At 51.9% G+C, this 283736-nt stretch overlaps 3 protein-coding genes across 6 annotated transcripts; all 3 read left to right on the forward strand.

Moving 5' to 3' along the window:
* The first annotated feature begins 3952 nt into the window (after positions 1-3952).
* On the forward strand, positions 3953-189805 carry KIAA1671 (KIAA1671 ortholog). 4 transcript variants are annotated; one of them, XM_087857177.1, is made up of 13 exons: positions 3953-4034; positions 43949-44053; positions 58361-59956; positions 61827-61914; positions 65692-68541; positions 76227-76361; positions 172319-172437; positions 175593-175848; positions 178221-178395; positions 180255-180382; positions 182116-182249; positions 183168-183250; positions 184414-189805. In XM_087857177.1, the coding sequence occupies exons 3-12, from the start codon at positions 58416-58418 to the stop codon at positions 183244-183246; spliced, it is 5505 nt and encodes a 1834-aa protein (XP_087713303.1). In that variant the 5' UTR covers positions 3953-4034; positions 43949-44053; positions 58361-58415; the 3' UTR covers positions 183247-183250; positions 184414-189805. The 4 variants fall into 4 exon arrangements, with proteins under 4 accessions (XP_087713303.1, XP_045647153.2, XP_045647152.2 ...); XM_045791197.2 differs by lacking the exon at positions 3953-4034 and adding an exon at positions 4466-4614; XM_045791196.2 differs by lacking the exon at positions 3953-4034 and having other exon boundaries at positions 43949-44048.
* A 3339-nt stretch (positions 189806-193144) lies between these two features.
* On the forward strand, positions 193145-197725 carry CRYBB3 (crystallin beta B3). Its single transcript, XM_045791539.2, has 5 exons — positions 193145-193219; positions 194593-194711; positions 195255-195387; positions 196243-196385; positions 197506-197725. Exons 1-5 carry the CDS (start codon positions 193145-193147, stop codon positions 197669-197671), a joined length of 636 nt encoding a protein of 211 aa, XP_045647495.1. The 3' UTR covers positions 197672-197725.
* A 9438-nt stretch (positions 197726-207163) lies between these two features.
* On the forward strand, positions 207164-214401 carry CRYBB2 (crystallin beta B2). Its single transcript, XM_045791541.2, has 5 exons — positions 207164-207217; positions 209927-210045; positions 211246-211378; positions 212438-212580; positions 214233-214401. Exons 1-5 carry the CDS (start codon positions 207164-207166, stop codon positions 214399-214401), a joined length of 618 nt encoding a protein of 205 aa, XP_045647497.1.
* The last annotated feature ends 69335 nt before the right edge of the window (positions 214402-283736 follow it).

The following is a 283736-nucleotide window of genomic DNA, read 5'->3' on the forward strand; positions in this document are numbered from 1 at the left end:
GGCTGCTGGGCAGGTGAGAACCAGAGACATTGCTCTCATGCTATGAATGCTGCCATGACAAATGACCACAGGGCCGCTGGTGCTGGAGGAAGCATGACGGCCCAGGAAGGTAAGTGCAGGAAGCATGAGTGAAGTCTGAGGCCGGCGCTCAAGTCCCAGCTCTGCCACCGGCACTTAGTGTGACCTTGGTCAGGGCAACTCCGCCTCTCTGGACCTCAGTTTCTTTACCTGTAAAATGGGGGCATCTGGAGTAGACTATTGCTAGGGATTCTTCCACTCACTCAGTCACCCAGTTCCTCCATCAATATTTGCTGAAGGGCTTTGGAGTTGGTCCGAACTGGATCTGAATCCCAGCTCTGATGTTTACCGGCGGTATCAGGCTTGGCAGGTGCACCTTTTCAGGTGTGCTCAGCGGCGTCCTCCCCAGCCACCCCGCTGCCCCTGCCGCGCTCCAGCCTCGGCTCACCTCCCCCTGCAGGTGGCCCCGGGTCAGTTGCTGCAGCCACCGGGCCAGCTCAGCCTGCAGTGACGTGGCTGAGGGCTGGACCAGCCTTCCCCAGGTCCCAGCTGTCGGTCCCTGCTGACGGAACCAGACCCTTGACAGCCGGGGACGCTGGTGCTTCTCCTTCCAGAACTGGCTTCCCTCGTGGCTGCCGGGAGGCTCAGGTGACACAAGCCAGAAGCGAGGGGCAGCTGGACCCACCCGTGACTAACGGTGGACCCGAGCTGGGCTGTGGCAGCAGAGGAAGTCCTTGCCTTCCCGTGGCTTCTCTGGAGACGCCCCGAGTGCTGCGACTCCCAGCTGTTTCTGGAAGCAGCTGTGGCCGACCCCGTGACGCACGTGTTATGTCGGCTCACGCTCTTTCCCTGCCTCTCAGAGTCCCTTTCCTTCACTTTGTGGCTGGGATTCCATCCCCAGGATGTGTCAGTAACTTCTGCCTCAGGGAACGCAGACTGAGATGCTCTGCTGTGTGACCTCGAGCCAGTTACTTAACCTCTCTGAGCTTCAGATGCCGAGTCAGTAAAAGGTAGATAATAATAGAGGATCTCTAATAGGATCGTGGTGGCACTTAATGAGACAGTGCAGGCCAAGTACTTGCTTCAACCTATGCTAGTTTTCATTAGTAGCATTGCTGTGAACCAGGCACTGAATCGTGTCATGGGAAACCATTTATTCAACACTGAATTCCATGGATATTTATTGAGTATCAATTTTGTGCTTGTCTCTGCTTCCAAGGAGCTCACGGTCTAGAAAGTAAGGCAGGGAATTGGGCACTACAGTGTGATTGGTGCTTTAGGCCGCGGTATGGTAGTCAGGGGTGGTAATCGGAGGTGGCTTCTCAGAGGAGGTGATGTTAAAGATCTGAAGGATATATAGTTGTTACAGATGATGGGCAGGTGAAGGGTGAAGAGTTCCAGACAGAGGGCACGGCATGGGCAAAGGCCTGGTGGTAAGAGAACACATTTCAAAAATATACTGGCCCTCACTGTCAAGAAGCAGGCAAATTACAAGAGAAACAAAATGGGTAAGTATGAACTAATGAAAATGCATGAATATGGTCTTTGCCAAGGAGGGTGTGAGTTCTAGAACTCTACTGTGCAATAAGGTAGCCGCAGCCACATGTGGCTAGATTTAAATTAATTAAAATTATGGGGCACCTGGGTGGCTCAGTTGGTTAAGCGTCTGCCATCGGCTCAGGTCATGATCCCAGGGTCCTGGGATCAAGCCCGGCATCAGGCTCCCTGCTCAGCGGGGAGCCTGCTTCTCCCTCTCCCACTCCCCCTGCTTGTGTTCCCTCTCTCGCTGTGTCTCTCTCTGTCAAATAAATAAAATCTTAAAAAAAAAAGAAATTAAAAAAATAAATTAATTTAAATACAATTTAAAATTCAGTTCCTCAGTCCCACTGGCAGCATTTCAAGTGCTCAGTAGCCAGCTGTGGCTGATGTTGGCCAGTATAGATATAAAACATCGCCATCATTGCAGAAAGTTCTGTTGGGTAGAGCTGCCAAATCAGGACAGGCTTCCTGGAGGAGGGGCAGATCGCAGAGAAGGGGTTCTGGGAAAGTCCCTGGGTGGCATTGTCCTCAATCCCCAGGAAGAGAAAAGCCAGAGCTGGGAGGAGGGGTGGGAGTGTTGGCTCTGGAAACAATGTACAACCTGACACCTCTTTGGTCAGGGCATAATCTCTGGGTGTGTGCTGGCTGGCAGCCTCTCACCTGGATGGGAGGATATAGGAATGCAGGGGGAAATCGGCTGAAGGGCTGAACCAGGCACTCCTCCCCCTCTTGAGGCCAGGAGCACTCTGGGAGTTGTAGTTTGGCACTTCTGGGATTTCCTCAAAGCTTGGTAGAGGCTGAAGGGCTGACGCTGGACTGGGGCTGGGCATCTCTTGGGGCAAAGATTTGGGGAGGGCTGGTCAGAGCTGGGGATACGCCTGGGTTTCGGGGTTCTGCGGGTGGTGGCAGGAGGAGGACTGTCTTCTCCCCTCTGGTGCTTACACTCTGGGATAGAGAGGAGATGGAGTACTAAGAGGTCTGGGAGCTGAGAAACACGAAACAGTCAGTTAAAAACCCTCAGTCCACACATTCCAGTTAATCAAGATTTGCCCTGGAGAGACGGGGAGTCCTTATAAGGTTAGAGAGGAGAGGGAGCAGATGATACGCTGTCAGCTGTTGGTCATTCATGCTTTTAACCTAATATTTATTGCGCTCAATATGTATTGAGTGCTTACTATGTGCCAAGCCGTGCCTAGGTTCTGGGAATCAGGAGTGAACAAAAGAGACTAAAGTCTCTGCTTCCAGGAGCTTTAGAGAAGGCAGCAGACAATAAACAATCATTTGCCTTTGCTCCTAGAACATACAGCTGTTTTGTAAAACCCCGTGCTGAAACGTGGATTTTGACAGATTTTAACTTTCAATGCAACCATTTTGTCTCCTACCCTAGGGGTGTAGTCATATTAAAAGCCACTGAGTTGGGTTCTATTAATGATTGAGGCAAGAGAGCTTCCCACCAATTCTCCCAAAGCCACAGTGTGATGTTTTCTCTCTCTCTCTACCTTTTTTGAGGTCTGATTTACAATAAGTGCACATGATTTTAGGACCTCCATTATTCATGCCCAGTGCATTTCCTTAGGAGGCCGTGTCACCAGTGCAATTCAACTTACTTGTGCAATTATTTTTTAAGTGTCTGTAAGTTCTACAGGAGCCCGGATATTGCTAGCTGCTTTAGCACTGGGCGCTCAGCACCCAGCATACAGTAGGTGTTTAATAAAGATGTATGGCATGAAATGAGTGCAAGATAGCAATACAGGCATTTTCTTGTTTAGGGGCAACTTCCCTATGAGTCGCTCAACTTGTCCCCAAGTCTTTATACCCCTGGCTCCCACCACAACACAATGGCAGCAGCCACCCCACACAGTAGGCACCCCCCAGTGCAGGGAACAGCTTCCCGCCACGCCCGCGGTGCAGTGCCCCTGCCCGCCACGAGGGGGCGCGAGCGCCTCGCGCAGACCCCGCCTGCTCCCCGGCGGGCGCCCGCAGCCCGCACGATTCAATGGGCGAGTCTTTACCCAGCGCCTCCTGAGTTCCTGGGCTGCCTTAGGCTCTCGGGAGCGCAGGCCCGACGGCAGGCCGGCACCCGTGGCGGGGGACCCCGGCCGAGGTCTGGGGGTCGTCCTGGGAACCCCGGCCCCGACCACGAGCACGTTCGGAGTCGCGCGCTGCGGGGGTCGCGGTCGCAGGGCCGGAGCGCTTCCGGGAAGAGTGACCCCGCCGCGCTCGCGACCTCTGACCCGCGAGATAGTCCCCAGGCCTAGGAGCCTGCGGGTGCTCGCCGCTCCTGCCGGCCGCGCTCCGCCCCGGGCCCTTCCGCGCAGGCGCCGCCGGCCGCAGTTCCCATGGCGACGGGGGGCGCTTCCCCGCCCGAGGCCCCGCCCCCAGCAGGCTAGGCTGCGCGGGGCCGCCGCGGCGCGGGCAGGTGCCGCGGGCTGCGGGCAGGTGGCGGCGCGGCGCGGGCAGGCGGCGGCGGCTGCAGGGTAGGTTGTGCGGCGGCCGCCGGCTGTGGGGGCGGGCTGTCTGCCCCCAATGCCCGGTCCGGGAAGGGGCTGGGGAGGCGGCGGTGGGCGATGGCCGCCAAGTTTCTGCTCGGCTGAGGCCCCGGGAGAAAAGTTGGCAAAGTTGGCCGGGAAAGAGGTGGGGACCCGGTGGATCTCCCCCGGCTTTGGGTCTGCGTGGAGGGGGGATCCCGATTTGCGAGCCTAGGGATCTGTCTCCCGAGACTTGGGAGTGGATCCCGCGGGAAGATCCCGCACAGGGCAGCCAATGGATCCCGCACCACCAGGCTGAAGACTTGGGAGCCGATCCCAGGAGTGCATTGGGCACCGGCGGCCTGAGGTTCCACTCGATATCCAGCTTGGGGGTGGCGGGGGTCGGTGATTGGAGACTGGGAGCCAGTTGATCCCCACCCCCCACCCCAACCCCCCCACGCTTGTCCGAGCCTTGGCAGTGGATTCCGAGAGGAGATCTGGTGGCTTGGAGCTGGGGGATCGCTGAAGATCGGGTACCCAGCCTGGAGCGGCTAGGATCTGGACGTCCGTGCGGGTTGGAGGCCCGGAGGTGGGCACCGGGAAGCGGGGGTGCCCGGCGAGGCCGAGCCCGGGGCGAGAGGATCCTGCGGGCAGCGGGGGTGGCGGAGAGAGCGGCGCGCGGGGCCCCTCGGGCTCCGGGGCTCCGGGGCTCCGGACGCGCCCTTCCCGCGGGGCCTGCGCTCCCCTCCCTGCGCCTTCCCTGGGCTGAGGCGCCCTGATGGGATTAAGGCTCGGTCCCCCTGCTCCTGGGCAGGCTCGGATGGCCCTCATCCCGCTGGCGGCGCCGCTCCGGGCCACAGGCGGGGCCCTCGGGAAGGGAAGTAGCCCCCTAACCCCCACCCGCGCCCCGACCTTTCCACACCCTCCTGTCACACACAGGCTTCGGAGCCGGGGCGCCGCGCCCTGAAACCCTGCTCCCGTCCTGTAGCGGGGTGTGTGACCTCCGCGCGCCGCCTTAGGTGGCCTGGGCTTCCTGCCGGCCGGGACTGAACTTCTCTAGCCGGGAGCAGCCATTACCTTCTGGAAGGGGAAGGGCTGTACCTGTTGCACAAAGAAATAGCTTTTTCTTCTGCAGCTTCTTTGTGACCTTGGGCAAAACACTTAACCTCTCTGAGCCCAGTGTCCCCTCTGGGCAAAATGGGGTGGGATTGGGGGGTCAAAGTGCTCCGTGTTCGAGTGGCCGGCAGGACTAATAGGTGTGATAGGTATGAAACAGGTAGGGGCTCTGTCAATAGTAGTGGGCCCTCGTTCTGTGGCCCTTTCTTTCCCAGGTCCCATCCCCTGCACTTCCCTTACAGGATCCGGGGAAAGCTCCAGAAAGGCCGCTCGCTGTCTTTTTAAGCTGCAGGATTAGAGAGAGAGTTAACTGGATCTTTCCTCCGGAGGGGTTTATTGCCCCTGGGATCCTCCTTGCAGGGAGAAGCTCTGGGGTTTGGCTAATCAGTAACCAGGGCACTTGGACGAGGCTTCTCCCTTGGCTCAGCTTTCGTTTTCCTAATCCGTGGAGGCTCCTGGACAAACATGCACTCACCTCTAGACCCTGGCGTCTCATCCCTGGGACAGTTCCCAAGGGACGCTAGCCCTGGTCTTGGTGGTTGTAGGGGAATCGTTTTTAAAGGATTTATATGCTGGACAAGGGTGCCGTTACCTGAGAGGAGTGCAGGGATCCGCCACGGTGTCTGGGCGCCTGGGGGCGTGTGAGGGCGCTCCTTCGTCAACCAGTGTGCGTCTTGAGCACCTACTATGTCGCAGACACAGGGCCACGTAGCATCTGTCCTCCTGGCATCACATTCCAGCAATCCACTGTGGCAGCTCAGTGCTGACTTGCTGTTGGGGTTGCAACCCTCACCCCAGATTCTGGGGGTGGAGGACGCCCCCCTCACTTGGAGGTCCCCGGGGGCTTTTATTCAAGGCTGACCTTGACAGGAGGATGGAATGGCCCACTGTCCGGCCCTGAGCCTATCTTCCTTCACAGCATCTCCAGAGTACATCTTTGACCAATTCAGAAAAAGAACCCCCGCGAAATATTTTAAATGTGCCTCATGCATGCATACATACGTACGTGCAATAACTGTTTCAAGCCATTGTGTCAAAGAGGAGGCCAGCAGTTACGACGTTGAGGGGTAAAGCCTGGTGAAAGGAGGCAGTTGTCTAGAGCGGAGAGTTCTGATAATGGGCAGAGGGGGTGATGCCTCCCTTCTGGCAGGGGGAGGGGTGGGGGTCAGGGGGTTTAGTTTTTTGGAGAGCTTGCCAGTGGGAAGAGGATGGTGTGATGGGCCAGGAAAAGGGAACAGAACGGCCTGAACGCAGGAGGGAGCATGGGGTGTTGGCAGGAGATGCTGGCCGGGGCCAGGTCAACCATTCGCAGGGGTTTGGACTTTATTCCAGGGCTGTGGGGTGCTGCGGAAGTTTCTCTGTGGGAGAGGGTCAGATGTGTGTTTTGGGAAGCTTGTCTTGCTCTTAGGAGGAGGCTCAGAAGCCAGTAAGAAGCTGCTAGAAAAATCCAGATGAGAGGTGGTGTTTGTCCAAACTTGAGAGGCACATAGTTGAAGACCCCCTTCCTGGAGGCGGAGCAGTGTCTCGGGAGGAGGAACCCCCCTGGGGGCCATGGCCTGAAGATCGCACCAGGATTCCATCCAATTCAGCAGACCTTGCTGAGCGCCCCTGCGCTGCCTGCCCAGGGATGGTCATAAACATCCACATCCTTGGGACTTCACGCTTGTACTTGCCACCTTCCCGTGGGAGGGAGCGGGGCTCGTTATTCCCATTTCACAGATGCAGGACTGCATAATGTGGCAAGGTCTTTGCCAGTCACCGTGGTGGAGCAGGGATTTGAACTTGTTTCCAACTTGCAGCTTGTGGATGTTTGGAATCTGTGAGGTGGAGTAGAGAAGCCCCAGGGTGGTGAGGCTGAATCAGCTTGCAGCAGGGTAAACCCAGGCAGGCTTCCAGGAGGAGACGGGGATAGAAAAGAGGGAGCCCGGGGTGGGGCTGGGGTTACTGGGGGCATATCCTGGCCATGCCTCTCCTGGCTGTGGTCTTGGGCATCATACTCATTTTGAGACTCAACTTCCTCATCTGTAAAATGGGCTCACGATAGGCTCTTCCCCTCACTCACGGGGTTGTTTCGTGAGTTCGGGGAAGCAGTACATAGAAGTGCCAGGCACAGTGTGTGCACTGGTCCACGCTCATTAAGTCATGGGTATAATTGTCATTTTGGCTTGTCATCAGGATGTGTTACAGGCAGGGAGCGCCTCTCCCAACCTGGTGTGTGTGGGGGTGGGGCGTGGGGGGCGGGGCAGCTGCAGGTGACACTTGAGCTGAGTCTTGAAGGATGAGTAGGAGGCAAGGGGAGGACATTCCAGGCAGAAGGAGCAGCCCAGGCAAAGGCATAGCTCAACTGGAGAATTGCGTGCTAATTGGTAAGCCCAGAGCACAGAGCGTGCTGAATGAATGAAAGACCATCGGGAATAGAAATTCTCTTTACACCCTCTGCCACTCCCTAAATACCCAAGCAGGAAGGTTTTGCCAGGTTTGGGATATAAAAAAGGGCAGGAAGGGGGCGCCTGGGTGGCTCAGTTGGTTCAGCGTCTGTCCTCAGCTCAGGTCATGATCCTGGGTCCTGGGATTGAGCCCCGCATTGGCTCCCTGCTCAGTGAGGAGTCTGCTTCTCCCGCTCCCTCTGCCCCTCCCACTTCCTCTGCCCCTCCCCCCAATCATGCTCTCTCTCTCTCCCTCTCTCTCAAATGAATAAATTAAAAAAAAAAAAAAGAAAGAAAGAAAAGAGGGCAGGAAGATCCCTGTCTAGAAGTTCAGTATTCCTTACCCCACCCACCGAGGCAGAAAGGACTGTGACCCCAGACAAGCCGCTTCCCTCGTAAAACCTCAGTTTCTTCCTGTGTAAAATGGGACAGTTGGAGGGAATGTAAGTAAAGCACAGAGCACATCAGAATACCCGCTGTTCACCGAAGCCCTCATCTGTGCTGGGCTCTGGGCTAAACTCTTTGTTCTTTTTTTTTTTAATTTTTCACAACAAATCTGGGCGATGCCTGTTTGGGGACAGTTGGTTTTGCAGTTTATGAAGCTGAGGCTCCGGGAGTCCTATCCACTCCCGCTTTCAAACTCCTGTCATTTAAAAGGACGCCGACACACTGATTCAGTTGAGGGACACACACACGTAAATACACCCACATTTTCCCCCTTCAATGTGATGAATATTTTATTGAGCGTTATATGTGGGCAATTCAAAAGAGCCTCTGCCCTCAGGAATCCACTCCTCAGGAATTTGCTCAATCAGGGGGGAGGAAAAAGTGGAGGAAAAAGTGGCGGGGAGGTCAGGGGAGACACGTATGCAAATGATCACGGATTGACTTCTGCGTCTGCTTCGTATCACGGCTCTGTCAGTTCATTGCTCATTAGATGACCTTTGAAGTCTGCTACAGCCTTGTCTCTATTAAGAATATAAATATGTCCCCAAAGCGTGATCTTGGGACATTTACATCACTAAGGCAGAAGTGACGTACGTAGGTACGCTGTATGTATATTTCTATTGTGAAAGTAATATGTAACACACCAGTACGCCAAAGATGGCAAAATGATATTAAGTGACAAGTGAGTTCCCCGCGCCAGTCCTTGTCACATTCTATTATTGGTTATTTTTACGTTCACTCTGGAGCCACATGGAAGGAATTGAATCTTGGTTTTGCCACTTACCGGCTGCGTGACCCTGGGCAGGTGATGTAACCTCTCTGAGCCCCAGCGTCCTCGTTAGTGACCAGGGCTAAATCGCGGGTCTTCCTTCTGAGGGTTTTTGTGCAGAGTAAAGAGAAGGGCCTGGCACGTGGTCGGTGCTCAGTATGCCTTGATTGTTACTGTGCTTGTTACGTGTTGTAGTGGAGTCGTTACCCTTGACCTCCTCCGCCTCTAGACTTTATGCTCCGAGAAGGCAGAGACCCTATCTATCTTGTTTGCTCTGCAGACGGTGGTGGAAGAAACAATGAATCCGTACGTGTAGACATACTCTTTTAACAACAGCGATGATAAAACAAAGAATTTCACACATAAATTAAAAATAGATTTGGATCCTTTCCCATTTCAGAATGTGTTGACTGACCCTACTCTTTAAAAAGCTGAATAATACCCCAACCCCTGAAGGCGCTGTTGGTTACCGGACGGATCCCCTGTGGATGGGCGTTGAGTGGCTTGGTTTTTGCTGTGACGCCCAGGGGTGTCATAGACATCGCTGTTCTGTGTGTTTGCGCACTTCCTGCCTTCCGATCAGACGGCAGATTCCAGGGTGTGGAGCTGTTGGAGTAAAGGGGGTTTGGGGTGTGGATCTCACCTGCCCCGTTTCCCTCCTGAGCTGTTGAACGCTTCATATTCCTCCTGAGGCTGAGGGGGGGAGCAAGCCAGTTGGTGCATTTCAGGGGGAGGGAACGGTGGATGGCTCCGTCTTACTGGTGGTCACGGGGTAGCATTTGGGGTGACTGTAGGGAGGGTGATCATTCCTGCAGGCAGCACATTTCGCAGCCCTTGGGTTTGAATCCAGCCTTCTGGGGCCGTGTCCTGGAAGAGACTTGCCCATTGTACACACAAGTCCACCTGCTTCCCCCTAGAGATAGGTGGCTGTGTATTAGTCCCGTTTTCCTGTGATAATACTGTGTAACGAGCATCTCCCAAGTTCCTTCCAAGTTCTCGACTTTAATAGTGAACCATTTGTTTCATGCTCTCGGGTCAGCAGATGACTCCGCTGAACTTGGCTGGGTTTTGGGGGGCAGGCTGGACATCAGGCTTTGAGTTGGGTGCGTGTCTGCCCCACGTATCTTCATCTTGATAACCAGGCCGATGGGCAGTGGCTTTTCTCTGGTGGACGGTAGACGCTCGGGAGTTCAGTGGGAACCTGTGGTGCGTCAGAACGTCTCTTCTAGGAACTCGGGCGGTGTTCCTTCTGCTCTGTGTTGGTACAAGCAAGTCACACGGCTGAGCCCAACGTCAGGCACGAAGACATGTACTCCCCCGACGGCGGCTGAGAGGGAGGGAGTATGTTTCCCGAGCAGTGACACAGCCCGTCACAATCAGGTTTCAGCAGGGCTCTCTCTGCAGGAGGAGACCTGGTTAGAGTTGATGACCCCAAAGAGGTGGTGCACGTGCGTGAGCCTTAGTTTCCCCATCTGGAAAATGGGCATAATGTGCCCTGTCTGGCAGAGCTGCTGTGAAACTCAAGCACGACGTTGCGGAAGCAGGTATCTCGTGTCTGTGATGTGAGGTGTGAAGGTGAGGCACCATTGTCTTGATTGATTTTTTTTAAAGATTTATTTATTTATTTGAGAGAGAGAGAGAGCGTGCGCACAGGAGGAAGGGCAGAGGGAGAGAGGGTCTTAAGCAGGCTCAGACACGGGGCTCGATCCCACGACCCTGAACTGAAATCAAGAGTTGGACACTTAACCGGCCATCCCACCCAGGCGCCCCTTGATTGATTTTTGCTTTGGATTTGGTTTACAGTTCCTCAGGCTGTGGTACCTGCAGCCTGTGAGGCCAGGGGAGGCTCTGGAGGGGTCAGATTTCCAATCAGATCCCAGCTCTGGCCCTTCCACCAGTGACCTTCCACCAGTCTCATGACCTCTCTGAGCCTCAGTTTTCCCGTCTGTAAAGTGGGTGTAGGGTCCACGCTTGTGACTGTTAGCAAGAAGGGCTGTGCGTCACTTGGCATGACGTGGCCACACTGCCGCTGGTGCCTGTGAGTGTGGAGCTGATGTGGTCCAGACTGGGGTGGAATGTGGAATTCTGCAGAATGGGATATTCCCAGTACCCCTTGGGAATATTGTGGGGAATCTGCATTCAGACTGCCTGGGTTCAAACTGCAGCGCCACCACTCTCCAGCTGTGTGACTTAGGGCCTGGCAGTTAAACCCTTTGTGCCTTAGTTTCCTCATCTGTAAAATGGGAGTAATACTAGCGTCTGCCTCATTCACTGGGGAAATACATGGCGCGTGCTAATGAATGTACGTGCGTCAGCATTATCTGCATTATTATCTCGTGTTATTCTTAGTCCACAAAGGCCCAGGGGGGTTGCTTCTGGTCCTGGGAACCCGCAGGGCCTTGGGGCAAGGGGTGAGGAAAGGGATGTTTCTGGGACCTCTGCCCCCTTTGCTGCAGTTGGAGGGCTGTCTGTTAACGGGTCCCGTTTATAGGGGCTTCTGCTGGGTGTCAGGGGTGGGTTTCCGAAGGAAATTGGGTGGGGTAGGTAGAGGTTCTGGGGTGCCCCGTGCATGGGATTCCTGTGTGACCCCACGCAGGTTGCTTCACCTCTCTGAGCGTTTCCTCATCTGTAAGGTGAGTCTCAGATGGGCCAAGGTGTCACTGGAGGCACGAAAGGCTAGTCTTTGACCTGTGTGAGCCTGGTGGCTTTCAGCCCGGGCCTCTGTGCCCTCAGAAGTTTGGGGTTGGGGCACCCAGGTGCTCAGTCGGTTAAGTGTCTCTCGGTTTTGGCTGAGGTCATGATCTCAGGGTTGTGAGATCGAGCCTCACATCGGGCTCCATGCTCAGTGGAGAGCCTACTTGGGATTCTCTCCCTCTCCTTCTCCCCCTGCCCTTCCCCCTGCTTGTGCATGCTCCCCCCCCCCAAAATAAATAAAATCTTTTTTTAAAAAAAGACGTTTGGGGTTGATGACTGTAGGCTGCCTTTCTTCTCCTTGCTGAGACTCGGCTTTTGAGAACAGTGCTGTTATTTAGAGTAAAATAAAACCAAGAAGTAGAGAGCATTCGTTCTCTCCTAGGCATGTGCTCATCTGTGTTTCCTTTGATTCTCATGGCCCCATTTTACAGAAGAGAAAACTGAGGCTCAAAGAGGGAGTCGCATGCCCAGGGTCCCTCCTGGGAAGGGTGAGTCGAGATCCAGGAAGCCTGACTGTAGCGCCTGGGTCCTGACCCCCCACCCCCCGCCACCTCCCTGGTGGTGAAGCAGGACAGAGCTGGACAGTCCCAGCATTCTGTCCCCTCTCCATCACGTCATTGCTGTATGACTTTGGACAAGTGACTTGGCCTCTCTGAGTCTCAGTCCTCCTCTGCAGAAAGAAAATGCTAAGATTTTCCCCGTGAGGTCCTTGTGGGACTGGGTAAGAAAACCATAGAAAGCTTCCTGCACGTAGTAGGCCCTGGAAAGACGGGAACCCTTCCCCCCAAAAAGATCACCTTAGGGTCTTTAAAACAAATGTGTGTAAGACACGCCAAGGACTTGCTTTATAAATCACGATCCAAATCTCTCTTGCTGGTGGTGGCAGCAGAAATAGTAACAGGAGCTATAATCAGAAACAGCAGTTAGCTTGGATTGACTGCTTCCTATATTCCAGCTCCTCGGACGGACACGTGGGTCGGTGCAGTATTTTATCGCATCCTTTACGGAATCCCTTCTTCGGCCTATGAAGACAGGTGTTAGTGTCGTTCCCATTTTACGGATGAGGAAGCTGAGCCTCTGAGAGGCGGGGTGCCTGCCCCTCCCACCCCGTTGGCAGCTAGTGGCAGGCAGGACACACCGGAGCCCCTTCGTGTGTGAATGTCGCCATCGTGGGTGGTGTCCAGCTGTACTTTCAAAGGCTCCGGGTCAGGCTGCAGCTCTCCGCCAACTGTTTATAATTCTTTTCTTTTTGTTTTGTGTCCTCAGTGACCAAAGCCCTTTCTGGGACCAGCCTGTTTGCCCGGGGAGGGAAGGAAACTCGGGGTGTGCGGGGTCTCCCGCAGAAGGAGATGCCAGTGGGCGCGTTGGGGACACTGAGGTCACCGTGTGAACTGGCACTGGCCGACCTGCCCGGACATGAAGGCTGGGCCTCGGTGGGCGCTGTGCCCGCGGAGCGCTGCCGGGGGCCCTGGGCCCTGGGCCGGCCGTCACTGGTGGGGGAACTCCCAGGGCCCTTTGGCCTGGGAAGCTGCCCACGATCGTTTCTTTCATTTTAGGCCCCAGCCCTGGAAACTCCTGCCTTTGTTTCTGGAACTGATTACCTGCACGCCAGGGACTGTACTTGGCATGTGAAGGGATCCTAGGTCATGGGAGAGAACACAGAGTGTAGTAGAGTGAGTTTTGAGCCAGAAGTCAGGACTCTGGGTTCTCATGCCAGCTACTCTGCTGTGTGTCCTTGGGTGAGCCCCTTTCCCTCTCTGGGCCTCTTTCACTGGGGAAGGGGAACTGGCTGGGTAGCTCCCAGAGCCTCTTGCTCACTCAGCTTGAGGTAGAAGTGGCAGAGTCTGGATTTGAACTCAGGCCTGTCTCCTGCAAACCCAGACTCCCTATAATAACGCTCAAGGCAGCCCGATGCCTTCTCCCCATCTTCCGCTGACCCTGTGGGAAATACCGTCCCTCCCCTGAGAATTTCAGTGCAGTGCTCCCTTTTTTCCCCTGGGACAGTTGATCTTTTCCATCTTTGTTATTTATTAAGCACCCACTGTATACCAGGGCCTGTGCTGGGTCCCTGCCCTCTCAGGGGAGAGAGAAGAGGAGGCGGAGAGAGGTGTGCTCAGGGCTGTGATGGGGATTGGGGGCCCCGGGGGCACGGTTCTCCTGGTCGCCCTTCTGTCAGCTTTGCAGCCAAACGGTTTCCCGTGATGCACTCGGGATTTGGATGAGAGGGGAAGTGTTGGCAACTAGCAGACCGCCTTCTTCTTGGAGAGGCGACAGGTGCCCGGTTACTGTCGGCACTAACCCTGGAAAGGCCGTCAAGCCTCCCAGGATCGCCTTTGTCCACAGGCCTTAATCACAGCCCCTCTGCTTTTCCTTCTTTTGGTTCATTAAAAATGGGGGTTTTGTTGGAAAAAGGGGGGGCAGGAAAAAGCTTCGGAGGAATTTTTGGAATGCCCAGCATGCTGGCTGACCCAGCAGCACAAGTGTGAGCCATCTGCCCTGGCTTTAGTCGGGGTTGCCTGGGCTTCCGCGGGGGCTCCGTGGGTGTCACCCAGTTCCTGTTCTGAGGCCTGAGTCACCCCCGAAAGGTGGCTCTTCCATGAATGGCAGCAGCAGCCTGAAGGCACTGTCCGGGTTTGGAGCCATGCGGCTCTGGCTGTTGGGTCCCCAGCCACGGGCGTGACTTCCCTTCTGTGCCTCAGTGTTCACACCTGTGGAATGGGGATGCCGATGCCTGCCTCCCAGCCTGGGGGGGGGGGAGCTCTCAGCGAGGTCACTCGGATGAACGTGGGGTGCAAAGCGAGTTGCTGTCCATGCTGTCCCGTTGGGGGGGTGGGTGGCGCTGTTAGGTGAGGCCCCCACCATGTGCATGCCTCTCTCCGATGTACTGCGGGGTTCTCGTACCTTTGTAGTTACACTTGGTGGGTCCTTCTGCCTTATTCGGCTGCCCTCGCCTGGCACGTGGTGGCTTGAGATTACTGCTTGTTACGTGACTCTCATTTCATTTTCCAAATTAGTAATTTTTATCCTCGCTTTGTCCTTATTATAACACACATTATATACGTTTATATTATAATACATTATTTTCACTGTGGAACACTTAGGAATACAGATAACCCAGAAGGAGGAGATAAAACTGTTGTAACCCCACTTGTAAAGATAACCAGTGGTAATATTCTGAAGTATGATTTCTAGGCGTGGCAGTCACACCGTGTGTACGAACCGATGATTGAAAGCTGTCAGCACCATGTCTTGGGTTTCAGAACGTTGGCTTTATTCTCAGCTGGTTTGGTTCAAATCCTGGCTCTGGGACCTCCTAGCTGTGTGACCTTAGGCAGGCCACGTCCCCTCTCCGAGCCTCCGTTTCTCCTCTGTAAAGGGAGGCTGCGTGAGGATTCGGTGAGTTAATGTATGTGAAGGGATTAGAGGTGCCTGGCACACAGCAAGCGTGTGATTTCTCTAGCAATCATTTTATATGTATGTGTGTTTTTTCCTGGGGTTGAGCGGTGAGCCCCTTTCTAGGAATGTTGCAGCGTACAGCTGGTGGATTTGGACATTAGGCTGCGGGGACCCGCAGACCACCTCCTCCAGGGAGTGCCCCGTGCTGCTCCATTTCATGTCAGAGATGGGGGCTGCTCAGGATGGGGCTTGGGCCGGGTGTGTTGGCCCACACAAAGCGTTCTGGATGCTCTTACAAGCCAGTCCTGATCCTTATCGCTCAGGGATGTTTCCTGTCCCCACGGAGGCCTGGGTGTTATCCAAGTTAAAGCAGCTGGATGGTCCCTGGGGCTGGAAGTGGCCCCTGGAAGATGAGCTCACCAGGAACGCTTCCTCCTCCTCCCCTGGCTGCAGCTGTGGCTTCGGGATGGGCTCAGCACCCCCGGAACAAGAGGCAGGGTCAGCCCCTACCTCTAAGAAGGTCTGAAAACTAGGAAGTCACCTGGATGCCAGCAGGACCTGGAGGGCCAGAGAGAGGAAGGGGTTAACGGGGCCTGGTTTTCAGAGGTGAGTTTCAGGTTGGTGATAGCCATGGAGGGAAGTGATGTCACCCCCGACTTGCTCTGGGACCGTGGGTAAGTTAGGCAACTTGATCGACCCTCAGTTTCCCTGTCTGTAAAATGGGGCTAGTAGGAGGTTCCCCCCCCCCTTATAAGGCAGTTGTGCCACAGTCTGTGAAGGCTGCTGGCAGAGCCAGGCACACAGTCAGGGCTTCCTCCCAATGCTTGTCCTTTAGGACGTTTGTAACAAAAAGTGCTGGGTACTTACTGTGATCGTCAGCCGGAATTCTCGTAATAAACGGTAGTTGAAATTGTTAATAATGCTACTGTCTTGCGTCTGATTCCGCATTGCTTGGGAGTATTTTTTTTTTTTTTTTACAATTTTATTTATTTATTTGAGAGCGAGAAAGAGCATGAGCAGGGGAGGGACAGAGGGAGAAAGGAGAGAGAGAATCTCATGCAGACTCCACGCTGAGCAGGGAGCCTGACGCAGGGCTTGATCCCACGACCCTGAGATTGTGACCTGGGCGGAAATCAAGAGTCGGAAGCTCGACCGACTGAGCCCCCCGGGGGCCCCTGGTTGAGAATACGTTTAACCAGAGCTCCACGCCTTTGACCGTGTGATGGAACATCCCGTGCATAGGAAGTGGTCGATGACAGGCAGCCGTAGTGGTTCACTATGTTTATTTTCCTGGTGCCCTGTGGGGCTGCTTGTACGCGAGGCAGACACCCCAACCCAACGTCTGTGATTGGGAGCACCTGCCCCTGGGAGGGTTTCTTCTGGGGCTGATCCTAAAAGCCACTACTAGTTTGCATCGTCCCTTGTCCCCCTTTAGTGGTCCCCCAGGCCCCGTTCACCCACCTCAGCTGCTCTGGAGGATGGCTGCTGAATCCTGGGGGTACCCCTGGGGTTCTCCAGATCGGATATTGTACCCACAGCTTGGCACATCCCAAATGTCTCCCAAACTTGGGAATGAGTAATCTGGCTCTTCTTGTGGGATGTGGTACTGAATTCGCAGCCAGAAACTGTATTTCTTGGGGGGGGTGGACCACAGAGGGGGAGTCTGGCTTGTAGGCAGTGTTGGGAGACAGCTGGCCTTGCGTGCTGCTGGCTTGAGCTGTGCCCTGGGCGTCTCCTTGACACGGCTGTGCCTTTACATGCCACCATCTCCAGAGAGGATTCTTCGACAGTGCTTCCACGGGGAACGCGATCCTGGGGGATTTCAGCTTCCAGAGTGTGTCTAGTGTGAGGCGTAGTTGTTGGGTAGGTGGCTGGACCAGGCCTGAAACCTGAGATGATGCTGGAGAGAGATGCTAAGCTCTAAGTGTAACTGTGGGGGTGGCTCTTCTTACAAAAACAATATAGAATTATTGTAGAGGGCGGTTCTTATTGCAGAAACAATCCAGATTCATCGTGGAACACAAGCAACACACACACACAACAAAACACCCCACGAAGATCAACCAAAATGTGAACCAAGACATATATTACGGTGCTTAACAATAACTAAGATAATAGGATTAATGTTTATTGAGCCCTTGCTAGATGCTTTCCATGCTTTATTTCATTTCACGCGTTCAGAAAACCATAGTCGTGGGAGATTTGAATTCAGGACCCTGAACTCATGAACACATGGTCAGAAGCACCCAAAGGACGTGGTCCTCCGTTGATTCTTCCATCTGCCCTCCATCTACTTTTCCATTCCTTCTCCTCTCCATCCTTATATCTACCCACCTATTCTTTTCTGTCCACCGACCCATCTGTCCATCCATCCATCCATCCATCCATCCATCCATCCATCCATCCATCCTTCCATCCATCCTTCCACCTACCTATCTAACCATCCATCCATCCTTCCATCCTTCCTCCTACCTATCTAACCATCCATCTGTCCATCCATCCATCCGTCCATCCATGTACCCACCCATTAATTTGCCCACCCATCTGTCTGTCCATCCGTGTATACTTCATGCATCCATATAACCACCCATCTACCTATTCATCCTTCTGTCCATTCACCCATCCATCCATGTACCCGTGTATGCATACATCCATTCACCCACCTATTTACTCCTCATCCGTCCCTCCCTCCCTCCCTCCCATGCAGCTATTTATCGAGCACCTGCTCTCTTCCAGGCAACCCTGTATTAAGGATACAACAGGATTCAGTGCCTTTATGGGCCAGACATTCTAGTGGGGTACATGGTCCCATTAATAAGACAGTTTTATTTATTTTTTATTTTACTTATTTATTTGGGGGGGGCGGGGTGGAGAGACAGAGGGAGAGGAAGAGAGCGAATCTTAAGCAGGCTCCGTGCCCAGCATGAGCCCGACTCAGGACTCATCTCACGACTCTGAGATCATGACCTGAGCTGAAATCAAGAGTCAGATGCTTAACTGACTGAGCCACCCAGGCGCCCCAAGACAGTCAGTTTTAGATTGTGGGTAAGACCAATGGTGAAAATAAAAGGTAATATAAAAGTTAGGTATCTGGTTTTTTTGTGTTGTTTTTAGAGTGTTGTTTTTAGAGTTTTTAGAGTGCGCCAGCACTCGGGGAGGCAGAGGGAGAGAGAAAGAGAGAATCTCAAGCAGACTCCATACCCAGCGAGGAGTCCGGTGCAGGGCTCAATCTCACGACCCCGAGCGGATGACCTGAGCCAAAATCAAGAGTCAGAGGCTTAACTGATCGAGCCTCGCAGGCGCCCCCAGGTATCTGTTTTAGATGGGAATAAGGGAATGGCTCTTGGAGGAAATTAACTTTGAGCTGAGACCTGCAGGCGACAAAGGGGCTATCTGAAGAGCCTGGGGGAAGAGTTCTGGGCAGAGGACTGACAAGTGCAAAGGCCCTGAGGCAGTGGTAGGTTGGAAATGCTGGAAGAACCAAAGGAGCAGAGGAAGCAAGGCGGGAGGTACCGTGCAGGGCGACGTGGGGTTTATGGTAAGTGTGGAGGCCCTTCGTGATAGGATGTGGGTTTGGGTTTTAAAGAGATTCTTCTGACTGCTGAGCAGAGAATGGACTTGGGGTTGAGGGAGGTTGGAAGCCTGGAGGACAGTGAAGAGGGGGTCATCCAGACCACACACTCCTGCCCCTCTTAGTACATACCCCAACCTACAGTCTGAGGACTATGTATTTATTTCTCTAATGTCTGTCTCCCCTATGGGACTCTAACCCTCAGGAGGGCGGGGCTCTGTCTCATTCACTGTCCTGTCCCCAGTACGCTGCCTGGCATACAGTAGGTGTGCTCGATAAATATTTGATAAACGACTGGTGTGTCCCAAAGAAAATCTGGGTGAAAATAGCAAGGAGGAGAGTGAATAATAGTGATGACCAGATAATAATAGTAGGAAGCCCTGTTGGCGTTTGGAACAGTGGAACGTGCTATGCTGGGCTCCTGCCTGCCCCTCTGCCCTCCCCCTGTGCACCTGTGCGTCCCTTGCTGGGCTGGATCACAGGGAGTTTTGGCAGCTCCCGGAGGCCCTGGCACCTGGCAGGCCATCAGCCAATCCCTGTCTGGTTCAGGTGGGGCTCACTTTCAGGAAAGGACTTATCAGCCTGGGCAGGGCAGGCTTGGGTGAGGCCTCTTGACTGGGTAGGAGGGACTTGTGTGCGGTTGAAGACAGAGGTTCAGAGGGCGAGCCCCACTTTGCCCAGCCTGTGACCTCAGGCAGGTCCCATCCCCTCTGTGAGCCGCAGTTTGTTTGCAGAGCCGTGGGGGTGACAGGAAAGGATGCTGCTGTCTGTCTGTCCCCTAGGATACTATCGCCAGACACTGTGTTAACTCACTCAGTTCACATGGTGGCTCCAGGAGGTAGGAAGTCCTCTGGTTCCTGTTTTCCAGATAACGACACTGAGGTCCAGAGAGGCAAAGTCATTAGCCCCGATGGCCACTCCGGAGGTGGGATTTGAACCCACTCTAGCTTGTGCTTTGAGGACCTAATGTATCACTTCAGTGTTTCCCAAGTTCCGGTCATTCTTGATTCACCTTGAGCTTTGTTCGTGTATGTGTACCACCTGGACTGTTCCTCAGTTGACTTCTTCCTGAACTTGACTCACCTTTTTAAACAGCAGTTTTATTGAGATATAATCCACGTACCCTACGATTCTTCCATTTAAAGTGCCTGGTTGGCTCAGTCGGTGGAGCTTGTGACTCTGGATCTCAGGGTTGTAAGTTCGCGCCTCACGTTGGGTGTGGAGAGGACTTAAAAATAAAATCATAAAAAAAAATAAAGTATACAAATTCAAATTACAATTAAAAATAGAAATAACGGTACAAACTTCCAGTTATAAAATAAATCATGGAGGTGAAAAGTACAGCCTAGGGAGTATAGTCAATAAGACTGTAATAATGTCATTTTTTGACAGCTGGGGACTACACTTAGCTCCTTACTACACTCAGTGAGGAGCCCTGAGTAATGTAGGGAATCGTGGAATCATTATGTTGTACACCTGAAACTAACAATGCTGTCTGTTAATTATATGTCAATTACCAAAAAAAAAAAAAAAAGATATGATCCAGCAATTCCACTTTGGGGTAGTTATCTGAAGGAAACAAAACACCGATTCAGAAAGACACAGGCAGCCCGTGTTCATTGCAACAGTATTTATAGTAGTTAAGGTATGGGAGCAACTTATGGGTCCATGCGTAGTTGAGTGGATAAAGAAGATGTGGTCTATAGACAAGGGAATATTATTCAGCCATAAAAAAGAACACCATCTCTGACATGGAAGGACCTTGAGGGCATTATGCTCAATGAAATAAGAGAAAGATAAATACCATATGATTTCACTTATATGTGGAATCTAAAAAAATCTCCCCCCCCCAACAAAAAGAACCAAACCAAGCTCATAGATACAGAGAACAGATGGGTGGTGGCCAGGTGGGGGCTGGGGGGGGTAGGTAAAGTGAGTGAAGGGGGTCAAAGCTGTAAAATCAGGCCTGGACTGCAGTGTACAGCACGATGACTGTACTTCCTAATACCGTATGGCATATTTGAACGTTGCTCAGAGAATAGATCCTGAAAGGTCTCATCACAAGAAGAAAACAATGTTTGTAACTATGGTGATGGATGTTAGCTAGAACTGCTGTGGTGATCATTTCACAATATATGCAAATATAGGATCACTGGGGCGCCTGGGTGGCTCAGTCAGGTGAGTGCCTGACTCTTGGTTTTGGCTCAGGCTGTGATCTCAGGGTTATGAGATAGAGCCCCGCCTCGAGCTCTGTGCTCAGCATCTGCTGAGATTCTGCTTGAGATTCTCCCTCTTCTCCCTCTGCTCCTCCTGCTTGTGTTCTCTCTCTCTCAAATGAATTAATTAATTAACAAACACATATAGAATCATTGTGTTGAGCACCTGAATTTTAATGTTTTATGTCCATTAGACTTCACTAAAAAAATAAAAGTACATAAAAAGAAAAAAATTTTTTTTAAAGATTTGATTTACCCATTTTAGACAGAGAGCGAGAGCGTGAGCGGGGAGGGGCGGGGGGAGAGAGAGAATCTGAAGCAGACTCTGCACTTAGCATGGAGCCCAGTGTGGGGCTCGATCCCAGGACCCTGAGATCATGACCTGAGCTGAAACCAAGAGTCAGATGTTTAACTGACTGAGCCACCCGGGTGCCCCAAAAGAAAGAATTTTTTAAAAGGGTACGATTCGGTGGTTTTGATATTCATGGAGTTCTGTAACCTTCACCATGATCAACTCTAGAACATTGCTATGACCAGGTAAAGAAATCCCGTACCTGTTAGCCGTCATTGCCTGCGTCCCTCCAATGGCCGCGGCCGTGGGTGTACCACCACTAATGTCCTTTCTGTCTCTGGTGATCAGCCTGTTCTGGATATTTCATATAAATTGAGTCATACACCGTGTGGCCTTTTGTGACCAACTTCTTTCATTTGGCTTAACGTTTTCAGGGTTCGCCCATGTCATAATGCGTATCAGAAATCCATACCTTTTTGTGGCTGAATAATATTCCATTGTATGGATATATCACATGTTGACTCATTTTTTTTTTTTAACTTAAACATTTTACAGATGTTCGATGGGCTAGTTACCTCTCATGTAATACGCACGGAACTATATCGGTAGCATATCCCACATGTGCGCTGGTGTACTTGGGACCTCGCCTTATGAACTAAGGCGAGCTGCGTGCTTGTTATATTTGGGATGTGGGAGCAGGTGCAACAGGAAGTTTTACGCTCGTCCCACGGAGGAGGAAAGCCCATCTTATTGCGCTCGGTTTTGCCAGCCTTCATTGCGCCCATCCCCGTATTGAATGGTTGAAACACCAAAGTGCTGGTTTTGCAGGTCAGCGGGGGTGGAATATCGTAATTTCAGGATGACCCCACCAGGTGGGCGATAGCGATCCCTTTTTCCAGATGAGAACACTGAGGGTCAGAGAGGGAGGTGACTCAGCACTGGGACCCACCATCCCTGCTCATTTCCCTTGGCCTCCCTGGCCTCCCTTGGCCCACAGCGGTGACACTGCTGACTCACTGGCAGGGGACGGGTGTTTTGGCTTATTGATCAGCAGTGGGGACGGGTTTCCCTGCACCGTCCACACTCCTCTCTCTGCAGCATGTCTGTGTGCTGGGCGGCCCATACCGACCAGGCAGCTGGCCAGGGACCCGGCAAGTGTACCGATCTGTGGTCTTCGGGGCCTCGGACAGCCCCGTCCTCCCTCTCCCCGTCCCGAGCCAGGTGTTGGGCACTGCGGCAGCCCCGGGGGGGGGGGGGCGCTGAGCTGGCAGGTCCCCCTGGGGAGGAGTGCTCCACATTTGGCAGTGCTCTGTTTGTGGAGCAAGGCGGCAGAACCCCCAGGGGTGGGCATTGGATCCGGGCCCCAGCAAGGCTGTCTGGATTTTCGTGCCTTTTCCTTTGGAAGTTTTCCTGTCTAGGGGAGGGAAGAGAAGGCTTGAGGAGGATGACGGATGTTTCGCTCAAGGTCACACAGCCAGCGAGGAGCTGAGCAGAGGCAAGAGGTCAGGGTTCCTGCTGCCTGATTCACTCTTTCCATGGGACACCCTCCCGGCAGGCGCCCCCTCGCCCTTCCACCCCCACCCCCACTACTGTTGGAGGGAGCTGCCCGTGCTGCCCCCCTCTAGCAGGTGTGAGTGGGCTCAGGGGAAGCGAAAGCTCCCGAGCTGTCTGGGTGGAGCCCAAGCACCCGCTGGCCACCCGCAAGCCGTGGTCACTTCCGTGGGTGACGTGGAGGGCCCACCAAGCAGCTTGAGAGAGACATGAAGATGTTCTCAACACCCAGCTCCCCGGGGGCTAAGGGGATGGGTTTGCTTCCCTTCCCCACCTGTTCCCCACAGGCCAGGGTCTGCGCCCAGCCCAGTCCATGGCTGCCTGCCTCTGGCTGGGCCCGAGTCCGCTGGGCTTTGCAGGAGAGATGCCACGGACTGCCTTCCTTGCCCCGGGGTGGGCAGAGCCTTGCAGGGACCCTGCCAGCCCGAGGTGGGGGAGGCAGAAATGGGACGAGACCCTGTGGAGTCACAGCCCTGTGAGGATGACCACAACTCCATAGAGAGACAGACCGGAGTTCCAGAATTGTCTCCGGACAAGTCACGTGTGACGGTGGCGCCTCCTTCAAAGGGCTCTGTAAGCATTGGGCCCGTAGTGGGAGCTCCACACATGGCCTTGGCATTGGGGAAGAGGAGAGAGCAGAGCAGGTGGGCTCTTGTCTCAGGCAAGCCTGGGTTCAAGGGCTTGTCTCCACCGCTTGCTGTTTGTGTGACGCTGGGCAAGTCCAATCCTCAGCCTCAGTTTCCGCGTTCGTACAATGGGAATGATTGTAGAATCGCCTCTTAGCGGGCTGTTGGGAGGACTAGCGGACATGCTCTCTGTGAAGTTCTTACTACCCTGGTGCTGGGCATGTCCTTGGCAGCTGTTGTTATGATTGCTATTAGCGTAATAATAATAATAATAATAATAATAATTTCACGGTATCAGCGTCAAACCTATCTGTGCATTTATTGAATGACCTTGCAATATCAGGGTTGTTTCCTTGACAAAGGGGAAACCAGCAGAGCTCCTCCTGTAGGGATTTGGAATAAAATGTTTGGCCTGAGGCCAGGGACTCTGTGTCCTGCCTCTCTGGGCCCTTGATAAACGAAGCGGGTGGCCTGACGGAGGCTAGCTGGTGGATGATAGGCGGGTCCACCCCAGCCTTCTCCTGGGAGCAGCTCCCAAGTCTGGCCTCTTCCCGCCTGTGGGTCAGGACCAGAAAGGCCTGAATGTTTCAGAGATGCTCTAAGCCCGTGGCCACCTGGGGGCATCCGCCGTCCCTCACCCCAGCCCTGGGGTTCCGGTGGGGCCCAGGGATCGGATGTGCTGACCGTTGGGACCAAGGGCTTGGCTTCTCGCTGTTAGACTCACTGGAGGCTGGGGCTGGAGGAGCAGGGGTCGCCGAAGCCCAGAGAGGGCAGGGCACTGGCCTGTGTCACCCAGCAAGTGGAGGACACAGGGCTCTGGGCAGGGATATCTTATTTTGCACCGAATGAACCTCTGTCCTCAGAGTTTGATGTCTGCACCTCCCATGTGCGGCACATAGATTCGTGGCCCCGGACCCACGTATTCTTCACATGGGTATCCTTTAGAACCCCAGGGCTCTAGCAGGGTCTGGGGGGGGGCGGTAGTAGTCACAACCACTGCGGTGATACGGCTGTCAGCGTGCGGAACACGTGCTGCGAACCGGGCCCTCCGCTTCCCTCATCCTCCCGAGGGCCCCTTGTTTTTTATACCCATGTTACAGATGAGGAAACTGAGGCACAGAGAGCCATGTGCACTCACCTAAGGCCGCCTAGCTCACACGTGGTTGAACTGCGATAGGAACCCCGGTAGCTGGGTGCCAAGACCATGTCCTGGCACGAGATTTTTTTTTTTTTAATTTATTTTTAAATTGTGGTAAAAAATATACATCACGTGACTCTACCGTCTTAACTATTTGGAGGCGTGCAGTCCAGCGGCATTACGTACGTTCACACCGTGTCCGCCACGCCAGCATCCCCCCCGCCCCCGCCGTTCCACCTTCTGTCTCCGTGAGTCTGACCGCTCTACGTGCCTCGTGCGTGTGGCACCCTCCGTGTTTGGAGTTTGTGGCTGACTGAGGCCCCTCGGCCTCCCGTCCTCAAAGTTCGCCCGCGTTGTAGCCCGTGTCGGAATCCCTTGCTTCTTCAGGCTGAATCGTGTTGTATCGTGTGTGTGGATCGAGCACGTTGTGTTTATTCTGTCAGCGGACACGCGAGCTGCTCCCACGTCGTAGCTACTGTGGATAATGCCGCCAGGAACGCGGGTGTAGGGTATCTCTTCGAGACCCTGCTTTTATTTCTTTTGGGGTGTATACCCAGACGTGGGATTGCTGGATCCTGTCCTAATTCTGTCTTTAATTCTCTGGGGGACCGCCATAGTGTCGTCCACACAGCAGCTGTGCCATTTCATGTTCCTGCCATTTCATGTTCCTGTGATTTTCTGCGCGTGGACTCCAGCGCCTCCACGTCCCCGCCAGCGCTTGTCCTCTTCTGTGATTTTGATACCAGCCATCCTGGTAGGTGTGGCTGGCACCTGCTTTTTGTGGAAGAGCCCTAGGATCTGAGTTGGTTGGGCCTTGGTTCCTGGTAGAACATGTGTTGCATCACGATGTGCTTTCTGGAAATATTTTGGCCTCCCTTACCGACTGTGAGCTTTCACAGGACGCACCCGGTTCCCCACAAAGGGCTGGCCTGGAAATAAGAAAGAACCTGTTCCCCAGTGACTCAGGGCATGCCCTGGCAGGTGTCGTTTTGGGGAGAAATGCGTAAGGCCTGGGTCCTAATTCTCCCAGGATGCTTTTCAGACCCCGTGGACCCAGCCCGCGGCTCCCTGGGGAAGAAGCAGGAACCGAGTCCCCAGAGCTTGGCTGCTCTGAAGAAACCCCCCAGGAAGCTTGAAAAAATCCGGATGCTGCTGGGTTCACCCTCCGGAGGCCCACACTCAGTAGGTCTGGGATGGAGCCTGAGTATCTGTAGTAAAAAAGGAATCCCGGGGCGCCTGGGTGGCTCAGCGGTTAAGCGTCTGCCTTTGGCGCAGGTCATGATCCCAGGGTTCTGGGATCGAGCCCGGCATTGGGCTCCCTGCTCAAAAACAAAAAAAAAAGAAATCCCCCGATCGAGCCCCACCCAGGTGATTCTTGAGGGTACCTGGCCCTATAACATATTATTTGGCTCTGGCTAGGGCTAAGGGATTTATCCCAGAACTACCCAAGGGACGTGTGTGTGTGTGTGTGTGTGTGTGCGCGTGTGCGTGTGTGTATGTATGGTCTGCATCTTTGCTTGAGCGAGTGAGTGCATGGGTGGGTGAGTGAATACAGAGGCCCTCAAGCTCTGTCATTCACACACTGTCCCGATTTTGCCATGTCTGTTTGCCTCCAACGTTATTAGTTGCCTAATATTTTCATAGTACAGAATATTAATAGTATTTGTATCATTATTATAAATTGAGAAAACCAGCATCCCTGGCCATCAGTAGTTTGCTTTAAGAATACAAACAAAGGAGTGGGCTGCCTGGGTGGCTCAGTCGCCAAGTGTCTGCCTTCAGCTCAGGGCGTGATCCCAGGGTCCTGGGATCAAGCCCCGCATCAGGCTCCCTGCTCTGCTGGGAAGCCTGCTTCTACCTCTCCCACTCCCCCTGCTTGTGTTCCCTCTCTTGCTGTGTCTCTCTCTGTCAAATAAATAAATAAAATATTTAAAAAAAAAAAAAGAATACAAACAAAGGAGGCGCGCCTGGGTGGCTCAATCAGTTAAGCCTCCGACTCCTGGTTTCCGCTCAGGTCGTGACCTCAGGGTCGTGAGGTCGAGGCCTGTATCGGGCTCTGTGCCAGTCCAGAGTCTGCTTGAGATTCTCCCTCCCCCTCTGCCCTTCCTGTTCCTGCTCGCTCATGCTCTCTCTCTCCCTCTCCCCCCCCAAAATAAATAAATTTTTTAAAAAATAATATAAACAAAGGAGACCAAACCGTGTCGTGGTTCCAACTGCATACATGCTGTCATCCCGATGGGTTTGGAGCTGGAGGCCTTGCACTGAAAGGGGCGATGAGCAAGTGTCCCACCAGCATTAAGTATAGCTGAGACCCAGTAGAGGCTTTCTCCCGGCCGGACCTACTTTTCTTCCACGAGTCAGTGCCATGTCACATCCAGCCCGGGACTGTGTGCCTGTCAGGCTTCATAAATGCCGAGTCAGGCACTGACGGTGTGAGGCAGGAGCCTGGGGGGTGACAGCGAGTGGGGGTCCCAGTGGGAGTCGGGGCAGCCCGAGTCCGGGGCCTCCCTTGCCCCACGGTGGCCCCAGAACCTCAGGGGTTCAGAGCATTTATCTACAGGTTCACTGAGCTGAGACAGGTCCCTGCCAAGGAGGTCAGGCCCTCGGTCAGGCGCAGGGTGCAGAGGGCATGGGCCTGGCCGCTGGGAGTCAGGAGGGAGAGGAAACCTCTCCTGCGGGGCCCTAGTCCCCGTGCGGTGGGCATCAGTGTCCTGGCTCCTCGGATCCCCGGAGTGGAGGCCAGTGGTCTGGGTGCTGGTCCCTGCCTCTTCTTGGAGTGCGACCTTGAGTGAGTCCCTTGACCTCTGAGCTTCCCGTGGTGCATCTGTCAAATGAATTCGTTTGGGAAGTACCACTGGATGACTGCTGTGGGCCAGGATCCAAGCTGTCCGCTGCAGGAAAGCTGGCAGGCAGGATCCCTTCTCTCTGCGAGTTCATGGGTTGAAGAAGAGGGGGCAGAACCTTGCAGGGGTGGGGGGGAGTGGAGCAGGGTGCTTTGGAGGAAGTCTGGTGGAGGTGGTTTCTCTGAGGGCTTGGCTCCGGCTTCTCTGAGTAACAAGTCATCGCAATCTGCATGGCTCCAAAGACATTTATTCTCTCACACTCTGAAGGCTCGAAGTCCAAAGTCAAGGTGTTGGCCGTGCTGTGCTCCCTGCAAGGCTCTAGGGGAGGGCCCTTCTTTCTTCAATCTTCTGGTGGCTTCTAGCAATTCTCGGGGTATCTTGGCTCCTATCTGTATATCTGTCTCTTCTTTTCTTCAAAGGATACCCGTCATTGGATTAGCCCCCCGCCCAAATCCGGTGTGACCTCAGTAAGAATTAATTATATCTGCTCAGACCAAATAAGGTCATCTTCTAAGATTCCAGGAGGACATGAATTTTGGGGGGACACTCACTGTTCAACCCACCACACTGAGGAAGGGCCATCAAGACTGAGACCTAAAGGATGTGTGTTTGGCGGGGGTGAGGGGGTGAGGAGAGAGCGCCCTTCCAGGCTGAGGGAACAGCATGTGCAAAGGCTTTCCCCTGCGAGTACAGCAGAGGCCATTGTGACCGGAACAGAGTACCAAGGGGAGTGTTGAGGGCTGAGGGCACTCATCCAGGCACAGAGCCATGGAAAGGGATGGATTTAATTCTGAGCCCCTCCGAAGAAGATCCAGGCAGGGGGCACGATAGGATCGGATTCTCTTTCGGGAAAAGCTCGTCTCACTTCAGCCTGGGAAGGTGCACGGCAGTGACAGTGTGTGTGCCTTAAGGTTTACCCCCCCCACCCCCAACACATTTACCTCCTGGCAGGTGACTAGGGCAGGACTAATACTCCCTGAGACAACAGAGACTCAGAGAGGGCAAGCAGATTTTCCAGGGTCACACAGCTAGGACGAAGAGCACTCAGGGTCCTTGCCAGTGTCTTCTGTCTCCTGAATGCTCACCACACTTGCATGCGATGGTCCTTGGTCCTTGAAAGACAGCTGGGATTCCGGGGCAGGCGACATGCCCCGGAACAGGGAGCATTGCTTTTATACACGCACTCCTGCCTGCGCTGCGTTACCTGCCCACTTAGCTGCGGGCTGGGGATAAGGTAGCCTCAGCAACTTAGTGAGTGTGGAATTAATTCCCTTGTATCTGTAAGCTGCTCTGACCCTCCCCGCTCAGAACCGAGCTCCGGAGGAGAAAAAGCAGGTGAAGAACAGTAAACACTGACGTGCTCACCGGAGAGCATTGGGAGGGTCGTGATAAAATCGCGGGCCAAGGCCCAAAGGGCATGGCAGGATAACTGTGACCATTCCAGAACCTCTGAGCTGATGTTTCTCTGACTCTGGGGATGTATATTGGCATGGGAAAGAACTTTCTTTTTCTTGGGAAATAAAAATATGTACCTATTTCAGATGTGACATTCCACAGAGTGAACATATCAATTGACCCCCAGTGGGACATGAAACGTAATTCAGGCCTGTCTCCCAGGTACCCAGGATGCTAATAAGGGTGCTTATTTGCTGGACCTAAAATCTCCAGTGCAGGGCAGGCCCTTGTTTCCTGCTTAGTCTCTTGTTGTTTTTTTAGCTCCCCCTTTGTCTCGGTGCTGAGAGCAGGGAGGAGGGAGGAATTACTCTGGAATACCCTCTTTCCGTTGAGGATTTTTCTCCAACTGTGTTTTGAGAGAGTGGTGGGGTGCTCCTTCGGGAGAGAGCTGAGCCGGTCATTACCGATGCCCTCCCCCACCTTGGCTGCTGAGATAGACCCCTTCCCCAGCAAGGTGGAGAGATGCTCTGCGTGTTTGCGTGTTTGGGGGTGGGGGGTGTGGAGCAGAGAAGTTAAATTTGGTTCCGGATCTGAGGGCTGGTTTCCTTCCTCTCCTGGTGAAAGGCTCTGTGGAATGAATCACGTCCTCTCTTTAGAGTTCTGGGCCCACAGAATGTCAAGGCCAGGCTGGTGCTGTTGGAGGGACGCCCACCCAGGGGATATCAGACTCTGGTTTGCAACCCCATGGAGGGACCTTGGGCCACAGGGATGATGCCTGTGGCTTCCCACTGAGGTGCATATATTCATTCATTCATTCATTCATTCATTTGTTCATTCATGCGTTCATCCACCCATTGCAATCCGAGGTGATGTTCAACTCCCTCCTGGGGGTGGAGCCTTAATGTTAATCATCCACTCCTTCTTTGTGCACCTGCTTGGGCCTAGCCCTTTTCAGCCCCCAGGGACTCATCCGTCGGAATGGCAGACAAGGCCCTCCACACCCTAGGGTAGGGGTCGAGCAGCTTCTCCTGTAAAGGACCAGGTAGTAAATATTTGTGGCTTTTTGGACCATAAAAGCCCCATCACAACTGACTGCCGTTTATTGCCCAAGCAGCCAGGGACCATATGTAACTGGGGGAGTGCTCCACTCACGTTTTCTTGATGGACACTGAAATTTGATTTCCTTAGAATTTTTATGTGTCGCGAAGTATTATTCTTTCAATTTTTTTTCCCAACGATCTAAACGTCGTTCAGATTTTTAAGCAGAGAATTGAAGGTGGGGGAAGAGGCAGCCCTTTGCTGCAGGCTGTGGGAACAGCAGGGGCAAAGGTCCTGAGGTGTAGGAAGTTTCCGGGAGAAGGCGGGTGGTCGCGTGTACAACGAAGAGGAAAGCATGTGTGGCTGAAGCCTAATGAGCGAAGGGGAGAGTGGTGAGGCCATTTTAGATTTTTATGAAGACTTTCCCTCTCTGAGCTCACTTTCCCTGTTTAAAAGTAAAAGAAGATGGTAACAGCACCTTCCGTTATTAATGAGAGGACGAGGTCATACGCAAGAGGTGTTTTGCTAAAGGCAGCGCCTGACACGTGAGGGCTGGCAGTGGTGGTGGCAGTGGGGGTGTGGGTGATCACGGTGACATCTTTCTCTCGTGCATGGCCTCTCCTCACTTTTTGTCTTCTACATGGAATATGTCACCTGCTTGGCTGTGGGCTTCCCCAGAGCAGACCCACATACAGTGATCCCATACTTTGTGTGGGAGATGGTCCCAGGAAAGTCTGCCCACGGACTGGGGAAGCCAGACAGGGCAGGGAAAGAGGCCACTGCTGGGTATGTTCATAAACAGGTCACCTCTGTGGGCAACAGGGCCTCCACCCCATTGGGGACCTCTGGGGACCGTGTCGAATGGGCACCGAGTTATCACCCCGAGGGTGCAGGGGAGCTGGGTATGCATACACCAGCTTCTCTCCATCCCTGGCTGGAGGCTGCTTCTGGGGGGTTAGCTCCTGGCCACTTCTGGCCTGTCTAGCACCCCGGCCCCCGGGGTAGGGGGACGCCTTCGGGCAGAGACTTTAGGGCTTTTGGAAGCTGTTGGAGCCACAGCGTGGCCGATGGGGCACCACTGCCTGGGATTTTGTGTCTACTTCAAGACCCAGCTCAGATGTCTCCCCTGCGGTAACTTTCCTCCAGCAGCTTCTGGTCCTCCCACCTCTGGTCTCCTGTAGCCGCCAGGTAGACCTCGCTGGAGACCTAGTGCTTTAGGGCTTGCTGCCATCCTTCCTCCTTGTTCTGTGTTGGGCCCGTGTCTTGTTCACTTCTGTATCCAGGGGCTTGGCGCGGGGCAGGTGCCGTGGCTGTTGCCTGGGCATGATGAGTGAAAGGTGACAAGCGGGACCCCTGCCCTCAAGTGCTCCGGGTCTTGGCGGGAGGCACGTGAGTGACAGGTGGCCACGGTTCCGGGAAGGGGCACGGGGAGCCTGCGTATGAGGTGGCTGGCTCTGCCTCTGAGCCCTCCAGCTTCCGGACTCGGGCTTCTCACCCCGGGATGAACCCTGACATGTCTCTGGGAGTTCTGAAAATCTGCCCGCGTCTGGGCACCTCCTGCAGAAATCCTGATTTAGTCCAGCACGGCATCTGCCTATAAACATTGATCCAGTCCTCCTGGCTTGGCATGTTGGGAAGGCCTCTGTGTTGGTTTCCTGTGGCTGTTGTAACAAACCGCCACGAACCGTGGCTTCAAACAACAGGAGTTTCTTCCGTCCTTCTGGAGGTCAGGAGTTCACGGTCAGTTTCCCTGAGCAGAAATCGGCCACCGCCAGAGGCTCTGTGCGGGGGGGGGGGGGGGGGGGGCATCCATTTCCTTGCCCGTTCCAGCTTCTAGAAGCTGCCGCCTCCCCAGGCTTTCCTCCGTCTTCAGAGCCAGCAGCGTCTCTCTGCTGAGGCTGTCATTTGGCCTTTCCCTTAGGCAGGTCTCCCTCTGCTTCCCTCTTAAAAGGAAACACATGATTGCATTTAGGGCCCACCCAGATAATCCAGGCTCTGGCTCGCCTCTCAAGATCTTTAACGTAAGTCCCTCTGCAGAGGCGCTTTCTAACCGTGTACGGCGGCGGGGAGCCTGCTCCCGGGGATTAGCACGTGGCTATTTTCTGCAGCCGTCCCTGAGGTCCTGAGAACGCGCGTCCTGTGCCCCCGGCCTATGCGGGCATTCCCCGACAGCTGAGCTTCCAGACTCCTGCAGGGCTGGGCTCCTGCTCTCTGCTTTACGCGTGGGGAAACTGAGGCACAGGGGCGGGAGAGTGATTTTTCTGAAGCTGAGCCTGGATCTGAACCCGAAGTCGTGTTAGTCTTTGCTCCGCTCGCCCAGGGCAGGAGAGGGGTATGCACAGCTGGCCCCAACCTGCCGAGCCTGGCTCCGTCTGCAGGTCCCAGGATAGTTGAGACCCCCCCACCTCAGCTCCAGTCCCAGAATTGGGAGCACGCTTGTGATTTTTAGGGCATCTCTGCTCCGAACCCCCTCAGTGGGAAGGATTCCCATTTCTGCTTCCTGTGTTCCTTTCGGAAGAAAGTCACTGTTCACGGCAGTTCTTCAAAACTGGTCTTCAGGGCGATTTAAGTCAGGTCAGCATCGTGGTGGGAATCACCCAGATGAGAGAAATAAAAGGAGAGGGAGCCACTGTGCACTGGGTACTGCGCTGGGGCCTTCCGGGTCCAGCTGGATTTGGCATCATTCTCCCCATTCCACAGGCAAGAAAACTGAGGCTCGGGGAGGGGAATGACTTATAAGGCCATGCAACTAGTGAGTGTAGAATTGGGATTTGAACCCAGATCTCTCTGGCTCCCTGCACTTTGGGCTGGTGTCGGATTAGTAGGCCCAGCGTGCTTACTGCTTCTGCATTGTCGGGGGTTTGAATTGATGTTTTTCTGGGGTCCCTTTGGCTCTGACTCCCCCTGGCTTCATGTTGGGGTGGGGGGGATTCATGCTTTTCCTCCCTCGTATGTGGATGGTCTCAAGTCACACTGTCTTTCCTCTTCATCCCCGTCACCTACTGAGTCCAGACCAGCTCCATCTCCCACCCAGGAGGAGGCGGGCTGCTCCTCTTTGGTTCCCAGCCTCCACTCTTGCCCTCCACAGTTTATTCTTCACTGGGTGACCCGAGGGAACTTCTAGAAGAAGTCACTAAAGCCCTCTAGCTACTTCCCGTCCCACATAGGAGTGGACCATGCTCCTTTCTGGAAAGGCTATACCTGACACCGCTCCCACTGCTTTTCAAAATGACCTTTCTTACTTGGCCTTGCCTCCTAGGCCTTCTTTCTGGAACACTCTTTCCCAGGCTGTTTGCATGGCAGGCTCATTTAGGTCTCAGCTCAGTTGTCACCTCCCCAGACAGTCCTTCTCATTACCCCCCCCCAATGCCACCCCAGGCTAGAGTTGCTCCCCCAAGCCCTGAATCTTATCACATAACCCTGTGTCTATATCCCCGGTCGTTAGAACAGTGTTCAGCACATAGTAGGTGCTTAATTAATGCATATTTGTTAGATGAATGATCCTGGTGAGGAGGTCCAGCTTCCTGGATGTCCCTGGGCAACTCACATCCCCTCTCCGAGCTCAGTGTCCTTGGAATTTGGGCTGCGTGGTCTTTAAGATGGAAGATTCTAGGCTTCCAGGCCCCAGGAATTCAGGGCTGGTCAGGGCTCTTGGGGGACGCACTGGCCCAAGGCAAGAGTGTGGGAGGAGGGCTGACCCTGAGCCACAGGAAAGGGAGGGTCCCTGGGTGGAGAAGAAACTATTTGGGACGAGTTCCTGAGGCTTAGAAAGAGTTCCAGAGCCCCCATCTGTCCAGGCGCCCTCCGTGAAAACCCTCGCTGTTGTCTTAGCTGCAGTGTTGGTGCTGGGAGGGTGCGCGGGGTGCATGACCACCCGCCAGGGCCCTCTGCCAAACCGGCTTTTGTTTATTTGAGATTTGAACAAGAAAACGGCTGTCCTCAGAAAAACACAGCTCCAGAAACCTCGTCGGGGTTTTGGGATCTGGGCAGGAGATGGCAGGGAACTTTTCTCACTCTTTGCTAAACGTTAAAAAATTTGGGGGGATAGAACATTGTAAATGCCAAACAGCAGAAAGAAAAAATGTCATCCAGGAGCCCATCCCCATTGGACAAGCACCCTGACATTTTGGCAGGGGGCTTTTTGTGTTTTTGAGGGTGCATTTGTCTCTTATAAATGGATCGTGCTGGTTATAATTACTATTATTTTTTCTCAAAACCCCAGATCTATACAGCTTTAGCAGCTTTCTATTTTTCAATTACCATCAAGCCATGAACTGGTTTCTCCCATCACCGGTGTCTGTAAACTTCATTTGGGACGAGTGCGTAAAATTGCTGGACTAGAATATTGTGGTCTTCTTAACCCATCCCCAGTGGTGGGACATTTAGATTATTTCACATTTCTTGGTCCATCTCTAGAACCTCATGCATCTGGTACTCTCTGACCCAGGGGTGCTGTGAACTTTCAGTTCCCCTGGGGGACCCTCTTCCTGCCTCAGGACCTTTGCATAGGCTGTTCCTGCTGTTGTGCTCTCTGTTGGACCTTCTTGATCTGCTTCTTTGGCTCTCAGTTTGTATTGATACATGTCTTGGGTTTTTTCTCTTTGAATGGAGTCTTAATTGGTTGAATTGGGGATGAATACATTTTATGATAGGGGTAGGAAATACATGTTTATTTTGGCTCCCAGAGCATAAGGTAAAGATGGAGGTGACCCCCACAGACACATGACACCCCATCCGATCCTCCCTTGACATACTACACACATATGGACCCACATGATCATGGCGGTTACCATGGAGACCCCCAGATGTCATTGTCACCTCAGTCATAGTAAGAGGTGCTCATGATTGAACATGTCGCATGTACCAAGCACTGGGCTAGTGCTTTTCAGGAATAGACTCATTTCATCCTCAGCGGTGCTGTTACCATGCTGGTATTACACATGAGGCAGCTAGGCTCAGAGAGGTATCGTAATTTGCCCGGGACCACACAGGATATAAACCCAGGCAGGATGGTTCTAGAGTCCATGCTGTTAACTACAGCCCTGCCCCATCACATGACCACACCCACACACATGCACACAGACACACACTCAGGCCCACAGCTGCATACTTAGCTGGCAGGCCCCCATGACTGCCCCTCCCCCACCTGCTCCCTGTCCCTCAGTCACACTACTACCTGCTCCTTCCCCCACCTGCACACCCATCAGGACTCACAGATCTGCCTCTCCCCGCCTTCCCAGGCCGAGCTGACCAGTGAACCTTTCCGGTGCTTGCTCTCGAAGCGGCCTTGTCCCCAGGCCTCCCCCACACAGCCTGGTTCGCCATCCAGACACACACATGCATCTGGTACCGCCCAGCCACCTGGAAACGTGTTCCTTGCCCACCCGTTCACATGGGCCAGGCAGGTGCACACGCCAGCAGCAGCCCCGGGGTGGGCGCATCGGGCTTAGCCTGCAGGACTGCTGCATCCAGCCCGGCCCCAGGGTGAACGGGCCGCCCCGGGTGTCAGCAGGCGTGGCTCAGAGGGCGCTGGCTCACACCCTGGCCTTGCCCTTCCTTGAGGGGTGGAGTCGTGGTGGCCCTGTGGTGACCTGGCCTTGCTGGGGGCAGCTTCAGGTATGCTGGCCTCAGACTTCTGTGATAGCCTGGAGGCCACGTCTTCCCTCCTCACCTCTGGGAAGGACCCGGGGCCCAGTGGCTCTACCAGGCACCGTGTCGGGCCCTTTTTTTGCCCGGGTGGGGAAACTGAGGCTCAGGACACACAGCCAAAGTCACGAGCCAAGACCGCAAGCCTCCCTTGGCCGCTCAGTCACGCTGCCTTGCTGCAGAGCTGGCCCAGGCAGCGCCTGCCTCTCAGGCTGGCTTTGGGGACCCATCAATCTGTGTTTTCAGGATCGACCCCTCTCTTTATCCTGCCAGGGATTCAGCCTTTTGGCCTCTGGAATTTGGCAAGATGTGTGACCTTGGACAAGGCTGTTAATCTCCGTAAGCCTCAGTTTCCTGCTTTCTCAAAAGTCACCTGTAGTCGCTGGGTAATGGTGAGGAGTCCAGGAGGTAGCCTCTGTCTGGAGCTGACGTCAGAGCTGGGGACAAGCACAGTCAGCCTGGCGGTGGGGTTGTTCCTTCCACCAGTGTGCGGAGGTTGGGACCCTGGTCTGCCCTGCCCCCTCTCGCCTGCTTCCATCTCCTCCCGTCCCCTGCTTGGCCGGGCCACGTCGCATCAGCATTTCTAGCCCTGTGTCTGGTGGGCCCTCCCTGTCTCCAGAGCAGGCAGGACGTGATTCATGCCCGCACTGGCAGACACCGCCCTTGGCATAACTGACCACGCCCGCCGCTAATCTCCCCGGAGGCCGTCTTTGGGGTTTAGGGATATTGCCAGTGGGGTGGGGGCAGGGGCCAGGCCTGGGACCCTGACGCCACGGAGGGGGTCCCCTAAAGATCTGGACTTGCTAAGGATGCCCATGGTCGGGTCTCTGCCGGGAGGCAGGAGTCTTAGCCTGCAGGGTTGGTGTCGTGGCTGTAAGCTCTGGGCTTTTAGCGGGGGACAGGGTCTCAGAGTGAGGGGCGCCCCTAACTCTACACTCAGAGAATCTAATCGTTGGAGTTCCTGACTTGTGTCCAGGCTGGCCCTGTCTTGTTCACAGCTGTGTCTGGGCTCCACGTACCGTGCCTGGCGCATAGTGGGAGATCAGTAAACGTGGGACTGCGTAAACGGTCCGAGCGCTTTTACACGTATGTTCTTAGCAAATCTCTCAGCTGCTTTTGGAAGTAGATAGGATTATGAGCCCATGCGACAGGTGAGGATGCCGAGGCTCCGGAAGACAAGAAGCTGGGCCAAGTTCGCAAAGGCAGGGTTTGAATTCCAGTGTGTGTGCTGTGAGCTGCTCTGGGCAGCTCTCCCTCCTACTAGGGTGCCCCCCTTGCCAGGGCCGGTCTCGAAGTGGCTCTCCCCGCCTCTCCCTTTCCCTGCCTTGAAGCCAGCAGTTCTCACCTGGACACCCAGGATGGAGGATGTGACATACGAGACGCCCTCCCCCAGGACTGGGGGACTTGGGGAGGTTCCTGGCAGGCGGGAGGTAACTCCACCCTTTCCTACTGGAGAGGGCAGATCAGAATGCAGGGGAGGCAGGGAGAGGAAGGTGATTCTGTGAGAGCCCCAAATGCACTCTCCTGGTGGGCTCAGAGACTTACAAGATGTGCCCACACCCCCTTCTCCGGACTCAGGCCGTGCCACTTTCCTCCACTTTGCCCTAGCCCCGCTAGCAGAAATTTCTGTTCCTGAGCTCTTTTCTGACTCTGGACCTCTTGGTCTTCCCTTGGCTGGCTCCCTCTGATCCTTTAGGTCATGCAGCTGAAATGTCACCTGCTCCAGGAAGCCTTCCTTGATCACCTAGTCCACGGGCCCCAACTGTGATTGGCATCAGAGACCTTATTCCCATCACCTCCCTTGTCACATACTGCCATCTTTGTCCTGGGCTGTTGGCTTCTCCGTTCCCTGTCCTTTTTACTTCCCAACTCTAAACCCCGTGTAAACAGTTGACCCCGACTTTTGCGTTCTTCACTGTGGCCCCATCCCCAAGCACTGGGTCTGGGTCAGTACATTTTTTGAAGAAATTGTGAAAGAACAACTTTTAAAAAGTCAGCCAGTGCAAACAGTAGAACTCACGTGGTCTTGGTAGGCAGTCAGGGGCTGTGTACCCATTTCACAATGGGGTATGTCTCACCATCGTGTCAGATGCCCTAGGGGAGAACGGGTGTTCTGAGCAGGTCCCATCTCTTAGGAGTCAGATTCCAGGAGTGCGGGCTGCCCCAGAAGCAGAGCCTGAGTCGGGTGCAAGGGCAAGTGGCTGATTTGGGTGATGGTACACAATTAGGGTATGCTAATGAGCGGGTTACCCTTGGGGGCAGCTGGGAACCTCGGGGAGACTGTCAAGCACACCCCTGGGTTGTCACGCGACTGGTAGAAAGTTGTCCACCTGCACCGAGCGGATTTGGGTGAGGCTCCGAGAGCATCTGCTGTGACGGCACAGGCTCTTCCCTTGGTGGCTGACAGGCACCACATGGCCAGAGGGCGACTATGGCTCAGGGGAAGCACAGCGTATGCTCAGAGGCTGTGATGGGGGAGGCCACCGGTTCTTGCTTCTGCCGTGGGTCTGGGGCTGTTTGCACAAAGTTGCCGTTTTGGACATAAAAGGATCTTTTTTTTTTTTTAAAGATTTTATTTATTTATTCGACAGAGATAGAGATGGCCAGCGAGAGAGGGAACACAAGCAGGGGGAGTGGGAGAGGAAGAAGCAGGCTCATAGCGGAGGAGCCTGATGTGGGACTCGATCCCATAACGCCGGGATTACGCCCTGAGCCGAAGGCAGACGCTTAACCGCTGTGCCACCCAGGCGCCCCTGGACATAAAAGGATCTTTGACCCAGAGAGGTCCTTTTCTTGGGTTCACCTTCTGCTGTATGATAAGAGTGCCTGTATACTGAGTGCCTGCTGTATACACTTTCCAGGTGTCTTTGCTTCCTTGTATTGTTCACGACGTTCACAAAGCCTGTCCCTCCTCCTGCTTCCCGCTGCTTTCCTGCACCTGTGTAGAAGTCCAGTGGTCTAATTCCGCAGGCTCCCACGTCATCCCAGTCTAAGTGAGTAATTATAATACTGTGGATGAGGACAGTCATCGACACGTGTGACCACAGATGTTGTGCTAGGTACTTTGCACGTGTGATCTCAATGAATCCTCACAAAAGTGTGTGGAGTACATCCCTTGGTTGCATTTTATAGCTGAGGAAGCCGAGGCTCAGAGAGGTGGAGCGACTGGCCCAGGGTCACACAGCTAGTAGAGTCTGAGATGCGTTTGGACGCCGAGCCGGTTGACTCTGGAAGTCCACGCTCTGAACGGTCGTACAGAAGGCCACAGACAGGGCAAGGAGACCGGGAGCTCCTGGCCGCCAGTCCTGCATGCTATGCCCCAAACACGGCGTCCTCTGAGCTCTTAATAACTGGTGATTACACTGGGCAAAGTAGGGTCTGGGAGAACTGAGAGCGGGTGGTGTTTATCCAAATTTAGGAGATTGTACAGTGTTTTCTGTAACCTAGCCCGGGAAGTGGCCTTCGGGGGAGGGGCTCCCAATGACTCCTAGGGAGCCGGCCCCCACCGCAGCCCAGGTGGCTGTTCTAGAAGCTGACGTTTGGGCAGGGTATCTTGGTGGAGGGCACTCTCCGGACTCCAGGATATTTTAGAGCTTTGCTCTCGGTGGCTGGAAAGTAAGGATGTTTGGATGGGGTCCTCCTGCGCATCTTCTAAATATAAGAATAAAGGGCTTTGGGAGCAGAGGGTAGAGCCTCCCCCACACTCTCACGTGAGTGTGCACGTACATACACACACACACACACACACACCCTTATGGATGGCGCCTCTCTTTACGGCTGGGCTCCCGGCATGTCCAGAGGTCATCTCTGGCATTGTCATTCATCATAATGCCTCGTCCTGGACCCCAGGCAGAGCCTTGGGATCTGGCTCAGGTAGGGGTCCCAAGAAGCAGAGCCCGAGATGATGCGCATTGAGGAAGAAATTGACTGGGGCTGAGCTCTCGGAAGGGGGAGTGAGCGAAGCAGGAGGGGGCAGAGGAGGGGGTGTGATCTCAACCAGGTTTGGATTTAGCTTGATTCCCCAGGGAGCTCTGGAGCCACAGAACAAATCCTGCCTGGAGGCAAGGGTAAGCAGCCTTGTGTGTCCTATCTAAGTCTGTCATTGGCTCTTGGATGCCCTGGTTTGTGGGGGGTTTACTGGCAGGGGTGGGGGTCATGGGCCATCCTGTTGGAGGATAGCTCTCCTGGAAAAGGGTGTACCTGGGAACTGTTAGCAGACTACCTTTCTAGTAGGTGAGGGGAGGGTGAAGCTCCAGAAGAGGGGCTCTGGTAACAGGAGGGTGCAACAATGTCTCCTGAAGGTTCTATGCTGGATTTGTCCCTCACTGGCTGTGTGACTTTATGTAAGCCGCTTACCCTCTCTGGGCCCAGATTTCACCTTCTGTACACCGAGGTGGGTGCACAGGATCACTCTTTACTCCATCCCATTCTTATCCTCCCTCAAACCACTCATTTTCTCATTCCAACATCCATGTGTTTCAGCATATATTCATCATGTACCCGTTAGTGCCAGGCACCTTGCTAGGCTCGGGGATCAAAAAGGGAGCACAACAGATGGACCTCAGCCCCCAGGGGGCAAACAGACAAATAAACAGGCTTAACAGAGGGGTCAATGTTACAAAGACGCAGAGTTGTGGGAATCCTACCTGGGGCGGGGGTGGGGGGTTCAGGGAAGACTTCCTGGAGGAAGAGGCATCTCACCAGGGAGCTGTTGCTGTGTTAGCATACACGGGTACTGACATCACTCAGGAAGAAGGGAAGGTGATTGGTAAATCCCCACAGGTCTCTTTCCCTTTGGAGGGTGGATTTCTTTCTAGATCCTGAGTCCCTCCATTGTCAAGCAAACTGTTTCTAGGATGAATAAGTGTGGAGCCAGGAGAGAAGGCGGGGAGGAGCTGGCAAGAGATGAAGCCCCGGGGCGTTTACAGGATCGAACAGAGCTGTGGTGAGGGGTGTGGCGTTATTTGGTGAGCCCCTGCAGGCCCCTGGAAGTTTTAGGCTTTGTTTCCTTGGGCATAACTGAGGTATGGTACCCAAACGTCAAGTATAGACTGGATACATGTTTACATACGTTTGTAACTTGTAACCACCACTCCTGTCAACATAGAGAACCTTTCTAGGCCCCCAGAGCGCTCCTTTATATCCCTTCAGTCTCCCTTCAATCGCCATGGTGAGGTTTTGCGTATTTCCTGAACTTCACGTCCGTGCAAACTTGGACACATACCTTCCGGCTGCTGCTTGTTTGGCTCACACTAATGTCTGTGATATTTACCCATGGTCTGCATGTCGCAGTAGTTGGCGGGTTTTTTCATTGCTGTATTACATCCCATCCTACGAACATGCCAGAATGTATCTGTCCGGTCTCCTGCGGATGGACAGTTAGGTGGTTTCCAGGTTTTGGCTATTACGAAAGAAGCAGCTCTGAGCACCCGTGTCTGTGTCCTCATTTCGGTTGGGTGTGTATCCAGCCGCGGGTCAGGTGCAGATCGGCTTTGGTGGACTCTGCCAAAGTGTTCGTGCCAGTTTAAAACCAGTTCTCCTTCTGCGTCCTTGAAAGCACTTGCTAATGGCAGTTTCTGTCATTTTGGCCATGATGGTAGATGCGAGATAGTATTTCCTGGTGAACATAGTTCTGCTTCCTCAATGACCAGTGAAGGTGTGTATCTTCTCACGTACTTATTGGTCATTTGGAGACCTTTTTCTCTCTCTCTGTGTGTGTGTGTGTGTGTGTGTGTGTGTGTGTTTTGTGTGTTGTGAAGTGGTCATTCAAGCCTTCTGTCCTTAAAAACCATCCAGCCAACCAGATTCCAGGTCCAAGCAGCTGACGGTGTTCAGATCATGCCTGCTATGTCGTCCTGTGGGCAGCTAACACAGGATTCCTGTCGCTGGGAGAAGCTTCATTTATAGAACCCTTGGGCCAAAGCAATGTCTGCGTCATATAAATAAGTATAGACTTGTATATTATATAGGTAGGTATTATATAAAATATCTAGTACATATAAATACATATGATGGATATAGTAACATATGCCGCTATATTATATATAATATATGTAAGCAATGCATACTTATATAATGAGTTTTATATATAAATTTATATATATATGTAAATTACATCATGAATCAGGAACCCCGGGTTCTAGTTGGAAATCTGACTGGCTTGGGTCCCACTCTGGGTAAGAAAATCATTCTCCTCTCTGGTACAGACACACCTGGGATCACCGCTTTCCCAGTTCCCTGCACAAAAAATCAAGCAGGCTCTTCTCATTTCTGGACTCTGTGTTTGGTGACATGCCATGGTGCAGTGATCCAGGAAGAAAATCACTTTGGAGTTTTTTCCCCAGAACGTATGGAGTGCTTGGCAATTTGGTTGGGGTAGGGGGTACCATTGGTGACCGCTGGGCAAGGCAGGGATGCCAAACACCCTTGGGTGCTTCTGGGGTTGGGTTCCCTGCTGAGGCAGGGGTGTGAGCACGAGTGTGGTTCTTTGGGGGTACCTGTGGAGGTGAGACAGGGGAAGGCAAGGAGCCTCACATAGGGCATGCGATCAAGACTACGGAATCTCAGAGTTTTCCCCCCAGAGAAGGGAGGGAGCTGGGGTATTAATACACCTGTTCCTTTAGTCTTTGATGATGGGCTGTCCTTCGGCGGGGGCATTGACTTGCTGGCACTTCCAGACGTGCTGCCTGTTGGCCAAGTGAGTCCCCATGATCAGAAACCAAGCCTGAGCCAGAGAGTTGCAGGCACCTTCCGTAGGCAGCCCCCCGCATCCAGAGCTGTGTGCGGAAGCAGTGGAAGGTGAAGCTGTGTACCGCACCCTCCTTGAGAAACTCTTGGACCCTCTGATATTCGTACGGTGAGCAAGTCAGACTCTTTCACTTCGTACTTCCAGCTATTCAGTGTTTCTCGAACTCGCCCGTCTTCTCTTGCATCCGCTCTGGTTTTTCTCGAAAGGAAGCAAGAGAGTGGGCTTCCTCGTCAGTGTCTTTGAGTCTCAGTTTGTGCATCTGTAAAACGGGGCTGAAATGCTCCCTGCCCCAGAGGCTGCTGGGAGAAATGAGTGTGTGTCTGTGGAGTGTTTCCCAGGGATCCAGCCCCAGTCAGTAAAGAGAAACTACTGCATTGTTATTCTCATTGCATGAAATGTAGAAATTGTAACTAAGTAAAAAGAGTTTCTCTGAAACTCTTGAGCTGGAAGTGTGAAAGAGATGATTGTACTCATTATAACTTGTTATGTATGTCACTCAGTGACTCCTAGAGAATTCCTTGTAAGTGGCAGACGTTACCTTAGAAATGGAACCATGTTACCCTAACGTCTTTATCTGGTCATTCTAGCCCCGTTGATAGAGATTTTCTTAGAGCCCCATATACCAGTGAATAAAGGGGATGGATCTGGGGGATTGAGGGGCCCCGTGGTCCATCACCCGAACGTGTGGCAGTCCTCAGTCTAAACCGCAACTGCTCTGGGCCTGTAATGAGTCACTTCATTCTCTGGAGCCTCCGTGAGGAAGAACCTTTGATGAACCGAGGCCTCCCCTCCTCCCTCCTTGTGGCGCACCCTGCGTTTAAGGCTGAGCAACAAGGAGGTCAGAATAAACTGTTCTCAGCGATGCTAAAGGTCTTGTCTCCTCACAACAGGTGGGTGGGTGATTTGCGGTTCAGTTAAAAAAAGGTCGGGCCTGGGGCGGGGGCAGTCAGTCAGTCATGGACACAAGGCTGAGGATGAAGTGAGCTCCGGGGACTGAGTGCCAGCTTGCCCGTGGGACTCACCCTCTCCGAGCCTCAGTTGACCCAACTGGATGTCGGGATTGTACGGCGCTGTCCAGTAGAACTTTCCATGCCATCCATTAAGGTCCCTGGTCTCCCCAGCCTGTTAAGTACTTAGGACAGGCCTAGTGCAACTGAAACTGAAATTGTATTTAATTTTAATTAATTGAAATGTAAATGTTCGGGGCACCTGCGTGGCTCAGTCCGGTAAGCATCTGCCTTCGGCTCAGGTCATGATCTCAGAGTCCTGGGATGGAGACACACGTTGGGCCCTCTGCTCAGCAGGTTCGCTCTGCCCGCTGCTCCCCCTGCTTGTGCTCTCTCTCCCTCTAACAAATAAATAAATAAAATCTGTAGGGGAAAAAAAAAAAAGGAAACGTTAATGTTGGTAGCCACATGGCAAGCGTAGACCTAGGAACAACCCAAAGAACTTCGTGGAGGTCTGAGCTTCGGGGTTATTCAGGCAGCCACTCAGCTGCATGCTGCCTCCTCCAGGAAGCCCTCCCCTCCCTTTCTCCTCAGCCAAGTTGAGCCCTGTATGAGTTTCCTATGACCTCTGTAACAAATGACCACGGTTCAGTGGCTGCAACAAGTTTATTACCTTGCAGTTCTGGAGGTCAGAAGTCTAACATGGGTCATCAGAGGTGCATTCTGGAAGCTCTTGCTTTGCCTTTTCCAGCTTCCAGAAGCTCCTGCATCCTGGGCTTGTGGCCCTGCATCACCTTGACCTGGTTTTTTCGTTTTTTTAAAGATTTTATTTATTTATTCGAGAGTGATAGAGAGCATGAGCAGGGGGAGGGCCAGAGGAAGAGGGAGAAGCAGACTCCCGTGCCGAGCAGGGAGCCCGATTCCGGGCTCAATCCTAGGACCCTGGAATCATGACCTGAGCTGCAGGCAGACGCTTCACCGATGGAGCCACCCAGACTCGCTGATCTGTTTTTTCCATCACATATTCTCTCTCTGACACTGACCTTCTTGACTCCCTCTTACAGGGACCCTTGTGATGACACGGGAACCATCCAGATAATCCAGGGTGACCTTCCCCATCTCAAGAGCCTTCATTTGGCCACACCTGCAAAGTCCCTCCTGCTGGTAAGGTAACAGATTCATTGCTTTGGGGGGTAGGGCCTGGATGTCTTGGGGGGCATTATTTTGTCTACTGTAAGCTCTTCGTCCCATGGATCTCAGTCTCGCCTCAACGTCTGTGGCCACGTCTGCTTCCCCCATTAGACTGTGCTTCAAAGGCAAGTGCATTCTGCCCCCCAGTGTTGCCTAGAAACCTGCTGTGAGCGGGGCCAGCCCAGCGCCGGGCAGTGGGGGTGAATGATCCGTTGGCACAGGCTACCTGTTCCGGAGACAGACAGCCTGAGTACAGTCCCAGGTCTGTTCCCTTACTCTGCAGTTGACCTCAGCACATCCCCTTGCCTTTGAAACCTCAGTTTCCTTACCTGTAAAATGGGGATAACACTAGTATCGGCCCCAGGAGGTCTTTGAAGGGATTGACGAAAATTATGCATGGAGAGCCCTTGGCGCAGTGCCCAGCACACGGGTGGCACCTAAGAACACGGCAGCTGGTGACACTGCAGGGATTAACAGGGCAGGGTGGGGAGTGAGACCGCCTGAGTTCAAATCCCGACTCCACCCCTTGGGCAAATTGCTCATCCTCCTGAGGCCTCGCTGTCTTCATCCATCAAATGGGGCCTCATCCCACAAGCCACTTTGGAGGGTGGATTAGCATTCACGGTGCCATCTGGCACCAAATCAGCGCTCAATTACTGTTAGCGATTGGACGATGGTAATTATTAATACCAGGCTTTCCCAGGCCCAGCTCTCAGGAGGCTGGAGGACCAAGCAACTGAATGAACTTGGAACGGCTCATTGGGGTGTCTTCTTGGTAGTTGGGCCAGGTATATGTCTTCAGCTACACAGAGGCCAGGTTCTGTGCCAGGAGTGGGGCCTGCCTGTTGTGCCCCGAGGCTGGCAGTGCCAGGCCCGGACAGGTTTATGGGGGTGCTGGGAAGCCGGTCCAGGGGCAGGAGGAGTCGGTTGATTGCCTGAAGGGCGTGGGAGGCACAGTTATCCTGGGAAAACCGGGAGGGAGCATGTCAGCTGTCCCTGCAGGTTCACTGCCATGGACGGCACGCATGTGACAGGGACAGAGTGGCTGGTGGGCATGAGATGGGGTGGGTGCTGTGCCACAGCTCAAGAGACAGACTTGAGACTGTTGGCATCCCTGGGGACCCGCGTTTGGTCCTGGCAGTCCCTACAGGCATTTCTTGCACCCTGTTTTGGGGGATGCTCTTTGGCCTTTATGTTGCTTTGACACTTCCTCTGTTGTTAAGAAGGCCTGTGTAGACGACAGGCTCGTGCGGGATGTGAGGCCGGCCTTGCGAACAGCATTTTCTTAGCCAGTTGCCCTTCCTTCCCGTCTCCCCAGCTTGAAACCGGGCACAGTCTGAGAGTGAGTAAGGGGAGACTTCCCCGAATCACTGTCTCTCAGATTCCTGCAGTAGAGAACTATTCCTTTGCATCTTAAAGAATTCAGATTTCTCCAGCCCCGGGAAAAAAGAAAAGAAAAGAAAAGAAAAATCCCACCAACCCACAAATACCTCCAGCAGGCTTCACATTCTCTTTGCCCATTTGCTTATTCATTTATCATGCATTAAGATAGAAACCTACTATGTGCCAAGTCTACTGACAGGTGGGACATTTCCTTTAATCATCAGAATGCTTTGAGATGGGTGTCATAGAACTTTATTTACCCATGAAGACACTGAGCTTTAAGAGGTGAAGTGGCTTGTCAAAGGCTTAGAAGATGCTTATCCACTTAGCCAATTCACAGCAAACTCCTATGTCCATTAGGAATGCCTTTCCCGGGCGCCTGGGTAGCGCAGTCGTTAAAGCGTCTGCCTTCGGCTCAGGGCGTGATCCCAGTGTACCGGGATCGAGTCCCACATCGGGCTCCTCTGCTGAGAGCCTGCTTCTTCCTCTCCCACTCCCCTGCTGTGTTCCCTCTCTCGCTGGCTGTCTCTATCTCTGTCAAATAAATAAATAAAATCTTTAAAAAAAAAAAAAAAAGGAATGCCTTTCCCTACGTGTAAGGAAACCCGAACTCAGGATTGCTTCCAAGGTACATTATTATTCTTTACATAACAACAAAAAATATCCAGAGGAGCGTGGTTCAGAGTTAGCTCAGTGGCTCAGCTATGGTAAGGTCTTTTCCATGCCACCATCCTTAAAGTAGTGCTTGTGATCTCCTGGTCTCAAGATGGTTGCCTTGGCTCTAGGCATCACATCTCTGTCCCAGGTAGGAGGAAGGGAAGGGAGAACCCTAAGCTGCATCTGCCTGGTTTTTATCAGCAAAACAAAAGCTTCCTTAGAAATCTAGCCATTTCCCCTTACGTCTATTTGGTCAGAACTGGATCACACGGCCATGCTTCTAGCTGTAAAGACCAGGAGAGCTGTCTGTGGCTCGTTAGCCTTCAGAAGGAAAGCTACCCGAGAGCTTGCACCTCCATGTTTTGACTTCGATTCCATATTCTTTCCATTTTACTGGGGATTTCCAGCCTCATGGCCTTTTGCCACATCCACACAACCCCTGCTCCCATTACTTTGTCAACTTTTTGCTTTTCCAAAAGTTAAGTAAATTTTTAAAAGAACCTTTATGAACATCTCTGTTGTAAATAGTCAGCTAGCGTCACTTGTCTTACATAGAAAATAACAGTAAAATGGAAGACAATGAAAATAAAATAATACTTAAAAATCTGCTGCAGCTAATGGTCTGAGCTTGGAGTGGTTTTACTAAATTGGCCCTGTACCACACAGTGGCAGTGTAAGTGTTTGAGTCGTAGTAGCACCAGGCGGAGACGGTCTCAGGGACTTCTCGAAAAGTCACCCAGGAGAATCGGAAGGATACAGCTTTCACATGATGTCATTCACAGCGGCTTCGTGCTGTGCACCTGGGCGTGAAAGCATCCTCAGTGTTCACCTACGGACCATCTCGTGTCCCACAGGATGGAAACCGTCCCGCCTCTAGGGAACCTAGCACCATCCCATTCTGCCTTCCCTGTGCCAGGCATCAACTAGGTTTGGGGAAGGAGAACTCGGGATGGAGGGGTTGATGCCTTGGGTGTGGGGTAGGGTGGGGCTTCTAAATCTTGAAAAGAAGAAGAATCTCAGCCTCATCTCTGATACAAGGCATTAGGGTTGCAAGTCACTTTGGCCTGGGAAATCAGCATGGGCTTCTTGGAAGAGGTGTCCCTTAAAGTGCTCTAAAAAAATGGATGGGAGCTGGGCCAAGGGAAGTTGTGCTGAGCGTAAAAAGCCCTCCGCAAAGAAGGAGTAAGTGAAAAAGACACTCAAGTCATGGGACCCTTTTGGGAATCCGGGTGTGGAGGCAGGGCCTGAAGTATAGACCAAGTTAGTTATTTTTGGCGGGCCCTTGAATACCTTGCCCAAGGCAATAGGATGGTGAGAGCCATTTATTTTAGAGCTGAGGAGAGACATGATCACACCTTCCTAGGGTTTGAGCTTCGCACATAAGGCAGCTCTTGGGCCAAAATAAGCTAATTCCTCCAGAAATCTATTTGTACTTGGAGGAAAAAAATTTTTTTTAATTTTTCTGAAATGCAATATGCACTTCTCAGCCTCCCTAAAGAGAGGGTGTGATGTGTGCACATCTTTGCAAGTCCAGCCGGCATCGTGCTGTGTGTTGTGTTGTTGAATCGAGCTTTGGGATTGAGTTTCCTCTGCTGTGAACATCCGTCCCAGGGCTGGGTCTTCCTTCCTGCTCGCTCTCCCACCGCCGGGCTGGACGGGCCTCTGGGCTGGGCCCAGACTCCCCTCTCTCTCTGAGCCGTTCTCATTGCCCTCGCAAACCTTATAGTCAAGTCTGTGAAAATCTGGCCAGAAACGAGAGCCAGGAAAGCTGCAAGGGAGGGCACGGCCAGCCAGGGGCCCTGGTTTATTGCTCATTAGACAGCTTTATTGGGTTTGCCCCAGGGGCGAGGTTGAGAACCCTGACCTCCTAAGCTTTGAATTAAGTCAGCCTGGGTTGTGTTTCCCTTAGGTGTGGAAGTCCATTCTGCATATATCAAAAGCACTAAAAAGCGTGTGCATCCTTTGAACCGGTCAGCCCACTTCTAGGCAAAATTTTGTCTTGGGAAAATAGGTGCATGTGGGCGTTCATTGTCATGTCAGTTTTAATGGTCAACGGTTGGCAACAGCCTAAAGATGGTGTAGTGGGGGATGAATTATCTAATGATGAGATACCCCCAGAATGGAACGCTGCAGAAGCATTGGCAAGGACTGTGTGGGCTGTACAGTTATGGATGTGAAAGATGTTTATGATAGGTTTTGAAATTAAAAGAAGAAAAAAGCAAGTACGTACCTTGCAGGTCTGATTCCGTTTTAGTTTTGACAGAAAGTTCCCATCTACAAGGGAAATGCCCAGGGTGATATACATGGGGATGCCAATAGGGGCTGGTGGATGGTAGGATTTCGGATTATTAAAAACATTTTTGCTCACCTGTATTTGTGAAGTTTTCTGTAATTATCTTACGGAGCACCTGTAGAGATCTGGAAGAGGGGCAAGTCGCAGCCAGCAAGTGTAAGAGTTTTGAAGAGGGGAATGTCACATCCTTGAGGGAGTCTGGTCTCGGGGGACTGAGTTCTCCACCGTCTAGAGCAGGGCTCCACAAACTCTTGTAAGGGCCACATAGTAAATATTTTAGGCTTTCTGGGCCATATGGCCTCGGTGGCAACCCCTCAGCTCTGGGTTCATACCTTGGGAAAAGCTGTACATAATAGAGAAATACATGGGCACGGGCGCGTTACAATAAAACTTTATTTACAAAAACAGGTGGTGGGCCGGATGTGGCCTGCAGACTGCAGTTTGCCCATCCCTGAGCTAGAGAAAAACAAACAAACAAAAAAGCAGCTTGATTAATGGCTTCAGTGAGTGCTTCAGCCAGTCCAGAAATAGCACAAATAGTAGGAAGGAACAGGCTAATGAGGATTGAAAAGGCGGATGTTTAAATGGAGGCGTAAAGATAAGTTGTACCATTCTTTCTCCAGATCAGTGTTTGCACCTGGCCAAGGGGTGTTGGGCCGAAGCAGTTTGGGCGATGCTTTGGGTGGGAAGGTGTCCTACCCATATGTGCTGCTCCGGGTCAAGTTTGGGGAAGGCCCCCTGGAACTGTTCCTCTGGATCCCAGAGTCTGGATGTGCTGAATCAGAATTCTTTGGAACTTGAAACTGACGCAGAAGTCAAGCATATGCTAATTAAGGTGCTTCTTAAAGAGATAGTGCACACTTGGTAGGAAACTTTGCTCTTACCACTTTCCTCAGTAGGGGAGTAAGAATTTTATTTAGTCTTTCCACAACCCCCTGAGCACCACTTGTTTATAAGGAATCATGGAGATTTAGAACCCACATCTCAGGCTGCAGAAAGCTGGCTCCATGGAGGACCACATGCCAAGCGCAGAGAGAAGAGGGTATTGCGACCCTGAACGGTCTGGGGTTGAACCGAGTCAGTGGCAGATTTTTTACAATCCCAGAGAATTGGGGGACCCCTTGTTCAACCTCTTGTTTCTCACCAGTGGGGAAACTGAAGCTCAGAGGGAGGCAGGGACTTGTCCAAGCTCTCATTGCGAGTCAGTGGAGGAACGGAGACCAAATCCGGGGTGACGGGTGTACTGTGTGATTTCCATTTTTGTGAAATACCCCGAAATGGCAAATCCATGGAGGCCGAAAGCAAGAGTGGTGGTTGCCAGAGGCTGGGGGGAGGGGGAGTGGGGAATGAGTGCTTACGGGTTCCGGGGACTCCTTTGGGAGTGACGAAAATGTTCTGGAACTAGACAGAGGGGATGGTGGCACAATGTTGTGAGCTTACCAAATGCCACTGTGTTGTATGCTTTGAAATGATGAATTTTATGTTACGTGATTTCTACCACAATTAACCACGAAAAAGTAGGATGACGGCCACAGCTGGGCACTTTTAAAAGTGTAAGGGGTCTGGTCTGTCCCGGGTCAACCAAACTGTGTGGAAAACCACTCAGTTCTAACTCCCAGACCTGTGTTTTGTTTTCTCCAGTGTGATTCTGACTCGGGTTAACAAAACGCAAGAGCTGTAGAAAGTCGTGCCTCCCAGACTTTCCACCAAGCTAGTTCCCCATTGTCCTAAGGAGGGCCAACGATTAGGCTTACACCGTATGACTCCAGTAGCTTTGGGCCTGTGCACATGCTGCCTCCTTGGCTGGCTTTCTCTGCTGGGCTGACTCCTACAGGGTCGTGGAGATGTCACCTCTTCCAGGAAGACATCCCTGACTACTCCTTTGGGTTTCTGTAGTTTCACTTTCTGCCCCCGTCAGGGCCCGCTGCAAATTTTATGGTCTTTCCTTTCCCCCTCCTCCACGAGACTGTCTGTGACCCACTGTGATCAGGAGTGGGGTCGCCTTTGCTTCCCACTGCATTCCCAAGGTGAGGGGGCGTAGCCCAGCGTGGACTTTTAATGAGGGCCTTTAATGGAGATTCGCCTAAAGGACACAGGTCCCCATGAGCTGAGTCTTGTGGTCATTAGAGCTTAAGCAGTAGGTTTACTTCACATTTGTTTTTAGTTTCTTGCCTTTTTTTTTTAAGTGTGGTAAAATGCACGCAGCATAAACTTACCATCTTAACTGTTTCTAAGTGTACAGTTCAGTGGCATTAAGTACACTCACACTGTTGTGCAACCAGCACTACCGTCTGTCTCTAGAACTTTCTCACCAACTCATACTGAAACTCCGTCCCCATTAAACACTAACTCCCTGTTCCCTTCTACCCCCACGCCTGGCACCCACCATTCTACTTTCTGTCCCTATGAATTTGACTGCTCTGGGTGCCTCCTGTAAGTGGGGTCATGTGGTGTTTGTGTTTTGGGGACTGGCTTATTGCACTTTTCGTGGTGTCCTCAAGGCTCATCTGTGTTGTAGCACGCGTCAGAATAGCTTTCCTTTTTAAGGTCAAATAATATTCCACCGTGTTGGAGATACCCCATTTTGTTTATTCATCTAACAGTAGACCTTTGGGTTGTTTCTACCTTCCGGCTGTTGTGGATAATGTTGCTCTGAGCACCGGTGTGCAAGTCTCTGTTCCACGCCCTGCTCTCAGGGGTGGGAATGCTGGGCCATATGGTAATTCTGTGTTCGGTTTTTGAGGGTCTGCGCTGTGTTTTCCACAGCCTCTGCACCATTTTATATTCCCACAGCGGTGCACACAGTTTCCAGTTTTTGCACATCCTCACCAGCACTGCTTGGGTTGGTTTTTTTTTCGTTTTTTGCTGTTTTATAATAGCCATCCTAACGGCTGTGAACTGTCCTTTACATCTGAACGTCATAAAAAGTGGGCACTCTGGGGGCACCTGGGTGGCTCCGTGTGAGCATCTGACTTTTAGTTTCGGCTCCAGTTACGATCTCAGGGTCGTGAGATGCAGCCCCGCATCGGGCTCAACACTTAGCTTGGAGTCTGCTTATCTCAATCCGTCTGCTCCTCCCCCTGCTCTTCTTTCTCTCATAAATAAATAAAACCTTAAAGAAAAAAAAAAAGCACACCTGAAGTCCTTTAAAAAAAAAAAAGCAGTTATTCTAGTTAAGCCCGTGTGGACTTTGGAAGAAATCTGACAGGAAGGAGGGTGGGGTCAGCCTAACTCCAGCTGCCCATGGGCAGGTCCCTTCTCTGCTCCGGCTTTGGTCTTCCTCATTTGTAAGCTGGGGCTCACAGGAGGACCTGCTTCTGCAGTGGGACAGGATTTTTCTGCCACTCGTGGTGTTCTGGGCTGGCTGGACACTGGAGGTCTATCTGGTCTGCCTGCTGACGTTTGCAACTTTTGTGGCACTTCAAATGGCATAGGAGTCCTGGTTTTTTCAAATAAGGGTTAGCAGCCTAAACCTAGGGGTGGTTATTGCTGTGCTTGCGTTGGTAACACTGTAATGGACATCTTTTTGTAGGTGGCTTTCTCTTCCGTTGGATTCCTTCCGTGGGATGAAGGTTTTAGAAGCAAGGTTACTGGGGGCGTCTGGATGGCTCAGTCGGTTGAGTGTCCAACTCTTGATTTCTGCTCAGGTCATGATCTCAGGGTCGTGGGATCGAGCCCCATGCTCAGTGCGGTGTCTGCTTGTCCCTCTCCCTCCCCCACCTCCTGTCAAATAAATAAATAAATAAATAAATAAATAAATAAATAAAATCTTTGGGGGAAGAAAGAAGCAGGGTTATTGAATCAAAAATAAATGCATGCTTTGGGGGGTGAGTTTATTGGGGGAAAACACTTGATTTATAGTCAGCAGATTTCAACCCTAGCTCTGCCCCTCCTTAGCACGTGGTCTGGCTCATTTTCAAAACGGTGTTTTCCTCATCTCTAGAGTGGTGGTACTAATTTGAGAAGCACGGGGTTGTTGAGAGTATTAAATGGGAGGAGGCAGAAGGTACACGGAGTCACGGAGTCTGCCGCCTGACTCTCGATGGAGTCTTAGAAATTACTAGTTGGGAGTGAATACTGCCAAATTGCTTTTATCACCGACGTTGGCCCTGAGAGCACATGAGCTATCGGTTTTCTCACAGCCATGCTTCGTTGGATGCTATTATTTTCTTCTCTCAGGGATGCTCTCCTTTCAAATAATTTTTTGCACACTGGCTTTACGTCCCTTCTGCTCTCAGACCCTGAGCACACAGCTATGAACTGGACCCAGGACTGCCCAGTCTAGTGGAGTATGAAATAGTCAGTCACTGTGTGTGTGATCAGTGCTGGGCTAGGCGGAAACACCAAGACTTAGATACCACAGCTCAGAGGAGGCTCCTGAACCTGCCCACAGGGCATCAGGGAAGGCTTCCTGGAGGAGGTGGCGTTTTGGAGCTTAGGATTGAGGGATGACTAGGGGTTAGTAGGCAGTGGCAGTGTAGAGGCATGGGGGTCGAGAAAGAGCATAGCATGTCTTGTGACCTGTCCACGGGTTCATTGTGCTGAAGTAAGTACGTGAGTGCGTGTGAGAGACAGATAGATGGACGGGGGAGATGAAGGGGATCTGGATCCTGCCGGGTCTCGGGGAAGGCGTTTGACACGCGTGTGCAAGGCAGGGTGGCGTGATGGTGCTTGCTGTCAGAGCCCCCCTGCGGCGCAGCTAGACTAGATTGGAGGAAGGTCCCCAGAAACGGGGATGTCAGCGAGGAGGCGGGTTTGCCCCGTCCCTTCCTCCTGAAGTTTTCCCCTGGCCACTCCCCTCTTTATTGTCGCTTGTCTAACTGTACGTGTCTCCTGCTTGTTTATGCTGTGTGCTCCCATCTTCTTGACTGCCAGCGCCATGGGGACAGGGGACCTTGCCACGTGTTGTGTTCACTGCCGTGTCCCCAGCGCCTGGCCCAGAGCCTGGTACGTGGTAGGTGCTCCATAAGTGTGTACTGGAGTGAATGAACGGATGAATGAACGACCGAACGAGCTCGGGCCGTCGCCATGGGGACGGAGAGGAGAGGACGCATTCACTCCAGTGCCGTCAGCCACCGGGCCCCTTCCATCTGGGGCCCTGTCCTCCTGGGGGGACGCGGGCATGCACTAGGTGCCTCGCGGGGTGCACCATGCGCGGTGGATTTGCAGACTTTGGGAGGCCGGGTCACATTCCGGAAGACACCGGAAGGCGTGAGGACTGGCTCGCAGCCCTCGGCAGATGGTGGCATTCCCAGCAAGCGGCACCCAGAGACGGCCGAGTGAATGACTGGTGAGCTCCCAGCTCGGATTTAAGGGTGTAATTACGAAAGATCTGCAGCAGCTGTTGGAACGAATCAACGCCTGTGAATCTGAGAGAAAAGCTGCCAAGCTGTTTGGTTTTGAATGGAGGTGCTTCTCTTGCCTTCTCCCTGTGTGGTTCTGTCGGGAGGAGGAGGCTGGGAGCCACAGGGCTGCACCCCTCCCCCTCGCCCAGCAGCGAGCACAGAGCCTGGTTTGCAGCAGAGTCAGAAGGAGGGATGGACGGACGGATGCTCTGGAATGATCTCCCGCCGAATTTCAGCACCTGTGAGCCTTAGTGCCTCAGTTCCCAAGAAAATGGGCTACTTTGAATAAAATTGCAGGAAACAGGCATTTCAGATTTTGCAGATCCACTCGGGGAGATCCAGCCTATAGATGGGGCAGGGTCGGCGGCGGGGATATACCCTTTGCCGCCCCCATTACTTGAGGTCAGACTGGCGTCCGCTGCCCCCGGGCCACGGTCCAGGGTCAGCCCTGCACCCTGTCTGCCCCACATGCACCCTCCTTGATGATTCATACAGATCCGACCAGAGGGGTGGCTCGCACTCCGCGCCCCTTCCTTCTTCAGGGGGCTCTTGTTTGCTTGGCTTTGGCCGTAGTGCTGATACATTTACAGAGAGCGAGCGAGGCCACACAAGGCTTAGCAGCTGGCCTCTGTGTGAGCGAGCTTCTAAAGTGTTCTGGAAGAGACCGACATGTCTTAAATTAAGCATGACATATGCGATGCATTTAAAGGAAGGTTTTAAAGCACACATTTCAATCAGTTTCCTTGCGTTTTTTACAACAGGTTAAGCGAACCCCTGAGAGGCCTGTGTTTCTAGGTTTGGGAGAGACTTCAGAATGTTATTTTAGCTGTTTATTGCGGTGGTTCAAAAAAGAAAAAAAAAAAAAGTCTCTTTACCCCCCTTTGTTCACTGATGTATTAATTAATTCGTGGATTCATTGGTGCAGCCATATCTACATACCAGGTATTTGCCAGGCATTTTAATTAATTAATGAATTTATTTATTTATTTTATTTTTTGGGGGGTGCAAAATGGTAGTTTGTTAAAGCACAGGGACAGGACCCGTGGGCAGAGAGAGCTGCTGTCCTGGGGTTCTGAGGGGTGGTTGACTATATACTATGGGGTTGGGGGAGGTAAGGAAAGTGCCTTCCATTTTAAATGGAAACTCGAGAGGAAGCCCAGGATGTGAAGCACATTCCAGATAACAGAGCCACTGTTCCGGTTAAGAGGGGGAACGGACCAAGAGTCTTCTTTCCTTCGTCTTTCCCCCTTTACTTCCCTGCGGGGTGGCTACTGAGCTGGGTTCAAGGATCCCAGAGTAGGGCAACACGTGTGCACCGTCGATCCGAATTTGCCAGTCAGGGTTTGCTCTGGATGACCGCCTTCCCTGGACAAGCTATGCAGAGACGTGTTCATTCCACGCTTGGGCAGAGGAGCGGGAGACAAGGCAGGATGGCCTGGGGTTCATGTGGTCCCAGCAGGTGTCTGACGGGGCCTGTCCGGCACAGTAGAGCGCCTCCCTGTGGTTCGGAGAAACGGGGAGGGGGGGTGCTCTTGGTGAGGTAGGCAGGTTGAGCTCCCGGCTGAGCTCTTCACAGCCCTTGGGTCCTGTTGTCCAGTAGCAACTGACCGATGGCCACTACCCAGCTTCCAGAGTCAGAGTAACCCCTCCAGCGTCCTCGATCGCTTTGTGTCGTGAAACTCGCGGTACCTGTCCTTATTCACAATCTTAGGAGACTGGGGAGCAGAAGAAGATCTCTTCATTCACCTATTTCTTCACTCCCCCAACCATTATTCTATGTGCATACTCAACAATGATGATGTATTCAGAGCTATGATAGGCCAGGCCGCCGTGCTAGCTTCTGGGGACTCAGGGTGCACTCTGGGGCTTGCCATTGGATGGGAAAGACTGAAGGCTCACACAGCATTAAGTACAACTGTGTAGCTTGATGAGTCCTGCCGAGGATGTCTGGTGCTCCATGGACTTGTAAGACGAAGATTGTACCAGGTTGTGTGTGTGTGTGTGTGTGTTGGTAGGGGCAGAGATGTCAGAGCTGTGTTCTGAGGGCCAGGCCTGCGTCTGTCTGTGAGTGAGAAGGGAATACCGGAAAGCAGGCGCAGCACGTGCAAAGGCCCTGAGGCGGTGTTTCAGCACCTCCAGCAGATGGCAATGTTCAACTACTTCTGAGCCAGGAGACACAGCTCCCAAATAAGCCAGCCCCAGAGTCCTCTGGCGTCACCTTTCAGCCTAGGGAGTCTTCGGGATCACCATTCCCAGTTCTAAGCAGTGAATATTATTCCTGTGCTCCCACATTCCTCTCTATATACCATGGCGTTTATCACCCAGAGTTGTAATTGCCTCTGTGTGTGTGTGTGTGTGTGTGTGTGTGTTTCTTGCACAAGGCTGTGAGTTCCCTGAATGCAGGGGATTTTTCTTGTTCATCTTTGTGCACCTAGTAGGTACTCAGCAAACACGTAGTGGAGTAACAGGGGAGATTTCTATTGAGCACCCAGTGTGGACTCAGTCCTCATTCTGCTACAATATTGAGAAGCCGCAAGGAGTGTGCGTCTCACAAGCTGGAGACAGTGCCAGCGGATGCAGTTGGAGCTCAGAGCCTTTGTGCCGTCTGTGCACAGACTTCCGGAACTCCGGAGCTGAGGCTGTGGTCCTGTGTCTCCCAGACCTGCTGAAACTCAGCCGCGGGGGGGTGGGGAGCCTCCCTTCCCCCACCCGCCTCTGCCAGGGGAGGGTGCAGCCAGCCCGGATCGCCTTGAGACGTGACACGGTTGGCTTTGTCAGGCAGGCACACATCCCCAGCCGGGGCCTGCCGGCTCGGGTAAGTGGGGCTGGAGTGTCCTGGAGGTGGAGGGAACGTGAGGGTTCTGCCAGGGACTTCTCTCTCTATCTTTTGAATCCTGTTGTTGCCCTGTGTCTCCTGTCTGGGCTACGTGTGTGTGTGTGTGTGTGTGTGTGTGTGTGTGTGTGTCCCAGAGCACGGTTTCCAAGAGGTCACGGTGACTGGCTCTAAAGGTGAACAGTCCTGATTTGGGGCAGGACCCGATCGATACGCCTTACAACTCTGCCGTTCTCCGATTCTCCGTATCTTTCCTTCTCTGCTGCCTCTAACCCTGTCTAGACAGCGTTCTCTGGTTTCGGGGAGAAGAAATCTGTCAGCACCATCGAGCGTGTAAGGAAGAGAAAATATCAAAATCTGTCTGCCTTTCTTTCCTGCAGGCTGCGGAGTGAGTCAGAGCCGGGGGCAGCAGAGCGGGGCCCCAGGAAGGGAAGCAGGAGGCTCGCGTGTAACTAAAATACCTTCTACTTTTAGTCCATCTAGATGGGGGCAGGCTGGGGGCAGCTTTTGCAGGGACAGAGAACACGGGCATAAAGGTTGGGGACAGGCTGGTGGCGAGGAATCAAGAACGGCGACTTGTCTGGCACCTTTTCAGACCAGAAAGGAATACAATGTGGTGTTTAAGAAGGCCCAGCCCAGTTGAATGGGGTGAGGACGTGTGGTCGAGTTTCAGCTGTGTGATGTCGGCAAGTCGGGTGACCTCTCTGGGCCCTTGCTTTTCATCCATAGTGATAGCGATGACCCCTGCTTCTCTGGGTTGTGCAAGGTTAATAAGAGAGAACAGAGCTCCTGGCTGGCTGAACGAGGGGATTACACCCGCTGCAGAATGCGGTCTGATGACCATCGTACCCACCTCGTAGGGCTATAAAGAGGATGTGGTTTATAAAACACGTGAAACGCCTGGCTTAGCGCGAGGCCTCACTCCTGGTGAACCCTCACCGCTAGCTGATACTCTTCTCACGGAGGCTCTGAAGGCAACCAGCACGGAATAGGTGTTCAGCAGAAAAGAACCCAAAGGCAAACCAAGAAAAACAGCAGGTGGAGTGGGAAAAAAAATGGCTTTTTGTTTGAAGGCATCTGGAAGGGTGTGTGGGGGAAGCTGGAGATAAGGGACAGTCTAGTAGGGCTGGGGACCGCTAACCAACTTCGTGACCTCAGGGACTTTGGTAGCTGTGTGAGCTGGGGTTGGTCCCCTCTGCTCTCTGTGCTTGGCGCTCAGCCCAGGGTTGTGAGGAGGGTCAGCGGGGATGCCTGATATGGGCAGGCTCTGAAATGGGGAATGACTCGGGGGTAACAGGAGTGAGGGGACGCAAGGATGCTCTCACCGGGGCTTTTGCTGGAATATGCGGAGTGCGTTTGCAGCCCCACCTGGTTCGAATCCCGACTTTGCCCCTTATTCTCTAAGTGACATCAGGCCAGTTCTTTGGCTTCTCTGAGCTGGTTTCCTTCTCTGCAGAGCAGAGATGATGCCGTTTTACTGAAAGAGCTGGCCTTGAGATGAGCTGAGTAGGGAAGGTCCTAGAGAATGTTGCCACCCTTTCCCCACCCTTGGGGCCAGAACAAACTCCAAGACGGCCCTCTGGTCCACTCGCCTTGCCTGGAGTTCAGAGAGGTGGAGAGGCCCGCCCGGGCTTCCCCAGTGAGGTCAGTGGGGAGTGGTTGTCCGGCATCCAGGGCTCCGGCCTCCTGGGCCCATTCCCCCAAAATGCTCTGCATGGACTCAGACTCTGAGATTAAAATTGATTTTTTCCTCTCCTTTGCTTTTTCCTTTCAGTGGTTGCTTCCCTAGTTCGGATGTTCTTAATCCCCATGGATCCACAGCCGTAGCCATGGCGACGCGGGTCGAGGTCGGCTCCATCACTTCCCTGACAGGGGTGCCAGGCCTCGGCGAGATCTCCAAGGAGGAGACCCTGAAAAGGACCTATTTCTGCCAGGCCGGGGACACCCCCGGGGCGCCCTCGACGCTGCTCTTGGAAGGAAAAAGCCCCCTTAGGAGCCCGGCCCGCTTACTCCCGCTGCCCAGACTTGCTCCCAAGCCCTTCTGCAAGGAGAAGGCCCCGGACGTGAAACCCCTTGTCCCATCCTTGGGGCCCGGCCCAACTAGCCCGTCCCCTCCCTGTGGGCGCTCCCAGGGCCTGGTGGCAAAGGACCTGATCGAGAAGATGCCCGGGCTGGTGGGACAGGAGGCGGGGAGCAGGGAGAGCCTGAGGAGAAGCTCGTCTGTGCTTATCAAGGCCACCTTCCTGCGGCCCCGATCCAACACCATGATTGTCTTTGAAACCACCAAAGCCGGCCCCACTCTGGGGAAGGGCATCAGTGAGGGGGCTCGGGAGGCCACTGAGGGTGTGTCTCAGGAGCCCACCTTGGGCTCCCGGCCCGAGGTGGCCGCCAAGCCTGCCCTGCCTGCCCGAAAGCCTGGGACCCTTCCCCGACCGGCCTCCCTGTCGCAAGACATCAGGCCAGCTGCCCCCCAAGAGGAGACAGGCCCAAATGAGACGCTGTCAAAGGCCAGGAGTGTGGAGGACACAGGGGACCCCACTCTGGAGCCTAAGCCTCGCCTGAGGAGAAGGCCTGTGTCGGCCATTTTCATCGACTCCGTCCAGCCTCAGAAGCCAGGCCCTGGCGGGGAGGCTGCGGCGGGGAAAGCACCCCCCACCCCGCCTGAGAAGACATGGGTGAGGAGGCCTCTGTCCATGGACCTCACGGCCCCATTTGAGAGCAAAGAGGCCTTGCTGAAGAAGGTGGCTGATGAGGCCATTGCAGGCTCTGCGGCCCAGTGTCGGGGGCCGGAGACGTCCGACCCGGAGCCCAAAGTGGACGCAGAGTGTTTGGTCAGAGCAAACCCTCGCCTTCGTGACCCAGACTCAGACTTCCTGGAGGTAGCCAAGAAGACCCGAGAACAGAAGGAGAAGGTGCTTTTCAAGCAGACGGAGCCGGGCGGCCTCAGAACTGCTGGGGGCTCAGCCAGGAATGACCAGCACCCTGGGGAAGAGAAAGCTAAGCCGCTCAGGGAGCCGGACAAGGCGCCCCCGTCCCCCTCGCCTGGACCTGGAAAAGACCAAGAATTTGCTGAGGTCAAAAGCAGAGCAGCTGACAGGGAAAGCCGGCTGGAGGGAGGATGGACCCCCAGGGGCAGCGTCAGGAAGCGGGTCAGCCTGTTTGGGGAGGAGAGCATCTTGGCCTTGGCAGCAGAATCCGAACCCCCACCAGCCACCCCTGAGCCCCCGTCAGCTGCCCTGGAGCCGGAGAAAGTGGGCGTGAGTGTCCAGGAGCGGATCAAAGGCTGGGCTGCGGAGGGCTCAGAGGCAAAGCCAGAGATCAGAAGGAAGACATTCCAGGCACGGCCGTTGTCGGCAGATCTGACCAAACTGTAAGTGGGAATGTTCCACGGGCTTCGCTCAGCCCTGAGCTGCCTCAGACCTCCTACCGGAGGCCCCTCGGGAAAGGGAACCGGGCGCCAGTCTCCACGCTAGGCACCTTACAGCCCCCGTCTCGATTCACCCACAGCCCCAGAGAGGAGGTGGCCTTCACTTCCCTTTCTCAGATAAGGAGCTGAGAGGCAGAGAGGTAACGCAGCTCCCCCCTGGCCTCAGTGTGTCGGCAGCAACATTTCTTTGTCCCTTCTTCTCTTTACACTTTGTAGTGGGAGGTATCATGCCCATTTCACAGATGCGGATAGGCGAGGTGAAGTACCGTGAGGGAGTCCAGAGCCCCATGTAACTCCTGGCTATGCTGGCTTTTCCAGAAGACTGAGGACGTTACTGTACGGCCTGAGCCTCCCTGAGTGGCCCCCAAGTAAAATCAAATGGGTCAAGAGAGCTTGAGCAAGTCCCTTCCCCTTTTGAGCCTGGTTTCTTTGTCTTTAAAACGGAAAACTTCCTTGAAGGATTAAGGCGAAGACTCACAGATAACATCGTGGCTCCCAGTGACGTGATGCATCCTGTTAGTTGAGTGTTTTCTAAGCTCAGCCGGCCTCTGATATCTCCTGCTCTTTTGCTTTCCCACAAGTGGCTTCCCGGCTGCAACAGGGAGATGCCACGGGGTGTGGCCACCAGCTCCTTAATGACACGCATGCCACTGACATACCTTTCTCAGGTCGGAGCTTCCGGGGGCCACCTCTGGGCAGACTGCTGCCCTCCCAGGCCTGGGAACCAGGGTTAGACCAGTGGCTCTCAGCATTTAGAATCATCTGGAAGAAAATCCCGAGGCCTGGGGCAGCCCTCGCCCCCTCGAGTTGGTCTGGGGCGGGGCTTCTTTGTAAAAGCTTCCCAGGTGATTCTCCTGTGCAGTCTGGCCGGAGTTAGGATAACAGAGAAGGAGGCGCCCGTACCAGGGACCTCACACACCTTTTCCCGTGTCCTCCCAGTGCCTCGGATTAGTCTCATCTGACAGATGGGGAAACTGAGGTTTGAGGGTGGGAATAACTCATCATCATGCCTCTCAAGGAGGCAGGCCCTGGAGGATTGTAGAGTGGGACGAGGTGAAGTGGTTCGTTTCTCTCCCCTCCGTTGTCTCTGCAGCCCCCAGCCCCAAATTCATCTTTAGGCATCCACTCCAGGGAGCTCTTCAGAGATGGGAACATTCTAGCACCAGAATACCCTTTCTCTTCCCCTTGACAAGTGGAGAAACTGAGGCCCAGAGAGGGACAGTGCCTCGGCCAAGGTTACCCAGAGAGGCAGCGACAGGCCCGTGCCCCCACACATTCCATGGCGGCCCACCACCCCCGAGTCCCGTGGCAGGTCTGTGGTGGGGCTGCTGTTGTGCCTGGGGTTGCTAACAACAACCATTAATTATCCCTCCTGGGGCATCTCTACTCTTCCCTAAACGCCCTCACATAGCTATTAGGGCCTTGGGTAGCCTCTTATCTGCCCTACAAAAGACGATGGGGAGGTGTTAATTATCCCCGTTTTATAGATGAAGAGACAGAGGTTCAGGTGAGATCACAAGTGCGCCCCAAGCTCCCGCAGTGGGGAGGCAGTAGAGCTGGGACTAGCACCCAGGTCTCTTCACCCCAGCCTGGGGTTCCTGCTACCCCAACGATGCTGTGTTTAAGGTAAGCTGTCCCCACTGGGCTCTCGGTTTGGCGACTGGAAAGGACACATCGTTTCTCAAAGCAAACCAGGTAGTGTTGCTTTGTTGATCTCAATGCTGATCTCACCCCTGGGTTCCATGGCTAGTTACAGGGTGTGGGCTGGAGGCAGATTCTGGCCTCAAACAAGTAATGTGGATCTCTGTACCAGGTTTTCGAGTCCAGCGTCCAGCAATGAAGTCAAGTATGAGAAGTGTTCTGAGCTAAGTGGCGAGCTTCCCAAGGAACCCGGAGAGAAGGTAAGGAGCCCCCGTATTTGGCACATCTTGTTTTCCAGTGGGTAGCTTCACTTCCTGGAAAAAGAGCCCAGGAAAGAATCAGAAGCCTCTCGTGAAGAATGAAACATTTTTTTTCCTTTAATGCCAGGATGTTTCAAGTCCCTTTTGGGTTTATGGTTCTGCACTCCTTAGTGTTAAATATTGTTTGCAAATGCAATTGCCAGGTTTTATTTTTTTTTTCCTGTGCAAAGAGCAAGAGGGACCTGCTCTTTCTTATGGACAAATTATTAAGAAATTAAAATTTAGGTTAAAAAATGTTAACAGAAACTCCCTCAGTTTCCCTCATTATGGCCCCTGTTCCCTTCCCTACCGTGGCTCGTCACCTAGCAGTAGCAGAAGGGGGGGATCTACCAGCAACTAAATTGCTTTAAAGTATTTTTATTTAATCTATTTAATAAGGAGAAGCTCATAAAATAACTACTAGGTCTAACCCATTTGTGGTGGATGCCTCGTGCAGGGTTTTAATTTTTTTAAAACAGCTTTTTTTGAGATATAATCGATGTACAGGAAACTGTACCCATTTTGAGTGTGTGTGGATGCGTTTTGACATATACGTGTGCACACCTGTGAAAATGTATCACCGTCAAGATACCAAACATCGCCAGGACCTGCAAGTTTCTTCTTTTGTAACCACTCTCGGCCCTCCTCCTACCCCCAGACAGCCACCAATCTGCTTTCTGTTCCTATAGATCAGCTTGCATTTTCTAGTTTTTTTTCTAGATTTTTTATAAAGACAACCAGTCTTTTTTTTTTCTCTTCTTTCACTCAGAATAATTAGTTTGAGATGTGTCATACTGCATGCATGTGTGTATCAATAGTTTATTCCTTCCTGTAGCTGAGTAGCATTCCATTGTGTGGGTAGACCGTGATTTGTTATCTCTTTGCCCTGTTGATGGACATTTGGGTTGTTTCCCGTTTTGGGGCCCTTGCATGTAAAAGAGCTCTGAACATTTGTGGGCAAGGCTTTGTAGGGACATCTGTTTTCTTTTCTCTTGGGTAAATGCCTAGGAATGGCTGGATGGTATGGTAGATGTCGGTGCCACTTTTTACAACACTTATGTGGACTTTTAAACACCAGAGCTTGGTGGCAAGAGCGTTTGTGCCCTGGGAGCTGGATCTGAAGGGCAGTGCCCACCACTCCTGGGGGCGGGGGTTTGCCCTGCGTTTTATCCTTGGGTGTTCTGAATCACTTCCTTGAAAACGGTTGAGAGTGGGTCCTGTTGAAGTAAAGCCTCTTATATTTGCGTTAAAAAGGTATAGTGGTAACAACAAGAAAAAAAGGACCCTGTGAGGCAAGTGGGACAAAATTCTGGTTGTCATTGAATCTAGGGGAGGGGTTGGGGTGAATATATTATTTTCTCTGTAATTTTGTATGTGTGAGAAAACTTCCAAGAAATGACAGTTAATAAAGGAATCCTTGCTTTATTTAATATAACGAGATTTGGGGCGCCTGGGTGGCTCAGTTGGTTAAGTGTCCATCTGCCTTCGGCTCAGGTCATGATCCTAGGGTCCTGGGATCCAGCCCCGCATCAGGCTCCCTGCTCAGCGGGGAGCCTGCTTCTCCTTTCTGCCGCTCCCTCTGCTTGTGCTGTCTCTCTCTGTCAAATAAATAAATAAAATCTTTAAAAAAAAAAAAAAAGAAAAAAAATAATATAATGAGATTTGATCTCTGTAAATAGATTTTCCTACTGGTAATTTTTTTGTTGTAGTAAAACACATAACATAAAATGTACAATTTTAATTTTTAAGAACAATATATTTTTAAATTTAAAAACAATCTTTCTATATACATATATACACACACATATGTAAAAATACACACATACACACAATACTAAGAGAAAGTTCTGGAACGTTCTTCAAGGATACACTCCTCCCCATTGATAACAGCTATTATCCAGAAAGGGCTCTGGTATTTGAATATCTGAAGTCTCAAAAAGGACTTGAGCTTTGTATTGTTTAGAGAACACAGATCCATATATTATTTATGCAAATTGTATGTAATAAAATGTAAACAAAACTTTAAATGAAAATATTTTTAAAAGTCTTTAATGGCATTCCATCATCTGCAGTAGAGATTAGCAAATTGTGGCCCAGTGTGTATCTTAACCACTTTATTTTTATTTTTTTAAAGATTTATTTATTTATTTGAGAGAGAGAACCTGAGGCGGGGAGGGGGCAGAGGGAGAGGGAGACAAGCAGACTCCCCTGCTGAGCACAGAACCCTTCGTGGGGCTGGATCCCAGGACCCTGAGATCATGACCTGCCCTGAAATCAAGAGTCGGACGCTCAACTGACCGAGCCACCCAGGCTCCCCCATCCTAACCATTTTAAAGTGAATAATTCAGTGGCATCAAGTGTATTCTCAGTGTTGTACAACCAGCACCACCACCTAGTTCCAGAATTTATTTATTTTTATTTTTTCCAGTTTAAGTAATCTCTGCACCCAGAGTGGGGCTCGAACTCCCGACCTGGAGATTAAGAGTCACGCACTTTGCTGACTGAGACGGCCAGGCGCCCACAGAGTTTTTTAATCACTCCCAATGGAAACCCTCAGCCAGCCATTCACTTCCCATCTCCCACCTGTGGCCTCTGGCAACCACGAATCTACTTTCTGTCCCTATACACTTTCCTATTCTGGACATTCCATATAAATGGAATCACGGAACATGTATCCTTTGGTGTCTGGCTCCTTGAAATAGCATAATGCTTTGAAGGTTCATCCCTGTTGGAGCATGAATCAGTACTTCGTTCCTTTTCGTGGCGGAATACAATCCCATTGTACGGACAGACCATAGTTCGTGTATCCGTTCTTCTTCCGGTGGACGTTTGGGTGATTTCCACCTGTCGGTGATTGTGAATCGTACTTCAGTAGACACAGGGGTACAAGTTTTTGTTTGGACCCCTGTCTTCACTTCTTTTGGGTATCTCCCCAGGAACAGGATTGGTGGGTTAGGTGGTTGATTCTCTACCTTGTTGCAGTAGACTTCTTTCTAGATAAAGAAATGACCAAGGAATACACGTGTGTTAAAAACCAAACAGAACTGAGCGCGGAAGAGGCAAAACGATGTTCTCCTCCTCATTCCTTCCTCCCCTCACTCCCTTACTCACAGTTTGGTTTCTGTCTTGTCTCTGCTGTGTGTCTACACGTGTGTACACGTACACACATAGTTGTTTAGAAACGGTATCGTTTTATAAATACACTGTTCGGCAGTCTGCTTTTCCCCTGCCCACTCCACGGTGTTTTGTGTGTTGTCAGATGGGACGTTAGGAGCCACCCCCCTGATCCAGGCGCCCTGTGGCATTCCTCTGTCTGGATTATGTCAGAGAACTCATTTAGCCCGTGCCCTACAGGTGGGCATTTAGGTTTGTTTCTGTATCGCTTGCTTCCCGTCTTTGCAGTGCTCCCCGAGCACCCTTGTTGACCCAGACTTGGGCATCTGGGCCAAGAAAGAGTCTTGGGAGGAAATTGGCCAGATTAAAAGGAAATGAGTATTTTAAGATCATGACATGTATACTAAACCGTCCAAAAGTCGTACCCATTTATGTCCTTGCCAACAGTGTCCAAGAGTGTCCATTTTCCCACATCCTCACCCACACTGGGTGTGTTCAGTCTTTGGAATTTTATGGTATCTCAGGGCTGTGATTTTAAAAGCAGCCGTTTTGATCATCTCACCACTTCCTTTCTCTTTCAAGTCCCTTAACTTAGTTGGATTGTTTCTTTTTTTTTTTTTTCAGCAAAAGGAAGGGCATGGTGTGGATGGAGCATCCGTCCCAAGAAGCCCCTGGAAGCCTGGTTCGCTCCGGGAGAAGTCTAGGCAGACAGAGCGGAAAGACAGTTCTAACCAAGTCCCTGGCAACTGTCGGGGTGAAAGCTCAGTGGGGGCTCGGAGCCCTTCTGACAGCACTCCAGAAGACGACGGAAGCTTCCAGACCGTGTGGGCCACACTGTTTGAGCATCACGTGGAGAGACACACGGTGGCTGACCAGTCCCGACACTGTCCCTCGGCCACGCCCCCCAGAGATGTGGCCGATACCCGTGTCCCAGAAATCAGACCCAGGCACGAGAGAAACTCTTGGCTGGGGAAGGATCTGCCGGAAAAGACAAACCTCACGAAACAGAACTCCAGATGGGTTGAAAATCCCCATACAGAGAGATGGGGACGGACCGCCCTTTCGAATGGTGAACCCAAACAGTATCACGTGCCCCTCCCGGAAGAACAGCCTTTGGATGAAAAACTCAATAAAAACCCCTTCCTCCAACGCTCTGAAAATCCTCCCCCATCCCAGAGGGTCGAGCCCAAGTATGACATCGTGCATACAGTGGGCAAGTGTGCACACAGTGAGGCCGTCTCTACGGCATCGGAGGAAAAAGCCATGACCCTGCGAAGCGGGAGGTCTCGCCTCTCCCTGAAGGGGGGGCAGCAGTCCCACGAGGTCACCCCTGCTGACCCGGAGTGCAGGCTGGAAGGTCAGGCGGGGTCTGTCCAAAGGGCCAGTTTGATTTGGGAAGCTCGAGGGACTCATGAAGTCAGTGAGCCAAAGCCTGACTTCCGAGAGCCAAAGGACATGTTTGGGGGCAAGTGCTTGTCACCCAGATGGACATGTGGGGTGACCGTGAACTGGCATAAAGCCACCGTGGTGGCCAGTGAAGAGAAAGGCTCAGAACGGAGCCCCGAGGTCAACAGCGAGTGCTCAGCCAGGCCCTGCGGCCCCGAAGCCAGCTCTGGGAGGGCCATCCAGGCTGCCATCCGGGAGGCCCCACACGAGGGGCCTGATGGGGCCAGGAACAAGTCAGGAGTCTGCAGCTCAGCGGGGGAAAGGGGTCCCCACCAGGGGTTCCCCCTGGACCTTCCTCCCAGGGGTAAGGATGAGCCGTCTGGCTTCCGGGCACGGCCGCATCCAGAAGTGCTCGTGCAGAAGGGGCCCCTCACTGTGGCTGCCGGTGAGGGTGAGCCACGGCCGGCCCAGTTGCCAGAGCCCGAGGCCAAGATGCGGAAGGCGGGTCCCACGGACCAGAGGATTGAAAGGTGGCGGCGGCGGACGTTGCCCCATGATGTGAAGTTTGACGAATTCAGCTTCCTGGCCCCAGAAAACTCCTGGAAGGTGGAGCAGAGACGAACAGACCATTGGAGCCCCACCACCAGTGCCTTAAGAAAACCTGAGCTATCCCACCACCGCGTGGAGACTCAGGAGGTGAGCCCAGGTGCTTCCCAGGACCCGACTCGGCCAGCGGTGAAGCAGGGGTCTTCTTTGGAACCCAGGGCGACATTTTTTGCAGTGACCTATCAGATTCCCGATACTCAAAAAGCAAAGAGCATTGTTAAGTCAGGGCCTGAAAACTTGACAGAACATTCTAGAAAAACAGTCCTGCCTCCTTCTCCTCATCGTCTAACATCCACTTTGGTTTCTCTTAACCATGAAGAGCCACTGGAGGCCAAGGGCAGTAACAACTGGGCTGAGGGCAAAGAACGCCACAGCATCAGCTGCTCAAAACCTCCGAAGCCAACGGACCGCCCATCACCTCTTGGGGACAGGATTCTGAAGCCTTCTAGTGAAAGAATCATGGATGCTGATGCTTTATGGGTCCGTTGGGGCCCAGAAGATGGCACCGGTTTTCAGAACAATTGGAAGGATGGTGGGAACAGGACATCCCCCAGCAATGCCCCCAAAACACCCCCAGCTTCCAAAAGCCACCCGGAAGCCAGCGATCTCCTCATCAGAAGGGACCCTGAGGTGGTCAGTGCGAGGGTCCCAGGGAAAACCAAAGATGGCTACAGGTCCAGCGTTCTTGACATTGACGCCCTGATGGCGGAGTACAAGAAGCAGGAGGGTCAGGAGCTGGTGGAGGGTACGCCCGCGGCACCCAGCAACTCGACTCAGGAGAGGCCAGGCCAGCAAGGCAGCGTGGAACCAAGGAGGAGGAGCTGGAAGGAGAGGTCTGAAGCTGAGGGTCCCCGGAAACAAGCCGGTTCTGCCGAAGCAAACCACGGTTCCACTCCCTGCTCGGGCAAGCAGCCGGCAGAGGCCCCAGGGGCAGCCGCGAACACCAAATTCAGCCCTCTTCTGTGGGCTCTGCCACCCTCGGCTCCTAATGAGAAATACCCAGGGGCCTCTTCTGGCACTGCGGGTCCCAGGAGAAAAGTTTTGGGAATCCCTGAGGATGACAGAAAGGACTTGGTTAGTAAACATCCGAGTGCAAAGTACCAGAATTCTGCAGCCGAGTCGAAGCCCACTCCCTGGGAGGATCTGGGCGGTGGGGCCTGTGTGTTGGCCAGATCCTCTCCCACTGACCAGAAGAAAGGGACCCCAACGAAATCCATCAGGAGGGGAGAGGAGGGCAGTGTGGTCCAGTGGGGTGATCGCCCATACGACTGTGGCAGGTCACCGCTGAATGTCAAGAGGGCCTATTCGGAGAAAGGCCCCTCTGCCAAAATCCGAGAAGGTCTGTCTGTCATGCAGGAAGCCAGAGAGAGGAGGCAAGAGCAACCCAAAGGGAGGTCCAGCCTCCCCAGAGACAGTTCTGAGGCCAAGGAGACCAAAATGGGGCCCTGCCGGCGAGAGTCGGGGACTCGAGACAGTCACAAGGTGAGCAGGAAGGCTGTTTTGGTTTTGTAAAACGTTGGTTAAACACCTAGGCCAGGGGTCTCAAACTCCCGTCCCATGTGGGCCTGGTGGGCATGTAAATGAAGGAGTCAGGCTGAGTGTGCAACTCTAGGGAGTGGTGGGGATTGTGGCAAATAGAGAGCTCAGTCCCTAGGGCGGCGGGGCAGCTGCTGCTCAGGTCTGGCGGGTTCTTGACACGTGCTGGCTCCATTCAGTCCGTGGGCCACCAGTTTGAAACCTCTGGCCCAGAATGATGATAATCATTTATTGAGCACCTGCTGCCGTTCCTGTATGTTGTATCAAGTTCGTTATCCTGCCCGTAATATTCAGCACCGTGCATGACATTTTGCGAACGTGCAAGGCGTACTTGTTGAATGGGTGAGTGAGCAATCTTGTGTGAGTCTCATGGCAGTGCCTCTCTTGTCGGATTGTGGTAGTTTGGGTTTCCATAGAAGCAGACCCTTGCAACCAGTTGTTTTATTTTTATTTTTTAATATTTCATTTATTTATTTATTTGAGAGAGAGACGCAGAGCTCCAGTGAGAGCATGAGCTGGGGGAGGAGCAGAGGGAGAGGGACAAACAGACTCCCTGCTGAGCACAGAGCCTGATGCGGGGCTCAATCTCATGACCCCGTGATCATGACCTAAGCCGAAATCAGGAGTCGAACCGATTAACCAACTGAGCCACCCAGGTGCCCTGCCCGTTGTTATTTCAGAAGGCAGTCCCTGGCAGGATCCCCAGTGGAGAAGTGAGGCAGGGAAGGGGAAGGCTGGTGATAAAGGTGCCCCTGTGGGCCTCAGAGGCTCATTCTTGCTGGAGACCTCTGGGAAGTGGCATAGATCACCCCTGACTTGTCCTGTCCGAGGGGCAAGGAACCTGGAGTATTTATTTTCCAGTTCCCTTTGCCCTTGCCTGAGGCTATTTCTGGGGCTATCAACATCCAAACTTCTCATCCTGGGTGGTGCCACGCTCAATGGCAGAGAGAAAACTCCCCCCGCGGCAGGACACCATTGCCATTGGCATGTACTTGAGTGTTGGGCAGGGCGCCCACAATGTCAGCTGCACATGTGATCATCTTGTACAGATACAAAAAACCCAGGCTCAGAAAAGTTAAGTAACTTGTCTCGGGTCACACAGCATGAAATGGCAACCTAGGGTTTGAACCCAGGTCTGGCTGGATACCCAAGCTTTCAAGTAGGTTCCTCGGTGGTGAATGAGGACCCTTGAAGATGGGGAAGAAATCTGAGTATCAATCCTCTTCTCCCCCTCTCGCCCATCCTCAGCATTCCTCCCATCCCATGACCACTTAGCTTCTTTTCTGGTCCAAATTCACACAGAGTTTCTTTCTGAAAATACAAGCAAATACGAACACAAATTCTTATTTTTGCCTCTTTTCCATCAAAGAGAGCATTCTCTCCGGGGGTTGAAACTTTGGTTGCATATGGACGTAACCCCGTTGGCTTCTCTGAGTGATGCAGGGCAGACCCTTTCCCTGAGGGCCTGAGCCTCAGTTTCCTCATCTGTAAAAAGAAAGTAGAGGGTCCAGCCTGGACAGGGACGTGGTAGAAAGGAAACAGTGGGGTGATGCCAGTACAGATCATGACACCAAGGGTCACCTAAGGCTTGCCAGGTACCGCGTTCAGACCCCACTCTGCCGCTCACCAGCCGTGTGTGGGGCAGTGACTTTGCCTCCCTGGGCCTCAGATCCCTCACCAGAGCTGACAGAAGTTTCTGCCCGGCAGCTCTGTTGGCAGGCTGAATGGAGATACAGCGTGGCCTGGGCACCCAGTGGGTGCGAGCGCGGGGCCGGCCTGTGGGTTCAGCCGAGGCGCTGCCGGAGGAGTGGTTCCACGAGGCTGTTACTGTGGGCACAGCGGGAGACGGGGGAGGACCAGGAAATGTGACACTTAATCCATTTGCCAGCGCCTTGCTCAGGGGCCTCCTGGCAGCGGGAGAGTCAGAGCAGTGTGGAGGGGGCGCCAGCCAGGCCTTGGATGCTGGCCCGGGGTGCGCAGGCCCCAGGAGTGCTCGTTGTCAGGGGATCTGTTTTCTCACCGAGGGATTGGGAAGCCTTGGACCAGCTCCCTGTTTCCCTTCTCTCCTGCCCAACCAGCTTTGGTTCCTGATCTTGAAAAAAATAAAAGGCACACAGAAGTACAAAATGTTGGTGGTTAAAAATTCAGACCTTACGGGGCGCCTGGGTGGCACAGCGGTTGAGCGTCTGCCTTCGGCTCAGGGCGTGATCCTGGCGTTGTGGGATCGAGCCCCACATCAGGCTCCTCTGCTATGAGCCTGCTTCTTCCTCTCCCACTCCCCCTGCTTGTGTTCCCTCTCTCGCTGGCTCTCTCTATCCTATCGAATAAATAAATAAAAAATCTTTAAAAAAAAAAAAAATTCAGACCTTACGAGAGTGTATAAAAAAGTGTACCCTGAACCCCTTTCCCTTCCCCACCCCCCCACCCCCAGATGCGGCCACTGTTCACTTTTGATATCTCTGGGGCTTTCCCACCCCACAGCGTTGCTGGTCCATCACATACATCTTTACCTGTAGTTGTATTTTCCTTTCCGCAAAAGCAGCGAACGCGTGTATGACAGTGGACCTGTTATGGTAAGCATACGGTTTAGAACGAGACGCTCCCCTAAGTGGTGAGTCTGGGGTACAGCCTTCCAGGCCCATCGGTGATTCTCAACCCTGGGCCGTTTTGCCCCTAGGGCACATTTGGTGACGTGTCGGACGTTTTCAGTTATCCACCCCCTCTCCCCCCGCAAGAGTTTTCTCCCAGCGTCTAGTGGGTGGGGGCGGGGATGCTGCCTAGCACCCCCCAATGCGTGGATCGGCTCCCCCAGCCCCAGTCCCTGAGAATCATCCCTCCCCTAATGCACATAGGTCCACAGGTAAGGAAGCCCAGCCAGGTAGGGATACAGGTAAATCCCATGCTCTCTTCTGGAAACACGGCAATATTCTACAGACAAATCTCACACCTTGCTTTTTTTTTTTTCAAATTAACAGTAAAAAAAAAAACAAACCAAAAAACGGTGTGTAGATAATCACCTTATTATTTTCAGTGGCTGCAAAGTATTTTATTAAGTGACTGAGCCCAGACTTTTTTTATCCGGACACTTGTTGATGGGCGTGTGGGCTGGTTGGAGGTTTTGTGTCACAAACAGGGCTTCGGGGAGCATGTTGGTGCAACCGTTTGCTCCCCTGGGTGAGGCTGTCTTGATTCACAGCCAGTGCTGCCCACGTACCCCGAGTAGGGTGTGATTGGACTTCAAGTGCTCCCCCCTCCCTCCCTTCTCCTCTTTCTCTCTTTTTCTTTTTCACTTAAGAAACATGTATCAGGGGCGCCTGGGTGGCACGGCGCTTAAGCGTCTGCCTTCAGCTCAGGGCGTGATCCTGGCATTCTGGGATCGAGCCCTACGTCAGGCTCCTCCGCTATGAGCCTGCTTCTTCCTCTCCCACTCCCCCTGCTTGTGTTCCCTCTCTCGCTGCCTGTCTCTATCTCTGTCAAATGAATAAATAAATAAATCTTTAAAAAAAAATAAAAAAATAAAAGAAACAAGTATCAAAACTTCATCCCAGGCCCGATTGCAGTATTCTTTTTTTTTTTTTTTAAAGATTTTTTATTTATTTATTCGACAGAGAGAGAGTCAGCCAGCGAGAGAGGGAACACAGCAGGGGGAGTGGGAGAGGAAGGAGCAGGCTCATAGCGGAGGAGCCTGATCTGGGACTCGATCCCATAACGCCGGGATCACGCCCTGAGCCGAAGGCAGACGCTTAACCGCTGTGCCACCCAGGCGCCCCGCGATTGCAGTATTCTATTTCATTAACTGATTTATTTGAATTTCAAAAGAGAACATTTCCAAGAGGCTCCAAAACTACTCAAAGGCACGGAGTTACCACCCTTTGTCCCTGTCTCGCCCATCCTCAGCATTCCTCCCATCACTTGGCTTCTCTTCGGGTCCAAATTCATATAGAGTTTCTTTCTGAAAATATAAGCAAACATGAACACAAATTCTTTTCTTTTTTAAGATTTTATTTATTTGAGAGAGAGCATGCACAAGCAGGGGGAGCGGTAGGCAGAGGGAGAGGGAGAAGCAGGCTTCCCGCTGAGCAAGGAGCCCGATGCGGGACTCGATCCGAGGACCCTGGAATCAATGACCTGAGCCAAAGGCAGACTCCTCACCGACTGAGCCACCCCGGCTCACACCCACATATGTGTCTTTGAGAGCTTTTGGATTCAGCCCACAGGGTGTCCTCATTTTGATTGCTGTGCGGTAGAAATGGGTGATATTCTTGATTTTGGGCTAATTACCAACCCGGTCAGCGGTCATTTTGCGCATGCGCAGGTTTGCCCTGGGCTTAGGACGGCGAGTGTCTAGGGGGAGCGCGGTTGCAATTTTGCAGGATCCTGCCGGAGTGCCCTGCAGCGGGGGCTGTACCTGGTCACATCCTCGCCTGCAAGGACAGGGCGCTGTTTCCCCTCCTCCTGAGCAGCCAGGTGAGTTACCAGACTTGGGGATGTCATGCCCCTGATCGCACCCCTCCTCTTGTCACCTGCGTGAGCCTCTCTGTTTTTCCTTCCTGTCACCGTCTTGCTTATGTTCCTTCCACTCGCTGTTCTTTCAGAACCCGGGCCTTGGTCCTTTTCTCCTTGAGTCGTTGGAGTTCTTTATTAGGAAGGTGAACCACTTGTACTCTTATGACTTGATTTCTCCCTGGAAACAGCCCTGGACTGCCTATGGGGCAGAAGTGGGATCGGGCCCTAGTTTTGTGACTTACTAGCTGTGTTACTCTGGGCATCCTGCCAGACCTCTCTGAGCCTGAATGTCTTCGTCTGTGGAATGTGAATCCTGCCTGCTTCACGGCTTATAGGAGATTTATCGTGAAGCAGATTTATCGTGTAGTCGATCCCCTCCCTGGCCCAAGGCCTGAGTGAAGGAGGTTTGAAGGAATCAGAGAGAAGCCCTTCCAGACCTCTGCTCATTTACTACATGTAATAAATGGGCTAGGGGCACCTGGGTGGCTCTGTTTGTTAAGCATCTGCCTTCGGCTCGGGTCATGATCCCAGGGTCCTGGGATTGAGCCCCACATCGGGCTCCCAGTTCAGCAAGGATCCTGCTTCTCCCTCTCCCTGTGCTGCTCCCCCCCGCCCCCCGCTTGTACTCTCTCTCTCTGAAATAAATAAAATCTTTAAAAATAAATAAATAAATGGGCTAACCCTTTGCCAGGCCCTGTTCCGGGCACCGGGGCTGCTGGGAGGGACCAGCTCACTGTATCAGGCCGTGCGGTGCAATAAAGCCGCCACCAGTCACATGTGGCTCTTTGAATGTAAATTAAAGTTAAACAAAATTAAAAATTCAATTGCTCAGTCCCACTAGCCACATTCAAGTGCTCAAAAGCCACGGGTGGCTCGTGGCAAGTGTATTGTACAGCCCAGATAGAGAACATCTCCGTAACCACAGAATGTTCCAGTGGATGGCTCCCATCCAGGGGGCAAACAGACCCCGAGTGAGTGAGAGTAGGAAGTGCAGGGGAGATAGAAGAAGAGGCGATGGGGAGGTGACTCTAAGAGGGTGGTCAGGGGAAGGTTTCCTGGGGAGGGGACCTGGGAGGTGCCACCTGAGTGATGGCCATCATGGGGATGAGCGGTCCCGTGGATGCTGGAAGGGCGCCAGTGGGCACAGGGGGCAGGGGCCAGAGCATAAGGAGCCACCGATTTCCAAGGCAGTTGCACCATTATACGTTCCACCAGCAGTGCGTGAGGGCCGATGTGTCTGCATCCTTTGCCAACACTTACCCGTCTTTTTGATTCTAGCCATCCCCCTGGGTATGAAGGTATCTCATTGTGGTTTTGACTTGCATTTTCCATGGCCCATCTTTCCATGTGCCTGTTTGACCATTGTTTCCCTTCTTCGTCTGCTCAGATCCTTTGTCCATCCTTAATTGGGTTATTGTTCTTTTTATTATTGAGTTGTAATCACTCTTTATATATTCTGGACACAAGTGCTTTAGCAGACATAGGATTTGCAGAAATTTTCTCCCACTTGGTGGATTGTATTTTTCACTTTCTCCATGGTGCCCTTTGAAGCACAAAAGTTTTTCATTTTGATGAACTCCAATTTATTTTTCTTTGATCACTTGTGCTTTTGATGCCGTATCTGAGAAACCACTGCCTAATCCAAGGTCATGAACGTTGACACCTATATTTTCTTCTGAGAGTTTTCTAGCTTTCGCTCTGGCATTGAGGGCTTTGATCTATTTTGAGTTGATTTTGGTTTGTGGTGTGAGGTTTGCAGCATGTTTGAAGACAGAATCTCAGCTTTGTTGATGAAGTGGAGAGAAGCCAAAGAACGGAGAGCAACCCAAGGGCCTTGGCTGGCACGGCTGGGTGAGGGGCAGGGCGGAGAGGGGCAGTTTTGGAGGGAAGGAATGGAGAGGCCTGTTTGGGGCCCATGAAGGCTGACATGAGTGTGCGCAGCGTGGGGAGAAGTGGAGTGGGAGGTGGGATCTGCACGTCAGGGGTCCCAACACGGACAAAATCGGGAGTTGTCTGTGCACTGATGGGGTTTCTTTAAAGCCAGGGGGTGTTATGAGAGATCCCCAGGGAGTGACAGAGCAGGAAAAGAGAAGGCTCTAGGGCTGGCCCTGGATGAGTAGACATCCCTCTGAAATCCCAGCCAGGGAGGTGGGAGGACACACAGAGGGTCTCATAGGCATCAGAAAAAGAGTCTGCGAGGCAAGGGATCCAGAATCCAGCCTTGCTCTTTACTCGTGCTGTGTGTTCTTAAGCAGATGCCTTACCTCTCTGGGCCTTCTTCCCCTTATCTGTACAGGGAGAGTGTGAGACACGTGACCTACAAATTCTGGAGTCCCATACTTACTGGCCTGGGCACGTATCCCCTATATATGACTGGCTGGGACAAAACCGCAGGGTTCAGACTGGGGTATCTAGTACTGCCCTGTTCCCGTATCATTTCTCTCTCTGTCTGTGCTTCCTTGCATGTGTGTTTGGAGGCATGGAGAGATGTCACCGAAAGTTACCAGGGAGGTAATGAGGCTGGCTAGCATTTATGGAGGGCTCCCCAGGTACCAGGCGTGGGGATGAGCCTGAATCAAGCCAGGGGCTCAGGACTCCTGCACAGCGCCCCCTGGTGGCACACGGTGTCAGACACTTTCCATGCGCTGCTCCTGACTTGGTTCTCCCCTGAGCCTAGAAGAATGGGATAGACCGGTGATGGGTAGTAAGGAGGGCACGTATTGCATGGTGCACTGGGTGTTATACACAACTAATGAACCATCGAACTTTACATCAGAAACCGGGGATGTACTGTATGGTGACTAACATAATATAATAAAGAATCATTAAAAAAAAAAAAAAGCTGAGTACGGTTATTAGGGGTGTTTGCCCACATGGTCAAGGCTCAGAGAGGTTAAAGCACTAACCTGAGGCCACACAGTTATTAAGTGGCTGAGGCTGGCCTGAGCCCAGACCCCAGATACTTACCTCCTGACATTAAGGTGGACCGCCATGGGGTGGGGTTTCTGGTGCATTCGTTTTCTTTTTGCCCTTTTAGGCACAGAATGGACTCTCTCGCTGTGACGTATTCTTCCCGTAAGTAGGAAAGCCCCAGTAAAGTCCTTTGCTTGTGTTCCGTGCCTCAGATGCCGCCACAGGACCTGGAGAAGGAGTTTGCCCTGCTGGACAAGGAGCAGCCACTCTGGCAGGGGCCCCCCGCAGCCTTGGGCCCCCGGAGAAGCCACAGTTTCTGCAAGGACAAGAGGAGCGGGCCCTTTGTCGTGAGTGATGCTGGTGTGGCCAGACTGGGACCCGGCATGGGGTTGTTGGGCATCGGACACCGCTGGGAATGCGGTCATGTGGACAGTCCCGGCTGGCCCAGGGGGCCGAGGGGGCCAAAGGGGGGCAAGTGCCTGTCCAGGAATCCGGCGTTGCCGGACTGGCTGCGCGACGGTTCTCCATATGGAAGGGGTTTGGTGGCTCTGCCTTCGCTCCTCTCGGGTTTCTGGCCCCATGCAGAGAGGTAATCCCAGCTGCCTGGCATGGAGCAGAGAAGAGAACGTACCCTGGGGTCTGAATGTTCGGGGTTCGAATCCCAACACCGCTCCTCTCAGTCTCTTTTAGTGACTTACTTCTTTGTGCTTTGGTTTCGTTACCTAGGACACAGGATCCTGATTTCTATTTCTTTTGCACCAATAAGTTCATTTAACTAAGCTGGTCCTCGAGCCAGATCACCAGGGCTCAGACCCCTAGCTCTGTGTGCAGACGGGTGTTTGGCCTCAGTCTCTTCGTCTGTGAAATGGGGATAATGACAGCATCTACTTCACAGGGCTGCTGCGGGGCTCAGAGAAGGTAATGCGGCAAGTGTGCGGCATGGTCCTGGGGGCACAGCAAACGCTTTCATGAGCGTTATTACCATTCTTCTTCTTCTTCTTGTTCCCCGGGCCTCATGTGGGGCGACTAAGCCAGGCGTTTCTTTAATGAGGCAGACCCAGTTCTACTTAAAAGGTCATTCGGATCGCAAGCTCGATGCATTTCAAGGGTATTTGTGCCTGGTCTCGTGTCTTGGAGACATGGGGTCCTCTGGCATTGAAATCCTAGGTTCCATCCCTCTGGCTTTACGGTCATGGGCAAGAAACTTCACTTCCCTGGACCTCCTTTCATTTGCTCCTTTGCAACACGGGGTGAAGAAGATGCCGCCGGCAGGGTTCTTGATGGGCAAACGTCTATGCCAGAGTCAGTGGGGCCGATGGCAGGGCTGGGGGCCACAGAGCCAGAGGAGGAATGCAGACCTCGGCTAGCCGTCTGCGAGCGGCCCCAGAAAGATTCCTGGGGTGTTCAGATCCCCACCACAGATGTGCGCACATTTGAAACCTGCCTGTTTTTTGGTTTTTTTTTTTTAATGTTCTTTTCCGCTGATTTCCAGCTCGCTCTTTTCTCATTGCCTCTCCAGCGGCACCGACTCAGCTTATCTGATTGTACTTGAACTTTCGTGTGTGTATGTGAAGACAGAGGTTATGGAGAGAAAAGCACTTAAGGCCTGTGTTTTTATAGTCTCTGCGTGCTGACATCCTCCCTGGTGGCCCTTTGTCCTTTGAGGAGCCTTTGTCCTCGGAGTCCCCAGGTGGCTTGCCTTGGCTCTGTCCTTGTGGCTCCCTGAGGCCCCTGCGCCGTTGCTGCCTGCTTGATCTCCCCTTCTCCGATGTGGGTGGGAAGGGTGGGGGCCTCAGACCTTGTTTCCCCACTTTGAGGACTCATACCTGCAATTTTAAGGAGTGGCCATCAGGGGGTGGTGGTGTGCAGCTCACTTTCCCATGGCTCCAAAAGTCTTACTCTGGGGCACTTCAGTGTTGGGCTCTAGAGGCTGAGAGGTGGCTTCCAGTTCCGGCTCTGCCACCGTGTGACCTTGGACAAGTGATCCGATGGACCTCAGTGAACCTCAGTTTTTTCTTCTGTAAAATGAGGGTGGTCCTGTCTGGCCTCAAGAGCATTTCTGTGAGGAGTAGATGAGCTCGCTCAGCACTCAGAGGAGGAAATCCTTAGCGAATGCTGGGGCTGCAGTGATGGCTTTTTCTTCTACCTCCCCCTCCCCCTCTCCTCTCCCTTTTCTTCAGCTCTCTCATTGTAAGAGGGGAAACCCAGGCCCAGAGAGAAGGCCTCACTTAGTCCGGGGGAGGACTGGGGTCCTGAGCCCTCGGCCCTGCTGGCCGCCCCTACTCTTCTGGAAGTCGGCCGGACCTGCGTACTTCCTGGTGTGCTTGAGGGGGTCCTCCCGCACACGGGGTCTCCTGCTCCCATCGCTCTTGATGAAGGACTTTGTGTTGCTGGTTCCAGTTTAGGGTTAGGTTCACCTCCATTTTTTGAGATTGTGTCTCAGGACTTGTCCGTCCCCACTGCACTCCTCACGTGAGGGAGTATGAATCCCACGTTGGAGAGGAGGAAGCTGAGGCTTAGAGAGGTTAAGCCACTTGCCCAAGGCCACACAGCACGTAGGGGAGCTGGGATGGAAACTAAGGCCTCTTCTGCTTCCAGCCTTGGACCTGGACCCTTTCCGCCACAGGACTGTGTCTCTGGCCCGCTGCCAGCCCCTGTCGGCCCCTCTCTGGGCCCGCAGCACTCGGTGCATCCGCTCATGAGGGAGCAAGACAGCCTCGGCCCTGGGGGTGAGAATGTGGTAGTTGTTCAGCCCGGGGTTGGCCACCAGCTCTTCTGCCACTGCTGCCCTCTGAAGGGTGCCTGGGACTTGCCAAGGGCTGATGCCCTGCTGATTTGCATAGCCCCGCCCACAGCCAGCTGACCCACAGGCTGGCCAGACCGTGAGCACAAGGTCAGACCGTGTGGCCCTGGCATTTAACAGAGGCAGTGAGCAAGTGAGTTTACCACTTGGGGCCTCTCTTTTCCTCCTCTGTAAAATCATGGTAATAATAAGGCCTAATAGCTGACAGTGCTTCCCGCGTGGTAGGGACACTAGTATTATCCCCGTTTTACAGATGGGAAAACTGAGGCTTGGAGCCATTAAGTACTTCCCCCAGGTTGGAACCGTGCTGAGATGATGTTTATAAAGCACTTACCACAGTGCCAGGTGAAGAGTAACTGCGTGATAAATGTTACCTGCTATTATCGTGTTCTTGGTTATTATTTGCTATCAGTTTGTTTTTCTTCTGTGTTCTCTGGAAGAGCTGCTCGATGGAACAGGGAAGCACCTCCAATCTTAGAAGTTTTTCTGCTGTTGAGGAAGATGAGACCCAGCAGGGGAAGGTGTCTTGTTCAGGGAGAGTCCCGCAGCACTGGCACAGAGCTGGGACTGCAGACCACCTTTCTGACTCCCTCCCTGGCTAGAGGTCAGGCCCCCCCCCCCATTGCTTTCAGGGCCACACTTAGTAGGACCTTGGATCCTTGTGGCGACTCTGAGCCCTGCGCCCGGCCTCGTACCTTACCCATCCATGGATGGGTGCACCCTCCTTTCCCCAGAAGATGAGCCTTTGGTCTGCACTCATGCAGGGATCATAAAACACAGTGACTCAGTTATGGACCATGGCCTTAGGTCACAGTGTGCCCCAGAGGCCCCTCCTATGACTAAGGGTACAGATTCACCAGCTGCGGGGGTTCCCTGTAACAGGGCAGGTGGCTGGGAGAACCTTGAGAATGTTCTTCCAAATCTCCAAACCCTTGGCTAGCATTTGCTGGCTCATTTAGTGATGGGCTCATTCTCTCATGGGCCCACTGTGTGCTGGGCCCTGTGTGAGGGGTGCTAGAGATTCTCCCAAACCCCCCCCCCCGGGGTTACAGTCCAGAGGTACCTGAAGATGGTCTAGGAGGGTCTAGTCAGGTGGAGGAGGAGGAGAGGAAGGGCACTCAGGAAGGAGGAATAGCATATGCAAAAGTATGGGGGGTGAGGTGATGTAAGAGGCATGTTTGGGGAACGTTGAATAGACCAGTTTGGCTGAGATGGAGTGTTGGGAAGGGTCTCAGTCTTTTCTTTTGGCAAATAATTTACCTGGACGTCCTTGGTGCTGTGCTGGGCATTGGGCTACAGTTATAAACAAGACACGGGTACGTAAGAAGGTAGAGAAACAATTACAGGGGGTTCTAAGAGCTCCTGTTCACCGAGCGCTTACTATATGCCAGGCCCTGCGACACGTGCTTTACGGGCATTCTTTCATTTGATCTGTTCAAGGTTCAAAGTGTCTCACAGAGGAGGCACACTTGTTTGAAGTCTTGAAGGATGAACTGGTGTTTGCTAGATGGGTGGTCTGGGAAGAGATGGTTTGCCCCCCGTGGAGGGAACACGTTGGGCAAAGGTTCAAGGGCGTGAGACTGTTCTGTGCAATGCATGTGAGCTAAAGTCCAGGAGACGGGCTGGAGTCTTACAAACATTGCTGTGTCACTCCTGGGCACCCCCGGTGTGTGTTTTAATGCCGAGTTCAGACTTTTCAACATCTCTTGCCGGGGAAACCAGGAGGCTTGTTTTTGGAAAATGGCGCCTCTGCCATTGTGCCGCCATCTTGTTCAAGCATCTGCCAGAGCAGTCCCGAAGGTTTGAAAAGCACTTGAACCCGGTAATTTCATGATAATGACTGGAGGATGGAGGGAAAAACCAGTGGGGCTTCTAATGCCAAGACTTGTGAATCCAGTCAACTTGAGATAAGAGGGAATTTGTGCAATGGCCCCCAGTGGATATATCAGTGGTCTTGGTTAGATACTCTCTTTGCGTTTCATTTGGTTGACCAGGCATTCAAGTGGGAAGGGGAAAAAAAAAAAAAAAGGAAGAGTCTATACGACCCGCTAGAAATAACTCATCAGAGATTGTGCTTGAAAAACTAGCTGTGAATAAAGATTTGATGGTTTTTTATTTGTCCAGGATATGGACTCTTCTCTCTATAATGTGTTGCTTGGCATTCCCCAGTTTGATGTTGGGCCTGTGTTGATGTCATTTGAATTGAATGTCTCAGGAATGTGGCTCATTGGCTTAATTAAAAGGGCTAATTTATCACACAGAGCAAGATATTCAGAGGTGGGCAGCTGTTGGCTTGGCTCAACATCTCTGAGAGTCTCTTGGGCTTTCCCTCATGCTTTGTGCCTCGTGGTCCCAAGATGGCTGCCACGTTTCCAAGAATTAAGTCCACTCTCTGGCAGGAAGAAGTGAGAAGCCAGAAGGGCCATGCTAGCTGACTCTGCAAGAAGCAAAAGCTTTCCCCAGAGCACCCTCCAGAAGACTTTCACTTACACATCATGGGCAAGAACTGGGTCACTTGGCCACTGTTAGCAGCAAGAGAGTCTGGGACAGTCAGTGCTGAAGACTTCTGGCCTCCCATCATGGAAGGTGGCCAAGTTGGATATGGCCATTGGTCTTTCCACAAATAGGATTGTTCAAAATGGGGATTGTCAGGTCCTTGTCAAGGAAGCCCCGGCCTCCAAACCGGGATTCGGGACAAGAGAGAAAATCTGTCTAGTGTCTGTATGCTGTGATGTGAGATGTGTGCTGGGCACTGGGCCTCTGGGATGGGAAGGCACAGTTCTGCCCTCCAAGGCCTCCATTCCGCTGGGAAATAGGGCTCAGAGGAGGGAAGAAAGGCTGAGGTGGAAGAGAGAGGCTGGGTGCCAACTGGCTCAGAGGGCAGAGTGACCTTCCTTCCTGGGCGAGGCAGAAGAAGGATGACACGCCAGCTTTAGGAGTGTGAGTGTGGAGCCCGAGTGGTGAGAAACTTGGTGACGCCCTGTGCTCTCAGGAGGCTCTGGAATCCTGACTTGTGGCTAATTCCATGTGTTAATTGTTTCTTGTCTATCACCGCTGGGTTGAGTAATTTATGTCTCAACTGGTTAAAGTTCCTTTTCTGGATGAAAACCAACCAGACCAGAAGATTTTTGATTCCTAGGTCCTAAATGCAAATGCTTGATTGTGCCTGAGATTTTGTACTTAGGGTATTTTGTATTCATATATTTACCCAGCTGTCACCCACCCATTCATCTGCTCATCCATCCATCCATCCGTCCATCCATCCTCTACCCAGTTGTTTATTATTCAAAGCTCTAAGGATATAAAGATGAATAAGTTAATTTCTGTCCTCAAATTGCTCACATTCATAGACTATAAACAAGTAGTTATATAATGCAGGATGATGAATACTAGTCATTCATTGGAGAGATATTTATTGAGCACCTACTATGTGTCATGCACTGTTCTTAGTTCTTCAGGCAGAGGAGGGTACGAGACTTAAGTGGTTCCTGCCCTCCTGGAGCTCATACTTCGGTGTGAGAAGATAGACATTAAACAAGGAGCCAGACTCAAATGAGGAAGACCTTCAGATGGTACCAAGTGCTACGAAGAAAATAAAATAGGGTGTTGGGAATTGAGAGTGGCTGGGGAAGAGGATGGTTGGAGTCTATTTCATTACTAATAGAGGTCAGGAAGGGCTTTTCTAAGGAGGTGACATTTGAGCTGAGACCTGAAAGGGGAGCACCTAGCCATGTGGAAGAATCAGAGGGAAAGCATCAGGCAGAGGGATGAGCAAGTGCAAAGGTCCTGGGGCTTGTTGTGTTTTGTAATACTACTACTGATGATGATGATGGTGATGATGGCATTGGTGCTACAGCGGACAGTGAGGAGTGAGGGAGTTGTCAGGGGTCAGGTCACACTGCCTTGATGGGCACTGTAAAGAGGTTGGTTTTGGGTAAGCACAGGCTGCTTTGATAAGCACAGAGGTGGGAAGCATCATACCATTTGGAGGAATTCAGAAGAATGTCAGAGCCAGACTCGATGGAAGAAGGAATCAGCCGAGAAGGCAGTCAGGTCAGGGGAATAGCATGTGCGTACATAAAGAAGCATAGGAGAACGTAGGGTTTTCCAGGAGCTGCGAGGAGGGGTTACAATTTTTGGAGAGTGGTGAGGATGAGGCAGAAGTCTGGCCAGGCCGGGGATGAGAAGGCCCCTCAGAGTCAGAATAAGGGGCCTGGTGATAGGCCTGTCTAAGGCCCAGAGAAGCCGAAAGATGGGACTTGTAACATACCAGCGAAGGTGAGGCTTGGAGCGCCCCCTAGTGGACATCTTGGAGGGGTTGGAGAGGGTGAGCAGGACGCTTGGAGACCAGGTAGGAAACTTGTTGGCAGCAATCTGAGCAAGACCATTAAAAAAACAAAACAAACAAACAAAAAACCAAAAAAACCCCACAAAAAACCGAAAACTTATTGTGGTTAAATATATATAACAAAGTTTACCATTTTAGCCATTTTTACATATATCATTCAGTTTCATTAAATACATTCACAGTGTTGTGCAGCTATAACCACTGTCTGTTTCCAGAATGTTTTCATCCTTTCGAACAGAAACTATGTCCCCAGTGAACGCTAACCCCCCCATCCCGCTTCCCCCAGCCCCTGGCACCGTCTGTTCTACTTCCTGTCTGTGAATTTGCCTACTCTAGACACCTCAGATAAAGGGAGCCATACAGTATTTGCCCTTTTCGTGTCCGGCTTATTTCACTTAGTGTAATGTCTTCGAGGTTCATCGCTGTTGTAGCAGGTGTCGGAATTTCCCTCCTTTTCAAGGTAGAATAATACTCCATTGTAGCTATAGTTCACATTTTGTTTATCCGTCCATCTGTTGGTGGATCCTGGGTTTGTTTCCACCTCTTGGCTGTTGTGAGGAATGCTGCTGTGAACATGGGTGTGCAAGTATCTGTTGGAGTCCCAGCTTTGAGTCCTTTTGGGTGCATATGCCCAGGAGTGGAATCGCTGGACTGTAAGGCAGTTCTGTCTTTAATTCTCTGAGGAAGCGTTAAACTGTTTTCCATAGTGACCGCACCATTTTACATTCTCACCAGCAATGCACTAGCGTTCTAATTTCTCCCGGTCCTCACCAACATTTGCTGCTTTCTGTTTTGTGCTTTTTGTTTTTGTTTTTGATAAAAGCCATCCTAATGGATATGGAATGGTATCTCATTGTGGTTTCAATTTGTATTTCCATAACAGCTAATGATGGTGAGCATTTTTTCATATGCTTGTATCTTCTCTGGAGAAATGTCTATTTGAGTCCTTTGCCCATTTTGGAATTGGGTGGTTCTTTTTGGTTGCTGTTGAGTTTGCTGTAGGAGTTCTTTATATATTCTGGATATTAATCCCTTATCAGTTACATGGTTTACAAATATTTTCTCCCATCTGTGGGTTGTTTTTTCGTTTTCTTGATAGTGTTCTTTGATGCACAAACGTTTTTAATTTTGATGAAGACCAATTTATCTACTTTTCCTTTCGTTGCCTAGAAGATAATTTTTTAAAATTGATGGGTAATATGCATACAGAGAAGAGCACATATCTTAAGCCAGATGGCCTGGGTTTGAATCTCAGCTCCGCTACTTAGCAGCTATGTGACCTTGAGTGGGTTAACAGCTCTGCCTCAAGTTTCCCCATCTGTAAAATAGGGGTAATAAAGGAACCTACTTACTAGAAATGCCTGAGGTTAGGGGCGCCTGGGTGGCTCAGTTGGTTGGGTAACTGACTTTTGATTTTGGCTCGGGTCATGATCTCAGGGTCTTGAGATCAAGCCCTCCGTTGTGCTCAGCATGGAGCTTGCTTGGGATTCTCTCTCTTGTTCCCTCTCTGTCTGCTCCTCCCTCTGATTACACACTCACTCTCTCTAAAAAAAAAAAAAGAAAGAAATGCAGTGAGGTTAGATGAATTAATGTGTGTAAGGTACCATGAGCAGTAGTATCACTTCTTAAGTTATTACTTTGCTGCTATTACTATGACTGTATAGCGTATATTGAGTATCTGCTTGACGGACACTGTGCTTAGATTATTCACTGTACGAACATTATTCCATTGTCCCATTTAATCTTCAGAAACCCCAAGAGATGGGTATTCATCGTTCCTATATTGTAGATAAGGAAACAGGCTTGAGCCCTTCTGTGGCTTGCCGAATGCCATTTCCTGGTGCTTTTTGCCAAAGTGACATCACTGTATCCTAGGTACTAAGAACATGCCCATTTTAGAGATGCTGAGCCTCAAGGCTCAAAAAGGGGTTGTGACTGACCCAAGCACACGCAGCAAGGAAACTGCAACACCTAGATTGATCCCTGGCCAGTGGACTTATGCCCTGGAGCTGAGGAGAGAGGTAGGGCTTTGGGGAGCAGGCTCCCTATATGGAGGGAGGGGCTGGATTTTGTTTCACTTGTGCTGCTGGGGCTCCTGGGGGCCAAGACGTTGGAGGGCTCCCAGCCAGGTGTCCACAGGAGGCTGATGAACAATGGGACACCTGTTGCCTTGCAAAACCTCCTTACTGGAGCCCAAGGAACAACGTGGTGCGCGCCCCCTGGTGGAAATGCGCGGGATTGCAGGCGCTGGGGCCGCCTCGCTGTGGGATCCTGGTCCTGGAACGAATTAACCTTTTCTGTGTGTTAACCCTTTGCGGTTATCTCACAGGTGAGGAAATGGAGGCCCAGTGGGGTGACGAGGATCTTTCTAGTCCTTTTGTTTCTCCTCCTTGAGAAAGTATGTCGGAACACCCTTGTGTAAAATGATGCTAATCCATTGTGGGAGAGTAATGCTAATCCGTAGCAGGCTAATCTGGACTTGACTCTCATTGTGTTTTCGAATATAAATAACAAACGTATGCACTTTCCCCTGCTAATAGTCGCGATTGCTAATTTCACCTGTCACAGCCCTTTGAGACTCACCGGAGGGCCACCCCACTCTGGCCAAGTGGCTGGGGTCCACACCTGTTTCCACCAGCGCTCACGCAGCTGCGTTTGCATACACGTACACGGACACGCTCGCACCAAACAGGAATAAACCCCACTAGACCCAGATTCTACTCTGATCTCTTTCTGCTGCCACCGTGTGGCTTTGGACAGCTCCCTGAGGCTCACCGTCCTCACCTGTGCAGTGGGTGGGAGAAGCCAGCTCTGTGCCCCACACAGGCTGTCGTAAGCAGGTAAGCCAGACATTGGAAAGCTGTCTGTCGCCAAGCAGGAGTTGGTAGCCAAGGTCCTAGGCAGACTTTATAATTCATTCCGGAAATGTTTGCTGAGCACCTGCTGTGCTCTAGAGAGAAGTCAGATTCACACCTTTTCTTGGAGGATAAAATCCCATCTGCACTCAGGATCTAATCCAGGGTCCATATGACAGCTTACAAGACTGTGTGTCTGGCTGACCCTCTCTCCCAGTACATGTCCTATGCTCACTCCACTCAAGCCACACTGGCCTTCAGAATGTTCCCTTAACATGCATGTCAGGTATGTTTCTGCCCCAGGGCCTTGGCACCTGCTGTTTGCTCTCCTCTAGATTCCCTCTTCACGTCTCTCTTCTCAGGTCATCTCTCAGCTCAAATGACACCACTCAGCAAGGCCTTCCCTGGTGCCATGTCTATAGAAGGACCCCTGGCCCCCACTGTTCTCTCCCAAAGCACCCATTGTCACATGCTGTATCTTCTCATCGCCCAGAGTGGAGGCTCTGAGAGGCAGGGAACTCTGAGCCCAGTGCCCAGTGCATAGTAGGCACACAACATATATGTGTGGAATGAATGAATGAAGGAGCATCCAAATTTTAAAAAATATTCATTTATTTATTGAGAGATTGTGCACATGCAAAGTGGGGGGGGACTGTGGGGCCGGAGGAGGAGCAGAGGGAGAGGGGGAGAGAGAGAGAGAATCTTAAGCAGGTTCCATGCCCAGTGCAGAGCCTGATGCAGGGCTTGATCTCACGACCCTGAGATCATGACCTTAGCTGAAATCAAGAGTCGCTTTAACCGACTGAGCCATCTAGGCGCCCCAGCACCCCCATTTTTTTTTTAAAGATTTTACTTATTCATTTGACAGAGAAAGAGACAGCCAGCGAGAGAGGGAACACAGTCAGGGGGAGTGGGAGAGGAAGAAGCAGGCTCATAGCAGAGGAGCCTGATGCGGGGCTCGATCCCAGAACGCCGGGATCATGCCCTGAGCCGAAGGCAGACGCTTAGTGACTGAGCCACCCAGGAGCCCCCCAGCACCCCCATTTTTAAAGATTTTATCCCTTTAAAGCAGTTTTAGGGTCATCACAGATATTTCCCATATACCCCCTGCCCCGACACACGCATAGCCTTCTGCATTCAGCATTCTCCACTGGAGGGGAACACTTGATACAGTGGACAAACCTACAGTGACATCATTATCACCCACCGTCTCTAGTTTACATTAGAGCTCACTTCTGGGGTATGATTTGTGGGTTTAGACAAATGCGTAATGATCCGTATCCATAATTATGGTATCGTGCAAAGGAGCTTCACTGCCTTGAAAATCTGTGCTCTGCCCGTTCATCCCTCCCCCCACAGCCAACCCCTGACGACCACTGATCTGTTTACTGTCTCCATAGTTTTGCCTTTTCCAGAATGCCCTGTGGTGGGAATCACACAGTGTGTGGCCCCTTCAGGCTGGCTTCTTTCCCTTAGCAGTATCCACGACTTTATCCACGACTTTCCGTGGCTCAGTGGCTCATTTCTTTGTAGCCCTGAATAATAACCCAGTGTCTGGATGGACAGAGTTTATTTACCCGCTCACCTGCTGCGGGACATCTTGGTTGCTTCCACGTTTTGATGATTGTGAGCAAAGCTGGGGTAAACATCCGTGGACGGGTTTTTATGTGGATCTAACGTTTCAGCTCCTTTGGGTAAATACCAAGGAGTCCGATGGCCGGATCTTATGGTCAGAGTGTGTTTTGCCTTGTACCCTATCATTTTTTAAGTGTACGATTCAGTGACTTTTCGTAGACTCTCCACGTGGTGCGTGCAACAGTCGGAAAAGATTTTCATTACCCCAAAGAAGCCGAGCTTCCCTTAGCAACCGGTCCTCAGCCTCCCTCCTCGATGATGCTGCCGTTTACCTAACCCCTTGGATGTACCAGGCACCGTGCTCCGTTCACTCTCATGGTGACTCCACAAGCTGGGAACTATTCTTGTTCCCATCTTCCAGATGACAAAGCTGAGGCCCAGAGAGGCGAAGTCACTTGTCTGCATCACTCAGCTAAGGAGGTGGTGGAGCTGGGACTTGAACCCACGTGGAGCCTGTGCTTGGCAGATCTCACACCTGAATTGCATGTTTCCCAAAGTCCAGTCATTCTCCTGTCACCTCGAGTACTTTTCATTGACGTGAATCACCTGGACTCTTTAGTTAATATTGTACTTGAACTTGCCTCACGTTTTTTATATAACCCCTTTATTGAAATATAGTTCACACGTCCTGCAGTTTGCTCTTTAAAGATAGACAATACAGTGGGTTTTAGTACATTCACGGATCTGTGCGACCATCACCACAGTCACCTTTGGGACATTGTCATCACTCCCGAAAGGAAGCCATAGCCATTACTGCCACCCCATCACCCCCTGGTGCCCCTCCTCCCGGCCCTAGGCAAACGCGATTCTGTTTTCTATGAATTCACCTGTTGGAGGAACCTCAGATAAAGGGGATCATATTGCTATTTGTCCTTTTGTGTCTGGCTTCTTTCACTCAGAGTTCAAGGTCCATCCGTGCTGTCGCATGGGTCCGACCTCCATTCCTGTTAATGGCTGAATCATGTACCACCGCGTGTCAGTCATCCATTCATCGGTTGCTTCGTTTCTACTTTTTGGCGCCTGCGAACACTCCGCCACCTTACCGTCCCGTTGTACCGGTTTGATTTTATCCTCTACCTACACTCACTATGTATCTGTTTTCTGACAAATTGCAGGATTGCGGGGCTCTTGATTCCTTTGTTCAGCTCCACGGTGTCCGTGCAGAACTGATGCTCAGTCCCTGTTTGCTGAAGGAGCGAGCGAGCGAGTGGGAGAGTCAAGAGCCCCGTATGGGAGACAGACATGCGCCCAACCCACTGGTTGGAGGAAGCGGGGGGTGATGAGTCCCCCCGCCCCCCCCCCCGGCTTGGTGGTGGGGGAGCCAGAAAGACTCCAGGTATAACCGAAGCTGGGTTTTGATGGGGGAGTAGGAGTCGGTCACGTTGGGAGAGACAGGAGGGGCAACCAGGCAGAAGGACCAGGCTGGGTGTGGTGCAGCCGTGATTTGTTGTCCCTGCCACATCGTTCCCGGGATGGGGGCGGGGGCCACTCCTGTGCTCTCAGGATGGCCCCTCGTCACTGAGCAGAGAGCAGGGCTCGGAGGGAAAATGCAGAATTCAGTCACAGGGGCAGAGTTCCCAGGACCAAGCCCACTCCACCCGCCCCGGAGATCTGGCGATTCCTGAATGCCCGGCTCAGACACGCGCACCCGGGTCACCCCCGGGCTTCTGAATCCGGATGTACAGGCGCTTTTCCTCTAGATTCTGCCGCAGGAGCTGCGGCTGGAAGGCAGGCTGGGCAGGGATGGGGAGTTAGTGACAAACTCGGAGGAAGGAAGGGACGCCGTTGCGTGTTCCAGCCTGTCCCTGCCTGTCCAGTGACCAGTGGTCTTGATCTTGATGTGAAATCTCACCATTTTTATATGATGGAGATTTGTTTTTTTAATTTGGGTGCTGGTGAAGGCAGGTGGGCGGGTCAGGCCACACCCAGCTGCCTTCAGTTAACACACCGGGGATTGGCAGGCTTGTTTCACACATGACCTTAATGAATCCCTGCCACAGCTCATGGGGTAGCTGAGGCTGGGGGAAGTGAAGCGGCTCAGCTCGGGGGGCAGGTGCCACAGGTGGGGCTCCATCTGGGGCTGTCTGACTCTGGGGGCATCAGAAATGCCCTGCGTGTCTTCCAGAGGGTTTTCTAGCTGTTGTTGCTCTGTCTCATCCCTCCTCCTCGCATCCGTGCCCCTGTCCCTTGTTCCTGGCCATCCTTCTGACATTAAAAAAGGCACCATTTAGGGGAAAAAATTTGAAAAAGGAAAGAAAGAAAGGCACCATTTTCCTTATGCAGTGCTCAAAAGTGACCACTAGAGGGCGAGATGGAGGTGATCGAGTTCCAAGGTTTCCTTTTATTTTTGGTTTTTAACCCCTTCTACATCACGGCCTTCACTCTGAAAAAGCCAAGTCTTCCGCGACGACTTAGATTTTCTTTTAACACATGCCACTGATTTTGGTACACATGTCGCTCAGCTCCGTCCTCCATCAGGTCCCTTGCCGGTTTCTATTTCACTAGTCTTACATCAGGCCTCCTGGGCTGAGGTAGGGACGTTCTCCCGCAACCCACACAGCCCCCGCCGCCCCACTTGTCTTCATGGATGATATTTCTCTTCTGAAGAAATTACTTTTTGGGAGAAAAAGAATTCTGTTTTTATTTTCCTTCCAAAAGGAGTGTGGCATATGTGTGTGTCTGGGGGATGGGCAGCCCATAATGAGAGCCCTATGAATATAGAAATGGCATTTCTGACTTAAGCAAAAGTATTTCCAGAGATGCTGAATCTTCTACTTGAAAGCGGGCTCTCTTGAAAAGAGGGACATTTGGTAATACTTCAAGACTTGGTTCCATGCCACCTCCTCTAAGAAGCCCTCCGGGGTTGCACCCTTTCCTGTGACCTCCAGGCCCTTTAGCCTCCAGTGCTGTAGTGCTTCTCTCCCGTAGACTCTGAGCTCCCTGAGGGCAAGGACCACGCCTCACTCAATTAATCCCCAAGGCTTTCGGTGCCTAAGCACTTACGGTCGGTCGGCTAGGGGCATTTGTGACACCACCTCACCCTCACCACAGCCCTGTGAGGGAAGGAATTATTATCAGCCTCGTTTTACATGGGAAGAAACCAAGGCACAGAGAGGGAGAAGCAGGTCGTCCGGGAGGATGCTGTGGGCAGGATTGGAGTTGGGGTCTGAACCCAAGCTTGAGACAGCTGCACACCCCGCTTTCCTGCAGGTGCTCAAGCAGGGCTCCAGGAATTAGTGTGGAGGGAGCTCTCCAGCTGGGGTCTGGGGGCTGCTGGGCAAGCACCTGCCTTTGCCCGCTGCCCCCCTCCCCCTCGTCCTCTCCCTTTTTTTCTTCTCCTTCTCCGAAAGCTTATTGGAATATAATCTATGTGCCGTGAGATGCACTTATTTTAACTCTACAGTTTGGTAATTTCTAGTAAACCTACAAAGGTGTACAATCAGCCCCCGGACATTTTCATCATGCCCGAAAGAGAGCCCCTACCAGTTAGCAATCACTCTCCCCGCTCCCTGCCTTGCCCTGCCCTCCCCCCAGCCCCTGGCAACCACAGACCTACTCTCTGTCCCTGTAGTTTTGCCTTTTCTGGACCCGTCCCATCAGTGGAATCGCATGGCACGTCTCTCTGTGTCTGGCTGTTTCCCGGAGCAGGGGTTCCTGCTGCGGCCGTGTTGTCACGTGTATCTGTGTGCTTCCATCCCTGGTGCTGGGCTGGCCCCTTCTCGTCCATGGCCATCGTCCCTGCCTCCCCCCAACCCAGACTGCCCCTCCACATGGTGGACAGAACCCGCTGGGGCCTGAGGGGCTGTTGCCGGGTCAGACTGGGCACGAAGGGACGAGGAATGTTCTGCTTTCCACCCTCCCCCCTCCTCCCCCTTCCCCGGTTTTGCGTTTTAAGGGGTTCCAAACATCCTGCAGTTGATAACGCTCTGCCCTGGCCAGATGGGCTCAGAGGGGCTTTTTTGGGGGAAGATAAACCCCCAACTTGATGGGCTGACCCCAGCTTGGGCTCCTGCTTGTTCCCTGCTAGCCAGGGTGCTGAACTCAGTCCGCCACTAGCCAGTCACAGCGAAGCTGTTTTGAGCCCCCAGCCCTGAGCACTTTACCCGTGTGACTTCATTTCTTCCTCCCGGTGTCCCTGTGGGCCAGGTACCGTCATCACCCCCATTGGACACTGGGGAACCGGGACACAAAGAGGTTAAGTAACCAGCTAGCTAGTGCTGGGATAAGGATTGGAACCCCGGGCTTGTCCACCTGCATCCTCTACACCCTTCACGGGCACCCCGGGCTGCCTCTTTGCGGCCTGCTCTCCTCTCCCTGGGTCTCAGTTTCCCCCTTGGATAGCCTTCTGCTCTGTCTGTGCCCTGATTCTTCAGGAGGCTGTCAGCTTCTGGAAGACGGGGGCATGTGTATGGCTTCCGTGGGTCCCTTCGGTGGCTGAGAGGGTGCTGTGCACACAGTAGGTCTGTTCTCGGTATGTTCCGGGCACACAGATGCACGTGCATTTCCTTGTCAGTGGGACTAGTGCCTGGAGAAGTGGGAATGCTCAGCCCTTTGGGGAATGATTACAGAGCGCCTTCTAAGCGCTGGGCTGTGTGCCAGGCCTGCCTGTGGAGAGCACACAGCCCTGTGGAGGGAGATGGGCTCCCATCACACCGATTATCCTAACACTGGCAGAGGGGGCTCAGTGATGCATGCCTGCTTGGAGGGCTTCCTGGAAACATGCTGTTTGCATTGGGCTTGGAAGATGATCGAATTTCTGCAGATGGGAAGGGCATTCCTGGCCGAAGACCCTGTTCGAGCAAAGGCAAAGGCTGGGAGGCTGGGGGTCCACACATGGATGAGGAATGGGTTTGGCTGGGGCAGTACCTGGGGGCCGTATGGCTAAAGGCATTGAAGGCCGAGGCAAGAAGCGAGGCACACTCTCATGGACCACAGGCTTGTGGGGCAAGCAGGCCCCTCTAGTGTCTCAGGTGGGGGCTGTGTCAGCGCCATCTCTGTCCAGCCCGTGGCACAGGGCATGGACACAGCAGGTGCACAGGGTGCATGTGACGGGTGCATGGGCTCTGTTCCTACAGGGTCATTGGTTCCGATACCTGGGAGGACCGGGGCATGGTCCTTGCCTGGGTTTTGGGGAGCGGGAGGAATGTGGCGGATCTGCTCCCCAGGCAGCACCCTCCAGTTCTGCCTGCTGTGTCCCTGCAGGAATGCAGGCCCGTGGGTGAGGCAGGCCCGCATTTCTAGAGGAGCCGGGAATCTGCATTGCTATGCGCAGTTCTTCTGAGGCCTAGGCTTTAGCAACTGTATTCAAATAAAACAGCAGAGTGTGCCTGCCATCCCTCCCCCACCGAAAACACCCAGGGCCCAAACAAAATCTTGCTGCAGGTTTCCCATCTCCTTGCCCGAATGCTGATGGCAGTTTGATGGCAATTTTAACGACCTCCCATCCCTTTGGAGAGGTTTCTGCTAAACTCTCATCTCTCCTGAGGGCTACGTGATTGTTGTACATTCAGTCAGTGTTTGAATGAATGAATGACGTTGAGAAGAGTTGCCCCAGGATGTGCTGTGGCCAGGCATTGCCCTGGGACACGGGAGACAGGCTGCCCAGGGGTGGGCCCTTGGGCACCAGGGATTGAAGGAAGAATTACAGAGAAGCAGCACATTCTGCCAGAGGAGGCGCTCTGGGACCCCGGGTCTGGGGGCTGCCGGAGGGGCGGGATGGTTAGATCTGAAGCTGGAGAGCTCAACTCCAGCAGGGGGGACTAGGGCAAAGAGGAGAGAGTGTGTCCTCGCTTTCTAGGCCTGCCAGAAGGACCCACCACATCCTTGGTGGGTCAAAAACAATAAATACTTGCTCTCTCGAAGCTCTGGAGGCCAGAAGTCTGAAATCCGGGCATCGGCAGCGCCAGGCTCCCCCCAAAGGTGCTACGAGAGGCTCCCTCCTTGCCTCTTCCAGCTTTTGGTGGCTCTGGGCCCTCTGTGGCTTGTGGCCGCCTGGCCCCCACTCTGTGTCTCTTCCATGCGGTTGCAGCTTCCCTTCTGTTTCTTATAGGGATACTTACTAGATTCAGGGCCTTACCCGGTAATCCAGGATGATCTCATCTCAAGATCGTTAACTTGAGTACATCTGCAAAGACCTTTTTCTAAATAAGGTCACATTTACAGGTTCTGGGGGGACGTATCTTTTGGGGGCCACCATTCAACCCACTGCAGGGAGGAAGACAGATTCTGGCTAAGGAACGGCACAAGCAAAGGCCCTGTGGGTGCATGGCTCGTGGGGTGGGGGAGGGGCTGGTGTGGGGTCAGGCGGGTGAAAGGCAGGCAGGGGCCTGGGGTGGGAGAGATGGGCACCAGGGATAGGAAGGCGTTCAAGGTGTGTGTTGGGGGGGAGGGGGCGTACCTTTGTCACATGCATGCAGGTGGCACCCCTGCCAGGTAGAGATGGGTCCCCTACTAGGGACTGACCCCGACTAAGTAGAGGTCACTTCTGGCCTGGAGTGGGGGGTGCTGCTCCCCGGGGGGTTGCCCCGGAGACTGTGACCATCTCCGGGCTGAGCGAGCAGGAGTTTGGGGGACTCCAGCTTTCGTGCCTGCCCACCCCCACCTGCCTGGTCTTGGGTCTGCTCTGTCTGCATCTCAAACTTGCCAGGTCCAGCTTTTTCGACTTCTTTTTTAAAATTCTTCCCACCCCTGCCCCGGGCCCCCTTCTCTGTCTGCCTCCCTCCCTCCCCCCTGCCCTGCTCTCTCCCCAACTGTGCTCTGTTCTCTGTGTCCCTCTGTGTTCTTTGTGCCTCTACGGCCATCTGTCTCCTCGCCTTCTCCGACTTTCTTTGGGTTCCTCCCTTTTCCTGCCTGTGCTTCCCCATCTGGGCTCTTCGGCACCAGCTAGGCTTCCCTCTCAGGAACCGTGCTCTTCCGGCCCCCCGTCTCTGTCACCCCTTCCCCCCCTTCCTGCCCACCTCTTTCTGGCTCCTCTTCCTTGCCAGGCCAGTGGGAGCCTGGAGATGACTGGCTGGCCCCAGCAGCCTCCACTCCCGGGGGTGGCGGATGGTTGGTGCGTCAGTCGGCAAGGGCCACCTGTCCTGCTGTTCGGTTAGCCCTTCAGGTAGACTTTACCATCATTCAGTCAGTCAGTACACGAGACACACCCCAGCTGTACGGTCAGCCAGTGGGAGTCAGTCCTCAACTGCACCATTAGCCAGAGAGTGGGGCCGCATCCTCCCCTTGTGCTTTCAGAACTCAGCTCTCTGGAATGACAGCTGGAATGACCCTCTGACTCTACCATCAGCCGGTCGGTCAGCGAGCAGGGCCTGGCTTTCCAGCTGTACCATCAATCAGTCAGTCAGCAGGCAGGGCCTGGCCTTCCAGCTGTACCGTCAGTCAGTCGGTCAGCGAGCAGGGCCTGGCTTTCCAGCTGTACCGTCAGTCGGTCAGCGAGCAGGGCTGGCCTTCCAGCTGTACCGCCAGCCGGTCGGTCACCAAGCAGGGCCTGGCCTTCCAGCTGTACCATCAGTCAGTCAGTCAGCGAGCAGGGCCTGGCCTTCCAGCTGTACCATCAGTCAGTCGGTCAGCGAGCAGGGCTGGCCTTCCAGCTGTACCGTCAATCAGTCAGTCAGCGGGCAGGGCTGGCCTTCCAGCTGTACCGTCAATCAGTCAGTCAGCGGGCAGGGCCTGGCCCTTCAGCTGTACTGCCAGCCAATCAGTCAGCGAGCTGGGGCTCTGGCTGTATCTTCAGCTGTACCCTCAGTGGGGATTAGCCCCCCGACTGACTGTCAGGTGGGCAGTGAGCTGCTGGGACCCATCGCCTGCCGGATGTGGGGTACCAAGAATTGATGAAGCCACAGGCCTGCTTTTGAAGAGCTTTGAAGTTCACCCCATGGTTTCCTCGGCTGCTGAGCTCAGCACTCCCCCGTGGTGTTCAGGCGGGTTTCCTGTCAGCTGCTCAGCCCAGCTCTGCTTGTGGGGCCGGTGTGCAGTGCAGATGGGCCCAGGGGTCTGGAGGGTGGGAGCCCAGCTCTGAGCCAAGGCCTCTGCCAAGGGCTGTACTCCTCCCTCTCCTCGGAACGAAGGAGCAGACCTGCCTCAGGCGCGGCTGTTGGGTGCACGCTCACTGCGTGCCTGTCTCTGGTGCCGACCTAGGCCGGGAGGTGGTCTCCAGCAGGAGGCCCTGGGTCTGCCTTGTGGCTGGGTAGCCATTCACCTGGGCCAGCTCCCTTGGCCTCTTGGAGTCTCGGTTTACTCGTCTGGCTGGCGGGTGCTATTGCCTCCCCCTTGGAAGTGCTGTGGGAAAGAAACTGGGTATTTCGGTGTTATTACCTCACTGAATTTGCAAGACCCTGAAATGCAGGGATAATCCTTCCCATTTTACAGAAGGGGTAACTGAGGCTCAGGGAGTTGGAGGGACTTGCCCAGATCATTCTCTTTCGAAGGAAACATCCAAGAAAGGTCACCTTGGGTGGGCCTTAGATATGCTATAATTTGCATTTTTAATCTCTGTAAATGGATGCTTCTCGCACAACCCGACATCATGCAGCTGGCCGACGGTGAGTCTGGGAGCCCGTCTCTCCCTTCCTCGGCAGTCCCCGCTGCCCACAGGAGTGGACCGAACCCAGAACTTATGTTTGGGAAGCCAAGGTTCCAGGTTTGGCTCCGTTTCCAACTTGCTGTGTAACCTTGACCAAGTCCTTAGTCTTCTCTGGGCCTCAGTTTCCCCCCTCTGTGAAATGGGGACAACCAGGCCCTCCTTCCAGGGCTAGACACTTAGCTGAGCCAGAAGGAACTTGATCGGAGCCAGGAGGGGCTGTGCATGCTGATGGGAACCATGTGAGTTGACTTAGTTCCTTTCCGTGTGAGGATTTGAATGGGGGGGAGCTCCCTCTCGGTGTGTGGTCTGGGGGAGGAAACACACACACTTGTACCCACACATTCACACGAGACACGCTCGCATGCACAAGCACACACACACGCCCTCTCATAAAACACATTCACTCACCATTACACACACACACAGAAGTGTATGCACACACACACACACACACTGACTCTTCCTGCCACACCGCTAAGAAACCATCCGTGCCCAGAGCACCCGGAGGCGGGGAGAGCCCGAGGGTCCCCACAGCTCAGCTGGGTTTGGGAGGAGCCGCCCCTGGACCCGCCCCCCCAGACAAGCCATCAGAGATGTTCCAGACGAGGCTCACGGGACCCGAGCAGTGACATCCGCACCCCAGAGGTGGCCAGAGCCATCAGTAGGGCGTCTGGCCGGTCCCCTGGCTGCCAGCCGGCCTCTGAATGATTCATGCCGCCTTGAACTTGACTCCGGCGTGACCAGCCGAGCGGGAAGAGCCTCCCCCTCCAGAGAGAACCTGGAAGTATCCACAGTGCTGGCAGCATACCTCCAGGGCGCCTGAAATGGAGTATTACTACTGCCCCAGCTTGCTGAAACTCTTACGGTACCTTTGGGTGAGTGTGGCCGGCTGGACGCGTACTTTCTTTTTCTTCTCCTGCGTCTGCCGAGTTGGCTTTGGGGCTCTGTCTGCCTAGCAGGGTCTCTGTTTTCTTGTGAAATGGTAGTTGTTTCAAGGCAGAGGGAGTGTTGGGGAAAAGGATGGGGGGAGCAGGCTTCGATGGGCACAGAGTCCAGACCGTCGCAATCACTGGTCCCTGGGAGGCGATCACAAGATCGCAGGTGGCCTCTCCTTCGGTCCTCGGGAAAACAAGAAAAACGGGGACAGCTCTAGTGAGGTTTTCCGAAAGTGATATTTCTTTGATTTAAAGGACTATTCTTTATTCTGAAATTATATCCCTCTCCCGTTTGTGTGTGAAAACATCCTGTCTTTTATGAGATGAAAAGAATAGATTTTGTTTCTCTTTCAATGGGCTTAGTAAGCAAAAGTAAAAAGTTAGAATCCTTGCATTACGTTCTCTCCTCTATGTAACGGAAAAAAAACACAACTCACAACTTTTTCTGGTGACATGCCAAAGTCGGGGAACCCACGTGGAAGCGCTTTGTGGGGTACACTGTGCTTTTTCAGATCTTGTTCTGACTCTGACGTGCTGTGTGTGTCCAGGGAAGTTGCTTCCCCTCTCTGGGCCTCTGTTTCCTCATCTGTGAATCTGTGGGGTGGGGGCAGTAGGCGATGGGGGGTTAGGTGACATTCATCAGGGCTCTGTGGACAGAGGGACCTAGCAGGGAATTGTCCTGAGTGGGTCTCGGAGTTTTCCAGAACATTTGCCACCAGCTTGAGAACGCCCTGAAGGGAAAGACTTGGGAAATATTATTTATCCCCCTGCTGAATGTTTGCAAATATTTCAGATGCCTTCTTACCCAGGGAATTTTCCGGAGCTCCTAAAAATACAACTTTAGGAAACATTGTTCTACACCCGCCTCTCCCCCAGCGTCTGTGCTCCCTCCCCAGCTCCCTGGAGCAGTTGAACAACAGGAGACCCTCCCAGTCCATATCCTGTGATCACTGATGTTTGAATATTGTCACATTTTAAGTGCAAGGCTACCTTTATTGATTTATTTTAGTTTTTTTAATTATAAAAATAGCATATGGACACGGTAGAAAATGAAAAGTCCTGAAGAGCATACATAAAGGAAGAAAATAAGCCATCCATAATCATTTGCATTTTTGAATTGTGTCATCCACGGGGTCCTGATGACCTTGATGTGCCCAGGTGTGTGTCAGGCTCTGGGCTTGCTGTTAGGGAGGCTGGGATACTATGATTTATAATAAGAAACACATATTTGGTCTTCCTTCCCATTTCTGGCACAAAGTTCCTAAAACCCTGGAATTTCCTAAGTGATAAGGAGTAATAAAGGTGTCTTGATGTGATGTTAATGAGGTAACTTTTGGACCCCACCTAAGGATGGGGGCTGGTTGCCAGGGGAACCAACCTTGTGATTTGAGGATTAGAACTTTCAACTCCACTCATGACATCCAGGGAGGGGCTGGAGGTTGAATGAATCGCCAATGGCCAATGATTTAATCAGTCATGCCTGTGTAATGAAGTCTCCATAAAAAACCCAAAAGGACAGCGGGGGAGGGGGGGTTCTGGGTTGGTGGGCACATGGAGATCCGTCGAGAGTTATGAGCTAACTCAAAGAACATGGGAGCCCTGCACCCTCTCTGTCCCAATACCCTGCCCTGTGTATCTCTTCCGTCGGGCTGTTCACAGGTTCCATCCTTTTATCATAAAGTGGTAAGTAAAATGTTTCCCTGAGTCCCTTGAGCCACTCCAGCAAATTAATTGAATGCATGGAGGAGGTCGTGGGAACCCCCGATCCAGAGCCAGCTGGCCAGAAACACAGGTAACAGCCGGGACTTGGAATTAGCTCCGAAATGAAGGGTCCATCTTGTGGGACCGCACTCTTTGGGATCCGATGCTGTCTCCAGGCTGATGGTGTCAGAATGGAGTTGAAATTGTAGGACACAATTGCTCGGCGGGGGGGGGGAGGGGGCGTATTGGGAAAAAACATGCGCGTCGGAATCGGCATCAGAATCAGAAACACAGAGGTAACGGAGATACGATCCCCCATCCCTGGGAACCTGGAGCGCGGTGTGGGCGCTGGCCGCATCAGCATCCAGATACCAGCAGAGGTTCCCTTAACACACACTTACGGATGCCACGTGCTCAGCATGTAGGGGTGAACAAGCTAGACGTGGTCCCTGAACCTTGTGGGGACTCAGTCTGTGCACAAGGAGTGGGAGCAAAGACCACATGTGTGTTAGGGAGAGGGAGTGCCCAGAGCTGTGGAGGACACAGGTTCATCTGGGGTGGGGGAGTCCAGAAGAGCCTCCTGGGGATAGGCAGGGGCTGGCAGGTGATGCTAGCAGGGGAGGGCCGTGGGAAGGTGAGCCAGGCAGAGGGCTGGGGTGGGCGTGGCAAAGGGCAAGCATCATGGGCATGCTCAAGACGTAGCCCAGGAACCAGCCTAAGTTCAGCCTGGCCAGTGGGAGGTGGGAGATGGAGGATGCTGTCAGTGGCACAGGGGCAGCTGTGGGGGACAGGTGGATGGAGACACGGCTCCTTACCTGGCTCTGCCCCCACCTGTGGGTGACCAGATCCTGGAGTATTGAAACACTGTGTGTTCTCCCTGCTGGCTTTGCACTTACCCACGATCTGTCTGTCCCTCCGTTTTGCCGAAGACAGCCTGGCACGCGTGTAACAGGATCAGGCCTGTGTCTGGAACATTAAGCTGGAAACTCTTGCTTGTGGAGCTTCTGAGAAAGCTTGGGAATGTGGAAAATCCTCAGGCTTCACATCTGGACTGTAACAGAGCCAGGTGGCATTGGGCAGGCCACTTCAACTCACCGGACCTCAGCTTCCTCATCTGTGAAGTGGGGGCACACCATCTTCCTCATTCGCTTGTGGGACATTCGTGCGAAACCTCTAGATTATTTCTGAAGTCTAGAAGCTGCTTCATAGCAAATGTTAGCTCTTCCTCTTTCCTGGAAACCTACCGTCAGGTTGAGAATGACCAGCTAACCACCGGTGATTGCATAGGGCCCAGGCTCTCTCCCTAGCTCTGCCACAGAGTTGCATTCCTCCCCATTCATTGTCCCATTACCCTAATTTTTTTTTTTTACAAAAGATTTTATTTATTTATTTTAGAGAGAGTGCAGAGGTAGGGACAGAAGGAGAGGGAGAGAGAATCTTCAAGCCAACTCCTCTCTGAGCACAGAGTCCGACATGGGGCTTGATCCCAGGACCCTGAGATCACAACCTGAGCCAAAAACAAGAGTCAGATAACCTACTGAGCCACCCAGGTGCCCCCATTATCCTAATTTTCAAAAGTTACTTTTTAATTTTAGGCTACTTTTTAATTTATAGAAATGTTGCAGGAATACTAGGGGAGTTCCTGATACCCTTGGACCCAGCTTTCCGCCCCTCCCCGCCGTGTTAGCATCTTACTGTAACCACCATCCACTTATCCAAGGGAAGGAATTGGTGCAACACTCTTTAAAGAGATGATTAACTGACTTTCCTGCAGTGGTTCCCATCCGGGGCAGTTCTGACTTTCAGGGGACACTTGGCAATATCTGGTGACGTTCTTTGTCACAACTGAGGGGAGTGGGGAAATGCTCCTGGCCTCTGGTGGGTGGAGGCCAGCGATGGTGCTAGCCATCCAGGAGTGCACGGGCTGGCTGCCCAGCCCCCAAACCCCACCCACAGAGAGTGATCCAGAAACATCCACAGCCCTGAGGTTGAGAAAACCCTGCTTGTACTTTGCCTGTAAGTTTCACCCTTAGCAGGGGCCAGGCTAACTGCGGGCGGATCCAATGAGTGCTTGCCCACCGAGAACATGGACCTTTGCCTACACCACTTAAAAACACCCTGTAGACGTGATGTTTAATGGCTGCTTAGCATTCCCACTTGTCACCAGCCTTGATTTATTAGTCGTCCTCCCGTGGCTGGACAGGAGGCGCTCCCAGGCGTTCGCCATACGCACCACTTAGTCGTTCTCAGCCTTAAATCTCTGTTTCAGTTTTTATTTAAAATTCCGGTGAGTTGGCACACAGTGTGAAATTAGTTCCAGGTGTACGATACAGTGATTCGACACCTGCATGCAGACCCCCGTGCTCATCGCGGGAAGCGCACACTCAGCCTTAAATCTTTATTTACGTTTCAGGTCCTTTCCTAAGTCAGCTTCTCGGGGGGCCAAGCGTGGGCTGCCACAGGGTTCTGCAGACTTGTCATCTGTTGGCGGGATGTCGGTGGCTTCCTGTCGGTGGCCCACGTCGGCTGCGTAGCTGCAGCTCTTCCTGGGGGGAGAAGCTGCCCACCCCCACCGTCAGGCCCTGTCACCAGCCAGCATCAGCTGGGAAGTAGGGGTTGGAGACTGTTTCTGTTTCACGTCATTAGTAACTGTAGCTGGTGGCTGAGCCGCCGTGGCTCTTTTGAGTTACTTAATCTCCTTTGTTGCTGGGATAACCTAGCAGACAGTGCCAAGGCTGGTGGCCTTTTGGGGGCATTGGCATTAGGCTGCTCGCTTGAGGTTGTCATTGACAACAGTAGTGGCAGTGGTGGTAATAATAATCATTTTTTTTTAAAGATTTTATTTATTTACTTGACAGAGAGAGAGAGCACAGGCTGGGGCAGGGCACGGCAGAAGGATAGGGAGAAGCAGGCTCTCTGCTGAGCAGGGAGCCCGATGCGGGGCTTGATTCCAGGACCCTGGGATCATGACTTGAGTTGAAGGCAGATGCTTAACCGACTGAGCCACCCAGGCGCCCCTGTAATTAAGAATAGTAATTAGTGGGGCGCCTGGGTAGCGCAGTCGTTAAAAGCGTCTGCCTTTGGCTCAGGGCGTGATCCCCGCGTACCGGGATCGAGTCCCACATCGGGCTCCTCCGCTGTGAGCCTGCTTCTTCCTCTCCCACTCCCCCTGCTGTGTTCCCTCTCTCGCTGACTGTCTCTCTGTCACATAAATAAATAAAATCTTAAAAAAAAAAAAAGAATAGTAATTAGTAATGACCATCAGCACCAGTACCATTCCTATCGCGCACTTACAATACCCTGGGCTTTAGTGCCTGTCGTGGATGTCTCATCCTGTCCTCATGAGAACTCCATGGAGAGATGTCATGATTACTCTTGTTCTGCAGTTAGGGAAACTGGGGCCCAGAGAGGTTAAGCAGCTCATCCAAGGTTCCCCAGCTGGGAATTGTCAGAGCCTGTGCCTGACTGAACCCAGGTCTCCCTGTATGTCACTTTAACTACTTCATGGAGCCCGTTCTTCTGGTTTCTCAGATGGGGAAACTGAGGCCCACAGGATTGAGATGACTTGCCAGCCTACAGGAGAGCTCTTTATTCACCAAGCTTTGCAAGGTGGAAGGTGAAAGGAGGGTGTTGCCCTAGCCCATGCCGGGTTCTGGAGGGAGAGGGCCCTGGCTTAGAATCCCAGCTTCGCCAAAGGCAAGCCCCATTACTGCTCTGGGCCTCAGTTTCCCTTTCTGTAAGGGGAGGTGGTCAGCCCCACCTTGTGGAGCTCTGCTGAGGATCAGCCAGGATAAAGAGCATTAGTATCCTTGGCACAAGGCTGGACTTAGAATGGGTACTCTGTTTCTAGATGTTCTTTTTTGGGGGGTGGAAATGCCTGTGTTATAATGGCAGAGACACCCTGGACCCCCTCACCCCCCAACACACACGGACTTTCCCAGGCCTGGCGAGCCTGGGGGCTGGCTTGTGGCTGGCCACCTGCCCCTCGTCCGTGTCACTCACAGCGAAGGGGGTTACCAGAAGGTCACTTCTGGCAGCTTCTTCTAGAAGGTGCCACGAGACACGGAGTCCGAGATCAAGGTCGGTCCCCTGTGCTTTTGTGTGCGGGTCCCTTGCCTGCCCCTTCCTCCTTGCCAGGGTCGGTGGTCCAATGGCTCGGTCTCCATGGTATGATGGGGAAAACCACTTTGTTTCTCCTTGTGGTTGGTCGGTAAGCTTCATCTCCCCACGCTAGGCTCCATGACCAGAGTTTTTTTTTTTTTTTAAATGGAAAAATATCCAGATGTCTAAATGTGGTTAGATTGGCTGTTCTTTGCCTCGGGCGTCCTTGCTGCTTGTTTATTTCCATTACATCCCTCACTCAGCCTCGTCACCGCCTCCAGGAGACGAGGGCGTGCATGTCCAAGTCCTTTTCCTCCTGGCTCGCCCACAGGTGGCATCGCGACAATCCTCATGACAACCCCAGGAGGTGGGTATTATGGTTATTTCACATTTGAGAAAACAGAAATTCCAAGAGGTTGAGTACCCGCCTGATACTAAAAAGCCCATAAGGGGCGGGGCTGGGATTTGAACTTAGGAAGTCTGACGTCGAAGCTCACGTGCTGAGTTCACTGCTGAGTCCCCAGGCCCTGGCATCCACTGGTTGCCTGCTAGACACGGGCTGATGGACCACCCAACTGGCCCGGTGTGTCAGAGGTGTTGTGAGCATGAGCCGGCCGTGAGCTTGAACGTGGTCCCTGGCGCTCAGCACAAGCCCATCACAATCACCGTGGCTCCTGTTGTTTTTATTACTAGCTTCTGAATCTTAGATCTTGGCGCCTTCAGGGTTCGCCGAGGGCCCAGTTTGGCCTTGCAGTGTTTGTGGCTGAAATAGAAGAACTGGCTATTTTTGTGCTGTTTGAGTTGGGCCTGGGGTTTGGGCCACAGGACAGCCTGCGTCATGAGAAGTTTATGTCTGACTCGAGCCGTGAGCATGAAGCCAAGTTGCAGAGCAGAGAACAGGGTCTTGGAGTCGGGCTCTCCTGGCTTCTGATCCCCACTGAGCCGCTTACGAGCGGAGCGTGGGGCTTTGGGCAAATCTCTTAACCCCTCGGAAAGTCAGTTTTGCCATCCGCAGAGTGCAAATAATGATAACGTGTCCCTTGTGGGACGTCCTGAGGACTCAAGGTAATGCAAACAAAGCCAGCGCATAGTAGGTCTTGAATAAGTGTTCGCACCGGCGCCAGTATAGATTAATTGGCCCTCGGTTCAGTTCGGTTAAACACATGTGCCACTGGGATGCCTGGGTGGCTCAGTTGGTTAAGCATCTGCCTTCGGCTCAGATCATGATCCCAGGGTCCTGGGATTGAGTCCCACGTGGGGCTCTTTGCTCAGCAGGGAGCCTGCTTCTCCCTCTGCCTCTGCTGTTCGCCCTTGCTCATTCTCTCTCTCTGTCAAATAAATAAATAAAATCTTAAAAAAATAAAATAAAAAAGACAAACACATGTGCCAGGCCCTGATCTAAGTGGGATATATCAGTGAACAACAAGATGGGCAGAGATCGCTGCCTCAGGGATCAACATTCTAGTGGGTTCAGGAATAAACAATGGCCATGATACATAAGAACCTGGATAGCCTGTCAGGGGGTAGAGGGTGCTGTGGAAAGAAGGAAGTAAGCAAGTAAGAAGGCTCAAGAGGACTTAGATGGGTGGGGCTGGGGAGGGAGCTCCCTGAGAAAGTGACTTTTGAACAGAGACTTTGGAAGAGGAGAGGGAACAGGCCAGGGGAGCTAGAGGGAAGAGGCAGCAGCCAGTGCAAAAGCCCTGGGGTCCGCGTGTGCACAGGCACTTCTGTGGACCTGGAAGGAGGCCAGGGTGGCTGCAGAAGAGTGAGGGGAAGAGAGTTGGCAGCAAGGTCTGCAGGGCCTTGAGGCCGCAGGAAGGACTTTGCCTTGTGCTGTAAAGGTGACAGAGCCATGGAGGGGTGTCGTTTCAAGTGACACGGTCTTGGGTTTGAGTGCATCCCTCTGGCTGCCATGCGGGGAGCACACTGAAGCCAGCCAAAGCAGGAGGAGGGAGCCCAGTGAGGGGCCACTGCCGGTGTCCAGCTGGGAGACGGTGGTGGCTCAGACCAGGGACAGCAGAGCAGGTGGGGAGAAGGGGGCAGGTTCTGGGGCTGTTTTTGAAAGTCAAGCAGCAGGATTTGCTGATGGATTGGATGTGGGGTGGGAGGGGAAGAGCAGAGTCCTGAAGACACGGAGGGTTTGGGGTGGAGCGGAGCTGTCCCACCTGCCTCTGACTTCCGTGAGGAAAACTGCAGGTGGGTGGGTCTTAGAGGCAGATCAGGACTTGGCTTTGGACTTGGGGAGTGGAGAATGTCTGTGAGACACCCCATGTCATCACAGGTTCCCCATCCTTTCCCCAGCCTTGCTGTCCCCTCTGTACAACAGGAAGGGTAATTCCTGCCCTGCCTGTGTCTCACGGTGGTTGAGGCTTGGGTGAGCATTTTAAAGGACCTCCCCTGAGGGTTAAAATGCCAAGCCCATGGAGTGAGATTCTTCAGCCCCTTAGATACTTGCTGGCATTTCTGAGCCCCCAGGATGCTTTGCAAGAATTCCCCTGGCACATACCTCCTTGTGACAATTCCTGGCTCTTTTCCCACCTGTTAACAGCACCTCCCAGCAGGACCACCATCTCCCGTCTGTCTGCAGGACCCTCAACATAAAATGGAAAGGGAACCCTGTGATGTTGGTGGCTCCCCAGGCTTGCAGGGCCCCTCGCGGGTCCTCCGTGGGCCTCAGCCGCCCTCCTGTGCCTTGAGGGGGCTACGTGCTGCCGGCTGAAACGAGGCCTGGAGTGCTTTCAGGCTGGCAGCCCTGGCTGTCCCACAGGAGCCGTTGCTGAGTTTCAGACATTCCAGAGCTTCAAGCAGTTGGAAGGGACATGCCAATTCTGTGACGGCCAAAAGGAATGATAAATGCAGGGTAGAAACTCTGGAGGGGTGGGCATGTGGGCGAAACACTTCTGGGAGCCAGGAGTCAGTCCCAAGAGTGATTGCTGTGCGACCCCAACACAATTCCTTGCCCTCTCTGGGCCTCAGTTTCTCTGTTAGCATAATGAAGTATTGGACTGGATTCTCCTTAAAGTTTTTTACTATGTACAGTCTCCCAATTCTAGGAGTCCAGTAAAGAATGGAGTTTCGGGGCCAGATGGACCTGGGTTTAAATCCAGCCTTTTCTGCTGTGTGACCTTGAGTCAGTGGCTTCATGTCTCTGAGCCTCTGTTTTCTCTCTGGGGGTGAAATATCCCCCTTTCTCAATGGGGATTATGTACGCAACTCATTGTGGAGACCAGTGGGGAGAGCATCTGGCACACAGTAGGCATTAAGTAGATGGGAGCTGTTCCCCTTTTTTATATTGCTTCCTATGGCTGTTATGTGAAGGGACATGGTCCGGGATGTTCACTGGCTGCCTAAGTGGCAGCATGATTTCCAGACTGAGACACTAGAGGGCGCTCCTGTACTAACAAATCGCCTTGAGCAGGGATGGCCTTTTTAAAAGCAGCTCGGGGCTGCGCCCTTTACGCACCTGAGCGGGTAACTCTTTCCAGCAAGGCAGGGGCCAGAATCGTCCCCATGCTGCAGATGGGGATGCTGAGGGAAACCTGACTTGGCCAAGGGTCACACGGTGGGGAGGCCTCAGGACCGGGTTTCTGGGGCAGGGCTTTTTCACCTGGATCCCACAGTCTCTCTCTGCACCCCCAGGTCTACTGAAGTTTGAGTTCCAAAGCCCACGAAGCCTGAGTCATGAAAACTGTTGCCACTCAGATTAGTCTTGGTGGAGTGATCCGGCCAGCCCCCGGCCCCTGGTTATTTCAGTCCAGTATGGAAAAGGGGGTATAGTGTGGAGTATAAATGATAGAGGTAGGTTTGGGTCAGTTTTGCTAAATCCTAGGATGTTGGTGCTTGGAGAGAAGTTGCACCTACTTTTTTTTTTTTTTTTTTTTTTTTTTTTTTTTTTTTTTTGGTAGCAAATCTGGCTTCAGACCATTAGTAATGGAGGAGTGAAAAACTTGATGGAGGCCAATGCCCCTTCCGCCACCCACTTTTGTCCCTGGTGGGCAAAGGGCTTTTCCAGAGCTGCAAAGGGACTTGGAGTTGGGACTTTCAAGCTGAATGAATATCTGGTTTCCGTGTTGGAGGCAGAATTAATATGTGGGGAGGCAGCCCGGGAGCCGGGATCCTGGGGTGTGGTCCCAGCTGTGTGACTTAGTGCCAGTCTCTGCCCCTCTCTGGGCCCAGCGTCTTCATCTCTGAAAGGCAGTCATTGGCTCGTCTCAGTCGGCTTGCTGTGTACCTGCACGGAGTGCATGCTCTGGGCCGGGCCCTCAGCTGGGTCTCGAAGCCTGAGTAGGACCAGAGGGGAAGGGCATTCGGGTAGGAGGACCAGCACGTGCTCGCACAGGCTGAGTAAGGCCTTGGTCCCTCGTCCTCTGGAAGAAGTGGGACATTTGGGGGTGTCTTTATCTGCATCCTGAAGGACATAACATAAATATTTCCTCAAGGGGGAGGTAATGTATGCATGAGAAGGTTGTCAGGATTAGTTTCCGAAAACATCTTGCTTAAAAAAAAATAAAGAAAGAAAAGATTTTGCTTTCTTTTTAAGAAAACCCATTATTTTATGTAGAAACTCTGGGGTAGGGAGGGAAAACTGTTTGCAGATGTATTCTGTTTAATGTTACATCAATACTTTGTATTTGACATATTCATAAGACATAAGCACGTTCGTGTTAATCTCATGTTGTTTCTCAGTTATAATATAAATGTATAATACGGTAACAGGAGGGGTTTGTTTACCTCGCTCTGTGGGGCCAGTGTATATACTTGCCAGGATGGCCATATCAAGATACCACAGCTTAAGTGGCTTCAACGGCAGGAATGTATTTCGGGGGCTAGAAGTCCAAGATCGAGGTGTCGGCAGGGCTGGTTTCTCCTGCAGCCTCTGTCCTTGGCTTGCGGAGGGCTGCCTTCTCCCTGTGTCCTCACGCGGTCTCCCCTTGCTGCCCATGCTCCCTGGCATCTCTGTGTGTGTCCAAATTTCCTTTTCTTATGAGGATACCAATCAGATTGGATGGGGGCCCACCCTAAGTGGCTTCATTTTAACCTAATCCCCTCTTTGAAGGCCCTGAGCCCAAATCCAGTATCATTCCGAGGTCCTGGGACTAGGGCTCCGGCATATAGATTTTGGGGAAACACACACAGTTCAGCCCCTAGCAGCCAGGCACCAGGCAGAGCAGGTCCCATTGGTTCATTTTATCCTCACGACGGTCCTGGGAGAGAGATGCTCTTATCATCCCCATTTCACAGACGCTGAAACTGAGGCTCAGAGAGAGGTAAAGTGGCTTGCAGAGGACCCCACACCTGCTCAGCAGTGAGCTGGGATTGGAGCCCCTACTGTCTTGCCTTGGAGCCGGCTCCGTGTCAGTTTATATTTATAATCTGACTTTAATCCTGAGGATGTCTCTTTTAATCTTTCACAGTCTGTTAAATTTACCCAATATTTCTGCATTGCCTGTCTGGACTCTGTCCCGTCCTTGTTGCAGGTGCATTTGGAAAAGACCCAGACGGGGAGGGAAGGCCCTCCCCAGACCCCGGTGCTGCCCCAGCTCTGTGGCCTGTTGGCCACCTTCCCAGGGGGTTGTGCCAGGGGCCGCCTGCTCCCTGCTCTGCCCCTGAACGCCCGTGTTTGCTGAGAGCGGCCTGGACCCATGAAAGCGGCCTTTGTCCTCCGGTTCATTCCTCCTGGAGGGATGACCTAAGTCCCATCTTGGGAACAAAGCGTTGACCTGCCCCATGGGTTCAGGTCAGCCCCAGTAGCCTGCAGAGTCTCCCAGGCTACCCAGGGAGCGGGCAGCCGTGGTTACAGGGCAGCAAATTCGGTGGGCTCAGGAAAGCAGCAGAGCCCTCCCTCCTGTGTCCTGAGTGCTGAGGCCGGGCGCTCCTGTGTGCACAGAACTTTACAGTTTAGAAAGTTGTCCCACGCTTTCTGGTTTAGTGGATCCTCTCGGATTGTGTAAGATCCTCGGGACAGGGCCTCCAATAGGCAGGAATCCGTTGTCTTGAGGAGCCGCTCCAAAACTTGGGGGTAGAAACCAACCACTATTGATTAGGCTCATGGTATTTGGTGGGTCAGGAAATGGGGCAGGTCTTGGTGGGGACAGCTGCTCTGTGATCCTTGGGGGTGAGCTGGCAGCCCTGAATGACTGTGGGCTGGGATCATCCGGAGGCCTCTCACTTCCTGTCTGAGGCCTGCGATGATTCGGGAGCCGGGCTTTTTTGGGACCGTTGAGCGGGCACCCAAATGCGGCCGCTGCAACTTGCTTCCGTACAACATGGCGGCGTGGGGCGCCCCGAGCAGGTGTCGTGGCCCAGTGGTGTTACGACGGACACAGCATCCCTTCTGCTGTTCTCTGTGGATCGAAGTAGATTCAGGGGGCGGGGACATGGACCCCACTTTTCAATAGGAGGAGTGCCAAGCAATTTGCTGCCGTGTTTCAAAGCCACCATGGCTGTAGGTAAAAGGAAACGTGACTAGGTGTTGTTTATTGAGCGCTTACTATGTGCCAGGGTTTCACGCGGCTCAACCTATGGGATCCTCCCCACAGCCCCAGGCAGGGGTGGATTCAAAGCCTGCTGTTTTCCCGACACAGTTGGCCTGAGAGGGTGGGAGAACGGAGGGAAATCAACAAGGCTGCTGACAGTTTGGTGGTGAACTTGCCACAGTCGGAAGTTGTGGGCTGACTTTTTTTTCCTTCCTTCTCTAAACTTAGAATATTCCTTGAGTTCTTGAAAATTCTCACTTAGGTGTCTGATTCATCTCGTCCCCACTCACCCGTGCTTGCCTTTGGTGCTCATCTCGAGCGGTTTCTCTGTCCGTGTGCTGAGTGCCCCCCCACCCCCTGCCCCCATAGCCCCTTCTCCCCACTGTAGCCCTGTGGGGAGGGCGTGCTGCACACTTCCCAGCTGCCTGCCTCTCTTGGAGCTTTTGAGGAACCATCGGGTGGAAGCTTGTGGTCCCCATGAAGGAACCAAGCTCTTACCCTGTGAGAGCACTGTGTGTGCTCTGTTCCTCCAGGGCCCAGCCATGGGGCTCCTTCATCCACCTTCCAGGGTCCGACATTCAGTAGGTGCCCACTAGTTGTTTGGTGAGCCGAATCCATCAGAGATGGAGGAGGGAAGAACAGCTGGCTGGTCAAAGGCAGAGGTTCTCTCTTAGGCACATCCCCTGACACACAGCAGGCGCTCAATAAGTGCTCATTGTGCCCACGAATGATGAAATGAATGGGTGGATGAGCCTGAGAGCAGTGACTGTGCCAGGTATTTGTGTCCTTGTCACATAACACACTGCTTGACCCCCATTCACGCTATTGATGAACGTTCAGCGGAATGAATGAGTGAGTGAGTGAATGAATGAAAACTGAGACTACTTGAATGAATGGAAAGAGAAACGTGTTATTTGTTTCCCCAGTCCCTAGAAAAGGGCTTGGTATACAGTCGGTGCTCAATAAATGTATGTTGGTGCTCAATGAATACATGAATGAATGAGTGAATAAATGAAACTCTGGGGGGGGGTGAAGATAGGGCCCGTATCTTGTTCATTTCTTTCCTCAGGTCTTAGTACAGGGCCAGGCATACAGCAGGTGCTTACCAGATGCTTTCTGGGCTGCCCTGACCTTTGTAGGAGTGTCCGTCCCTGAGAAGGGTTGAGAAAGGAAGGCTGGCTGGGTGGACCTCGCCTGTCTTGATCTGCCCCCTTCTCTGCCTGCCAGGCCCCACTGCAGACTTTCCTGTTGTTCCAGTCTGCCCAGGTGGACAGGAATTCCCCGAAAGCCTGCCTGAGAGCCGCTTCCCTATTTTCTTCATGCTGGGCTGGCCTTGAGCGGGACCAAGGCACCGCTCTGAGCCCCAGCACCATCTGACTATGGAACAGTACCACCCTGAGATCCCTCTTCCTGACGACATTAGCGGTTTCTATTCTAGTGGTGCACCTGGCCAGGGAAGCCTAGGAGAATGTTCTATACAGAGCCAGCCCCCAAAATCACTTTGTTCTCACACCGGCCAGGCAAGTTAACCCGTCAGCTCAGCATCAGACACAGAAGAGAGTCAAGGCTTTGGGGTCCGAGAGAGCAAAGTTCAAGTCTACCTCTTTGACTTTAGGTAAATTGGTATAATAAACCTACCCCCCCACACCCCAGGATTCTGTTTTCCAATCTTGGCTACATCTCTGTTGCGTTTTCAAACTCCATGTGCCAATTTCAGCAGACTCCCAGCAACTGTGTTTCAAGAACTGTCTGCCCTGGTTGAGATCGGGAGGCAGCATCTCAGGCTGGGTCCTCGAGAAGCAGAGCCTGAGACAGGGATTCACATGTATGGAATTTAGTGATGGAGAGGCTGAGAGCCAGCCTGATCCCTGGAGGGGTCTGGGAGCGTGAACAGCACCACAGAGATGAGTCCCACCTTGGAGCAGCTGGGTGGCTCTTGCCCCGTTGGCCGAGGTCTGTTGTTGTGGCTGTCGGCACCCCAGAGCCTGGGGGATAGATGCCCCAGCCCGTCCAGGGAACCTGGGTGGGCGACGCTGACAGCATCCATGACAGCCGGCTGGGCTTGGGGGTTACTGACTCAATGTAGCAAGACACCAGGTGTAAATTGGCTGGCATAGAGTCATCAGCGCTTAAAAAATAGTAACTTGGGGGGCGCCTGGGTGGCACAGCGGTTGGGCGTCTGCCTTCGGCTCAGGGCGTGATCCCGGCGTTATGGGATCGAGCCCCACATCAGGCTCCTCCGCTAGGAGCCTGCTTCTTCCTCTCCCACTCCCCCTGCTTGTGTTCCCTCTTTCGCTGGCTGTCTCTATCTCTGTCGAATAAATAAATAAAATCTTTAAAAAAAAAATAGTAACTTGGTAAACATGAAAATCTGTTCAGGAGATGGAAATGGATAAATGAACGTTGACCGTGTTGTTCGTTCTTCAAGCCAGGCTTGCAGAGTGGGTGCAGAGGCATGGCCCCCCCATTCCCTGCCTCCAAGGAGGGGGGACCCCTTGTAAATGGGCACACGGGCAATCGCGCCATACCTGGAATGTCTCCGCACACCGAGGCAAGATTAGGTAGAAGAAGAAAAGTTTTAAGACAGGTGATGTCCAAATGTGAAAAAATAAGTTGTTTATTTTTTTTTTAATTGAAAAAGTGATACGCACACACACGGTAAACATTTCCAGCAGCACAAAATAGTAAAGTGAAATCGCTCCCTGCCCTCGAACCTGCTGTCGCTCCCCAAAACCTGGTGACCGTTTTCAGACGTCTCCTTCCAGAAACGTTCTGTGCCCTCCCACATGCATACGCATGCGTCGTGAACACAATCAGACCTGGCTCCGCTATGCGTGGTGTTCTATGCCTTGATTTTTCTTTTTCTCACGAACACGAGATCTTTCCCGATGAGCACGGCATTCTCTCTGACGGCTCTGTATTTTTCCTCGCAGTATAATTTAGTGAGTCCTCTGGGCAGACACCCGGGTCGTTTCCAGTTTTGCACACCGCAAGCGAGGCCGTGATGAGCACACTTGTGCAGGCATCTTCGTGCCCTTGGTGGGTCGCGTCTGCAGGTGACGTGCCCAGCCGTGGACTCACTGGGTCCTCTGAAGGTTGAATAGAGGTTTTGTAAGTGGGCCAGGAGAGAGGGAGCTCACTCCAGCTCTGAGAATCCAGGGGATGCTTGCGGCTCTTGACGAGGGTTCCGCTCTTGGTCTCAGGGTTCACCTCCGGGCCTCGTGAGCTCTGGGGCCCTCGGCTCCAACGCGGTCTCAGTCGAGAGATCTCGATGTTTCTCTTTAAGTCTCCAAGGTCCCGGCCACGCCGAGCGCAGGGCTAGTTTGGCGAGAAGCCGATAGTGGTGGGTTCTCTTCACATCCCCCTGCTCTCAGTTTTTGGCCGGTTCGGCCTAGCTCCCCACCTGAAACGTTGCCAGGCCTCCAGCCCCGGGTGGGCACCCAGGCAGCGGGCAGACGAAGCCAGCTAATGGCTAACCTCTACCCTTTTCTGCATGGTTGGTCTAAAAGTTACAATCTCAGATGTCTTCCAGAGTCCCCCAGTCCTTTAGAGCACGGGCATTCCGCTGGGAAAAACCTCACACCCCGAGAACCTTTCTAAGGCCCCTATGGGAGAGATCGTCAGGGGCTGGCTCCCTCTTCCTCTGTAAGGGAAAAGGGCTTACTAGTTACTGAGTGCTTGCTGTATACCAGACACCCACGCAAGGCCCTTTTTCTGTCATCTCATTGGGTTCATACAGCACCCCCATCAAAAAGTATTGTTACTGCCATTTTATCACGGGCTCAGAGAGGCGCAGTGTCTTGCCCGGGGTCACACAGCCAGTGAATGATAGATGCACGTGACCCCACAGTTCGGTCCTTTCTCCTCTACCATGTTACTCGCTGCTCTTCCCTGCTGAGAACGCTCTTCCGCTAGGTATCTGTCCCTTTGGACCTGAGGCTCCACGAGGCCTACACACAGTAGGCATTCAGTGAATATTTGTCGAATGACTAAGTGAACTCAGTGAAGGTTAAAGTGCTTGATTACAAACAAAACACTCGTCTGCTTTTCGTAGCATTTATTATTAGGCTTGGGTTCCTGGGCTCGGAATTAGACTCAACATCTTCGAAAATGAAAATCATCTTTCTTCGCAAACCAGTTTATCTCGGAGGAATCTGACATTTTGCATTTTTTCCTCTGGGAGCCAAATGAGGATGTCTATTCTGTAGAATGTCACCAGAGAAAGGAATCAGAACATTTCCTGTAGAAATTTCTGCATAAAAAGTTGAAGCGAGAGAGACGCGTACTTGAAGATTTCAGTTGCCATGGCTACTGGGTGATACAGGGGATTGTGTTCCTGTGTATGGTCTCCACTAGACCCTCAACCGCTGCATCTCAGTTACTGAATTTTGGCTTTGAAGTGCGTTTTCTGCAGTGAGGGGTTGAGAGGTGAGTCCTGCTGCCCAGTGTCTGCTGGCTGACGTGCTTTAGCCAGCAAGCATTTGTCAAGCATCTCCCGGGGCCGGGGCCATCAGGCTCCGTCTGCTCCGTGCCAGATGCTGGTGTCGGCCCTGAGCATTAGCGTGGATAAGAACAGCACAGTCTCTGCCCTGGCAGAGCGTGTGTTCTAGTGGGAGAGACGGCGAGTATATATGAACAGCAAATACCGATAACAGCCCGAGGACAATCAAACAGAATAGTGTGGCAGAGACTGGAAAGGGCTGTAAGAGGGCACGGCATTGGAGCAGAGATCTGAAAGAAAGAGCCTCCTCATAGGGATCTGGTGGAGGAGTGCTTCAGGCACGGGGAAACAGCACATGCAAAGGCCCTGAGGTGGGAACCGGCTTGAAGGGGTTGAGGTCAATAGTAAGGCTGATTGGCTGACCTGCTAGTGAACAAGCGGGGGAAGCAGGTGGGGGCCTTGAGGGCCAGGAGTTTTTCTGGTTGTAGTGGGAGCTGAGGGAGCCCTGTCAGTGGAGGCTAACATGATGACATTGAGGATTATAAAACTCATCCAGGCTGTTACGTATGGGGGTGCCCTAGAGGGGTAGGAGGTAAAGTGGGGGAGGCCAGGGGTGATGGGGGTGTGGCTGGTGCTGTGGCATGATGGAGGGGTCGGGGAGAAGTGATCTGGTTCAGGCTGTAGTTTTGAGGAGGGGATGGTGAGGAGAGAAGAGAAACTGAGGAACGTTCCAGGCTTCTGGCCAGGACAGTGTGGTGGATGGTGACGCTTTTCACTGCAATAGACAAGAGTGAGGAGGGAGCAGATTTGGGGCTGGGGATCAAGAGTTCTGTTCTCTTTTGCATTTCAGATGTCATTAGTTTTCCAAGCAAAGAGGGGGGTGGGATTGAAAGAGGTTCCATCTGGCTTTTAAAGATGGGTGGTACTGAGGCTTTCGTGGCTGGCCCAGCAGAGGGGGGCCACGGGGGCTACAGGGGAACGGGAGACAGTCGATGCCAGGCTGGTCTCTGGAATTGGTGAGATGTGGTGCCCTGGGGCACAAGAGGAGGGCTGGCCTGGGTTGCAAGTGGCCCCATCTTTCCTGGGGGAGGCAGGCTGGGCTCCCGGGTACAGGGGGCAAGAGAGGGTGGGGTCTCTCTCCTCCGACTGCTTTGATTTCTTGCAGTGAAATGAGGGGTGAGGTCACTGCTGAGTGCAGAGGGAGGAAAAGAAGGGAGACTTGGGGATGGGGGGAAGAGTGAATTGAGTAAGCTTTAGACACAGGAAGGTGCCTGGGTTCAAATCCAGCCCTTCAACCACCAGCAAGTTAATAAGGGCTAATGTTCATTGAATGCTTACCACTTGCTGAGCGATGCCCAGGCAGCGTCCCTCTTCTTCCTCACAAAAGCCCTCTGAGGCGGTTACTATTATCATCCTCCTTTACGGGCCAGGAGACTGAGGCTCAGAGAGGTGCAGCGACTTGCCCACGGTCACACAGCGTCTCCATGGACAGGCCAGATTTTGCACGCAGGCACTCTGGGCCGTGCTTTCCAGGTTGGCAATCAGATCTGAGGTCCGCATTTCTCATCTTTCAAGAGGGGACGGGACGTAGGGAGGCTGTTGGCGGACACTGTGCTCTGCCCACGGGAGGTGCGTAAATGATGGCCACCCCCTCTGCTGACCTGTTTCTGTTCACTTGGTTTCCACGAAGTGACACTCGCTGCTGGCAGCTCATTACTGCACACATTTTCAGTTGCTCGGAGAGGTCCTTCCTCTAAAGGATCTCATTAAGTCCATGTTGAAATGAGAACACTTGGCAGGGGGAATGGGAGGTAGTATGGTAGTTATTATACACTGAAAAGAACTTGTTTGGGTGAGAACGGGGAGGCACTGGGATCTTCCCCGACACTCAGGCCCTAGCCCCGTCCCCGTCCCCCCATCCCCAATCATTCCTGCTTCCCTGGAGTAGTTTCCACATTGGGGTGCCCTAGGACCCCCCACCTGGGGAGGCAAGGTGGCAGCTCCCTTGTTAGAAGCAGACGGTGTCCCCTCAGACCCTCTTGAGAAAGTTTTGTGAGAACGAGTCAGACCTTTCCTGGTGGGACGAGGGAAGGAGCTGGTTTAACGGGAGCAGAACTGCCCTGTTTATCTTATGATTATTTTTATATTTTTATCATTATTTTTCCTTTGCTCCACGTTTTTATTTAAATTCCACTTAGCTAACATGTAGCGTGATAATAGTCTCAGCAGTAGAACCATCCTGTTTAAACGTAGCGGGGGGAAGATTCTGCCCGGAGCTCGGAACTTTCTGGAGCGGTCTGTCGTGCTTCGCGTGGTTATTCTAAGACTCGTGCGCGCTGTACCGGATAGTCATAACTCATCCCTTCTCAGAGCTGAGGACTGTTCCATCGCATGGATGGGCCATGTGCGTACCCCTCCACCTGTTGGTAGACACGTGGGCTGATTCCAGTTTGGGGCGCTTAGGAACAAAGCTGCCGCGAACGTTCGTGCACAAGTGTCTGTGTGGGTGCGTGCCTTCGTTTCTCTCGGGTAAATACCTAGGAGTGGAGTGGCTGGATCCCATGGCCGTGTGTATGTTACACTTTTTATTCAGTTTAAAATTCAATTAATTAACATATAGTGTATTATTGGTGTGAGACGTAGAGTTCTGGTTCTGGACTTATATAATACCCAGTGCTCATTACGTCACATGCTGTCCTTAATGCCCATCCCCCAGCTACCCCATCCCCCACACCCCTCCCTTCCCGCAACCCTCAGTTTGTTTCCTATGCTTAAGTCTCTTATGGTTTGTCTCCCTCTCTGATTTCGTCTTGTTTTATTTTTCCTTCCCTTCCCCCATGATCTCTGCTTTGTTTCTTAAATGCCACATATGGTATTTGTCTTTCTCTGGTTGACTTATTTCGCTTAGCATAATACCCTCTAGTTCTATCCATGCCATTGCAAATGGCAAGATTTTAAATTTTTGATGGCTGAGTAATATTCCGTTGTGTGTGTGTGTGTGTATATATATATATATATATATATATATATATATATATATATATATATCACGCCGTCTTTATCCATTCGTCTGTCGATGGACATCTGGGCTCTTCCCACAGTTTGGCTATTGTGGACATTGCTGCTGTGAACGTTGGGGTGCAGGTGCCCCTTCGGATCACTACATTGGTATCTTTGGGGTAAATACCCAGTAGTGCAATTGCGGGGTCATAGGGTAGCTCTATTTTCAGCTTTTTGAGGGACTTCCATACTTTTTTCTAGTGGCATTTTTAAAGAAACTGCCAGCTGTTTTCTGAAGGGGTCATACCGTTTTGCTTCTCACCTCCTGAGAGTTTCGGATGCACCCCATTCTCACCAACACTTGGTACACCACCATCACTGGATCAGTGAGGATGCTTTTGAGGGTGCTGAAGGTAACAAAAGACCCCATAAAGTTGGGTCAAACAATAACGGCATGTATTTCGTCTCATAACTCACGTGGTCAGGGAGGCTGTAGTGCAAGGTTCAGCGAGTTATAGCCTGTGAGCTAAGAATGAGTGTTTTACAATTTTAAAAGGTTGTTAAAAAAAAAAAAAAGGTTGCAGGAAACGCCCCTCCCCACCCCTGTCAAAATGTGACAGAGGCCGCACATGGCCTGCAAAACCTAAAATATTTACTATCTGGCCCTTTATCAAAAGTTTTCCACATTCTAAATGAGTGGATCAAGCCAGGTTTTTCTCCCTTCCTACTCTCTCCTCAGCATCTTGTCCCCTCATGGACCCAGCATGGCTGCCACGGTTCCAGCCATCCCAAAGAGAGGTGACAACATCCAGCCAATGAAGAGGGGGTGCATTGGGACTAAGACTGCTCCCCGTAGTCCACCCAGCTGACTTCCCCCTACATCCCATCGGCCAAGGTTTGGTGGGAAGTGAACAGCCAGCATTTCCAGGGCTTGCCCAAGAAGAAAGAATGCTGTTCATGGCTATATTTTTCTGGGCTCATTCTTTGATTAGCTTTCTGGTGCCCAGTTGTCTTGGGTGAGTTTGAGCTGGGTACACAGTCACCCTGTGTGTCCTTGGCCTCAGGTCCTTCATTGGAGATTTGGGGAGAGTGGTGTCTCCTTTAAGGTCTGGCAAGGACTTAGTGAGGGTGTGTGTAAAGCGCCTCACGTGTGGTAGGAACTCAATAAATGCTGTCTTCTTGCCCTGGAGCTGACACCATCTCCTCCCCCTGACCTCCCTGCCCCCCACCCCCCGCCCCACTTCATGGGAGGCCTGGACTGGAGGACAGTGTGGCAAAGTGGCCACACAGGGTCCTTGCTGTGTGAGCCTGGCCAAGGAGCTTACCTTCCTGAGCCTTACTTTCCTTGTCTGTAAAATGGGTACAAGATGGGTACAAGATGGTCCCCCCTCCTTATAAGGCAATGCTGAGGAGTCCATATATTATCTGACTCAAAGGGTTCAGCTTGTGCTTCCTGTGTGGTTGGGGCTCGATCAGCTGTGGCTGTAAGGCCGAGATGCCAACTCTGTGTCTGGCCTCACGATGGGCCCTGGAGATAGAGGATGGAATCGACACAGCCCTGACCTTGGCAGCTGGTGGCCAGAGGATGTGGAAATGGACCCTTATAATATGGTATCTAAGAGAACGCAGTGATGGGGAAAGCCTGGGGTTTGGGGAGCCCAGAGGAGACACCGAACTGAGTGGAGAGGGTGGCAGGGAAGGCTTCCTGGAAGTGGGGACATCATCGTGATGTGTTTAAAAATGGGTAGGAATTGCTGGGAAGGAGGAGAGGAGGGGATGGGATTGCAGTAGAAATACAGTAGAACTTCTTCCCTCCCCTCCCTTGCCGTCTCCTCCCCTCCTTCCTTCACTTCATTCATTCATTCATTTACCCATTCATTCAACAAACACTGAGTGCCTCCAGTGTGCTGGGCAGAGAGACAATAGCAGAGAGAATAAGACATCCAGGGGTTCTGCTCTCAAGAGCCTTCCTTAGAGAGAGTAAGAAATGATGAGGAGGATGCCAGGGGGTGGTAGGTGTTAACATGGAAAGGAAAGGACAGTGATAGAGAGGGTCTGCTTTGGGCCGCCCCTTTGTGTTGGGAGGTCAGGGGGAGAGTCTCCAAGGCGCTAAGACTCAGAAACTAGAAGCATCCTGGTAAGAGGGGCGGCCAGGAGGTAACTGGGAGCCGGGGGTCTCCCCTCGATTGCCCCAGCGAGGCGGGGTTCTGGAAGCCTTTGAGTCCAGGCTAGTCCGAGGTCTAGGACTCCGAGGCTGCTGGGACGTGCCTTGTGCCCACCCCGTGGGGTGACGCACCTCTGTCAGGCTGCCCAGGCTGCCTGGCTGCCCCTCGGCCTACCCCCCTGCCCGACACAGCATGGCCCCTGGAACAGAGTGGGTGGCACAGCATGCGCGCAGAGATACAGGGCGCCAGAGAATGGACGTCCAGCTGGGTCGGGAGGAGGCCACTCCTGTGTGGAGGGGTGTTAAAGCAGCTCTGCGAAGGGGAGAGGGCTGATGAGGGCCAGGGGCTGGCATGGCGGGGGAGGCCAGCGGCACGGGCTCCCGAGGGCGCGCTGGCTGCTTGCCCATTAAGCCTCAGCTTCGGAGAGGGTGGTTTGGAGCACAGACCTCCAAGCCAGACTTTGCCACTGAGTTGCTGTGCAGCCTTCAGCCTCTTCTCACTCCGTCTCGGGTCCCTCTCTCTATGACGGGAGCGGTGGTGGCGCTCTCATGAGATGGGCAGAACGTCCAGCACCCCCAGGGAAACAGGGGACCGTTTTTATCCCATTTTAAAGCCGGAGAAGGAGGGGATCAGAGAAGGCAAGCCACTTGCCCAGGGTCACACGGTGAGGAGTCTGTCTTGGGAGCCCTGCCCTTGACCGTGTCTGCAGGGATGCCATGAGTTGGCGTAGGGCCTGGCACACCGTCGGTGCTTTGGAAGTACCAGCCACGTCCTCGCAGCGTGTGAGCAGATGTTGATTTGGCCTTCGGGAGGCCATCTTTCTTCATAAGCTTCTTTTCAAAACGTGAGCACCCAGCCATGGGCATCCCTGGTGGGAATCTGACGCCATCCCGCCTCCCTTTGCTGGGGCCTCCTTTGTGCACACCCCTTGCTTACATTTTACCTGGGAGGCAGGTGTCATGATTTCGTTTGTGAGAGGAGGCCACGTGATACTCGAACCTGGGTCTGCTGGTCTCTCAAGGCCAGGTCAGGTAGCCTTTGAGAGGGGGGTGGCCTGGGGTTTTGAGCTGGACTAACCCCATGATTTTCCAGTATAGTCTCCTTAGGGAATCAAGACCCAGAGAGGAGGGGAGCACTGCCTGAAGACCCCCCAGCAACCGAGGGCAGACGCTGGCAGGTCTCAAGCCTGGGCGTGCCGGCCCAGGGCATGCCCACTACCCCACCGTTCCACCGGAGCAGGGGGGACGCGAGGGGAGCTGCGGAACAGAGGGTAGGGCCTTTCCTCCCATGACCATGTTATATGCACCCCACAAGCCTGCTTCCATCTGACATAAACAGAGCTGCTCCCCAGGGCAGGGTTGTCTGCTGGGTAAGAGCACAGGCTCTGGGCTCAGCCAGACCTGGGCCGTGTGAGCCAGGCTCGTGACTTTGTCATTTGGAGTCCCTGTTTCCTGGTCCGTATAGTCGCCATTATAACCTTCCTGGGTGACATGGGTCAAGGTGGTGGCAGGGCGCACAGTAGGGCCGTGGCAAATGAGAACCACTGTGATTTGTCCTTATACTTGCTGCAGACTGCAAAGAAGACCGCTCCGGGAGCCAGGGGTCCTCGGGTCCTCGGCTCATCGTGTCCCCAGCACCTGGCACATTGCAGGTGTTCAAGCCAATGCTTGCTGAAGTCAGAAGGGACGCAGAGAGCGAGGAAAGAAAGGCCTTTTACCCGTTCTTTTTTTTTTTTTTTTCAATTTATTTATTTATCCGAGAGACAGCACAAGCCCGGGGCGGCAGAGGGAGAGGGAGAGAGAGTCTCAGACACCACTGAGTGCAAAACCTGATCCCACGACCCCGAGATCATGACCTGAGCTGAAACCAAGAGTCGGACGCTCAGCTGACCGCGCCCCCCAGGCGCACCCCCCCATGTCCATTCTTCTCATCTTTTATTAGCCTCATGCCAATGCCTGAAATCTTCGGGTGCTGCCGCGGGGTGAGTTCAGCCAAGTCCAGCAAGCGCACTGCGCGGGAATACATTTCTTAGGGGACGTCACGTATCCCTCGCCCCCAGTTCTGGTTTGTTCCGCAAGAACATCTTGGCTCTCTTTTGCTGACTGATCCCAAAATGTGGAAACTCAGCTGCTGTGGTGGAAAGAAACGTGTCATCCAACCCCAGGCGAGGCAACCAGACAAAGACCCCAGGAGGGCACCCCCCTCTTCCCAGGATGCCCGAGGAGAGGGCAGCTGCACGGCAGGGGCCCCGTGGGCAGCCCGGCCGGGTGAATTAGGCCGTGCATTACATTTTAGAGGAGGCCACGGCATGCAGCTTATTAGATGCCCGCTCTCGGAAGAGGGGCTGTAATTACAGCTGGCCTTGCCACGCCAGGCGGGGCCACGCAGCGTGGAGAATGCTACTTTCCACTTGAGCTCAGGGTGGGGCCTGATGAGGAAGGAGATGAGACCCTGGCTGTTTCTAGAAAGGTTTCCTCTCCATATAATTTTCCCCCCTCCCCTTCCAAGGTTAATTAAGGGCATCTTAGGTGATGAAAGTGGCTATTCGAGGAAGAATGTGGTGAATGAACACAGGAAATCGTCTCGGGCTTGGTTTATAAATAATCTGGGGTTGACTTGGAAGATCAAGCCATTTCTGGGTTTGTTGTTTTTTGTGTTTTTTTTTTTTTATATCAGAATTCTTTTTCCTGTTGCCTTGGAAACAAGCCTGGTGAGAGGGATGTTGGGAGTTGTATGACTCGGGTTCAAGCCTCAGTGGTTCCTTCATTTCACATGGTAGGCAGGTCTCGTGTCTGCTGGGCACGGCATGCTGTGAATCAAGGGTGAATGGGACACATCCCTGCCGCCCATGGGCTCAGAGAGGAGACTGATGGGTGAATCGAGTTCCAGCACAGCGTGCTAATGATGCAGTGGGGTCAAGATGGCCGGGTGGGAGCCCAGAGGTGGCCTCCCACGGACATAAAGAAATCAGGGGTGGCTTCTTGGAGGAGGGTGTACCTAAGCTGAGCTCTAAAGGGAAATAGATGGTGAGCAGGTGAGGAAGGGATGGAATGGTGTCCTAGACAGTGGGAACAGCACATGCAAAGAGCTGGATGAGAGACGGCGTGGCGTAGCCTAGGACGGCAGTTTTTCCAGTTTGGTTGGGGTGAAGAGAAGCTGTGTCCTGTCAAAGCCCAGGACTGCAGGTCGCCTATGGGAAATCAGAGGGTGCCTGTTACAGATTGACTGTGGGGCCTGAAACACAGCTCTCCACCTCGGCCTGTTTCTTGGGTGAAATGAGAAGGTTGGCCTAGGTCTGTCTCTGCTGGCCTCTCCAGTTCTAACCCTCTAAGAGCCTATGACTTGCTTGGACAATGAGAAGGTATCAATTATAATAGAAAAAATATCACTCCTTGTGGCTGCCACTTACTGTCTTCTGTGTGCCGGGCAAGAACGATCTCTGTTGGTTCTTTGCCACAGCCTCTGGAACGGGCAGGCTTTATGATCTTCTCTCCTCCATAAGGAAACCATGACTGTGAGCTGAGGTATGTCAGCTTGGGAGGGAGACCCCGAGCCATCAACTGGCTCTCTGACAGCACTGCTCCATGTGGGGGGACACAAAACCGGTTTAAACTGGGCCCTCGGGTCAGCCCTTCCCACACATGGTCCCATCATTCTCCAAGCCACATGGCAAGAAAGGAAACTGGGTGCTTTACAAGCAGACAGGTCCTACACCTGTTTCTTGGCCCCCAGAGGTCCGGGGACAACCCAGAGAAGCATGTGGAATAGTCACCACTCTCATGCCATGGGACTGGAGGCAGAATTGGCCATTTGAAGGCGTCCTAGAGGAATAAGTAGTCTGGCTTCCATGCTAGGGAGGGCTTTAGAATCAGGCATGCCTGGGTTCAAGTCCCAGAGCCCCCACTTGCCAGTTCAGTGACTTTGAACAAGTCCCTTCAGCTTTTTAAACCTCATTGTCCTTCTTTGCAAAATGAGAATCATTAATATCAGAAAGCACCGTACAGGGTTGTTGTGAGAGTTACACGAGGTGAGATATGTGGGTAGCTAGTTCCCAGCACACAGTCAATCCTCAATTAATGGTTGCTGTGATTTCCGTCGCACCGCCATCCACAGCAGTGCAATGTTGACGTACTTCTAGGCCCGGTATGTGCAGTGCTTTGAGAAGCAGGATGTGCAGAGGGTCGGTAAGTGAGACTTCCTGGGGCTGCTACGGAAAAGGCGGAAGTTGCTGACGGTGGTCTTAGGGTGTGGAGGGGTCCAGGAAAGATGGGAGAATAGGGGAGGCAGCTTTAGGCAAGGCTACAGCAAGTGCAAGAGCCCAGAGGCAAGACTGAATATGGTCACGCCCCTTGGCCTTTGCATCTGTTGGTCTTCATTTCACCCATCTTGGTGGACTCCTGTTCATCCCTCAAAACCCCACACAGGTACCTCTCTCCCAATTGCAGATCCTCAGGAAGAGATCATGTTCTCTTTGCTCTTGTTTTCTCAACATCCCACCCATCTGGGAGCCCTCTTATATTCCCACAGCATGTTATGCACTTGGCCATCGTAGCCCTTGGCATTTGTGTTGCAGTTGTTCGTGTCTTTTCTGGCTTCTTTTTCCGCCTGAGGAATCCTCTAGAGCGTGCACATTTGTATCAGATTCTTGGGAGAAAATGTAGCTTCAGGTTTGAGGTGGTCCACTGGAAAGTCCTCCCACCCCCTTAATGACTGGGAAGAGAAAGCTGCCCTGAGCTCCTCAGGCACTATCGGTCCCTGTCCAGGCCCCCACAGAGCTCCCACAAAGTCACTGCACAGGGAGTGTTTGTTGACTGAATGAATATCCGACATCCTCATTCTGGGAACTGCACACGCTTGTCTGGAGCTGGTGAGCTCTGCGTCCCACCTCACATCGTGGATCAAATTCCCCTTCGTTTCCTGGATCTTTGCAGCACCTGCAGCATTTTGGGGATTAATTATGTAAGGAGATGGCTTTCTTTCCTTTTTGATGCCCAGCGATGTCCCAGGAGTTTCCTGGAGAGAATAGAAGAGTTTGCAGAAAGAGCCCTCTGGGGGGAAAGTGCTTGTGCTGTCCCAGTTTTCAGGGAGCGACGCTTTTTATAGTCACACTTTCAGACCGCACTGTACCTAAAGGGAGCCAGGAGGGAGCAGGCAGGCAATCTGGCTTTTCAGCTCACTTCCGTACCACTCTTCCCTTGTGGAAGGAGGTGGAACGGCAGAGTCCTGCCTGCTGCTTGGCCCTCCTCTGCTCATCTGCACGCTGTCCTCCATCCAGACTGATCTGGCGGGGCCATGCCATCCTCTACTTCGTCAAAGGTGTGAGGCTAGGAGGAGAAATTCCACCACTTAATAGCTGTGTGCGCTTGGGCTGGCCACTGAACTTCCCTGTGCCTCAGTTTTTCCATCTGTACAATGGGGGTGATAATCATAGGACAAACCTCATTTCATTGCTGGGGGGAGCAGATGATGTAATGTGATGATGTAACACAATGCCCGGCACACAGAAAGTGGTGCCAATAGTGTCAACAGCAATGATGAGTTTGATGACTTCATTTCCGAAAATCAGAGAAGTTAAGTAACTTACTCAGCGTCACACAGCTACTAAGAGCTAGAGCAGGTCTCCACGTCCTTAACTGTAATACTATATTGTTTAGCAAATCCAGGGCTGGGACCAGGGTGAGAGGACTGAGATACATGCCTATAGTGCAAAATTTAAGGAGGCACAGAAAAAATCAGTAATCAAGATAAATAAGGTTTTGGGGCGCCTGGGTGGCTCAGTCGTTAAGCGTCTGCCTTCCGGCTCAGGGCGTGATCCTGGTGTTCTGGGATCGAGCCCCACATCAGGCTCCCCTGCTGGGAGCCTGCTTCTTCCTCTCCCACTCCCCCTGCTGTTTTCCGTCTCTTGCTGGCTGTCTCTCTCTCTGTCAAATAAATAAATAAAATCTTTAAAAAAAAAAAGATAAATAAGGTTTTAACGTGGTATTTTTTTTTTAGATTTATTTATTTATTTTTTATTTATTTTATTTTTTTGAGAGAGAGAGAAAGAGAGTGGGGGAGGAACAGAGGGAGAGGGGCAAGCAGACTCCCCGCTGAGCAGGGAGCCCAACACAGGCCTTGATCCCAGGACCCCGAGATCATGACCTGAGCCAAAATCAAGAGTTGGAGGCTTAACCGACTGAGCCACCCAGGCACCTTTTAATGTGGTATTTCTAAAAAATAAAAATTGATGTGAAAATCCATGATGAACAAACTATTAACATTATAAATCAAGACAGGATCAGTATTACTGATTTTTTCCTTTTGGCTCTCAATGTCAGTATGGCTCAGCACAGCACTGAACCAGGTCCCCTTTTGCTGGACGATTAGGCTTCTACTAATTTTTCACAAATATAAATCTCATATATGACTGTGACAAACACCCCTGTACCAAAACGTTTGTGTAGATCCTTCTCGTTTCCAAAGACGGGTTTCTGGGCGTGGAATTGGTTCGTCAACTGCAGGGTCAGAAGGTAGGCACATCCTCCCACCTGAATCTTTTATCATGACTTCCAAACGTACAGAAAAATTACACAGGGGATGCACATAGACTCACCAGCTAGATTCTGTAATTGCTACCATTTTGCTAAATTTGCTTGATAAAAATCTAACCGTCTATCCATTCCTTAGTACATCTTTTTTTTTTTTTAATTTTGCTGCATATCAAAATAAGTTATAGACCTCAGCACACTTCTGCATGTAGGTCACTACCTGGCAGGCCATTGTTTTTAAGACTTTTGATCTTGGGTGTTAAATTCCCTTCGGAATTATATACCAATTTCCATTTCCGTGTGCTACGGGTGAAAGTGTCCCGGTCATCACAGCCGGGAAAGCACTGGGTATTATCACTTTAAGGTGATTTACGTACTGCTTTGATTTAGCACTTTTTCCCTCCTGAAGGTTCCCAGATTTCCCACCTCTGTGTCCAGATGGTCTGTTAAAAAGCTGTGTCCTTTTCCAACTCCTTAGGTATTTCTGGTGGGGCTTTTCTGGAGCCAGGTGGGAAGGACTCTGCTGTTCCTCGTGTCTGCCCCCATGCTGGCCGTTCCTAGCCCGCCGAGAGAGGGAGCAGGGCCACGACGTGGCCTGCCTGCTTCAGGTGGCTGACTGTGGTCACTCCACGTGAGGAAATGGGCAAACTCTGGAGACCAGAAGCCCTGGGATCCTGGAGAGCGAGAGCGTAGAAGGGGTTGGGCAGGGCTGGAGACACGTATGGAGGTGGAATGTGGTGCCTGACGCGTGTTTCCTCGTCTCCCTGTTGGGGTAATGCTTCCTAACATAGGGGATCTGCAGGCTGCTGCAGGACCCTTGTCAGCCTCCCCCCACCCCCGTGCATTCTGCATCAGTCCTTAGCTTCCTGATGAGCCAGACACCACCCTGCCCCTGGGCATTTGTATCTCGGGTGATTTCTGTGAGTCCGGAATTTGGGGGCCTTTGGCGGGGCGGGGGGGGCCTCTGGCTCAGGGAGCCTCACTAGGTGGTAGTCAAGGGCAGCAGTCATCTGATGGTTTGACTGGGGATGCCAAATCTGCTTCCGAAGTCATTCACTCGCTGGTACGTTGGTGCTGGCTGCAGCCTGGGGGCTTGATTCCTTCCACGGAGTTCTCTCCATAGGACTGTTTGTGCGTCCGCACGACACGGTGGCTGGCTCCCCCCAGCGCTGTCTAAGAGAGCAAAGTGGAAAGCTTTGCGTGCTTGTGACCTGGCTTTGGAACTCACACCCTGTCATTCCTGCCTTATTTTCTCGGGCTCAGAGACCCAACTCTGAGGGGACCAGGCCAAGGTGTGAATAACAGGGACAAGGAGGATTGGGGGCCATCTTGGAGTTCCTGCCACATTGAATGACCTTGGCAGATGACTTTACCTTTCTGAGCCTCAGCTTTCCTCCTCTGTCAAATGGGTTCATGAGAAGATTCACGAGTTGATTCCTGTGAACATTTAGAATGGCGTTGAGGGATTCAGTTTTACTGTCAATGAATATTAGGCACTGTCATAGCTGCCTGCCGGGCTTGAGCCCTCAGTGGCAGGGCCCATTCTGAGTCTCTGTACCCCATGCCTGGCCCAGAGTAGGTATGCTCTGAGTGTTGAAGTGAATGAGTGAATGGATGAATGAATGAACAGCTGTAAGGACTGGAAATCCAGAGTAGAAAGAGATCTGGGTCAGCCGCGTCGTCGGAAAGGCCTTCATGGAAAACCTTCTCAAGCAAGGCCCTTTGATCAGCACCTAGGGAACAAATATTTGTTCAAAACTGAGGCCACGTGGGTGGGGGAAGGCATTTGGGATGCAGTCAGACCTGTCAAGGTTTCAGTCTTGGACTCGGTGTTTGAACAATAAATATTTACTGAACTCTGACTCTGGGCCAGGTGCCATGTCAGACCCAGAAAACAGGGGGTTTGCAGTGGACTCCATCCCTGCGCTGGTGGTATCTTTGCTGTGTGACCTCGGGTGAGTGACTCTACATCTCTGAGCCTGCATTTCCTCACCTGTAGAACAGGGGGTGTGGATCCCTGCTGGAGGGAGAAAGCTCCTTCAACAAGTGTGCCTCCCCTCTTATCCAGCTGCTGCTGACAAGCACTCCGTCCTGTCTCAGATGTTGCTGTCTTGTCTGCCCCCCAATCCCACCCCCCTGTGCCGACTACTCTAGCTCCACAAGGGTTAAAACCCAGGAGCTCATGTGACCCAGTGTAAACCATGAATCATTGCCATTGCTCCCTGTGCCCAGCCCCCCAGCCCGGGATGGGGCAGATGCTGTGCCCCGGGTTGCCATGGCAACCCCGCCTGCACTCCCCTACAGCCCGGCCCAGTTCCTTCCTTGGGGGACCTCCGGGCTGTTCACCTGGCTGGGTGTTGCTTTCCAGGGAGGGAGGAAGAGAAGGCTGGAAAGGGGAGAGAGACAGAGGCAGACAGACAAGCTTAGGGACAAACAAGTGGAAATTGAGACATGGGGAGGGAACAGAAAAACCTGACCGAGAAACAGGCCACCAGAGGGAGACAGACTGACACCCGAGATGCTGAGGAGGTCCCGAGATGCTGCCTGTCACCCTGGAGGCAGTTTCCCAACTGTCCCAACATTCCCGGGGCTGCCAGATCCCCGACCAAGGCGCACACGTGCAGCCCGCGGTGAGGGGACAGGGCGGGTAGGCTGTTGGCACGTGAAGTCACCGTCAGCCCTGAGGGACGGTGAGCGAGTTGGGACTTGGGGGAGGAAAAAAAATGGGGGCGGACGTCAGCTCCCTGGGCGGCCGCCTCCCTGAGGCCCCTCCTGCATTCCTGGGCAGCGAAGCCCCTCGCTAAGACGGGGACTGATGTCATCCTGGGCTGCCGAGCCAGGGGACCCGGGGGCCCTCGTGGCTGCCTCCGGAAATGAGCTAGCTGCCTGCCGGCCGACAGGTTTAGAATCTCTGGCCAGAGGACGAAAAACCTGCATGGCATGGGTCAGGTGAGCCGGGTCCAGCTGGGGGCAGCGGCAGGTGGCAGCCTGCCCGCCAGGTCCTTCCTGTGTGCGCCCGGGAGGGGCTGTCTACCTGAGGGACAGTGAGCACCGGGGCGGCCAGGGCCACCGCCTCCTCCTCCCCCACCTCGCGGGGACTGTCACACCCTGGAGTGAGTGCTGCTGGATTTCCCCAAGCTCCCCGTCACAGCCGATGCAGCCCCGAGAGCGTGTGCCGGGGCCAAAGCTGGGACCGCCCAGCGTGTTGACTTTACAACTTGGGCGGGTGGACTCCCGGCCCGACCCTGACCTGCCTCCGAGTTCTCAGCGAGACCCGCAGGTGCCGTCGGCTGCTGGCTCCATGATCGTTATTTACTCCCGGTTTGGCTGAAAAGGGCTGCTGGGTTTTCTCTCCAAGCAAGCCCAGAACTTGCAGGAGCAGAAAGTAGAAAGAGGGAGTGGACCCTGAAAGTACAATTGCTTTGTCCCTCGCTCACCTCCTTCTTCCCCTCGTCCGGCCCCATGGATTACCTGGGAGACAAACTCACAGTGGCCCAAACCCACATGACCCAGTGGATGGGCACCGTGAGGAGGTCCTTCCAGGAGGCCCTCAACTTAGTGACCACCACGGTGGGCCACGAGCGGACGAGCGGGGAGCCCGCCAGCCGGACCCCATTCAAGCGCACCTCCTCCTTCCGACACCTCGCCTCCCGGAGTCGGGAATCTTTCCGCCGCTTCTCCGCCCGCAGCCAACAGAGATTTTCTTCCCTGAGGAAAAGGCAGACGGACTCGGAGCCACCAGACCTTGTAAGCTTATTACGTTTTTTTTTTTTTTAATATTAAAGCAACAGTAAAAACTCCTCCCCTCCAGTGCTCCCCTGGAGTGGGGGGGAGGGGTCCCCATAGATCCAACTAGGGAAGTTGCCTCTTCCAGAATCGTTGTCAATCAAGCCCAGCCGTTTCCTGTTCCCCGTGCCTGGGAAATAGACATCGGTGGTGATTCCCCGGACGGTGGAGTTACTCTGTCTCCCAGAGCGGTCAGGAAGCGTATTCCACGTCTGCGAGGATGGGGCCGGCACGGGAGTCGGGCTTGCCGTGCGGGTGGATTTATCTGGAAGTGCCGAAACTCTGGCCCCAGGCGCAGATGCTTGTGCTCCCCTATTTTTAGGGAGGATTAGTTGGCACCTGCTTCATCTGCTCTGACCCTCCCAGGATGGCCAAGTGTCCATGTCACGTGTGTGTTGAGTTGTGGCTTTTGCTATCTTGTCGTCAGGCAGAATTGCAAAGTCGCCTCCGAGTATCCAAGGAGACTCGAGGGGGTGGTCAGGTTCACCTGCTGGGCTGTGAACCTGGGGCTTGGTGTGGGTCCTGGGGGGCTGTGTCATCTCTTACTCGGGCAAGCTCGCTGGGATTTAGGAGAGCAGGGTGCAATGACTATTCTAATGATGAAAAACTCAGCTTGCATCCTGCTAGGGGACCGTATAGAATCGATCTCAAGGAGCCCACTGATGATTTAGAGAGGTGGGACTGGGCCCAGAGAGGGAAAGGCACCTTCCCGGGGAAGCACAGTGAGTGAATGGCAAAACCAGGGCCAGGATCCCAGGCTCCGACCCACCCCCAGGCTCCAGGCTCTCTCCAGCTCAGCGCCTCCTTTTTTCTTTCCAGACCTCCCCAATAACTTCAGGGAAGCCAACCTCACTGACCAGGGTTGAACTCAAAGAGAGGGCTTGCTGTTTTCACAGAGGAGCCTTCTGCCACCTGACAGTGTCAGCCCAGCTCAACAGGGCCTGAGGGCAGATGAAGGGGCTAGGCCGCCTCCTTGTCTGGCTTAAGCATGGTGGTACGTGCTGATGGCCATGGTGGGCCCCAGCACTGAGGGATGGAGCCTCGGGGTCTCCCAGACTCTGAGCTGGCCCTCTGCACACTTTTGGTCACTGAAAGCTCATAGCTGCCCTGACAGGTGCGGGGACTCAGCATCCCCAGAGAGGTGTGGTGACTTTCCCAGGGTCACACGGCAACCAGAGCAGTCAGATACAAACACATGGATCTCATTAATATGACCTGTTCTCTTGTGGGTCTGTGCCGCTTTATAGCCCTGGAGAAATCAGCGGGGCCTAAATTTATAAGACAGTTCCTCCAAACCAACCTTGGGAAGGGGTTTCTTGGGCCAGGGAGAGAAGGTCTCTTATTCACCCTTTCTGTCTCTCTGTCTCTCTCTCTGTGTTTCTGCCTCTCTTTTGGTCTCTGTCTTTCTGTGTCTCTCTCGTTGTCTGGCTGTGTCTCTATGAATCTCTTTCTTGTCCCCTCTGTGGCAGTGCAGTTAAGGGCATGGGGTTTGGTAACGTTCAGCTCTCTCGACCTCAGAGCTGTGTGACCCTGGACCCTGGCTTGAGTCCTCCAGGCCTTGTCGCCCTGTGTGGCGTGTCAGCCGCTGTGTGGCCGGCCTCCCCAGCTTGGCGGAGGAATGAATGAAGTTAGGCTGTGCGGGGGCCCTGCCTTCTCTGTGACTGTTGTGTCACAGCGCCCGGAGCAGTGTACGTCCGCGCTAAATAACTCCGGGCTCCAGGTCCCTGCCCAAAATTGAGCATTTGGCATCCCCTGAACAGCGAGCCCCAGCTGGCATTGAGGTTGAGGACTTGTATCAGACCCTGCCATGTCCTGGTGGAGGGATTTTGACCCGTTGGGAGGCCTCAGTTGCCTCTTCTGGGAAATGGGGCGAACCACGGCATCGTGTGGAGGTCGAAAAGAGCGCCTGGCACAGTGCAGGCCACGGAGGACGCACGCGCTTGTAAACTCCTTCTGCTTGTTGGGTGTCACGATGTTCGGACTCGGCGGGATGAGGGACGCCTCAGCTTCCTCATCTGCGAAATGGGGATTATCATCACTCGGTGTTTCCATTCCCCATTATTATTATTTACGGGCACGGACGTGCCTGTAAACGTGGGACGTGTGTGGCCGTGCCCAGCATGTGGTTACGTGTGCCTTCAAAGTCTGCCGTTGCGACAACCAGACCTTTTCTCTCCGGCTGTTCCTTCAAAGATTCCCAGTGAACTGGAAAATCCACACACGCCCCCTTTTACTTGGGGGCCTCACTTAAATATTTGTTTTATAGGAGGAAACTTGGTAAAGCCACAGTTACCTAAGAGTTTGGGGACAAGGGGAGAATCTGTGCCGGGCTGGGGAGGGGAGCACTGGGCTGGGGAGGGGAGCGGGCTTTTTGGTCTTTACAACGTGAACTTGTATGTGATTTATCTAAAAAGTCCATTCTGTTCCAAGTCCTGCCTCAGGCTCGTATTTACTCAGAGCACCGTGGAAGAATCCATCACAGGCATAAAGTAACCCTCAAAGGCGTGCCCTGAGATGTTTTCTAAAGCCAGCCTTGAAACAATTTGCTAATGGCTTGCCTCTGCGTCCAAGGAATAAAAGGGGGAAAGAGGGAAAAACAAACTCATTGTCTCTGAGCGACAAAGGCAGGAAGAGGCACGTTTGTGCTGCTTGCGGCCCAGCGAGCCTGAGAAGGAAGCCCAGCAGACTAGATGGACTCCAAGTGGAGGCCAGACAGAAAGTTCCAGAACCCAGGAACAATGGCAGTGCCACAGAGGCCGAGGCTGCAATAAAAGCGGGAAGTGTGGGGGGGAGGGGTGTCTCCAGGCTCATGGAATGCTACCCAGAGGGCTCTGGAATGGGACAGACTCGAGATCAGGTCCTTCACGTGTTGGCCGAGTGACCCTGGGCATGTTAAATCACCTCTTTTAGCTTCCGTGTCCTTGTCTGTAAAGTGGGTTTTCGCCTGGGACGAGTCCAGTAGGATAGAGTAAGAACCAGCACTCCCCTGGCACCTGTTAAGCGCCCACAGACAGGAATCTCATTGCAGGTCACTGGGGGCTTGGGGGTGGGGCTCGGACTCTGGGTCCAAGTCCCACCTGCCCAGGTGGCCAGACTGGCTGCCTTAGGAAAGAGAGTAAGATCCTGGCCGGCCTTCCATGGGCATTTCCCGTGTGCCAGGCTCTGCGTTCAACACGAGGTGTGTATTGCCTGCATATCTTCATTCCGTTGTGTTTTCAGCCCACCTGCGTGGACTGAGCGTGTCCCCAGGGTACTGGCACTGGGGAGGTGGGTGCAAACACACAGACACAAGGTACTTGTGTCTTTACTTCCCTAAAGGTACTTTCCAGGGGGCAGATCATAAAACACATCAGCACACGACTACATAATACACGTGTTGGAAGCCAGGGAACAATCTTGAAATCGCAAAGACCCGTCCCTCCCATCAAACTGGTGCCCTATGTCAGACTTTCTCCATCCCGCCACCGTGGATGTCTTGGGCCAGATCATTCTTTGGCGGGGAGGGCGCTGTCCCATGTGTTGGACGATCCTTCCTGACCTCTCCCCAGGAGGTGCCGGTAGCACCCTCCCAGTCATGACAACCAAAAATGTCCGGATGCCGCCCCATGTCCCCTGCGGGCAAAATTGCTCCCCCCACCTTGGGTCTCCGGCTGAGAACTGGTTGTATATAATTTGGTTTGGAGGACTGTCACCATAGCCTGAGTATTTCCCCTGTCACCAGAGTCGGGGGAAGAAGGAAGGGCAGGGATCTGGCATCCATCGAACACCCGCTACTTGCCAGAAACTGGTGTCCCTGAGGGAGATCGGGGAGGATAGCACCATGTTTCATGGATGAGAAATCTAAAGCACAGAGAGGTCGAGTCACAGGCCTGGGGTCACACAGCTGGAGTGGGTACGTGAGGCTGGGACTCCAGCACTGCGGCGTGGGTCTGCCTCCTGGGGCCCACAGCCGTGCCCTGCCCTGGGGCTCCTCCATGTGAGCAGTGGGACCCCGGGCTGCATGCTCAGTCCTCCAGCCGAGGCTGAGTGGGAGTATTTGGTTCTGTGTCAATTATGGAGTGAAGTGGATGCTTAAAATATTCAGCAGGGCCCAGCGTCTCCCCACTCCACACACACACACACCCTTTTTTTAGCAAGTGGCAGAGATTTTGAAAGGAGAGGGCTGTTTGTGGCTCTCGTCTTCCAAAGCCCCGATTTCCTTTGCCTCAGTTTCTTCAGGCTACTCTAATAAAGGACCTGGTGGCTGAAAACAGCAGGAGCTCTCTCTTTCGACATCCCGAGGCCAGAAGCCCCCAGTCCAAGTGTCCTGCCCAGGCTTAGGACCCCTCCTGCCCCTTGTAGCTTCTGGTGGCTCCAGGCACTCCTTGGCCTGTGGCTGCATCACTCCAGTCCCTGCCTCTGTCTTCACGTGGCCTTGACCTCTGTCTCTTAATAAGGACACTTGTCATTGGATTTAGGGCCCACCAGATAATCCAGCACGATCTCACTTTGAGATCCTTAACTTCATTACATCTGCAAGGACCTTTTTACCCAAGTAAAGTCACATTCACAGGTGCCGGGGTCAGGATGTGGACGGATCTTTTTGGAGGTCATTAGTCAACCTACCACTGTCCTCATTCCGGGCCCTTCTCCTCCAGTCCATCCTCCATCCAGCCACCCGGGGGGTCACGTCATTCCCCTGCCTCGGCCCAGACTTAGAGAGCCCCAGTCTCTTATGGTGGCCTTCAAGGCCCTGCGAGATCTGGCTGTCCTTCCCTCACAACCTCAGCTCTTCCTGCTGTCCTCCGTGCTCATTCTACTCCTGCCACTCTGACCTCTTGCTCTTCTCCGTCAATGCCAGCTCCTTCCGGACCCAGAGGGCTTGCTCTCACCATTCCCTCTGCCTGGAATGCTCTTCCCTCTCTCTTCTCCCAACAGCTGAGACTGGGGGAGAACCCGCGCCGTGTTTCTCTCCTCTGTACCCCCCATTAATGTCTTCCTGCTCTTGATCTCAGGTGTGCTTCCTTCCTCTCACTAGTTTGTTCTGTGTCCTCCAGTAGAAGCAAGGCCTGCGATGTTGTGTCTGCCTTCCTAAAATCCTCCCTCCTTTATTTTTGTGCTCCCCTTGTGGCGCCATCTCCATCTTGCAGATGGGTAAACTGAGGCCGAGCGGACACCAGAAGTCCAGCCCAGGGAGGTCTGGGGTTCTTTCCAGGACCCAGGGCCTTTGCCCTCCTGGTTCCCTCTGCCTGGAGTGCTCCTCTAGCTCTCTTCACCTTGGTTGCTACCACTTATTGAGCACCTACTGTGTACCAGGTACACGTTGTTACATTTTTCCCGAGACTGGCCTTTAGGGGAGTAGAGTCCAGCTGCCACGACCCCTTTCTCCATCTCCCGAGGTCGGTGCCAAGTGCTGCCTGCCAGGGCACGTCCAGAGCCCCATCAGGTGTCCTGCTCCCAGGCTGCCCCTTAGGGCACCCAGCCGGTGTGTTGGACCTAACTGCAGCTCCAGAGGCCAGTGTGAAGTGGCCGGGCACTTTCTCTTGGGCTGGCCTGGTCGCACCCAATCTCAGGGCTCCTTTTCACCTTCCAGGCAACAGAATGACGTCACCCTGAGAACAATGGCCCCTTCATGGATCCAGCCGGGGCCAAAGGCTGGGCCAGGGGCCGGGGCCTGTGGGAGAGTCCTGGAGAGACACGCAGGGCAGGACAAAGGGCTTGGCTGCTCCACGGGGCTCTGCTTGTGTGAAGTAATGTTGATCTCCACTGCCCTCTCCCCAACTAAGAAAGTGGGGTGTGCTCATCTCCTATTTGGAAAGCATAGAAAAACTGAGCGAAAACAAAACCCACCCGTTATTCTAACAGCAGTGAGAACCACTCTTGGCATTCAAATGCATTTCCTTCCTGTCTTTTTTTCCTCCCTCCCTCAAACCAAATTGCCAATCTTCCATGTCTTTCTGACCTTTCAAAAACGTAGCAGTTTTACATATCTTTAGAAAAAACAAAAACAAACATTGTTCATGGCCATGCAGCACACTGCATGATTTATTAACCCCTCTGGCTGGACGTGTGGGTCTTTTCCCATTTTTGGCTCTCAGGAGTGGCCGCAGAAGGGGGGTCCGGCTTGCACTCCTTTGTCTGGATGTCTGAGCAGTTCCTGAGGCTTAGACACGCCCCTTTCTGTCTCCGTGACCCCAGGGACCTCTCTGCGACTCTGGCTTTCACTCTCTCTCTTTCAGCATTTTCAAATCTCAGATGTTTTGTTCAGAGAGCGCCTCTCACTTCCTCATCAGGAAGTCAAAGATCTCAGGAAGGAAATCTGGATTGATACGTATCACAGGGAATGTTATGTTTGGGGGGTTTCACGAAGAATAGGGTCTTAAGCAAGGAGTCATCAAGGTGACTCCTTAGGAGAGGAAGTGGCGTATTGAGTTAGTTACAGTGATTTGCTGGGAGATGCTTTTACATGTGGTGGGGGGAAGGCCCTGACTTGGAACACCTGCCTATTCCCATGGCGTGAATCCACCCACAAGGGCCAGTGGCCACGGCCTCGCCGTCAGTGCACACGGAGCTGGGAAAGGACGCGCGGGCCATCATCGTTATGTAGTCCTTGCAGCACGCAGACCCAGTACACACATCAGTGACCTCAGGGCCATGGGTAATAGTAGAAGGCGGTACTTAGGGGATGATACGATTTGAATATTTGTTCCCCTGGTTTTGATGGGATTGGTTTAATTGTGCGTTTATTTAATTTATTTTTTTAAAGATTATTTATTCACTTAAGTGAGAGAGAACAAGAGAGGGAGGGGCAGAGGGAGAGGGAGGAGCAGTCTCCCCGCTGAGCAGGGAGCCCAACGCGGGGCTCGATCCCAGGACCCTGAGATCGTGACCTGAGCTGAAGGCAGACACGTCACTGACTGAGCCACGCAGGCGCCCCTAATTGTGTGTTTATTTAATTTAATGGCTGTGTTAAACAACCAGCTCACAACGGACGCCTGAACTTTTCACGGTCGTCTCTGGGCAGCCCGGGCAGGCCAGCTCCAGCACACCACAGTCGGTTGAGAGAATCCAGAGGCATGGGTTTGAAGCCCGGCTCTGCCTCCCAGCTGCTCTGTGACTTTGGGCAGGCTCCTTCGTCTCTTGATGCCTCGTCTTCTGTAAGAGGGGGACGATGATATTACTTCCCCCCACAGCCGTGGTGGAGGCTATAGTGCGGTGATGCCTGTGAAACCGAGCCCAGTGCTTGGCACGGAGGCAGATCTCAGGAGATGGTTACCGTCGTCATCGTGGTCATTTCATTAGTGCTTAATAGTTGGCAAGACGCATTCAAACACCCATAGGCAGTCTCTGAGTGGCCTCCACGGATTCTCGCCTTCTGATGCTCACCGTGGTGAAGTCGCCTCCCCTGCCAGGCCAGGTGGGCTTGCGTGACCGATAGAATCCAGCCAAAGCTGCAGCGTCACTCCCGAGGTCACATTACAAAGACCCTGCAGCTGTCCCCTTGGTTTACGCTTTCCCTTTCCTGGAGCACGCACTCTGGGGGAAGCCAGCTGCCATGCCTCGAGGATGCTCACGTGGCAAGGAGGTGAGACCTGCCACCCACCTCATGAGTGAGCTTGGATGCGAGTCCATCGGCCTATGGGTGAGGCCGCGTCTCCAGCCAACAGCTCGAGTCCCACCTCATGAGACACCACGAGCCAGGACCATTCAGCTCAGCCCCTCCTAGATGCCTGACTTCCAGAAACTGGGAGACATAACAAATGGTTGCCGTTTCGGGCCACTACGTTTTGGGACTATTTGTTATGCGGCAATAGACGACGAATACCGATTTCTTCTCTTTTATACCCACCGCGAGCAACAGTCTGAGAGTGGCTGGGGAGTGTTACTTACTCCTTGTTCTCACAGATGAGTAAATTTAAGTGGCAAGAACTCAAGTGACCTGCCCAAGGTCTGTAATGGGGTAGCTTTCAGGCTTCCCTCTGGAGGCTTTTCTTGCCTCCGGGCTTCCTGCTTGTAAAAGAAGGCTGCTCGGCCAGCCTGGGTTTAGGGTCCCAGAGGCTTTTGAGCAACGCACCCTTTTAGGAGTTGGCACGAATCTCCCTGCATGGGATGGGATCCATTTCTTGGATCCGAAGTGCTCGTCACCCACATTTAACTCATCAAACATTCATCACAAAGGCTGAGCCATACGCAGCAACGAACTCTCTGTTCCGATTTGGGAGTGTCGTATGCAAGAGTGGCTTTTCTCCAGCATCAATTTCTAGGCCAGGGGAGTACATTCAGATCGCCCTGCTCCATGGAGAGAAGGATCCTGAAACCAGAAGTTACTGCCAGGAGTGAAACATGGCAGAGTTTGTGAACAATTTTTTACTTTTGGCTTTTAAACATGGATTTGCTGTCCTTGGCTGCTTTTTCCTGATTAAGAAAAAAAAAAGGTGCAGGTGGAATTAGGTCAGTCCGGTTAAGAGAGCTTTGCTCTCCCTTCAGGCACATCTGAGTTTGCATCCCAGCTTTGCCACTACGTAGCTATGGGACCTCAGACAGGTGACTTTAGCTCTGTGAGCCTCGGTTTCCTTGTGAAGCACGTGGCACAGGCGCCTAGAACCCAGGAAGTGTGTAATAAATATTAGCTGCTGTTGTGCTCCTGTAGTCTGGACCTATTAGTCAGGTTAAGGCAGGTCATGCTGCGTAACAAACGGCCGGCTCTCAGCGGCTCAACGCAAAATGTTCATTTCTTGCGCGCACCAAGTCTGCTGCTGGTTCAGCAGCTCTGTATGGCTGCCTGCCTGCTAGGCGGTTAGCATCTGGGAAAACAGGACGCTGTGTAACAGCATGGGGGGAAGAAAGTTTGAGCATCACTCCAAGGCAGAGGTTATGGTCCCATTTCACAGGCGGGGAGATTAAGGCTTATAGAGTAACACCTCTGGAGCACTTCCCACGTGCCAGCCACCAAACAAAGCACGCTGTCTTATCACAGCCTCGTGGCACCGTCACGAAGTGGGTGTTATTTTTGTCATCCCCGTTTTACAGGTGATAAAACCGAGGCTCGGGGAGAAGATGGGACTTGCCCAAAGTCACCCAGTTTACAACCTGGACGCCAGCCCAGGTCTGCCGATGCCTCATTTCTTGTCTCTCCCAATCAAGACCATGGGCGGAGGGACCTGGTGTGCCTTTCCTGAGAGGCGCCATGATGTGGACCAGGGTCTCACATCACACTGACCCTTGCACCTGGAGCATTCTCTGTGGTGGGGGCTGTCCTGTGAATTACGGGATGTTAAGCAGCATCCCTGGCCTCTGTCCAGTGTTTCCAGGCTTGACCAAATGTCCCCTGAGGGCAGAATCGCCTGCAGTTGAGAACCACTGATGTATGAATGGTAAGAGTCCAACATGGGAGCCAAGAGATGTGACTTGAGGTCCCTGTGAGGCCCTCAATAACCACGTGGCCTTAGCCGACAGACTCTGAGAGAAGCCAAGACATGGGTAGGGCTTTGGAATTTCCTAACTTTTAGGTAAAATAATCTTTGACTCCTGATGTAATTTTGGGCAAGTCTTTCGACCCTGATAGAGCATTTTTTTCCTTTGGCTGCAAAATGGAGCAAATCGTGTCTGCTGATAAAGGTGTTATGAGGATGACACGACATGCTTGTCAAGGGCCCCACATGGCACTCAGCACACAGTCAGTGCTTTATTGTCATTCTAGTTGTGACCTGTCACGGGAATGGCGGGGGGTGGCTGGGACATATCCCCCGGCATTTGAAGATACTTTTCTTGGTCTGTTGAGTTCCCAGTCCTGTGTCATCAGGCTCTGCATCCAAATATTTGCTTTCTGCCAAAGCCAGAAATTACCCGGCAGCCCACATTCCTGTCACTCACCAGCCTGATTTCTAGAAATGGCCCCTCCCTAGGCACACCTATAATTTAACATCTGTAATTCCTCAGTTAGTGGCTAGAAGTCTGTTCTTTCTTCCTGGTAATTGTCGTCTGCTCTAGGGAGGGGGAGGGATAGATGTGGGACTGTGTCGAGGCAGCGGCCTCCCCCACCCTCTGCAGACATCTTGGCAGGAAGTACCCAGAAGGCTCTAGAGCCTCTGGTGCTAAGTTCAAAGAGTGTACCAAAGTAGCTGCCCTGGTGGATGATGGGTAAACAGAGTTTCATTTGTCCATAAAGGTTTTTATATGAGCCCTGGAAGCAAGTGTAAACAGGTCACTGAGGGACAGGATTTTGGCATAGAGTTCCTCTTCTGAGAGCTCTCCTGAGCTTTGATTGTCAGAACATCTAGATCATTCCATCAGACCCTTTTCATGTTGGGGAAACCGAGGTCCAGAGAAGGAAAGAGACCTACAGAAAGTCACACAGCAAGTCAGTGACAGATCCAGACCTGGAACTTGGGTTTCTAAATTCAAAGTTGGGGCATTTAGGGGCCATGCGGTTCTCAACCTTGATATCCTTCAGAGCTGAGTGACATTTACTGAGCTCTTACTGTTTGCAAAACTCTGAGGTGTTAAAGATCATGAGACCGTTCCCGCCTTTGGGAAGTTTTCAGAAAGTGATTCAGGTACATATCCAAACTCTGCAGCCTTGAGCCAACCTCTTCTCCATAGCATCCGCTGTGGGCCTCAGTTTCCCTCCTCCTCCCTATGGAGGCTCTGGTGTGACCTTTTAGGGCCTCCCCAGTGGACTCAGCCTGGATTCAAATCCCCGCTCCCCTGTCTGCTAGCTGTGTGACTTTGCCTAAGCCTCAGTTTCCCCATCTGTAAAAAGGGAATCATCATACGACAGTGAGAATTCCTTCATCACAGGTGTAAAACACCCCACAGAGCACCTGGCACGTGGCAGTAGTTGGTAATCATGTGCGTTTCACTGTACCTGGTCTCCCTTTCCAGCCACTTCCTCCCGGCCTTTGCACAGGCCATTCCCCTCCCTGGAACGACGAGACAGTGGCACAGGAATTTCAAGGAGAGCAGGTGGGCCTGGCCTACAGAGACGGAGCCAGCGGCTCCCGGCCACCCTCCCAGACTCCTTTGTTTCCACGTGGCTTCCCCACCCACCCCGCAGGACACACCAGTCTGAGCCCTCCCTCCCGTCCCTGAGTGCTGCTTGATGAGGGAAGCATGCTGGGTGCACGTGGAGCGGGGGTCATTAACAGCCACCGCTAATTAGGAAGGAAGTGGCCACAAAGGGTTAATCAGAGGCGTTCTGCTCTGTAACTGAGGGAACGACAGTTGGAGGTTTTTCATATCCTACGCTGGAGATTTTTTCCTTTCCTCATGCATAAATACAGGGCCTTTGGGGGGAGGGCTGGGAAAAGAAACAGGCTGTCAGAGCTCTGTATAATGTGGAGCCCCGTGGATTTTCAACAACTCCGTGCCATCGGTGGGAAAATATAATCCCTCCTCTGAGCCGAACCATGAGGAAGAGTCGGTGTCGCCTCGGTGGCGTCTGTCAGCAAGGCGGGTGTGGAGGAAACGCGAGGGTGGTAGAGACGGGAGACCTGGGTTCGAATCCTGCTGCGGCTGCTTCCTCTGTTTGGGGCCTTGGCCAAGGGCCTTGACTTCTTCAAGCGGTGTTGTCTGTCCTTGGGTGCCAAGAGGGGCTAAACCTGGGAGGACTGAAGTCAGACTTTGGAGGGCGCCTTGGGTGCTGGTTCGCTGAGAAGAGTCTCAGGTAGGGCTCTTACGGGGCTGAGGCAGACCCCAGAATCTGCCTATGTAGCAAGAACCCCAGGCGGAGACTGTCACATGGGGGCCACCCTTCGATAAACAGTTCCTTCGCGCAGTTCGCTCAGTCAGCAAATATTTATTGAGCACCTGCTGTGTGCCGGGCACAGTCGGCGGTCCAGGGTCCAGCAGGGAACAAGACAGAGAGGGTCCCAGTCCTTGAGGACAGTGTGTCGTTACAGGAGGGCATGCTGCGAATCTGCTCCAATGGACATCTTGTACTTGAATGAATGAATGAATGAATGAATGAATGAATGAGTGAGTGAATGAATGCATGGCTGCATGGATTGTCAGCACCCCTTTCTGATGGTAGAGGTGTCTCTGCACTTTCTTCCAAATCCTCCCTAGTGATTCTTGCTGGACCACAAGGCCGTGCTGAGAACCGTTTGCCCTTTCTGGTCCTCCGAGCCCAGCACTCACCAGGCACGTTCGTGCTACTCCGTCAGTAGCTGATGGGTGGATGAATGAGTGAACGCAGAGACAGACACGGGAATGGTCTCTACGCTCCTGGGTGACCGCCAGCCAGATTCGTTGGGTGGATAATGTATAGGGCTCAGTGGAGGTGGGCTTTCTTGCTAGGAATGTGGTGTGGAGAGGCTCTAGATTGTAAACTGGAGTTCTCTGTTCAACAGCAGAGTGGCCTCCCCATAGGGTCACAGGGCCTGTAGCGGTCAAGTCTCAGGGACTTGAGGGTCAGACCTTGCCTTGAAGAGCTGGAGAAATTCCAGCTTTGTTTTCAGCACCCCTCATTGGTACTCTCTGGGCCACTTGGGTTTTCTGTGGGTGCCCCTGCTCCTGCCCTATCTCTGTGTCCTGTCTCCCCTAAGTCATCTCTCTGGACCCCAGGATTCTCACAGTTAACTCGGCTCACCTGTCTTTGTTTATGTGTCCGTGTGGGGTTGAAGTCAGACGGCCTTCCCTGGAGCTTGTCTGGAATCCTTTCTGAACTAACAGGGGGAAAGGTTTCTTACTAGCTGATTTCGATTCTGCCCTCTGCTCGTTTATTCAGCTCACCTGTGTTAGGGACCTGCTGTGTGCCAGGCACGGTACCAGGTGCATTCACGTGCCTGACATCACTCTACCCCCGTGATCACCCTCGGGTCGAGTGGAAGGGAGACACACGCTTAGTGGCTGGGACCCTTGCCCACGGAGGCTGGGGCTTCTCCCTTCTACTTCTCTGCACTTAACGCTCCCGCGAGCTGAGTTGCTGGAGAGCTTCGTGGTGCTGTGAGGACAGAGGCATCTCTCTGTTTTGTCGAGAGTCAGACCAAGCCAGTTAGGTAAGGCACAGACTTGAGAGCCAGATGTTGTCTGTTCAAATCCCGGCTTTGCAGCCTCCTAGCTGAGTGACAGAGGCAAGTGACTTCCCAGCTCTGTGCCTCAGTGTCCCGACCGCGAAGGGGATAATACCAGTACTTCATAGGGTTGTCATGAAGGATACATCAGTTGACGTGTATCAAGCACCGAGGACCATGCCCAGCACAGAGCTGGCTCCAACTGTGCTTGGTATTGGAGCGCCTGGGTGGCTCAGTCCGTTAAGCATCTGGCTGTTGGTTTTGGTTTGGGTCATAATCTCAGGGTTGTAGGATTCTCTTGGGATTCCCTGCCTCTCTCTCCCAACCTCTCTGCCCCTCTCCTTGCGTGCGCACGAGCTCGCGCGCACACTCTCTCTCTCTCTCAAATAAATATATTAAAAAATGAATGTGCTTAGTACTGATATAAGTATTATTATATTCACTGTTATAAGAATATTATAAATAAGCACATAAAATATTATAAGAAATATTTTGGAGGTGTGGTTTACATGCAGCCAAATGCATAGGTCTTAAGCATCCAGCTTGATGAGTTTTGACAAATGCACATACCTATGTAACCCACACCTCTATCAAGATCTAGAACATTCTCACCACCACCCCCCCAAATTATTTCATGCCCCTTCCAATCAGTCTGCCTTACCTGGCACTTAACAGCCACTTCTTGAATGAATGAATGAATGAATGAATGAATGAATGAATGAATGAATGAAAGAAATCCATTTTGTTTGATCCCAAACCTCTCCATGCCACACGTGCTCGTGATCATTACTTAACTTGATTAGCTGTTACGTAAAGGTCTGAAACAGGAGTGCAGAAAGGAAGTTATACTAGGAGAACTTCAGCATGCTGAAAAGGTCCCAAAAAGGCCAACTGCTAAAAAAAATAAATGCCTGTCTTATTGGGGTGGAGAAATCTCCAGCATCTGGATGGGACGTGCCCTGCAGGGTTCCCCGTGTGTCTGGGCCTCGCCCGAGAGCTCAGACACAGCCAGCACCTCCCTGGCACCTGCAGCAGCACAGGGCGCCCAGCCTCTGGGCCGAGAGCCCCTCTCCCCACTGCCCTCCAAACCTGTCCTGTCCCGGGGAAGCAGAACTGAGTGTCCCAGACCTGCGGGGATATGGGAGGTGGAAAAGCTTGTTCTCCTAGTGGTTTTCATGGGGTTGGGGGGGACCAGGAGGAGAGGGGTGGTGGCAGGGCTCTAGTCCCCGCACCTTCCTCACCACGCCCCAAATCCGGGTTGCTCCTTGATCTTTGTAATAACTTTGTAGTGACTCATGTGATTGTGCTTTAAGAGATTTTCCTAAAGCTAAAAAAGGAAAAGGAAAGTGGGGAAACATCCACTGCCCTCCGTCCGAGACGAGGAGACGTGCAAACAGGGCTGGCCTTGCCCCTGACAGTGGCAGGTGTGGTTCTGAGCCTGGGCTGCTGACTCCGAGTTCTGAGTCTTCCCCTATGGTCCCGCCCTGCAGAGCCGAGTCTGGGGGGCCTGCCTGCAGCCCGGCCCCTGTGATGCTCACTGAGGGGTCCGGGATACACACGGGAGCCCACAGGTGGTGCCTGATCCCCCCGCCCCGAGCAGATTCCTGCTGCTTTGCTGCTAGGGGGGCTTTGCTTTTTTCTCTCTTTGGGGCCTGGCAGGCAGCACAGGGCTGCTGATTCCCTCTGGAGAGGTGGGGATGAAGTCACCCTCCACGCCCCTGGGCTGTGTGGCTGGTCAGGTGAAGGGGCCATTTGTACCCGCTCAGGCTGATGTCATCCCAGGAAACCATTCAGCGCTGGGGGCCACCTTTGGCCCTGGCTGCCTGCCCGCCTGTCGCCTGTGTCCTGTTTTGTTTGTTATGTGGGGCGGGCCGAGGGAGCGCCCTCTGGTTGGTGGAGGGAGACACGGTCTCCTCTCTGCTCTCTGAAAACAGGGTGACGCGATCCCTTCTCGTATGGAGACACCTGGGGCTATGGGGCAGACTGGTTCCAGGTTCAAATCCCGAGTATGCCACCTCCCGGCGGGATGGCTGTGGGCAGGTTACTTGGCCCCTCAGTCTCTCAGATTCTTCTTCTCTGAAAGGGGGTGATGGGGGCAGTGCCTCGGGGGGTTGTTCTATGATAAGGCTGAGGCGATGCATATAAAGCTGCTTAGTGCAACGCCTGGGCCCCCAGGAGGCACTTGTCAGCCTCTGTTGTGACTATGATGGTGGCAGTGGCTGTCATTTCTATTGTAGGGAAGATGGTTACGAATGACGTTTGCATTGTTCCCAGAATTGATTTAAGTTAAGCTTTTCAAACAAAACAAAACAAAACAAAACACCAAAAACAAACCAGACACACTTGCTCCCTCTTGGACCCCCATTTGGTTTAAATCAATGCGATTTAACAAGATACATAATCGGTAAGTGGGATGTGGGTGGCTTCCCAAACCTTCACTCCGGGAAGGCTCTCAGCCTCCCAATTTGTAAGCCGCTGTTAAGAGAACTAAGGTTCTCAAAAAGCGCAGGTGCCCGGGCCCCACCTCTGGACAGTCTGACATAACTGGTCTGGGCTGCTGGCCTGGAAGATGGAGTCTTCAGAGCGCCCCAGGTGATGCTGCCAGGGCCTGAGAACCACTGGGTCAGGCAGCATCACCTAAAGAACCCAGACCTCAGGGTAAGATGGACCCAGGATCAAATCCCAGGTCTGCCACTTGGCTTCGGGCAACCAGGGCTAAGTTCCTACACCTCTTGGGGCCTTGGTTTTCTCACCTGTAAGATGTTTCCAGAAGCTGCTGGGAGGGCCACAAGACCCATGTGAACGGTATCTCTTACGAGGTCATGAGTCAGAGTGCACATTCATACATGTGTTCCCTGAGTATCAGGGCGGGGCGGAGAAGACACCTGTCCCACCAGCCATTCCCACCTTGCCCCCATGGAGGATTTCTGTTGCTGTCTCTCCCCTTACTTTTCTGGTCTGAGAGGTTCCCAGGATTCTTGTCTGCTACACTTAACACGATAGGTGCCCCGCTCATGAGGAATACCAGCGACAGTACATTTAAGAGGCACGTGGTTAAACGATGTTTTTAATGGAGGACTTTTATTTATGCAAATATGTGTTGGTTTCCTCCAGAGGCCATCACTGGCATCCTGTATGTCTGGGATCTCAGTTGAGAGAAGTGCTATAGATTCGCCTGCTGACCTGAATGGGGACATCTCATGGTGGTGAATGGACACACCAGTTTTAAGACATCCACTGCTAAATCTTAGGGTGGTGGGGGGGCGGGGAATGAGCCTCCAACTGGAGGAATGTGGTAGTACGCGTCGACTGTGGAATTCACAAAATACTCCGCTTGGATGGGTATCTTGCGTACCACACTTTGGGAAATGCACGGAGTCGTTTTCATCTCCCCTCTGGAATTATATACACTGGTTGCCATTAAGGGACTGTTCTCCAAAGTGCCTTTATATGAAGTCAACAACAGTACATTCCTTCCTCTATTTTTCTTGGGTGGAGAGGAAGGTACATGTATAGAAATGTGAATCACTCCCATCCAGGCATTGATGGGACAGGCCCCAGAGGGCCTTGAAATTCCAGAAGAGGAACTCTCCATCTGGTCTACCCCTCCCCTCTTTGTTCAGAGAAGGGGCTGAGCCAGAGAAAGAAATGACTTGGCTAAGGTCCTGCAGCCCCTTTCGGGCAGGCCTGGAATCCAGAAAAACTTACCGCTGGACCTGGGTTTTTTGCTTTTTGGGTTTTTCTTTCTTTCTTTCTTTCTTTCTTTCTTTCTTTCTTTTTTTTTTTTTTTTTTCTATTCTCCACCTGGCTGAGTACCTTGCATGCTGTTTTTACAGCCCGGGCCGTTTGGCCTCCGATCATTATTGAAATGAGTGGAGGTTTCCGGGAACAGAGCGAATCCATAGAGTTTAATTAATGAATGTGCCACAGGGCTTGGCAGCTGGATTCCTGTGTTTACTGCAGGCTTGGCTGGCATGCGGTTCAGGAACTGTAGGAGGGTGGGGTCCCCTCTCCTCACCAGCCCCCACCCTCGTGGTAGGGTGTGTGTGTGTGTGTTTGTGTGTGTGTGTGTGTGTGTGTGTGTGTGTATGAGACAGAGAACCTGAAATCTGCCTCCCCCACCCCTCTTTAGAGTCCTGTGAGACTGCATACAATTTTCTTTATTGCTTTTAAAAGCACTGGCATTTTGTTTTTAGCATAGCTGTCTTTATCAATTCGTCGAAACAAAATCATCTCTCAGAGACCCCAGAAATAGAAGTGGCTCTCACGTCAGCAGACCTAGCAGCAATTTGGTTCGTTCTGTTGTTGTCCAGCGTCTCAAGCCAGGTTGGGCGCCTTTGGTGAGCAGCAAAGCTCCGATAACCTCGACGGGGGTGAGGGAGGCCGCCGGGGATCACAGCTGAGCACCCCGAGCGCTTGGCAGCTCTGTGAGGCAGGACCTCAGAATGGCCGCAGCAGGGCTCAGAGTTGGGCAGACTCGAGTTTGAATCCCAGATCTGCCACTTGCCTATTCTGTATCCTGGGGCAGACAAGTGCCTTATCATCTCCGGATTGCAGTTTCTTCTCAGGCAAGATGGGAATACATAAAATGCACACACAGACACACACACACACGCACACACGCACACACACACACACCACAAAGGGCACTTAGCAGCAAGCCCTCTGTAAGTATTGGTGGTTATCCAAATCATCATTATATATACATTCTAATTTTATAGGGATGACAGCCTAGTCTTGGAGAAATTCATTGACTTGCCAAAGGGTTAACAGAACATCACGGGTAGACATTTGTTGGTGACATCGCGCCCCCACAACCCCCAGGCTCTGCCATTTCCTTTGTACGTTATACCCCAAGATTGGAGGGATCCTGGGCACTTCGGCTGTTTGTTGGGAAGTCCTTTATTGCATGGATTCTGTGTGCGTTTCTTTTAGTACCACTGGCTGCTTGTTTTTCCCTCCGCATTCACACTTTTGAATTTTCCTTCCCACTCTTGAAGTCTAAAGAATCAAAGCTAGACGTGTGACTAATTAACGCCTCTTAAGTGGGGGAAAGGTGACCTTTTAGATGTCATGAAAATGGCAGCCACCAAAAGAAGGTGATTCTGCCCCTCACATGGCTGTCTGGTGGGCATCAGCTCCGGGAATAGACCGTGCGAGCTTTCCCCTGTCATCTCGCCTCTTGGGTCCTGCACCTTCCCGGTCCCTTGGGCGGGGATGCACCACAGTCATAACAATGCTATTGGCAGATGACATCGATTGAGTGCTGGCTCTGTCCAGGCTCTGTTCCGGGTTGTTCTCGGTGCTTGGATGCTTTTAACCCTTACAAGCATCCTGTGAGGTAGGGATTATTACCCCACGTCACAGTGACGGGGCCTGAGGCTCAGGGAGGTGAAATGACCGGCTCAAGGTCACACAGCTGGGAGGCCACAGAATCGGCGTTTGACCAAGGGCTTTGGACTTGAGCCCGTGAGCATGACCATGGTGCTGTCCAGAGCTATAATCTCTGCAGCTCACTTGAGCTCTGAGTTGGAAACTGCCCTGACCCCATTTAGAGGAGGAAGAGGGGAGGGAGCCTATATTCCTATGTTGCTACTCTAAGCTTTATGTGCCAGATGGTATGAGCCTATTATGTGTATCTACCATTTCATTCCTTTCTTTATATACTCCTGTCTCCCTCCCTCTCTTCTTATCTTGCGTGTGCCTCTCTCTTTGGATGAAGAAATGAAAGCTCAGAGACATAACGGGTTTACCCAGATTGCACAGCCTGTAAACACTAGATTTTGAACCCAGATCTGGTGAGCCCATGCTTTTTCCCCACACTGAGCCAGTGGTGGCATTTCTGATCCTGTCCCCACAGAGGAGAAGCGATAATGTGAATTCAGAGCTTGGCTTCATGGAAACGTCCCTAGACCAGGAGTCGGAAGCCTGGTACTTGGTCTGACGCTTAACAGGACCCTGCTGTGGGACTAGAGAAAATCCTGCCCCTGCTTTTGCCTCATTGGCCCATTTGTAGCACAAGGTCTTGGTCTCTCCAGTTTCTGAGCCTCTTCTGCATGCCAGCATTTCATGTGCATTCTGATTAGAGAATCAGATGCCTCGGTGTTTATCCTGGAGAAGGTGAACCTCAGGGCCGACCTGCAGACCTCTGGGAGACTGTCCCTGCGGTACGGGAATGAAGCACCGCTGTTTGGTGTGCGTTCCAAGGCAGAACTTAGACAAATAATGGGATTTTTACTTAAACAAGAAACTCTTCCCTAGCAGCAGAATAGACAGGTCCCGTCACTGGGGTACATCTTTGAGGCTGTAGACATTCAAGGTTATACAACCAATGACAGACATTAGGAAATGTGCAATGCTGAGTCTTCCGTCTCTGGAGGAAAGCAAGCAGAGGCTGAGCAGAGTGGCCTCTCAAATACCTCTAAGCTCCATAATCCCATGATCCTGGAAAGGATAACCTGCTGGTGAGCCTAGAGCAGGGTACCAAAGAGGCTTCCGCCCACCTGCTGACTCTACACTGGCAGGGGCTGCCGGGGCCATTGCAGATTCTCAGGGCTTGTGGGGGTTCCGTTCTGTAACTGATTGGTGATGTCTGCCAGGGCAAGCAAGTCAGTGCTATTACCACTTTCTACTTTTATCTTTGCTGTTTCTCTAAAGGGGCACAGTTCGTGATTGAAACATGAGATTATTACTATGTATTTTAAAATCCAGAGATGGGAGGGCATGCGTGTCAGCAGCCCCAGCAGCAGCAGCCCCCAGCTCCCGCACCCAGAATTCTCCATCCTGTTACTTTACTCAGCCTGTGGGGTCTCTCTGGGGGTGGGGGGGCGGTGGTGGTCAGAGGCTTTAGGAAGTGCCAGGGAATGATGGAGTGGTCATTCCTCATCTTGGTTTCCCTCACTTGGGGAAGTTGGCAGTAGCCGGTAACTAAGCTTAACAGAAGCAGGTATATCATTTGAGGTTCGCCTCTTCCATGTCTTACAGGGACACTGCTATATGCCTGCCTAATTTTCCAAGCCTATCACTCATCGGTAGATAAATTGCACACGTGCTGGGGAATCAAGATGGGCCTGGGTTACCAGCTTCTCTCTTTTCTTCCTCCTGCTCAATTACCGTTAGGAGCCATCATACCCTCATCACGTGATTTCCTTTCAAAGCGAAATAAAAGTTGCAGAAGCCTCCTAGGGAGAGTTTGTGTCCTGCCAGCACCTGTGGATAGCTGGGGAAATTTCCAGCAGGTAGATGATTGACAGTGGGGAAGACCGAGACCAGAGAGGTTAAGCCACTGGTGCCTAAGCGTCTCAGGTTAAAAGCAGCAGAGCTGGGCCTGTCTGCCTCAAAAGTTCCTGCTCTTAAATCGGTCAAGGGAATGGTTGTGCCGCAGCGGTGTTCAATACACGATGGCTCCTTTTTCTCATCTTTGTCTCAAAAACAGTTTGCCTCTGTATGTCAGGATGAGCTTGGTTATGCTGCAGTAACAGACAGCCCCCAAAACATCAGGGGCTTAAAGCTAAAACCTAGGTTTCTCTCGAGTGCTCTGCACGTCTGCTGACATTGGCTTTGTTTCATGTCATTGTCACTCCAGGGCCCAGGTTGATGGAGCAGCTTGCCTGGGACATGGCCCTCCATGCAGCAGAGGGAAAGAGAGCATGGCCAGCCATGCACTGGCTCTTAAAGTTTCTGCCTGGAAATAAGTGACACCACTTCTAGCTCACATTTCATTGGCTGGGGCAAGTCACATGACTAGACTTTTTCACAGGGAGAGGTGGTAAATATGTATGCCTTATAATACAGTCTGCCTGCCGCCGTCTCAGTGTGATCTTTATGGATTCGTTTGTAGAATTGATTTGGCACAGGCCCATTTTGTTCCCTTCTCGATAATAGGAGCCATCCTTCTGGATTAACTCTGTTCTTGTTTCTTGGATTTGTCAAGGAGCCCCGAGTCAACCATATACCCATTCTCAAGTATGGCACAATTTCTAATTCTGACCTTTCCATTCACTTCTTCATCTGTCGGTTCATCCCAGAAGATGGCCACCCAGTCGCGGAAAACCGACTTTCAAATACCAGAGTTAAAGAAATTCAGTCCCGCGTTTCTCCCGAAGAGAATCCACTGAAGTGTTGCTGACTTCACCCTTGGATCCTGCTTTAGCCCGGGTGGGCTGCGGACCAGACGCTTCCATGCGGGGATCAGACCAATCAGTGATTACGTGGCTGCCTCCGGAGGGTGCTAGATTGCTCAGGGAGAAGTTCTGTCTTTGGGGGCTTGGGAATTCCATGGCCTGCCTCTTCTTCCCTTTGAGGGAAAGGGAATGCCAGTTTCAGTATTTAAGCAGAGAGAAGCCCAGCCAGCTGTACCCCCCGCCCCCCACCTCCCAGGCCCTGACTGAGAAGCAGTGGAGAGACAATTAATATGGAGTCTAGGCGTCGTCTTAAGCGGCCTCCTGAGCATTTGTGCTCATCTCTTCTCGGCTGGGGATTCTGGGGATGCTGCTCAGAAGATATTTATAAAAGGAATGCTCATTTCCTGGGGTACTCGGAGAGGCAATTACATAGTGAGGAGGGGGAGTCGGGGCCCCCTTGATGTGGCTCACCTGGGAGGACTGTAGGAAGATGGAGGCTTGGCAGGCTGTAGCCTCCAGCCTTGCTCGCAAAAGGAAGAGCCTGATCAGAAGCAGGACTCCCTGATTATGGGGTGGAGGGGGGTGGGGTGGGGGGGCTCTTAGGAGGTGGGAGGGGAGGCTGTATGGTGTGTAGATAGGGGTTCAACAGACTTGGGCTTAGATAGTGACCCTGCTACCTACTTCCTGTGTGACCTTGAGTAAGTCACATAGCCTCTCTGAGCTTTCATCTCCTCGTCTCTTAAAAAAAATCACTTAGCACTTGTTCAGTTGCAAAGGCATTGTAAGGCTTTAACGAGACCATTCATCTCTTCAGCAAATGCTTCTCGTGGAACTACTGTGTGCTCGTGGCACGTCAGAGGACAAGACAGACACTGTCCCTGTCCTCATGTCATTTACTTGTTGGCTTGGGGAACGGACACAATGAAGATATGTATCAAGTGGTGGTATGCGCTACGGAGAAAAATAAAGAGGAGTCAGGGGATAGAGAGGCACGGGGGGCATGTGTACTTTACACAGATGGGCAGGGAAGCCCTCTTCCAGGAGGGGACATCCGAGCAGAGACCTAATGAAGGATGGAGCCATGCAGGTGTGTGGAGGGAGAACATTCCGGAGCCGGAAGCAGCATGTGTGAAGGCCCTCAGTTGGGGGTGTGCAGTGCTTGGCTTGCCTCAGAAACCCCATGGAGGTCTGTGGCTGGGGCAGGGAGTGAGCGGGGCAGGTGGAGGCCGAGTGGTGGAGAAAAGCACTGCGTTAGTCACGACCACTGTATAACAAACCACCACGAACCTGTTGGATTCCAGCAATACAGATTTGTTTTCTCGTGGTTTTTATAGGTCAGGATTCCAAGCACAGCTTAGCTGGGTTCTCTTCTTACGGTCTCACAAGACTGTAATCGTGGTGTGGGCTGGGGTGCATTCTCATCTGGAGGCTCGGCTGGGGAAGGATCCCCTTCCATGCCCATTGCCTTTTGGCAGAATTCAGTCCCTCGCAGTGAAGGACCGAGACCCCTGGCTGTCGGCTAGAGGCTGCCTACAGTCCCTTGCCACCTGGGCTTTCTCAGCATGGCCCCTGACTTCATCAAGCCCAGCAGGGAGAACCCCTAGAGCAAGGCAGCTAGCGAGACAGAGTCTTATGTACTCGAATCACAAGAGTAACGTCCCATCCCCTTTGCTGTATTCTGTTGGTCGGAAGCAAGTCACGGGTCCTGTCCACACTTAAGGGGAGGGGGTCACACAAAGTGGGGGCTGTAGGGGGGCAGCTTAGAGTCTGTCTGCCACCAGCAGTAGGTGAGGGTGGGGGAGCGCGAGGCAGTGAGGAGGGCCTCGCAGGACACAGTGAGCACTCTGGGATTTGTTCTATGCATGATGGGCAGCCACGGGAGGCTCCTGAGCAGGGAATCGGCGTGAAAAATTGTGCCTGCTTCAGGGTGTCCGTTCCAGAAATGGTCATTGCTGTTCTTAACAGTCCAGCTCCCGGTTAGGACATTGGTCACATATATATGGGAGCGAGAGAGCGAAGGGGAATTGGAAAAATAGAGCTCTCCTTCAGGCTTTTCCTGAAGCATGCTGTGTGACTCTCTACAAGACCATGACCTCTCTGAGCCTCTGCCCCTCTTGAGACGATGCAACATTGAGACACAGGGCTCGGCACCACTCCTCAGCTGAGTGGGGAGAATCGGACGTTAAGCAAATAATCACCCAGGCAAATCACCCCTGAAATCTGATCCCAGCTTTGTAAAATAACAATCTAAAAACTGACAGGGAGTAAATTTACCCACATTTTAAAATAACAGTGATTCTTTTCGATGGTGGGATTGTGGGTGGTTTTTATTTTCCTCTTTATAACTTCCTGATGTTAATATGTATCTTTATATCTAGAGCCATATTTCTATTTCACAGTGAAAATGTGTACCTTCTCTCATCAGAGAAAAACCCCTGACTGCCAGGGCTTTTGGGGTGATATATCCCTTTTCTCGCTACCCTCCCCACGATGCTCAGCACAGCCGATCGGGGGAGGGGGGCTGCATGTCTCCCCACATTTATCTTATGGAAAGAGATGATTCATCGAAGTAGGCTTCTAATTTCCAGCGTTCTGGACCTTAATTCCAGCGATTCTGTTCAGCCCATGACTTCAGGGGTCTGTGCGAGGTCTTTAGAGAAGTAGACGTGAATTTGAACCCTTGGCTCCGCTGTGTCCTAGCTTTCTCCCCTCAAGCCTCAGCCCCCCGGCTTTAAATGGGGTAATGATAGTCCTTGCTTCATAGGGACGGAAGAGGGGGAGAATAGTGTGGGGGGCCGGGGGGGAGTCTCAAGGAAGCACCATAAAAATGGTGGTGATTTGTGTAAGATTAAGAATTAATGAGCTGCAAACTTCTCTACCCAGCATTTCCGCAGGCAGACCTTTAACATCTGCGGCACCCCAAACTCCATACTCAAGTCCCGGGGGGCAAGGGGGCGGGGTGTGCGCTGTAGCTGCAGCCCCTGGTCGCCTAGCAACAGGGAACCCGGTGGATCTTCTCATTTGTCGGAACGCTGTTCGGACTGAGGTGGCTCCGATATCCAGTTACACGGGAAGGACACAGTGAGCCGTGTGCACAGACCTCTCCACAAGTTGCAGAATCCGATCCCTTTCTAGAGCCTTCTCAAGCCAGAAGCAAGATTTTGGAGGCCACAGAAGGGTCAGGAAACCGGTCCTTTCGCCACAGGGAGCGCGTGATCCCCACGGCTATCCAGCTCTAGCCGAGAACCAGCACCAGCTGCCCTCTTGGCCTGTGGGGTTCCGCGCAAGCCAAGTGGGGTATTTATTGTCTCTTGCGCTCAGTGCACGTGGGCTCCCTTCAGACCAGGTGGATGAAATCCAAGCTGTTCTCATGCCATACCTGGAAACTGAACGGGGACACCCCCCCGCCTTTAGAGGCAGAGTTACCAGCATCTCCGGTTCCCAAACGGAACCCTCCAGTGGGAGGAATCCTCATTGGTGTTGTCTAGACACGCGGTTTCCAAACACCGGTCCAGGGGCTGGAGAGGTGACTGCCTTGATCTTCTCCCTGAGCTCCTGCCTTCCTCCCGTATCCGTTCACAGATGACCCTTGAACAGTGTGGGGGTTAGGGGCGCTGACTCCCCGTGCAGTCAGAAATCCATCTATAACTCTTGACTCCCCCAAAACTTAACTGCTAACAGCCTACCATTGACCAAAGCCTTGCTGAGAACGTAACCGTTGGTTAGCACATGTTTGATACATTATATTATTATATGCTGTATTCTTGTGCTCGCTTTGGCAGCTAACGTATATACTGTGTTCTTACAATAAAGGAAGCTAGAGGGGCGCCTGCGTGGCCCGGTCGGTTAAGCATCCTACGCTTGGTTTCCGCTCAGGTCATGATCTCAGGGTCCTGGGATCCAGCCCTGCCTCAGGCTCTGTGCTCAGCATGGGGAGTCTGCTTGAGATTCTCTCCCTCTCCCTCTGCCCCTCCCCCTTGCTTGTGTGTCCTCTCTCTCTCAAAATTAAATAAATACATCTTTAAAAAAATGTAAGCTAGAGAAAAGACTGTACTTAAGAAAATCATAAGGCAAAGCAAAGACATTTTCGGTACTCGGTTGTAAAATAAAAAATCTGCCTGTAAAGTGGACCCGTGAATTTAAACCGTTGTTCAAGGGTCAACTGTATGAAATATTTTTCAAGCTTCTCCCCTGTCCCAGGCACTGGGCAAGGTGCCGGCGAGATGGTGGTGATTGGCGTGAGCCCCTTCCCTCATGGAGTTTCCAGCGGGCCACCGGAAGACAGCCCGGGCCCAGGTGCACCTGCGGCTGATGAGAGAAAAAAAGAACAAACTCCATTCATTCAGAAAGGACTGCCTTTTATTTGGAAATGATGTTTGTCATTATCTGAGGGTGTTAAAATCATCCAAAAACCCATTTTGAAATGAACTGGGTTTTTTTTGGGGGGGGGGTCCTAATGTAGCAGATTAAAACATTGGCAAGCCCAGTGTGGCCCCCTCCCCACCAGTCTTTCCTTCCTTCCTTCCCTCCCTTCCTTCCCTTCGGTGAATTATCATGGCTGTGAAATGCTGGTCTCCGCTTATCTGGCTCCAGCTTGTCATCTGACAGATGCGATTCCTGAGCCCAGACGTGGCCGAACCATAGCCACTGACTCACACCTCTGACGGCCTCCAGCCCAGTTTTCCCTGCACTTCAGCCAAGGCAGATATGCCCCCAACCCCTGGCAAAGCCCTGAAAACACAGGACAGTTTGGTGATCTAGAAAAACTTCAGTTTATGATTAGACTGGACCAGGTTTATCTTCGTTCTGCCATTTATGCGCTGTGTGACCTTGGGCAAGTGAATTAACCTCTCTGAAGCTCGGTTTCCTTGTCTGTAAAATGAGAATGATAGTAATAGTACATCATAGAGTTCTTGAGGGAATTCATTATGAGAGTGTCTTCCTGGCTAATAAAAGCACAACACATGCTTTCTCTCCCTCCCCTCCTTCTTTATGGTGCTATTAGCTAGGCTTTTAAATGCTTCAAATTTTTCCACCTTTACCATTTTGCTGAATGATCCTTGCTGGAAAGCCCTTGCCCCCGGCCCCTCATCTTTACTTCTTGGCAGTGTCCCCAACCTCCAGGGCCCGGTTCACATGCCTCCTCCTCCAGGTAGCCTTCCCTGCTTTCTCTCCCACGGGACAAACTCATCTGCACTCACCACATGTATTTGCACACACATCTCCCTCCCCTGACGCTCCTTTGAAGGGGCTGGTGGCCTCTTGGGTAAATGTTATGTTGACTCCTGGCCCCTGGCTCTCAGTTGGGCCCAGTTCAACAAATGACATTCCCCCACCCCCAGGCCACTGGGCAAGCTCCTAAGACAGTTCTAGCATTTGGCAGAACAAGAGTCTGGACTTTGGGCTGGGCACAGAGTTGCAGAGTCGTGCACCTCCCCTGTGAGGAGAGTCAAACTCGCCAAACCTAAATCAACTATTTGTACGGTCTTCACAATAGCCGAGTGAAGGGGGTAAGACTGTTATCCCCGTTGTGCAACTGAGGAAACTGAGGCCCAGGGAGACCAAGGGATTTGGAATCCAGGCCTGGCTATACCAGGAGTCCCCACTCTGAACCTCCTTCTTTTCCCGGGGAGCCCTGTGCAAGCCCCACTCACCATTAGTTAGCCCCAACCTTGCCAAGGTCCCCCTGTGGCTAATAATAATATCTGATGCTATTTCCATGAGAGAACAGAGAAGAAGCAAGGTGTGTCCCCTGTGGGAGGCCTGTGACCTCTGAACTCAGGGGTAAATGCCCTTTTAACCTGCTTTTTAATCCCCCTTGACCCTGGGCACCTTCCTCCAGGTATGACTAGGAATCCCTTCCCTTTAGGGACAGTGAGTGGATCCCCGTGGTCCCCAGAGCCACCTGACAGCCACAGGGCCCACCTGAGGCCTAGAGCCCAGTGTGGGTTCCCTAATTATTGCTGGAAACCATCCCTTGCCTGTCAACATGCTATAAATAGGGAGCTGGAGGAAGAATAAAAACAAAACAAAACAAAAAAATGCCACTGGCTCTTTTCCCCAGTGGGGGTGGGTTGAGTTAAAAAACCATTGGACTAGTGGCATTTTGGTGTCAGAAAGCCTGAGGGGGTGGGAGGCGGCTGGGATGGCCCCCCCCCCCCACATTTTCTATTGTTTCCATTCCCATCGGCAGCACGGGCTGCAGAACTGGGTTCTAAAGAAGTGACTCCTCCAGCAACCTGCCCCGTTAGGCAGTGACCATGACCGTGATTTCTCCAAGGCCACATCGTGGCCCCCCGCCTGACTGAGGCTCTGCTGACATATTCCGGGGGCGTGACATAGCCCACAGCCCACCTCCCCTGCCCGGGCTGCACCTTTGTTGTCCCTAAACTGAGGTCCCGGGCCAGCTGCGATGCAGTCATGGAGAAGTCAGGCTGGGGAGCCCAGCCATCCTTTGCCGGCGGGGGGGGCAGAGGAGGGCATGACAGCGTGCACCTGTGTGCACATGATTCTCTTTACAAAGCGTGTGCTAACCCAGTGACGCACCCAGAAGGGGAGCTCTGCGGAACGTCAACTTCTCATGGGTGGGAAGGTCCTTTGCGGGGAGGACCATGTCAGCAGCATTTAGTAAAATGTAATAATAGTATAAACAATAATGATAGCAGTTCGAGTCGTCAGAACCAGGCATGGGATCAGAGAGGTGAAGCGAGGTGCCCAGCGTCACGCAGCTGGTGTGGGGCAGAGGCAGGATGTAACCCAGATCCCTCTGACCTCAGATCCTCCACCAGAGCACTGAGACTTGCCCATGGCGGAGCTTCCCCAAGGTGTACTGCTCAAACAAATCCCTTGCCTGCACTTCTTTCAAGAATCACTCCGCCTCTCCCAGCCTTGCCCTGAGGCTTCAGCCGTGGATCACTGAAATGTTATTTATCATGAAAACATCTGGGGACAATAGCAGTTCCCAGGGCCAAGCCTGCCTCTGTTGTAATGTTGCTTAAAATAAGCAGAGGCTAGGAAGCTTAACCTAGGGAACACGCTCGAGTCTGGGCTGCCCTGGTTTGATTCCCACATGTCCCTGTACGGGTCACTTCCCTCTGAACCTGTTTCCCCATCTGGAAAAGGGGATATACTGACGGTGGGTACTGTGCTCCCCTTCCCTAGTGGGAGCAGAGTATTGGAAGCCCCCCAAATTTGGTTTTCACATTTGGAGATGACATTTATGAATGCACCCAGCAAACAGTCTTACATGTAGACCGTTGGTGCCTAATTGGTGTTTGCAAGTAAAAGAAGAACACCGTGCAGCAGGGGACTATTTGACACCCGAGGAACTGGATGAGCCAGGCAGACCTCAGCCCCCGAGGGTCCTCGGTGGCTCATATCCCTCCCTTCGGGAACATAGTAAGGACTAAGGCTTGTGTGTTCAATTCGTGTCTTTATTTGGGAAGCTGGAGGTTTGAGAGTGGGCAGTGGGGATACTAGACTTAGAATGTGATTTGGGGGAACGGGGGTGGGGGTGGGGATGCTCAGCCTTGACTCCTACATCGGCTCGCCAGATGCCAAAAACTCCATCTGTAGTAAAAGCAGCCTTTAGAGTGATAGCCTGCCGGCAGCCCCATCATGCTGGCCCGTCCCTCCTCCTGGGTATCTCCCTGGCTGTCGCCCTCACCTCCTTCGGGTCTCTGCTCACATGTCTCAGAAGAGAAACATCCCCTGACCCCGACAGCCCTGTTTAAAAGTGCAGCCCCCCTGTCCCCCAACTCCTCGGCCTCTGCCCTGCTCTATTTTTCTCCACGGCACATCTCCCCTTGCGGCGTCATCTGTAGTCTGTGCTGTATTTGGTCTGTTTCCCGTGCTAGAGTGTGAGCTTCCCCAGGGCAAGGACCTTCCCGCCTCGTTCCCAGTGCCTGTACACAGTAGGAGCTCAGACGAATGCATGAAAGGAGGACAGGCTTCCTGGGTGCCAGGGCATTTGTGCTAATTTTCTCGTGTCATCTTTAACAGCCTGGAGAGGTGGGTTCTGTTGTCCCCATTTTTTTAAAGATTTTATTTATGTATTTGAGAGAGAGAGAGACAGAGCATGAGCAGGGGGGAGGAGGCAGAGAGAGAGGATGAAGGAGACTCCCTGCTGAGCAGGGAGCCTGATGCGGGGCTTGATCCCAGGACCCTGAGATCATGACCTGAGCTGAGGGCAGACTCTGAACCAACTGAGCCCCCCAGGCGCCCCTATTGTCCCCATTTTTATAGATGAGGACATTAGAACGTGATACCTTAGTACTTTAGTACCTGGGTACCTTCTTTATATTACCCACAGCCTAGTGCTTGATTCTTCTTCCTTCTTCCTTCCCTCCTCCCCTTTCTCCTTCCCTTCCTTCCCTCCTCCCTCCTTCTTCAAACGTTCCCTAAGCCCCTACATTGTGCTGGGCCCAGGGTTTGGCCCTGGGAAGAGAGAGGTGAACCCAATTACAGTTCCAGCCTCAGAGGTGCTCCGTCTTGGGATGGGGCAGGGGGCGGTCAGAGCAGATGCAAACCCCTGCTGCCCTGGTCCTAAGCACTCTGGGAGAGCTCCGAGTAAGGACTGCGTGCTCCCTTGGGCTATGGAGAGCGGGGTTTTGAAGGTAGGGCAGGAGTTCCCCAGCAGAAGGGGCGGGGCCAGGCATTCCAGGCGGAAGGTGACCGCAGCAGGTGCTGGTGCTGCTTATGCCACACAGTCCAGCCCAGGCAGGTGTCCTGGGGCTGCAAGCGCCGAGCCAAGGAGCTCAGACTTTCTCCAGGCAGCATCAGCCCCAGAAGCGATGTCAGCCCAGGACCTTCCAGCTCTCCTGGGGTCTTTGCCCCTGGAACCTCGCAAAGGCTTGCAGTGCTGGGTAGGTCCTGCCCCAGAGTTCCCCATAGTGTCCTGTGTCTCAAGTGCTACTCACTCCTGTAATTGCTTGGGTTTACCCTCCAGAGAACAGCACGGAGAGTATCAGCCTTATTTTCTGGAAGCGGTGGATAGTCTTTGCTGTAAGAATCTCACAGTTCCTATAAACTCTGCCAGCTCCTCGGGGGGTGGGGGTCGGGGTGCTACGGTGATCCATATACCACAAAGTCCGAACACACCTCATTACTAAGAGCTCCTTGTACCATCCTGCCTCTTTGGCTCTGTCTCCTCCTGGTTGCTGAGCCGAGATGATTCTGACTTACGAGAATCATCATAATTGCGGTCGTTTCCTGAGTACCTACCATTTGCCAGGCACAGCGCCCAGCCCTTTACATAGATCATTAGCCCGTGAAATGCTGGCATCAGCGCTGGACATGGGAACGATTCCCTGCTATCACGGTAGGCTCAGAGAAGTGGAGGGACTTACCCAAGGCCACACAGCTTCTAAGTGCCAGGGAGCCAGGATTGGAGTGCAGGTCCGTATGGCCCCAAGGCACCTGCCAACTTGGCATCTCTTCCCTGAATCACTGTGACCTGCATGGTCTGCGGCTGACATCCCAGCCCCTCAGAGGCTCAGAGGCCCGAGGAACCAAGCTTTGGCTTCTCCATGCCTTTAGGAATCCACTGGAGGTATAGACCGGCATCGGGAGGAGGCAAGCCGCATTATCGATTTCTTGGGAGGCTGGTCGCCATCTCTGCCTTTGACCCGTTGCCTCCCCTTTCTTGGAATTCCCCTTCCTGCCTCATTCCTGTCTCTTTCCCAGATCTTGCCTCCTCCCCAGGCTCCTTCGTCCCCACTGCTACCCGAGATCGAACCCTGTGGACCCTTTGCACATTCTCCAGCACAGTTGCTGGTGGCAGTCCCCCTCCAACCGCTAAATCTGGAAGTCAGGGCTCATCCTGATTGCCTCCCTCACCTGCGAGTTCCTGCTAGTTTCGGCTCCTTACATTTTCCTTAAAGGCTTGGTGCTTCTCCATCCGTTTGCTGTGCCCTGGGTCAGGACTCCTGGGTCTCTCACCTGGGTGGTGGCGGTGGGCATCCTCCCCACCGGCCCCCTGGCTTCCTCTCTTGCTCCCTCCAGTCCATCCTGCCCACAACAGCTGCTGAGGCCCGGGAGTACCTGGGGTAGGACATCTTTATTAATCATGGGGCCCAGGATGACCAAGGGGCTGATTTAAGGCAGACTTTTCTGCCCCTTGCTCCTTTCAACCTTACCTACAACGGCTTGGACATCTTTCCGTATCAGGACTTAAAATTCTACTTCGTTGTTTTTAATGGCTGCATGGCATTGCCTTGCAGGGGTAGACTGTGGTTACGCATCAGATGCCCTGATGGAAAGGCAAGTGTGTTTTTGCTGTTACCGAAAACAGTGCTACTGTGAACATCCCTGGGTGTGTGAGTGTGTGTGTGTATTTGTATGTTTGTGTAGTTGTGTATTTGCGTGTGCATGTACTTGAATGTGTGTTTTAGTGTGCTGCGTGTTTTTTGTGTGTGCGTGTGTGTTGTCTGTGTATTTTGTGTACATGTGTGTTTGTGTCTTTGTGTATGTCCGTGTGTGTTTTTGTGTGTACGCATCTGCGTAGGTATCTTTGTGTGTACATGTTTTGTGTTTCTGTGCTTGCATGTATGTGTGTCTTGTGGACATGTGCGTATCTGTGTATATGCATTTGTGTATATACTTGCACACGCATGTATTTCTGCGTGCGTGTATGAGTTTGTGTGCGTGCGTTTGTGTGTTTGTGTGTATAACGCTTGGGCGAGTCAGCAGGGGTGGCGGGGCAACGTTGGGACATCAGAATGTGCTCACCGCCACAGGTCCTGGTGGAGACGGTGGCTGTGTCCTGCCCGGGAGCCAGGCTGGACGGTTCAGGCCCCTAAGGCAGTGGAGAGACGCGCCCAGCCTCCCCCACCCCCCCGCCCCCCGCCCAGTTCATCAGGCTCACACTTACGTGTCAGGGCTACAATTCTGTCACCTGACAAGTCAAGCTCCAGCCTGAAATAAACATGACAGGGACGTTTCGATGTGTGATGTTTCAAAAAAAAAAAAAAAGTCCAATTTGGCTTAGACTGTTTTAAGAATCCCTCCGAAAGGAGCCAAGTCAGGATGGGCTGGAAGCCAGTCCATGAAGAGGAAACACTAGGAAGCCTAAGAGAACTATATATTTATACAGTTGTACATGGTTAACATTTATTTTTTTAAAAAATTACTAACCACAGATGTGACAAAATACAAAAAGAGGTAGCATTAAAAATATAGGTCTCCTCTCCCCCTTCCCCCCTCCCGCAGGTCCCCTTCCAGAGACAAGTGTTATTATAGTTTTCCTATGTCCTTGTCCAGTAGCCCGTGCATTTTCAAATATTCACATATATTTGTGATTTTACATATATGAGAATATATTTTTTTGCTCACACACAAATGGCAGCTTGCTCCACCTGCCTCCTTCCTGTGCCCGTGTAGGCAGGGAGGGCGTTCCAGATCAGTGCGTCTATGTCTGCCTTATCTCTTTGAACAGTTATTTTTAACAATTAAGTAGCATGTTATGGCTGTTCTATCATTGGAGTTAAACACATTTTTAAAAACCCCAAATTCTCTTTTCCCTGGGCCCATCTTAACCTTAGACCTGTACACTTTTTATTAATAGAAGCTTAGCCTTAAAAGAGAAATGGAATTTGTCTGTTTCGCTGCAAAGAGAATCTAAGTACTTCTAGAATGTTCTGTGCTCCTCTCCCTGCCCCGCAGGAAGGTTCCTGATTATTTTGAGGATTGTCTTCCTTCCCTGGATCAATCTTTCCTATTTTGCACCTTAAAAAAAAAAATCCACTTTCACCATTTGTCAGCACCCTGAACATGGTGTTTTAAAACAAAGGTTTGTGTCTAAAAGTAATGAAAATTAAAATTTAAGGGCATGTATAAAAATTGACGGTTCTGTGATATGTCAAAAGAGTTTGAGTAAACAGTAATATCAGTCATAGACGTTAGAAAGGGGACAGGGGATTTATGAGTTCACTCATTCATTCATCCATCCATCCATCCATTGTCAGTTGCTTCCTGACCGCTGTGGCTGTCTCAGCTGGGCACTGGGGTTTGAGGGTGACCTGCCCCCAGTGCCTGCCCTCAGGGAGCTCACAGTTTGGAGGAGACAGTCAAACAAATAGTCAGCACAGCCAACCTGTTAAGTTCTGTGATGGGCTGAGCACAGTGGGGCTCTGTGGGTCCCGAGGAGAGACGGAGCCCAGCTGCAGATAGAGGCAGTCAGGAGAGGCTTCCTGGAGGAGGTGATGCCTGAGCTGTGTTTGAAGGACACATTCTGAGCTGACCCGGAGCTGGCACTGGCCAGTGGCTGACAGACTATATCAGGAAGTCTCCCGACAGGCATTGCAACAGGAGAACAGGTCATAGACTTGGTGTCTGACCACCTGGGTTCAAATTGGGCTTCTCCACTCACTCATGGGACCCTGGGCAAGTTGCTTCTTTCTCTGTGCTCCGTCTTCTCGTCTGGAAAGTGGGGTACTGATGGTACCTGCCTCTTAACGGTTGTGGGAAGGACAAAGAGTGGCAGCTGGGCAGGCAGTAAGGCTCATAGAAGTGTCTGTTGGTAGTGTTACCTTTCATCTGGGAAATGGGGCATTGGTACTGTCTATTTTGGGCATTAAACTGGATGATCCATGTAAGAAATTGACTTGGTACCGGGCACGTATTTGGTACTCCTTAAGTGTTCATGGTTATTACGTTCTTCTTTCTCTCTTGCCCACCTCTGATATCCAGAGCAGGCCCCCAGGGTGCCCTGGGCTTCTTGGGTCTGCAGGAACCATGCCTCTGAGGCTGATGAGAGCCTGCCCCCCCCCCCCAGCCCAGCTGTCATTTCTATGTATAGCCTCGGAAGCCGACGGGAGAGTCAGGAAGCCCTTGCTCTGGAGTCCTGCGGACATTCCCAGCCGAAACCAAACACGTCTCCCGAGCACCAGCTGCAAACGTGTGTTCCTGTCACTTCAGGTGACGCACTTGTCCCATGCAGACAGCATGTCTCCGCCAGACCCGTCATCTTGCAGGCTGCACACCCCGGTGGGTGGCTCAGCCCTGTAGGGCCCCAGGTCTGCTGGGCAGAGCTGGGGTCCAGCTCCTGGCATTTTGTGGTAGAGAGGAGCGGCTGACTCATGGCCAGGTCAAGGGAAAAACTCTGGGGTCTGGTTTAGGCAGCTTCAGCAATCAGCTGGGGGGAGGGGTTGTTTGGCCTCACAAGGGCCTGATTGCACCTGACTGGAGTGTTTGTTAGATGATGTGTCTTTTGGGGGAATCAAACCAGTGGACATCACCATCATCATCATCAGGCCAACCGGCAGCCGTTCGGCACTTCCCACACGCTGGGCATGTGCAAGCTCTCGCCAGACATTGCACAGAATCCTCCCGACCCCCCAAGCATCCTCCCCCCTCCCCATCGTACGGATGGGAAAGTCGAGGTTTGGAGATGTTCGGTCTAGCTAGCAAAAGGCAGGGCTGGATTTGCCCCTTTCTGCCCAATCTTAGAACCGGTCCCGCCTCCCAGCTCGACAGAGCCTCGGTGGGGTAGGTTCATTTCACATCTGCACCCTAAAAGTGTGTGGTTTCGGTTGCTAACCACCAGGGACTGTTCGCTTATCCATAAAGTGTCAAACAATTGGTGTGATTTAGGCCCCAAAGCGTGAAGAGCATCGTCTCCTCATCAGTTAGGTGGGCAAACTGTCGGAGGTGTGACGCACTCGTTTCACAGGGAATAAGCAAACCCTCTCCACTGGGAGGCAGCGGGCAGTTGACACGGGCAGGCTTGGTGAACGCCGGGCGTCAGCCAGCAGCAGAGGTCAGCCGTCAGGCTGCAAAGGGCCACTGAGACCTTCTATCCCTGGCCACCAACTCCCCAAGGGAGGAAGCTGAGGCTCAGAGAGGGGAGGGACTTACAAGAGAGGCGAGCCACAGACGAGGCGAGGACCTGTGCCATGACCCGGGGTCAGGGGAAGGAGCCCAGCAAGAGGTGTGTCTCTGTGGGCGGAGCCTAGAGCCACAGTCCAGGTGGGACCTCTGGGCCCAGGCACACATCTTCTTCCACTTCTCGGTCACTCTTGCCCGTGTGTCTGTCTGTCTGTGTTCTTGCTGCTGCTCTCTCTGCTTCCATTTGCCTCTCTGTCTCTGTCTGTCCTTCGCTCTCTCCACCCTCCCTCCTCCACCCCAAGCTTGCTACCAACCTCAGAGTTGAGCTCAAGACCTTCCTGCCCCACTGAATGATGCCCGTGGCGTGTCCCGAGTAGACTGTGGCCAGGTGACCGGCCCACACCCTGAGCCATGCCCCTATCCAGGCCACCACGGCATGGCCACACCTGGCCCTAGCTGCGCTGTTGTTCTTGGAGCCCATTGAGAGGGGTCAGCAGCTGGTATCGTCCACAGGGAGGGGACACTGTGAGGTTTTGCTGGCAGCACTGGGCGCATTCTGAGGACTCTGCCTGGCCCCGCTCTCTGTCCAGTTCCTTCTGGCCTGTCTGCCTTCCCTCTCCTTGTCTTTCTCTCTCCTCTCCTTCCCTCCTTCCCTCGGTCCTCCCTTCCTGCCTTCATTTTGCTTTTTGAGCACTTACTAAGTGCCAAGAACTGCAAATAACACTGCAAATAACTCCAACGGCGAGAAAATGCAACTCACCCGGTCAGGGAGATTTTTGCAGACAGGTGTCCCACGAATCATACAAGTGACAGGAACCACCAGCCAGGGTCAAGCCTTGGAGGGAGAGAACTCCAACTGGGACTCGGGACTTGGGCTAGGGAATCCGCCCCAGGAGCCAACGCTTGTGGGGCGGCACTTGGCCAGGCAGAGGGGTATCTTGGGCAGAGGGAAGAGCGTGGATATAGGGCTGAGGTGTGAAGGGACATCATTGTGGCTGCAGGGGAGGGGCAGTGAGGGGGAGCAGACACGGCAAAGAGAGCGGGCGCTGGACCTTGGGGTTCAGAGCAGGCTGCGGTTAGATGGACCGTGCTCTTAAGGAAAGAGCTTGGACTGGGGCATACAGAGCAGATCTGACAAACTGAGGGACCCAGCCCATCCTTGACCAGCCGCCCCCTCCTTCTCCCCTTCCTGGGCCTGAGACCCCACGATGGGCTTCACTAGAGATGGACTGTGGTAGCAGGCACAGGACAGGGAGTTGTGACACCTGGATGCCAGGCCCGGCCAGACATTCCTCCGTGTCTCCAGCCCTTGGTTGTCTCATCTGTAAAATGATCATAGAGGACCTGACAAGCTCTCCATGTCAAGCCAGAGCTGGGAGATGCAGCACGGGCTTTGGGCGCCACACCAAGCCAGGTTCAAATCCCAGCTCCACCACACCTTGTAACTGCATGGCCTTGGGCATGTCAGCTAGCCTCTCTGGGCCTCAGTCTCCTTCCCTGTAAAATGGGTCCATGACATTCCTACCGAATAGGGTTGCTTGGGGCCATTCGATGGCAAAATGAAGGGCACCTCGCCAGAACTCAGGAGTGTTGTTGTTACTGTTACTTCTCAGCTGTTGTGTAAGACTGAGCTGAGAGAGGAAGTGCTGCAGGCCCTCAGGGGCAGAGACCCAGCAGGTGTCACCCAGCCAGCCTCCCGCACAGCTGAGAGTGTCACAGCTGAGAGTGTCGAGTTGCTGAAGGGGGAGGGGATGCACATCTTGAATTGCTCAAAACTGCTCCGTCAGCCACGGAGCACTGTCCTGACTCAGGGTTCCTTCCCAGGCGGATGTGTCAGACACCCCAAATACATACAGGAGCTGTAATTTCTCTTTCCCCCGCCCCCTCCCTAACTACATTGCCTTTTCTGGTTAAGAAGCTCACACCTACTCACTGCAAAAAAAAAGTTATTTTTGGAAACACCTTCCTCCAGCAAATATTTGTTCAACAACTACCATAGGCCAGGCACTGGTCTAAGTGCTGGGGTGCAGCACTGGTTGGAATGGTCCCCGTTTTCATGCAGCTGACAGTCCAAAGGGTAGAGGTCAGGGATCAGCAAGCTGGTGGCGGGCCACAGCCAGCCAGCCACCTGTTTTGTCAATAAAGTTTTATTGGAACACAGCCACACACGCTCCCATATTGTCTATAACTGGCTGAATTGAGTTGTCAGCACAGAGACTGAACAGGCCGGCAGAGCCCTAAATATTTACTATCTGACCCTGTAGAGACAAAGTTTGCTGGGTTCTGATACAGACTAACAAGTGAAGATTTCTGATTTGTTCTCCATTCATGGTGCATACGATATGATTGTATTAGAGGTGTGATTTAATAAATTTTATTTGATTTTATTGTACTGTCTGATTATAGTGGGATATAAAACTGCAAGTTCAGGTGCTGCACGAAGCCATCATCGGTAACAGCCTGTTACTCCCCAAGGACGGTGCCCCCGTAACGGTTTGCTGGGGGACCCTCCAGAGGTTCTCCTTCGCTTATGCTCATTATACATTTCTGCGTTTGTTTTTACAAATCTGGTATCATAACACACAGACACACGTGCTGTCACGTTACCTTTTTTTTTTTCACGTTTGCTAGTGTAAGACGGATATCTTTTTCTAACAGTAAATACTTTTTTTTTTTAAGATTTTATTTATTTATTTGACACAGAGACAGCCAGTGAGAGAGAGACAAGCAGGGGGAGTGGGAGAGGAAGAAGCAGGCTTTCAGCAGAGGAGCCCGATGTGGGGCTCGATCCCAGAACGCTGGGATCACGCCCTGAGCCCAAGGCAGACGCTTAACGACTGCGCCACCCAGGCGCCCCAGTAAATACTCTTCTGAGCGTCATTTTCCTCGGCTGTGTTTATTGCATCGTATGAATATACCGTATTGCATTTCACCAGTCCCCATCTTCTTGGACATTTAGGTCATTTCCAAGATTTTGCGGTGATGTCTCCAGTATTTTGCAATGGTATATTTCCAGTATTTCACAATATTTGCTCCCCTGCAGGGAGCATCCGTGTTCATAGATCTTGGCAAGCGTGTCTAATGATTTTCTTGAGATAAATTTCTGGAACCAGAATTGCTGAGTTGAGGGTTATGCACATTTTAAATTTCAGGGTGCGTGTTATGGCGCGTTTAAACACAGCCCCTAAAGGCGCATGTTAGCCTGGTCTCCCCGGCACGGCTGTTATGAAGTTACCCATTACGGGCTCTGGGCTGACGCTGTCATCTCTGCTTGTAGGACAATGGCCCAGGGTCTGTCACCCACCAGGTGTTTGGTGGGTGTTTGGTGAGCTACTGATCCAAGCAAGTGGTTTTTAAACCTGCCCAGTGCTTGAAGCTTTTGAGAGCATTCTCATGTACATTTCCCCATTGTAATAGACACTTCCTCCTCAGAGCCTCTCAAAGCATCCCGGGAAAGGTGGGGGCAGGTGGATGGTGGGGGCAGGCTAGGAGGAGCTCTGGGACAGGAACGTGGCATCTCAGTGCTGCCTCTTCCTTACCGGGAGAACTAAGAGCCAGACAGCAATTCCTGTGTCTATGCCTCAGTTTCTCATCTGAAAACGGCCAACCAAATCAACCGGAGAGTCCTTCTTGCTTTAAAGGACATGATTTGATTATCCTTGTGTGACAAATGACAGCTGAAATGTGGGTGGGCGTTGGGTCGATATCCATCAGGGTTGCACATCACGAGAGCCCCGCTCATGTTCCAGATTGGGGGGCGGGGGCTCCCCAGGACACCTGTGTGCCTTAGATGGGTGCCTCTTCATCGTGAGTTTGTCAGGTGTGTGTTCAGACGACCCGGTCCGGTATCTGCTTGCCTGTGGACAAAGGGTTTTTTGTAGTAGCCTCTGAGGGAAAACTGAATCAAAACAATATCCTGCCTTTGAGCTAATTACGAATCTGACTTTTAGAAAGTTTTTAGAAGAGTTTTGGGGCTTTCTGGTGGTTGATCTCAAGGCCTCGTAACCCTGGGAGCAAAGCTTGATTTGAAGTGCTGCCAGGGTCTGCCAGAGGGAGGACACATGAATAATTTGGAGCGCACACAAGGTTACCGGGATACGCACCGGAGAAAGTGCTGATAAACGACTTGCTTTCTTAAGCCTCATTTACAAGATGAATTCCTTGATCATCCTCACCCCTGAATTACTCCACTCTTAGGGGGTCTGTGTTAAAGAGTATGGCATTCAACCAGATACTTAACATCTGCTTTGTCCAGACACAGAGGCACAGAGAGGTTAAGTAACTTGCCCAAGGTCACACAGCTACTATGTAATGAATCCAGACATTCTGGCTCCAGAAACAGGACTCATCCAAGGGAGATTGAAAAGAAACAGGTCAATTATAATTATTACAGTGTGGGAAGTTCTACAGCAGTGCCGTCCACCAGAACTTTCTGCAGTGATGGAAATGCTCTGTATCTGCTATTCACTGCGGTAGCCACATGTGGCTGTGGAGCCCTTGAAGTGGCTAGTGCCAGTGAGGGACTGAGTCCTTTGTATTTTTAAATTTGAACAAATTTAAATTTAAATAGCCACCTTCTTGAATAGCACAGATAGAGAGCCTTGAGATCTAGAGGACGGTGCAGGGAGGGCTTCCTGGAAGAAGAGCCATCAAAGTCGAAATTTGAAGGACAGCTGGGAGGTGGCGGCTGTGCCAGCAGGTCTGGAGGTGAGAGAGAGTGAGTGGCCTGGGGCACGTGAGGGTGGCACAGCCAGTGGGAGGGCCTGGAAGGGGCCGGGGATGGTGGGGGAAAGAGCCCCAATGATGAACGTCCCACGAGCCATTTTTAAGGTGCTTGGACTTCACCCTGAGGGATGTGAGCTATTAAAAAGCTTTGGCAGGGACCCTGCGGGCCCAGATTTTGGTTTGGGGAAGTATCATGCGAGGAGCCAGAGGTGAGGGAGCCAGAGAGACCCCAGAGCTGGCTGAGGCTGGACAGAATGTTCTGGAAGGAGACTTTGAAGGACTGGGACAGTGAGGGAGAGAGGAGTCAGGGGTGCTGCCCTTGGGAATCTCTCAAATGTGGCATTAGGCGGTGGAGGGAGAAGGCATGGCAGGGGTCCCACACCCCTGTGCATGAATCTTGAACCCCTGCATCAGGGCCCACAGACAGGGGTGGGTGGAAACCCACCTGTCATTGCTGAACACCATTAATACCCGGCCCGGCCCCCCCTCCTTGCTTTCCTCCAGGCCCTTTGAAGGAGGCCAGGAAGCAGTTCCCCTGCCTCCCACCCTGACTGCACCCTCAGCACCCTACCCACCTTGCCATTCTGATTTCCAAAGGCCCCACCTGGACCTCCCTTCCTCCATCCCTGAGCACTGAAAGATCCCCGGTGGTCCCCGGGGGAAGGACTATGAAAATGGTTCTGATCACCCAGCTCCTGGCCCCTAAGCTTCATGATCTCCAGAGATTATCTCTTTGAAGCCCCACAACAACCCTTGCTTTTCTAATGGGAGACTGAGGCTTGCAGGGGTGGAGTCACTTGGCCAGGCTCACACTGCAGGAGCAGAGCAGAGATGGCAAGCTCTCCCCTCCCCCCTGAGCTGTGACCCTGAGCTGTCACCCCCCGTGCCTCCTGCTGAGCTTAGCATGGTGGGGGACACACACACACACACACACACACGCACACACACACACACACACAAGCCCCCTGCATGTGCGCGGGACAGCAGTGTCAAGCCCACCAGAAGGACCCCCCTAAGGGCCCAACCTCTGGCTTCTGACCCATGGAGGGGAATAAGTCAGGGAATTCCTGATTCTGTGACATCTTTGAAAACCAGTGAGCAGTTGGAAGCATGCGCAGGTGACCACTTCCATTCCTAGGTCCCAGGGAGAATTCGTGCAGGGTGCGGGGCATCTGAGAATGTCAGGTGATCTTTCAAGGCAAAAACCTCCCACGTTTCCCCGAGTGGGGACTGACTTCATCCCTAAAGCATCCATACGGCCACCCCCCACACTGCCCATGGGCTTGGCGATTGGGCAGCCTGTCCCAAGGCCGCTCACTCAACAGGAGCCAACGCCTTAAAAATATGCCACCCCTTGACCTGGTGATTCTGTACTTAGGGATCTCTCTTGGGGAATAATCACAGAGATGTGTCACTTTGGCCTCAAGGATGTTTGTCATGTTGTTGTTTATAACAGCAAAAAATATTTATAGCAAGCTGCATGTCCAGCACTTGGGGACTGGTTCCATCAGCGGTGCTGAGTCCATCCGGTGGGATCTTCTTCTGCCATATAAAGATGAGGATACGGATGAAGTGACCCAGGGGAAATTCTGGGCCGGACTATGCCAGAGTATCGTCCGTGGGTGACAGGTTTTTTTAAAGTGTCATTCGTTGTGCATTTCTATGATTTCTAAATGTTTTACAACGCACATGTATTATTTTGGTAACTAGAAAAAGCATTCTGAGGGCAGTGAGTGGCGTTGGGGTTGTTCGGACATGAGCCGTGATTAGGGCCCTCGAGCGTGGCCGTTGATCAGAGGCGGCTGAAGGGTTTATTCTGAATTCCTGCCCCTACATACACCCCTCCCACAGCACCCCGTTGAGCATCACGGGGAACACAAGTATCCCCAAGGGGTTCATTCCCCTGGACCACAGAGGCTTGTTCTGCCAAGGACGGTTTTGTAGAAGCTGCGAAAAGGCATAGAGTGTGGACAAAGATGATAGAACATCGCGACCTTGAAAGGTGCATCAGCTAATTTACAGAATCTCAGGGGCTGCGTCTATGCCGTGACCCACCCCCCCACACACCCGGTTCCCCGATGCCTGGCACATAGTAGGTGCTCAGTAAATTTCTATGGCGTAATTAACCTCTCCGTCGAACTTTACTTGGTACAACAGTGAGTCCAGGGTAGGCAGGAAGAGCTCAGCAGGGGGAGAGATCAGTATGGGTTGTAATGGCTTTGACCAAGAGGATGGGTAGGAAGAGGGAGGGGCAGAGGCTGGGATGTGTGAGGCTTGCGCAGGACTCAGTGAGGAGGTCAGGGAGGGTGGGAGGAACGGTTTGTTTGGGGTGATGTGGGAGATGGCAGTGGAGAGGAAATTTGGGGCTCAATGACAAGGGGTGTTGGATTTCCGCCGGAGGACAATAGGGAGCTACTGAAGGTTGTTGAGCAGGGAATGGGCTTTTAATTTGCCGAAGTGAACAAAGTAGGGAAGCCAGCAGTTCAGTCATTTGATGGAGCTCTGTGGCTGCCCACCATGTGCCAGCACTCCTTCCAAGTGCCCCGGCCAAGGGCAGAGGCAGCAACTAAGCAGGTAGTGATAACTGAGGGATCCCGGCTGCCTGGGGTGCAGTGGTTACCAGTCTGGACGTGGACCCACACCTCCTGCCCGGGTTTGAGTTCCACCTCACCATGCATTGGCTATTTGATTTGGGGCATGTCACTTCACCTGTCTGAGCCACAGTGTTCTCATCTGCAAAATGGGATTGTAATAAGGATGGCCGTGGAACTTCAGTTCAGTGAGGTGGTGTGCAAACAGCTTGGTCGATGCTGGGCCCAGTGAAATGTTCCGCGGATGCTGTGTTGGAAGCATGGTGGTGGTGGGAACTCGGGGGCGGGGGACAGCTGAGGGAGTGCCCTAGCCAGGTGGACAAGTCCTGGGAGACCAAAGATGGAGAGAAGATTGTCCTGCCTGCAGTGCCAGGCGGAGAGAGGGGCACTAAGGATGGGCAGCATGGTGTCCAGCAGGACCCCTCGTGCCGGGGAGGGTGACACCTGCATGCCAGTTTGCTTGCCTTTAGCACTGACGGTCTTGCCTCCTGTGATGTCTTGGGCACATTGGGACAGTCGGTCACCCTAATGCCCACCCCAGCCATCTGGACCCGCCTCTGAGCACAGTGGAGAACTGGGTGTGGTTTGAGCGGGCGGGGAGGTGGGGGAATGCTGTGTGATCTGTGTCAGCCGGGGACCAGGTTCTGAGCGTTTTCCCTTGATAGAAATCTCTCCCGTCTGGCTCGTCTCTGCAGGACCAGCTGAAGCAGTGTTTCTCCAGGCGGCCCCCCGAGGCCAAGGACACCGACACCCTCGTGCAGGAAGCCGACAGCCAGTATGGGACATGGACAGACCAGCGCCAGAGCGGGGAGAGGTAGGGCATCTGGATGGCGGACAGCATGGCCCACGTGCCCCCTCATTTCTATATTACTCGAGCCTGTGTCGTCTGTAAGTAGAAGCGTAATGCATTCTTACCGGAAACAAAGAAAGTTAGAAAGTGCAAAAAAATGATTTTAAAAGGATATACGAAATGTCCAGGATAGGTAAATCCATAGAGACGGAAAGTAGGTGAGTTGCCAGGGGCTGGGGGTGGGTAGGCGGGGGGTGACCAGGCTTCCTTTTGGGAAGGTGTTCTAGAAATACACCGTGGTGATGCCTGCACCACACCGTCGTCGTGCTCAACGTCAGTTTCTGTTATGTGTATTTCGCTACAGTGAAAGGAATTACAAAGAAAATGACAAGCACCTGTCATGCCAGCACACAGGTCATGAAGGAAGGCATTAACGCTTTCTGTCAGGTGTCTGTCTGGACGTTTTTTTCAGCATGTAGGTGTTTACAGATAGAGAAGCATGTTCCACATGTTTCTTTATAAGCCGTGTCTTGGATTTACTGTCGCCTCGGTGGACGGCTTATAGGGTCCTCAGACGGCAGAAGCCTTCAGGTTGACCGAGTACAGCCTGGATACAGAGGCAGGCAGCTCGGAATTCCAGCCCCACCCGAGCTGCTGATGGGACTCTGGATAAATGAGTTGTATGCTTTCCAGATTTTTTTTTTTTAAGATTTTGTTTATTTATTCAACGGAGAGAGAGACAGCCAGCGAGAGAGGGAACACAAGCAGGGAGAGTGGGAGAGGAAGAAGCAGGCTGCTAGCGGAGGAGCCTGATGTGGGGCTCGATCCCAGAACGCCAGGATCACGCCCTGAGCCGAAGGCAGACGCTTAAGGACTGAGCCACCCAGGCGCCCCGATATGCTTTCCAGATTTGACGCTCCTCCGTAGAAAGGGAATGATGCCTGTAAAAACAGCCAGGGTTTATTGGGCGTACGTGCCACGCACTGTTGTAAGCACGTACACGTGTTAATAACGTCTAATCCTGGTGCCCCGTCTTGCAGAGGCGAAGGCCGACGCACCCCACCACAGGGGGTTGTTGGGAGGGGAGCCTGTGGGCAATTAGCATATTTCCTGGCCCATAGATGGAGCACCTGTTCATTGCCCCTGTTCATTGTTTAAAAATAAAATTTTTCTTCTCCCCCTGGGGCGGGATCGAGCACAGTCATGGCTTCGTGGACACGTGGGGTGGACACTGCCCTGTGTTCTCAGCTCACGTCTTCCTTAGCCCAGGGCCCCAGGATCTCGTGGTCCTGCGACCATGGTCAGGGTCCCGTGGTCTTTTGAAGTCAGAGAGACCTGGGTCGCCTCTGGTATGGCCCCTTGCCAGCTGTGTCTCTGTGTGACTCGGTTTCCTTGCCTGTGGGTGGTATGCCCAGGGATCAGGTAGACTCGGCCCCTCCCTGGTCTCCCACCTGTTTCTCCTGCCCTCCCAGCCGGGAGTGGTCACAAGCCCCTGCTGGGTTATGTCCCACAGCCGACAATGTGAAAGTCAGGTGGAGGTGGACGGAATTGAAAATGGGTACGAAGAAGACAAAGGGAAGCAAAGGTTTCGTGTAGTCCCCATGAAAGCGCTTTCTCGCCGAACCCGTGACATGTGTGCTGTTGAGCGTAAATGTCACTAGACTTCACTTTGATTTCCTGCAAGAGCCCTCTGGACTCTGAGTCCGGAAGCCGGCGTCTCGGTTTTGCACCCCTCCTGGGCCTCCATTCCCCCCAGCTGGCCTCTGGGACCTGGGGCCTCTCCTGTGGGTGGGCGCCCCCTTCTGTTCCCCAGAGGTAATGCAGCGCCCCCTCCCCAGCAAGTCAGGGAGCTGCTGCGTCCCCAGCCCTGGGCAGCAGCGCCATCTGCTGCCTCCTTGGTGGTATTTCCCTCATGGTTTGGGGGGACTTGCTTCCGTCCCACCCCACACCCCCACATCCTGTCTGTTCCGAGTAATAAAATCATCCCAGGGCAGACAGAACATGGATGTGCTCCTGCCATGAAGCACCAAATACGGGCTCTGTGCAGGGGTGCAGCCCGGGTGGCTTCCAGGGCAGACCCTCCTCTCAGGGAAATGGTGTCTGGTGCCCAGCTGCCCTTCCTCAGGGTGGGCTCTCCCATGCTCTTGACTTTGGTGTCTTTTTGATGGGAAGGGGGGTGCTTTTTAATTTAATGACTTAATTTATTTATACATTTCTGTCTTATGTGGTTCCAGTTATCCAAGCCCTACTTAAATACATTACCGTGGGAAGAAATTCCAGAGGTAGGAGAGAGTCAAGGGCGTGGATTCCAGAGTGAGTTCTGCCCCTTTGGGCAGGCCACTTCACATCTCTGTGCCTTGGTTTCCTCTCGAGGTCAATATTTAACTTCCTGCGTCTTATCCCACCTGATAGCATGGTGGTGGCCGTAATAGGGTTATAGGGTGTACCTCGCAGGATTGGGGAGAGGATTCAGTGTCTCCCTGTGTAGCAATGCCTGGCACATAGTAAGTGCTCAATAAATCTTGACTGAATGCATGCACAAATGAATGGAATCATGCAGAAGATTCCCCTGCCTCCTGCTCTGCCACAAGTGACTGCTGGTGTTTTTTGTTCGACATCAGTGCCGTCCAACAGAAATACAACTCAAGCTGCAAATGCGAGGTGTGGGTCATTTAAGATGTTCCAGTAGCCCCCTCAAAAGAGTAAAAAAGAAACAGGTGGAATTGATCTTAACAATTTAATTTACATAACAATATTTTATGGAATCCAGATCTGAAATATTATTTCAACATGCATCAGCATTTTATATTCACTCTCTTTCTTTTTTTTTCCCCCAAAGTGTTGGGAATCCAGTGTGAACTCTATACTCTGGACTCGCACTCGCCACCTGGCAAGGGCCCAGTCACCACATGTGACCAGTGGCTCCCATACTCCTGCCCAGTGCAGGGTTGGAGCATCTTGAATGGGACCAGACCGACCCCTCCCATTCCACCACTGTCCAGGTGTTCTGGACACACCACGGACAGCACCAGGCTGTGCCCAGAAAGGTTATCCTATGGGGATGTTCTGTGTCTTAGAAACTACAGCCTGAACCCGCTTTCTGCCACCTCCTCTACTTGAAATTCAGTTTTGTGCAACCGCCTGCACAAATGATGTCTCCCTTCCTTCCTTTCTCGTAGTCTGGCCCCCGAGTCCCCGTCCCCAGACAGCAGTGCCCTGTCGGCCCGGAAGCAGCTCCCCAGCAGCCGCTTGTCCTCACTGTCCTCCCAAACGGAGGCCACCTCGGTCGGGGACCAGCACAGCTGCTCCAGGGACCAGAGGAGCACCAGCGTGGACCAGTCCAGCACCGATTTGGAATCCACTGATGGGATGGAGGGGCTGCCCCTGCCAGACCCCTGCCCCGCGAAGAGGGTGGACGACTTCTCCTTCATTGATGTAAGCCAGTAACTTGGAGCATGTGTCGGAAAGAGTCCTGTCTTCTTAAAGGGTTTCTCTGGCATCTGCCAGTGACTTGCCCCTCTCAGGGGTAGAACCTGTGGGCCAGGGACCCCTGTGGTGGGTGCAGAGGAAACAGTCTTTGAGTTGGGGAGCCAGCCTCCAGGATACCAGCCACTCAGGCCCAATGACATCCTGCTCTAGACCCTTCCAGACCAGTACCTGTCCTCTTTCCTCCCACAGGAGCCCCACCTGCAGGGGTCAGGCACAGTTTCCTTTTCAGTCCTTGAAGTCCCATTATTCTCCTTCCCTGACAGTAGGGCTATCCCCCTCACCGCCCCCTGCCCACCCTCCTGTGGATGCATCATCTAAATGGTGCAAAATCAAAAAGCAACCCACTCTCCTGGCAGTAAAGCCTCGGGCCCACACTCTTAGGGATGGCTACCCAGATTCCCCCCAGAGAAGGAACACCACTGCTTTGGGAGAAGGGGCTTCCTCTGGATCCTCAAAGGGGATTCCCCTTTCTGAGGGGCAGGGTCACTTGCTGGCACCTCTGGATAAGGGCAGAGAGGGGGAAAGACCCAAGTTTGGTCTCCATTAGGCCACCCCACTATATATACACGGACATGGCGTGGGTTGTAAGGGTTCGGTTAGGTGATGTGTTCAGGTATTCATTCAGCAAACACGTACCAAGCTCAAGCTTCGTGCCAAGTGTGGCTGTAGCTTCCGTGCTTACATGATGTCACCGGGCCATAGCACAATCTGCTGGACTTACCTTCTAAAACACTAAGCCGTTCTTTCCCAGGGTCCGTTGTAAATACCAACAGCGGTGTCAACAGCCCCCAGTCCCCGAGGGTTGGCCCCTGGACTGCTCACAGGCCAGGAGCCCCAGGAGGCAAAAATTCCTGCCCCATTCTGCAGGTGAGAGAACCAGCGTGGCCATTGGGTGACTCAGATGCAAGTGACCCCAGCACAGGTCTGGCTGCTTATTTAGCAGCTACTGAGGTCTACGGGCACCGCCCACCTGGCCTGGGGGCTCCTGTGGGGGCCGTTCGGAGGCTGAAGCAGAAGTTGAGGCACCACGGCACCCAGGCCCTGCCCCAGCTGGGTGAAACAGACCAGGGAAACAGACCCAGCTGCCCCTCAAGCCAGCTCTTCCTGCGGCAGTTCCCTCCCCCTTTCTCGGAGTCTGAAAAACGGGGTCCGAGAAGTGATCCCCCAGTTTGGGACTTCTGTCTCTCCCCGCCCCCCCAACAGCCCCATCAGCACCCCCCGCCCGCCACTGGCCACCATTGTGACCACTTTGCAAAGCAGCTGTGCAAAAATCAGCCCCCTCCTCCCACCCCCAGCGTGGCATCTGCCACTTACCGCCCATGGGAAATGATTCACTGAAATTAGCCCATCATTGCTCCTTGAAAAGGCCTTGGCTGATGGAATTTCTCCAAAGTAGACCTGAGAGGGAGAACCCCACATTTCCGGCGAGCACGGGAGCTGGCCGGGAACAGCTCCTGCCTGTGTCAGCCTTGGTCAGACGCTGCCTGAAGCCAGCATTTGCCCTGCCCGGGCTCACTGAGTTCTCTCCACCACCGTGGGTGGCAGATACTCCTGTGATCCCCTTTTCTACAAAGAGGGGCACCTCGGGGAGGTGAGGTCAGCTGCTCGAGGTCACGCAGCTAGGATTTGAACCGAGTGGGATTTGAACACAGAGCTCTGAGTTCTTCACCACCATCCCCCAGGGCGATCGCTGGGCCAGGGGGCTGACCCCCCTCCTTGCGGGGCCCCCCTGGCTGGTCTGCATCCCTGGCACCTCCCATTGTGAAAGGTGATCACCTTGGAAAGCGTCACAGACCCTCCACCTGCCTCCGCTCAAATGTGATGCTTGTAGACAAAGGCTTGGTGCAAGTGAATTGCTCTGCACCCCCCCACCCGCCCCCCGAATTATCGTGGGTGGAGGGGGGACTGCACTGAGAATGCCTCAGCTCCCGGCCCGGTGTGAATGAGGATCCCGCGAGGATTTAGTTAGGTGATATAATCATTTATTCATTCAGCAAGAAAACAAACATGGATTGGGCACCTGCTGTATACTGAGCACTGCTCTGGCTTCCACACTCCTGTGATGTCCCAGGAGGGGAAAGGCATCTTCAATCACATGGCTGGCACTGTGCCAGGGCCTTCAAGGCCCACGTGATTATTGTAACCAGCCTTTGTGGCGTGTTTCGCTGAGAAATTGAGGCTTACAAGTGTTTAGGTACCTCTAAACATGTGAACACATTGGCCCACGAACCACTCGGACAGCATCTCGTGTGTCAGGTGGCACCCCCAATTAATGGTTCCCTTGCTTTTCTCCTTCTTCCTGCCTGTTGCTCCCAAAGCAAACCTCAGTCCTCGACTCAAGTGCCCTCAAGACCCGGGTGCAGCTGAGCAAGAGAAGCCGCCGCCGGGCTCCCATCTCCCACTCCCTCCGGCGCAGCAGAGTCAGTGAGTCGGAGAGCAGGTCTCCTTTGGAGGAGGAGGCCAACAACGCGTGGATGTTCAAGGACTCAACAGGTACGCCACACCCTCCCTTCTCCACGGATGCCACACTGAACAGCAGGACGGATTTAGGTTAAACACAGAAGAACTTCCTGTCTTTGTAGCCTGTGGGATATCAGAATGCAGTTACATAGGAAACCGTGCTCTCTTCTTCTACAGACCTTATTAGAAATTAGGTGAAAAAGGTTTTTTTCAGGATGATATATTTATTGGGGCTCCACAGGTTGCCAGGGACAAAAATACAACTTAATAGGTTTTTACTGCTTCTGCCTTTACCTTTATTAAATTCACTACTCATACTTTCTTGAGGTTTGATCATGGGTCTTTGCCCAGATCCTCGAGTTGAAAGATCAGTTCCATTTATTACCAGTCTTTCACATTTCTAATGAATTATTTTTAAGGCTACGCATTTTCCTCTAAGGACTTCTTTGGCCGAGTCCTAGGTCAAAACCTGAAATGAATCTCAAAGAGCCAGTAGGCATCAGGCAGGGAAGGGTATTCCAGACAGAACAGTAGGATCAAAGGGGCAGGGGTGTGGGAAGCCCACGTGTGTGTGTGGCAGAGGTCTCTCTAAGCGGTTTGGGGCTCCTCCAGCCGGGAATAGCAGGGGTCATGCTGGAAAGGTGCGCAGAGGCCAGCTCACGGACAGTCGTGATTCCTTGCTAAGGAGTTCGACTTTGTGGGTGGGGAGCCATGGAGGAGTGTTAAGAAGAAGCAAAATCGGGGCGCCTGGGTGGCACAGCGGTTAAGCGTCTGCCTTCGGCTCAGGGCGTGATCCCGGCATTATGGGATCGAGCCCCACATCAGGCTCCTCCGCTATGAGCCTGTTTCTTCCTCTCCCACTCCCCCTGCTTGTGTTCTCTCTCTCGCTGGCTGTCTCCATCTCTGTCAAATAAAAAAATAAAATCTTTAAAAAAAAAAAAAAAGAAGAAGCAAAATCTCCTCTTATAATGGAAACCGTAGCAGGTGAGCTCCCTGCTCTACACATATGCAGCGGTGTGTCCCCCCAAACACTTGCAGGGTGTTTTTTCACATGGGGTTTGCCCATGGCCACCAGTGGGACGCTCCGAGCTGGGCGAGAGGCATTGCTCCTGACCAGATACCTTCACGAAATGCTTGGAGGGTTGTCCCTCCTTCTGCCACCTCATGTTTATTGTTATTATTATTATTTTAAAGATTTTATTTATTTACTTGAGATAGAGTGAGAGAGAGGGCACGCGCAGAGGGAGCGGGAGAAGCAGACGCCCCGCTGAGCAGGGAGCCCAACGTGGGACTTGATCCCAGGACCCCAAGATCATGACCTGAGCCAAAGGCAGACACTTAACCTACTGAGCCACCCGGGCGCCCCTCTCATGTTTGTTATTAAAGGAAGTGTTTAAATGCCTTGTTGAGGCCTCTCTGCACGCTGTCTGAAATGGTCCATGTCCCCAGAGTCTCTCCTGTGAGGCTGGCACATGGCAATGGAGTGAAGTCCCAGAAAAGGGGGCTGTGGCGAAGGGAGGTGGCTTCCTGGTCCAGCTCCGTATGGACCTTCCACGAGACACACGAAGCCCTCCGCCCCCTCTTCTGAGACCACGAGCCCCGTGCATTGCTGGCTGAAAGCGTTTCTGTCTCGTTGCCTCTCTACCAAAGACTTCCTTCTCTTTCCCTGACTGGGAGGGAGCCAGGAGCCAAGAGGCGGGTCTGTCTGTGCCTTCTCCCAGCAGAACACCCGTCATACCGCGTGGTCAGCCATGAGGAACCTGTTGGTCCTTGTCCGTAAAGTGGGCCGGTGATGCCTTCCAGGCACAGCTGGTGTGAGGACAGCAGGAGGGACCATGGGCAGAGGGTCCAGTGGCTGCCCAGTGATGTCAGTGCTCTTTTCTTTGTGACAGAGGAGAAATCTCCCAGGAGGGAAGAGTCAGATGAGGAGGAGGAGAAGCCCTCCAGGGCCGAGAGGACCCCCACCAGCCATCCGCAGAGGATGCCTGTGTTTCCAGGCATGGACCCGGCAGCGCTGAAGGTACCAAGCTGCACACCCAGGGCTACCCTCAGCCTCGGCAGCAAGGAGGACAGGCCTCACGTGTCCTTCCCTCCCTCCCTTCCTCCTTCCCTCCCTTCCTTCCTCCCTCCCTCCCTTCCCTCCTTCCCTCCCTTTCTCCTTCCTTCCTTCCTCCCTTCCTTCCTTCCTTCCTTCCCTCCCTCCCTCCCTCCCTCCCTCCCTCCCTCCCTCCCTTCCCTCCTTCCCTCCCTCCCTTCCTCCCTCCCTCCCTTTCCTCCTTCCACCCTCCCTTTCCTTCTTCCCTCCCTCCCTTCCCTCCTTCCCTCCCTCCCTCCCTCCTTCCTTCCTTCCTTCCTTCCTTCCTTCCTTCCTTCCTTCCTTCCTTCCCTCCCTCCCTCCCTCCCTCCCTCCCTCCCTCCTTTCCAATTTTGAAACAGTTTAACTCACTAGAAGTTGCAAAAATAGTGCAGGGGGTCCACATGCACACCTCACCCAGCTTCCCCCAATAAGACCTCACAAGGCCACAGTACCTGCCATTTTTTGCAAGAGTACAAAGTCAGTAAACATCACGCTTGTCCCCATGGTTGATTTTATAGGCCTTCAAGATGGGAACATCTGGCAGCCGCTGTTCTAGGCCAGTGGTTTTCTGCCTTTCATTCCCAGCATCGGCAAGTGATATGTCGCAGGGCAGCCCAACACAGCAGGCAGCAAGGGCTCTCGGCTCCCATGCAGACACCCCACGTAACTCCCGAGGCCAGTCCTTGGGCCCTGGATGCAGCTCGGATCCCCCGCACGCTGTCGAGATGAGGCTCTTATGAGTCGTGTGTGATGGTTAGCACGAGCTCCTTGAACCTGGGGGCGGCCACACCTGCTCCCGTCACTCCCAGCCACCGGCAATGCACAGCAGTCAGGAACAATCAAGGGAGGGTACTGGGCTTGTTCTGGAAGGAGCCCTGGGGTTGCGGTTGGGGTTGGGGTTGGGGTTGGACAGTCCCAGGTCTCGAAAACTCTGACTTTGGGCATGCTGCTTGACCTTTGACCTTTAGGCTACTCCTCTGTAAAATGGGGAAAGCCAGCCTCTACTTCCGGCTAATGTGTGTCATATACGTTAGGCCTGGTAGAGTCCAAACGGGGGGTGCTGAGCACACAGAGGTGTCAGGCGGGTGACGGTGATGGGGACCGTCCAACATTGCCTGGGAGACAGCTGCCACCTGCCACCATCACACGCCTGGGCCCCTAAGGGAACTCTGTGCACACCCTACTGTCATCCCATTCCCAACCATGCCCTCCAAAAATGGGGGGACATCCGCCCTGCCTTTTTGCTGTGAGAACGTGATAGTCAAAACCTTGTTTTATCCATGTGGACATGGGCCCAAGGACCTTAGCAGAGGTGAATGTCATCTGCAAGATGGGGCCATTGCCTCCATGCCGGGTTCCTAGGAAGCATCCTGTCCTGGGAACATACAAATGGGGGCTTTTCCGTCAAAGAGGAGAGGACACGATTGTGTGGGGTTTTGGTGGCAGTTTTTTGATCCTAGTGGCCAAGGTTGGCTGTGTAGACCACACACCTGGCCTCCGATTTCTCTTAGCCTCTAAGGTCAGACGGCATCTCCCCCTGCCTGCCCGTGTGTTCCCTGCCTGGGTCCATTCAGTTGCTGGGGGGCCCTGTTGTTGCCAAACAGCACCCGTGCCATCAGATGGGAGCCTTCCACAGACCAGAGGTGGTCACAGACTTGGCTGTCTTCTCTCCCCAGGCTCAGCTGCACAAGAGGCCGGAGGCGGACAGCCCCAGCGAGGCCCCAGGCTGGGCCCCCCAGCCCAAGACCCCCAAGTCCCCGTTCCAGCTGGGCAGTCGCGTGCTGCCCTCCAGCATGGAGAAGGATGACAGGTGAGGGGTCTGGGGGACGTGTGTTCTTCCATTTAAAAAAGTGAAAACAAATCTTACATCCCCCAGACGATCATGTGTTATTGTTTGGGGAACATAAGGCATCTGTCTGTGTCTTATGGACATTGAGTTAGTTAGTGTTCTCCAAAGAAACAGAACCAATAGGATGCATATATACGCATACACACAGAGCAGGGAGAAGAAGGGAGGGAGAGAGAGAAGAAGAGGGAGAGAGTTCGAGAGAGAGAGAGATTGAGACTGAGATTGATTTTAAGGAACTGGCTCACTCGATCGTGGGTACCAGCAAGTGCAAAATCTGCAGGGCAGGTCGGTAGGCTAGGGACTCAGGGTAGAGTCAATATTGCAGTCTGAGTCCCCAGAAGTAGCCTGTGATCAGAATTTGCTCTTCTTCTGGGGAGGTTAGTCTTTTTCTATTAAGGTCTTCAACTGATTGGATGAGGCCCACCCATAACAGGGAGGGTAATCTGCTTTACTCAAAGTCTACTGATTTAAATATTAATTTCATCTTACAAAATACCTTCACAGAACCATCTAGAACAATGTTCAACCAACTATCGAGGTACCGTGGCCTGGCTGAGTTGACACATACAATTAACCATCATATGCCTAGGGTGACAAATGGATGGACAGAGATAATTCATGTGTCAGTGTGACTTCACAGCTGCAGATTATTTCGTAGAATGGGCGTACCGTGATTTATTTACCATTCCTTGTTGTCGGGCGCTTCAGTTCCTGTTTCTTGCTCATCGATCATGTTAACACGGAAGCTTTACCACCTGTGAGCACCCGGCTCAGCATCGCCTGGGCACCGGGGATGCAGGGTCAGGTGCCTCACAGCCCTGCCTGCAAGGAGCTCTCAGTCTGGCTTGCACTTGACTCTCACTGGCTTTGTGCTTTCAGGTCGGAGGAGCCCTCTCCCCAGTGGTTAAAGGAGCTAAAATCCAAGAAGAGGCAAAGCCTGTATGAGAACCAAGCTTGAGCAGGTATGAAGTGGGGGCACAGGGGGGACCCTGGGCCAGCAAGCAAAGAGTCAGAGCCTGGAGGTGTTGTACCCTAGGAGACAGAAGGGAAAATGGGTGCAGGTGTTCTGGGTTCCAATGAAGAGGGGGCTGCTGATCTGTTTCCTCTTCGAGGAAAAAAATCCAGGTGGACAGCCTGGTCTAGGGGCCAGATAACCTAGGCTCTGGGCTCGCGCACTTCTCACCGCATCTCAAAACCCTTCTATAAAGTGGAAAGGCGGGGTGTCAGCAGTTAGCTTAATCCGAAATGTCTCTGACTATTACATTCATATATAACCTGTATGAATAAAATTTAATTTGAACAAAAAGAAGATTTAAAAAGTCAAATAATTAGATATGCCCTGGTGTGGGTCCCAAATGACTTCCTATCGTGAACGTCAGGTTGTCCATCTGTAAAATGGGGGTAACAGCGCCCATGTCACTGAGGGGTCCCTGGGGCTCACTGAGAGGGCACTAAAGTGCTGGCGGTCATCCTAGGTGACCTATGGCTCTTGCTCCCTAAAAGCTGGCTCTGATGTGAGTAGCCCAGGAGACCCGCCAGCCCCTTACCTGCAAACCTCAGATCCAGAAAACACTGACGATAAAGTTTTTCATGACCTCCTTAGTGGTAAAACCTGACCTGCATGGATGTCTGTACTTTACACGGCGGGTATATTACGGGGGCATTTCATAACAGATATGTATGCATAACGCATGTATATACGTGCAGATAATACCCCCCCACCACCAAATTCTAAATTCCCAGGTAATCTGTGCTCAAGGGCTTGGGATAAGGAATGGGAGCCTGGGTTGATTTTTGTGTTTAGTGCTATCTATGTGATATCTCTGTGAACCTTCCAGCCATCCTTTTGGGGAAACAGGCTGGAACCCTAACCTGACCCTAAACTTTACATTGGTTCTACTGTATCTGGCCACCTGCCACCTTCCTCACCCCACTCCAAAAAAAAAATCCCCAAAACCAAAAAAACCCCCCCAAAACCAAAAAGTCCTCTTTCTTGGCCTGCAGCTTGTGGGGATGGGGGATGGCCGTCTCGGAGAATACCAGGCAAGGTTTAAAGGCTTGATGGCAGAGACACCTAGGGTCACATGTTCCCCTTGCTGACACCAGGACTGTTCCTCCTTTCCAGACAGGGGACACTGCCACGTCTAACGAACTGAAGCCTTAACTGTCAGAGCCCGAAGATGAGGCCACGCTGATGCCGTTCCTTCCTGCACAAGGTTACCTGCCTGGGCCCTTCCGGTTGGGTGGAGAACACGGCCCAGTGCCTCCTGCCGCTCCACAGGCTCTCCCCGGATCGGGGAGTGAAGACCCACTGTCCTCAAGCACTCGCACGTCTCCCCAGACAACACTTGAGGCTGAGGACGCAGCCAGGCTGCCCAGAACTGTCCACGCTTGTGGTTTTGTGTTTTATATGGAAAACGTGCATTTCTACGCACTGTAGACATCACTCCGGGAACATCGGTTTGAGGCTGGACCATCTCCCCGGGTTCTGGAAAACACCTGCATTGTGAAGGCACCTCTTCCCCCAACACCAGCGCAGGTCCCTTTCAAAAGCCCACTTCCAAGGAAGAAGAAACTCTGTGTCCTGCTAGAATTGGGGCCCAAAGCAGTGTCACCGGGCTGGGTTGTGATTGCTTTATTGGCAAGTTCCATCTCCCTCCCTTTCCAAGAATCAGCAGCTCCAATTTTTTAAACATACCCACCCTCATTTCAAGTGTATCTATTCTCACCGTGGGGCTGCGTGCAGACATGGCCTGTTCATTATACATCACTTTGGTTTGCTTTAGAAGGCATTCAAGCAATAATTCAGCCAATTTTCTTTGAAATTGGATATGCATATACGTTTTTTATGTCCAGAAGGAAAGATATGTGAATAATTTGCTTGAAGTATCCGATCATCTCAGGTTATCTTACCCCTTATCCATGCTTTTAAAAAAAAATTCCCGTTGTCACCTTCATATATATATTTTCCTGGTTTCTTTTCATTTGAGCTCTGATGTCTGTGGAGTGACCTTTGTCCCTTGGCCTCAAGGGGTCATCAGCGGCAGCCCCGATGGCAGTGCCTTTCCCACTCAAACATCAGACCGGCCCTGAGAATCTTCTCCGGTCTTCTTTGAATAGCACCCAAGCTGTTGGCATGGAAGAATTATTCCAAATTGGAGCAAATGCATGAATGGGGGGATGGGTTCTTCTGTTTCTTCTCACCTCTTCCTTCTACCAGTCCCCACCCCACCCCCTGCCAACTGCACCTGACCAAGTGCTTCCTTTAGGTCCAAATGCAGGAAGGGAGGGTCTTGTTGAAATCCTTCTCTGGACAGAAGTGCTGGATGCTAGGTGACAATGTGTAGGGTTTACCTTGCCTCTTTTTTTTTCTTGCTAGCTCTAAGCTCATTCCCAGGAATCTCTAAGACCTCTGGGGGTCATAGGCGCTCTCTACGTGGTCTTTCCTTTTAGAAATCCTCAACACCAGCCTCGTCCACGTCTGAAACCCAAGGCTCCAGCAAACATCCTAGATACGCTTGACTGGCCAACTGCCGTGCCTGGAGTTGCCATAAACTTTGTGCCAACCTTGCCTGGGAGATGCCTGTTGGTGAGAAAGACTCTTGGGCAATTCATAGGGCCCCCTGTGACTGCTGAGGGGCCCCAGGGCTGAGTCTCCTAAGGCTAGATATGGAAGGGCTGGGCCACGGGCATGCCCACCCACTGACTTCCCAAGACATGAAAATCTTTCTTGAGAAATCCATTATTTGCAAATGGTGTCAAGACGTACCTTTCTTCTCCCTGGCCACATCTCCAGGAGTCTCCATTTGTCTCCCCATCCCTTCTTCCTCCCTTATCATCGTTTACCGTCTCTTCCTTCTCTTGGGGGTGGGTGTGAGGGGTGGAGAGCAATCTTGCTTCTCCAGGTTCAGCACCCTGGACAGGGACTGAAGCCCTCTCCCCCACCCCCACCCCCACCAGTCACGTTGGCTGACCTCTTTGGCTACTGATGGGCAGTTGTTGGACCCTGTCAGCCACCCAGCCTTTTGCATCTGGAAGCCTCATGCGTCTGTCTCGAGGTTTGGCCCTGCTTCATTATAGTTGGTGTTCTTTTCATTCCCCGAGTTAGTGGTCAATCAATTCTCTGTGGCTATTGGGTGGAGATTTGATTCCTCCAGGAACTGCTGCTTTGGGTGATTTTCCTTCCCTTCCCTTCCCTTCCCTTCCCTTCCCTTCCCTTCCCTTCCCTTCCCTTCCCTTCCCTCCCCTCCCCTCCCCTCCCCTCCCCTCCCCTCCATTCCCTTTCCTTTCCTTCTTATCCGGTTAATGTTCTATTTTGTTTTCTTTTTAAGTAGGCTCCATGCCCAGTGTGGAGCCCAACGCAGGTCTTGAACTCATGACCCTGAGATCAAGACCTGAGCTAAGATCAAGAGTCAGACGCTTAACCGACTGAGCCATCCAGGCGCCCCTAGATCTGGTTAATGTTTTAAAACAATTTTGATGCAATGGCTTTCCAGGGCCATAGGTCCCCTTTAAAGACACTCCTCACGTTTTGACCAACTCTTCCTGGCTGCTGTCTGTCTTTCCTTCAGGTGGGAAGGGCCCCCTGGTACCGTCTTGGACAGTAGGAGTTGACCTGCTCTGTTCAGTGAGACTATAGATACCATGCAAAACTCTCCAGTTCTTAATTGGTTATGTTTTAGCCCAAGGATACCCAACAGGGAAGAAAAGCACTTGAACATGAGATTAACCTGGAGATCTTTTGCTTGACTTCCCACACCTTGATTGGAAACAAAAATCCATTTAATTCCTTGGTGATTAAGACATACAAAGTCCAGCCCCCTTGAAACTGATGAGAGCAGCCTCACCTCCCCACTGCGGAGTGGACCCTCACAGTGGATCAGGAGTCACCCTCTCTGTGCAGGCTCCCCTTGACCTCTGGATCCCACTGTGCTCAGTGCAACGACGTTAGAAGTGACTGATGCTTGGAACTTGTGCACATAGCCGGGCAAGCGTGTCGTTGGTTTTCCCCTCCTTCTAAGCTGAGTGAGCTCGCCGGCACTAAGCGAGTGGTTGTATGTTAGTTGCTTGAGTTTGCCTGGGGCTGCCTTTGAAAATCTGTCTCTTTTTAAACTAACTTAATATGCCTTAATTGTTTGTATGCAATCAAGTCACCTGCCCTCATCCAGCCCACCTTCCTGGGGGGCCTTTGGCTCTCCTTAAGTGAGAGTCTTGCACAGAACGCAGATCCCTTTATATGTACAATCTGTCTACAGACACACACACACACACATGCACACACGCCCTTTGCACATCAGCATTTTGACGGCTGGTGTTTTGATAAGCCTGTATCTAGATCCCCTTCTTCATGGCCCTTGCCTGATGAAACAGAGGCCTTTGGCCTACAAAATCCCATGGCAAGGCCTCAAAACTCAGTGTTGTGGAGAATTCCTTGGTGCCACCAGAGAAATTCCGGCAAAACCGAAGCCTCGCGTTGTTTCATGTTGGAGATTTTGAGTGACACTGACCTGACAGCCTCAGGTTATCCAGGATTCGGGAAAAGGACAATCAGATGGGAGCTTTTCCAGGGGGACAGGCCAAGTCCTAGGCTTTCAGATGAATGTGTTTGTTTTTGTGCGTCCAGGGAAGTGAGGCCAACTCTAGGTATTGCTAAGGAGCGAGCATAGACAGGCGCAGGCCTGAGCTCCCAGAGCTTAGAGGCTATGCGAGCGAGGGAGTGGAGGAAACCCTTGGCGTGCTCCCCCCGGAGGAGAGCTCGGCTGCTCGCACCCGGTGCTGGCGGCCGCCTTGTCCACTTACGCTTGTACATTTTTTCATTATGATGCCCCCAGATTGCCCCAGGAACTAGGCATAGTCACAAAGCTGAAAATCCCCAGGCGTGTGGTCAGATCACCTCCAAAGCTAAATGCTTTTTTAAAGGTGACTTGAGCCTGCGTGGAAGACGGTGTCCCACGGAGAACGCCGTCGAGCCCGCCTCTCCCTCACCAGTTCTGTTTCTCCCCCTCAATCCCTGTGGTTCCCCCCCCACCCAGGCCCGTTCCTTAGTACAGGAAGTGAGATTACCTAACCTTTTTGTGAACTAGCATTTCAGGGGGAGCCCGAGGGGAGATGGAGAGGCAGGAGAAAAGCTCTATCAGATGACATCCTCGCCCTTAATTTACACGGTGACACGTGACTACAGTAACGGGGAAGCCTCCTACAGCCTCAATTGTGCCTTTCTTCACCACATGTTAAAACGCGGAAGCAAAACTCCCATGGCATCGTGATTCCACGGGGTAAGAGGGACAATATTGACATGGAGCCGCTTGAAGCAGGCGGGACCCATGCCGCGTCTGGAAGGGGGTCCACCTTGGGCTGCAACCACCTAGGGAGCCATGAGTCCCGGCTCTGGCGAGAAGCTGTTACAAGTCAACCCTGTTCTGATTTTGGGCAAGCTGAGGTTCTGGAAAGGCAGAGCCACGTGGAAAGCTGGTGGGCACGAGTAAGCCTGGTCTTCCCCAGCCTCTCCCCTTTGGCTCCCATCCCCTCCCACCCCCCCACCCCTCTAGAATTTGCTTGCTTTTGTTTGGATTGGTTCCTGCAGGGAGGGGTGCGGAAATCTGTGTTCTGGAAAGTCAGCCTGAGGGTCCTGGCAAGTCAACCCTTAAAGTCAATCAGCCTCTCCCCCTCCCCCACCCCGGAATCTCCTTAAATAGTCACCCTCCAACCTCGTACCCGAACATCTCCCTCCGTGAATCAGACTGGCCCTTTTTTTTTGACAATCTCCAGTGGTGTCATGCCTGGCAAAAAAAAAAAAATCCAAACAAACAAACAAAAATCATGCCGTTGTCTAAAGAACAATTTGAGCTTTTCACTGGTCTCATTCCACGTAGCCTTAGAGATCCTGTAAATAGGGGGCTTGCAGGAGTAATATATTGTGTTATGGGAGCTATTTTGTACTGTATTGTTTCCTAAATCATACTAGTATTCTAGAAGCGACGCACCTCCCAGATGATTCTGATCCCGAAAACACCTTGTAAGATTGGGGGAGGGGAGGAGGAGTGGAAATACATATAAATACACTATATATTTTCCTAGCCTTTCTTCTGAGTCCCTTCCCGAGATATTTGAGTCACGGTAGAAAAGAAACTCCAGTCCCGTGTGTAGGAAAGTCACACCCGCCACCTGCTGGCACTTGCCTTATGCATTCACAAGCTCTAAGGGGTTCTGACAGAAGGCAGACCACCGGCACTTTATCCCATCCCAGAAAGAATCTCTAATCGGGTGACGGAGAATTCATCTAGAAAAACCTATATTTTTAACGTTAAAACCCCTGGGGCTTCCGGGACCTCACAGAGTATTGGGTACCTACAAGTGCTTTTATATTTTGTAACTGTAAAGAGGTTTCATACGCACAGAAGAACAGCGGGGGGTCTGGTCAACTGCCATTAAACAGGGTGACCTTTGCATGTACAAAGAGGTTGCATTCAGACCATGGAAATAGCGAATAAAGCTTCGATGCAAGTTGCGCTGAAGAACTCGGTGTATCAGTGTGTGGATGAATGGGCTCTGCCATGCATGCACGCCCGTCACCAGCTGAGTCGGTCTGTTGTCTGTGCTGAGCTGGGGGCCGCGCGGCGGGAAGGGGGGAGCTGGGCTCCTGGGAGAGGGGGACCCGTGGAGACAAAGCAGGATGTCCATTCAACGTGGGCTTGAATCCTCATTCTGCCACCTCCCGGCTGTGGGATATCGCTGAGCATCGGAGCTCCACAATGAAGCTGGCGATAGTGACATTAGTGGGCAAGAGTTGAAGGCAGCGGTTCTCAACTGGTGGACTGTGCGTCCCCCCACCCTCGACCCTGCGCCATGACACCTGGCACTGGCAATGACGGGAGTCATTTTTGCTTGTTACAAAGAGGGAAGGGAGATGCTGCTGGCGTCTAAGGGGTAGAGAGCAGGGGTGCTGCTCAGTGTCTCGCAGTGTACAGGATGGCTCCCCCAATGCCAAGAATTCACCGGCCCCAGACGGCAATAGTGCCGATACTCAGGACTCGAGCCTAAGGAAAGGAGACGTGGCCTGTGAAGGTGCTGGGCACACAGTAGGTCCTCAGGATCCTGAAGGATCTGATGGGAGGAAGTCACACCACCTCTTTCTTCCCCCTTAGATCCCTAGCAGGTGGCAGCTGCGTTCCAAGTTACGGGGTCCAACTTCGGGAATCCAACTCTACGTTCTGTGGTCACCAGTAGGAGGCAGTCCCTGGGTTTGAATTGTCAATAGCAGGCAGGGTCCTCAGTGAACGGAACCAAGGACGTGGCTGCCCAAGCCGAGCTCTGTTCCACCATCTCTCCGTGGTTGTCCATTTACAGATGTTGCTGACCTCCAGTAGCTCGCCCAAGGGCACACAGGTCCACCTGCTTCCAGAGGCCAGCCGCTGTGAACCGACTTTTAGGCTCACTGGAGGATTTTAGCCAAAAATCACAACCAAACCAAATCAAACCCTGTTCCGTAACAATTCACACCTTGGCTCTCTCTTCATTTTAGTCTTCCAATAATCATTAGCTATACTTAAAAAATGCGTGGGCCTAGGTTTTTGATTTGGGTTTATTTCCTGGTTTCTGTTTGTTTGGGTTTGTTGGTTTGGTTTTTGGGGTCGCAAATAAGGTGACTACTGTGATCACTTTTATTTCTGTTGAAGCTCAAATCTGGGCCCTGGGGCAAGCCAGCCTCTCCTTCTCTCTGCTGTGTGACATTGGGTAAATGACTTCACCTCTCTGAACTCAGTCTCTGAGCCATCTATAAAATGGGGGTCACAATCCCTTCCTTAAAGAGGGCTGGGGAAGGATTAAACACAGTGTGCGGCACACAGTAGGTCTTCAGTAAATGGGAGCTGTCCATTGTGTATGCCTTCTACACGAAGAAAATGAACCTCTGTTCGGTCTCTTACAGCATCGTGTGGAAACCCAATTTGGGGGTTATTTTTAGGGTGATCTGACTTAAAATTTAGGCCATGTGGCCCGTGGGAAAATGGAGTCATTCTGGGGTCCCTCGCTTTTAAGGGCTGATGTCCTTCCAAGGATGTCGTTCACCCAAACAGGAAGGCTTGGGCTCCAGGAAGCCCAAGAAAGGGAGTTGGGGGGCCCTGGAGACGGCGCTGTCGGGCTTCCCACAAAGCTGATGAGGTCCGTCTGCCCCCGGGATGCCATCGGAGGCCGTGGCGGAGGGACACAGGCGCTGGGGCCTCCTGGACCCACTATTGGAGTGCAATGGCCCGAACGGAATGGGGTGGACAGGGCGCTGCCTCAGCAGGCTGGGATGTGCTGGGCTGTCGAAAAGCACCCATAAATAGGACGCTGCTGGCAAAGGCAGACTGAGTCTGCGGACGGTGCTGGCCCCTCTGTTCTTCCGGAGGCTACGGCAGCAGGTTCATTCTGGGATGGGCTGGGGCGGGGAGGCGCGGGCTGCCCTGGCAGGCCCAGACCTCTGGGATCTCCACGGGGCGAGCACGGCTGGCTCCCGCACAGCCCAGGGATTCACCGGAGGCTTGGAGCCAAGAGGGAGGACCCAACCCAGCCACCAAGCCCCAGTGGTGTCCGAGGGGGGTGGCCAGGGTTAAGCCCCTGGGCGTGTGCTTGGGGAAGGGGGCCTCCAAAGACTAAGCGCAGCTGAGGAAGGGGAGTGAGCAAATCTGGGGGCTGCCGAGGATCCTGGGAATTCTCCCTGAGCCGGACCGAGCCGTCTGTGCTGCGGAAGCCAGGCATGGGCAGGACGGGCAGCCTGCAGGTTATGCATCACTGGGCCTGTGGTCAGAGCACGCAGGGCCACACAGCTGTGCCTGCCAGCAGGGTGGGGTGTAGACGTGTGTGCCTCGTGGACCACCGTGGGTGTCTGCAATGGGCGTGGGGTGTGTGTGTGAGTGGGAAGGGGGGGTGGTTGTGTTCGGTGGGTGCGATGTGACTGTGTGATCACAGGAGCGTGCGTATGCGCGTGCATGTGTGTGTGTTGATAAACTGGAGAACAGTCCCATGTGTCTGTGTGTCACGGGGATCATGAGAATCCTCCCATGACCACCTCGTCGTGACTCCCGCAGGGCCTGTGTTGTGAGTCACGGTCCCCACAGGGATGAAGGGGACTGTCTATCTGTGTCTGTGTCTCTTTGAGTGGTTGGTACACACTAAGTGCTTTACAAATGCAGGTAGAATGAATAACCAAATGTGTGGACACTGGGCTGCAGCAGGTGTCCCAGGACCCAGTCCCGCATCATGCATTCTCTAGACGTCTGTCTGTCTGTCTCCCACCTGTCTGTGGTCTCCTGTTCATCCTGATCACCCAGCACCAGGCCAGGCACTGAGTGGGTGATCATGGAATCTTTGGGAACAGAGAAATGAATGAACAAAAGATTAGCCCAGAGCATGGAGGTGGGAGACATCCCTGTAGAGGGACCCCGCTGAAGCCCACCCTCTGGCCAGGGTCCAGGGGTGGTGTGTCTACACAGAGCTTGAAGAACCCTGTTTTGGCGGGAGCAGTTGGGTGTAGAGGAAGGGCATGCCCTTCGGAGCCAGGCCCAATCCTGGCCGCTCCCTCACTAGATGCCTTGGGGAAATGGCTTCACTTCACTAGGCCTCAGGGTTTCCCTCTATAAAACAGGGATCCTGAGCCCACTGACTGTCCCAGTCCTCGTGGTGCATGATGGGTGCTCAGTGGGTGTTTGTTGAATGACTGAATGATCGAGTGCGATGAGTGATGACCACGTCCCATAAGCAGCCCGGCTCTGTAGGTTGTCCTTGACTTCAATCACATCAACACGTGGTGTGGTCCGGGGGGAACCTGGTGACTCACTCGTTTTCCTTTCGTTGGAGACAGAGGTGTTCCTGGGGAGATGGCGGAACAGCACGGAGGGCCAGAGCAGGCTGCCGCTGGCAAGAGCCATGGAGGCCTTGGGGGCAGCTACAAGGTACAGGGCAGGGAGGGGTCCCAGGGGCGGTGGGCCTGGGGCTGCTCTTGGGCCTCAGGGTCAGCTTCCCTGCTAGGTAGCCCCCTCCAGAAAGGAGCAGAAGCCCTTCCAGCCATCAGGGGCCAGGAAGACACCCCGCTCACCATGCTTGTACTGAATCTTCTCTCTTCTGTGTCCTCATCCGCAGAAGAGAACTGGTCACGCAAATGCAGCCTGACCCAGTGGGGCACAGAGGCCCAGGGGTCTCAGGAGACACGGTGCTGACTCTTCTGCCTGACCTCAGTCCAGTTCCCTGGCTTCTCTGGGCCTCAACAGCCCCATCTGGAAAATGGGAGCAATGCTCCCTGTCTCAGGCCCCAGAGCTGGCGCCGAGGAGAATTCCAACAGCTGGAATTTGTTGGCTCTTCCTCTCTGAGCTATTCCTGGGGGCTTTAATCTGAGACAGGGTCTGAGGATGGGTTGACTAAAGGGATAACTGCACAGGAGCGTTTCTGTGGATGGGCTGGTGGCTTTAAAGAGAGAGGAAGAGAAGCAGAGGCCTGCCTGGCCCTGGGTCCGATTGGTGGGAGCACAGGGCTGGTCTAGGGACTCTAAGGGCCTTTGCAAAGCCCCAGAGGCAGGGGCCCACCACGAAGGTGGGTGCTACTGCCAGCCCTTCCTGGCTCCTCTGGCATCTGTGGGCCGTGCCCTGTCCACACCAATGTGGGGGAGGAAAGAGCCAGCCCACGTAATGGAATCCTGGTGTTTCTACTTAATCTGCTGCGCAGTCTGAGACAAATGACTTACCCTTTCTGAGCCTTCTATAAAATGACCAGAACAGATGTACACCAGGGACCTTCTACGAAGACAGTTTGTGCTTCTAGGTGGATAAGAAAGGTGAAGCCGTCCTCTTCCTTTGCAACCTCTTCCTCTCTGGGCAAGGGACAGGTGAAAGGCAACCCAGAGGTTGCAAACTGGTCTTTTCCTTTCTCAAGCACAGGGAAATTTCGCATTGAGGGAAATAGAGCTTTCTGGCCTCTCTTGAAAAGTTTAAAACGGGGCGCATATTGCCTCCTGGCCATAAGCGGCTTCATTTCCTTTCCTTGGGTCATTTCACTCTCTTAGATTGGGTCCTGGGGCCTGCCAGATACTAGTTGCAATCCCTGGTTTAATTGAGGTTCCTGGAGGCGTTGCCCTCTGTGGCCACGAGGGGGCAGTAAAAGCCTGCAGCCGATGCTGGCTCCGGAGGGGTCCAAGGCAGAGGGGATGGAGCCCAGGGGATGTTATCTCCCCGCCCTGCCCAAGGGGGACTGTGCAGGGAGGGGTCTGGGGCTGGGACTGGGAGCCCAACCCCCCTCCCCATAGGATGCTCAGGGTGCTTGCTGACCTTTCAGGTGATCGTGTACGAAATGGAGAACTTCCAGGGCAAGCGGTGCGAGCTCTCGGCCGAGTGCCCCAACCTGACAGAGAGCCTGCTGGAGAAGGTGGGCTCCATCCAGGTGGAGTCTGGGCCGTGAGTACCTGGAGCCCCAGCCCCCTCCTCACAGCCCCGAGCCTCCTGGGAGTCAGGAGGTCCGGGTTCCTGTCCTAGATCTGCTCTGGGGCCTTAAGTGACTGCCTTCCCATCTCTGGCCTCAGTTTTCCCATCTGTCAAATGGGGATCTCAGTGGCATGCACTTCAGACAGAGTTTTTGTGAAAATGAATGGAAAGACGCACATATATAATAACAATATAATAAAAATAATAAGGAGGAGGAGGAGGGAGAGGAATTTGTCTTTGGAGTACCTACTACGTGCTGGACATTGTGCAAAGGACGTTCCTAAGAACCTACACAGAGGCTCTACATAAAATAGAGTCTTCATACTCTTTCCCAGGATGATTTTTCTGACTCAGAGTCTCAGCTTCCAGTATGTTCTAGGAGCTCCTGTAATACCTGGACCAGGGGTCCACGGTAGGATCGGAGGGAGGGTTCGAGGTCAATGGTCAGCTGCTGGGGGGCCCCTCCCCCACCCTCAGCAGAAGCAGTGGTGGACCCAGGCCTGTTCCCTCCTACAGGTGGCTGGCGTTCGAGCGCAGAGCCTTTCGCGGGGAGCAGTTTGTCCTGGAGAAGGGGGATTACCCTCGCTGGGATGCCTGGTCCAACAGCCACCACAGTGACAGCCTCCTGTCCCTCCGGCCTCTGCACATCGTAAGTACAGCTCCTGCCGGCTTCGGGGAGCTCCTAGAAGCTGGTCAGCTAAGCAGGAGCTCAGCTGGGGGGCAGGGCTGGTAGGGACCTGGCTTGGGAAGGGCCCTCTTCATCTCTGACCTAAAAGATTGCATGGGACGAGAGGAAGTTGGCTAGTGAATGGTCACAGGGCTGGGGAGTGGGACACCAGGGTTCAGATCTTGAATTTGCCAGCACAGCACGGACACTTCCCTGTGTAACCCTATTAAAATCAGGAGCCTCGTGGCCCAGCCTCGGACCAGTATTGGGCTCAAAGCAACACGTTCAGAAAGGAGCTTCAGAAAGTAACCGGTTCACTTGCCTTTTCCAAACACCCAGAAGGGACTCTGTCCACAGTGACACTTTTAAATGTCGCTCTGCTCCCCCACCTGCTTCCCCCACACTCGGTGGCTGCTCCAGCCCTCTCTCCTTGTCACAGTAACTGATGGCTGCCTGGATGACAGCGGGAGGAAAGCTAAGAAGACCACATCAGAACCTGGTTTAGTAAACAGGGAATCCTCCTACATTGCTAATTTTTATCTCCTTGCAGCCTCTCTATGCCTCGGTTTCCCTATCTGCTAAATGGTGGAGTTTCACAAGAGCTGAAAGGCCCCCTCTCGGTTTCATGGCCCCCTGGCTCTAAGATTCCCAAGGACAGTGGCTCAGAGGAACCACCCTAGTCCCCATCCTTCCTGTGGGCCTCTTAGGAGTCCCCTCCCTCAGGCAGTGGGCTTGGGGGTGGGCCTGGCTCTGTGGTCACTGGACTCTTTCCTGTACCTCATGACCCCTGCTCTGAGCGTGGGAGCAGCTGGCTCACCCCATGATCCCGCCCCCCAGGATGGCCCAGATCACAAGCTGCACCTGTTTGAGAACCCAGCCTTCAGTGGCCGCAAGATGGAAATAGTGGATGACGACGTGCCCAGCCTCTGGGCTCATGGCTTCCAAGACCGTGTGGCGAGCATCCGGGCCATCAACGGAACGTAAGGGACCCATTCCCCACTCCCGCCCCTGCCCCGTCCTCTGGCTCCAAATGGAATCTCTGTTCACTGTGTTTCCTACATGCCCTGCTCTTCTAGGTCCTTTTCATAATCCTGGTCCTTTTTACCAGGGTAAGAAGTGACATAGTGGTTCTCTAGATATACCCTGAATAGGAGGGTACATAGTACATCACCTCCCTCCTTCTAAGCTTAATACTTCTGTTAATGCAATCTTAAGATCACCTTCCCTTTGTCAGTGACTACATCTCACCCTATGGGCTTGAGATCTGGGGTTGAGCCTTGAAAGGTGCCACTTCTCCCTGATAACAATTTGTTCAACAACTTTTTACTGAGCATTTCTATGTGCAGAGTATGGGGGCAGCAAGAATTACACAGCCTCTGCCTTCAAGAATTTTAGTCTGCTAGGGAGACAAGGAGACAGGTATCCATAATTCATTGTGATCAGGATTATGATGGGGGACACACCAGGTCTCTGGGTGTCCCCACCACGCACTTGATTGAGCCCGGGGGAGTCAGCAAGGGCTTTCCTGGAGGAGGAGACATATAAACTGAGATGTAAAGAATATGAATGGAAGGGGAGAGGGACACAGATACGACAAGGAAGAATGCTCCAGACAGTGGAACAGCACGTGTAAGGGCTCAGAGACACTCCTCTTCAAGGAAAGTAGAGTTAGAGAGGTTGGACTAAGGGATGAGGCTGGAGATGTTTAGTGAAGGACCTGTGAGCAGGGTAGGGAGTTTGAATTCATCCAGAGGTCACTGGGGAGCCAGCGAGGAATTTAGGCAGGCAGAGAGCGTGGTCGGATGCTGGCTTTAAAAGGGTTGGTCTGGGGCGCCTGGGTGGCACAGGGGTTAAGCGTCTGCCTTCGGCCCAGGGCGTGATCCCAGCGTTATGGGATCGAGCCCCACATCAGGCTCCTCCGCTATGAGCCTGCTTCTTCCTCTCCCACTTCCCCTGCTTGTGTTCCCTCTCTCGCTGGCTGTCTCTATCTCTGTCGAATAAATAAATAAAATCTTAAAAAATAAATAAATAAAAATAAAAGGGTTGGTCTGGCTGGCGGCAGGAAGCTGACCGTCCTCACCCGACCTTGGTACCCGCCAGGTGGGTTGGCTATGAGTTCCCCGGCTACCGCGGGCGCCAGTACGTGTTCGAGCGGGGCGAGTACCGCCACTGGAACGAGTGGGACGCTAACCAGCCACAGCTGCAGTCCGTGCGCCGCATCCGGGACCAGAAGTGGCACAAGCGAGGCTGCTTCCTCAGCAGCTGAAGGGCACCCAGGCCCCAGTGGCCCAGGCCCGCCCTGGGGGGCAGCAGAGGCAAGAAGAGGAGGCTCCAGGGCCAGGGTGATGGTCTGCCTGTCCCCCCTTCCCCCGAATCTGCTCAATAAAGCCTGGGGCCGGTCCCCCACCTGCCATGTTCCTCTGCGTCACTTCTTGAGGGGGCTGGGGCTTGAGGGCTCTGAGAACCCACAAGGGGAGCTGTGAGCTGGGCTCATACCCTAGGCTCTAGTTGTCTTAGGCAGAGTCACATGCACATCTTGCACTGATTTTGTGTTTGTTTTCCATCTGTCAATCTGTCCATCCGTCCATCAATCCATCTCTCTGTCCACCCTTCCACCCACCCAACTTTCTATCCATCCTTCCATCCATTCATCCATCAGTTCTTTCCATCCATTCTCCCATTGATCCATCCATTCTGTCTCTCTTCCATCCATCCATCCATCCATCCATCCATCCATCCATCCATTCTCCCATTGATCCATCCATCCATCCATCCATCCATCCATCCATCCATCCATCCATTCTCCCATTGATCCATCCATCCATCCATCCATCCATCCATTCTCCCATTGATCCATCCATCCATCCATCCATCCATCCATCCATCCATCCATTCTCCCATTGATCCATCCATCCATCCATCCATCCATCCATCCATCCATTCTCCCATTGATCCATCCATCCATCCATCCATCCATCCATCCATCCATCCATTCTCCCATTGATCCATCCATCCATCCATCCATCCATCCATCCATCCATCCATTCTCCCATTGATCCATCCATCCATCCATCCATCCATCCATCCATTCTCCCATTGATCCATCCATCATCCATCCATCCAACCATTCGTCCATTCTCCCATTGATCCATCCATTCTCTCTCTCCCATCCTTCCATCCATCCATCCATCCATCCATCATGTCCCCCTCCATCTCTCTGTCAGTGTCTATTTTCATTAATTTATTCAGCAAATGCCAGGCCCTGTCCAAGGCCTGAGGACACAGCAGGGAACAAAACACAGTCCTGCTGTCATGGAGTTCACCTTCTAGGAGAGAGACAGGAGACAAATAAACTAGATTTAGAATCTACTAATCATGCTATGGGGCAGGGAAGTGCAATATTATGATGGCAGGTGATGAGGGGGTGGTCAGAGAACTCCGCTCTGAGGAGGTGACATTTGAGTTGAGACCTGAATGAACCATGAGGACATTCCAGGCAGAGGAAGAGTGGGTGTGAAGGTCCCAGGCAGCAGTGTGACTGGGTGACGGAGACTTGGCGAGGAAGGCAGTCGGTCTGGAAAGGAGTAAGTGGAGAATGGGGGAGAGGTCAGAAAGGGAGTGGGGTCAGGGTAATTAGGGCTCCACAGACTCTTGTCTGAGGGAGGTGGGAGCCATGGAGAGTCCGAGCAAGGCGAGACATGACTTAACGGGATGGTTCTGGCTATAGAACGGAGTCTAGACCATGGGGCGCTGGGGGAGGCAGGGAGACCGGCTGGGAGGCCACTAGCTGAGCCATGATCGTGTGAGCTCCCTGACTGTGTCTTTTCCATGCCTCGGTAGCTCTGTCCACCTCTCAGAGATCTTCTGCAGCCTTGGCTGGGGGACCGAGCTCCCATCCCACCTCCCACCGCTGACCGCGACTGCTCTGAGCCTCTGGACCTTCATCTGGCTGAAGGGGATGCCGTGGCAGTGCCAACCATAAATGGGGGTCTCCTCTGGCCCCAGTGGGAAGAGAAGGGAGTGCCTCCCTGCCCTCAACCTTCCCACCTCCATGAGCCAGTCCTGCGCATTTCCCTGACTTCGTTCCCCTGTTCTGCCCAGAGCCCGTCCCAGCCACTCGCAGCCTCCCCCCGCAGCTGATGCTGTTGGTGTGTGGGAGGCCTGAGGGGCCTCGGGAAAGCATCGAGAATACAACAATCATCAGTTACTGTAGCCTGCACATTTAAAAAATACATATGCATAGCCGAGGAATCACCTTGAATTATTTTTACTTTGGTGTGTAGGGGAGAGCTGGGTGGGGTGTCAGGCTCGGGGTGGAAGGTGAGGGACACCCAGCAACAAGGCAGACCAAAGGTAGGATTGACTCCCCCCATGCAAGGATGGCAGCACCCCCACTCTTCCCACCTCCCCCCACCCCCAAGACTCACCCCTTCATCCCTCTCACAGACAGAGACCTTATTCTGCTTTGTAAATCAGTCCATACTGAATGCCAGACCCAGCGCTGGGGCTGTTTGGACCTCATCTGGGTCACTGAACCCTAAGATGACCTTGGAAGGCAGTCACCGTTACTCATCCTATTTCACAGATGAAGAGACGGAGGCTCAGAGAGGCGGCATCGCCTTGCCGGGGCCGCACATACAAGAAGTGCCAGAGCTGAGGTTTGCACTCTGTGTGTGGATGCTGGAACATTCGCTCCTGAGCCCTGCACACTGCGACATGTCCATCAGGGGCAGGGACACACAGCAGAGAAAAAAAATCAACAGGAGCCACAATAATAATAAAAGCCACCCGATGGTCCCCACGGTGTGCCAAGTACACCTGGGTGCTTTCCGGTGTCATCTCTAATGTGCTGACAGGCGACACCGATGCCCGTGTGCAGAGGGAGCAACAGAGCCCAGAGACCCAAAGCAAATTGGCCCGAATGCCAGAGCTTTAGAGTGGTGGGATTGGGACTCAAGTTCACGTCTGCCTCCAAAGCTGTCTTGCCTGCCAGCTTGTCCATACTGTGGTTGGCCCCGGGTTCTGTAACTGGGCTGACTCTAGAGGTGGGGTGCCACCGGACCCAGATCCGGGGGGACCCAGGAGGTCACTGATGTCCAAGCCACTGTCCAAAGCCTCAGACCTGTACTAACCATCTGGGTCAGGGAGGCTTGCTCTCTGCAAGTGCTCCAAGGCATTTTCCCATTCAATCCTCCTAATGGCCCGGGAAGCTCAGAGAAGGAGTGCTGACTGCTGGGGTCACACAGCCTGGGAGGGGAAGAGCTGAGATTCGACCCCAGGCCTGTCTAACTCCAAAAGGCCACTCTTAGCTCCCCTAGATGCAAATTCTAGCTTCTGCAGGGACAGAGCCTGGGAGGGATAGTAAAGTGAGAGTATCTCTCGGTGACGGGGGTGAGGGTGAGGGTCAGGAAATCACTTTACCTGTTCCATCAAGAGGCAGTGTGGTCTGCCAGGTTGGGGCAGCATGGTCAAGGGGTTAGAGGCAGAGTGACTGAGTGGGGCTCTTGATCCATACCACATTGGGGTCCTTTCCAGGCTCTACCACTTGCTGTGTGTCATCGGGCAAGTTGCTTAGCCCCTCTGTGCCTCGGTGCTCTCATCCAGAACTCGGGGCTAATAGTATCACCTCTCTCATAGGTTGTTGGGAGTATGAACACGAATTTAATTTGCAGGAAGGGCTGAGAAAATGGGTAAAACAGAGGACCTGCTAGGTCAGAGTTCATCCGCCACCTCGTCATCAGAAATGGTGACCCTGGAGATGAGCTCTGTGGTTGTGTGGAACACGGACTTCCCAATTACTCAAGAACGGGGGTCCGTCCTAAGGACGCCAGGGCAAACAAGGGCAGAAGGCAACTAGACTGCATGGCGAGAATCCAAGCTGCAGCAAGGGTTCACCGGACGAAGGGGACCCGGGGGCGAGCCGACCTCCTGGAGGCAGGACTAGAGCCCAAGGACTCTTGGGGGCCGGGCAGCAGGCTCTGTGGGTATTTTCCCGGGACCCCAGCCTTGGTGAGCAAATGCACCTCCCACCCCTGGTTCTCTTGGGGTCTTCTTGCCACTTCCCGTGGCCGGCTGCTCCTCTCCCCAGCCTTTAGTCTGGACGTCTTTGATCTGCCCCTGGACGGAAGCAGATGCTGCGTGCTTCCCCATAACCCTTAGACCTTACAATGTTGGTGTGCCCGGGGCAGCGGGAATTCTGGGGAATGAACACCAGCTAGGCGGTATGACTCATCCCATGACTCAGGCAGTGGCTCACAGGAATCGGGGTTCAGGTACCCCACCTCCCCATCCTCAAGTGGGAGCTTTGCCAAGCGTTCTTCCCTGTTTGGTGAAATCCCGGGGCCCATGCGGCATTGACTGTGGAGTTGGCATCACTGATAAATCCCCCCTGGGCCAATCTGCGTGTGTCTCTGTATTATGTTCAAGGCGATTCTTCATAGTATGTGAGCGTGTCAAATGCATATTCCGTTCATGTCACCTTCCTACCCAGACCTGGCTATGATGAGTAGCACAGACACCTCAAATTCCCTCTGTACTTCATCTGGTATAATCGCTGTGTCCAAGCCTTCCACACTGAAATACATATTATTACACATTTCATTTTCTTATTCCCTTATATGACAGTCAGGGCATTTTATGATGACTTTATTTTGAAAGCATATATGTAGGTGGATGATAGGATCAGTTTTAGTCCAGGAACGCGAAGGGGCTGTCACAAGATGATCGTCAAGAGAAGGGAGTGTTGGTTCTGATAGAGTTGAGAACTTTCCCCCTTGAGGGTCTCGAAGGTTCTTCTAGCTCTGGTTCCTGTGTGTCTAAGGAGCAAACTGTGTTTGGGGACACGAAGGTCTATCGTCTTTGTAGCAAAGTGAGGCAGAGAGGAAGGTCCGAGCCCTCTCTCTCCATGTGTCAGTCAGGCTATGCTGGGTAACAAATGGTCCCCAAATGTTGGTGGTTTAACAACAATGGTTGAGTTCTCGCTCCATGACACGTTTCTAATGCTGGTCTAATGCTGGTCTTCTTCACCCAGTCATTCATCGGCCCAGGCTGATAGAGACTTCACACTCTACCAATGATGCATCTCAGGACAATGGAAGAGAAAGTGCTGGAAAGTCTGCAATAAAATGACCAGACATCTGAGACATCTCAGAATCCACCAGCCAGATCCATTGGCCACATGGCCCCACTTCATTTCAAGACCCGGTGGTTAACCTGCTCATGGATACACCCTATTGCCTGCCTTCCCTTCCTTGCTGATTCTTCCTGGGATCTCTTCTCAAATAAACGACCGGCACTTGAATGTTTGTCTTAAAATCTGCTTCTGGTAAAGTCCACACTAAGACACCTTCACTCCTGTCTGTATTTCTTTTTTTTTTTTTTTTAAAGATTTTATTTATTTCTTCGACAGAGATAGAGACAGCCAGCGAGAGAGGGAACACAAGCAGGGGGAGTGGGAGAGGAAGAAGCAGGCTCATAGCGGAGGAGCCTGATGTGGGGCTCGATCCCAGAACGCCGGGATCACGCCCTGAGCCGAAGGCAGACGCTCAACCGCTGTGCCACCCAGGCGCCCCTCCTGTCTGTATTTCTTATTCACTAATTGATTCAACCAGTCAGCAAATACCTTCTGAGCCCTACTGCGTGCTGGGTCTAGGCAGGCACTGGGGCTACGGACACGGCTGAGCCCAGCTCTGATCGAGCTTGTTGTCTAGAAGAGCAGACGGCTCAGGACACACCAAAAGCCAAGTGCTTTGAGGTCCCCCCACTAAAGGCTTCAGTGGGAGCAGAGCCCTGTTGGTTTCAGATTTCTGGCCCCCAGAATGGTGTGACGATGCATTTCTGGGGAATGGGCTTTTTCGGACATTATTTTTATTGTGCTAAAATATGCTACATAACATCAAAGTTACCATTTTAGCCATTTTAAGTGTGCAGTTCCACGGGCATGAAAGCACATTCACACGGTCAAGCGACCAGCGCTGCCATCCGTCTCCAGAACTTTCTCATTGTCGCACACTGAATCTCTGAGCCCGTTAAACACTAACCCCCCGTTCCTCCCTCCCTCAGCCCCTCTGACACCCACCGCTCTGCCTCCTGTCTCTATAAATTTAGCTACTCCAGGAATCTCATGTAAGGGGCATCATGCAACATTTGTATTTTGCTACTGGCATATTTCACTTAACATCACGCCTTCAGGATTCATCCAGGCTCTAGCACGGGTCAGAATTCCCTTCCTTTTTCAAGGCTGAATTGTATTCCATTCTATGGATACGTTTCGTGGATCCCTTCATCTGTCAAGGAACATCTGGGTTGTTTCCACCGTTTGGCTACTGCGGATAATGCTGCTGGGAACATGGGCGTCCAAGTATGCGTTCGAGGACCTGCTTTCGATTCCGCTGGGCTGTATATCCACGAGTAGGATCGCCGAGGGATAAGGAAATTCTACGCAGAAGTTTTTGAGGAATCACAGTACTGTTTCCATAGAGGCTGCACAATTTGGCACCCCAGGTTTCTGTTGTTTTAAGCCCCTCAGTCTCAGTCCTCTGCTACAGCGGCCCCAGAAAACTATAAAGCACTTCCCCTGCGTCAGGTACTGGACTCTGTGGGAACCACGGTCAACCAGGCAGACAGTGGCCCTCCGCTCGTACCACTTACCTTCTACTTGGGAAGATGGCAAATAAATGAGCAATGTCGTGTCAGGCGGTGAGAAGTGTTACAGACAGAAGCGGCATGGCTGAGTATGTGTGTGTGTGTGTGTGTGTGTGTGTGTGTGTGTCTGTCTGTCTGTCTGTCTGTCTGTTGGAGGCATGGAAGGTGGAGGAGAGCAAGCCTCACTGGAGCCTGGTCTCTGAGCCCCAGTGCTGTTCCCTCTCTCCTGCCTGATCTTGCATTTGGTCAAGACCCAGGCTGCCTGCGAGAGAGACATACACATTGGAGGAAATGTGCATAAAGGCCAGGGGCCCATGGGGCAATGGGTGCTCTTAGGACCCTAGGCCCCTGAGGTTTGGAGAAACCAAAGAGCGCCAGGTGCTGGGACAGTCCGGGGTCTTCAGGGGGAAGTTCACCCTCCTCGGCCTGCAGGATCAGGCCCCTGTCCACCTTGGCCCCCTAGCCTGCACCCTACCATACTTTGGCCACATTAACCTGCTTCCAAGTCTTTAAATAACACACCAGCCCCCGTGCATGGTCCCTTTCTGTTTGGAACTCTCTTCCCAGTCTGGTTTCCCAGGCTAATTTGTCCCCATCCCCGAGGACTCTGTCTCTCCCTGGGAGCTCTCCTGGACTGTCTAGACTGGGGTGGACCCCCTCCCTGATACTACACCCTGGACCAGAGCTTGGCACCAAGTAGATGCCTACTGAATTCTTGTTGAATGAATGAATGGATGGGTGGATGGGTGGAGGCCGGACCCTGGCAAACCACCCTCCTTTCCTTGTTTTTTTTCCCAGGGCCACTGAGATTTGCCTCTGTCTGCCTTCCCCCAGGGCTCGACTGATCACACCAGTGAACCCATCGTGCCCCCGCTCCTGGCAGCCGGACGGCTGATGCATGCAAACTGGGTATCCCCTTGCCCAGCCGCCTGACCACCCTGGCGTGGCCGAATCCAAAGCTAATGACATTATTGTGCAGAGACACAATGTCTGTGGGCATTTGCTGACCCGGGCTTTGGTGCGGGCTTAATCCAGTATTCTCGTCCTGCTTTCTGTGGGGACGCAGCGATCACCCGTCTTGGCACCGGCACTCCTGGGGAAGGTATAAATGCCACCTCCCGCCGACTGGGCTCCACGGGCACTCTCGGGGGCTGGTGTCACTGGTAAGAACGCCTCTCTTGCTTGCCTCGCCTTTTTCTCTCATCCTTATCCCCGATGGAAAGCTTGGGAGGCCTGGGTTCAAATCCAGATGCCACCCCCTTCTGACGCGGGGACCTTGGGCAAAGACTTCTGTGCTCTAAACCTCAGTTTTCTTTTCTTTTTTTTTTTTTTTTTAAAGATTTTATTTATTTATTCGACAGAGATAGAGACAGCGAGAGAGGGAACACAAGCAGGGGGAGCGGGAGAGGAAGAAGCAGGCTCATAGCTGAAGAGCCTGATGTGGGGCTCGATCCCATAACGCCGGGATCACGCCCTGAGCCTAAGGCAGGCGCTTAACCGCTGTGCCACCCAGGCGCCCCTCAGTTTTCTTTTCTGTTCAATGGGGAGATGGGTCATAAAACCTCCTTCGTCGTGGGGCTTAGAGATAACGGTGGGTGGTCTGATGCAGTGCCTGGCACAGAGTGCGGCCCCGGGCAATGCTCTCTATTAATACGAACCAGTCCAACAGCATCCTCGTTTTGCTAGGGACCAGGGAGGAGCACCCGAGGGTTTGTACGTGGAAAGAATCAAACTGGTGAAGGTTCAGCATTGTTTCTAGGCTGGTGAGCCAGCTCTCCCCATATCCACATTCCCAGGCACCTGCTCCATGTCCCCCGTTGGGGAGCACTAGTGGCTAGGAAGCCGCCAGGGCTCTCTGGGCACTCCCAGCAACAGGTGATTTCAAGGCCACTGAAGGTTGGTGGAAATATCCCTAATAATGCCATCACAGCTGCCATTTACAGAGCGTCGCTGCCAAGTGCTTGCCGTTTTCCTGCATCGTGGCATCAAATCGTCACAACCTGTTCATAGATACTGTTGGGTGCCACGACTGTCCCCACTTGACAGAATGGGAAACTGAGGCACAGAGAGTTTGACCCGCCCAGGGCCGCCATGCCAATGGACAGTGGGGCCAGGACCCCCGCGTTGAACCAATGGAGCTTAATCTTTAATGTGAGAAGGCCGATGACCAGGGCTGCACAGCAGGGTCTCTGACCCCGTGACAGGCTCGAAGGGTTACGTGGTTACATAGGGGACCAGAGCAGATCTGGCCCCCAAGCTGCTTATTCGAATTTCTTTTCTGAGGGACGGCCCGGCCTGGCCTCTAGTGTGGAAGGGGCTTTTGGAAGCTGGACGTTCTCTCTGGAGCAGGAGCTCAGGGGTCCCATCTTCACTGGGACCACGCAGGCTTGGGTTCACCGCTCCTCCTGCGGGAAAGAAGACAGTGCCAGTTTTCCAGACTTTTCTGACGGTCTCGCCAGCTAAGCAGGGCTCCTCGCTGCTGCCTATCACGGTGCCTGGGGTTCTAGCATCACACCCGCGTCTTTGCTTCCCTGTAGCTCGCGTTCCAGCACGGATGTGCGCACTCGTTGGGGGACGAAGACGGATGGCAGAGAGGAGCTTTCGGGGTACTGGTTGGGGTGGGGGGAGGCGGTCTGGAGGAGGAAGGTGGGGTGAGAAGCAGGGGGACAGGGGACTTGTGAGATGCAAAGGGGGAGCCACAGTACGGCCAAGCATGGCCGGTGTGTGGGTTCTGTGGCCCCCACTTTTCTTTCGGTCAGGACATTTCTGCATGATATCGATGGGTCTGCGTTCTGCTCCACTTGTCTGGAGCTGACTGACGGGGACCCATCTGGGACCAGACTCGGCTGAAGCTCCAATGTATCACCACTTTCTTAGCGGACCTCGTTTTTCCCTCCGGGCACACAGAAATGAAGCTAAGGACGGAAGTTCAGACCACCGCTTGCGGCCCCCGCTGCCCTGGGACAACCTGAGACCGGGGAGACCAAGAGCAGACCCTCAGGCCAGAGCGGAGCAGACCCCAGGCCCTCAAGGTGAGAAAGCCGAGGGCCCAGAGAGGTCCTCACAACCCCTTCCCGCATGTCTTCCAGGTCATTCCTGCACAGGACCACCCACCATGGCCTCAGACCACCAGACCCAAGCGGGCAAGCCACAGCCCCTCAACCCCAAGGTGGGTACCACAGTGGGAGAGGGCAACAGGGCAAGCACAGCCCCTGTCCCAGACTCAGTTTCCCTTCTGTAAGATCGAGTTGGCATCTTCCTTCCTGAAGCTCCCCCTCTCTGGGCTTCAGTCTCCCTGACACTGATTTGAAGGCCCCTCCCCAGCCCACGACCGGCATGCCGAGATTCCTGACACCAGCCTCCAGCGCTGGTGACTTAAGCGTCTCTGCCTTACCCCATACCCCAATGCCCATGGGGGCTCCCCAGAGCTGGGGTGGACCCACAGTCCAGTGAGAGAAGGGGCTTGCAAACAGGAGGCGAGGTGGGATTTCCGACCTGCTGTGTGACCCGGGCCAGTCGCTTGACCTCTCTGAGCCTCAGTTCCCTCCTTCGTAAAATGGGGAGAACTGGATTCAGGGCATAGGGTGGGTGTCAAGAGGCAAAGGAAACCAGCTTAGCCTGGCCTGAAGTGTGTCCCCCTGACACCATCTCTTACTGCTTGCTTTGCTTCCTCGTCCTCCCCATCCTCCTAGGATCCCCCCGCCCCCACAATGGCCAGAGGCTCATCATACCCAATCTGTAGCCAGACCTCTACCAGCGACCATCCACCTGGCCTCCTCTGTCTGGCTTCCTTCCGTGGCCCTGGCCTGGCACTGCCCTTTGGTCTGACATGGGGCCTCCCCCACCTGGGAAGCTTGAGCTGACGCAGCCCCCCACCCGCCGACCCCATTCTTACTTTCTAGAAGAAAGGCAGACAACAAACAAACAAATCGAGGACTTCAGGAGTGGGAAGTGTTTCAGGAAACATGAAACAGGGTAAGGGGTGAAGAGAGTGGGGATGAATGCGGAAAGGCGGTGTTAGCAGAGGTGGTCAGGGAGGCCTCTCTGAGGAGGGGGCATTACAGCGGAGACCCGGCGCACCAGCCACGTGAGTCAGGTGGGGGTAGGGGAGAACACTCCAGGCAGAGGGTGCAGTGCGTGCAAAGGCCCAGAGGTAGGAGCGAGCTGCGTGAGTCTCAGCACCAGCACGAAGGCCTCTGCACCGTGTTCAGAGCCACGCTGTCCCCTAGACACAGAAATCCAGCCACGTGTGCGATTCAACACGTCCCAGCAGCCACGATAAACCAGGACAAAGAAGCAGGAGACATTAACTCTCGTATTCTAAGTCATTAAACCCAATATACCCTCATGTAGAATCAATAGAATCATTATGAGAAAGAGATTTTCGATTCTTTCCTTCCTATTCTAAATCTTTGAAATCCGATGTGTCTTTTCCGTGACAGCACATCTTCATTTGGACGGTCGAGCACGTTCCACAGACATAGGTAGCTAACGGCCGCGGCATCGGGCAGCGTGCGTTTAGAAGATTAGATATGGTGTAAAAATGTGAGCCCCCGTGTGTTGATAAAAAACAATAGCCGTGATCATAATAGCTTCTGGGCTCTTCGAGGCCTTGTGGATACAAGGAGAGGCTGACCTTCCTTGCCCTCCTCCCCGCTGCCAGCCCTTGTCTCCCAGGCAGGGGTAATTGTCCATGAGCCTCTGACATCCCTGTTCTTGAGTCTTCCCAGTACCCTGCAAAAGAAGCATGATCCCCCATTTTACAGATGGGCAGGCTGGGGCTCAAGGCAACCAAGTTGCTTCCTAAGTTTGCACAGCCAGATGCAACGGGGTAACATCACAACCTGTGTCTCCTGACCCTCCTGTGGTCGAGTCAGTGACCACAAAGCCTGGACTGAGCCCATGGAATTTGTCTCGGAGCCCCACTGGGCCTCCCCGTCCTGGTTTTATCTCGCTAATCCCCGGCCTGGGAGAGAGGGCCCTGTTTACCCAGCCAGTGCTGACCAGTGCAGTTGCCCCTCCTGGGAGCCCGCTGGCCCGAGCCCACCTCTTCACCGGGGGGCGGGGGGGGGCAGCTCCCTGGGGAAGTGCAGCCACAGAACCTCTGCCCCAAATGTGCTCTGGGATCACGGAAGGGGGCAGCTGGCCTCCCAGTTAGTGCTCTTGGGGGGCCCCTTCAGCCTCCCTGATGGGGATCCTGCTGGCCCCCTTCCGTGGGCTGCTGAGAGCGCCAGGTGAGGCAAAGGGAGTGAAGCCGTCCCTTTAAGAAGCATCCCAGGGGAGGTCAGGAGGGGACCTGCAGAGCCAGGGGTAAAACAGGGTTAGGTTAGGGTAGGGCGGTGGGCTGGCTCTAGCAGGAGCAAGAGAAGCCCTACCTCACCTGTGAGCTGTGCTGTCTCAGAAACCACGTTTCATCAAGATCCCAGGGGCTCTGAGTGCTTGTGAGTTTGCAAAGCGCTGCCCCATTGGAAACAGCATCAGACAAACTTGGACTCCAACCTCAACTAGCCTCTTAGGCACCCGGGCTCCGTGGGACGTCCCTTACTTCACAGGAGTCTGCCTCCCACACACAAAGAGCAAACACTGTGTGCGAACCCTTACGCTTCTCTGAATCCTTCCTGCAAGCCCATGAGGAGGGTTCTGTCATTTCCCATTTCACAGATGCAGCAACCGAGGCTCAGTGAGGTCAAGTCCTGGCTCCGGGTCTCACAGCCGGTAACTGGCAGAGCGGGACTGTCTGACTCCGTGTTGAGTCTGTGACTCCCAAGGGAGGAGCCCAGCAGCTTCCCAGGAGGCTCTCGGAGCCCCCTCTTCACCCCCAATGCCCTGCTTCCCTCCTCCCCATGATGACGGGGCCGACCCTCTCCTCCTGTTCCAGATCATCATCTTTGAGCAGGAGAATTTCCAGGGCCACTCGCATGAGCTCAGCGGGCCCTGCCCCAACCTGAAAGAAACTGGCGTGGAGAAGGCAGGCTCTGTCCTGGTGCAGGCTGGACCGTACGTACCGGGGAAGGGGTGGGGAGAGGAAGGCTCGTCTGGTTGGGGGCCACCAGGGTGAGGCGCCTGGGCTGTGGAGCTGGGGGGATCTGCCCTCCTTGCGCCCCCTGGACCGTGCGATTTGGTGGCTGGCAGCCTCTGGAGAGAATTTGAGCTTTGGGGTCAGATAGAGCTGGGTTCGAATCCAGATTCCACCACTTTCAGGCTGTGTGACGCTGGACCAGCAACTTCCCTCTCTGAGCCTTGGCTTTCTTCCTCTGTGGAAAAAGCCTGACCCCAAGGCCAGCCACTTCCTCAAGGCAGGGAGATGGACACAGTGACTCTCGTGGACTTTTCTGGAGCTGCCAATCTCTGGCTCTGGGCGTGTCCTCCCTCTCCTGCGAGGTTTGAAGCCAGATGTCCCAGCTCTGCAGTCACTGACCCCTTCCCCAATCCGGGGCATCCTGGATTCCAGCAGATTCATGGGCACATGTGGCGGCCAGCAGCCTTGGGTCCCTGACCCCGGAGAGAAGGGGAGGTGGATGGTAGGACGTGACTCTGCCCTGCTCATGTCACACAGCTCAGCACAGCCCACAGGGGCCCGTCCTTGTGGTTCCCTGACCACTCCTTCTCTGCGAGAGCCTCAGGAATTGGTGGTGGCCACCGGTGACCCCCTCCCAAGGGGTCAGGGATCCTCGTGGGGTTCGGGGGTCCTGGGTGACCCATCCCACAGCTCAAGGTTCTCGGGGAATTCTGCAGAATGCAACAGTGTCACTCAAGTCCAGGTCTGCGGGTGTGGAGAACACAGCCGAAGGAATGCCCCTGTCCGGCCTCTGTTCCCCGACATGCTCTGGGTGTCTGGTGTGCCCAGGAGCACATCTTCCTGGACAAGTGAAGTTTTGACCATTTAAACACCGTATCTGATTCTCAGTTGCCTTTTTACGTTAACATTTGGATGGAAGAATTTCTCAAACGGACTTGACACCCCTCTGCCTTCTGTTTTTAGAAATAGAACTTTTGATATTTTTATTAAGGATTGTTGATGGTTCCGAATTGAGTTCTGGAGGACTGAGGTGGCTCGGCTCTTGGCTTGGCAGTGTCTGGAGTTTGATGGGGGAGCTGGGCAAATGTGAGCCCTGGGCGCTCGAGTGACTAGCTGGGGTCCTGCCAGGGGAAGCTGGGGCTGGCCTGACCTGCCCTCTCTCTCTGTCTCCACTGCAGCTGGGTGGGCTACGAACAAGCCAACTGCAAGGGTGAGCAGTTTGTGTTCGAGAAGGGCGAGTACCCCCGCTGGGACTCATGGACCAGCAGTCGGAGGACGGACTCCCTCAGCTCCCTGAGGCCCATCAAAGTGGTGAGAGCCTCCTGCTGCTTCTTGCTCCCTCTTCTTTGCCTCCTTGGAGCCAGGGCTCTAGGGACCAGGAGGGAGCCTTCATCTCCGGCACTAGGACCCTTCTGATGGGGCGGGGCACACTTCCTGGCTGTGCAACCTCGCATAAGTCATTCACTTCCCCGGGCCTCAGTTTCCCATCTGTAAAATGGGGATATTTGGATCTGCTGCCCTGAGATTCCTGAGGTTAGAACCCATCACAGAGCAATTGCTCAATAAACAGTAGTCATCCTGAGTGTGAAAAGGAATTCTGGGATTGGGTGGGGAGGAAAATGTGCATTAGCTCGTGTTCATAACTCATGCTGGCGGGACCTTCTGGTGCTTCTTGGATCTTGATTCTTACTAGAATGTGAACTCTTAGAAAGGGCCCAGGGCCCAGCAATGCTCAGGTCCACTCCCAAGCCTCCCCAAGGCAGGCTAGCCCACCCCAGAGCTTGATGGAAGTTCGGAGAACTTTGGACTTAGCACCCCATGGACCTGGGTTCCTACATTGGCTCTAGTGCTCCTAGCTGTGTGACCTTGGGCAAGCAGCTTTACCTCTCTGAGCCTCAGTTTTCTCATCCGCCAGATAGCATAAGGGTCTCTAAAGGGTTAAAGGGGATGGCTAAGAATAATGTCACAGGAACAGGAAGATGGGAAGAGATGTGGTGAGGAAGGAGAGCCAAGAGAGCCAAAGTGCCTGCTTGGGACCCCACCAGCCTGTGTTTCTGGGTGTGTAGATCGTGTCCGCCATTTTGTTTTTGTTTTTGTTTTTTTTTAAAGGGAGCTGAGGGAAAGTAACATATCAGAATTGAATGTGCCTCGAATTATAGACTCTGGAGTGTCACTTGAAAACAACCCAGTGGGTCCCCCAACAAACGGCCGTGTTTAACTGCTGTTTTTGTAGACACTTAAGTAGCAGGGTACTGGGCCAGAAGTCTACAAGCAGATTGTGCTGATCCCAATGCTGGGGCATCTGGACGGGTGGGAAGGCTCACCCTGGGCTCCTCTCCTGCGCTCCCTTTCCCCGCTCCCTATCAACAGGACAGCCAAGAGCATAAGATCATCCTCTATGAAAACCCCAACTTCACGGGCAAGAAGATGGAAATCATAGACGATGACGTGCCCAGTTTCCATGCCCATGGCTACCAGGAGAAGGTGTCGTCGGTGCGGGTGCAGAGTGGCACGTGAGTGGCGACCCAGCCCAGGCTGACCCTGCCCCAGGAGCCCAGACCTGAGGGGTTGGGGTCCTGAGACCTGCTCTGCCCTGGACCCTGCTGATCTTGTATATTTGCGACCTCAGTCTTCCCTTTGGAAAATGGGTGTGGAAATCGTGAGCTTGTATGTGGCTTTCAGGGCCTGCGGTCCCATCCAGATCTGCTTTTTGGCCAATACCCTACCTCTGGGGGAGAGAAAGCGTGGCCTTAACCTCATTCTCCAAGAGCAGGACAGTGAACGTTAGAGGGGTACAGGTGAGGCAGAGTCAGGGGGAATGGAAGGGTAGAGATGAGTTGAGCGGTCTTACCAGAGCTGTGAGTGTCAGGAAGTTCAGCCCACACTGCTTCTTTACTGCATGAGTCCCTGAGTTTAGAAACAGGATGTGTCATTTCCCATTGAATTTAACTTCCTTGGTGCATAGACTCTGGCCATCACCCACCGGGAATTTCTCTTGTGCAAAACTTCGATTCTATGGTGTCGCAGACAGGCCAGCGGCAGGGGTGAGCTGGAGCTGGCTCGTACCAGTTTGCAAGAGCCAATTCCTCCATTTTCAGAATTTTTGCGAGCTGGAATCCTTGGGAGCTCAAAATCAGCCATAGTGGGAGTATTTACACCACAGAAATTGGAATATGATACAAATCAAGACCCTTTTCCCTCCAGAGAGCTGGTTTACCAACACATAGTTGCTGGTAAAATAGTGTGCGGAGTTCTGTATCCGTGATCCTCTTCGTCTATTCATTCGTTATGCAATTTGTTGAGTGCCACTACGTGCCAGGCATCATGTTTGGTGCTCAGTATGTCAAGGTAAAGAGACCTGGCTTCTGCTCTGTAGAGCGAACAGCCTCGTTGGGGTCAACAGTTAATAATTTAAGAATCCGCCACAAATCTGGACTTCCTCCCTGAAGAAGGGACTCTTGAACTCAGATCCCAAGAAAGCGTAGGAAGTGCAGGTGTAAAGGGAGGAAGGAAGGTCATTCCAGACAGAGAACAGCATGTGCAAAGGCCCTGTGGTTGAGGGGCCTGGCGAGTCTGAGGGACTCTACAAACTCCAGACTGGCTAGTGCACAGAGAGAGAGGGACACAAGACTGAGAGGTAGAGCTGCAGGTGCGCCACGGGGTGGCCAAGCAGGTCCTTGTCGGCCAGGACTTTGTAACATTTGGGGGAGAAGAAACTAACTTTCATTAGGTGCTCCAAAGAGTGAAGGACACCCCCCCCCAAGGCTGGCAATGACTTCAAATGACAGAGGGATCACCGAGGGCTCCTGGGACCTAGCCTACTCTCTTTTGGCCTTGCAGCCAGGCATGAGGTTGGCATGAGGGTGGACAGAGGCAGTTAGGAGACCTGTTTCATTCTAGGTTTCAGTGGGCTTGAGATCATCCCTTCCTCTGATCCCAGTATCAGGTGTGCAGTCAAAAGTTGCTTCAAGAGGTAGTGAGCTCCCCATCAAGAGAAGGAAGAAAGCAGAGGCTGGATGCCAGAAGGGTGGTGTTCCTGCTTAACAATCAGGAAGTAAGAAATGATTGGGAACTCCCCCTTCCTGGCGGTTTATGGATGCTCTCCTCTCTCTCTCTCTCTTCATCTCCTTTGTCCTCCACGTCCCCCCTCACCCCTGGCCTGCAGGTGGGTCGGCTACCAGTACCCTGGCTACCGCGGGCTGCAGTACCTGCTGGAGAAGGGAGACTACAAGGACAGCTGTGACTTTGGGGCTCCCCATCCCCAGGTGCAGTCCGTGCGCCGCATCCGTGACATGCAGTGGCACCAACGGGGCGCTTTCCACCCCTCCAACTAGTGCCCCCCTTTTCCTCCTTCCCAGGGGCTCGATCTGCTGCCCAGGATCCCCCCAGACCTCCTGGCGAGTGAATAAAGTGTGACTAGCAATTTGTGTGTTACACTGCCTTTTATCTCCAGTGGGAGCTGGAGTGGGTGCTGCTTGCGTGCATGCGTGTGCGTGTGTGTGCGAGAGACAGAGAGACAGAGAGACAGAGACAGACGGAGAGAACCAGAAAGTGTCTGGACTGGGGTAGGACAGCAGAGCCCTCACGGAGACTCTAGAGCTACTTGGCTGTGTGACCTCGGGCATACTCTCCAACCTCTCTGAGCCTCTGTTTCTTTGCCTGGTTTACAACCGCCTTTGCCCCAGGAGTGGCTGGCTTGGCTGACCTCCTAGCTCCCTTTTCCACGGTTGCTGAGAATCGTCACTCGAGGGGCACGTGAAGGATTCTCCAGCCCTTAAAAACGCCCCCGCTGCCTGCCATTCCCACCTCCGTATGCGATCACCTGGACCCTGGCAGTCTTCTTCGATCTGCCAGAGGAACCAACAACCCTACACTCCCACCGGGTCCCAGGGACATGGCCCAATTACATGTCTCTGCCTTTGCGTGTTCCTTGCTCCCTCTGTTCCTTATCTGGTGGGCTTGATCACTTAGCGTCACGGTCGGCCTGGATTCTAATGTCTGTTGCGGAGCCCTGGCCCGTGATCCGGCCTCAGACAAGTCATTTTGCCTCTCAGAGCCCCCATCTTTGTACTTGGGGGGGAAAAACGGGGGGGAAAAATAGCTCCTCCCTAATCTGGTTTTGTAGAGATGACATGAGATAACTCAGGCGTTCTCTGGATAACGGGTCATCATTTGCTGGTTCCTGGTAGTGCAAATATCTACTCCCAGAGGGCAACTTCTTTTCACTTTGGATTTGGGACCTTTTGATGTCATGGTTTTAAATTTTGCTGTCGTCTAACATCAGTCTGTTCCTTTCTGGTTTGTACCTCCCCTGTCTTCTTTAAGAAATTCTTTCTGACCCCAGGTCACAAATATATTCTCCAATATTTTTTCCCCCTGAAAGTTCACAAGCTGTGCTCCTCACATGTAAATTCTCAATCCTTCTGGAGCTGGTTTTTGTGTCTAGGGCATGGCGGCTATCTAGGCTCTTTTTGGATCTCCGTTTTTCCACTTTGGGCCACCGTGGTCCTGGAGTCATTTCTTGAGAAGTCCGTTTCCCCCACGGCGGGGCAATGCTCCCTCTGTCTCCTGTAGGATTGGCGTGTGCACTCACGGAGTCTACCGATGGGGTCTCTCTTCTGTTGCTTGGGCCAATCTGTATCTTCCTGTGCTCTGACCACATGGTGTCAATGATTAGTGCCTTGTAGCAAGTCTCGAACCATTCTTCTTATTCAGAAAGATTTAGATAGTCTCACCCTTGCGTACCTCCATATACAATCATCTCCTTGAATCTGAAAAATGTGCTCTAGTGGTTAACATGTTTACCGCGAGGTGGGGACTAATCAGTTTCCATTTGTTCCTTCATTCTTTGGCCAACACCTACCGAGTGTCTATGCTCTTCCTGGAACCGGGCAGAGAACGGGATACAAAGTAAGTAAGACAGACCCCCCTGCCCCCAGGAGGCTCCCACTCTGGAGAGATTGTAATAGCTTGACAATAAGACCATGGTGATTATTATGGGTGAATTGGTCTCCCCCCAAATCCATGTGTTGAAATTCTAACCCCTGAGGATCTCAGGATGTGACCTTCGTTGGAACTATGGTTGGTGCAGAGGTAATTAGTTAAATGTAGATGAGGTCATAGTGGGTAGGGTTATATGACTGGTGTCTCTATGTAAAGGGGAAATTTGGAGACACACACACACACACACACACACACACACACACACACCTACACACATGGGGAACACCATGTGAAGACGCAGGCAGAGAATGGAGTCATTCAGCAGAAGCCAAGCTACATCCAAGCCACCAGAAAACCACCAGAATCTAGGAGAGAAGCATGGAACACATTCTCTCTCCCATGCCCCCAGAAGGAGCCAACCCTGCCGACACCTTGACCTTGGACTGCCAGCATACGGAATTGTGAAAGAATACATTTCTGTTGTTGAAGTCACTCTGTTTGGGGCACTTTGGGACGGCATCCCTGGGACACTAATACAGTGATGGCAAGAGGAAGGGGCCAAGGACACCAAGAGAAGGCAGGGGTACTGCCTGGGGCATCAGACCTCCCAAAGAAGTGGGAGTGTTGGAAGAAGAGTTGGCATTTTCCAGGCAAACCTTGGGGAGAACAATCTTGGCAAAGGGAACAGAGTATGCAAAGTTAGAGATGCAAGAAGGGGCATGGTGTATTCCAGTGTTCTAGGCATAGAGGGCATTTCAGGGCATGGAAACTTTGAAGGTTGGCTAAGCACAAAGTCCTGAGAGATTGCATGATGATGATGGGGGGGGAGTGTGATGTTCGTGGTGATGATGGTGTGGGCGGTAGGTGGCCCCAAGGGGATTGCCACTTAGCTATTCCTACACACCAACCTACCCAAAACTTCGTGGTAAAACTACAACAATCATGTGTTTTGCTCCCATGTGTCATTCGGGCAGGATGCAGTGGGGACAGTTCATCTCTCCTCCAGATGGAGTCATCTAGGGTAGCTCAAAGCCTGGGGTTAAGTCCCAGGGCTGGGTGTTGGTGCTGGCTGTTCGCTGGGACCTCAGCTAAAGGCTGTCAGATGAGACACCCCCGCACGTGGACACTCCATGCCGCGTGACCTCCCCACAGCATGGTAGCTGGGTTCTAAGAGCAAGTGTCCGAAGAGGAAAGTGGAAGCTTCGTGGCATTCTTAAGACTTAGTCTCAGATGTCATACAGCATCGCTTCCTCCATACTTTTTTGGAAGGTCACATAGGTGGACCCAGGTTGGCGGGGAGGAGACAAAGGCCCCACCAGTCAATGACGGGAAGGTCAGTGTATGGGAGGGGATGGATAGCCATCTTTACAAAACACAGTCCGCTGAGGGAAAGAAGACAACCAGAAACGGGCTTTGACAAGGCGGAGCAGATAGCCGGGGTCCACACGACTGTGGATGGGACACTCTATGAGCCCCTCGTCCTCCTCAGTGAAAGAACAAGGCTGGACAGTGAAAGAATCATTTGGGGTCACTCTCCCCCTACATTGCTCTGATTGTCTCTATTTTTCTTTGTGTTTCCCTGTTTCTCTATCTCTGTTTCTGTTATTTCTGTCTCCTCCTTCCTTTCCTAACCCTCCCCTTCTTCTTCCTCCCTCCCTCTCTCTGTCAAGCGGGGTCCCTCTCCCCACCCCGCCAACACCTCCAAGCCTGGACGGCTCTGCCTCCACTCAGGTCTCCCCAGGGCCATCCCCTAGGCGCAATCCCGCCTCCAGCCACCAGGTGTCAGCAGAGCGTCATCCTCGGGACTCCTCGCTAGGCGGTCCGCTGCCTGGGCCCTGATTGGAGCCAAGCCCCGTCAGTCAAAGCTGGGCGGGGCCTCAGAGCTTCTAGGGGACAGTGGGGAAAAGCGAGGTCTCCCTGGACAGTGACAGAGCAGCGACAGGCCTTATGGTCCTGTCTCTTTCTGCAGCTCTCCTCCCCAAAGCCTGCTGGGAGGAGAAACAAACTCAGCGCCGATTCTTTGCATGAAGAAGGTGCTTCCAGATCACTGTCTCACCCACTGTCACTGGAAGCAAATAGCAGAGCCTCATCCAGCCACTGGCTTAGAGTAGACGCCCTGTGCCTCAGTTTCCCCTGAGATGAGGGAAACACTAGTGCCTGTTCATAGAGCTCCAGTGAGGATTCAGTGAGATGCCATAGTGAAGTGTTTGGGGCAGTGCCAGCCACACAGCAGGGACTCGGTAAATGAACAGTGTGACAAGTGCTAAGGGGAGGCTGTGCTATCCTGCGGTGCAGTCAGGGAGGGCTCCCAGGAGCAGGTCTTTAAGCTGGGTTTTGTAGGATGAGTAGGAGTTCGTTGGGTGCACAAGGACAGAAGTGCCTTCAGCAGATTCATTCACCAATTTGCTCATTCACTCCCATCTTCTTCCTCCCGCTTCTCTGTTCTCTTCCCGGGGCCTCACTCTTCCTCTCCTGTCCACTCCCTCTGCTGCCTCCTTCCCTGTCCTTCTCCCTTTTTCTCCTTTTCCTCTACTGCTCTGAATTCCCTTTGCCCCACCTTTTCTTCATTCCCCACCTCCCTCTTCCTCTTCTCGTTCTCACCGTGGGCCAGGGATCTGTGTTTCACGGATGCAAGGCCAAGTGGAGAACCACTGCTCTAGGGTTTGTATTTCTGCAAATCGTTTACCTTTCTGCGTCTTTCTTTAAAATAGGCTAATGACGTTCATGAACAGTGTATGACTAAACTTGTTAATTGCAGGAAGTTACTTTTCTTTTTCCTTAAAGAAGACAGATTTGAGTGGATTGGGAGCTCCTTTCTCCACATTAACCCAGGAATGAGGAAAGACCAGCCAGGTGGGCCACACGGCCAATTTCCAAGGCAGAAGTCAGAAGCTTGGGTCCAAAATATGGATCTAAATATTGGTCAAATCCTTTCCACCACCCGCACCCCCCCCCGAGATTGAGTAGGTGCTTTTTTTTTTACGTTTATTTATTTTTTTTAGTAATCTCTACACCCAACGTGGGGCTTGAACTCACGACCTCTAGATCAAGACCCTCACGCTCTTCTGACTGAGCCAGCCAGGCACCCCAGGGAGGTGCTTTAAATTCACAATTATCACTGGCTTTTTCCATCCTCATACAATGATCAGTCCCTCCCATGAGCCCCTCACCTTCGTGGCAGATGTAATTATCCACAATTTGTTTGGCCCTGCTTCTCAACTGGACTGGAGACTTCATGAGGACAGGATGGGGTCAGCTCACGTCTCCACGCTGCACGACCCGCGCACCCACACAGCGCCCGGCAGAGTCCGTGCACTCGCTGGGCGCATGCGTGATGCCCCTCCCCTTCCCTCGGAGAAGCCCATCCCTGATCCCCTGCTCCTTGGGTTAGTCCTCAAATGCTCATGCAGCTGGTGCAATAGGGAGGAAAAGCTGAGCTGCCGAAACTTCGCTATGTACTCGACCTCCGATCTCCGCGCGGGGGGGGGGGGGGGGGGGGGGCGCGGGACCAGGGCGGCCCAATTCCAGTTTCCTCCATGCCCGGAGCGTAGTAGTCCGACCATAAGGGACTGCATGAATGCATGAGCAAATGCAGGGCTCCCAACTTACATATTTCTTCTTCTGAGCTCCTCTCCTCCCCCTAAGTCCACCCACAAATGCCCACCTCGCACTTATCACAACGGTAGCTCGATGGTGAGTTGGGTAGCTGGGTAATTACTTATTTAATGCTGGTTTTGCATTAGAAGGAAAGCTCTGAGACACGCCTCCGTGTCACTGCAGTATCACACCCCTGGGACCATGACCGGCTCATGGTGGGCATTCAGGGATTGCTGGCTGATTTACTCACTCTCTGACCCGCAACAATCTGTGGGTTGTTCCCATTTTGCAGGTGAGCACTGAGGCTCAGAGAGGGGGCTGTGACTTGCACAAAGCCACACTGGTGAGAAGTGGGAAAGTGGAGTTCAAACCCAGGGCTCTCTCTGACCCTCGGTCATCAGCGTCTCTGGAAGGTCGGGGGATTGCCCTTTGGAGCTTCCAGTACCAGAGATGCTGATGGGCAGGGCACCCTGACCCCGGCTTTAAAAATAGTCCTTTTCTTGTCCTTCCTCCCTTGGGTCTTTGATGCTGACTGGCTGGCTGGTGGGGCTGCTAGGTCCCGGGGTCCTGGGGCTGCTGACACAGGCTCTGTGGGGTGTGCGGGCTGGAAGCCAGGCATGGTTGGCATGGCAACATATTCTTAAAACTAAGGGTTTGCTCCCATCATGAGGAAGTAGTTCACTGGTAATGGACTTGGCATCAGGAAGCTTCGGCCAGACTGCCCCGAAGGAGATGCCTGGAAGGGGAGGGTGTGTGATTTCCCTATGTTGATCTGAGTAGCCATCACCCTTGGACCTTCTGAATTTCTGTGAAGTCCACCCACTTGTCAGCCATCCCCGGACCCAGGTCAGTATCCTCCCTTGTTCACACAATCCCAGCAGCCTTTTCAAAGGTGTCCCCACGCTCCCTCTGTGCTACAGTCTATGCTCCACGCAGCTGTCAGAAGGATCTTCTCCAAATGCAACTCCCATCATGACACCCTCCTGCTTAAACCTGCCATGGCTCCCCATTGCCCTCAGGACCTTCAAGGACTAATCCCTGCCTAGTGTCAGCAGCCTCCTCCTACATAAATACACTGCTCCTTTCTGTCCTTTGGACCCATCATGAGCCCTCCAGCCGCAGGGTGTCCCCAGCTGACCTAATGAGCCTCTGTGCGGTCTTTAAACCTCAGCTCAGTGTCTTCCCTGGCTTCCCTGGCTAGGCCAATCCTCTGATGGCACCTGAGCCTTTCTGCTCTGCTCACATCTCTCCTGAAGGCCTAATCACACGTGCTGTTTTCTATTTCTTTGTCTGACTCCTTGATTCATCGCCATTCCCTCCTCGACTCAGGTCTCCATGCAGGTAAGAGCCAGGTCTAATTTTGCATTCCGTGATCCAAAAGCCTGGGGCATGTGTGCTTGAGGCTTGATAGATATTTACAGAACGAATGGATGAATGAATGAATGGTCAAACCCCTAGATCAGAGACCAACCAACAGAACAGTCTCCTTAGAATCAGTCACGTCCCGGCAAAAGGCCATGGAAAATTCAGACTGTCAGTTTAATGAAAATCAGGCACCAGGAGGAAAAACTTGTCTTGCTCTCTTGACCTGTGCCCATCCCCCCATCTTCTGAAGTCAACTCATTGTTCAGGCTCCTTCGGAAACACTTCCTCCTCCTTGAGTCGGTGCCGATCCCCTAGTAGTCCCTTTGGGAGCACGGACCCCGGGATCTGTCCCACGGCGAGATGTGACTCCTGACTCCTCATAGCTGTGTGCCTTAAGCAACCGAGCCTCAGTGTTCTCATCTGGAAACAGGGCTCAGGAGCCTTATTCGTGCCTCAGAAGCCTGGGCTCAGAGCCGGGTGCCTGGTTGCTACAAAAGTAGCCTAACTTCTCTCTTTTTAACTTTCAGCATTCCTTCTACCTCGGGGCCACCAGCATGTTCTGGTTGTTTCAGTCGAGAGAGTGTAAAGAACAGTGTCCAATAAATGCCTTCCCTCCAGGGCAGGGCTGCTTAGCCTCAGTGCTCCCTGTGTGCCCTGGGGGCCGTTCTGTGCCTGGCAGAAGGTTCGGCGGCGTCCCTGGCCTCTGTCCGCTAGATGTCGGTAGCAGCCCCAGCTTGTGACCACACCAGGTCTCCAGCTTTTGCCAAATATCTCCTGGGGGCAAAAATCACCGCAGGGTGAGAACCGCTGCTCTAGGAGTCAGGGAGACGTATCCTGGAGGGACATATATTTCTAAAGAGGGTGGTGGATGGGCTCGTAGGCGGGGTTGCAGGCAGGGAGGGGAACAGTTAGGACCCACTACAAGGTGGGCATTTGCCTCCGCCTCCTGCCTGAGACAGACTCAGATAAACTGCCAGGGCTGGAGGCGGTCAAGCCTCTCATCTCGCAGACCGGGAAACTGAGCCCCGGCGGCAAAGGCTTTGGTATTGTGCAGGCAGCGAAACATGGGTACCTAACACACACACACACACACACACACACACACACACACACACACACGAATATACACACATTTAATATGTACATATATATTAGATATATTTTTTACGTATTTTATATGTAGCAACTCTATTAAAAGAGGCTATGGGGTCACAAGTAGGAAAAGGGCTTTACATTTTTTTTTTAAAGATTTTATTTATTTATTCGACAGAGAGAGAGACAGCCAGCGAGAGAGGGAACACAAGCAGAGGGAGTGGGAGAGGAAGAAGCAGGCTCATAGCGGAGGAACCTGACGTGGGGCTCGATCCCAGAACCCTGGGATCACACCCTGAGCCGAAGGCAGACGCCCAACCGCTGTGCCACCCAGGTGCCCCAGGGCTTTACATTTTTGTCTCTGTGCACCGATGTGGGCACACACACACGAGAAGCCCGACCTTCTTGCTTCCTTCCCTTAGTTCTGCAAAGAGGCAATGGAAGGGAATTTGGGGGGCATTTGCTGCCTGTGGTCTTTGGGCGTTAAGCCTTGGAGAGAAGGGAGGGGATGGGGGGCAGGGAGGGCTGTGCCCCTGGACAGGTACCCCTGTGCTCAGCCAGAGGGATGCCTTTGGGCTAAACAAAAGGACAGTGTCATTCTGTCCTTTTGTTTTATTCCGCTGTTTGTGGGGGGAGCAGGGCATGCATTTGGTTTTGAGCGAAAAGAGCTGACTTTTACCCTCAATTTTACATGCAAGCTGTTAACCAGCAAACAGACGAGAGGAAGTCAGGGAGGAGAAGTGGGGAAGAGCCCATCCCCCACCTTTCTGGCACAACGTGAGGCAGCTTTGGCCACCTGGGTGAGGAGTCTGGCTTTGGGCATCACAGGGACAAGGCTTGTGGGGGGGGGGGCTTTCCAGGACAAACGGGTCGCGAGTGCCAAATGATCCAGATGAGAAAAACTTTATTAGTGGAAGGGAAATGTAGGTGGTTTTGCAAGTGTGAACTGGGGCGTCCATGGGGCACAGGAGGAAGAAGAATGGGAGTAGTAGAAAGGACTGGAAGAACAGTGGGAGGTAAGTCTGGCCAGGTAGCCACACCCGGAGTATGGAGGTCCATGATGACTGCAGAAAGAAGTTGGGGCTTGATCCTGAGGGCCCTGGGGAGCCATGGGAGGGTTCTGAACAAGGGAGTGACGCCGTCTGATTGGCACTGGAGAACTCCCTCTGGCTAGTGTGTGGAGCTGGGGAACCAGCAGAGAGGCGGAAGCTGTTTTCTTTAAATGAGGGAGGCCAACAGCTTGCACTCTTGAGTGGGGGTGCGCTGAGGGATGGGGTGGGACTTCTCCAAACGTGCACCCACTCCTCGGAAGGGGCCCTTGGAAGCTTCGCGGTCTACTCCTAGAGCTCCATGCGATCCAGTCCTTTCTACTTCTCAGAGCACATCTGTTCCTTTCTTTTTTCAGACGTTTTCTTTCATGGGAAGGAACACGTTACAGATAACAGTGTGGCGCACCGCCCCCCAACCATTCCCTTCCCTCCCCTGCCTTAAGGAACCCCGCCGCGTTATCTTTTTTCCGGTTCATTGTTTTACCCCTCTTACTATATGTTTATATCCATCGTTCTGTAACATGCTGTAGATGTAGACCCTTCATGGTGACGGGCCCGGAGTGCTTTGCTGTACACACGTGATGCGAGGCGTGGGTCCAGTCCCATCCTGATGGGCATCGATGTTGCTTTCCTTGTGTGTTACTATAAACCACATTGCGGGGAACACCCCTGTGTTTGCGGACCACTTGGTCTAAATTCTCCTTGAGCGGCTCCAGGACCGCTGGTGTGGAGACAACACCGTAAAGGGGATCATTGGACTCAAATCCCAGCTCTCTAACTTCCGGGCTGGGTGACAGAGCGGGGTGCCCAAGCAACCCTCATTTTCTCGTCCCTAGAAATGAGAAGAGCCATAGCTACCTTGCAGGGCTGTGGGAAGGGCGGATAACGTTACTAGAGAGCACGAGCTCTGCAGGTGGTTCGGCTCATCCTTAGGCTGTTAACAACCTGAGCATCAGAGAGGGTGTGACGGGGATTATGGGACAGCCTCTTCTCCGGGGCTGTGCGGCCAAGTCACTGCACTTACTCGGATCTCTCCTTCCCCGTCTGCAACACGGGCCTTGTGAAGATTTCAGGAGATGATGGGTGCCGTTTATTAGACCCTCGGCAAGGGTTTCATTTGTCTTTCCTCCTTTCCATTTCCTCATGCTGGCGAGATCGTTTGGGCATATGTTGTCCAGATCAGGAGACTGGGACTCAGAGAGGTGGAGAGACTCTCTGCAGGTCACACAGCAGGCTGGGGTCAGTGGATTCTCTCTGGGTCACGTCTCTGGGTTGGGTCCCTGTGGCTGTTGTCACAGACCTCCATGGCCAGCCTGCTTCCTCCCGAGGCGCCCTCTATACCCCCGACCCCCCTCTGGGACCCTCCACCAACCTGAAGCTTGCCCCCCCCCCAGTTCTTGCCTCCAGGGTAGAACTGATACAAACAGTCTTCCACGTGGCCTCTCAGAAACCGCCACCAAATGCTCCCCGTAGCATAGCAACCACAGAATCAAAACAAGTTCTTAATAAAAGATCAAAAAGGAAGGGGGGATAGGGAGCCCACCCCCAAACCTCTGCCCCCCCCCCGGGCTGATGCCCACTGCTGGGCTTTTAGCTCATAGAGTTGACTTGGTTTGCATTGTATCTTTACATTTAAAGGCAACCCCCCGCCCCCCCTGCGTTGTTTTCCTCCAGGGCTCTGGGGCTGGGAGCCAAGAAGCGAGGTTTAAAATACACAAAAGGAAACAGAGCATGGCAGGTCTGGAGGAGGAGAACCATTAGCGAGGGGGTGTGCTGGGGGTGGCAGAGCGGAGCGGGCACTGGGCCATGTCTGGAGCTGGAGAGTGGCTTTACCTTGGCCCCTTGAAGTCACTGGGGGGCTGCACGGTAGCACGGCAGGCGGCCCCTCGTGCCCGCTGCTCAGCCCTGCGTCGGCCCTCTGCAAAGAAATCCCAAATGTAAAGCCCGAAAGGCCCGGCAAGATGATCTAATCCAATGGTTTCCAATTTTTTTTAAAGCAAAGAAACTGTTTTCTGGATAACCTAGCATAAGGCACCCCAATATGCAAAGTAGATAAGAGAGTGTTGGATTGGAAATGGGGGTTCTCCACCTTATCCCCCCACTCATGGGAGCCTTTTAACGTCTGCTCCCAATATCAGCACCGTAAGGCGCTACAGGGCAAGTCCAGCCCATTCAGTTACAGCTGGGGAAACTATTTTTATGGCGAGGAGTAGGAGCTCGCTACTATTGTTTGCACTTCCAACATGCCAGGTGTAGGGATATGACGTCACCTGTGTGATAGAATCAAATCCCCACGGTTACCCCATAAGGTAAGTTCCCACGGCTACCTGACCCCCACTTTGCAAAAGAGGCAGCAGAAGCACAGAGAGGTCTAGTCACTTCCCAAGGTCGCCCAGCTGGAAAGGGGTAAAGCCTGACTTCAGAGCCCACCCAATGTCTTGGACTCTAGACCTTGTGGCTCAGGGGGTTTAAGGACTGTCTCACCTTTCCCACAGGAGCTGAGCCAGCACAAAGAGGGGGTCCAGTGTGGAGAGAAGCTCACTGGATCTTCATGGCTGGAGCTCTGGGTCCAAGATGGGCATCAGATGTTTGTCCTGGCTGTTGGGTAAGAGAGGGAGGGTGACTGGCCAGCGAGCACGGGAGGAGGAGGAAAGAAGCCTTGACATCACTCAGGGGAACTTGGAACTAGGGAGCTATGGCAGATGCTTGCGCTCAAGGATCAAATCATACCCCTGGCTGCACATCCCTGTTGGGACGATAGGCCCAGAGTATTTTGTTAGTCATAAATACCACCGTGCTAGACACTGTGCTAAGCACTTTATAGGCAGGATCTTAATCATCACAAAACGTCCAAGAAAGGTGATACTATCATCCCATTTTACAGATGAGATCACTGAGGCTCAGAGAAGTGAAGTGATTTGCCTCAGGCCACAAGCCTGGTGAGTGGTAGAGCTGACACTGGGACCCACGACTGGCTGACCCCCAAGTCTACGTACATGTTATCAGACCACTGTCATGTTAGCCGCCAATGACCCCAAAATCTTGGCGCTGTAGGAAACAAGGTGCAGACCGCCTGCTTCCCAGATTCAGCCAAGACATGACAACTGTGTTTGTCATGAAAATGCTGGTGCCTGCCTCGAGCCCTCTGCGCCAGCAAAGCCATTGTAGAGCAGAGCCCTACATGCTCTCCACTCCCCTACGAGGACCCCTCGAGCTGCGTTTCCTTTTTTTTTTTTTTTAAGATTTTATTTATTTATTTGACAGAGAGAGAGACAGCCAGTGAGAGAGAGGACACAAGCAGGGGGAGTGGGAGAGGAAGAAGCAGGCTCCCAGCGGAGGAGCCTGATGTGGGGCTCGATCCCAGAACGCCGGGATCACGCCCTGAGCTGAAGGCAGACGCTTAACGAATGAGCCACCCAGGCGCCCCTCAAGGTGCATTTCCAATCAGCGCAAAGCCCAGCACGGTGATGGCCTCGCTGCCCTTGTTTCTCCCCAGCCGCCTCCTGCAGTGCCTGCAACCTTCCCCGGGGTTCAAGACCAAGGTCCGCATCAAGGAGTCACTGCGGGGACTCTCACCAGGTGAAGAGACACCAGCGGGGGGTTCATTCACTGCAGAACGAACCCCAAGTACGAGCACAGGCAGCTATGGAATGTGCAACATTGTATCACTTCCTTGGGAAAGGTGTCACTTTATGGAAAGAAAAATAACATGTCAACACGGCTCAGTCTAAAAAAAATCTCGGTGCCACAGAACGAGAAGTGTTTATCTCGCTCACGTGTCTGCTGTGTGCTGGCTGAGCCACGCTGGGCTCTGCGGGGCAGCTGTGTTCTCTTCCCTGCGTCCCCCTTGGGACGCTCCTGGGGTCAGTGGGCGGGTGGGATGTGTTCCTCTCCCGGCGATGGCAGGAGTGCAGGAAGGCAACCAGAAACAGTCCAAGTGTCTCGGGACCCAGCCCGGGAACCAGCACACATCGCTCCCACCTCATCCTACTGAACTCAGCAAGCCACAGGACCGAGCTCCGCATCAAAGGGCGGGAAACTGTACTCCATCCCTTAGCAGACGGAACTGCAAGGTCACTTGGGAAGAGTGGGAATCCAGGGAGGGGAAGGAGCTGGAGCCAGTGTGGTCTATAATAGTGTCTATGCTGATGAAAACTATGTCTGCACGTTCTTTGATGGTCCTTTGAAAAGGTGGAACCCTCAAGCATGGGCTGGGCTTCTTGACTCCCTTCTAATGAGCAGAATAGGATGGAAGTGACGGGGGCAGGGGGTCACGTCTAAGAATAGGACCCCGGGACTCCCTCCTTGCCCCCGTGAGCATCACCGTGCTGGGGAAGCCGCCCATCTTGTTGTCAGAACACTCCAGCAGCCTTATGGAGGGGCCCACGCGGTGAGGACCCGGGGACTGTGGCCAGCAGCTGTGTGCGGGGGCCTTCTGGAAGCAGGCCCTCCAGCCCCAGTCAAACCCTCAGATGACTTCCGCCTGCCAACATCCTGTTGGCGACTGCACTGACAGACCCCGAGCTAGACCCGGCCGGCTCAGGTGCTCCGGCATTCCAGACCCGCAGACACTGCGAGACGGTAAATGTTTATCGTCTTAAGCTGCCAAGTTCTGGGGCAACTGGGTATGCAGCAACCAATCACTAACGCTTAATCATTATCCTCACCCACTGCTGGCATCTCATGTGAGGCTCGGACAGAAGACGTTCTGTCTGTTCCCCAGAGAACCAACAAAATCCCAACAATTTACCAAGATGAGGGAACTAAAAATACCCGTGGTAAACTGTGGTCGTTAAGAAACACCTGTTCTTGAGCTGCCCAAAATAGGCAGTTCTCGAATGGAATGAAAATGCATCAGCGGATGGGAACGGATGTGTGCGGACCGATGCCAACCCCCCAGCCGACTCAGCTTGTCACTTGGTCCCTCCTTGTCGCTGAAGTGGGGAGAAGAACCCAGACAAAGATCTGATGGGGGAGACTGAAAAGAGCTGCCTTGTGGCAAAAGGCATGGAGGTCTCTGTCTGGGGCATGGGAGGGGCTCACTCCTGCTTCCTGCACCCCAACTTTGTGCCAGGTACACAGTGGGCACTTAAAACTCTGCCTACGAGGACCAACGGTTGGGGTGCTAGAGGACTTTGGCTTTATGATGAGGAGTAAGGGGCGAGAGGCAGGGTGGAGTAGTGGTTAGAGCTCATGGACAGACCTGGGTTTGAATCTAGCAATTACGCTCTGAGGCTTGTGAGTGGCCAGTCCTGTAAATACTCTGAGCCAGTTTCCTCATCTCACAAATGGACATAATAACAGTGCCCACTGGATCTGTAGTTGGAGTCTGGCCAACTTTGCTTTGTAGGACTCCTCCTCCCTACTCCATGTGCCCTGCCACAGCACATCCCCTTGGCCACAGTGATTGGCTCAGGAAAAGACACTTGACCCAAGTGAGGCCAATCAGCTGAATGTAGGGAGATGTTCTTTCTTTCTTAAAGTATGAAGTTTAGAAAACATGAGCCAGGGTTGCCAGTGTCCACTAGCATGCATACCATGGGAAGAAATCCTGTCGAAGATCTGGCAAGTGATGACAGAGCCTCCTGATATTGTTAAAGTGCCTGGATCCAGCCATACCTGAAGCCAACACAGAATTTGTCCTGGATATCTGTATTCGAGTTCTCTAGAGAAACAGAACTGATAGGATGTGTGTGTGTTGTATACACAGACACGTACATGTGCACACACACACACACACACACTGTATTGATTCTGATGTATCAATTTATTGGTTGACAGCTATAGATGTGGAAAGAAATGATAAGACTCATATAGTTCTGGAGGCTGCGAAATCTCAAGTTCTGCAGTCAGGGAGACCAGAAGAGCTGATAGTGCAAATTCCAGTCCAGAAGCCAGCAGGCCTGAGAACCAAGAAGAGCCACGGTTTCAGTTCACATCCAAAGGCAGAAGGCTGATGTCCCAGCTTAAGGCAAACAGTCAGGAGGAGTTCCTGCTTACTCAGAGAGGGTCAGCCGTTTTTGTGCTAGTCAGGCTTCCGAGTGATTCGGGAAGGGCCCCCCACACTAGGGAGTGCCTCTGCTTCACTCAGTCTACCGATTCAGATGTGAATCTTATCCGAAATCACGCTCACAGACACACTCCGAATAATGTTTGACCAAATATCTGGGCACCCCGTGACCGAGTCAGGTTGGCACATAAAATCGATCATCATGCCGTCCCAGATATGTCACCTAATATGCTCCCCTGTTGGCTTTAAACACATTCGAGTTGCTAGAACTTGCTTGCCATCAAGAGTCCTGATGGACAGAAGTGCTGACTTCATAGGGATTTTTTAAAAATGAATGAGCTCTTGCAGAGTGCAGTGCCTGGGAGACAGCAAGGGTTCGGAAATAATAATCACCGAGACCTGTGGCAGAGAACCATCATGGGAACAAGATTGGTCCATTTGGCTGCCCCTTCTCCCCATAACCCCGACGTCAGAAAATGGGCTGACATTTCTTCTGCTTCTACGCATCATCTCCTCTCTACACACACAGCCGGTCCAGTGGTCCTAGGTAGATGGAACAGACCGTCTATCTCGTGGGAAAGCAATGCTCTCAGTCGTCTGACACAATTACCAATAAGCTGAAAGATGGAGAACCTGGAGAGTCTCTCCAGCTGTCGTCTGGTACATCATCTATTTTTGAATGCCAAAGGCTGGACATCACCTCAATCTTTCTCTTTTTGTTTTCTGAAATAAATTCTAATCTCCCCCAGGCTCATGGATGCCCAGGGCTGTACAGATCCAAAGCCGCACTCAGGGAAGGGAAGTGACAAGCAGATTAACAGCTTTTAAACTAGTTATCCCAGGAACGTATCTTTCTTTCTAAGAACAGCGGGTGTTTTTGACCACCAGCATCCCTTCCTTGATGGAACCATGCCTCCCCTTCCCTGTAGGGTAACTCCAGGCTGTTGATCACAATCGGCCACCTTCCTCATGAGAGTGGAGAGTCTGGGACCAGGCTGAGCCAATCCTAACACCGTGGTCGCATCCTCTCGGACCCAGTGATTCGTCCTGAGATGGCCATGTGATCCAAGCGGAGCCAATCCACACCCTTCTTTGGATTCCTATATCAGCGAAGAAAAAGGAGGGAAAGGAGAGAGAGAGAGAGAGAGAGTGAGAAAGAAAGATAGGGAGAGGGGCGTCTGGGTGGCTCAATGGGTTAAGCCACTGCATTAGAGCCCTTCATCGGGCTCCCTGCTCAGCGGGGAGTCTGCTTCTCCCTCTACTCTTCCCCACTGCTCATGATCTCTTTCTCACTCTCCCTCTCTCTCAAATAAAGAAATAAAATAAAATCTTAAAAAAATAAATCTGTATTAAAAAAAGAAAAAAGAAAGGGAGAGAAAGCCCTTTTCCTTTGGGATTGCAAGCCATAGCAATGAGGCTTGGCGTTGCCTGTGGCCACTCCTCCTGCCTTGTAGAAAGAGCAAAACACTGAGGGAAGAGGAAAGATAGAGAATTTAGTGCCAGGCACATGGGAGGACATCATGTGAGCCCCTGGATCCAGCTATGCCTGAAGCAAGCACAAATTTCCTCCTTTCACTTAGAGCTGTTTAAATTGAAACCATAGCCTGTGGCCATTTCTCATTCCTTAAACTCGCTTAAAAAACGGTGAAGGGAACTTCAGACAGGTTTGTGCCAAGGATCTCCAGCTTGGGCCAGGCTGGGCTGCACTTGGAAATGCCAGATGGCTGAAGACTCTAGCTACCCTCTCATAGTTGGGAAGTCTGCCCTGTGCCCCAAAGCACAGACTCTGGAGTCAGAAGACAGGGATGGGAGCCCCCCCCCCATCCTGACTCTCTGAGCCTCAGTTTCCTCTTCTGTCAATTATAGATAATGGTACCCCCCTCCTCGGGCAAGCAGAGGAATCGCATGAGCTCATGATTGTCGAATGTGCAGCTCAGAGCCTGGCACACAGGAGCGCCCCATCGGCGGGAGCTGTTTAGCCCAGTCCTCAAGCATCCCAGCCTGCCGCTCCCTCCCCTGCCTGACCCAGTTTTTCATCCAAATTTGGCCAAGGGCCCAGGCCCTGGCCTATTTTAGGTACACATCTTTTTGTGGCAGGAAAAAGAGCCCCACGCCAGTTACCTTAAAAACAGGGGGTTTATTGTGGGGACAAATGAGGACAGGAATGTGGAGGGGTGGATGTGGGAAAGCCCTTGGGACTGGAACTGTTTTCATTGGAATCGCTTTTCTTTGCTGCTTTAAAAGGAATCGTTTCACCTGTCCTTGCCTGCAGGCCCCCCCTCCAGGGCCTGGGGATAAACAAACCCGGGGGAGGGAATAGATGTTTTGGTTGCTAATAGCCTGGATTCAGGTTTTAAGAGCTCTCAGAACACACGAGGCCCCTGTGACAAAGAAAGTGGGCGGCCGGTTTGGAACGAGGGACATATCAAGTGATGGTAATTTATCATCCAAACCAGGACAGCTCGAAAATGAAAGAAGCATCGTGAATAATGACACAGGGATGACGACCATATAAACCGAGGCTGCCCAGGTGAGCTGGGACACATGGTCACCAGCAGGCACAGAGGTCCCGGGAAGGGAGGGGATCCAGATTGCAAAGAGATCTGGGAGGGGGCGTGGCTGCTGCCCAGGAGGTCCCGGGTTCAGGAATCTAGGGCTGGACAGGTTGGAAGGCAGCGCTCGGGCCTCCAGAGACCGAGCTGTGTCGTATGCTCTGTGGGTACCAGACAGCGTTCACGCTCATGGGACTTGGCTCCTTCCACCGCAGAGGCCCTGGCTGGTCCACAGCCCACCCAGAGGGAGACCCAGACCTTCCACTGATCTTCTCAGACCCTCACCCTAGGATGCTTGAATCCCAGAGAAGCTCCTGTACACTGGCCAGTGATGGAGAGAAGCTCCCCATTCAGCTGTCTGGGGGTTCAAAGGGGAGGGAGGGGGATGGAGCACGAGCTCCCCTGCTCCCAACCCCGGTCAGTGTAGGCTGCCCTCTGGGTGGCAGGCTGAGTTCTCAAAATCATACCTGCGTGCTCAGAACTCTATCCATGCGTACACTTCCTCTCGCTCTCTGATGTCTGGTGACTCTGCCCTTCCCCAAATCTTCCCCTCATCTACCTGAACGCCAAGCCCTGCTCCTTGGCAATGATGTCACTCCTTGTCTCAAATTTTAGCAACCTTGCAACAGCTCTTTTCCACCCCCCAGGAAGACCCCAGGAGGATCTCCCCTCCAGGGGGAAGGCAGGGCCCCTCTATGTGGTGAAGACGTGAGGCTCTTTTCATCCAGCTTACTATCCCCCTCTTTTATATGGCAACAGTGCCCTCATTGTGCTAGGGTGAGGGTCCCCTTTGCTCACACTCATCCCCATTCTCTGGGCTTTCGAGAGAGTTGACTCCACCCCCTGGATGCCGGCAGTGGAACATGTCACTGACCTAAGCCAAGCAGTTCCCGCCTTCTGTCTTCCTGGCCCCTCATGGTCCCAATTTGTTTGTTGCATGGCTGAAGGTGCAGAGAAGAGCCCTGGATCTCTTTTCTGATGCTCTCGGAGGAACGAAGAACGAATGGACTGTAGAGCTGCCAGCACTAGTTTTGATTGAAGGACCTAGATGGAGCCAACCCCGAGGAAGTGGAGCTGAGAAGTGGAGAGAGAAATTGGATCCTGGCCACACCGTTCAAGCCCCTGGATCAAGCCGCACCTGAAGGTCTGCCCCTGGGTTGCTCAAAACAGGAGTCACCAAATTCCCTTCTCTCAGGTCAAGTTCTCTGCTACCTGCAGTTGATAGAGCTCTAGCTGCAGGCCAGGTCCCAGAGCCGATAGGATGCCCTGACCAATGGTGGAAGGATAAATGAATTTCGCAGTTGCTCACAGAAAGTTCTGCACCCCTGCCCTCCCATAGTGTGAATTTCTAGGCTCCAGTTAAAGCTATTAGTCCCTGTCTTATCCCCTCAACCCAAGCTCTCTTACTGAGTCCACTGGCAATATCGGGAAGTAGGTCAAGTTCGCGTCTTGACTTCAAGGTCCCCCCTGACCTCACTCTGTGTAGCCTCTAACCCAACAAGTGGTGTCTGTCGTGTGAATTTCTGGGCCCCGTGGAACTCAGCGGCTTCACATCTCCCTCTGCTCAAGGTCCCCACCCCAGTGCTATCTCCAGGGACCTGCACCCCCCGGGGCCCTTGACCTCCCTGGGCTTGTCCTGACATTCTGGCAGTTTCCCAGATTCGGGACTCTTTCCCACATCGAGGGGCCGCGGATGCTGGTTCCTCAGCCTGGAATTCCCTTTTCTGTATGTGGACCTAGTTATCGTCAGTCCTCCTTCAAGTTTCAGCTGAAATGTCACTTCCCCAGGGAGTCCTTCGTGGCCTTTAATCTAGGTCAAGCTGGCCCATTTTACCCTCCCATGACACCTCTCGATTTTTCTCTGTAACTGGATGTCCATGCTTCATCACTCCCCAGGGCCTAACACGAAACCTCGTACATGGTAGGTTCTCAGCAACATGTGATGAATGAGTTCAGCAGGGTCCGGGCCCCATTGGCTGTGCAGGCAGGGAACCGAGGTCCAGAGAGAGGCAGAACTTGCCCAGAGTCACACAGCAGGTGTGTGGCTGTGTGGACACTGGAAGCAGGATGCGTGTCAGGTGCCTTGGAGGACCCCCGGGGGTGGCCACCACTTTTAGTACCATCCTCATTTATGTCCCTGAGTAATTTTCCTGAAACTCTGTGGCTGCCAGCCATGTGCTGATGGCCGGTGACACCCTGGGAGGCGGGGCTATGAGCTCAGCAGGAGGTGTGGCTGTCCTGCGGCCTGGCAGAGACAAGCGGGGTTAATGTCTGTCCTGTTCCCAGAGACTTGAGTCATCAGACCAAGAGCAGGTGCAAGAGGGTGACTGTGCAGGAAGACCCCAGGCACCTTGGCCCTGATATGGCTGCAAGGCACAGAAGGAACAGAGGCAGAAGGCCCTGGATGTGGTGACTTCTCCACTCAATGCTTTGCCATGGCCGGTGGACACACTTGGGTTCCAATCCCAGCTCTGCCACCTGCCAGCCATGTGACTTTGTCACTTCCCTGGTCTGAGTCTCTGCTTGCCTTCCTTTGAAACAGGAATATTAATAGTAACAGCCTTATAAAGTAGTGATGAGAATTAAAGGAGAAAATATTTGTGTGCTTATCGCAGCGCCTGACCCAGAAGAGGGGCTCAAAGTGCATTCCCTGGATAATGGCTTAATATGTCCACCCAAAAAGCAATTCTAATATTTATTTTGTTTCCTTTGCTATTGTCTGAACCTCCTCTGGACTATAAACTCCATGAGGGCAGATTCCTAATGGGTCTTGTTCACCAGTGAATTCCTGGCATGGTGCAGAGCACATAGAAGGCCCTCAGTAAAAGTTGGATGGATGGATGGGTGGGTGGATGGTTGGGTGGATGGATGGATGTGTGGATGGATGGATGGATGGATGGATGGATGGAAGGATGGATGGATGAGTGGATGGATGGATGGAAGAATGGATGGATGGATGGATGGATGGATGGATGGATGGATGGATGGATGTGTGGATGGATGGATGGGTGGATGTGTGGATGGATGGTTGGGTGGATGGATGGATGGATGGATGGATGGATGGATGGATGGATGGATGTGTGGATGGATGGTTGGGTGGATGGATGGATGAGTGGATGGATGGAAGGGTGGATGGGTGGTTGGTGGGTGGGTAAATGAATAGAAGGTTGGATGGACGGATGGATGGATGGATGGACAGACAGGTTGATGGGCAGGTACATGGGTAGATGGAAGGGTAGAGGATGGGTAGATGGGAGGTGGATGGGAGAATGGGTGGGTGGCTAGGTGGGGTGGTATAGATGAACGGATTCATAAAAGGTAAATTCATAAAAAATGTAAGCTTCAATTTCTGAAGATCTGTATCTGAGGCCTGACCCTGCTGCTCCTGTCCTGAGCTCTCTTTCCTCTCTCATCGAGGTGTCCATGGCACAGGCTGTCGTGAGTGCAAAGAACAATAGGGAAAGCATACAGCACTCTCCCTATGGGTGTTATTTTTAGTTTCCATGCTGCAGAGGTCAGAATGCCAAACAACAAAGAGAAGTCTTTTCTTTTCTCTCTCAAGGAAAGACTCGGTCACATCGGTGTGGGCGGTGGTGGAGGTGGGTGTTAGTTTGTTTGCTTTAACAGCTCTTTGACTCAGACCTCCTGCCAGCGGGAGCGGGTGACCTTTCCTCTGAGCTCCGGGCCCCAAGCCAAGCCCGGGAGGGCAGTTCCCTTTGCTCCTGAGCTCTGTCAATGCAGTTATGTCCTGCTGAGTCAATTCCCACTGACTTCCCTGTTGCCACGGCCGAAAAGCAGAGTTACTTGGGGCCAGAAAAAGAACGGGAGGGGGAGGTGCAGAAATGCCAGCTGCACACATCTCGTGACATGAGCTCCTCGGGGTAGACAATATAATAATAACCCCCAAGGAGTCCTGTCCACTGGCCTTGGCAATGGGCTTTTGTTACTCTTCCCCTCGGGACGTGGCGTCTGTTTCTTCACCCTCTTGCACCTGTGACTTGCTTTGACACGTGGGCTGTGGCTCGGCTGAGGCTGTGTGCCTCCTGAGGCTGGGTCTCCGTTCTCTTGCCCTCTTGGAACGTGGGACCACCAGGCAGTGCCCACCAGTGGAGGAGAGGCCGCGTGGAGGAAATCAGAGGTGGCTCCTTGGGCAGACATGGAGAGGCCATCTCGGACCCTCCAGGCCAGCCCACCCCCTGCCCTAAAGCAGCCATGTGAATGAACCCGAGCAAAACTGGCAGAGGAAATGGCAGAAGCCACCCAGAGAACCATGAGACATAAGATGTTGCCTTAAGATGCATTTTCAAGTGGTTTCTGAAGCAGCAAAGACTCGAAGTCATTCCAGAAACCCAGACCTCTTCTACACGATAGCTCCACCATACTCTGGGGAGCCGCCACTGAATCATTGCCCCATGAGGAAAGAGAGAGCATAGAGGTGGCCTGAGAGGCTTAGGGTCCAGTGGCTTATGTCACTCTGGCCCTATTCCATTGGCCAGAATGCAGTCCCATGGCCACGCCAATGGCAGGAAGAGGGAAATGGTATAGCAAACACTAGTCAGTCCCAGCCCATCCGTGCCAGGCTCTGGGCTCATGCCTTGTACTGAGCATTGCATTAAAGGCCCATGGTCCTTCTATAGGATGGGGGCGATTCAACAGTCACCCACAGATCTGCACAGCCCTCCAGACGGAGCCAGATGGATAAGACAGATACAGTTTCTGCTCTCCCGTGTCTTAAGTTCTAGTGGGGGAAGGCAGTTAGTTAATCCTCATTAACTACTCATAAACTAACACAGTTGAGTTTTCAGGGTGGAGGTTTAGCCCGAAAGGTGCTATTTTGGAGAGGGTGGGCAGGGGAGCTCTCTCCAAAAAGGCGACTAAACTAAGACCTTGCTGTAGAGGCTATTAGTTGCCTCTTATCCACTCTTCCCTTCTACCTGAGTAACAGCCACACTCTACTGCTGGGCTCAGCCATGTTCCTGGATATATAAGCATGTTCCCTAGCTTTTCTTGCAGATAAGAGCATATAATAGGATTTAAGTCAAAGTTATTAGATGGAGCTTCAAGAAAAATTCCTTAAAAGAAGCAAATTCAACTGGGAGGTGAGAGTAGTTTTGCCATTTACTCCCCCCCCTCCAAGATACAGAAGTGATGTCTGGTGCTACAGCAGCCATTTTGGACTATGAGGTGAAATGTTAAGAATGGTAGAGCAGAAAGACATAAGAAGTTTGGGTCTTCTGTGAAAATTTGTTAGCTATGGAAAGGAGTGTACTTGGTGGACCAAGGGGTTGCTGAAAAGAGCTCAAGAATCCACTTTCAAGAGTCCCATGTTCCCTTTGTGGTTTTATGAGCTAGATCCCTAGGGTCCTAACTCTTCTCAGCCTCAATTTCTTTCCCTGCCGCGTAGGCAGATTGATGCTCCTGCTGCTGTCTTAACACATCCCTGTAAAACCCTCTCTGTAGCAGCACTTGGTGAACTGCCTTCCCCGAACCTCCTCCTGGGACATCTGAGCCAGTGCGAGCTCAGCCCTCTTGCAACCAAAGCCAGGTTGATCCAGGCGAATGAAGCCAGGTTAAAAACGAATGCAAAGGGATTATAGTTTCTCGTCCTGCATTATACACTTGAAGGTTGCTAAGAGGGTAGATCCCCGATGTTCTCACCAGAAAAAAGAAAATGGTAATTATGGGAGCTAATGGAGGTGTAAGCTAACACCGTGGTAATCCTTTTGTAATATGTAAGTGTATTAAGTCAATATGCCTACACCTTAAGCTTACATAACGTTGTGTCGATTGTATTTCCGTAAGGCTGGGGGTGGAGGGGAACAAATGCAAGAGCTCTTAAGGGACAACGATCTCACTGGTGGCCAAGGTGATCTAGAAATCAAGAGAGGATGTTCATTGCAAAGCGGCCAGGCTGCATTTTGTGGGATGGTGGGGGAGGGGCGGTTACATGTGTTCACCCCAGGGGCAGGGTCTGTCCTTCAAATCCTCTGCCTCCCCACTGTGCAGCCGCCTTGAATTTCTCCATTCAGCTCCCTCTCGCCCATGAACCCTACGCTTCCTCCCCACCCCGAACTGTGGGGCCAGCGGGAGATCACCTCAGTTTGCCCCAGCCACGCTATTTCCCTCTGAGCGGACAGTGAACCCTTACGCAGAGGAAAAATAGATGACAGGGCTCAGGAAGAGACCAGACACCCATCAGCAGAGTCAGATCTGTGCCTCCCGCATTGAGATGCTTTTTCAAGTCCTCTAAAGTCTGCGGGACACACCAAGGAGCCTGGAGTCCGCTCATATCCAGACCTGTGGCTCTGCTGTCCCCTCAGCCCAGAACAATCTTTCCCCAGCTGTTTACCTGTTAGCTCTCTCTTACCCTTCAGGTCTCAGGTTAAATGTCACCTCGTCAAGGTTAAAATGTTTCCAGGTGAGAAGTTGTAGAGGCAAGTTCTTAGCAGCATTCCTAATAGCCCCAAAGCGGAAACAACCTGCGGGTCCATTAACTGGTGAGTAGATGAATGAAATGCTCTATGTCCATCTGATGGAATATTATTTGGCGGTAAAAGGGAGTGACTTACCGACACAGCCTACGCTGTGGGTAAACCTTGAAAACATTGTGCTAAATGAAAGGAACCATTCACGGAAGGCCACACAGTGTGTGGTTTCACTTACAATCAACGTCCAGAAGAGCAAATTCATAGGGACAGAAAGTAGATTAGTGGTTGATGGTGGGAAGCGGGGAAGGGGGGGAGGTGATTGCTCACAGGTACACGGTTTCCTTTTGGGGTGATGAAATGTTCCAGAACTGGATTATCATGATCGGACGACCTTACAAATACATTAAAAATCCACTGAACCGGACACTTTAAAAGGGTGAATGTTACAGTATGTGGATTACATCTCCATGAATCTGATTAACGAAAAGTCACCTCCTCCAGGAGGTCTTCTGGGATTCTTCTCTCTGAAGATGGTCCCCCTGATATTGTTTAACTCGATCCCTGCTTGATTCAGTCCCTCAGCTCATTGGCCACCACTTTGATCATTTGGTCGGTTTTCGGGTATACTGTGTGTGTGTGTGAGAGAGAGAGAGAGAGAGAGAGAGCGAGAGAGCATGCACATGTATGGTTCTCCCTCTTTCAGGAGCAAGCTCCATGCGAATGGGCCACGTCTGCCCTGTCAGAGCTGTGTCTTCAGCACTTAGCACGGGGCTGGTAGTGGACTGAATATTTGTGGGTTGGTCGAAGGAGCCCTGGCTCCCATGAGCTGGAAGGGAGCGAGGTGCTTATCAGATCCTCCTTATCGATGTGGAGGCTGCCTGTGCGTTGGGGGGTGGGGGTGTTCATCCCAGGGCTTAGCTTTCCATGGCTGTTTAGCCACTATAATTATCCCCCCTCCGTTGCCCTCCAAAGATTTGCAAGTCCAACAGTCCACTGCCCCCCTGGAATACACAGAACGTTCTCGACTCAGCGATTACATGATGAAGACGAATGAAGTTAGGGGTCAAGGCTGAGCTAACAGACACTCTCAGTCCCTTCTGTGGGACCTGATGGTGCGTGGCCTGAACGTACATAAACGCCACCCGTGTCCCCGGAAGGGCTTTGCCGCCGCCAGGCTGCTGTCAGGTGCGGCCGCAAGGAATGGGGGCTTCGGCCACTCGAGGTCCTGCACTGGGAGCTGGGTGACAGAGTACAGCAGCCCGGCCGTGCCGCATCGTGGCAAATAGCTCCTCGCTGAGCCAGCTGGCTCCCAGCCTGCGGAGCAGGGGGTCCTTTGTGCCTTGAAGTAATTAATTTTGCCATATGGCAAGGAGACACAGCAAGATTTATAGCAAAGTCAGCGACAGATGGCCCTGAGAGAAAAACACAGATCCGCGCAGAGATGTCGAAACGCTGGCGTCCCAGGCCGTGGGAGATGGTGTGTGTGGACGCGCGCGTGTGCAAGGTGGGGGGGCGAGGAGCGAAAGGACACTTGGCTGGAATCCGAGGCTCGGGCACTTTTTAGAGACTGCCCATCAGAAAGCACATCCTTTCTCCCCCTGCGGGATTTTTTGGGGGCACCTCCCTCCCCACCAGTGGTACAGGAAGATTTGGGTTCTGGCTTCCAGGGCGTGTGTGTGGGAAGAGAGAGAAATGCCAGTTGAGAGATCCAGAAAAAAGTGAGAAACTTCTAGAGAGGATGGGACTGTTTTCCCACGGGCCCCCTCCCTGCCTCGGGACACCGAGTCTCCTGCATTTTGCTCTGAGGATTGATTCCACCACCCCCACCCCCAACCCGATGCCCCACCAGCATCTTAAACTCAACAGATCCAAAGAGAACTCCTCCTCTCTCCCAGCCCAGCTCCTAATTTGGCTGCTCCTCCATCTGCATGCCAAATCCTTCTAGAAGGCAACTCTGACCCAGTCCCACCCCCACCCCACCCCCGCTCCTGCTCAATTCCCTCCCTGGGCCTCTTCCCAGGGCCCAGAGGATAAAGTTGAACTCTGCGGACCATCCAAGGCCCTCAACCATCCCTAGCTTTTTGACTCCCTCTGACTCCCACCTACGCCATACCTGCTGTTTTATGAACTCAGAATCCTGTTTCAGGCCTCCATGCTCCTGTGGATGCTGTTCCCTCTCCCTGGAATGCCTTTCCTGCCTTGCTTGCCCGGGAAACTTCTCAATCATCCTAGCTCACACTGTTCTTCCCCTGTGGTCCCTTCTCCATCGGACTTGAACAGAATTAATCCTATTTTTTTTTGTGCTGCCACTAAATTTTGAGTCTCGCTCATCCGTGGTGCTTATCACTTAATATCTATGCATGTGACCCCCCCCATTTGACTTGAGGGCAGTGTCTCTGCTTATTATCTTCTTATCTCTGAGCATAATACGATGCCTGGTACACACTAGGCGTCCATAGGCTTCTCCTGGATTGGGGGTCCAGCGTAATCAGTATTACATGCCTGAAAGATAAAAGAGTAGAGAGAAATCTAATTCTCTGGCCAGGGATGGCTGTCAAAGGTAGAACTTACTGGAATTTTTTTTCCTCGATGTTGGCTATGATATTGACTACATTAATATTCCAATTCAAGGATATTCAAAGCCATGAGTCTTTGGAGGGCCCTCCAACAGGAGGCTAAGCCTATCTTCCCACTTTTGGGATCCAGGCTACCCTCCTGACCTCCTGTGACCAGGAGATTCAGGCAGAAGTGATGATACGCAAGTCCTGACCCAGGCCTCAAGACACCTTGCAGGATTTTTCTCATTCTCTTGGAATCCCTTCCAGCTGCCATGTGAATAAGCCCGAGCTAGTCCTCTGGAGGATGAGGGACATAGGCAGTGGAGAGGAGCTGTCCTGATCAAAGCCACTCCAGGCCAACCGAACCCAGCCAATCCACTAACCGAGTTTTGCCAATCACCGCCCAGCTAAACAGAGCCATCTGGTAGACCCACTGACATGTGAGCTGAATAAACCCTGTTGTTCCAAGACGCTGATTTTTCAGGATGGTTTGTTACACAGCCAACTAGCTAACACAGTCTCCAACAGGAGCAGAGATGAGCCATGTTGTTACTGATTTGCAAACTGTGAACCTTGCTCGGAAAGAAGTTCAGAATGGGGCAGGGGAGCTAGGACTTTGAACTTTCTTGCTGGTAAAAGGGGAAGGAGAGAGAGAGAACAAGAATATGCACGGCCCTTACTGATTTTGCCTATCCCAACAAGGTATGGGTCTCTGGGTTAGCTAGAACTCTAAACACCAAGCTGTCCAGTATGTCTCGAACTGGTTTTGACAGGACATGAGTGCAAATGGATGTCAGCAGATGTCACTAAGGAGGAAAAGGAAGGTATTTTGGTCAAGTACCTTTGGAAAGCACCGGCCTCATGAAAGCCTATACAATCAAGGCTCCTTGATTGAATGCCTTTTTGGGGCCTTTAATATGTTCTTTATAAGTTTGAGAAGGAGAGCTTAGTGACCAGTGGCTCCCCAGCAGATCTGACTTCTTTTGCATGGGACACATTTTGGGAAAAGCTAAACTGGTATAAGTACCCCTCTGGTATGCAAAGCGAAACTATGACATTCTTGAAACGCGATCAGTCTGTTTTGACCTGGAAAATGTCTATAGATAACTGGCAGGAACTTCATCCTTGTGTTAACAGCTGAATCTCTAAGCTTACATCCTCTGGTCTTAGAGTACACAGCTACTCTTTTCTCACAAGTGTTTCTTCAATCACATCTCACAAAACTGGTTTTGAGCTCCCTCCATCTACCTGGATACTCTTTTGCTATCCTTTATCATTTGAGGAGAACCAGATGAAATTCAGTATTCCAAGTATGGCATCATCACCTCCCTCATTTAGACCCCATACCTCTGTTAACTTGGCCTTGGGAAGTTTTAGCTTTTATGTCAATGGCAATGCACTCCCGACTTGCATTGCGTTTGGGCTTACCAAAACCCCACCTATTTTACTCAGGCATAGGAGCTTTTGCAAAATCCATCTTGTACACTTGCAATTTTTAAGACCTAAGTATAAAGCTTTATATTTATCCCTTATAAATGTCATCCTCTAAGATTTGCCTCTTCACTTCCGTTTGGATCCTGATTCTGAAATCATTCCTATTCCCAGTCTCTTTAGAGAACTCTGTCTCCATCGCACGGTTTAACAGAAGACCTTTGAGTGGATACGTGGCATTCTTAATACCCAGCAACTCTTCTAGCAACAGCAGCAAGATTTTTCTTTCGGTAATCTTCTTCCTTCCTCGTATAATAACAGCAGGTGGAGCTGACGGCACCACCGTCCCCGTTTGAGCATGTGACCCAGGCTGGCCAATGAGAGTGTGGTACTCTTCCGCCATCACTGATTGGTTAATGGACGGAAGCGTGATGAACATCCCTGAAAGCTTCATTCCTCAGCCTAGGCTGGAAGGAACCTGAAAAAGGAGGGAAATGCCTTATTCTCCGCCAGGCTCAGTGCAGTAGAACGCAGATCTGGAGCTGCTGACAGCTGTCTGCCCATTCCACGGGGGACCCCTCTGAAGGTGAAGCCACAGAGGCTTGCAAGGGAGGTGAGAGTCGAGAGGGAGTTAGGACCTCCTGACATCCTTTGACTAGTCAATCAATGCGTAGTGAAGGCAGCACAGCTCCTAGGGCAAGTGTGGGAAGTTGTCCAGTGTTGTTGGTCCTCTCAACGATGTGGACCAGCTGGAAATCTTTGGAAAGCAGTCTGGAACTTTCTGTTAAAGCTGAACAACATATCCACCTCCCCTATGTTCCCGCAATTCCATTCCAACGTATATACGCAACAGAAATGCCCAAGTATGTTCCCCAAAGACCCGCACAAGTATCTCCATAGAAGCTTTTCTCTCTAAGAGCTAAAAATAGGATCAAATCATATACTCCCTTAACGGGTCATAAAACTGGGGTTTTCAGGAGCCCCGTGTGGCTCATTCAGTTAAGTATCCCACTCTTGGTTTCAGCTCAGGTCATGATCTCAGGGTCCCAGGATGGTGTCCCATATCCTGCTCCACGCTCAGCGGGGAGTCTGCTTCTAATCCTCCCTCTCCCTCTGCCCCTCCCCTCTACTTGTGTTCTCTCCCTCTCTGTCTCTCTCTAAAATAAATAAATAAATAAATAAATAAATAAATAAATAAATAATCTTTTTAAAAACCTGTGGGCTTTTCATACACTGGAAAACTACACAAACATAAATATGAACCAACAACTGCTTTAATGTTTGTGAGTCGCACAAACATTTTCTCCAGCTGCTTTTGAATTTTTTTTCTTTGCCTTTGGTTTTCAGAAATTTAACCATGCTGTGTCTTTGGTTCACTCAGTTTCCTGAATGAATCTGTATGTTTATGTGTTTTGGCAAATTTGGAAAGTTTTCAGCCATTGTTTCTTTGAGGACATTTTCAACCCCACTGTCTTTCTCCTCTCTTCCAGTCTCTGATGACCCAAATATCAGATATTTTGTCACAGTTCCATAGGTCCTGAGTCTCTGTTTATTTTCCAGTCTGTTTTCTCCCCGTGGTTCAGATGGGGTCGTTTCTATAACGCTGTACTCCAGTTCACTGTTTTTCTCCTGTCCCCTCCATCTGCTGTGAGCGACCCACTGAGCTCTATATTTCGGTGATTATATTGTTCTGTTCTAAAATTTCCATGTTTCTTTTTCATATCCGCCTTTTCTTTGCTGAGATGCCCTAGTTCTTTGCTGAAGATTTCTGTTGTTTTTTTTTTTTTTACTTGTTTAAGCATGTTCATAATTGCACGTGGAAGCATTTGTATCATGGCTTCTTTAAAATCATTATGAGATCGATCATTCTAGCGTCTCATGTCCTCTTGGTCTTGACACCTTTTGGCTACCTTTTTTCAATCCTTTTGAGCCCTTTCTGGTTCTTGCTATGACAAGGGATTTTTGACTGAAGCCTGGACATTCCTGTTATGTTCTGAGACTCTGAATCGTATTCCAAGCTTTGGTTTTAGCTGGCTTTTTCTGACACTGCCGTGGCAGAGCACGTGGTAGGTAGGGATGCCACCCAGTTACTGCCAGAGGAGGTAGCAGCCCAGACTTCCTGGTGGTGACACCTGAAGAGGGTGGGGTTCTTGTTACTTGCGCGGGGGGGGGGGGGGGGGGGGGAGGATTCCAGCTCCGCAGCCAGTCTCCACTGACAGGGAGGTGGGCGTGGCCTTGTTACCACGGGGGCGTGGTGAAATTCCTGCTTCTTCCTTAGGCTTCTTCCGACGTCACCCCAATGGGGAGTGGCAGAGACGCCTCATTTCTGCCAGCTGGAGGTGGAAGTCCGGGGAGGGGCACTCTGCTGGTTGGTGAGGATTGACCCTTTTGACACCAACCCAGCAGGAGTGTTGGGGCACCTTATTACAGCTCCACAAAGGTGGAAATCGAGCCTCCCTGTCAGTCTTTGCTGGCGTGGGGGCGGAGGTGGCTATGGATTTTTCTGTGTTTGGAAGCAGGAGAGCAGTTGTTGTCTAAAGGTCTTCTGTCCTGCTGGGCTATCTCTTTCCTGTCCCTTGTCTAGAAAGAGCAGGCTTTTGTTGGAGTTGTTTTGTGTGTGTGTGTGTGTGTGTGTGTGTGTGTGTGTGTGTGTGTGTCTGCACCTGTTGGTTGGTTTCTGGGTTGCCAGGCTCTTCACCTCCAACTTTGGGATGTTTGAAGCCAAGAGAAATCTCAGACTACTCACTGATGCATTCCCCCCCAAGTCGCAAGGTCCTCAGCTCATCTCTCTTCTTCTCTCTACCTTTCAGTCTTACATTTGTCTCATATATAATATCCAGCGTTTCTAGTTGTACTTGATGGGAGGACTAGGAAAAAGTACATATATTTCATCTTTCCAGAAGCGGAAGTGTTAGTTTCTGTTATTTGAAAATAAGAAAGCAATGGGACGCCTGGATGGCTCAGTCGGTTAAGCGTCTGACTCTTGATCTCGGCTCAGGTCTTGATCTCAAGGTCGTGAGTTCAAGCCCCATGTTGGGCTCCACAAAATAAATAAAAGAAATAAAATAAAATAGTAAAATATAAAATAAAATGTTATAACACATTCCACGTCAACCCCAAGTCCCAACCAATTTCCTAAAATGCAACCAAAATACAATTAAAGTTCTGTATGTGAGTGACAAACTCTCACTGAGGCTATAGCACGCCTACACGGCCGTCACATCATCGACATCATGGTAGTAAGCAGTTGCTTTGGTTCGGTGGCTGCCCGGGGCTGAGAGCGGAGGAGGAATGGACTGCAAAGGTGCACAAGTAGATTTGGGACACAATGGACGTGTCCTTTACTTTGATTGTGGCAATGGTTTCCCAGATGTGCGTACCTGTCAAAAATTACTGAATTGCACACTTAAAATGGATGCAGGCGCTTGCTTGTAAATTACATGTCAATAAAGGTGCTGGAAAGAGAACTAAATAGTAGTGCGGCTCATAATGACACAGCTTCTCTTAGCAGCCATGACGTAAGAGACTCCTACCTGTGGTTGCCATGGGTGTGTGCCTTTCGATCTCTGATCCCGATGTTCCACCCATTGTATTTAGAGCGAGGCATCAGAAGCATTCTGTCCAGCATTTTGGACAATGTTGCATTGAATTTTGAAGACAGAAATGCACTTTTTCCCTCTATAAATAGCAATGTACAATGAGAGATGCGTATGTTCCAAGAAGTTTGGGTATGAAAAACTGAAACTGGGAAATGATACTTAGGAACTTTCTATGGGCTTTGCTTGTGTATATGAACATACCTATGTCTCTGTGATTCTAATATATTAAATATAAAGTAACTCTGTTGACAATTTGACACTAAATATTGTCTTACAGCTCTTAAATGTGAAAGCTTTTACTTCATTATGTTTTCAAGCGGAGTTGTATCTGAGCATTTATGTATTGACATGCGTATTTTTCATTATACATCTATTTTTTGTTACTGGAGTAGAGTTGACATCCAATGTTATCGTCGTTTCAGGTGTATGACATATTGATTGATAGTTCTATACACTACGCAGTGCTCACACGGTTAAGTGTCGTCACCCTCCGCGACCATACAACTTTTATTACAATATTGTTCATTATATTCCCGGTGTTGTACTTTTCATCTCCGTGACTTATTTATTTCACCACTGCAAGTTTGCACCTCTTAAGCCCCCTCGCCTGTTTTTGCCCATCCCTCCACACCCCTTCCTCTGGCAACCACCAGTTTGTTCTCTGTATTTATGAATCTGTTTCTTCGTTTATTGGTTTTGTTTTTTAGATTTCACATATAAGTGAAATCATATGGTATTTGTCTTTCTCTGGCTGATATTTCATTTAATGTAATACCCTCTAGGTCCATCCATGTTGTTGCAAATGGCAAGATCTCATTCTTTTTTATGGCTGAGTAATAGTACACTGTGTGCACGTGTGTGCACGTGTGTGTGTGTATGTGTGTGTGTAAGCCACATTTTCTTTATCCGTTCATCTATCAATGGACATTTATATTGCTTCCATGTCTTGGCTATTGTAAATAATGCTGCAATAAACATACGGTTTGGGGGCACCTGGGTGGCTCAGTCGTTAAGTGTCTGCTTTCGGCTCAGGGTGTGATCCCAGGGTCCTGGGATCGAGCCCCGCATTGGGCTCTCTGCTCCGCTGGGAGCCTGCTTCTTCCTCTCCCACTCCCCCTGCTTGTGTTCCCTCTCTCGCTGGCTGTCTCTCTCTGTCAAATAAATAAATAAAATCTTAAAAAAAAGAAAACCAACCAAAAAACATAGGGTTTGGGTAGATACCCGGTAGTGGAATTATTGGATCAAAACATTATGGTACCAGCACAAAAGTAGACACATAGATCAATGGAACAGACTAGAGAGCCCAGAAACAAACCCATGATTATATGGCCAATTAATCGATGAAAAAGGAGGCAAGAATATACGGTGAGAAAAAGACAGTCTCTTCAATAAATGGTATTGGGAAAACTGGACAGCTACATGCGAAAGAATGAACCTGGACCGTTTCTCACACCGTATACAAAAATAAACTCAAAATGGATTAAAGACCTAAACGTAAGACCTGAAACTATAAAACTTCTAAAAGGAAACATAGGCACTGATGTCTTGGACATCAGCCTCAGCAACATATTTACGTCTCCTGAGACAAGGGAAACAAAGCAAAAATAAACTATTGGGACTATGCCAAAATAGAAAGCTTCTGCACAGTGAAGGAAACCATCGACAAAATGAAAAGGCAACCTACTGAATGGGAGAAGATGTTTGCAAATGATAGATCTGATAAGGGGTTAATATCCAAAATACATAAAGAACTGATACAACACAACACCCCAAAACCAAGCAATCCAATTAAAAGGGGGGCAGAGGACCAGAGGAGACAATTTTCCAAAGAAGATACACAAATGGCCAAGAGACATGTGAAAAGATGCTCATCGTCCCTCATCATCGATGCAAATCCAAACCACCATGAGCTATCACCTTACACCTGTCAGGATGGCTAGTATCAAAACCACAAGAAATGGCAAATGTTGGCGAGGATGCGGAGAAAGGGGAACCTTCGCAAGCTGTTGGTGGGGATGCAAACTGGTGCAGCTGGAAAACACTATGGAGGTTCCTCAAAAAATTAACAGTTGAATTACCACGTGATCCAGTAATTCCACTACTGGGTATTTACCCAAAGAAATTGACCAGCATATCTTTACTGTGCATCCATTCTGTTTCCTGTCCTTGGTAATACAGACAGGGCACTGTATTGGTTTTCTGTTAAACTCTGTGACAAATGGATGATATCATCTGCAAATTTCATTTCAGAATTGTAAAGGCAGCATGACGGATCATTTGTTATGAAAAGACATTGTGCTTCATGGTGTTGATACCCCCTGATCAAACTAGACCTGAGGGTGTGCGATCCCAACCTCTTAGCCACTACACTGACAGTTTAAAATTAAGCGGACGCTTCCATTTCATGGACCAATACATGCATTTTTATTTATTTATTTATTTATTGTTTAAAGATTTTATTTATTTATTCGACAGAGATAGAGACAGCCAGCGAGAGAGGAAACACAAGCAGGGGGAGTGGGAGAGGAAGAAGCAGGCTCATAGCGGAGGAGCCTGACGTGGGGCTCGATCCCATAACGCCGGGATCACGCCCTGAGCCGAAGGCAGACGCTTAACCGCTGTGCCACTCAGGCGCCCCAATACATGCATTTTTAAAAGCTAATTGGAGTTGGTATTTCTTTCTCCCATCCTGACTCATACAATTAGAGATGGCTTCTTTTCACTGCTTCCCATTTCCATGGTCTTTCTGCTCTCACGGTCAAGGCTGTGAGTTTTTGAGAGCAAAAATTGCTTCTCTTCTTGCTGATGACTTTCCCCATATTGTAGCCAGAAGGGTGGGTGTGGCGAAGATTGAAGTTTATCTTCAAGGTCTGGATACAGCCACATCCATGACATCTGTTGTGTTGCCCTCTGTGCCAGGGACTGTGCTGGGTGCTTTGTAGACATGCCCTCCCCCTGCATAGCATGACAATCCTGCTACAGATGTATTAGTGCCCTGATCTTGCAGATGTGGGAAAGGAGGTCTGAGAAAATGCTTGTCCAAAGTTTAGTGCAGGCACAGAGTGATGTAAGTTTGAACTCCCGGTCTGTGGCACTCTGCAGCCCATGTGAAGCAGGCATTGTTCTCCCTGTGTGTTTTTATAGTTAGATATCTACTAGTACAATTGTAGTAGAGTTGACATACAATGTTCTATTAGTTTCAGGTGTGCAACATAGTGAAAATTCTATATATCAGGGCTCATCACAGTAAGGGCAGGCACCGTCTGTCACCATAGGACATTATTGCAATAGTAATCAACGGCATTTCCTACGCTGTACTTTTCATCCCTGTGACTTATTTATTTTATAACTGGAAGTCTGTACCTCTTAACCCCCCTTCATCTATGTTGCCCATGCCCCCACCCACCTCCCCTCCGGCCACCCCAGTTTGTTCTGGAGAGAGGAAAGCAGTGCAGCCCAGGGATCATGAGGAGGGGCAAATCATTTCACCTTTCTGAGCCTCTGTTTCCCCATCTGTAAAATGGGTTCCTAATAGTGACTTCGTCTTGGAGTGGTTGTGAAGATTTAATGGGACGACACACGTCGATCATTTAGCATAACCATTGGTATTTACAAGACAGAAATAGACGCTAATTTCCTCCCTCTGTTCCTTCCCGGCGGGAAATTTTACTCAATTGTGGTTCGGTGAATGGCCTTGGAGATGTCACTTAGACCCAGGTCTACCCAATCCTAAAATCAAAATAAATGACATTAAAAAAAATAATAAAACCTGGAATCGAATCCCTCCCCCCACAAACATGTGTGATGAAGATCCCTTCTGGGCACCATAATGTGCCCTAAAGTTCCATATTTAAGTGGATGGTGTTTCCTTGTGTTTTTTTTTAAGATTTATGTATTTATTTAAGAGAGAAAGATAGAGAGAGCAAGCACAAGCAGGGGGAGGGGCAGAGGGAGAGAATCCTCAAGCAGACTCCCCGCTGAGCATGGAACCCAATGTGGGGCTCGATCTCACAACTCTGAGATCATGACCTGAGCTGAAGTCAAGAGTTGGCCATCCAACCCACTGAGTCACCCAGGCTCCCCCGGTGTTTGCTGGTCTTTGTTTTTGCTTTTATTTTTGTTTTCTTACAGTTACCTAGGTTTTTGCAGAGACTACAATGCAGTTCTGAATAGTCCACAGAAGACCATGGAGGAGAAAAGATTCTGGTCCCCGAAAAGGAAAGGAGATGCCATCCATCCACCAGCCGTGTGGCCCCATTCTGGCTGGCTGCTGGTGGTCCCAGGCCACAGGGGCTGCGGTACTTGCTTCTAAACTGGGTTTGAATCCCAGCTCCTCCACTTACTCTACCTGGGTGAGTGTGGCCATGTGACTGCCTCTGCGAGCCTCAGTTTCCCCATCTGTAAAATTAGTCTTGAGGCCGTACTTCATAGGGTTTTCCTGTGAAGGTTACACCACCTAATGGGAGCGAGGTGCCAGGCAGCGGGAAACGTGGGCCCACAAGAAGTAGGGAGTGGGAAGGGCTCACCAAGCCGAGACTGGGAGAACAGTCTGCTTTCCGCGACCACTCCTGGCTCTGTGACCAGGCACCACTCTCATCCGACGTGGCCGCTCCCCATCTCCCTGAGCCCTGCCAGCCCCTGCAGGCCTTCCTCAGCTTTCAGGTGCCAACTAGCATTTTAATAGATGACATTCCTGGGCACGTGCTACCCTCCACTGTGGGGAGGGTTACTGTATCTCTCCAGGGTGGTCGTAAGTTTCTGGAGGCATCAAGAGGGGTGAGTCTGCCCTTCATACCATAGGTGCTCAATAAATATCATTTCGCACGTGACTTATTAGATGGTGAGGTGAGTTACAAGAACATTAACGATAGTCATCACGGTAATGAGCCAATAACAGCTAATTACCAAGTCTCAGGTGCCGTAACAGGCTCTGTCCACAGCAGCTGAGCTCTGGGGCGGGAACAGTTACTGTAAATTCCATCCGGCAAAAGAAGAAACTAAAGTCCCGAGAAGTCACACGCGGTCCGATGAGATGGGAATTTGATCCAAGTTCTTAAACCACTGTATCGAGCCTCTGAGACTGGCCATCCAGAATGAAAAGAAACAGAACTTTGACTATAAAGCCAATGCATTTTCACTAAAACCTTGAAAATCACCAAAAGAACGACCCTTCCAAATCCCTCCACCTGGAGATGACTAGTATTAACATGTTGGAGACTATTTTTGCAATATATACGCTATACCATTAGAACAATTGCTCTAGCATTTATGCATTCATATAATGCCCATGTACACATATGCACGTCGTGTGATAAAAAATTCAGCTGGCCTTGGTCCCTGGTTCCTGGGATAGAGCTCTAAACTCTTCCAATCTCCCAGGTGATAGGACTGTCTTTGTTAATCATGGTAGGACCCCAGGACCACACTGAGTGTATCAGGTGACTCCGTGGTGGGTCCCTAGATGGTGTCAGCAGGGGGCTGGTCCGGCCAGAAATACAGGAAAACGAATCTCGGGATTAGGTTGAGGCTTCCAGCCAGGTGCTGTCAGCCCAGCGATAGGATCAATCATGCCTGCACAACAAAACCCCAGGGTAAGGCTCTGGCACTAAGGCTTGGGCGAACATCCTGGTTGGTGAGCACATCAAGGTGCCCTTGGGCCTCATTTTACCGTAATTAACCTCTTTATTTATGGTCCCGTCTCCAAAGAAGATGTGGATCCAAACTCAGCCTGTCTGATTGCATTGACAAACAAAAGTTGCATTAAAACCCAAAGGACAGAGAGCGTGGCCATTTTCAAGGGATGGTGGGGAGGAGAAGTTGGCTCATTCCTCCCACACTGCTGAGAAACCCTTCCAGAAGTCTGTGCTTAGCCCCGGGGTACGGGCACAAACACACCTGCCCTTCCTCAGTCTCCTCTCTGTCACCTCCCGAACCACCACCGGAATCCCGCTCTCCTGGGAGGCAGCAGGTCATCTTGGCCATCCGAAACCCCGCCAGCTGGACTCGGTTCAAGTTCAGTTGCGTCCCCCTGACCGGCCAGAACCCATCCATCCGCGTTGAAATACTCGGCCGATAACAGCCAACGGGATGAGGCCAGTGTAGGAAAATGGATTGCTAACGGATTGACTTGCTTGGCCTCCAACCCGGGATGATATATGAGCCGTGAGGTAAAATGAATGGAGCCTTGTCTAGGTCATTTCATACCTCGTCAGGGGCCTTGCTGCTTCTACCAAGGGCCCTTGGAGCTGTTACTTCATAAACTGCAGGCAAAAAAAAGAGAGAGAGAGAGAGAGAGAGAGAGCATATCGTGTGCTCACAAACTCCTAAAAATATTGCCCAATGATCTTGAAAAAATTAATGCCCCTGACATGTTAACATAATTTTCATGATTGAGCTGTTGAATGTCGGTTCTGTATATATTTATTTATATAGAAGCCAAGCCAGACTAGGGCATAATATTTTTAATTTTTCACATCTCTGGCAAAACATTGACTGAGCTGTTTATATTTATTTCACAGAGGTGGGGAGAAATTTCTTTCCACTGGAGAGATAGATGGGTAAGTAGTAAGATACCAGTGGAGGAACATCTTATAAAATGACTCCCTGTACTGTCATAATTTCTTCTGTTTTTTTTTTTTTATTTTGTGATATTTCAAGAGTCCAAGGATTCGAGAATGAGTCCTAAGACCATCCCCCAAACCCCCTTCTCAAAACTCCTATAGCATATTCAGTCTGGACCCCTTAAAGATTAAGTCTGAGATAATAAACATTTGTATTCTGAGAGGCAAGGAGGGACAGTTGAACACTCATTCATCTTAAGTCCAAGAACCTGAGGCTCCACGGGGAATGGGGAAGATCTTTAAGTAAATCTCTGGCTCTTGATACTTTTTGGGGTCCCTGGTCTCTTGAGAATTGGTTGAAAGGTATATGTACTCTCTCTCCAGAAAAGTGGACCCACAATATAAAAATGGACACACAATATAGGGTATGTACTTTAGGTGTATTGGTCAGCTATTGCTGCATAACGAATCACGCCTAAACTCAATGGCTGACAACAAGTATCTCTTTCTGCTTGTGTAATTGGCATGTAGATGGGTTGGCTGGAGTGTTTCAGTTTCCGATTATGGGTTGGCTGTGCTTGGCTCTAGGCTTTGGGACCATTCAGCTCTACTTCATGTGTCCAATTCTGGAGCCCAGGCTGGAAAGGCATCCTGCCTTGCAGAGTTCGTTCTTTTTGTGGCAATGGCAGACACTCGAGAGACAAGCCACTCAGCACAAACTTGGTTCAAGGACTATCACATCCCATCTGCTCATATGCCATTGGCTGAAGTAAATCAAAAGGGCTAAAGCAGCCAGTGGGGAAGACAATGCCCCAAAGAGGAGAAGAAAGGGTGTGGGCACGTGTGGAACAAGAGTCCAGTTTATTATCAGTAGGTCGTGGACTCTTGGAAAGCTGTCTGCAGATCACAGTTTAAGAACTGGATTGGATGGGACGCCTGGGTGGCACAGCGGTTAAGTGCCTGCCTTCGGCTCAGGGCGTGATCCCGGCGTTGTGGGATCGAGCCCCACATCAGGCTCCTCCGCTATGAGCCTGCTTCTTCCTCTCCTGCTCCCCCTGCTTGTGTTCCCTCTCTCGCTGCCTGTCTCTATCTCTGTCAAATAAATAAATAAAATCTTTAAAAATAAATAAATAAATAAATAAATAAATAAATAAATAAATAAATAAATAAAAACAGCCTCAGACGATATGTTGATGAAAGTGCATGGCTCTGTTCCCATAAAACTTTATTTATAAAAACAGCAGACAGGGGCCGGTGGGGGGGGGGGCGCTGCTTGAGTCTATAGCATATTGAGGCTTGCAGTTAAGCCCTGGCTCTGCCACTTCCTAGGTCTGTGACCTTGGCCCCGTCCGTCATCTACTGAATTTCAGCTCTTCTCCTGTAGATTGGGGTGGGGCAGGTTCCTGGACGATTATCTGTGGGTGCTTAACATGGGGTTTGGCAAATGACCGCTCCACCAATACTGCTTTTGCTTAGAATTTTGACTCCTAGATGATAATGTGGGTGACCTTGACTAAGCAACTACTATGTTCAGATCGTACTTTTTATAGGGATTTGAGATTGTAAGGGCTGGAAGGACTGTAGAGACCTGGTCCAGAGGTCGAGAACTGGCAAAGTGTTCCCAAATCTTACCCACAGAGCCTTCTTTTCCCAGATCAGCTGTGTGGCTCTGGGCAAGTTACTGACCGTCTCTGTGCCTCAGCGTCCTCATTTGTAAATGGAGATAGGGTTGACCTCCTTTTTTTTTTTTTAAGATTTTTATTTATTTATTTGACAGAGAGAGAGACAGCCAGCGAGAGAGGGAACACAAGCAGGGGGAGCGGGAGAGGAAGAAGCAGGCTCCCAGCAGAGCAGGGAGCCTGATGCGGGGCTCGATCCCAGAACGCTGGGATCACGCCCTGAGCCAAAGGCAGATGCTTAACGACTGCGCCACCCAGGTGCCCCCACGGGGTCTACCTCCTAGGAGTGCTATGAAAAGCACATCAAACTAATACGCGTCAAGTGCCTGAGGGGGTTAAGTGTTCCTGTGTTAACTATTATTACTATTACTTTCACAATCATTGATATTGTTACCAGTTTTCTTTTAGGTGGGGCGCGCACACTCTGGCTCCCCTAAGATGTTAGTACAGCTCTGTGAACTTATTTACCTTACCTGCCGTGCCTCTGAAGTCATTTGATCTTTCCACCCCTGGTTAAGCCCAACACCCCTGGTTTTAAGCCCAACCCCCATATCTCAGAGACAGGAAATGTGAGGTCCAGATCCAAACGGGAGTGACTTGGCTCACTCCCCACCACAAATCAAGGACCAAACTCATTTAGATTCCTAGGACTTACTCCCTAACTGCAGGGCGCACGGAGCTCTTCGGAGCCGCAAGCCACACACGTTTCAAGCTGAAATCCCCCTTCCTTGAATATTGCTATTGGTTACGGAGGAGCTGGAGTCTGTCTGCCTCTCTCAAAAACACTCCGACCCAAAGGCTGAAAGCTATAAATGAGGCCTCCAGGCACTTTGGCTGGGAGAGTATCGAGCTGAGGTGCATTTCTACCCCATTTGTTCTTAACCAGAGCTCACGGAGTTCAGCAGAATATAATTTAAGGGGTGGGGAGTCACGCTAACAGGAAAATTCATGTTGCTTAATTGTATTCCCGGGAAGGGTCCAGAAAGATCCTTGCAGAGAGAGTTTGACTTATTACTGAACTCTTTCTGCCAGAAAGTCCTTGAATGTCTGCCACAGATTAAAAGTCAATCATGGTGGAATGAGAAGGGCATCCTTGTGGCCCCGGGGAAACCAGTAAGCTCAGCTCGATTCGATCTTGAATAAGAGGCAGGGGCATGAGCTGCCTTAACCATCATGGGGACCATTAAAAAGAAATCACCGTTCTGAACCCTCAATTTATCTTAATAAAGGCATGTTGCTTTTAATCGAAACATCTCTGATAATGGACCTCATCATTTGTTTCTGCTGAGTTGCTTTCACAGACCCTGCTGAGAGAGATTTCCTCTTGGCGAAGGAGAAAAAAGGAAGGGCTTTGGAAAGGTCAACCGTGAACGAACCAGGGAGGCCGTGTGTTTGCAGGAAATTGTGTGTGTGCCCTCTGCATGAGGTTACGTGGAACCTTCTAGCGATAACAGTGTCCATGATGGGAACACAGGGTTTCCCTCTGATCGAGCAGCATGGAAACGTCCTCCAATTGGTTCATGATATGAACATTCGGCAGTTCAGCGCAGCAGTAAATTTATGTGATTGACCTTCAGCACCCAAATTAAGTTGACATTTGGCAACTCCAATAATTTCCCTGTAAGCTCACGTCACATGAAGCCACCAGGGGCGTGGAATGCAAATTCGAGGCCAGCTCTGTATGGACAGTGTGAGCTGGAAAATCTTAAGGGGAATTGCAACTATCGTAGGAGTTGTGTGGGGTTTTTTAAAGATTATTTATTCATTTATTTATTTGACAGAGAGAGAGAGGGAGCACAAGCAGTGAGGAAAGGCAGAGGGAGAGGGAGAAGTAGGCTCCCCGCTGAGCGGGAGCCTGATGTGGGGCTCGATCCCGGGACCCTGGGATCATGACCTGAGTGGAAGGCAGGTGTTTAACTGACTGAGCCACCCAGGCGGCCCATCATAGAAGTTTAAATGGGCAGCGAGACAAGAAGAAGTAACACTTCTGCTACCCATCCCGCCTTCGTGGCTGTGACCCAGCTGTACGTGAGCCTTCTTATCCCCCCTGGCTTTCCAAATGCAGAGAGCAGGTGCGGCGGTGGGAAAAGGTCATGGAACTTGGTTTCGGTCAGTCCTGGGTTTGAATATCAGTCTCATCTCCTAACTGCTGGTGACATCGGCTGGGTGACATTGGGCAAGTTGATGAATTTCTCTGAGCCCCGTGAAGTTTGTTGCATGGGGGTGTGGGGGCTATGAGAGGTAAAGAGGTAGCCTGCATGAAGTACCTGGCATACACTGGGTGCTTAATAAATTCTGGCCCCCTTCTAGTGGTGTGCGGATAAATGTTTAACAACTGACTCTGAAAGAAAGAAGAAAAGAAAGGGAGGAAGGGAGGAAGGGAGGAAGGAAGGAAGGAAGGAAGGAAGGAAGGAAGGAAGGAAGGAAAGGGGAAAGAGAGAGAATGCATGGGCGAGCTCTGATTTAGCAATTGCCGATTTCCCTGGTGTGAATACTCCCATCAAAGCCGATCTCAAGCTACTGATAGGATGCGATAGAATTTGGAATTAGGAAGAGACAAACACAAAAATGATTCTCATGAGCTGGTGGTGCCTTTAACACATCACTTTCCCTTCTTTCTACTCCACCTTCTTTCCCTCCCCGCTGCAAAATCCTGTATAGAATTCTAGATTCAGGGGTGCCTGGGTGGCTCAGTTGGTTAAGCATCTGCCCTGGGCTCGGGTCCCCGTCCCGGGGTCCTGGGATTGAGTCCCACATCAGGCTCCACCGGGACCTGCTTCTCCCTCTGCCTCTCTCTCTCTCTCTCTCTCTCTCTCTCTCTCTCATGAATAAATAAATAAAATCTTTTTTAAAAATCCTAGATTCAAGGTCAGCAAGGAGCTCATTTGTGTTAAATACTCTTGTTACATAAATGGAAACTGAGTCCCTGGGTTCAACATCACAGAGCCAATTTGTGGCAAGGCTGGGACTAAGATGTAGGCCTCCCAACTCCCAGTTCGGAGCCTTCCCACACCACACTGCTCGTGGGATTTGCCATGGGGTCGTCCTTCCAGGCAGCATGGCCTCATAACGAGATTTTTGGGCAATTGTTCGAATCCAGTCCTTTTTAACCAAGATGGAACGAGTCAGCCTTGTTTTTGGTTACATATTGAATCGGGTTACACCGAAGAATTCCTATGTGCTCGGACAGTGCTGATAACGAGATCGCTCCGCTTTCTAGACCGCACACGCGTCCTTCTACCGTCCGTACTACCTGTCCGCATGACATGAAGCTTCTTAATTCGCATGTCCCCCCGGCTCTGGTCCCTGAAGGTGGATAAGCTTCCTTTGGTCTGTAATGGATAAGCCACATCCAGAACCATCAGCAAGGAAACCATAGGGCCCTCGCCTCAATTGGATCCCACCTTTCTGTTTCAGACACATTCAGCTGTTGTTCTTAGAGATGCTTCCAAGATCAGAGGCAAGGTCTTAGAAGCAAGACCGTCAGTCAAGAACCCTTGGCTTTGACATCTAACGCCTCTGTTTCCTCAAAGCCAGGAACTGTGTATAGAGCGTTTCCTATGTGCTCAACTCTGGGACAGATTTCCGAGGCTCGGGAGGATATAGGATATGATTCTTGGCTGGCATGATTTTCCCTGAGAACATCTAAACCTATCTATCTAGTATCTATCTATCTATCTATCTATCTATCTATCTATCTATCTATCTATCTATCTATCATCTTTTTTTTAAAGAGTTTATTTATTTATTTGACAGAGAGAGAAACAGCCAGCGAGAGAGGGAACACAGGCAGGGGGAGTGGGAGAGGAAGAAGCAGGCTCATAGCAGAGGAGCCCGATGTGGGGCTCGATCCCAGAACGCCGGGATCACGCCCTGAGCTGAAGGCAGATGCTTAATGACTGAGCCACCCAGGCGCCCCCTATCTATCTATCTATCTATCTATCTATCTATCTATCTATCTATCAATCATCTATCATCTAATCATCTCATTTGCTAGCTAGCTATTATCGTTCCATATTTCTTTTTTGTGGGGGGAGGAGCAGAAGGCGAGGGAGAGAGAGAATCTTAAGTAGGCTCCACATCCAGCACAGAGCCTGAGAAGGGGCTCGATCTCACCACCCTGAGATTATGACCTGAGCCAAAATCAAGTCAGACGCTCAACTGACTGAGCCACTCAGGCGCCCCTGTCCTTCCGTATTTCATCATTTAGTCAATGAAACCCTCATTTGGCACACTCGTCGGAGAGACCCGCATTCAAATCACATCTCTGTTACCTAGCTGCTGAGTGACCTTGGGCGGGCTGTTCGATCTCTCGAGGTCTCTGCTACCTTATGCAGGAAGAAGATGTGTCTCTAGCTTGTAAGACTGTCGGGAAGATTCGGTGACATGCTGAGCAGATGTGTGCTTCATACACAGCCTCGTACACAGCATGCGAGCAAGAAGTCTCAGCTTTGATGGCTTGATCAGTTGATTTTGTCTGCTGTGCCCTAAGCTTGGCTTGGGGACCGAAAACACAAATATGAATAATGTGCCCATTGCTCCTGTTGCCAGAGCACGCCGTCTCCTGGGAAAAATGGGTGTCTTAGAGAATCAGAAGTGTTCTAGGGAGGTACTGATAAGCACGGTAGGGGACGAGTAAGCCGGTCTAAGTCAACCTAAAAAATCAGAGGTCTCCTCCGTGCATTGCCAGGTCCTCTGACTCATTGGGAGAGGAGGACACTGAGAGATTGGAAGTATCGCCCCATTTTACAGATGCAGTAAGAACAGACACAGAGATGTCAAGGCTCAGCAGCTGGCCCCCTCCACTCCACCTGGAAGGGGTAAGACACTACCGAGGCATCCTTGCGAGTGTAGGACTCATGCTGAATGCCTCATTGTGCCCACTGCAGAAGTCCAGCTGCTTCCAGGCAGGTCTGATAAACAGTGAGGCAGCCCCTGGGTGCAGCAGGGGTCTCTGGGTGAAGGTGCTGAGGGGCAGGGGAAAGGGAATCGAGCAGGAGAAGCTGGGCTCAGATCCCACATCTCAGAGCCAGGGGATGGAAGTGACTCTCAGTGGGCGTGATGACCAGCTCTGGTCTGTGAGCTCAGCACAGTCTGTGGACTAGTGTTCGGGCTCAGTAGAGCGAGGAGTAAATAAGTGGATAGGGCCTCCCCATGGACCTCTGTGACACACGGGGGCCTGAGCTACAGGACCCACCATCTACCAGGAGGGAGGAGGGGAAGAGGTGGGTGTCTCGGACTCTGCCACTTAGAGAGATCCAGGATCTCCATGGAGACCCAAAGATGGAGACCGCAGGTTCCCACAAGACACGGGACTTGGTAAGGACAGAGACAGCCACACCCTTCACAGGGAATACACTAGCTGTATTTGTCAGCCTGTCTGAAGACAGCCCCTGAGACGGGCATAAATACTTGGCCATGGAGGAGATCATTAAAGCTGTGGGCCTACAAAACCAATGGGAGAAAGAGGTAATAAAATGTGGGATGTATTTATTGTTTCTTGTTTACTGATTCATCGACACCCACAAGGCTGAGGCCTGGCTTGGGCTAGTACAAGAGTTTGAGGAAGAAAGAGGACTAGCAACTCTGTGCTTTAGAAACCCGATCCCCGTTTACCGAGCACCAACTATCTATCATGCAAAGGAATGGGGTTACGGAGAGTACTCTGATCACCATCTATTGGAAGCCAGCGAGAAAATCAGGATTTCAGTTCAGCACGACAAGGCTTTGACAGTAATAGTTGTGATAACCCCTGAACCAGTTGGTATGGCCAGTAATGGGCATGGGATCTCAGCTTGTCCAGGCAAAGTGAATCTCAGAGCTCCTCGCTGGCGCAAGAGTCTGTTCTCTCTTGTTCTGAGTGATGGAGTGTGGGGCTCTGGGGCCATGTTGCTGCCAGGCAGATAGACAAAACTGACAGAGGAAGGAAGAACTGGAGGAGGAGAGAAATGGAGCTGAGCTCTGGCGGTAGAGTGAACCCCCGGATCAAAATATGCCTGAAGCCCACATTCCTGCTTGATTCTCCATTGATGTAAACTAACAGTCCTTCCTTATTGTTTAAGCAGTTTGAATTGGGCTTGTTAGCACTTGCAATTGAGAGCCTATTTTAACAATAGATAAGAGACAATAGGAAATTCACATCCTTGAAGGCTCCGTAATGCCTTTGGTACTAAGGGAAGGAATTATAGCTCTTTCCTCAAAGTCATGGGGGAATTCTCAAAGCGGGGGTGGATGATCAGATTCTTAGATCTTAAACATCTTGCTGGCCCCAGAGTGGAGGTTGGATTGAAGTCAGGCAATAGCAAAAGCAGAGGATAATAAAAGGACAAGAGGAGAAGTTATTACCCCTGTCCAGTCATGGGGATGATGCAGGATGGAGAGGAGGAGACACCATTATAAGCTCTCAAAAAGGAGCAAGCTATCAATTTCTCCACTCCTGATTTTGCTCCCTGAGACACGATTCCTTCCAATCACACTTAGCAAGGTTGTGACCTATTGTAAGAATTTTAACTTACCGATTCAGGTCCCCTAAACTAATCCAACCCACTTGTTGGAAGCCGAGGCACAGAGAGGCATCAAGGCCTCTGGGGAGTTGGTGACCTGGTGCCCCTAGAGTCCTAGAGTCCTGGAACGTTCATAGATCGTGAAGAAGGTCCTTGAGGTCCCTTCATCAGGATGGGAGGTCCTGCTCTCCAGGCCAGCTTCAGTGTTGCCCGAGAAGTCCTGAGAATGCAGACTCTCGGGCCCCACACATTCCAAGTTAGGGAACCTGGGATTGAGTTTAGGAATCTGCATTTTTAACCACCTGCCTGCCCAGAGGGGTCTAGTAGCTTCCAGATCTTGAGAAATGCAGCTCTCAGCTTCTGCCTCCTTGGGAGATGTTTGGAAGCTGATCTGTGTCTTGAACACTGACATTTCCATCATGACCACGAAACCTAAAGGGATGTGAGAGGGCAAAGGCCGGACAGCGTGTGGGATGAGCTGCTTCTTTGTTTTTGTTTTTTGGTTGGAGCTCGATTGAGGTGTAATTGACAAATAACACTGTAAGCTCCTTTATGTGCACATCATGACCTCACGAACACACACATTGTGGAAGACTCCTCCCAGCTAGCAAATGCACACATCCCGTCACCTCGCGTATTTACTGTGTGTGTGTGAGGACATCCAACTTCCAGGGTCTGAGCCAATTTCAATGACGCGATCCAGGATCATCCGGTATAGTCATCGCGTTTGACGTTAGATCCTCAGCCCTGATTGCTCTTGTAGCTGAAAATTTGTACCCTTTTACTAACCTCTCCCTATTTCTCCTGCCCGTTGCAACCCCCCCCCCACACACACACACAGCTCCTGGCAGCCACTTTTCTGCTGTTTCTAGGAATTCGGAGGTTTTTGTGTGTGTGCGTGTTTTTTTTTGTTTTTTGTTTTTTTTAAGATTTCACAAAGAAGCGAAACCGTGCAGTATTTGTCTGTTTCTGGCTGACTTACTGCACGTAGCACAATGAATGCCCTCAAGGCCCATCCACGTCGGCACGAATGGCAGGATTTGCTTCTTTCTTATGGCTGGATAATATTCTTGGTGTAGCACAACTTTTGTATCCATTCACCCGTTGACAGATGCTTAGGTGGGTTTCCATACCTCGGCTCTTGTGAATGACGCTGCCGTGAACGTGGGGGCGTAGATATCTGTGATATCCTGTCGTCCCTTCTGGAATGTGCTTTCTGCGGGAGCAGTAGTATTTGGAGCATGGGTTTAATGAGCTGCCACTTCAGTGAGTGCAGGAAGGGAGACAGAAGGAAATACAGTCCGGGTAGAGCACGATTTCTGTCCATTAGATTTCTGTTTGAAAGGGGAGGGAAGAGGCAGGGCCTCACTGAAAACTAGAGGCTATTCTGATCCCCGTGCTCGGTGTTATCGACCGCGGATGATGCTGCCTATTTGTGAATAGGGTCGATAGAAATCTTCTGGAAGAAACTCTTAAATACTTGAACATCAATATTATTAATTAGTTATTAATAACTCAGTATGAATATTTTAATACCTCCAGTGCTACAATCACTTGTTCAACTATTTGGCCCCAATTTCCATTAAAAAAAATTTTTTTTCCCCTAATAGCAGTGTTAGGTAAATGCCAACTTCCGATTTTTGTCTTCCTTGGACTTCAACATTTGTGGGTCTAGGGGCGCCAGGCTGGCTCAGTCGGAAGAGCAGGTGGCTCTTGATCATGGGGTCGTGAGTTCAAGCCCCATGTTGGGTGTAGAACTCACTTAAATAAATGAATAAATTAAATGTTTGCGAGTCTATAAATTCTTACCCAAGAGAAATGTGCAGGATACGTAGTACTCAGATTCTGCTGTTTGAACTATGGAAAATGTCACCTTTTGTGGGGTCAGAATCCATTCCGCTGGCAAGGACAAAGCAGGAGCGAAGACCAGTTCCTTACCATCATCTCCGTCCCCATCCGCACCCTGATGGAGCACTCACTGTGTACCAGGCACTGAACCAAACATCGCGCATCACCATAGCTTTGGGTCCTCACAACGCCTAGATGATGTGTGTGTTGGTATTATTCCCTTCTTGCAGAGAGGGAAACCAAGGCCCAGGAACGTTAAGTAAATTACCCAAGGTCCGCAGCTAGCGTGTGGCAGCACCAGTGCGCAAAATCAGGCAGTTCAACTTCGGAGTCTGCTATCCTACTCCACTGCCCCAAGGAACAGAAGGCGCCAGGTGGCCCCTTGGACGTGGTTAAGCGTGTGCCCAACACCAAGGCTGTCTATGTCTAAGTCACGTTCACATCCATGAACTCCTTTTTGATAGTGTTTGGAGCCCCTGATAAAATATACGAAGCAAAGAAGAGTTGTGAAAACACCCCTGCTCGCTGGAGAAACAGCAGAGTAGTTAAATATTACTGTGTTGGAAGATCAAAGCCCGAAGTAAAAGGCACTTTTGAAATCCACCTCCCCACCCCCCAACGCCACCAAAGAAATCCCACTCAGGGAGACATTGTTGGCTCTCTTAGCAGCATCCATGCATCTCCTCCCTCAAAGTGTGGAGTGATGTGATTTAAGGATATTGACTCTGGGGAGTCGTGTGACTTACGGGACAGGGACTCTATTGGCAGTTTCTGAGATAAGCCCCTCCCCGCAACTGGCCTAAACCAATCAGAAAATCCTACTCTCTAGAAAGGTGGTTGCCAGGGGGCCGGAGGGTGGGGGAAACCGGGAGCTGCTGGTCAAAGGGTACAGACTTTCAGGTATAAGGTGAACAAGTTCCAGGGACCTAGATTTACCTTCGGAGCGGTGGGAGAACAGCCTCTTTCTATGAAACTTCAGCCAGTGGAAAATGACACTTTGCACTCTGGAACCTGATATCAGTGTTCCAGAAATGCCATTTGTGTATAAATCCACGGGTATGAATGTGTCTGTAGTTCTGTTGAAATCCTGATACATTTGCAATCAGCCTATTAAGGAAGGTTCATTGTGCTTCTTCCCTAGTAGCAGCTGGAGAGAGGATGAAACCATTCTTGAGAAAATTGGGAATCACAGTATGTATCTGGGATAAATGTTACTGCAGGGTGAGCTGTAGAAATCATGTTGTTTCGCACCCAAGAACCATTCTAACTTACTGGAAAAGAATCACAGAGAACCCACCTTCTTGCTTGGAAAATGATGATATGCCTTACATGGTTAAATTGTAATGACAGTGATCAGTGGACATTCTGGTAATTAATACGGGAGATTTATAGGCACAATGATGAGCTGAGAAACCGTCCCCTTCCCTCCTCCCCTCTTCTCCTCCCTGTCCTCCAAAGGATCTTTGCCTGATGAATTTTTATAAGCATTTAACACTGAATCTGAGGTTTCGAACCCTTTCAAGTTAGACAATCTCTTCCAGTTCAAACACGTCGGTGTTTATGCTTTAAATGGCTCATGAACAAAGAAGCTTCTGTTATTTCTCGCCGTGTGCCAGGCATTGTGTTAGATGCTAACACACAGAGGTGGGTGAGATGCAGTCATTCACACGCTGTGGTAAGAAGTGGGTATGTAGTTTTCTGTTCTTGTGATGTCTTTGTCTGGCTTTGGTATCTGGGTAACGATGCTGGCCCTTAGAACGAATTAGGAAGTGTTCTCTCCTCTTCTATTTGTTAAGAGAGTTTGGGAAGGATTGGTCTTAATTCTTCTTTGACCAGGGATGTCATCCACTCCCTGATTTTTCTTTGTTAAGAGGGTTTTGATTACTGATTCAATTTCTTACCTTGTTGTGGGTCTATCCGATACTCTATTTCTTCTGGAGTTAGTTTTGGTGGTGTGTGTGTTTCCAGGAATTTGTCCATTTCATAAAGGTTAACTAATTTGTTGACTTAACAGTTATTCATAGGAAGAGGTGGGCCTATGAATCCTTCCCAGCTATGAAATATAAATGCTAAAATAAAGCCTGACAACAGTGTAACAGAAGCGCGTAGGGGAAAAGGATTAGTTTGGGGTGGGAGATGGGGAGATGAAAAAGATTCACAGGAGAGGTGATTCTTCAACCAACTGGGTACTGTAGGATGAATAGGAGTTGGTTAGGTGGATATGCCAGGGAAGGTGATTCTGGGTAAGGACACAATATGAGCCAAGGCAGAGAGGAATAAAAACACATGGCATGCTCTGAGAACATGAAGTTGGAAAGGCACAGAGGGGGTTCCATGGACAAGCAAAAAACAATGAGTTTGGTGCAAGATTATGAAAGATGATCAAAGCATGCCAAGGATTTCGGATTTTGTTCCTCAATGGATGGGAAGCCAGCAGTAATTTTTAAACAGGAGTTTAAGGCTACGGGATTGGTGATTGTCTAGAAAGATTGTTTTGGTGGCTGTATTGAGTATGGTTGGAGGGGATGGCATGGTGGCAAGGGGAGCTGGACTGCTGGTGTCATCTATCATGAATGATGCTAGAAGAAGAAGGAAGCAAGATAGAAAGGGGAGAGAGGCTGGGTGCCTGAGACCCTGAGCGGGTCAATAGGACAGACAGATGACCAACAATGAGGGGAGAGAGGGGGAAAGCCCCCCATGACGAGGTCAAGGCTTCTAGCCAGAACTGTGCCAGTCTTGCAGAACAATGAGTAAGTTCAAGTTCACTCATGGATGCTTAGAACATTCTATTTGTGTATCTATGGGAGGAAGTTACAGACATGGCTGGGTTTGTGTTGTCACATTAATTATAAAGACTTTAAGGGGAAAAAATTCCAAAGGGAATAAAGATTTTCTGAAAAGCATTCTTGTCTAAAGGAAGCTGCATGCAAATGGAAAAACCTTGACATTTAATTGATGTCAGTAATCGCGATGACATTGTGTTTTCATTCAGCCTGTGCAGTGGGGCTTTGAAACTGTGGAAAATTGACAGACAGGCCCTTGTTAGGGGAAACAAAAACGGCTCCAAGTTGCAGGGTTGAATATTTTTCTTTTTTTCTTTTCATAGGGAAAAAAAATAGCCCATCATTTCTAACAGTCTGAATGACACTTAGCATTATTTCTCTCCTTTAGGGGATAGAATCTAAGGTTTTCCAGGTAATAAAAAGCAGTCTGAAGTGTGGATGACACATTTAAAAATACTAATATCTGAAAATACCTTGTTTTGCAGATTTCACGTGGGAACCATGTATATTACTTTTATAATTATAAAGTCAAAATGAAACTGCCAAGTAACTCTTTAGAATCTAAAGCAAAATGGAAACAATGGCCCTGGCTGTGTGTTGACTTGGTGATTTAATCACTCACAAGTAACTTTAAAACTCATCTGTTTGGGGGCGCCTGGGTGGCGCAGTCGTTAAGCGTCTGCCTTCGGCTCAGGGTGTGATCCCGGTGTTCTGGGATCGAGCCCCACATCAGGCTCCTCCGCTATGAGCCTGCTTCTTCCTCTCCCACTCCCCCTGCTTGTGTTCCCTCTCTCACTGGCTGTCTCTATCTCTGTCGAATAAATAAATAAAATCTTAAAAAAAAAAAACTCATCTGTTTGTACACTCTTAGGGAGAACTGCCCCAAAGACAAAAAAAAAAAACAAAAACCACACAACAACCCACTTGCTTATACCATTCCCATTAATCATATTATTAGTAATACCATTGGTATTGTTATTTCAAAACTATGTTATGTATGTGCATGTGAATGAACTATAAAGTCAGTGCATTCTCTTTTCTTTTTAAAGATTTATTTGTGTATTTGAGAGACAAAGAACATGCAGAGGCAGGCGGAGAGGGAGAGAGAGAATCTCAAGCAGAATCCCGGCTGAGCACGGAGCCCAATGTGGGGCTTAATCTCATGACCCTGAGATCACAGCCTGAGCTGAAACCAAGAGTCGGACGCTTTAACCAAAGCACCCCAGGAACGCAGACACCCCTAAAGTCAGTGCATTCTTATGTTAAGGTTGTTAGGAGCCTAAATTTTCAGCCTAAGAGAAAAGATACAAAAATATAAAGTCAATCAAATCAGTGAACTGGAAATAGTATCAGCTCATGCCTATTTTCTCTTTAAAATTTCTTGTACTTTCCAGCTTCAGTCACTGTAAATACCTAGAAATAATGACCAACCCAACAGTAATGACCTAGACTGTAGTCTCTGGGAACAATTTCCTGGTAAAAGGAACCAGAGCTCCTCAGAGAAATGGCTGATTCCAGAACTGGGCAGGAAATGTACAAGATGAGAGTGGGACATCTTGTTACATTGGAAAGCAAGGAAACTGTCAGACTCCCGTGGGTGCATCCAAACGACTCAGGAACAAACTCACTGGCTCCCACTCCCATCTGGACTCCTTGAACATCTAAAAAAATTAACAACTACCATGCGTTAAAATACATCAAATAGGGGCGCCTGGGTGGCTCAGTCGTTAAGCGTCTGCCTTCGGCTCAGGGCGTGATCCCGGCGTTCTGGGATCGAGCCCCACATCAGGCTCCTCTGCTGTGAGCCTGCTTCTTCCTCTCCCACTCTCCCTGCTTGTGTTCCCTCTCTCGCTGGCTGTCTCTATCTCTGTCGAATAAATAAATAAAATCTTAAAAAAAAATAAAATAAAATACATCAAATATATCAAAGCCCATGCATTCATGAAGATATTAAAAACGATACAAAACAAGCAAACAAGCCAAAAACCTAAAACTTAATGGCTCCTTTTGGAGGATGTCAGAAAACCGAATCATTATTCTGTGAAAATTTGTAAATAAAAGCCTCAAGCAGTCAGCCTACCTTTCCTAGAGCAATGACCTAGTTGATGAAGAAAAGCTTTCTTCATAGAAGCGGTCCAACTAACAAATGAAGAGTGATAAAGGAGTATTATAATTAGAATAGTACCATTTTGCAAATGCCCTAGGAAATTACGGACCTAGGCAGTGGTCATCACTGACTGCTAACATCCCCCCAAAAGGAGACCACCAGACATTACATGCCTTCTGATGGAATAATTCAGCTTCCTAGGAAATAATTCTTGCCCAAAACTCAAATCTGAATTAGGCCAAAATTCTTATAAAGCTCATGACCAATTTATAGGAAATGCAAAGGATAGAGAAACATATTAGAAGACACCAGGTGGATACAGTCAACAAAATCCAGATGTGAGAAACTCTATGGACCCAGTTTTTTCATAAACAAATTGCTAGAAAAATGTTTTAAAAAGAAAGAGAAGCTACAGATGAAAGGAACTAAAGAGACCTATCAACCAAACGCAAATGTGGACCTTGTTTAAATCCTAACTCAATCAAATTAGCTGTAAAAGCAAGTTTGGAGGTCAGAGAAACAACCAGGAAATTCGAACGCTGACTGGGTTTTTGCTAATATTAATGAAATACTGTTGAGGTTTTGTTAATAATGACATAGGGCTATGTTTTTTAAAAGAGAGAGAATCCCTGTCTTTTACAGATGCTTACTGAAATGTACATGGATGTAATGACCTAATGTCTGGACTTTGTTTCAAATAATCCCGTTTCGGGGAGGGGAGGAGGCACAAAGGAAAGGAGCATGATCATGAATAGTGAACTGAATTTTGTGATGAATGTGTAGGAGTGTTATTATTATTATTATTACTATTTGCTTTTGTACATATTTGAAATTTTCCATAATAAAACACTTAGGAGGGGTGCCGGGGTGGCTCAGTCAGTTAAGTGTCCCCCTTTGGCTCAGGTCATGATCCCAGGGTTCTGGGATCGAGCCCCGTGTTGGGCTCCCTGCTCAGTGGGGAGCCTGCTTCTCTCTTTCCCTGTGCTCCTCCCCTGCTTGTGCTCTCTCTCTCTCACTTGCTCTCTCTCTCTCTCTCTCACTCTCTCCCTCTCAAATAAATAAAATATTTTTTAAAATTAAAAAAAAAAAACACTTAGGAAAAAGAACCACCAACATGGTGGGTTCTCATTTAGTCCTAGGACAGCTGTATCAGGATTCTTCTTTGAATTTCAGAAACCAAAGCAGCATGGCTATTTCAAACTCATCAATGCTGAAATTCCCCTAAGAAATCAGGACCTGGACATTTACCTAATTAGAATGGGGATGATCTTATCAGAACAGAAGTAGACAGAGATTGACACTTTAGACCCATACGTCCAATTGTCTCTAGACATCCTTTCTTGAATTTCTTTTGTTTAAAATGTTTGTTTGTTTGTTTGTTTTAGAAAGAGAGAGAGAAGAGTGGCAGAAGGAGAGGGAGAGGGAGGAGAAAAGTAGACTCCCTGCTGAGCGTGGAGCCCCATGCGGGGCTCGATCCCCCAACCCATGAGATCATGACCTGAGCAGAAATCAAGAGTCAGATGCTTAACTGACTGAGCCACCCAGTCACCCGTCCTTTCTTGAATTTTTCATGGGCATCTACTTGTAAATCAACCAATCTAAAACTGAGTTCACCATCTTCTTCCTAAAGAAACAGAAAGGTCGATTCCTCTCCCCCAGTACCCCCATCTAAGAAAACAGGACCACGTGTCACCCAGTTGCCCAAGCCAGAAATCTGGGGTCACCTTTATCATTTCCTTTTTCTTGGTCCTCTCCAATCCCTCATGACCCAGCCATATTGATTTTACTTCCTAGTTGTAATAAAGACAAAAAAATAGGACCATGGAAACCCAAGACATCCTTGAGCCCGAGGGCTGCTACTTTCCAGCTATGCGCCTCACTTAAACCCTCTGGGACCTCATATCTTCCTCTGTAAATTGGGGACAATAATGCTAACTTTGCAGGGATACTGTATGATCTAGGGACTATTTTCATGGAGCGTCTGCTCTGTTTAACATATAATGGCTACTCTATGAATAACTGTAAGAAAAAATAATAAATGAAAAACGGAGGCATTCAAAGTAAAGGTGTGATAGAAAGTTCTTGAGCAGCCCAAGGCACGAGTTTTGCATGTGAGATCAACTCTTCTTCCACTCTGGTGGCCTGTCTTTGGAGGGGCACCACTTGCTTTTCCAATCAGGATTTCACCTCCATCGAGTCAACGTAAAACAAAAATCAGAACCGTGGATGGCACCCAAGTATTTTTGTAACAACCCACTTGTAATCAGCTACTGCTGGGATCATGCCATTTAGCAACTCCCAAATCTGGGTGGTCTGCCACAAACATTTCTTTCTTTCTCTCCCCTGGGTCTGGGCATTGGATTCAGGGAAGTTCCACGTGTCTGTCACGTTGGGACCAGGACGAAGCAGCCGTGGCTACCCAGAGCGAGGCCAAGTCACAGAACACAACTGTATGCAAGGCCTCTGCCTATAGGCATTGGCCAAAACAAAGCACAGGGGCTGGCCTCAAGTCAGTGGGGTGGGGCAGTCCACTCTGTCTACACTGAAGCTCTGGCCAAATCAGGAGGGAAGGAAGAGTCACGAACTAGCGGTACTGTCTAGGCTAACTCACATATCTACATTTATCTCAACGATTATCCAAACTGTTTTGTATTCTCAGCATGCACAACCTCTGGGGGGGGGGCAATTATTCCATTCTTTATTCTTGGTAAGGAAAGCGGGATTTTTCTGATAACATATTTTTCCTACTGAAAAAGAAATAACAATGATGACCACAGCCGTAATTGCCTGTATGCTTCTGGCTTACGTATGTGGGTCTCCATTGCATCATTTCACCGTCCTGGGAGAAAGAAACCATGGCGCTCACATTTTATAGAAGGAGGAAGTTGAAATGCTGGAGAGTTAGCTGACTTCCCCAGGGTCACCCAAAGTGAGGCATGTGACTAAAATCTATGTTTAAACTTCCTCCTTTATCCTCAAGGGATGCCCCTGATTATATTCTTTTTTTAAATAAACTTTTTATTTGAGAATAGATGTAGGGAGGTCCCTTGAGGTCTAGACTCAGAATTAGGCCTCAGTCACCCCTGCCTCATTCCATTGGCCAAACAAAGTCACGTGGTATAACTCACCAGAGAGGGGCGGGGAAATAAGCTCCGCCCTCTCCGCAGAGAGGGTAGAGGGAGCGAACATTTCTTCAACAATAATCTACCCCATCTCCTGTGCACTTCCTGTTGTGGATCAGTTATAAAAATCTCAAATCAGATGTTCGCGGGGTCTCTGAACTTCCCACAAGGAGCACACGAATGAACTACAGAAGTTCTAGAAGTTATGGTCAATGCGATGCTGTTGGAAGGGTGCTTGTGCTCACCAATATTCATGTTCCTCTATCCTGAGCACCTGCTACACTACATTTCCCAGCTCCCCTATTGGCAGATGAGACCATGTGATTACTTCCAGCCAATGGAATGAGACCAAAAATGTAAGGCAGTACCTCTGGGCCAAGGCAGTTAAGGGTGGATGTGACTTCTCTGTGTGCTTTCCTCATCTGCTCATTGGATGTAGCAAACACAATAAGGGTCTCCAAGGCCTTTGGGCCTGGAGGAGCTCTAAGAAGCAAGAAGCCTGGGTCCTTGAATGACTACATGGAGCAGAGTGCCTTCCAACCCACATTAGTGGGGACCGTTTTGACGAGTGACGCTGTGTTAGGTCACTGAGATTTGGGAATATTTGTTATAACCGTTAGCAGATAGTATCCCCTTCCCGATGGCCCCAAGAATACCAGTTGAAGGTGTTTCCTTTGAGTTAGTTCAATAAACGAGAGCTTCTATAAGATTTATGCATGTGAATGTTCATTTTTGACAAGTGATCTGAAGGTCTAATTCAGCCATTCCCCAACCATTCCCAACTTTGACAATATGACTCTGATTTTTGCTGGGGGAGAATCATCTCTTTTCTAATCTTAGGTGATGTGCTTCTGCAAAAGGTAACTCCAACCCCCCCCACACACCCTCGCTCTAGGAGTAGAGCATATGACCTAGGCTAAGCCCATGAGGTCCTTGCATTCCTCTAGCTACAGTGATTGGTTCAGGGATGGATACATTCCCCAAGCAGGTCCAAATTTAATCTCAGGATCTTAAGCTGGGCCAGTTGAAATAGACGTGGTTCTCTTTCACTAGACATTAACAAGGAAGATCATAGCCATGAGAGATGGAGGCAGCCATCCTGGAATTATAAAGAAAGCCAGCCTTAGGAGGAAGCTTACATTATGGATTGTAGAACAAACAGACCAATGAAAAGAACAGGTCCTTGGCATCATTGTCAAGCAGCTAGATCAAGCCTTGCCAGAAGCTGACATACTGTTGGACTTTTCAGTCAAACAGAGGTTAATACATAGCGCTTACGGTTTTAAGCCAACCAGATGAGTTTTCATGATTCATACCCAAACTATTCTCAATGGATTCCGCATTATCACTTTTACAATCAAATACAAAAAAATTAATCAGAAAATGTGAAATAGTAAATTATATTAAAATAGATGATTTTCGGAGACTACTTCTAGTTCTAAATTGTAGAGTTTCCGAGGCCCGGTATGAATTCCTAGCACTTAGTAATCTCTACATCGAAGTATTAGTTTATCTTGAGAACCAAAGAGTCTAATTATGAGGAGGCTTTGGGTCTCCTGAATGATGATGAATATTTCATAAAAGAAATGCAGACATTCCCACACATGGCCAAAATCTCTCATGGCTCTCCATCATTCTTAACAGGTTCTAGAAGGCTCTCTATGACCTGGCTCCTGCCTACCTCTCAGACCTTATTAGCTGTACTCCCACCCATCCCCCTCAGCTGACCGAACTTTAAATTCTCAGAGCTCACTCCTGTCCCAGGACCTTTGCACTTGCCATTCCTTTGTCTAGCGTGACCTCCTTGGCATCCCCTCCTTCTGCCATCTACGCAGATCTCAATTCCTCCTCAGCGAGACCTTCCCTGACCACCGCAGCTACAGGGATCTCCCTTTATGGCACTCTGCTAATCACTGTTTAATTCCCTCACAGCACTTTTTACACTTTTTACAACCTAACAGTGCCTGGTGCATTTACTCACCTGTCATATCTGTCTCCTGTTGAAATAAGAGCTCTTCAAGGGCAGAGCCCTTGCCCATTCCGGTGTCCCTGTGTCTCCAGCATCTGGCACAATATCTGATACAGGCTGGCACTGCATAAAAAAATAAAGCCTGAGATGCTAAATGGAGGCAGCAGTGTCCTTTGGAGATGGGTGAGGAATGGAAGGGACTCATGATGTGGTCCTGGGGTGGGGGATTTGGCTGGGAGTGTCCAGGGGCGAGGGCAGAGTGACAAGGAGCAGAGCCAGACTGTTGCTTGGGGATGCTATCCAGTGTATTCATAGAGTTTGCTATAGAGGAAAGATGTGGTGGGAAAGAGAACAGGGGAGAGAAATGGACAGACAGACACAGAGAGACAAAAGAAGAGAAGCATCTTCATTAAGAACATGATGAAAGAGATAATTAGAAGCTTTGCTACACGTGTTACTTAATTTCTGCCTGATATTTCAGGGTCTGGGCTCTCTGCATTTTGATGACCCTTGGGAGCTTCTCCCCCCCCCCCCGTTTGTAATCTGGGAGGATCCATTGGGGGGCAACAAAAGGACACGCCTGGCCATTATGGTTCAACATCATCATTTTCTTCCACTTCCTTGTTGTGACGTGAGAATAAAGATTGTCCCCCTAATGTCAGAAGAATTGAAAATGAGTTTTCTTTGGTCTGGAGGGTGACTTCCCCCTCCTCCTCTCGTCGCTGCTAGCTCAGATCCACAGCCCCTTCCAGGCTTGGGGAACCCCTCTCAATCAAATTACTCTTACTGAACATAAGTCTCAAAGCAGAAATGCAAAAGAAAGGTGCTGAAGGCAGCTGTATTTTGTTGTTGTTGTTGTTTTTAACCGAGAGCCAGAATATACGATCCAAACCCACTTTTCTTTTTCTCATCTCTCATTTTTCTTTCTTTTCCTAGCAGATAAGGAAAGATGGAAGTGCTTCTTTTAGGGCTTAATTTTCAGAAAGATAATGTCGCATTGAGCTGTGATCTCAGAAAACTGCTCTGGAAATTGGGATGGAACAGAGCTGACACAGCAGTGGTCAGACGGCAAAGGAGACTGGTATTTCCTTTTTCTTTTCTTTTCCCTCGTTTTGAACATTTTCCAATCGTTGCTGATGAACCAGCCTCTGTGAACTTGGCCGCTGTTGCTGCCCAGTGGCTATTGTCACCTGTGTCCTCAGTGCCACTTAGCCCAGCTTCCGGTTCATCTTGTCGACCTGATCCCTGTTGTCACTATTTCAGGGCGTTCTGAATCCTGGATGGAAAAAGAGGTGACCATCCACATTTCATTGAAGGACCCATGGCCCAGAAATAGTAAATATTTATTCAACGAGTGATTTATTACCTTTCATGCCATGATTAAAGTTTAACTTTCATTGACCGACTTCTCCATCTGTATTGCTAAAAATAAATACTCAGGGATATGTGTGATGGCCCTTTCCCTGGGCTCCCTGTAGTCTCTCTGACTCCCCACTAAGCCATTCTGCGTATGGCACTTCGTTTTAAAAACAGAAATATAGTCATGCCAGGTGCTCATATAACACATTCAATGGCTCCCTAGTGCCCTCAGAACTCAGCCGAGGCTCTTATCCAAGCTTCAGTGTCCTGCGGGGTCTGGCTCTTTATTGACATCTCAGCTTCATCTCACACCTGCTGTCTTTGAAGCTGGGGGCCAGAACCCGAGTGGGTCACCAAGGGGCAGGTTACGGAAGCAGAACCACACGGCATTGCAGAATACAAGTTATATTATAAGAATCAGAACACACATGTTTGTGTGTAGGGAAGCAAAGGTCCATGAAGGGGAGCTGAGGATGGAGAGAATTCACTAAGCCTTGGTTACTGAGCATCATGACAAGCACTGGTGCAAGTAAAGGACCAGAGCTTGCAAGGAAATCCGGCAGCGTGGTGTGCCCAGCTGATGTAGGGGTCTATGGAAGTCATGCAAGTCCATGGCTGCCACGCTCTGAATGCACTGCTAAGGGTCTAGAGGTGGGCTTGATGTCCCTGTTGGCCAGCAGGACCAGGGAGAGGTGGGGATGGTTCAAAGAAGAGCAAGGATAAACTGGGGGCTCCCGGCATCTCTGCCTTACGAAAGGCAGCCTGGGACACAGAAAACTCCAGCAGAGAGGGATGGGCTGGGGAAAAAGATAGACACCGTCCCTGCACTCAAGGAATAAGGAGAACGAGCAGAGAGGGTCCAGGAGGGTATTTGGGCAGTTTTGCCCTGTGATGTCTGATGTAACACCCTCCCTCCCCATCTCTACCAAATCTTCAGAAAAATCCATACCCCTTGGCCTCAGGCTCAAGTTAGCTTTGCTTCTTTCTTTCCCATCCTCTGCCCCTCCCTTCTTCCTTATAGACATCCTAAGCCTGGTTCCAAAGTTGGCATGAGGAAGAGCAAAGCCTGCAAGGGTGGCCCAAACACATATTATTTCCATTTTTATTAAAATGGGACGTGCGTTTCTAGCATTGAGAGACCACAATCCAGCTCAACGGTCTTCTTGTACGTTAACTTCAAATCTTGTACTTGGAAGTTGAAAAAACAGCAGCTCCTTATTGGAAATGAAGCCACATGGACGTCGGAAAAGGGGGAAAGTAAGGGTTACGTCTCCAGGCTCCCTTCCAGCCCCACTTACTCCTTGTTTTATCATCAGACAAGCGGAAGCCCAAAGAAGTTATGTGTCTGGCCCCTAATCACACAGCCTTATCACTTTGGCTTTGTAAAGGAGCCTCTTATGACTGAGCTGTCTCTTAAAAGGCCACGCGCTCAAAGCCTGTTCTCCAAAGTGCATGTTATCCACCCAAGACGTCTGAGAGTGTCTTCACCTAAAACAATTTGCATTGATCCCTGTGGCTGCAATTTCCATTTCGACAAGAAATTGGGCAGACTGGGAGTGATTTCCAGGCTGCTGTAGGAGGGTTCTGATGGAGTGGTTGTACCTTGCTGGGAGCAACCACAGAGGACGGACTGACTGTCCTCTGTTTTAGGGACTCAATTTTACATTACTTGAGAGAAGTCAGTGAATTATGAACTTATATTTGCAGTGACCAGAATGCTGGTAGCTACATGATCCGGCTCAGGGGCTTTCAAAGTCTTTGATCCTGGCCCACTGTAAGAAGTGCATTTTATGAAGCGGCATGGTACACACACACACACACACACATACACACACACACACACAAAGTACACACACCAGCACACACTTGCACCTCTGAAACAAGTGTTTCACAAAGCCATGTTCAAAACTAACACTGTGACTCACCGTCTGATGATTTTTTTATTCCATTCAATCTTACTTCGTTTTAAGATGCTGCTTGCTTGTCTAAATGTATTTTGTGACCTACCACCAATCAGCCTTGAGTCACAGCTTAAAAATCGCTGATCTAGGGCACCTCTTCTTGCAATCAAGGAATCTTGGAAGTGGAATTAATCATCAAAGTGGCTCGTTATGCCTTGAATTGGAGTCAAGTGTGTCAGAGGGTTTGGAGGGCAAGTTCAGAGAGGCAGCCACCGGTCCGCCTGGGTTATTTCTGCTCCACTGTGGGGTTCACTTCTCAGTGACCACGCTGCTTATGTTGCCAAGAAGTCATCACTGCTCCCATTTACTGGGGGTTTACAGTGCGCTAAGTGATGGAGAGTCGAAGGGAAAAAACAGAGGTCTAATAATAAGGTAGAAATAAGTAGATAGATATAAGCGAAGGAAAGCAGTCCTCTGTCAAAGCTCCCTCCCAGAGATAAGTAATGGAAACTGAGTTATTTTAACACCTGCTGGTATCAGCGAGATGTGGGAGGGGAAACATCTGCCATTGCCCTTGTTGTGGCCACAAGAGCGTGATGCGATTCGCACACCCTTAGAAGAAAACCCCCAGTAGGAGTTTCACTCGGAAGGGGCTGCTCAGGTTCTAAATATGGGGGCTCGGGACAGCAAATCTCTCCAGTGTTACTGTCATGAGTTAATGAGAGAAGGCGGATGTGCAGACCTCCTAGGGTCCCAGGTGGGCCTCAGTGTGCAGGATGCTCCGTGATGGAAAGAGACATTAGTGAAAGCGGTTTTTTGGTTTGTTTTGCATTTGAGAACTCCAGACAGGCTGCAGGTGGCCCATCTTCATCTGTGTCTGATCAAATCCATGTAGATAGTAAATCACATGATTGCACGTACACCTTGCTTCCCTGGTCAATATCAGAGAGTGGGAGAACCCTGGGCTTGGACCAGACAGATGCCCTCTCTCCTGAAGCCTGCTGCCTTCTAGCCAAGAAGGGCTGGGGATTGCAACTAAGTGTCAACACAAAATACTTTATTTTTATTTACTTGGATCAAGGAAATAACAACTAGGTCAAGATATAAAACATTAGCTGCCCCCAGGAAGCTCCCTCCTCCCCCTCTTACCAACCCCTATCCGAGGTGACCGCTATGTGGACCGATACCAGTAGCTATTAGCCTTGCTTGTTTTTTCAGTTGCACATAAATGGTTTCAGAACATAGTTATTCTTTGTGTCTGACTCCTTTAATTCAGCATTACCTTTGATTGACGCACACGTTTGAAAGACCGGTGGTGTGTGCTTTTTCACTGCTGTGTAGTATTCCACCGTAGGACCACGCTACCTTTTATCTGTTCCATAGTTGACGGATATCTGTATTGCCTCTGTTCTGGCTGTGAATAAAGTTGTGTGAACATCTGCGTATGGATTTTTTTGAGATGCATACAAAGCGCTTATTTCTGTAGGAAATCTACATATCTTGGAGTAAAATTCCCTGGTCATATGGTAAACGTATATTTAGCTTTCGTGGCTACTGCCAATTTTCCAAAATGGTCCAACCAATTTACACTCACACCAGCAATGTACAAAAGCTTCATCTGCTCTGAGCGCTTGTCAACATTTGGTTTTGTTTGTACTTTTTAATTTTAGCCGTTCTAACATAAAACACTGTTATATGCATCGTTACATGTTATATGGGTTATCTCGCATCTTCATGACAAGTCCTGTTAACTGTTCCCACTTTCTGAAGAAAGAACCAGAAGCCTTGGGAGGTCAGAGCATTTGCCTAAGGTCCCTCAATCAGAGTGTAGGAAAGTTGAGACTCAAGCTTTGCATATAATATGCTGGTTCCTGGTCCATATGCTGAACCGTGGCCAATTCTCACTCTGTCACCTACCAGATCAGTGTCTAGGGGCACAACCCTATGGACCTCATCTGCCTGTGTAATTGTGTTATTCCATTACGCGTCAACTCTGAGTCTAGTCAATTCTTGACTCCCCCCTGTCCTATTTCACTAGAACTAGTTCTTTTCCATTACTCAAAGTGTAAATTTTAGCCAAACCATTGACTTTTTTTCCATAACAAGTAGCAAGTGGCTTGAGCCAGTGACCAAGGATTTCATGCTCTCGAATGGAGGACAGATTTCCAAGGCTGCAATGGACAGGTTCGAGGTTGTTCCCGTGATCCCACCTCTTGGCGTTCACACCCCTTGTACAGTGCCCTGCCCCAGTGTATGGACAGGACCTGTGGTTGGCTTTTAACTAGTACCCCATGCAAGGAAAATGAGTCTATAAAATTATAATGCCCATCTTGAAATGCATCCATGGAGTCAATGGCTGCATTGGGGAGGTCCAAGTCCCAAGGAGCTGGGTGTAGCTTCTCGGAGCTAAGGGCAACCTTGAGCCAACAGTCAGCAAGAACCCAAGGCCCTAAATCCAACAGGCCACCGGGAACCTCGTGTTGGCAGCACCCACATAAACTTGGAAGCAGATCCCTCTCCCGCCAAGGATCTGATGAGACTGCAGCCCCAGTGGACACTTGCTTGGTTGCAGCCCTCTGAGACCCTGAGCAGAGGACCCTGCTAATCCCTACGCAGACTCCTGACCCACAGGAGCTTTGAGATGTTAAATGCCTGTTGCTTTCAGCTGTGAGGTTTGTGGTCACCTGACGACCCAGCCCTAACTGATGCAGAATGCGATCGAAATATCCTATCGGATCAGCCAACGGCTCTCGCCCAGTTTCGGTGCTGGTAATAAACAGCCACAGCATTTCCAGGTGGGGGAAAACTCCCTGCGGAGGAGATGCCGAAGTCCTGCAGCTCCTCGTGACCAGCAGATGAAGGCTTCTGGAGCCAAACATCCCATGATGTCCGGACTGCGATCCCACAGTCTTGGGAAATCACTTTCTCTCTTGCACATTCATTGGGTTCTAAGCGTGATTGGAGTAGTCATAAAGACTCCCGAGGGGGCTCTTAGTTGTAGCAACATTTCTTGAGCAAGGGTTCAGCTGTGGGAGTTTCTTAATATGTGCTGGGGGTCCATATGGACGGGAGCTGGACTGATGGAGCAACAAAGACGGGCGAGCATAGGGGAGAGGTCAGATGCTCTCAAATAAGCCCCAGCACCCAGATCCTGCCTGTGACCCCAAATCTCACCTCCCTACCCCCAGCTGATTAGCCCCACAAAGTTACCATTTGCATGTGGTGTCTATTTGCATGACGCCCGCTGGTCCCTGGCGCTTCCGAGGAGGAGGCGAAACAGAAAATCTATTTCTTTTCAAGGCCTCAAGGGTGGAAACACTTTGCCCCGATGCTGTTCATCATTCTTGTTTGTTTAGAAAAATTAAGGCCTGGATGGACAGAGCTAGCCTGTGTTTGCTTCCTCTCATTCCTATTTAAAGCAGTTTATAAGGAAAGTCCTCCAGAAAAATTCAGCCTCTCCCCCTCCACCCCGTGCCCCCACCCATGCCTTTTTCTGGACTATGTGAAAGGGAGGGGAAGGTCATTATCCAGAGGGCTGCCAGAGCACTCGCTCACAAGGCCAACCGGATCAGGTCATGTCCCTGCTTAACGCTCTCCATGGCTCCCCACTGCTCTCAGGACACAGACGCAGCTCTTCCGTGTGGGCTTCGTGGTCCTGCAGGATGTGAATTCTGCCCCATCTCAGGCTTCACCTCACACCTCGTTCCCATGCTTTCTCCATTCATGCTCCTTCCACTCAGGGATTTTGCCCAAACTGCATCTTCCACTCGGAAGACTTTTCCCCTCCTCTTTCTGCTTACCTTCAGTTCTCAGCTTAAATGTCACCACCTCCGAGAGGCCCTCCTGGATTCACACCTACTTGTGAGGTCCCCTGTTACAGGAGCTGTCATATCCTTCCAGTACATCACGCGATCTTAATGAAGTGGTCAGTGAACGGTCAATGAAGTACCCCTGCTAGAATGCTATTCTGTGAAGGTAGGAGGTGTCCACCTGGTTCCCGCCTGGCTTCCATCCCAGTACCTTGCACACAGTAGGCCCCAAGAAATACTTGCTAAATAAACAACTGATCTAGTGAAGGAGTCTACGAATACATGAATGAATGGGGAGCCATAGAATTTTTAAAATCTGAGACCTGACTTGGCTCCTTGGAGAGACTCATCTTTCAATAATGATCACTTTAGCTTTGGGGTTCGTGGTGGCTGGATGAGGATACCAGGGGACTGATATTTGCTCTTGGAGGGGTCAGGTTTGGTGACGCCGACAGACTCCATGAAGATTGGAAGGCTGGCGTGGCGGGGGAGTGACATTGGCAGGAAGGAGAGCATCAGGGCTGGAGCCGTTCCAATCCCCAATTAAGTCTTAAATGCTTCAGCATTGGCCTGGAGAATGTGATTCTCTGAAGGAGAGCATTCTAGACTTCAGAGTAGCCAGAATTCCTGAACTTTTTGCGGTCTGTCAAATTCCGTGCTTGGCTCTTCCCGGAAACAATTATGTGCAGCGGGGGCCCTGGGAGTGTGTGTGGGTATCAGCAAGTCTAGGCACAGAGGTGATCGGGCCTGACTTCACCGATATGGACTTCACTCATTCGGGTCCTGTCGAGCCCTACCTGTGTGCCTTCTCATCTCATTTAATCCTCACAATAATTTCTGCCATAGTTAATTGCCCTCAATTACAGAGGAGAAACTGAGATTCACAGAGGGGAAGTTGCTTAGGCTAAGATCATTCGGGTAATGACAGAAGTGAGATTCAAACTGAGATTGACACCAACTTACGTCCATCCTCCGTACTCTCAACTGTGCCACAACCCCGAAATGGCTCCAGGCCAATGAGGTCAGCGAAGTGGTTCTTGGGGTCGAGACACCTGCTGTGGCTAACACATCAGACATACGGGCACACGCCTTCGCACAGACGCACACAGACAATCGGCTGAATGCAATGCAAATGAGAGGGAAAGCCCTCTCTTTTATGATCAAGGATATGGTTTAAAATTCAGATGTTTCTGGGAAAGTCGACCTACCAACAAATTCGCACTAAGGTGAGCAAAGGAGAGCATTCCAGGCAAAGGAACCAGGAGGAAAAAAACCCCCAAGTTAGAACTGGGTTGACCAGTGAGAGCCAGGCTTGGGGAGTGGACTTGGAGTCGCAAGAACTGAGTTGGAAAGAATATTTTGCATGGGATTTGACAGTTTCGTGCACACTTGCACACATACTGTGTTATTTTGTTTGACCCAGCAGCCCCATGACTTAGAGTGCAAGGACGTTATTTAGAAGACAGGAATTAGGGGAGCCAGCTCTGGGCTCAGACCACCTGGATTCCAGTCCTATTAATTTAATTATTGTACTTGCTTTGCCAGCGACTTGACGTTTTTCTCATGTTGAAATGAGGCCCACTATCTCCATCATGGGCATTGGGGGAAGACTTAATGAGATAGTCACACCAAGCGTTCAGGGTGGTCGTTGGCACACAGTAAGCACTTCATAATTGTTACCTACTACTATTATTTTATACCACCAAAGTGCCTCCTTTGGAAGAGCATTTCAGCGTGGCTGATTCTGTCTTGGCAGATGAATGATTTCTTTTTAGCGATGCCACATTGACGGCGCTCAGTAAAATATTTGCTGAATGAATGGAAGCATGAACTAGGGTGGCACGAATTGGGCAGAAATAGAGGGTAGTGCATAAAAGTGTGGGCAGAGGAGTTTGAAGATAATTTGGTAAGCAATAGGGAGTTCTCGAAGGTTCTTGAGCAGGGGCAAGGAAGTGTCAGCTGGATTGGAGGAAGGATGGGTTGGAAGCAAGATGGACAATTGGCAAGCTGTGGGCATCTTCTGGATGAGGAATAAGACCTATTTGTTCTGAAGGTTCCAGCAAGAAGGGAAGGAGGGCTTTCCCTTCGTACTAACTGCTGCCTTGGAGGCCTGCAAATCAGCCTGGAGGACTGCCCTGTATCTTGGCACATATCTCCTGCATTTCTACATGTGCTGTGCTGGCCCGCCCACTGTAACCGCCCTCAGGCAGATCTCCCAGATGCTACCCTCCACCACGCTAGGGTCCCTCTTATTCACCTGCGTGGTATCTTTGGCCAGAAGAGTCTTATTTATCCAAAGCCTCTCTGATGTGGTTAACGCCTGTCTTTAAACCCTTCCATTGGCTTCACGCCACCCTAAGATCTCTTCAATTCCCCTCTGTGGTTCGCAGGCCCTGCCTAATCTCATCCTGCTGACCTCTCTGACATGTCTCTCTCCTTCCTCCTCCTCTCTCTAGGGGCTGCCCACTTGGGCTCAGCTGATCTGACCCTTCCCTAATCTGGGTTTCTCCCATGTGGCCCCTGCCTGGACTAAAGGTCACTTCCACGGTGACCTTCTCACACTTGAGCCACGGGAATCCCTGGGCTGTCTTGTAACGCACACATGCCCTCTTCAGTAGGTTTGGGGTGGGGCCTCCAATTCCAATCTTCCCACCGCCTCCTGGAGGCCTGGCGGGGCGGGCCTTGTGAGAAACGCAGACCCTCGGGCCACGCCCCGGACTTCTGAATCTGAAAGTGCACAGGAGCAATTTTAGCGCCTCTGTGTCTGGGAGCGCTGATCTAGGGCACCCTTTAGGAGCATGTGACCATTTTTCTGGTGGCTTCTGCGGGGGAGGGTCCTCTTGGGTCGGGGTTATGCCAGGGCTGGCCCAGGTACCATGATTTTGTTGCTAAGTCTACACCCTGTTGGAGTCTACACCCATGAGTTCTGACACGATGAGTCCAGTCCGGGAGCTATTCCTCCAGCAGGGAGAGAAGACCCAGAAGGGGCTGGAATAGGAATGAGATGCAGGCCAGGGGGCGGGGGTGGGGAGGTGGGGGAGGGGGATAGATTCGCTGGTCTCTGGCAGCTCCCGGCCCATCGTGACATGCTGCAAACGATTTGTGTTTGTAAGATGTGACACGGGAGGTCAATAGGATTTTTCTTAGCAGACTAGGGACTATGGTGGCCTTTTCGGGATTGGTCTTGATATAATTTCCCAGCTGAGTGGCCCACGCATGGTCAGGCAGAACCATGGAGGGAAGGCCACCAGGTTAAGGGCCAGAGGAAACTTGGCAATGCAGCAACGTTCTGGCCTTCTGTGACTTACATATCCAGAGGTCATCTTCTCACTGCTTGAGAAAGAGACAAGATGGGCTTTCCGGTCCCACGGAAAAGCCAAGACCTGCCCTGGGTGTCGGAGGATTCCGGGGAGCCCACTTTCCAAACGTCATTGCTGGCCCTGCATTCCTGCCCCTCCTGAGCTCTCCTCTTGGTCTTACAGCTGTTCCTTTACCACTGGTGTTGAGCCCAGGGTGGGCCCTGGCTCCCCACATCCCTGCAAGCCACCATCAAAGCACCCATAAATATAAGCCGTATAGTTGGAAGGGTCACTGGAAAGGCATGACATTGCTGTGTAGAAAAGCACACTTAACACAGACATCAGAACAACAGACTTCCTATTCCTGAATGTTCCCTGGACCACCCCTCTCCACCCCCCCAGAGGTTTTCCCTGGCTACCCATCCCAAGGAGTGCCTGGCCTCAGGCCATCGCATTGCTTTCTCTGCCTTACCCCCTCTTCCAAATCTTGCTATCAGGCAAAGGGATTTACCTCTCTCCCCGCCTAGGCCTAAAGCCTCCAGAACCGCCTCTATATACCCCAAGCGCCTCCAGGCTCTTAGCTGCCAGAGAGCCCTTCTAGACTATTAGCGGCAGCAAGGCCCAGCGGGGAACCTGGGCGGGGCAGGGCTGGGGGCTGGGGGGGGGGGGTTAGGGCTCATCCTTTACCAGGATGCACCTTTGTTAGTAGACACCCAAGGTTTTAAATAGCATTTTCCTCTCCCTTTAGATGATCTCTGGCTTTTTGAGGCAAACAATCTATAATCTCTTATTCATTCATTCATTCAACACATATTTATCGAGGAAGGTCAGTGTGCCACGTGCAGATGCTGGCGGAACAAATACAGTCACACTTGCTTCTAGAAACCTGCTGCTGGGTTGCTTGCCTCACCTGTGGGGTGTGACGACAGTAAGGATTAACCCGCTGGGTATTGTCTGATACAGTAAAACCGAAACCGGTGAGATATTATGTTATGGAGGGGTGCCAGTACTCTTCACCTTGCAAAGGGATTCACTGCAGGATTAAATAAATCCAGAGAACTTTGGAATTTGATGGGACCTCGGGGACCAGCTCATTCAATCCCTAT

The sequence above is a fragment of the Ursus americanus genome, chromosome 30, assembly GCF_024610735.1.
Source record: "Ursus americanus isolate L20-20 chromosome 30, mUrsAme1.1.p, whole genome shotgun sequence".
Lineage (NCBI taxonomy): Eukaryota > Metazoa > Chordata > Mammalia > Carnivora > Ursidae > Ursus > Ursus americanus.

Coding starts and splice junctions, on each gene's coding strand:
- KIAA1671 (XM_087857177.1), top strand. CDS start 58,416: ATGGCGACGCGGGTCGAGGTCGGCTCCATCACTTCCCTGACAGGGGTG. Junction 180,383..182,115: donor TGGACCCGGCAGCGCTGAAG/GTACCAAGCTGC, acceptor TTCTCTCCCCAG/GCTCAGCTGCACAAGAGGCC. Junction 182,250..183,167: donor AGCATGGAGAAGGATGACAG/GTGAGGGGTCTG, acceptor TTGTGCTTTCAG/GTCGGAGGAGCCCTCTCCCC.
- CRYBB3 (XM_045791539.2), top strand. CDS start 193,145: ATGGCGGAACAGCACGGAGGGCCAGAGCAGGCTGCCGCTGGCAAGAGC. Junction 193,220..194,592: donor GCCTTGGGGGCAGCTACAAG/GTACAGGGCAGG, acceptor CTGACCTTTCAG/GTGATCGTGTACGAAATGGA. Junction 196,386..197,505: donor ATCCGGGCCATCAACGGAAC/GTAAGGGACCCA, acceptor GGTACCCGCCAG/GTGGGTTGGCTATGAGTTCC.
- CRYBB2 (XM_045791541.2), top strand. CDS start 207,164: ATGGCCTCAGACCACCAGACCCAAGCGGGCAAGCCACAGCCCCTCAAC. Junction 207,218..209,926: donor CACAGCCCCTCAACCCCAAG/GTGGGTACCACA, acceptor CTCCTGTTCCAG/ATCATCATCTTTGAGCAGGA. Junction 211,379..212,437: donor CCCTGAGGCCCATCAAAGTG/GTGAGAGCCTCC, acceptor CCCTATCAACAG/GACAGCCAAGAGCATAAGAT.